This window comes from Rhamphochromis sp. 'chilingali', assembly GCF_963969265.1.
Source record: "Rhamphochromis sp. 'chilingali' genome assembly, chromosome: 8".
Lineage (NCBI taxonomy): Eukaryota > Metazoa > Chordata > Actinopteri > Cichliformes > Cichlidae > Rhamphochromis > Rhamphochromis sp. 'chilingali'.
Window position 1 is genome coordinate 12309221 of NC_137935.1, and position 288358 is coordinate 12597578.

The 288358-nt window shown below is 39.5% G+C and overlaps 2 protein-coding genes across 2 annotated transcripts; one reads left to right on the top strand and one right to left on the bottom strand.

Moving 5' to 3' along the window:
* Nucleotides 1-37791: 37791 nt before the first annotated feature.
* rtn4rl1b (reticulon 4 receptor-like 1b) lies at nucleotides 37792-188971 on the bottom strand. The gene is made up of 3 exons (XM_080888291.1): nucleotides 188263-188971; nucleotides 40826-41277; nucleotides 37792-40534 (listed from the first exon to the last, which is right to left on the bottom strand). Exons 1-3 carry the CDS (start codon nucleotides 188273-188275, stop codon nucleotides 39641-39643), a joined length of 1359 nt encoding a protein of 452 aa, XP_080744417.1. The 5' UTR covers nucleotides 188276-188971; the 3' UTR covers nucleotides 37792-39640.
* A 1256-nt stretch (nucleotides 188972-190227) lies between these two features.
* On the top strand, nucleotides 190228-261913 carry dph1 (diphthamide biosynthesis 1). Its single transcript, XM_080889555.1, has 12 exons — nucleotides 190228-190330; nucleotides 193522-193671; nucleotides 205257-205320; nucleotides 239783-239904; nucleotides 243334-243488; nucleotides 245029-245150; nucleotides 247855-247923; nucleotides 248633-248789; nucleotides 251448-251548; nucleotides 258712-258790; nucleotides 261134-261268; nucleotides 261632-261913. The coding sequence occupies exons 1-12, from the start codon at nucleotides 190279-190281 to the stop codon at nucleotides 261710-261712; spliced, it is 1287 nt and encodes a 428-aa protein (XP_080745681.1). The 5' UTR covers nucleotides 190228-190278; the 3' UTR covers nucleotides 261713-261913.
* Nucleotides 261914-288358: the final 26445 nt, after the last annotated feature.

Genomic DNA, 288358 nt, shown 5'->3' on the forward strand with positions numbered 1-288358 from the left:
CCTTAAAGAATGACACGAATTTAATTCTGATTACAACTGCCAATAAGATGGAGCACCTAAGGCACCTTGTAATGCTTGATGACTCCTGGGCTGTTGCTGGTTGCCTTTCTACCTCTGCAAATATTTTGATCTTTATTTTATGTCATAAATTTTAAAGATTAAATGCTACAGAGTCCTTTTTTTTTTTTTTTTTTTTTTTTTTGCATAAGAGCAATTTTTTTAGGAACAATGTTGTTTTTGTCCCGGTTGTGGAACATTGGACTCTTTTCATCCTCTTGAGGATATTCAAGGGTGTGTGGGAGTTTGCCCAACCAGTCTGTGTTTGGTGAAAAAGTAGAATGAATGGATGGAGTGTGGTTTCAAAGCTGTACGATGTCTAAAGAAAACCCAGTAAAGACTTCTGAAAACAGATTATTAGTGCTATTTCCCTCTCTATGCTGCAGATCTTTATCCAGGTCTGCATCTAAAGAAGCTCCATCTTCATCCAGAACCCATCTCACCATTCCCAATTGTTATTCCCCCTCCCAACATCAGGGAGCATCTGAATCAAGACAGAGATTTTTCAACAGCTTCACACCTTAGGATGAACCCTTTTACCCCTTACCCATCCTCCTGAACCATCCTATATCCCTACAACTATGTAGACTTTGTGACACACACACACACACACACACCAACTTTCACCTACACGATCACCCGACTTCTCCACCTATACAACTTTGCACACTGCATTGTAAACTTTGTGCATAATTAGACTACCCATCTCCATTTCAAATACACAACCCTGTTCACTATGTGAATATTCATCTTGCATTGTGTACATTGTGTATTATCAAGTGGATATACTGCTGTTTTTCAGTCTTTGGGAAACAGCATTTCATTGTTGACTATGGATGCAGGAGTAATGGCAATAGGGTTCAGTTCAATAATACTCCATGATTTGCTCATCTGGTAAATTTGTAATACATTGTTATAGATAACTGTGTTATATGTCGATTTGTTTACATAACGGCTTGAGGAAAAAAAAAATCTGAGTTGTTGCCTCAGTGTCTGCTTTAACATAAATACAAACAAAAGCCATTTTGCGAGTGGGATCGATTAATCCTATGGAAAAATGTATTCCTGCAATGCACTGATTTCAGTACAGGCATTTAATGTGTTTCTGGTAGTCTGTATTTCAGCTTCCTGATTGTGGAATCGGTCCAGACATTATGGAGTGCATGGTCACTTAGAATACACATAGACTACAGGGTCTTTTTTTAAAATGAGAATATGTTGTATATCAATAAGTTATTGTTTTTATCAACAGCCTCAGCCTTGGCCTTTCCCAGTCTGCTGTTTATTCGCTTTTATCGCCACTACTGCTTGTTTGGACCAGCAGGTTGAGACTGTGGAATGCAGGAGAGCCTGTGGCACTGACATTAAGAAGATGTATGGGCGGTAGGAGGACCCCTTGGGTACTGCTGTAATGAATGGGAGTTAGCAGTGTGTGTGTTTCTTATGATTCATGAGTCTTGTTGCCTTCCTGGTGCACGGGTGTCCTTTCCTGGGACCGGTGGAAGGCTGTGTTTGTATTTGAGCGTGCAGCAGTCCAGACTAGTCTTGGGACCTGTTGACCAAACACAAGTAGCACTGTCTCAGCATGGCTATTTTTAAAAAAAAATTTTCCTGACTGGCCACTTGGAGAACTGTGATTGTACGAGAGAGGGAATACTTCTGCCAGGATTTGTGTTCAGTCTTCAAATAGGGTGCAGAAAATTACACTGACAGTCAAAATGTCTGGCAGGTGGAAAGCCGATCGTTACAATAATTGTTGCAATCAAATAAAGTAATAATCCACTGTTGTTCTGAAAAGCAGAGCAGATTGAATCTGTAGATACAATTGTGTCTTGGGCCCCAATCCTGTTTCCACTTTAATTGGATTTGGGTATAGATAAAGTTCTGCTTGTCTTCACAAGCACTAGATTATAAGGCCGAGCAGTGAGTTTGTATTGTTTTCTGCAGTGACTCCTCATCATTGTCAGGATCCTGGAAAATGCACTTTACTTTGATTCAATTTCAGTGAATCCTTTTCATTTCTGTGGTCCGTTTTTCTCACACAAATAACAGAATTGCAGACTGCGGACACATCTGTTTTGTAAATTCTCCAGAGCACGGTAGCATCATCTAGTTTGGGTTTTATAGTTTTGGTCTCTATAATTTTGTCTGGCAAAATCTTTCAGGAGACTGCTTGCAACATGTAAGTGATAATGATTGGATACTTCAGAGCTGAGTATTGGGCGATTTGGTATGTGTGAAGGATGCTGTCTGCGTCATTAAAAATTAATGTTATATAGATGAATTGTAAGGTGCTTACTTTCCTCTGACTTTGTGTCCCCAGTTCCACACAGATTTCTCTCAATTTATTCACTTGTTTTGAACAACTTTGAACAACACTTTTCACACCTACGGGTTGTGAATGCATTAGCTGCAAACAGCTCTGCTCTCCAACACAGTCAAGAATGGGTCACTCAACAGAGACAAAGCTTGCCAGGCTGTATAGTATATCATTGTGCTTTCATCAGTCCCTGCAATTTAAAACCACTTTGCAATGTTAATAAATTATTACATGACGACATTTGTTTAATTCTCTTTTTTTTTTTTCAAGAAGCCATCAAAGTACATTGGGCAGTTGTAATTTACTAGGTTACATCTGAATAATACTGTAAGCCTAATCTCTTTATATTTTCTAGGAAAATGGGAAATGGATACAGTGATTTATCGAAACATGCGAACATACATGGAATTACACTATGTAAGGCAAAACCAGAGTTTTTACAATACAAGCTTGAAAATCAATATTTGGTATTAAACATTATCTTCAACACAGCCTGAACCATTTTGTCATTTCTTTAATCTTATAGACTGATTAAAGACAGCTCTTTATTGGATGTTGGCTGCCTTTTGTCCTTTCCTCTACCAAAATGATCCCACAATCCCTCCCAATGTTGAGGTCTGAGCTTTGGGGAGGCCAATCCATGACTGATAGTGTTCCACTGTATGTTTTTCTATTCAGGTATGCTTTTTACTGTACTGGCAGTGTGTTTTGGATCATTGTAATGCTGAAAAATGAAGTTTCTGACTGTATCTGACTGTACTTTGCTGGATTCATAGTTCCATCAATTTTTGACAAGATCCCCAACAGAACTGGCTGAAATGCCACCCCAAACCATGATAGAGCCTCCACTCTGCTTATGCCAGTATAGTCCACCTCAGCTGTTTCGGTTTCTTTTCATTACGAATGGCTGATACAATTCCTGATGACCCTTCAGTTGATCCGTCTACTGGTTACTAAAGGGTCAGGTGCATCTCTCAGGTCTTGTGACTGATCTTTGCTGGATTCCCCCCCCCCCCCCCCCCCCCCCCCATTTTATAAGGACGTGACTTCCAAATACAGTTCATATGTTGTAAATAGCTCTTCTTTTGTCCTCCACTTGTCCACATTCTTGAGGGACACACAGCACACCCTGCTGAGGTTTGCCAAGTTTCCAGGAAACGGCTCTTAGGGAATCACCTTGGTAGGAAAATATTATTTTGTGACTGTAAATATGTAATCTTTCAGAAATTTAACTTCTTAAAAAGATGTGTTTTGTGACAGGTTGTTAGTAACAAAGGTTCCTTGCTATGTGTAGGAGCAACATTGGTTCATCTCTTGAGTTGGCTACATTTTTTTCTGAATAATTTAAAGACCTTCAGAGAATCTAAGACCACAATAAAAATCAGAAGAAAGTCTGGCTCCTTTAAAGAAAATATATAAAGAAATGAGGTATGGTTAGCCTGAATAGTGACAAAAAGAAAGATGGGAAACATATTTTCAGAAATAATTAGAAAAGGCACTCACTTTCTGTCAAGACCTCAGCTACATTGATTTGTTTGTCAGTAAATCTTATCATTGAGTGGCTGACTTCCTTGGCTGTTTTTTTTTTTAATGATCCTTTAAGGTTTGTTATGCAATCTCTCAACATAATTACTGAGGGTACAAAATATATCTTCTGTTTCTTCAAATAGGAACCCACTTGAGAATATCTGATGTGTTTAAAGCAGCAACATTTTGATATAATTACTGTTTTTGGCTTTCTTTCCATATGTGTTAGGAGAGACAGTGGTGATGTGGGGTGGGATTGTCCTGTCAGTCATTTTATATTTATTTATTCTTGTCTTTTCTTGAAGGGAAGGTATCAGCACCACAGGGGCATTTTGAATCATGCCAGTATATTTTCCATCTACTCATTACATTGAAGCAGGAAAAAAGGAAAAAAATAAATAAAAGAAAAATACATCAAAGACTCTGAGCGTCACTGGAATTACTATTCTAGTATGGTTTCCAGTTTCAAAATAACTTTGAAGTTTCATGTTGCTCTTTTGTAAAACTCACAAAGGAACTGACATGCCATGCACTGGTCTTCATTCTGTATGTACAGGTGCTGGTGACCTTGTCTCGGCTCTCTTTAATTGGATGACCCACTACTTTGAATAAGGGCTTCTCATCAGTGAATATCGAGGAGTGGTATCATCTCAGAGTTCATTGAAGTGTCAAGATAACAAGTGATTAGACAGGCCAAGGAGAAGTGTTGGAGCCTGTCAGAGGCTGTCTAACCGCAGTGAGAACGTACTGCGTGTGGGTCTGTTGTCTTCCCTCTGGAAACACTTGTCTCCTTGAATAAACTCCGATGGCATTGTAAACAGTAATTTACTGTGATGCCAGTACTGTAAAGTCCAGTTCTTGGATACTTATACGTCATCACTACATCCACCTTCTCCATTCAGCCCCTTTTCTCCATCTCTCGCTGCTTCCATTTTCCATCCTTTCCAGCTTCTATACAGGGACATGTCCCTGTGGAGTAGGAATTGGACAGGCCTTTTAGTTACGTAACTGGTTCCTCCTTATGCTGCTTTTGTGCCTCACTTTCCCTTCCTTTCTTTTCTTCTCTCTAATTTTCACTCTTTCATGCACTGGGACTTTAATTGTTAAGAAATGCTGCTGCCTTCAGGCTTGAGTGTGTGACCTCTACTCTGTCCCTTTGTGTGCGTCTGCATGTGCTTTGAGGACACGCAAGCTGGAGAAAGGGGATTCTACATGACTTCAAACTCACTCAGTCCCATCCTCTATGCTTCTTTCCTCATCTCTGTACTTTCTATATTTATAGAATTCCTCAGTGTGGAGATTCACTTTTAGCATTTCCTGTGTTTATTTTTTTATTTTTCTATTTTATTTTATTTTTTTATTTTCTCTTACATTGTTATCTTTTCTCAATATCTGTCCTTGGTCACATTATCACCTCAGTGCAGTGGGAGTCCAAGTGGAACTCATGCATTCAAAGATGTTTGTTTGATGCTTGTTGAGAAAACAAAATTTGTTTGCTCCTCTGTGTCTCTCCGGGATGCAGATTATATCTCCATGTCAAGTAGGCTAGGCCAAACGGACCCACTGAGTGGAGGCCGTAGCCTCGGGCCCTGCTACAATATGTCTCGGTAGTCTGTCCCTCTGGATGCTTAGGATGATGCACCGTGGTGACAGAGTAATTTTTCTCCTGTATCTGCACTGTGCTCCATATTCGCAAATCTCTTTGTTGTTGGCAGATGCTAAACCGGATCAGCCAGAGGGACACAGTTGGAGGGACAACTAGAAAGCAAGGCAAAATTGGCTTATTTACTTACTTACTTGTCAGTGGAGCCTTCTCCTGTTTCTGGGATAAGATGAAAAAAGTAGGAGTCAGGGAGAGCGACTTTGCTGTCTCGGGAGCTGACAGAATGCCTGCACAGGCAGCTTTGCACACTTCCTGCAGGAGATGATATTTTGACATCTTTTTACAACCCCCTTGAAGACAAGGCTGAAACTGAAGAAACCCTTTACTATCTGAAAGCGATGGAAAAGGAGTGTTGGCAATGAATGAAGGCTTGAGTTAAATGAATAAAGAAAATCCTCTTGAAAATCTCAGTTTTTTCTCCTTTTCTTTAAAATGTGTTGTTCTGTTTATGACTGTCTCATTTAAAGCATTCCTACAAAAATGTGCTGTCTTGGGCTTATTACCGAGAGGATGCATGTCTTCGCAGTTAGTGAAGTGAAATGCCACACCATATCATGCAAACTTAACAAATAGACCTCTACAAAGAGACATTGAGAAACTAGTTTGGTGAAATAATCTTTTTACTGTGAGATCCTTGTAATATTCATTTGTGAAGGACACACAAAAAAAAACATTTCTGTGTCACATACCGTGGCGTCAGCTCTTTTGTCAAAGAGAGATCAATGCAGAAGAAGCAGAGCTGATAATTTAGAGGTCTTGACAAGATCAGTGACTCTTGTTTGTGTTTCTGGCAGGGGACTTTGGAAGTGTAGTCTGCTCTTTCTGTGGCTGAGCCTCACATTATTATGTGTGGGGAAAAAAGAGAAGATACTGAACTGCACACACACTACCCAGCTGTCAAGGTGTTTCACTTTCTGCCCTGCCAACTCGGTGGCTTTAATTCAGCAAATACCCTGCAGCTATCATTTCACATCATTACTTACAAGCCATTGTGCCTTGTGTTTGACTAATAAAACCAACAAACTGAAAATATGGGTTACAAGAGAAGCCATGGGATGCTTTATGACAACCATTAATGAGGAAACATTAAGGTAATGTGCAGCATTACTGTGAAGAGCTATAATTAAACAAGAACTTCCAATGCCAACTGTGTGTCTTGTCTGCGAAGCTCCAGGCCATGCATGCATGTCTGTAGTGTGGTAGATAACACTGCTGTGTGGGTGGGAACATCTCCTCAGGCCAGTAGTAGCCTCAGCTAGCAGTCATTGTTTTTTGCCTAATTGAGGTGTTGATTTGGCCAAGCAGCAACATATATGTTTCCTTACTGGTGCTCGACTTTCATGGTGAGGTATCCGTTGGGGGACATTTAATGGTCTGTGTGTCTGGGCAGTATCTGGACTGTTTATCTCATCAGCCACTGCACCACTGAGCCACACAGGGAATGTAACAAAAGTAGATGAGCAGAGGGAAATGTTACATTGGAACCTGCGGGTACATCTTTGACTGGGAGCGGTGCTGGAAGCTTTACAGAAGAAAGCAATGTGGCGGGATTGTGTGATACTGGGCCTTACTCACAGGCTTCAAAGTCAGGTGGAGAGATGTTTGGGTCAACATCTAAATCCCTTCTTTCATGCCTGTCAGTTCTGGAATCAACAACAACCCCTTAAGACGGGGGTTTACACTGTGTATAAAGACAGAGGGCCTGCCACTGGCCCCTGCCATGTTGTATAACCGGAGTTATCCTGATAAAGAATAAGCCCACCAGGAGAAATGCTTCAGTCACTGATGATTCTGTTTGACTGCCTTTCTGTTTACAGTGCAGTAAAAAAAAAAAAAAGCTTCATGTCAGAGGGAAGGATGGACAGTTTCCAAAAGCAAGTCAAAATGAAGCAAAAAAAAAAAAAAAATTAAGTGTGAGGGAAATACATTTTGTATTTTGTAAAACATTTTATGTACTGCATAATACAATATATGTGAATTTTAATTAAGATGGTATTGGTAAAAAGGTTGGTTAGTTATTATATTGTCAAATTCTGTCTTCATATTTTCCATCCATCCATTCTCTTCCACTTATACAGTTCAGCGTCACAGAGGGTCTGGAGACTATTTTAGCTGTCATAGGTCAAGAGGCGGGGTACACCCTGGACAGGCTGCCAATCTGCTCCAGGGTTAAGACATATAGAGACAGACAACCATTCACAATCGCATTAACACCCACGATCAATTTAGAATTGGCAATTAACCTAACCCCCACGCATGTCTTTGGATTGTGGGAGGAAGCCAGAATACCCAGAATCCACACACACATGAGGAAATGCAAACTCCTCTCAGACGAGCCCCAGACTGGATTTGAACTTGCTGTAACCGCTGTACCACTGTGCCACCCTTCATTTTCTAAACATTTTCTTTTATAGCAGGACTTTGTAGGTCATTTGTTCTTGCACTTGACAACACATGCTGTAGTTGCTGAATTCAACTAACTTCAAAAATGAATCTTTTTAAGTGCATCATATATAATTAGTCTTCTCAGCATTGTATTATTTTTGCTTTTGTGTAGCAAAATCTGAAATTGGAACTTGAACTTTTAAGTCTGATAATGATGCAGGTGGATACCTCTCTTTTGTTCTCGATTGTGCATCTTCAACATTGCTGATCACCTTGTCAGACACACAACACGGTGGCACCACAAAGGACCATCCTCTCCTCTTTCCTTTTCACCCTCTGCACCACAGACTTCAGCCACTGCACAGAGACCTGCCATCTTCAGAAGTTTTCTGATGACTCTGCGGTGGTTGGATGCATCAGGGTGATTAGGTGGAGTACCAGGCTGTGGGTGACTCCTATGACACGTTGTGTGAGCAGAATCATCAGCAGCTCAACGTGACAAAGACCAAAGAACTGACCGTGGACTTCAGGAAACCTGTGACCCGTTTCAATCCAGGGGGTCGATGTGGACATTATTGAAAACTATATATGCCTCGAAATACACATTATTAATAAACTGAGCTCTGGAAGAGCCAGAGTCATCTCTATTATCTGAGGCTGCTGAGGTCTTTTAACAATACTCAGGATTTTCTATGATTCTGTTGTGGCCAGTGCCATCCTCTATGCTGTTACATGCTGGGGTAGCAGGTTGAGGGTTGCAGATGCCAACAGACTTTATAAACTGATCTGCAATGGCAGTAATGTTGTGGAGATGGAGCTGGACTCCCTTAAGGTGTCAAGAGGTGGATGTTGTCTAAGAAAAGGATGATGTTGGATAACACCTCCCACCCATTTCATGACATGCTGGTCAGTCACAGGAGCACGTTCAGTGAGAGACTGAGGTTACCCAAATGCACCACTGAACGACACAGGAAATCATTCCTGTCTGTGGCCATCTCCCTGTACAACTCTTCCATATAATGCACAGTACACAGTGCAGTAGTTGCACCATTTTTGGACATCCTACGGAGCAACCGTAACCACATAATTTCCTTAGGGATTAATCAAGTATTCTGATTCTGATTTACAGATGATTCAGATAAAGACATCGCATTCGAAGAATCCTGAGATGAACTTTTTCTGTTACAGCAAAGATGGTGTCAGAAATATAAATTTATGCACTCTTTAGCACTGTTGGCTCATTGTCAGAAAGTTCTTGGTTAAAATCCCAACAGGGGCCTCCTGTTGCGAAGTTTGTATGCGTCTCCGTGTGCCCGTGTGGATTTATTCTAGGTACTTTGATTTCCACCCACAGTCCAAACACATGCATGTTAGGTTAATTGTGGATTATAAATTACCCGTGGATATAAGGTAAATCAATTTGATGAAGTGTACAGAATCAAAGCACAGCATGAATGTGTGTTTAAAATGTCATGTGTAGCCGAAAGCACTTTGAGTGCTCAGTAAAGTAAAGTGTATTTTATTAGATGGACTGGTTTGTTCATGCATTTTCTTTTTTTTTCTTTTTTGTCCTAGTGACCGTTGAAATGAATTACTTAGCTTCAAAATAGCTGCCCAGTGGTAAGTCTTGCTTCGTCAAGGACTTTTATTCAGCTAGGGACGTTTGTTCATTTATTCCAAAACGCACCCACTGTGAGTCATGTAACATTTTCTGTGGTAAAATGGGGTTGAAGCTGGAGTACCTCCACCCACTTTGCAACTCCAATTGTTCTCTCTGAGATGTGAAAAACTTGCTTTTGTTATTCTTATTGTTACTGTTCTTACATTGTGAGGCAAATATATATTTAAGACTAGATGATTCCAGGAGACTCCAACTTTGGCATTATCTGCATGCTTTGTCAAATAACAGCCAGATTCAACTAACGACATGCTAACTACATAGTATTATTATTGGTTTATGGTGAAAAAATACAAATGATTCATTCAATTGCATGTCAAGTATGGAAGTGCCAGTGCAAGTTTCCAAACATTTTAAAAGGATGACTTGCCAGATGGTTCTGAAAAACAAACCATCTGGTGCGTCAGGTTAAATCTCCAGTGGTTTACTTCTCACCTTGCAGGAGTGTTGTACAGGTACACGGTGACATCACTACTTGGTGTGTTTACAACACAGTAAATCACCTTTCTGATCACACCCAGCTGTAATGCTGATATGAAGTTAGTAAGCCATTAAAGTTTCAGCCAGAGATACTTTTTCAAAAAATTATGAGCAGACACACCTCACTATTGTTCTTAAAAATAGCATGTATCTATTTTAGCAACTTACTAATAATCAGTAATTAGTTTTGCATATTTAGGTGTATATGTAAGAAAACTATTATGATGTAATGCTGTACAAGTATGTCAAACTGAGCTTCAGCAATTCATTTCGAAGCTGGTGGAGAAAAGCACCTTTTAAACTCTAGAATAATCTTACTTCAAAGCTAATTTGAATGTGCACAGTGTGCAGGCCTATTATTGTGACACTCTATCGACAGACTTTGCAGTGAACAGACAATGTTATTCAAAAGAAAATGGTTTAAAATAAAGCAGTTCACAGCGAGGTCTCTAGATTAAACAGTGTAACCCAGACAGTGTTTTTGCACACTGATGCTCAGTTTGAATTTTACCATCATTTTTTTTGAGCACCACAAACATAATTCCATTCAACTCCATTAGTCTAGGGTGAAGCATAAATCTGAGCAGTAAACATCTTAAAACCTGGGTGTAATAAAAGAAAGAGTGTCTGCATGGTTAGGCACTGCAAAGAGTAACCTGAAAAAATGTTTCTTCTTTTCTTTTTTTGATTTGGTGAACTGACCCCGATGAAAAGAAGTAATCAGAAAAGCAGCAAAAAAGTCTTTTGAGGAGGTCTTTCAATGTTTTATCCACCTTTTTATATGCACGTTGACAAAATGCATGAACACGTTTGAGCGTGGCATATTGAAGTGCCATCCAGCACGACACTGCTGCAGAATACAGCCTCAAAAATGACAAAGAGTTAATTCTGCTACTACAGAGCCAAGAAAAATGATTTATATGAGGACCCAAGAGCAATTACATTCTACGGGTCGCATGGAAATCCACAAGCCATCAAGGACTGCTTTCAGGGAACATGTTACTTGTAATCAAACTGCTCTAAATCCAGTCTGATGAATTAGTAGTTGCATCTTTCAGTGATAAATACCTGTCACTCAAGATTTGTCTTATGGGGCTGATGTAGCATCATTCAGGATAAATGGGAACACCTCTTGCAATTGAATGGCCTTACAAATATTGACATATCTGTCAGGCTGTCTAATCCTTAATGATGACTTTGGGAGCCTATAGGGACATCATCTCTTCACCAAATCATATGACAGATTTTTCTGGAAAATGCTGCTAAAGAGACTTAGAGGGCTGTGGGTACAACATTTTGTAGCATATTTCATTAGCTGTGCTAATGATAACAGTAAGCCAAAACTTCTAGTATATCCAACATAATACCTATATTTACACTGAACAGGTCTGCTGTATCATTTCACAGACAAACTACAGGTTTAGCAGTTTTGTTTGTATTTTGTGTACCATATTAGCAATGAGCTAATATGCCCCCTACTGTAACTATTGCAACCCATTATTGCAATTAGGAAAGAAGCTCTTATGTGAGAGTTTCTTTTGAAGCACCTATTAGAGTAGCTCTTTTTAAAAAATGTTTAAATTCTACAGGCTTTAACACATCTGCAGCCTTTATTAACTCACATTGCCCGAACCATTATCTTTCATCGAGACACTGCATTAGTAAATACAACACTCAAAGCTGTTTGACTCGGTTCCAATTAAAGCTCAGCTGTTTTACAGGATGACACATGAAATGGGAGGCTAAAGCTCCAGCTGTAACGCTACATCGCTCATTGAGAGCGAAATGCAAATGCATTTTGTATTTGCCATGGTAATGCAGTTGTAATGACAAATGTCAACATTTGTAGATATGATTAAATAATTGGAAATTACTTTTTTATTGGGTTTCAAGGAATGTTGATTCTGCAAAAGGGTACCTTGTGCTTACTGGAGCAGCGAACTCAGCTCCACTGAGCTGTATCATTCGAGGTGGTGTGTAATTAAAATCAGGGTTTTTGCCTTGAAAGACCGATATGGCAGAGCACTGTGCTAACTGTGCATCTTATACTTCTGCATGTTTGTACTTGTTGACTGGATACCATCAAGCAGCAGATGATGGCGACAAGTAATGCAAACTGTCATAATGACAGCTCAGTGAGAATATAGTCCCCATTTCATTTCTTCAAGTTATTGATTTGGCAAAAATTGATTATGTCTTGAAATGTCTTTCTCATGGATAAATGGATAAGTAGAAATGGAATGATTGGCTTGAGATGTATAATGGGTTATTATGTTTGAATAAAGGGATGTCAATGCCAAGATGCAAGTGAAGAGGGTCCAAAGGAACAGTTAAATGATGAGGGTGAGATGAAACCCGACAGAGACCACTATTAACAAAAACAGCCCTAAGAGGGTCAATTATTAGTGTCTTTTTAAACAGTGAATGAATGCAAAAAAAAAGCCTTTCAGCATTTCATCACACATATTTGTTGATGTTGTCCCATGGGGAGAGCTAAGGAATAAAATGATTTGTAAATGCCCTTGTTGTTCCATTGGCTCCCTTTCTCTGCTTTCTCTTTGATTACAAAAAAGCTAATATAAAAGGCCACGTCTAGTAATGAGGCGTACTCGCACAGTGACCCGACCAGTTCTGCTGATCAATGGGGAGCTGAGCCCAGGCTGGGTTTATTGGCAGCCACTTGGCAGCTTGATTGGGTTGGGTGCACCTGTATTGTTACTGTAAATCCTCCCTCACTAACCAAAGCATTTAACTGTAGGATTCGGAAAATGCTGCCAAAAGCCGTCCCTTAATTATTGCAGCCATTGATTGTTTTGTGTCATTTTTCAGTGGATTTAATGTTTTCATGCACATGTGTATGTGTTTTGTGGCCACATTAACAAAGAGGTAACTAAGATATAATTAATATTGATATACTTAGCATTTTATAATACATACACTCTATACTGTAAGTATTTTTCATTAGGTCCTATGCTTTAGCACATTCAATTTCAATTACAGTTTCGTAAACATTATTGTTCCTAGTTTCTTTTTTATTTAAATGAATTCAAATTGTAGTTAATTGAACAGAACATGATGTGCCTCTGTTCTAATGTACAAACAGTTTAGTACATTTCTGCTTGTTTGTACCAGTGCACAAAGGCTGTCCTAAAATAGGAACCACTGCAGTGTGTGATCATTTGCAGATAGCAGTGTGCAGAACTTTCCCCCCTCCAACAAGAAATTATCCACACATTTGCTGTGACTGTTTTTAATGAAATGTCACCCCGAGGCCTGAAGATCACAGTCATTCAATATTAGTTTTGCCTTGTCCTTGTCCCCTGTATACACAGATTTATCAAGATCAGGATTTTTAATATTACCTTCTATAGACGATGAAACTTTCCAAATTCTTTGCAGTTTGATTTTTGAGAAGAGATTTATTTAAGTTGTTGAACTGCTTGTGTTTTAGTCTTTGACTTCTCAAGACTAACCCTTTTATGTATGCTTTTTTTTAAATGTTGGCAATTAATTTAACACACTAGGTGTGATTCTAACATCACACAACCTTTGCACCCTTTATGGCTTATGTACTAACCTTGTTGGATACCTGTTGCTTGCATGAAAATGATCCTGAAGATAAAATAACTAGAAGACCGTATACATGCACTCCTAAGGTAGACCTCAAAACCTCCAGATCAGGATGCAGCTCTCAAAATCATGCAAAAAGAAGGAGCTGGGTTGTGGAACAAAATTCAACCTCTCTGAACGGTTGAGGGAGGAAATAATTTAACAAAATTCACAATATCATCGCAAACGTGGTCATGTTCTTTCATGATGTGGAGAAATATGACTTTCAATACATTTTTGTGGACCAGCATAAAAGTTATTTTACTGATGCTGGAAGTGACAGCAAGCATGCAGAGATACATGCACTGATAGGTTTGTAGTGAAATTTAGATGGCCTGTGTTGTAATCATTTGATAGAACAAATGAAAACATATGAGCAAAGCAGCAGTAGAGAAGAACAATAGAGAGTGTCAGTACTGCTTCACTTGACTGTGCAATGATGGCACAGGGGAAGATACAATACAATACACCTGCTGATATCTCTGTGGTTCAAAAAATAAATTAGAATTAATTTGTTTGACTCAACTTGTGTCTATCCAATTAATTAGCTAATTTCCAGCAAAGTACATCATTTAGAATTAAACTTGTAAAAGTAGAGAGGTTGTAAGTTCAAAGTCAAAAATTTTGGTTGATGGAATTTCACAAAAAGACAAAAAACAAGTAAAAACAAAACAAAGAAAAAACAAAAGGTTTGACAGTGTACTGAAAACTGCATCTTAGTGACTTTCATGACACACAACCACAAAATAAAGGCTCCTGAATTTTAAAACATGGAAAAATAAATCAGCAGAACTGGTGAAGTTTAAAAAAAGTTCCTATGAAAAACATAGAGGCTTTGTTTTTTCCCCCCAGTTCCCCCACTGCTGAAAGAGAATTTTTTAATCCTTGCTTTCTGCTGTCAAGAGTCCATGAAATAAGTACAGGAAGGGTAGGTGCCTCTAAAGTCAGCATAAATGGACATCACACTCATACTGTGTTTTGTGAAAGGTCCACATGAAACTAAATAATGTCTTTCACTCTTTGATTATATGTTGTTGTTCCAAGAAAAGAAAATGCTACATTTGCATTTGGGAATATAGTAAAATTGTTAGTGTACAGCCCTCTATTTCAGTTTTCAGTCCTGTCCATAGTTTCAGGTGGTGGATATGTAAAATAAATACCCATGTGAAAAATACGTGAATTTGAAAACCCTTTTTTCTGTTCCTTTTCCATATGGATATTATGCCCTTCTGACCCCGTACATTTTGAATAGGGAACATTTGGATTAATAAGTGGCAGAGAGAAAACCTCTCACCTCTGGGTTGGTGGCCTCTGTCATGTTGAATGTATGTGCTGGTGACACATGATAAGAAAAAAGCTTAATGCTTTATGAGAATAGACATTTGACCTGAGTGTGGCACTAAAGTAAAGTACCTCTTGATGTCTCTCAGGTATAAACTGTGGTAGACAATAAAGTCAAACCTAAACTATTACAGTTTTTAACATCACACAGCTGTGAATGAGACTCCTGTTTTGTCCTGTAATGCATTTTTTGTTTTCATCACTGCCTGTTGTCGTATTTTATGGAAACTGCCCATCACTATTTATTTGATATGAAAAACAATATCACTGAAGGCACCCCATTCCATTAATAACGTTGTGTTTTTGTTGTTTACCAGTTGCTTGCTATGACATTTAATTTGTTTATTTAATAAATGCCCCTGTTTATAAGTCGAAAAATGAGCCGACTCACAACAGATATTTTTATTTATTTGGGAAGAAACACTTTAAGCAATCGTGGTTTTATTGAACTTCTCGATGTCTACTGATTTCATCTTCTAGCCTTGTCAAGACAACAGATGAGTCATTATGTGCAACAATTAACTTTGATCTCAAAACAGTTTCACAATAAATGTTCATCAGCTGTGAGATATTTATGATTTTTGCTCCATCCACTGACCAGAATCAGTGACATGTGAGTGGCAAGTGTGTTTGTCGTTCAGATTGAAAGATGATCATATTTTGCAAATCTGGGCTGAGTGTGTTGCCGAGGACTCACTGATATACGAGCAAGAAGGAGCTCAGAGTTGGAGATGAATTCACTAATTCTGGTGAAGATGAGACATTTCTGAAAAGAGGAAGAATTGTACAGCAACGTGTGTGCCCACAGCGGCTGCTTTGTCTGGGCTTTAAAGCAGATGAAAGTCTTACAGGAGTATGTTGCTAATTGAGTGGAGTGGACAGTGTGCATACTAAAGGCAATGCCTCTCTATCTTGTGTTCTTGTCGTGTGTTGTTACGTGTGTGTGTGTGTGTGTGTGTGTGTGTGTGTGTGTGTGTGTGTGTGTGTGTGTGTGTGTGTGTGTGTGTGTGTGAAGGAAAGGAGGGGCAAGCACGTTTGATCTGACAAGTTCAAATTGAATCAAATGTGATGGGTCTGGAGAGGACATGAAGAACGTTTTTGATGAGTTTCTTTTTATAATACTGAGAAAGAAGAGTTGTTTGGATCAAAACTTTATTGATCCTACTGATCCCTGATGAGAACATCGACGCCATCTTTCTTTTGGTGTTTAAGTATGAACACAAAGTCCAAACAAAATGCAATCCTGCAGATAATTAAAGAACCTTTGTAAAGCAAGTAACAACATAACTCTACCTGTAGTTACTAAATTTAATACAGTAATGTATTACCGTACTGAAAAATGCAATGTGATTACAATAACTTTGGAACATGTTCCAACACTGGTTGTAACATGAATGCAGTGAAGAATCAACTCAGTCCTATCAGAAGGGATTAAAGTGAGATTTGGTAGCTTCATTTTAGTAGAGAGAAAATCAACCAATAATCCAGAAAAATGCATCACATAAAAATTTATTTGCATGCCACTGAGTAAAATAAGTATTTGATCGACAAGCAGAATATGGCTTCGTACTTGGCGGAAAAACCCTTGTTAGCAAGCACAGAGAAGACGTTTCTTGTAGTTGGTCACCAGTTTGTACACATATCAAGAGGGAGTTTAACTCTCTGCTCCTTACACAAACTCACTAAATCTGTTTTTTGGCTGTTGCTTGGCAACTCAAAGCTTCAGCTCCCTCCACAGATTTGAGATTGAGGCCTGAAGACTGGCTAGGCCACTCATTGACCTTAATGTACTTCTTCTTTAGCCACTCCCTTTGTTGCCTTGGTGGTATGTTTTAGGTTATGGTCATGCTGGAAGACCCATCCACAACCCATCTTCATTTCTGGGTGAGGGAAAAAGTTCTCATTGAAGATTTTATGGTCTGGGCTGCTTGTGACACAGAAAAAAAAACTCCAAAGCATATTTCCATCTCCATGCTTGACTGTGGGGATGTAATTCCTTGGATCATTTCTCTTCCTTCAAACACACGGGCCAAGTTGATGCAAAAGAGCAAAGTTTTGGTTTGCACTTTCTCCCCAAACCTCTCTGAATCATTTAAATGTTCTCTAACAACTTTTAGACAGGTGTGTACATGTGGCTTCTTGAACAGGGGGATTTTGTGATCCTACAAGATATCAGCTGATGATGTGTGTTACCAATGGTGTTCTTTGTGGCTCTGGTCCCAGCTGCCTTTGGATCATCAACAAGATCTGCTTATCCAACTCCTTTCTCATGACCACCCTAACTGCATGTGACAAGGTCTTGCAAGGAGCTCCAGACCAAAGGCAATTAATAGTCATTGTATATTTAAATTGCTATAAGTAACTTGTTGGGCTATAATATGTGAAACATATGTCAAATGCATCCCTCATGGATGACATAAAGTCATCTCTCCATCTCCATCTCTCTCTCCTGCTCTTTTATTTCTCTCTCTTGCTCCATCTCTCTCTGCTGCTCATCTGTCTCCTCTGTCACAGACTTCTCTGCTTTTGATGATAAATCAGCCTGGTGCAACGTGTAAGGATTGGCACAATTTGTTAAGATTTTGAGGAGTTTGAGAAACTAACCTTAAGCATAAAATAAAATTTACTATCAGTAACTTCATAGCACCCGCCCAGCAGTATATAAACTCCGTCATGCTAGCTAGTACGCAGTACCAGTTATTCTAAGCGACTGTAAAAAGTCAGCACAACGAAAACAAACTACAACTAAACTTGGTTTATATCTGACACAGATAGACAGCAGGTCATAACTTCTTACCTGAAGTTCAGTTCCTCTGCCACTATGACCGGCGGCCGCCTCGGGTCTCTCCTCCTCTTGACTCCCCTTTCCCTTATCCACCTGCTGGCCTCCACCACTTGCTGATGTTGCTAAATCTGTGGAAGCTATGCCATAGCTACCGCCAAACAATTCAGTTATTTTTACACATTTGGCAGCGTCTGCCTGAAGGGCTTGTTTCTTTTTGGCCCTAATTTTTTCTGCACCTCCTTTCCTTTTTTTGTTCTCCATTTTCTTTAGTTCGTCTATAAGATTGCTAAACAAGGGGGAGGGTGCATCCGACCTCCTCGGCTGTAATTGGTCCAGCCCAGAGTCGATCATGACCAATTGGCCAATCCAACACCTTTCATTATTTATACCCTTCCATAAAAACAAAAAATCGCCAGCGGCCCACCGGGCAAATGCCCGGTATGCCCAATGGCCAGTCCAGCTATGTAGATAAAGATAACACAAATCAATTCAAAGTGCTTTTTAAAAATTAATTTACTTAGGAAATAAAATGTGTTTGATGATCTGAATCATATAACTGTGACAAATATGCAATAAAGTAATAATCAGCAAGAGGACAAAATACTTTTTCACTGCACTGTAATTAGTCATTAACTCAAAGTACCGGAACACCATTCTAGATGGTTCTGGCCCATTTTAATCCCCCCCAGTAAGTGATGATGGAGGACGGTTGGCTAATAAGTATCATGCTTGGGATTGGCACATTTGTTAAGTGTTGTGCAGTAGAGCTAAAAAGCAGGAACAATAACAGTGGGGACCAAAGGTGCAGCACTATTACGTATCCTTATTTTTCGTGGTATTGTATTTTATCTTTACTGTAATTCTTTAATCTCTTAAAACTCAAGCTTGAAACGACTTTATACTCAAGCAGATACCTTTCCCTATAATTCCAAAATTAAATCCCCATGGGAAATCTACCAGACTGGATGCAGTGGCAGACTGAAGACGGAAACAGAGTTTAATCAGTTGACAATTCTGTCTGATGTAGGTATAGAGTGGGGTAGCACATTTCACTTTGAACGGTAGCAACAGTCAGCCATACAGTGTGGGTTGCAAATGTTTGAAATCAAGTTTGACTGCAACCAAAGACCCCCTAGGTGGACCTGAAAATGTTTTGTTAGTCACCAAAGAGAGCAGAAACACCTCCCTCCCCCACCTGTATTCATTGGAGTCTGTGTTCCTTCTGGTTTGGGTTTACAAATTCATGGCATCACAGTCATCCTGCAATGTTTTGAATTCTTTGATCAGAAACCCACCTTCATGAAAAGACCTTGAAAAGTTATTTCTTCTGCTCATCACCTTCTATTCTGACTGATGTGGCACTCTACGGAGGTAATCATTTCAATGTGTAACAGAGCTTTTTTCGAATCTGACAGTTCCCTCCCCAGTGTTTGTGGGGTAGAGAAGTGTTGCTCCAAAGCTGATGGGAAAGACTGAATCTTTTATAGTCTCTGCGTTGAAGCAACTTAGAAAAAACTAAGTGAGATGGGAGGCAGTTTTTTTAAAGGGTTTAACATCTTATTTTTAGCAGTGAGGAGAAAAAGGCATGCTGACATGAGTAGCAGTACCACTAGTCCCCCGTGATGGAGAGGCACACACAGCGCTGCCTCACCGTTCGTTGTCAGTGCTTTGGGGATGTGACATTGGAGCTTGATCTTCCAGCTCAAACCCTCAGGGAGATAGCAAAGGACTCTGCTACGTACATTTATACAACACACTCCGCAAACATTATTTCACCATTCCTTCCAATTATATTGAATGTTGGAGAAAATGCTCACCATTGTTCATAGTCATTATGCTGTCTCTACCTTCCCATCACTCGTTCCATTTACCTGTCACTACATCTTACCTCATTGTTTTTCTTTACATGTTTTCATTTTAGGCAGTTAGCTACCTGCCCCCAGTAAATCAATCACTTCCCAGTAAATCAATTTACCCTGCTGCAGTGAGAACTTTAAATTGATCTGCCCCATAGTGAAACAGTTGTGTGACTAAAAGAAAAACAAAGACGAGAAACCTCCAGTGATAAAAAACAAAATTTTTACAATTACAGTAAATATGAAAAAGAGGCAAAAATAACTCAGTTTTAAACATATAACAACACATTAGAGAATCAAACTATATCTTTAAAAAATTATAAAAATTATAAAAATATTCAAGGGTCACATTTTGAAAAAAAAATCTTATCTGTCTTTTATATTAGACATAGGTAAGCATCGCTGAGGATTGCTAGAAATCTACTGGGCTAATGGAATTCCTCTGAAGAAACTAGTGCATTAATGGACATCAGGGATCATGGAGAACTCCCTTACATGTTAGTTGTGCACCTGCTTTTGCCAGCTGTGCTCTTCCAAAGCTAAGAGGCACATTATTGGCACGGTCAGTAGGGGTTGCACTGTGCCATGAGGTGCTACAGGGAGCACAGATTTAAAAGGTGACTGTTAACCCTGAGTGGGTTCCTTTGTCCCACCACAGAGGAGGGAAACTTAAGCTTAACATCCAAAATAGTGAGCATTACAAAAACACATCAAAATTTACCAAACCGCTACACATCAAACAGCTGGTGCTGTTTAACAGTACAAATTATAAATAATAAAGTGTGACAACCACTGTAAATACCTCATTCACACAGTAGTTATGATTGTGGGAGCTGTCCAAGATATTCAGGTATTTAACTCCTCTTCACAACCCATTATAGCAAAATGCAGGATTCATTATCAAAGCCCAGTTTCAGCAGGAGCTGAAGTTTTGTTTGTTGCTTCCAGCAGCTTAACAGTCTTCCATCTGAGTTTATTAAATCCTGGCAGCAGCACACAACAGCAGAATCAATGTTCATCTCTAAAGCCTGTTGTGCACATTTAAATCTCATGGAGTAACAGAGGTCACTTCATTAATCACTCGTAATTATCAATTATATCTGACATGGAGAGATTTATCAGGACGCTAAATGACATTTACTTTCCTTGCCAGCAGTGCAGACAGCTGATTTGGTGTGATTATACTGGGGAAGCATATACGTCTTAATATATAGCAGGCTTAATCTTAATCTTTATATATAGTATAGTAAAGGTATCAAGAAGGATCAAGCAACTCCCAGTTCACTCTCAAGGTAACACTACTGAGGTCTCTCCTGACTCATGTAAAAGTCTTTATTTTTACACAAACCTTTCAACCTTTTTAAAACCATATGTAACTCTGCCTATATAAATAGTTCATTAATTTTGATGGTTGAATGGAAATGTTCTCAGTGTTTAAGAATGTACACAAACGTCTGTAAGGTATCTGATGTGTGCCAATCAGATGCATACCCTTCTTATTCGCATTTTGAGGTGTATGTCATTATTTTCTGCAAAGTTATTGGTATGTACTACAGCTCTGGCCAACCCTCAAGCGAGCTCAGGTAGAGGGTAGGGAGTGTGCACTCTGCGGGAAGAGAGAGAGGAGAGATGAGCAACAGTGTGAGTGGAGGCAAAGTTCATAGGCAAGCAACAAACCTTTATTTTCAGGATGACGAACTGGAGTGTGAAAGCTGTTGTACCCTACCGCGAGGTAAATATGAATCTGTGAATTGTGTTTGAAACTTGTGTCTTAAGTTACCGTGTAAGATGGGCTAGCTGCGATTAGCCTCTAGCTTAGCCGCTAGCTTAGCCTAGCATGTTTGCTTAGCTCATGTCCTGCTCTGCACTCATGTATTTAGCAAATGCTAATATCGTGGAGAATCAACTAACCCAGCTAAATGCCAACTGTCATGCTTTTAGTTGGTTTGTAAAATGGTCAGGGAAGCTACTGCAATTTTGCCTGACAACATTTTTATGACAGCTATATTCACCTGTACATTTATTATATATCATAATACATTGACACGCAATTCTCTGTCTGGAGAACACTGGTTCGCAAGTAGCCTATCACTAGCAAACAAACAGCTATCCATTTCAAGGAAAATATATGTATAATGCTTACTGTTTATTAAAGAAAAGTATCTTGAGTGGAATTCAAATTGCTGGATCGGCGGACAAAAGGCGGTTTCTCGAAGAACATTTGTTTTTGAAGGCGGGTATTTTTCGAAGTCGCAAAAGTATAACGTCACAAGAAGGTGATTGGTCACTTGTAATGTGGACCCTGGAAAAACATTAATTATGATGATGTGGGAACAACGCCAACACGAGGATATCAGATTGTCCTGGGTGTTGGACCGCGCCCTGCTGGCGGCCTTGACCCAGTTGCCCCAACTATCCCCTTGAACAGCCTGAAGGCCTGAGTACTGTTTTTTTGTGCTTTTATTTTGCTGCTTGGCAACAAGCTCCCAGCGCACCCGAGCCACGACTCAAGCCTGCAACGAGGTGTTTTGTTAACACAGAAATACTGTTGCAGTTAAGGTGTGTGTGTCGGTGCGAGTGTGTGTGGGCCCACCATACTATTTAATTATTTGGTTTCAGTTGATATTAGATACCTTACCATTGTTCGACAACCTTTGTTAATGTTACTTATTTTCTTTTTTGTTATTGGAACTAATTATCACTAAAGTGGAGTTGATTTTATAATTGACACACTTGTGTGTGGTTCATTTCCATATAGTCTATTTTATTGCACATTGATGTCACAAGCATCAAAAAGGGAGTATCAGTAGTAAGCAACAACAGGAACGCAGGGCCCCTCTCAATAAAACGTGGGACGGGTGTTGCATTGGAGATTTTGACCATTGGCAATGCTATTAATGCTATTGTTTTCAGGTGAAGATCTACATGTCTCACATTCAAAATCCTTGAATGTACACAAATACAGACAAATTCCTGAAAATAGTTACATGCTATTGCAGTGATGGACAGTTATTGGCCAAAATCAGCAACTTGCCAGAAAAGGCAATAAAGAAGAGATGTGGAAGCTACATTGCAAATGCAGGGAGGAAGAAACAAAACAAAAACAGGGCTTATGAATGCAAACTTATGGTAGGAAAAAATAAAAGAGGATGGGTAATACAAGTGCAAAAAAAAAGAAAAAAGAAAGAGGTCACACTTTTAAACAGAGCTAATGATACATAAAATTGAAGTAATCAATTCTAGCACCTGCAGCAGCCTACTTCCACCAGGCTGATTTTCTGACATCACTCATCAGCTATTGACCAGAATTCATGCCTCCAGGGATGATATTGGGATTCTAATGTAGTCACACCTGAGACACACTAGTGATAAAACAACGTCTGTCCTCTTTGGCAGACCTAAAGTGATTATTCTACGCAAAGGTAGAGATTTCAGTGCCTGTAAAACCTATCATGCTGGTCCATTCTCAGCAGTTCACCCTGAGAAGCAATAGCCTTGCGCAATTAGCTTGAAGAACTGCAAATGCACACATCCAATTAAAGCAGAACCTGATTCACTTGCCAGAAAATCAATACAGATCTTTTCCCTAATGTGAGAGGCAGCAGTGCCTAAGATAGTGCGAACAAAGTGCTGTCTTTCTTTCCTTTATCATTATTTACCTTCTGTCTGCATTCTGAATGGGACACAACAGCATACTAAACACAAAAGTATTGAAGTACTGTCGGGGATAAGCAAATTAATTCACACAAGAAAAAAAACAAAACATACAGGCTAGGGCTGTGCGATATGACCAAAATCTCATATCCCGATATAAGAATTCTATCGTCCAGATAACGATATAAATCACAAAAATGTAACATTTTCTGTAAATTCTGTGACTCTCGGGCAGCTCGACTTGCGGGAAGTGTTTCCAGCTGCGCGTCATGTACCTGGAGTCGAGTGTTTTAACCGATGCATGAAACTATACATTTTTAGACATAAGTTGTAACAGCTGCCGTTTTCTTTGTGAATATTTATTACACGACGTGCTGCGGGGAAAAGCCTGTTCTAACGTTTGAGTCTAAGGTTTATTTTTTAGCACCTGATGGCTCTTTTTTGCTTCTCATCCGTAAATAATCTGCTCTTTCACGTGATTCAGTTTATTTTGAAAAGTCTCAACAGGATCTTGAGCTTTATTGTGAAAGGTTTATGTGGAACATAAACAAGCGGACACGCAATGCTGTTACCGTCGTTGTTGCTAACGACAACGCATAAAAACAGGCGCTTGTCCATCCGTAGTGTGGTTATATTAAATATAAGAGAACTTTAAGAAATTAATATAGCCACTACAGTGACCATCAAAACCATGAAAAAATATTGCCGTAAACAGTTTTCCTGGCACTGGTACATTGCACAAAGTGGCTGGAATAATGAAGGAGGATGACTACCAAAATCTTCAACGTCACCTCAAATCAACAGGTTGAAACTTGGACATAGTTGAGTGTCCCAGCACAAACACACACTAAAACTGGTTTTGAAATGGATAAAGCAGGCTAACATGACATTTCTGGAACAGCTTTCCTGGAATCTAATGAACCCAAATTTTCATGAAAATGTTTGGGCAATGTTTAAAAGGCAGGTCCATGTCAGGACACCAGTCAATTTCAATTAACTTGATCATTTCATGAGTGATGTGATCCCCAGCCAGAAGCTTGTTGATGGCTATCCGATGTCATTAGCTGTTCCCGGGTCCAAACTCCGCTTCATGTCCCAAAGTCAAACGAACAACTGCGGCATCACTGAGAGTTACAAACTGTCTAAATTCTTTCATCTTTAATAAAATGATCAGTGTGCTCCACCAGGTGTAACAATTGTGTTTAACATCCAGTCATCCACGAAAACAGAATTTATGAAGTTTAACAGAGTTTGAAGTTAGCTTGCTAGTTTCCATCTAATGATGATTCACAATGTTCTGACTGAGGGATTTCTTAAACCCTTTGAAGTCGGTTGGAGCGGGCACGCTCTTTTTTGGGTAACTATTTTTAAATCCCAATAGCACTGCAACCGCATAAGCTAGCGCAATAATTTTTTTTGCATATGAAACTGGAGGAGTTGTACTTACATCTTATGCCATCAGCTTGTCCTAATTCACGGTTTCCTTCCACATATAGCTTTGCAAAAATTGCATGAAAAGTACTTGCAGGAACAAAAACACAATATTCCAGAAACACGCTTTGCCGATCTGATCAGCTGTTCGTAACACTTCCCACATTGAAACAGACGTCAGCACGAACGATCGCATGTCCACCATTTCCTGCCCGAAACCGGAAGTGACGTCATTTTCGCGGAAAATGTAGTTTTTTACTTGTAGGCCTTAAGAGCCTATACTGGTGTTTTTATAAGTCATGTTTGACTTTATGCTTTTCTGAATAGTTTCTGGGATGCTTAGAACTCGAATTGCACTGCTTAAAATAGTTTATTTTGATGCATATGCTGTTTTCTTTGCAAATTTGCATCATAGGATTGTTTTTCGTTTTTCCTGCAGTATATAAAAATTGGTGTATCTCAAAAATAAAACTATGAAGACACTCAAAATAAATTTCCTGTTGTTGTAAACTTTTTTTGCAACTTTTTTGTATTTGAAGTTTTGAGGGATAAGCCTCTTAAATTTCTCCAAGCAGAAGTATATGTAAAAGAAACAAAAACGATTTTCAATTTCTTTGTAATTTATTGCACTTTTTTGCAATTAATGTAGTTACTATGGACTTAATGCATACATATTATTAAAATATGGGCTATAACAGTTGTATTGATGTATAGCAACTTGAAATGCTCCCAAAAATGGCACTACAGCATGTAAAAATATAAAGTAAGCTCTGGCGGACTTGGTTCTATGGTAGGTCTTAAAGGGTTAAAAATAAAATTGCAATTGCATGGCAGGATGTAAACGGACCAAACTCAGGAAAACAACTAAGATAATCCATCAATAATACGAGGTTAGTCCTTAATATACTGCTGCATGGGCTGGGCTGTAGTTACATTGTAAGGTTTTAAAAACTGAGCTTTAAAGCGTGCTGCCGATGAATAGTGGTAATAAAAACCGAGAGAGGTCGACAGTGATCACTGCCTTTTTTTCGGGGCTTGCTCAGATTAAATAGAACAAGATACAAAGAATTAAAACATGTTAAAACACAACACCCTAATAAGCACAGAGTAGTTTGGACCCGGAAGCAGGGTTCATACGTCATCACTTAACAACCAGATTAAAAACTTCTAGTTTGGGTGCAACTTACTAGTGGAAGTGTATGTATATAGTTGGGCCTGTATGTATACTTTTGATCCTGTATGGATTAGAGAAAATAAAATGCATTCAGTCTTTTGCACTGTTTTTTAAAGTAAATAAAGATATATGCTGTACAATCATTCAGCGCTGGAAAAAGAAACCAGTTCAAGGAAAACATTAAAAGGCCCTAAACGCCATGACTTTCATGCCCATGATGGGTGTATGTAGACTTCTGACCACAAATGTACTTATACTGACCTTATCTACAGGCCACAAATATCCAAGGGTTTTTTTTAAAAGTACTTTGGCATTGGTTTCATTTTTCACACCCAAAGGCTATCGTTTAAATTTATTCTCTGGCTAGAATGCAAAAGATTAATTTTACAGCTGTAGTGAATACTGAAGTCTCTACTATATTACTATATGAGCATGCACTGCCCTCAATTGCTTATGACATTTAGTTTCTTCAAATAAAAATGGCAACGTAGCAGTGATTGATATAGTAAGTATATCTATCTTTCACATGCAGTTTTTAATATTAACCAAACCAACTGCTTTCAAAAATTGTACATATTGTGTATACATTTTGATATAGTATTCGTACACAACAAAGTCTGGCATTTGGCCACAGACTGAGTTCATCAGCAGGGTTTGTTTTCTGTAAACACAGCTGGGGTCTGGTACTTGTGTGGGTGGTACAAACCTACTTGGAAGCCAAACAGGCATACTGATACCACCCATGTATGCTGGCATATGTGTCTCAGGGAGAGAAGGGCGATGAGCATCACATGTAATAATATGTGCTGTTAAGTGTATGTTTGTGTTATTGTAATGTGCAGTGTTATGTGTTAGTGTGGGTGTGTGCTTATCAGCGTGATGCTTGTGCCGCTGGGCAGGAGCACAGAACGAAGGAGTGAGACAAGCTTGAAGTCAACCTCAGATGCCCCCCTGCAGCCTCCCACTGAGTGGGAGCATGCGAATTTGAGGGGACAAGCATTTCATGTCTTTCTTTTTTTTTTTTTGCTGGAGTGGCAAAACTTAGTGACATGTAATCTTGGAACGGTAGCAGAAAAGCCTCTGCAGATTAACAGAGTTAATGTGCTCCTGCACTTCCTATTTTATATTAGTATTTTGAAAATGAGGCTTAATTGATACACAGGAGGTGGTTTGGTTTTGTTTCTGTATGTTTTATTTGTTATTGTTGATGCTGCAGTCTATTGTCATTTTTGAATCTGCGCAAACTGCAATGTTGTCTTTAAAGACAGAGTGAAAGAAGCAAAACACCCTTTGATTATTAACCTCTATTATATTGTTGTACATAATTAGCACACAGCTTCACTTTAGCCAGTGTTGTATTGAATGTGTGCAGAATATGCAGCGATAATTAGACTTTGCAGTTGGCCCAGTGATCTGGTCCATCAGCTGCAACTGCCACCCTTCGTTGCATATGAAACACTGCTTTGTTAAAGCACAGGGGAGCACCCTGGCTTCTCTGGTAAGACCGTGGTATTTCTCAGTACTTAGAGAGGCAGAGAGGATTAAGTGAGTTTGGGAGGGTCTGTCACTGGCTAGCCTCAAGGTGAGTGACAAAATCACTACAACATCAGCATATTTCATTCTCTTTGTACCCAGCGGTTAAAGAGCCAGAGAGCCACTTTGTCAGTAGATCAGAACAGAGTTTTATTCAAATTAAAAACTGGGAGATATCAGGGCACAGGATGTATATGGAGGAAAAAGCAGCAATTTGTCTTTTTTTTTTTTTTTTTGCTCAGATGTCAAGAAAGCAGCTATATGTTGTTGCCCTGTAGTTCACCAGGAGCTGAAATTATAACATATTGCAACACAATAATGCACAATGATATACAAACAATGCGGTCTTGCTAAAATTAAAACCAAGATAATGTGATATTCTTTATGTTTATTTGAATAATATGAACGATTTATTTCTAAAGGCGGGACGACTGATTGTTATTAAACACTAACACAAAAAACTATCACAAATCATACAGTTGCAGTCACTTTGGGTCGTGTGGGCCCAGCGTTGACATTAGGGCTGGGTATCGTCACTGATTTCTAGAATCGATTCGATTCCGATTCACAAGGTCCTGAATCGATTCGATCCACGATTCGATCCACGATTCGATTCGATTCAATTCGATTTGAGTCTGGGAAATTTTGCCTCAGACAGTCAGAAATATTATAATTCAGATCAGTACATTTACATATTTTTGTATCTATAAAAAGGAAGCTGACACTTTCCAGACTTTATCAAAGGTGTGAGCATCACAGCAGATGCCTTTGTGTCAAAGTAGCTGAAGATAAAACAGAAAAACACGAAGGTGATTTTCCTGGCCTGGGATTTTATAAAGATATTCTGCAGTACATCAAAAAGAAAAAAACATTAATCAACTTATGAACATTACCTCTGAAGTTACAGCGGTTTTATTAGCGACACAGCGTAGTCTTGTGCGTAACAAGCAAGTGAATAATGCAGAAAACAGATTTCGGGGATAGACGGGAAACTGTTCTTGAAGTACACTGAGAAAGAGAGAGAGAGCTGTGCATGAAGTGTGATTTTATTGTGGTGGAAGCAAAACAGCAAAAGTAAGAGGGAGTCCATGACAATGTTTATGTGAAGCTTAGTTTGGATCTTCTTTTGCTGCTGGTTCAGTCAATATTGTTTGGAGAGAGATAAAACTAACAGCTTTAGAATCAGCGCAAAAAGGGTGTAAACACAAAGCGCGGACCCGCCGAAACATCAGAATCAGCGAGCTGTCGGCTTTCAGCCCCGACCGTGTCCGTGTCTTCGGGTGAGAAAGGCGACATCTCACTGATTCTGATCCGCGGGTCCGCGCTTTGTGTTTACGTCTTTGTGCAGAAGCCGTGTTCCTGCTCTCATTTACTGTTTTAAATGTTTGGTGGTTGTCAAAATTTTGTGACGTTTCACCTGAGATTCTGGAATTTTGGGCAAAATACATTTATATAAAAAAACAGATTCAGGATTTTAATGAATCGATATCACGTTATCCAAGCTAGAATAGATTTAATCGATTATTAAAACCCACCCCTAGTTGACATTACCTCTCTAGGAATTTTTCTGACAATAATGATACCTGGCATATTTTATAGGGAAAGTGCAAAGTTCTTTGAACCAGATGCATTTATCTTGTGCAGATGTTCACAAGCATCAAATAACCAACCAACAAATAACCCACACAATTTAGCTTTCACTTATTTTGTGTTAAATAAATAAACATGGCAGAGGCAGACTAATGTGCTTGTCCTTTTTTTTTTTTTTTTTTTACAAAGCAAACCTACTTTTCAAATTTTTAACTGTTCACTAAGTGCAAGGAAGGAGGCCTAGGACTAATGAGTGTCAGAACCACTATCCAGCATGAAACAAAGATCCACAGTACATCAGGAAGATGGCCACAACTGATCACATGCTTAGTAAAGTAGATGGCTGGACAAAGCTGGACTGAAAGACAGCAGAGAAGCACTAATCACGGCAGCACAGGAACAAGCTTTGCCCACAAAATCGATAGAGGCTGGGGTCTACCACACCAGGCAATACCTCAGATGCAGAGGTGCAAAGATGCCACTGAGACAATCTAGCAGATTGCAGGGAGAAAGATGCTAGCAGACAGGGCATATGGAACACCATAAATAAATGGCTGGCACAGCATACAGAAACATCTGTGTTCGGTAGGGTCTAAAAGTCCCAAAGTCAAAATGGGATATGCCATTTGGGATGGTCGAGAATGACCGAGCTAAGATCCTATTGGACTTCCAGATACAGACAGACAAACCGGTGATGACTAACCAACCGGACATAGTAGTGGTAGACAAGCAGAGGAAGACGGCTGCTATAACAAGTGATAGCAACATCGGGAAGAAGGAAGTTTGGAGAAGGAAGAAAGGAAGTTCGAAAAATAATAAGAACTGAGAGAGCATCTTGAGAAGACGTGGAGGGTGAAGGCAACAGTGGTCCCAATGGTAATCGGAGTACTCGGGATGGTGAATCCCAAACTGGGTAAGTGGCTCCAGAAGATGCCAGGAATGATATTAAAGATCTCTTTACAGTAAGTGCCGACAAATATCAGAAAATAATATGTGTAATTGGTTTTTAAATGAGTAGTTTTTTGTTTGTTTATGGACTCCGGAGCTAATATTTCAGATAACTGAGGTATGATGTAATTGAAATTCTTGCTTAAGGAAAGATTTTGTTTTTTCCACTGTTTTATCTCTGGGAAATGAGAAATATCATTCTATACTTTGTGAAAATCTGTCATGCCTTATCCTGCTTCTGTTTTGTGTATCTTTTCTCCCCTCTTGTGATTACAGGTTTATCACTGTCATAAAACTATCTTTTCACAGGATTTTAGAAACAGAAAAATGCACAGATTGAGCTCATTAATGGCTTTTCCAGTAAGTACAAATCTGTATAAATGAAAATGGCAATAGGTGTACATGTATGTCGAATGAGTTGTTTGCTCCAATAACAAACCTTCAATTGGTCAGTGGTTGATGGTTCTTTCCAACATTTTAGATGAAATAATAATTATAATTAGGAAACACAATTATACATTTTCTTCAAACCATGTAGCAGCATGTTTAAGTTCCTTTGTACTTCATTAAGATGTAGAAACTGTGCTTATTCTAATATCTTAATTGGCATTTTCTAATGCTACAATTATCTCCATGTATTCAGTGTACAATACACAAAAGGACATCTCATCAGCAGACCAGAAGAGATTAAAATGAGGCTGTAAAGAGGAGCTTTCCTTCTGTCAGAGCTGCTAAAGAAGTGATTAATTGTGTGTGTGTGTCATTAGCCTTTTGACTGTGGACCCCTCTAGGAGTGATAGCAGTGATAGGCTCCACGGCTGCTTCATGCTCAAAGTGTCATGTCTCTGGTTCTCAGCCCTCCTCAACCGATGGTGTGTGGTTAATTGTAAATGAGATGGAAAGCAGGAAGAACAAACCAGAGGTTGAGCACATATACTCATCTGACAATTCATTAGTTACACCTAGCTAGTACCACTTTGCACACAGTTTAGGCTTTTGAACTTCCTTAATTTTTCATGGTACAAATTGAATAAGGTGCTGTAAACATTACTTATAGATTTTGGTCCATATTGAAATAATAACATCACAAAGTTGCACATTTGACAGCTTCACATCCCTAATATGAATCTTCCAATCCCAAAGGTGCTCTACTGGATTGAAGTCTGGTGACTCTGGAGTCAATTTGAGCACAGTGAACGTGCTGTAGTGTTCGAGAAACCAGTTTGAGTTGATTTGAGTCTTGTGACATGGCACATTATTTTGCTGGCAGCAGCCATCAGAAGATGGGAACACTGTGGCCATAAAGGGATGAACATGGTCAGCAACAATACTCAGGTATTTTATGGCATTTATATGATGCTCAGTTGATAGTAAGGGTCCCAAAGTGTGCAAAGATGTTCTCCACACTGTTATACCACCACCAGCCTGAGCTGTTGATACAAGGCAGGATGCAGACATGCTTGCATGTCATTTACACCAAGTTCTGACTATACCATCAGAACCTAATAATGTCACAGGAGAAATTGAGATTCATTGACATTATTGTCCAGTTTTGGTGGTGTCGTGGGAATTTAGCCTCACTTTCCTGTTCTTAGCTGACAGGAGTGGTACCAGGTGTGGTCTTCTGCTGCTGTAGCTCATCTGCTTCAAAGTTTGACGTGTTGTACATTAAGAGAGTTCTTCTTCTTAGTCATGTTTGCTGAGCAGTGTTGCCAACTTAGCGACTTTGTCGCTATATTTAGCGAGTTTTCAGACCCCCTTAGCGACTTTTTTTCTAAAAAGCGACTAGCGACAAATCTGGCGACTTTTCCTGGTGTTACTGGAGACTTATTTATGACGACTTTTTGACGTGAAAGCGTGTATCGCCCCTACTCTCAACAAGCAGCGGTGCTGCCGTGGGCACCTCAACCGTGCCAAAGCGCTCACGGGCGGAGGATAGTCCTCCCCCCGCTGCTATCAGGGCAGGAGATGTTCACATCTGTGCGTCCAAACTGCAAATGAATTGCGCATGAGCGAAGCCGCTGCTCCCGCACTGACTGTAACGCAGTCAGTTCTTCCTTTACTGTTATGCTGTTTTGTGGATCACAAGGTTTAAAACTACTTATAAACACACACACACAAATGAACCACCAGAGTGCCAATCTCGGGTCACTTTTGCCAGTCCAGGCCCGAATAAAGGAGCAGGGTTGAAATTGTGACATTAAAAAATAATAATTGCTAAAAGAAATTTAATTTGTAGTTCTAAATAAATTCTGAATTCATTTAAGACGTTTTCACTCACTCTGTCTCTTCCACAATGTTATTTCTCTCTCCAACAATGTAGGTTACAATTACGTTAGCATGACCAATTATGCAAATTAGGCGATGATGTCATTTAGCAACTTCTAGCGACTTTTGGTACAGCCAATAGCAATTTTCCTTACTGAGGAGTTGGCAACACTGTTGCTGAGTTGCTAACATTTGATTTGATGATTTGCACCAGGTGATCTAGTGCAGCAGTCTCCAACCCCTGGGCCCCGTGAGTTGTTTGATACCGGCCCGCGAGAGTTGAGGCTTGCGTGTTGAAATTGATGGTTTTCAGCATTTGTATTGGTTTTTATTGTTATTATTTTGTCGTTATTTTTGTAAAATTGTTGTTATCGTTAACACGGTTTTTCCTGGGTTTTTTATCGTGTGTTATGAATAAATCTTCCTTTTGTTGGATACCAGTACTGGTTTTATTTTGTTGTATTTATCCACGACACCTTAAAGGCCGGTCCCTGAAAATATTGTCGGACATAAAGCGGTCCATGGCGCAAAAACGGTTGGGTGGGGACCGCTGATCTAGTGTACCTAATGAAGTGGCCTTTGAATGTGCGTTGTATTCAATATGTAAAAAATATAGACTGCATTCACAGAAAGACTGAGTTTAGTCAGTCAGATAAAGTGGAAGCACATCAAATTTAAACCACATGAGAAATGTGGCTGCCAAAGAACTGGCTTCTTCGTGATGCGGCACTTCTGAGAGTGGACATTTAAACTGTGATGATGCACGGTTCAGCTGGAAAGCAACTACATTCAGGGTAACTTTAGGGCACAACTGTACACAACAGAGAATTCACCCCAGTAAAATCAACACCAGGGAAATATGATTCATGAAAAGAAACACTCCCCCAACCAGCCCCTCCCCTACCTGGCAACAGAAAATAATTTAACCTAGATGTATTGTTATGGAGAAACATGTCATGCTGACTTTCAGTAATTTTTCTGCATATTCCATCTGACTTGAGGTCAAATAAGAGAGGATTAGCAAGCCTCAAATCCATGCAGGTGGTGCTGTGGCCTTGGGCTGCTCAAGTCCTCTTAGTTTAGTATGCAGGCTGGCTGGTTTGGAGAATTGGAGCACGCCACTGCTCTGGGGGGATTTTAAGCTAAATAAATAGACCAAATAAAAGAGCCAGAATAAAAACCTTTTTTTTCTCTCTCTTTTTTTTATGGAGAAAGAGGTGACATTAGCTTTGTGATTGAGCGGGGAGAGTGGGACTCGGAGGAGACGGGGGAATGAAGAGTCTCATAAGGTGCAAGTGTTGTGGCGTTTTGTGGTGTTTTCCGGCTCTTAATTATCACATCCCCTAGTGTGCCGTCTCTCTTTCCAGCTCACCCAGTTTCTTCATCTCCTTTTCAATTTTCTAATTGCATGGTTTTAATTAAAGCCACACAGCAGTGACAGCGAGTCAATTAAAAACCAAGAAATGGGCACAGATAGTCAAAGGATGTTGTTATTTTTTTAAAGGGGGGTGCAGGTTTTTCTGACCTGTTTTCTGTGTTGTGTACACAATACTGTCGACACGGATAAATCAACAAGCAACATCTTTCCTGCATGAATAAGTGATGAGAACATTTCTTATACTGGCGCTATATTAGGGCCAGCAGTGTGTTGTGGTGATGTGTGATAAGGGATTGGTGTTTCTTATGTTTGTATCTGTGTGTGTGTTTACTGGAAAAAAAGACTTTTGGGCTTCTTTGAAATAACACACACCTCTTTTATTTGTTTTTTCCACTGTTTCTCTGTTTTTCCCACTTGCTTTCTTCTCTGTTTCATTGCTGTGATATCATGTCTGGTTGTGTTCCCTTCATGTGTCACTTCCTCCCCCATGAATCTGAGCCAATTCCCCTCCCTCTAACCGCTCAATTACTGATGTACTGTAGCCTCCTGCTCTTTCCCAAAGCTTCTCTCATTTTGTTAATGATTCCACATTTTAGAACTTATTTGTTTTAATTATGCAGCAGCATTTTGGCCCCAGCTTCTAATGCTACAGTTGGTGCCCTACCTTTTTTTTTTAATACAGAGGCTCTTCCAGTTGAATTAGGTATGATTGCTTTGAGATTTCCTCTGCAATGAGACAATTACAATTATTCACGCGTCTTTGATGCACCTTCCAAATAAGTGGGTCAACTCAGATGAGAGTGAGCCAGATACAAAATTATCTCAAAGTTGCAGAAAATCAAACAATTTGATGTAAAACTCACACAGTACTTATCTGGTTTTGGTGTCATTAATTCTTTGACTTTTGTCTGCACTTAGGGCTGCTAAATAAATAGAGCAAGAAATTAATACAACTAGCATGTTCAGTGAGAATCAAAATATTACACTTACCTTATTTCACTCATATCAGAGTAAAATATCTGTGTCATAAGTCTAAATAAATACAGTTAGATTTGACAAATAATGGCATCCTAAGTCCAAGTTGTGATGAGAGTTTTCTTGTTTTTGATATCACTGGTTTAAAACCTTTGTAGAGCCATTCTTTTTAGGGCTTTAAGTTACCAGCTGCAACAGCATTGCTGCTATTGTTTTCACCTTGTAGCTCTGTGTATGTGTGTGCGTGTTTTTAATCATGGCATCCTATGATCCATTGGACACCCGGCAGGAAGTAGCACAAAAGCAGCTTTGACTGCTGTGGCAGGTTTTTACAGTCTGCCCCTGTGTCTGCATGTCTGTGGACAGATATTGTTGATGTAATATCTTATGCATGCATGTGCATGCACGCACAGGTTTGTAGGTGAAATTAGAAAATTAGGTGCCAAGATTGAAAACTGTTGTGGTTTAACCCACGAGTTCTGCATATTCATGTAATAAATGCGTAATTAAGACATTATCACATGAGAACATCTGAGCTAGAGGCTGGAAATGATTTAAGTTTTGCGATAAGACATGCTACAACAGGTGATCTGTGGGAGATGACGTAATCTCTGTCAGCCTGATTCTGTATGAAAATGCTGCTGTTCAATAATTGCATGCACCATTTCCCAGCTCTTACAACTTTCTCAGCTAATGTTTTGAGCTGTTTTTGCTGACAGCTGTCAGTAGTTTGGACCATCTAGAGAGAGTTTTCAAATCAGAAGGCGTGAGCGCTTACACTAGGTCTCAAACACCTAAACTACATATCTTGATAATTTGGAAATACTCCAATTTACATTCTTGCTAAGAGCTAGAATAAAAGATGTAGAATAAAAGTGCATATGGTGAATTTATAGCCGATAGTCAATAACCTTAGCTTAGCATAAAGAATGGAAAATCTGTTAATTCATCTTTTAGTTCCCAAAATTTTGAAAAATTTCATGATGCTCATCCTTTTCATTGATTAGAACTATATATTTATCTGTGGTTCTAAACAAAATCATATTACTCTGCTATCTAATATCCAATAGGTCAATAGGTGGCATTTTAACAAAAGTTGAGGCAAACAGCTAAGATGTCTCAATTTCACTAGTTTACTTTGGACAGCTCAACAAACCTGCTAACACAGGGGTGTCGAACTCAGATACATAGTGGGCCAAAATTCAAAACTGGAACAAAGTCGTGGGCTAACATTAATATTTATTGAAAAAAAAATCTTCCTCCAGATATAAGAATGAATCTTTTCTTATGGACTCAAACAAGTTTTGCTGAAAAACTGAATATGGAACAAGCAAAGCTTAATACTAAACGATGTATATATATATATATATATATATATATATATATATATATATATATATATATATGTGTGTATATATATATGTGTGTGTATATATATATGTGTGTATATATATATATATATATATATATATATATATATATATATATATATATATAGATATGTGTGTATATATATGTGTATATATATATGTATATATATATAAGAATGAAATCCCACTTTTAAAAATACTAATTTACCAGATACCCTGAAAAATAGTTAGCAATTTGCTTTATAGAATGAATCTATTTTCAGATATTCTAACAGCAAATTCAGCTTCCATATAAAGCTCATTTTCATTCAAACTCTAGTCAGTTACAAGCTACAACACAATGTTTATAAAATGGAAATATTCCAGTTAACAAAGCTAGAAGCACAGCAGATAATAAAACAAATGCACATCTTTGCTTAATTCTCTTTAGTACGATCACCAAATTAAACATTAGTGGCTGTTTGTGTGCATGAGAAGAAGCTTATTAGACAGTCCACAGCCCATTGGCTTCAGCAAGAGTTCCAAATGAAAAGAGGGAGCCCTCGTATTTTTCCTGCTTATCTTTCACCATGTTTAGTTCATTCAAACATGAATATGGAAAAGAGAAAAATTAATTTGGCTGACTTTCTACTAGATTGTTATCATTTGATTTGGAGTCCAGAAAATGCACAGTGTCCATCTGGATGCTTTTGGTTTCATTTAAAGAGAACATTTAGATGATTAATAATACCTTTGCTTCTTATGTCATGACCAAAACTCGAAATTGTGCATGTTTTTTTGTGTGATTAAAATCTGGTGTAACTCTATTATTCAAATTTCTTTATCTCATTTTCAGTGTTTTGGCAAAATCTTTATAAAACCAAAATGTAGATGGAGTTATTTAAATGAATTAAACTCACTGTAAAATGCAGAGTAGGAGTGCCTGTTAAGTATGTGTGGGTGCTCAAATGAGCTGAAGGTTACAACTGGTGGAAGTGGAAGGTAAAAGTGCATCAAAACCAGACACCAGACCTGCTATTAATTTAAATATAATTGTACAACGCTCTCATTCATGCATACAACCACTCATTCTGCACTCATTTATCATTTAACAGGAATTTAATTCAACTGGAATTTTAAAAAAAGTTAAATTTACTCATGTGTGGATCAATTTCTATCACAGTGAGAGGAAATAGAAGCTCTATTCTATAGGCCCACTAATAATAATGATAACCTGGAATAGCTACAGATTCTACGAGACACTTTCATTAATATCCCTAATGCTCTGATATGATTTATTGAACTGTAGTCTATTACATTACAGCCTGAATGTCATATCTGATTTTTTCTTTTTTTCCTTTTGTCAGGAAGTTAGCCACACTTTCCCTCCACCTGTCAATCCTATTACAGGTTAATATTTATTCTGTACATTCATATACTGTATACCAATCATTAGTGTTTACAGACAGAAGAGAGCTAGTAGTTAGAGGCAGCTAGAGTTTAGCCAGTAGTGCCTGATCAAGGAAGACACATTGCAAAGCGCAGCATAGACAGAGTGGTAAGTGGGGTGAGGAAAACGCTAAATTTGCTGACACAATCAATTTCTGCTTTAAACAAATTAAAAGGAAAAAGCCAAGAAAGGGGGATTAAGCATAAAATTAACTTCATCCAAACAAGCCAAGTCTTAACTGCAAATAAATAAACAGGCGCAGACTGCAGAGGTAGACATAAGAAGATATAGATTTTAATATCTTTATAAACATTTTTGTACTGTTGTTCTTTGATGATAACTTACTGAACAATTTAATTATGGCAAAGAAAGAAAAAAGAATGATTAATAGACATACGGCAGAACAAGAAAGAGGTGAGGAATTGTGCATTAACAAATAAGAGGTTCTAAAAATATACCATGAAAAATAAACAAGTCACCAGAAAATAAAAAATGTAAATACTCCTCCTGACAGGAGGAGTGAGAAACCCTGTTATCATCATTGATGTCACTGATATTGTTTTTTTTTTTTTTTTGTCATAGTAATACAGTAAATGATTAATATCAGCACTGTGAGAAGTCCTCCCATCTCCATTGTTACTGGTACAGTTCACATTACTGATATGGACACTGTCTTATCAGTACTTTTTTTTTTTTAGGCAGGCACAACAGCTCCAGCGGTACAGCATGTCCTGTAATAGTCCATCTCCAATCTGCGTTTTACTCCATCCTCTTGTTACTTCAGACGCGATTGTCTTGCTCTCTACATCCATGAACAATCGCATCAGTCACCGCATGATCCTAGTTTCGCCATGCTCCATTCAAATTGTTCTTTTTAAACACTTGTTGATCGCAAGAGTCGTTTAATGTAAGCATACATTTTTTCTCCAGAGTTGTGTTGTGTCCCTTTGAAGGTAAGCGATTCCAAAAAAATGTGTTCCTCATATTCTCAATGAGGCAAGGATGTCCTCACTCAAGAGGGATCATTTAACACATCCTCACTGGGAAACAGAGAAGCCCCCATTTGACCCTTGACCTCAAAGGCTCCTGTGGGCCCTGCAGCGGGTATCCATTTCTAGGTCCTTTTCGTGTCTTAGGAAAAAATAAAATAAAATGAACAACATCTGACACAAGATATAGACAAACTCTTCATTATTCACAGCTTGATCTCCCAGAGACGTGCAGTGCTTTCCAAGCGAATGAAAACAGCGGATGGCAGTCCTTATCATCTTGAAACAATTAGCAGCTTAGTCTTCAGTTGCACAAAAATAGAGAAGTGGTGTAAACTAAGGTGTCAGAAAGAGTTGTGTAGAAATGTTAGGCAGAAGGTATAGTACCTGAAAAAAAACCCAGCATTATGTAGAGAGAAGTTTTTAGAATTAGTTACGGCTTCGTATTGTGTATGAGCTTACTGGTTGCACTTTTTATGGCCATAAAAACATCTGTGGCTATAGATTTTCACTTGGTAGTGAGAATGGCAAATCCCTGTGTTTCATATCGACTCACAATTTATTGCCATGCTTACACTTTACCTCTTTGTTTATGATAAACACATCGAATTGTTTGGACCTGTTGTTGGCGAAGGATGCAACAGAAAAACACATTTGTCAGATAGGATGAGAGTGAGATAAAACTTACACTGGAGGCTTTACAGGTTCATTGCCTTCGCATTTATACTCAAACATAAAGCTCAATGGGGCACTTGAAGACCTGTCTTATCCATTTCAGAGCCAACTAGCTAACAAGTTTTACCCTGCAAGCTCCACCGTATTCTTTGTTCTCTTTTCACCAAATTGTGGTTGTTAGAACTCCAGCTTACTTAAAAGGAAACTTAAAATGTATAAGACACAAATACGTACAGTGATTAAATCATATTGGTGTTGGCAGTGCAAGCTTGGTCTGCATTTCCCTGTCATGTCACCTATCATTCTCAGTCTCTCCCATTTTTGTGCTGTGAGTTTTGCTCTTGTTGATGTTTGATGCTTTGATACCTGTTTCAGTTTGAACAGGTAAGCTCCCTACACTACGTTTACACATATAATCAATTCACACACATACATAAAAAGACACTCAGGCCTTTGTAGTGCAGGAGCAAGAGAGGATCTGAGGACTTATTTTTTGTGATTAGCATTGCCTAAACCCTCTGAAGGTCAGCGGAGAATGTAGTCAGTATTTGTCACTATCAAGGCCACAAAGAGGGCGTTGGCATGTAGTAAAGACTGGGATAAGGTTGCCCTATTGTTGGCTTGTTGAACCCCACTAGGGGGGCGAACAGTGGTCCGGGGAGTACACTTGTGCTTTCTTCTTGTGACTGTGCCATCTGGGGATGTGTGGTCATGTTTTCCCCCCTCTGTGAAATCTGGGGAGGAATCTTCTTTGTCTGCCATGACCTCCTTTGAATGGTGAACCTCGTTGTCACCTTTCCCTTTGCTCACCCTGTTACGAGGCTTTGTGCAGTTTCGAGAACGACCAGGTCTTGAGGGATGCACTATGTTGGTCTGCCCTCCGGAACCCAGTGCTACTCCACGATTCATAGATGGATTCACTGTCCCAGATAAATTGTTAGTCTGGGCCCTGGATTCTGAGCTTGGAACAGTTGGTGAACAGTTGGGGAAGTCCTCCTTTCGGAGCTCCTTGAGGTCTTTCCCAACCATATCAACTGGTGACTGGCACCCAACGGAAGATGTTGAACCTCTGAATCGTTTTAACCACTCCCATAATGACAGGGCCTTGCAGTCACATGACCAAGGATTGTCATTAAGACGTAGGTATTCCAGGGCAGGCAGCGTGTCTAGGCACTGTCCAGACAGCTCTATCAGGGAGTTGTTAAACAGGTAGAGGGTGGTGAGACGTTTTAGGTCATGGAAGGCCAAACGGTCAACCCACTCTATCTGGTTTTGGTGCAGAAGCAAACGGTCCAAGGCTCGCAGACCTCTGAAGGTGTTCTGGTTAAGGCTCCACAAACGGTTTCCATGCAGGAATAAGTGGCTCAGGTTGTGGAGATCCATAAATGTGTCATCCTGCAGGTACTTCAGGTGGTTATCCTGGAAAGACACATGGAAATAAAAATCTTTATGAAGAAGTTTCATCAATCTGTTTTCATCTTTTCAATTTCAAGTGTCTCAGAGAGTAAGCCCCCTGTTACTCAATTAGAGCATTCCTAACCCTACCAATGCAAGATTAGCTTGTCATTTAGTTGACTCATCAAAGTCTTGACATCGCATGATTACTCTGTGTGGGTTGTGTTTGAGTGCATTTATATAAAATGAACAGCATTAGTAGTCTTAGTGATAAAGAAATGAACACGTAAAAGACAAATTGTGTACAAAGTATACCTGCAAGTAGAGATACTGAAGATTTCTGAGACCTTGGAAAATGTTATTTGGAAGTGAACCGAGTCCACAACGGTACAAGTGAAGTGCGTTGAGCCGACTCAGCCCATGAAAAGTGTCTTCAGCCAAGGACCGCAAGTGGCGGTTATCTCCTAGATCCAGCTCCTCCAGCAATGTGAAGCCATGAAAGGTCGATGGCTCAATGTATGTGATATTGTTGGAGTAGATCCAGAGAGTGACGGTGTTGGCGCTGAAGTGTCCTCGTAGTAAGCGATGGATCTTGTTGTTCTGTAGGAAGATGCGCTCGCTGTCGGGAGGAATTCCATCAGGTACCGACAGGAAGTTGTGGGCTTGACAGGAGACGGTGCTGGGTGCAGTGTAGCAGATACAGTGACGGGGGCAGGACCAAGAAAACTCAAGCCCACAGAGAACCAGCAGGAACTCCAGTCCACAGCCTGCAGTTTGAACACACACACGTACAAAGAAACACAACAAAGAAAAATTAAATAACTGCAACTTGTGACTTAGAACCTCTGTATTTAGTTCAGTACTTAAAAAACTTAAATACTGCATATAAAACCATCAGCTTTGGGTGTAAACCATTACAAAGTAATGCAATACTGTAATCACATTATATTTTTCAGCAAGACAGTTAAGGTCCCATTTCGACCTTTAATATATCTGTAGAATAAATGGCTGGCAATCTACAACATATTGCTTGTCATATTTCATCGTGGACCAAAAGGCTGGTCGTTCAAACAGACAAAAATTGCTATCTCTATATCCACACCAGTTCTCTGGGTAAAAATTAGCATCATATTGAAGTTATACAACACAGGCAACGAAAAAATAACACAGAATCTGTGATTTTTCCACTGTTTCATCATCTGTTTCTGTGCCAGTCAAAGACATGCGTAGCTCATCCTAAGTCCATTATGTGCTTTGTTTTAACACAGCGCTTACATCAGCTCTCTGATTTTTTCACTCGTGGCACTGAGTGTGTACGCATATGGACCTTCTCGCTCACAGTTTGCAGCCCAAATCAGATAAGTTTGTTTAGGCCCGCAATGAGGAGTCTATTAAAGACGGCAAACAATAACACCTGCTCCATTGAGTCACAAGATGCCTCAGTGAAACTGACTGAATCTCTGGTGCAACACTTCTCTGATTCGACACATATGCAGCTATTTCAGAAATGATGCTTTCCAATTCTCTCCCACCTTTGGGAGATATGCTATCAAGAGTCCACTCCCTTTGCTGAGTCCACTGGCACTTCTTTGTCAGGCTGTGATCAGTCACTTTGTGTTGTTAAATGGGGTGTGGAATGCTTATTTAAACTTGTAGTAAGCTACTCTGAGGCGCTTTCTGATCAGTGACATGATTCCTGCAATCCTTGAGATGGGAGATGTGACTTATCTGAGGTCTCATCTAAAATGAACACAACTCACAGCCTGTCATGAAGGTTCCATCTGAAAACCCCTGGCTGTCTTCTACCCAGTTTATTATTCACAGCATAGTGGAGCTGTGATTCACTGCCTCTAATCGATATGCCTCTGTTGCCTTTTAACTCACCCTATAATCCTGGGTCTTTTATGCTGGAAATTCAGGGGCAGAATTACTCTCTACCAAGAGAAGGGGCTATTTATCTGAATGTATTTTCTTGCCAAACTGTGGCTAAGCTGTGACATTCAGCGTCTGACTCCACTGACCTTTAACAGTAATTCTCTGTGTCTAGTTGCAGAGCCGAAGCATGGAGCGGTGTGTCACCTGAACACAAGTGTGCTCTCTCGGGCACGGATCTAATCCTATTTGTTAAGCCCTGCCACTGGGCAACAATGGAAATGCATGCATCCTCCTGAACCAGAAATGTGCTCACTAAATGAGGTGATTCTTCACAGTTGAACACAGTCAAAAAGGTTGAGTGTAAGAGCGTGTTTCTGTGTGCTGGTATACAGGTGAATGTAATTTTAGAGACCGAGACATGCCGTGAGATAACTTCAACAAACCTAATCTTTTTTTAGACTTGTGATGTTACTGTCATGACCTGCATCAGGGCTACCGGATTTTTAACACAATCAATAACAAACAAGAGAACTGTTCCACTTATTTGTCACTCTGCAGGCTTTTTTTATACCTCAATTTTTTCTCTCTACTTTCCATTTCTGTGGCCATGTATCAAGCGTGGCACCCGCTGACTGAGTAAATAGGTGGAAATGTTTTGCATTACCATTGGGAACATAAAGGTTTGCTTTATTTATCAGACAAATAAGACAAGACACAGTAAATTCTCCAGCCACGCTTTCAGGAAAATTTGCATTATGCAGGAACAAGCGCAAACTTGAGATGCGGCCTTCTAATCATTTCATTTGGTATGGATGTCACATTTTATTAGTAAATTGACCTTTACAGAAGACACATTTTGAGGAAGAACGCACACAATAAAACAAATGTCATCCTTCTAATGCTTTTATATTCGTTCTCAGATTAGATGCTTATTTCACTAGGCTCGCTGCAGGAATTCATCCAAGGGATTCTATTTTTCATAAAACCGATCTTATCACTCAAATAACTATTTTCTGAGGCCTTAAACTATTTCCATTAACACCTTACTTCATGCATGTCTTCAGCTAAATTGTCTGAGCAGTCCAAAGACAGTGATAAGTCTGATACACAGGGAAAGCAAGGGGATGAGAATGTAGATGCTGCCTTGATAGGGAGACAATTTGAATCAGTAATCTGCTAATCATGTTGGACACATAAGGATGTGCCTCCTCGCCTCTCACTCTCCTCAGCTTGTCAGGACAAAGTAATAGATTCTTTACCCTGCCCTAAAACGAATGTTTCTTTATTTCTTTACCACTTTGCAGAAAAAGGTGCAATGTTTATTCCTCCCCTATGAATAAAATGTTTTAATGTCAGCCCAGATGAGGCTTTAAATTACATGAACATACTGTATAATGTGGATGCCCTTTTGATGGTGAAACAATCTGACATAATCTGTTCTCCATGCATATTTAGGTTCTGGGGAGCTCCAAACACCTTTTTCAGTGTTTCCAGTTACGCTCAGGGCATTTGTGCTTTGTTTTGCAGCCGCCGTAACATGCATCTCCACTATTTCCACTGGAGACTTTAATACCTGCCAGCTCAGTGATCTCTACATGCACTGTACTTGCGCCACTAAACGCTACGTGAAATACAGATGGAAATATAATTGCACACAGGGACTGATTCACACAATGCCACATCACATAACACGTGTAGCCGGTTCAGCGACATGGCAGATCATGTCAGCATGACAAGCATAAAAGGCTGAATTACTCTTGCTTATAGAGATTTTCAATAGGGAGACTGGTTTTCAGCACAGAGGAACAAATAAGCATTATGTGGGAATGCTGACGTTAAATGTAAAGAAATTAGTGTTTATCATAACTGCATTGTGTGCTCACACAATACGCCTTTCAGCTCATATTGTATTATATAAATAGCTTTTGGGCATGACAGTGCATATATATGCCAATAGTGCCTATTGGAATTTGGCAGAAAAAAGGTGAAGCTCTGAAAGAGAGATAATGTGTTTTTGGAAAAGGAAAAAGCACAGCTATTTCTGGTAGGAGTCTGGCCTGTCTATTAACACTTCACTTTGCATCACAGGTCTTTCACCTTCCAATTTTCCCATAAAGTTTCCCACTGATGAGAAAGGGTATCCATAGCTCTTTACAGAGACAATCACTTTTGACCCCTTGACCATCGTCATCACCAAGTTCCTTTTTTTTTTTTTGAGGGTTAGAAATAGAAAAAGATAAATGAATGAATAAAACAGAATGGCACGGGTCGCTTGCCAGACAATGAGAAGTGACTGTGTAGAATATCAATGAAACGTAGTTCACACTAGCTTTGCCCTCATGAATAACACATCTTTGCTAATAGGAGAGAAATAGTACGTCTGTAAAGCCGTGAGACTCTGCCCATCATTAGACTGGACAAACTCAATTTCCTGTGTCTCTCCAAAGACCCTGATAAGCTCTCTGGTGTTTTTGCCTCTACTATTGGCTGGTTCTAAATAATGTCTCAGCTCACTTAGCACTCAAAACATGTTCGCAATCATGGTCATGCATACAGTGGTCAATAATTATAAGTCAGTGCACTGGACTGTTGAATAAATGATCACATCTTCTTATATATGTGTGTGTGTTTTTCCTAGATGGTTTGACTTGCAAACATTAAACAATTTTAACAAGAGTCTTAAGACACAAGGCCGCAGTGAAACTTAACCTCTTTAAATTGTGTTTTTGCATTCAATCGTTTCTGTTCGTATTAACTTACATAAGCCTTTCATAGCAAGCAGAACGTCAGCTCCTGACATTTTCAGTGTGGGTCAGTGATTGATTGATTTATTTTAATTAGCAAAGCTGGAACAAAAGCACACATGCAAGTATTTACTGTTCAAGGAAAAAGAAACAGCCGTAATGGCACAAAAATTATACTTTCACTCAAGCTCTTTCTCATTAGCATTTTTAAAGTATTTCTCTGTTGACTTGTTAAAAGCACTGATTACTGCCATTATTCTCTGACTGAACAGCAAACTCACACATGAACGCCCCTGCCAACAGCTGTGACCGACAACACTTGCCGGGGAATATTTGGTTTTTTTCTCTATTTTACAGTTGACTGCAAAATGTTATAGATTTTGTCTCATTTGCCATTTCCCGACCCCACTACAGGCAATATTGCCTCATAAGGTTGCATGACTATTCTTCTGGTGAATGAAATAAAAATGGGTGAGAACAGTGACAATGCTGCAGACCTTTTAGAAATGTAGCAGAATATAATTGGTTTTTTTTTTTTTGCAGAAATACAGAGTATCGCCATGATATTCTTCTGGTGGAGAGGTATCAACAAACTGAGGTATCTTTTCCCGTGTGTGTGTGTGAGGAGAATATTAACTGCATAAGATTTTATGCAGGAAATCAATTAGTTTTTACCTTAATTCACCTCATCACTTCATATAATGAGACTTTAGGAGTGTCGAGATCTTCAGAAAATATTCAGAGGACTAAGTTAAATTCCACAAGTTGTTTTTCAGAGCAGCAGGGCTCTTGCTGTTGATTTACATTTGGTTGTTCTTTTCCATGTTTTATTCCTGTGATTTGTTCCATGCATATCAGCACAGTGTGTGCTGTGAAGCTGTAAGCTGTCAACAGTCTTCCACAGTGTGACCACTTCCTGCACATTAATTATAATTTGATCACTCTTCTGTCTGCTTGGCTTCTTTTCAAGGGACAGAATGGCTTCATGTTTCTGATTACATCCCTGCCAAGAGAGAAGAACAGTAAAAGTATAGAGAGCAGGTGAGAACTGAAGCCCAGTCACATAGCAGGCTGGCACAAGCTGCCAAGTTATGTCAGGGTTATACAGACCATTGTATTTCCCTCTTGACTGATATTTCTAACTTGCCAAGTGCTATATTATGGCTGTCTGGTATTGTTAACAGTACTGGCAGGTCAGTTGTGTGGCCCTTGATAGATCTATAAAACAATGACAGAGGCCTCTCTTACTTTTACTCCCTGCTGCAGACAGTTGCAACTGAGAATGTTGGTTAGATGCTACACAGCACACCAGCACATAAAAAAGGAGCAGACAAACCAGAGGGAAGTTAAACATAAAGTAGGCAGACATTGTACGAGTGGCAACAGGGTTTCTCAGTTCAGAGGTCCTAAAAATAACTCCTCTAAAGAAGCGACATCTTACAGCGCATGTATAGACTAACGGAAAAGATTTGTGGAGAGTGTTTGAGTATATAAAGTTTGTGTATTTCAAAGACGGAATTTGGAGATGCTGAAGAAGCCAGGCAAAGAGGAGCAAGGCTGATGGCTGAGCTATCCACAGATGTTTAATACCAACATGTTAATTAACTGACTTAAGAGTTAATTCCGCTTGGACTCTAAACAGCATCTGTACCTCCTGCTCTTTTACACTTCACACCTTCAGATTATTCCCTTAAATCCACTGATGCCATACATCATGCATGTATGCACAGCTGCAAATGCATACATACACTTATGCATGCATACAGCATGTACACACCATCCATGCATATTCTTACACAGGTACACTAGCCAAAAATCACGACTGTTGACAGCAACACTATCAGCCACCAACTACTTTCATTTATCATGACAGCACAAAGCAAAATGATTCAAATATATTGCACTCCCTGTGGCGATATTGCACTGCACTGCCCAAACTAAATTAATGGTTCTGCCAAACTTATATAAATCATCCAAAGCATATCCATATGTAGTTCACAAACTGTAGTTCTATTAAAGTGATAGCATTTATAACACAATTCCCGTTGGTGGAGTGGCTAATAATTATACTTTATATTGGCTCTCAGAGGTGTTTACAGCCTCTAACGCTACAAATGCAGAGAAATCTTTACAGTGTGATTCGCAGTATAAATGGATATGAATGGATATCTATACCTCTTCAGTCTTATTTCACAAGATACTGAAATTTTATTTCTGAATGAAAGTACAGCTGTACATATGAGATCCCAGAGAAGAAGACCTTTTTAATTAATTTGAAGCTTTCTTTACCATGTCTTCATAAACAATGATGTTAGCCAGTATAACCAAAAAACCCAAACCAAAAAATATTGCACCATTGCTTTTACTGTTAATAAGACAACAAAACTTTTCTTAATAACACACAGAGGTAATATGTGTAAATAAGCCAATTGCAATTTGTTTTTAGTAATAACAGAATGAATAATATAACAGCGCCTTGAGACAACTGTTGTTGTGATTTGGTGCTATATAAGTAAAATTTGCTGTGAACTGAATCAAATATTTTTGTTTACTTAAAGTAGTACTTCTTACCTTATGTTATTTTATCAGCTAAAACAGTCTTACAAAGCTCTGAGAAGTTTGGTATAATATAATGGATGATTAAAAGAACATCAGAAAGTAATACTAGATGAATGCCAGTGGGGAAGAGATTCATAACAATCAACAGCATTACTGGATTTGCATTTTCCAATCTCACATTGTTTTGTTTGTGTGTTCCTCAATTTAAAAATGACATTCTCATAAACTTCCGGACTGGATGCTATTTTTTGATTTTGCCTCAGTGGGACCAATCTGGAAAAGCAGTTGCACTGGATGTTGTCTGGACATGCCCAAGAAGAGGGTCTTGAATGTGAGAACAGCCAAACTGAAATAATTGAAGGTTTTTTTTATTCTAGTTGATCTCCTCTCAAAACGTTTTGATCACACCTAACATTTTTCCTAAAGGCAAGCAAACAAACATAACCAAAGCATTAGCGGTGATACAGTGACGTTATGTACTTATGTTCCACAGGGAACTACACAAGCCCAGGAACGTCCGAGATCGAGAACCACATGTCAGTCTCCGATACAGATTTTGTACCTAAAAACGGAGCTACTCAAAAGAAAACAATACTTTGCAACATATGCAAGAAAACTATTCCTGCTAAAGGTGAAAACAACAAACTTGTTTCACTATTTGAGGATAATACACAGCACTGAGAACAACCAGACTATGAAGGTATTTGAGGAGATACTAACAGCTGATGATGTGCAATCCAAAAGTAAATAAATTACTAACTTTGCTGGAGAAATAAGGAGGTTGATGCAAATTACTGAAGTAGTTACATGATAATAAAGGGGCACTTAGAGCACTGGGCACTAGTTAAAAACTTTGACCCAAAACACAACATGTATCATTTCTTAGTTTTATTATGTGACAAGATCGTGCAACTATTTTAAGTCACTTTTGTCCTCATTAAAGTAAAGTGTTAAGCAGTTATGTGTTTACTTAAAATTTCCACTGAAAACACAACCTTGGCTACTTTTGTTATTTGGCTTATGCTGTGTCACTGTATAAATGCTGTATCACTACAATTGCACTATAATGCTGCCGCTGGCAAATCGTGGCAGTAGATTCTCACTTTGAAAAGGGTAGTCCATCATCAATGACAGCAGCTGATTGGAAAAGAAGGGTGGAAAGCGCCCCTCATTTTGTTTGCACTAATCAATGCTGCAGGCTGCAAGCTGCAATCACTGATAAAACATTGTCATAAATATCATTATTGCAAATTTTCTTTCATTATCGCAAGTATATTTTGAGTTGGAAGAGTGGATCTAAATTAATTTAAATTATGATTTCTCTTTGATTAAACAAATAGATAAAATAGTTGGCTTTTTAAAAATAAATGCACCAAGCAATTGAAGCTTAGCATACACAGGCTCTATAACACTCCTTCCAGTTTCCTGTGCCGCGCACTTAATAATTCTTTGCAGAGTTTTTTGCTGACTTTATAGCTTCTAACAGCTGACTGGATGGATGTCAGTCAGCCTGGGTGGTCCAGTTGCTGTGTCTTGTTCAATCATGCGCATGTATGTCAGTGACAGAGTGCAGCATAGCCAATCATTGCATGTCTTTGTCAGAGTGACAACTCAGCTGTAGTGATACTGTGTGACAGTGAGCCGGCAGACGGAGAAGGAGCAAATGACAAAAGAGTCTCGAACAATAAGTTAATCTGCCGACTCCATCTAATTTAAGAAAGATGTAATTGGAGAAGTGGGAGGTTGTTTTTAAAGAGTGCCAGTGCACATGGGAAAACATGTCTACAGGACTTGCAGTTACTCTATGTACCGGAGGACTTGCTTACAAGCCTTGTGTCAGCAAGCATCTCCCCAATGAAGAAACTGAACAAGGCATTGAATCATTACCAGCTCCAGGGCTGATGCTCTTTAACTGACCCTGTGCTTTGATGTTTCTCTAGAAGGGGAATGCAAAGTATTGAAATTTCCCCGTGGAGTTAATAAATTAACACAGTGCTTAGAAAACCAGAGTGGAATGACCAGTGTGGGCCAAAAGTAAAAGTGATTTCTTTCTCATTTTCAAATTCAAACAGCAACACAAAATATAAAAATCTATTATTTATAATCAGTCTAATAGCACGGTGATGTACCCTACAATTTGCCTCAATCTGATTGGAGTTTTACATCAAACTCCCCTTCATTTCACATACCTGTCAGCTGAAAGACTATAATCTTAGCACAGGTAACGTGAGTTTACTGGATGACTTAACAATGTCACACTAACAGGAATAATTTCGTGTTTACCGGACAAATATTCAGATTGTTTTTACCTATCAAATTGTCATTGTGTTGCTATTTATAAACAAATATCGAGACATTTTTCCCCAATTGTCAAGAACCTTTGTTCTACAATCAAGTCCTGAAAATTTCCTTCAGATTTTTTACATCAATTGTTGTGATTGATTGCACCATGCTGACACATGTAGAAATGACAATACCTCTCCTTTTATATTTTTGTATAGCCCATTCCAGCTACAGTACATGCCACTAAAAGCTTTTTTTTCTGATTAATGATTTAGAGTCGCATAGCTCTGCTTTGGAGTCATCAGGCCAGTATAGATCCATGTCTACAGACAACCGTGCCATTTTCTAGTTCACTAATCTCGACATCCTGGTAGCCCTTACATGTTTCTTTTAAAACAAACTGTAAGGTACCTTCCTGCTGCAGCAGCTGCCTTCTTGCATACAAACCTCATGCGCCCTAGATTCAACAGATCAATTATTCATAGCAGGTGAGAGTTTGGTGCTCCATGTACATAGAGGCACACGCACACACACACACACACACACACACACACACACACACACACACACACACACACACACACACACACACACACACACACACACACACACACACCGAGTTTCATGAGTCTTAACTAACTAGCTAACAGCTTTAGATAGAAATAAAGTTAAAAAAAAAAAAAAAGCCTGCACAGGGAACAACAATTCAATGTGGTTCATATGTTCAAAAGATGACCAACAGATGCGAGGATGAAACACGGTGGAAGTCAGAGCTGAAAGACGATCTAGAGGCAGACGTGGTACGCAATACAAGCATGAGTGTACCGCACACTATATTAAGTGCTGTGTACACACAGTGTACAAATGAATGTGCAGGTGCTCACTCTCATGAAGTACATAAATTGATACAGGTCAACTGTGTTAGGTTTACAAATTAACACAAATGAACAAATGAGCAAGTAAGCAAATGAAAACTCCATTCAAATTCTGCATTTAGAGTGCCAAACGCTCTATGCGAGCGAGTTTAGAAAAGCAGCCTGTTTCAGAAGTTAGCGAATACAATTGTAAACACCCAAAATTCAGTAGAGAAAGCCAGTGCCTTGTAGCAGCAGAATGAAAGTCCTAAAAAGCTGCTTAAACCCTTGGTTTTCCTCAACATTTCACATATTTGTGGGTGTGACCATTAAAATACCAAAATCAGGACGCTGTCAAAGTCACCATCTAATTAAAAAAGCAAATGTAGAAAAGGACAAAAAAAAGAAAGAAACTGTTAAAAGGTAAGCCATAGCTTGTTCCTTCCACCCATAAGATAAATACACTCACTCACCACTTCATTAAGTACTCCTACTCAACTGTTTATTAATGCGCATCAGCCCATCCCATTGCTGCAGCTTAATGCGTTTAAGCATGTAGAGATGGTCAAGGTGCCCTGTTTAAATTCAAGTACCAGAATGGGATAGCAAGAGGATTTTAGTTAATTTGACATGGTTGTTGGTGCCAAAGAGGCATGTCTGAGTTTTTCAGACCCTGCTGATGTATTTAGATTGTAACATACAGGCATCTCTAGGGTTTACAAAAAAAAAATGTCCAGTGAGCAGCAGTTCTTTGGGTGAAAATGTCTTCATGATGACCAGAAAGCTGATAAGAAGCTGATGCCCCAAACACTGAACGTTAAAGCAGATGTGCTACAGCACACTGGGTGCAGCTCCTGTCTGCTAAGAACAGGAAAGTGAGGCTACAACTGATATGGGCTCAACAAAATTAGACAATGGAGCATTAGAAAAACATTGCCTGGACTGATAAATCTCACCTTCTGCTGCAGCATGTGGATCGTAGAAATTTGGAAATAAACAACATGAAAGCTTGGTCCATCCTGCTTTGTATCGATAATTCAGCCTGCTGTTGGTGTAATGGCGTGGGCAATATTTTTGTGGCACACTCTGGTCCCCGTAGTACCAACTGAGCGTCATTTAAACGCCACAGTCTATCTGAGTATTGTTACTGACCATGTCTATCTCTTTAGTGTGCTGCCAGCAGGATATGGTACCATGTCAGAAAGCTCAAAACAGCGTAACTAGTTTCTTGAACATGATTGTGAATTCTCTGTACACAAATGGCTTTTAGAGTCACCAGATTCCAATTAAAAAGAGCAGCTTTAGGATGTGGTAAAATGGGCAATTCACATCAATCTCAGGTTAATGTTTCTAGCATCTTGTTGGGTCTACGCCATGAAGGATTAAGTCAGTTCTGAAGGCAAAAGGGGTTCAACCGACTACTAAAACAATGGCTATGAATGTATATACCAAAACATTCACAAAAACTTGCAAAGAACGTCTGCACTGTAATAATTCACCTTGCTATTAATATACACTAAAATCCCCCGAATGTTTAATGTGCTTCGTAGGTGATACAATAGCAAAGAATAAGTCCTGAAACTACTGTATGTGTGTTGGGAACCTATGTTATAAATCACCAAAGATTCTTCAGAACCATTTTTGAAGCTAATTTCCATATATTTTAGCATGATTTGTTTTCCTTAGCTCTGAGCTGCTATTAGAATCGATCATCGCTGTGATTAAGGTGACTGCACACACTGTCACTGAAAAACAAAAAAGTACAAACTTTCAGCACATTTCATATCCTAGTGAGCAAAAACCAGGTAAAATATAAAATCTGTTTTACTTCCAATATAGACTCAATTGAACTATAATTAACAAAGTGTGCTCATACAGCAATGCAGTGCAAAAAAGATGAGATGCAGTAATGGTACATTTCTAGCAAAAGTCTTCATTAAAACCAGTTGATTGGGGAAACCCTGTCATAATGCAAATGAGAGCCTGTGTTTGTGTTTATTGTTCTGAAAGGGCGGGGGAGCTTGGAACAGAATACAAAAGAGCCAAAGAAGAGGAGCGAGGGGAAGACGTGAAGTGGAGGACCTTGATCTTAAGAGAGTAATCCCTTTTCATTAAGTGTAGTTTTTCAAATCCTGAGAGCTTCACCATTGATCCTTGGGTAATGTCAATTCATTAATGTACTGGGCCTCTACAGGCCTTATCACCTTGAAGGCCCCCAACACTTTTCCCCAACAAACACACTCAGCATTTACTGTAACTTTTGATTCATGAGAGGGGAAAAAGACTTTGTTGAGTTCAGTTTTCATCGAATCACATTTAGACCCGTTTTTCTCCTGATTGGATTCTATCTTGGTCTTTCCACTTTTTTATTCAAACTGTTCTGTCTTCATTCAGTTCATCTTTGGTTTCATATAGTCTAGCTCCAGCTGAGCATGATAACTTATCATTTCATTCGCTCCATTCTCTGCAGCGTATTAGAGTTGCCCTTGAGTCACTTGTGTGTCTCCATTTAACAAATGCACACATACAGTACCTGTGCCTGTTTATGGATGCTTCACTCCTGAGAGACAGTTATAAAGTCCCTCCAGTCCTGAGTAAACAGTGACAGCTCATGAATGTTATCTCTTGCATTTTTATAAATGGATAGTTAATTACTGTTCCTCTTCACGACCTTTCTCTGCAATTATTTACTCCCCTCCTTGCTCATGCCATGTCCCCCTTGCTGTTTAATTGATTCTGTTGTTCTTTCCCAAAACTACAAAGCAGGAGGCCTTGCTGGATAAAACACAGCCACTGTCTAGTTATGATTAAAGAAAGCACGGTCTGGCTGTTAGAGATACTATAGCAGCTTATGGGATTTAGTGAGCCAGTTAAAAAAGGAAAAAAAAAAAAACACAACACCAAACCAAAGATTCACTTCAAAGTGTCCCATTGCCAAAACCCTAAAAAATATATAACACAATAATTCATTCTTGACTCCATATGCTTTGCCAGTTGCCTATGAAGTGAAATCTGAGGATCATGAAAAATCGCCTCGTCTTTTCAGAAAACATGCTGGTGTTTCATCATGTCAAGAGAGCTGCTGCTTTTGCCACAACTCTGCCATTTCAAGTTTCTGTTTTGCTTTCCTGCTCTCCATTGTAAACCTGAACCCTCTGGAGGCAAACCACACTCGGCTTTGTGAGTGCTTCCCCCTCCTTCTCAGCTGCTTGTCTGCATGCAACTACCACTCACTAGTGAGTGCTCCCAATCCTCTCTCTCCTTATAAAGCCAAGTGCTTTGCTGCAGACGTTCCACAGATAAGTGGTTTATTCCCCCCACCACCACCCCCACAGTGATGGCCAGAGACTAATTTTTGTTGCATGTAATGACTTGGTCCCTTGAACTCTTTTGACATGTGACCAAACAGAGAGCCTTCCACTGAATATTGCAGCAAGTTATAAACAACAATGATATTCAGACGAACAGCTGCAAAAGAAGATGTCAGGCCCTGTCTCAGTTCATATGGGTGGATGATGAAACATGATTCCCTCCAGCCACTTTCCCTCCATCTCTCCTTGAAGATGGATAAGGAAAACTAAAGTCAAGGACGAAGAGCGAGAGAGAGAGAGAGAGAGAGAGAGAGAGAGAGAGAGAGAGAGAGAAAACCAGTGAGGGGTTTGTTTACACAAGAAATTGTGAGGGTGGAGTTTCAAAGAAAGGAAAAAAGGCAGAAAAAAATGAAAGACAATGAGACAGTGTAAAGACAGAGAAAGAAGAGAGGGGAAACCTATGGATGCTAAGTTGAATTAAGCCACCTTTAAGTGAGCTGTAAAGGAGGAATACAATTATAAAGCACCTTATCCTGTGTGTGGTATTCAGTTTTTCCAAAATCTGATAACAGTATTTGCCTGGCGCTTTTTAGAAGAAATGGCTATAGTGCCATCAACCAATTTAACCTTAGTATTATGAGGTTACTACCACAAGTCTGCATATAGAAATTCTAATGCACAGCTGTTTTAATGCTAGCAAGTTATAATATTGTTAGCATTACTGCACTATTATTCATTTGTTTTGCCTCATAGGAATATGTTTGATTCCACATTATTACCCACAATTTCTGACCCCCTTACCCATATTATATACTATATGATAATTTTTTAATAGCATAATAATAAGTTACTTGGTAATTAAGTGGTAATAACTTGCTATTTCTCTACTACTATCTTGTGTTTCCACCTTATTACCACATAATTGTTGAGTTGTTATAGAAAATGCTTATAAATATTCCTCTCTTCATATCTATTGTATGCCCACCTCTTTTATCAGAAAGCTAACTGGGATGTTGGTGAAAAACAGCACAAAGATCAGTTTTCATAAAATTGTTGCAGCTAAAACTGATCCTCAGTCACATGTCTAAGAAAATAAAGGCAACATCAGCAGTACTGCCTCCATATACAGGAAGTCACTGTTACTGTGACTGATCAGCAACTGCAAAGTTATATTGCAAACGTCGTCTGTTAAAGGCAAAATATAATTACAGTAACAGGTTTCTTTGTAATGCATTCTTTTGTGAGTGTTGGTATGCATGTGTGGGTTTTCTCCGAGTAATTACAGATTACTTGCATACTGTGTATTTAGAAGCATCTGCATACAATCTAAAACAGAAAAGCATAAGAAGGACAGAAGAGGATGTTAAGCTAAATTGAAAAAAGTGTTGTTTGTTTAACAGAAATGCACTTGTAATTGATATAGTCTGCAAGAATAATTGCATTTAATTATAGCCATGGACGTAAAGAAAATTGAATTTGAGATGGAAAAAGATAAGAGACAGTAGGAAAGGAAAGAAATGAAAGTAAGACAGTGATCCAAAGACTCCTCTGTGGAATAAGTTAGAGATTACTCTTTTGGTTTTTGTGTGCAATGCAGGACTCCTTCACAGCAGACTGACCGAGCCTCATAAAGCACCCCTGCCTTGCATATCTCCCCATTGGGGCTATTATCTTCACACCTCTCTGCCCTCACCACCACAGATGTTAGCTCCTCACCATGTCATTGCCTCTCACCTACCTATTTTGCTCTACCCTGAAGCAGAATCGTTGGTAGGGCTGTTTCAAAGGTTAAACTGGGCCCCAGTCAGCCATGCAAAGCTGTAATGGCAAAAGCCCAAACTCAAATAGACGGAGTTTGCCAAAGTGATTCTTTCTGTTTAACTCACAATGCTGAAAAAATAGCAAATGTGAGGCATGTAAGGTGCTTTTAAAGGAGTTAAAATGCATTTTGCAAAAGAGGGAACAACAGCTAAAATCATTACGTGCCAAAAGTATTTCACCACTTGGATTAAATATAGCATTTTAACAGTCTTAATATGAATACAATTTAATAAAACAAAACCTTGTCATGTCCTTTCTGAGGGTAAGTCAACTAAAAGTGTAAGTCTTGCAATATTCCACAGTCCTTACTGTAAATGAATTCCCTGAAAAAGCAGAAAACAACAATGAATGGACATTGTTTGTGTAGCTTGTTCCTCTGTAGCATGACCTCTATTGTTGCCCAAGCACTATAAAAATCACACAATTTAGCTTCACTCTAGCGCTGTGTTCCTTCATTACCATAAATATTGACACTGCAGTTTATACTGAATGAATCCAAAATACCTATCTGCTCCAGTAAAGACTCAGCAGAGTAACTATGGTGTCTTTGTCCATATCTGAAAGTACTCCCCAAATTACATTTTTACTTCTGTTTGAGTAATGTGTGGCAAAAATCGAGCACCTTGCTCTTTGAGGACCCTTACCTCTTTCTTTCAAAACAAGCTGTCCAATATTTGTTACCTGTTTTAAATACCTTCAATAACGAATGAGCTTGAGGCTGAGTGCCACCATCCAAATCAAAACGCATCAACTTGAGACAAATATAACACGTTGTCTGTTTGGTTTATTCATGGGCTTTTTGTCCCAATGTCATTATTACAAGGAAACAATCTGCTGCTTCAAAAAAAGGAAAGAATTCAGTGTCAGAATCAGACAAAAGATCTGCACAATAGAATAGCTTCACAGTGCAATAAATATCAAGAGAATGTGCAAGTCTTTTATTTGAGATCTGTGCTTAATTTTTCACCAACAATAAAAGTTTATTTTGGATGTGAATGCTCTACACTCACTCTGCCATGTGCGCTGATGAACTGACTATCAACCTCTTTGTTTTTTAGAGGCATCCATGAAGTGATGACGCTCATTAAACTAAGAAAATCGTGGAATATTTGACTATTTTGTGTAAATTTCATGCGAGGATTGTGAGGTACATTTTTTATAGCAGGAAGAGTGAACAAAAAAGGACATAAAAATGACAGAGTTCTGCCATTAAAATCTCTCAAGGTTGCAAACATGACAAGATGCAAGCCAGTGTTGAATTTTTTTTTTTTTGCAACCCTTATGGAATTGCCCACAATTCTTTATAGCGATGATTCCTGAGTAAAAGAAAGCAACATTTGGCTGCATTAAAAAGGGGATGCGTGGGTGGGTAACTAGGTGGGTTGAAGGTAGAAAGGTGGGGAGTTTATGTAGCCTCAAGTGATCGTGGTGCTGATTAATATACACCTTGTGGTTATCTTGTCGAGAAAATCAAGAAAACATGTAAGCGATAATTTTAGGTTCCCATAAGAGAAAAACAAAATGAAATAAAACACATTTATTCCTACTCATTGGAAATACCCTGCTCACACTAGCATAAATGATCATTTTTCAGGGTTAACTGAAAATGTGTACATCCGGTTCCTCCTGTATATTGATGATATTGTACTGTGGATCTAACTCTGTAAGATGAGACTTAATAACTTCAATCGCACACTGCTGTGTAATAACATGACTGTATTTTCAAAGGGAAAAATACAGCATCATGATCAAACAACCAAGTTTTACTAGTGTACTATAGTATGCTGCTGGCAGGATCTGTGTGCAGCAAATATCGCAGGTTTAATCAAAGACTGTAACATGTCAGTTATTCTTAGGCAAATATGGTATATACTGTGTACTGGATTAATCACTGAGCCACTGGATGTCTGTGCAACACTAAACCTCTGCTTCTAAGGGAGTCTCATTCGCCTTTTGGCTTTCTGATTTAGCTTGCACGTCTCTTATGATTGCATGAATATTACATTGTGTTTTCTGTTGTGTGGTTTAATTTTTTGCATTTTGTTTTCTTTTTCACAATGCACAAACTACAAAGACTGTAGTTTCATTTTTATTAAATAAAATACTTAAAATTACATTTACATACTTTATGCTGCACTATTTCACTGACTCATTTCAGTCACTCAAGAGTTAAAACGACACATCTCACACTTGCAGTAATAAGCGCTTTACCAAATGTGCATCTGCTTTCAGCAAACTCTTTTTCCATGTGTTCCACTGTTAGTAGCAGTTGGCATTATGATGAAACTTAATGTAGATTATATTAATAGCTATCAGTTTCAGCATGCAATAATTCATATACAGCACATTAATTCCATTTCCCCATTAGTTGAAATCTGTCGTACTTCAGTCTTACTCTGACCATTGCAATGGATTTAATGAATCCTTCCTACACAACGACATATTATCTTCCTTTTCTTTTTTCAGAAGTATGAAACCAAGTTATTAGATCGCTCTATTAAGTACTGCAGGTGGATGTCTTCTGCTAGGAAGTCTGTGACAAATTCCACTAAATTCAGTGTGCTGAGATGCTTTGTACAGTTGGGTTATTTGTTTGGAGTGTCAGTCTCGAAATCTCTACAGTAAAGCACAGCTTACAGTATTTTCTTTAACAGAAGCCGATGTGTCTGAAATTGACAGTTTTTCAGGCCCTTATTTTTACATGGTTAACCTAACCCATATACTGCATGTAAACTAATCTAATCAACCCAGTGCCATTAAATATTATCTTCTAATTAGATAACCACACAATAGTAAAATGTTTCTTATTTTTTAAATTAAAAAAATTATCTCCTCAAGACTATGCAGTTGCAGTTTGATAAGATATTAATAGCAACAGGACAGCTTATGCAAACAACCTCATAACTGTACACAGTCAGGTAATAATGTTGTTAAATCCTCATTGGTGAAATGACGTGCATGACCTCATTTTTCACACCAAAAGCAGCAACTCATTCCAGAAACAAGGTGCACAGTGCTTGAAATCAGTCTTCTTCAGATATTTACATGAAGATGGAGGCAGCTCTGATGACTGATCTGACAGGCTGCTCTTCAGTAGACTGAAGTCCCGCGGTGTACGAGTGACTATGGAATACCATGAAAGCGCAAGAATTCAAGTGAAAGTATACATTTTATTTATTCCTTGTGCATTTAAAAACATGTATCGACTCTAAGGCTTCATCGGGGCCTGACAAACAAATTACAAGTCTGAATTAAATACGAGCCACCTGTGGCATAGAGCATTACCCATAGAGTGTGCTAAAATAAAGGATAAACCCCAAACAAGTCAAAGAATCCCAAAAAATTTAGATAAAATAAATAAATAAAATAAAATCTTTGTTTATCTGAACTGAATTAAAGCTACTAGCTATAAATATATAACTACTCCTAATGTGAACATTGGTACAAGTGCTCATGACTTGCATATCAAAGTAGAATTCAAAAAAATCTGAGAAATAAAAACTTTCACACAAAGTTTTGTTTTTCCTCATTGTTAGCGAACTGCCAACTGTTAGCTAACAGTGAACTGGCAGACATGCAGTAAGTGTGCCAGACCAAATCACAGCTTGTGATCTGGTGCCACACCACAACAAAAACTCTGTCACAATCTGCCCAGCTTGACTTGTTAATGGAATCACCTGAACACCTCACTTTCCTGAAATAGAAAGCCACTTGAAGCTGAAGAAATGAATATGAACGGGTTGAAATGAGGTAAAATACTTTCTCCGTTCACCTCCTCACATTCACTTTGCAACTGCTTTCAAGTGATATTCATTAGACACATTTTCACTTTTATTTATTATTTAAGTTCTTGAGTTCAAAATTCTCATACTATTCCATCCGACATCTCAAGATGTTTGTGTTCTGTTGAGAGCTGCCCTAAGTGCCAGACTGTGTGTCTTTGAATGTGATGTGTTTATTCAGGTGAAGATGTTTTTAAGAAGTTGGCTTCTTAATGCAGTCGTACACCAGGCTGAATGACAAGCAGGTGGAGTTTTTAAAGATTTATTTTCTCACTCGACTCATGAATGCCCCTTTAGAACTGTTTACGGACCATGTCAGGAATTTTGCCCATTTAATTCAGACTACACCTTGAATTTTTTTCTTTGACTTTCTGCCTTTCAGTAACCCACAGGTATTAAATTGTCATGTGTTTACGTAGTGTCAAAATGGTTTGAAAGCTCTCAGTATGCCTCTGTGCTACTAGGAGACCAGGCTGCACAACTCAAGAGTGAACTTTCTAAATTTACATGATGCTTCCAGCAGCAGCCATGTTTGCTCATTGTTTGTCCTCCAGGTTTGGTTTCACAAGGAAAAAAAAGAAAAAAAAAACTTTGCGAGCAATGCTTTTCAGCTACAGAATCTCAAATATCAGATGCCAGTGCTTCCCTGAGCACCATGACAAGTTTCAGAGCTCTCTCTGTTTACAGCTGCATGACAATGAGATGTTAATGTAGCTTCGAAAGAAACAAGAGTATGGTGTAGAAAGTACCCATGGAACGTGGTTAAATGGCTAAAACCGAAAAAAATGAATGCGATAATGAAAGAAATAATGATCCCCCATGCCCTCCATCACTATACAACAAAAAAGTGGTTTCTCACATCTCTTTCTGTGTTTAAATATAACAAAACCCCAAAAAGTTTGCAATACTGTTGTGCTGATACTTGCATATCATATTGCAAATGCAATGCCAGTTTGAAACTGGGCATGGTCAAAGAAGCAATATTAAAGTGGTGTACTAATTTTGGGATTTTTAGCTCACACACACGCACACAGTTACTGGACAAAATAGTGAGTGAGCAGCAAATGGCATTACTTTCATTGCCTTCACCACCCAAACTTTATTATCCCCAGGCTGCTCCTCCACCAACGACAGCCAACATGTTTGAAAGTGTAAATCTGCAGAGAGATAATGCACTGCGCCCTATACTTGGAGGGAAAGAGAAAATGAGCCTCCCCTCCCTTCTTCGCACAGAGACTAATGACACCAGGGAAGTTTGAGAAATAGTGATGGTGAAAAACTTGTGGAGCAAATGCTTCTCAGTCAAGAAGACTTATTCCCTGTTAAGTTGTGGAGATTTTTTTCTTAATTTTCTATTTTTGTTGTATACGTCCCCTCTTTCTCCCTGCTTCTCTTTATGACGTGTTCTTTGGTGCTTTGGGAATGCATTCAGTGAATTGCTCTAGTTAGAAATGACAAAACAGAAATTGGAAGAATATTTCTCTGACAGAAATAATGGTGCTGGGACTGTGGAGTAAGAAGAATTCTGCTGATGTGTTGTGGGACATAGAGTGGAGCCCTGAATGGCATTTCAGAGCACTTTACATTTTTACAGTCCAACAGCTCCACAGTCATCGGTGATGATGTGTGTGAGAGTCATGAACACATTCATGTTCACTGCTGAAAAAGCAGAGGGACCTCTGTTCAGCTCCCTGTAGGGCCAATATGTTATGGATCATTTTGTAGCTGTGGAATTACTATATGTTTTAAAAAGCATACCATCTGTGCCTCTGGGTACACTAAACTCCACATACACTCACCGGCCACTTGATTAGGTACTTTGCATATGCTCAGTTGCTTGTTAAACCAAATATGCAATGAGACAATAAAATAGATGAACTCTCCTTCCCTAAACTGCATTTGATGAAGAAAGGTGATATAAGTGACTTTGTTTGAGCCATGGTTGTTGATGCCAGACAGACTAGCCTGAGTATTTCAGAAACTGCTGACCCACTGAGATTTTCCTGCTGAACCGTCTCTAGGGTTTAGAGAGAATGGTCGGAAAAAGATAAAATATCCAGTAAAAATGCCTTGTTGACTAGTGGCTGCTCCAGGACGATAGGAAAGCAACAGCAACTTAAATAACAATCAAGGTATGCAGAAAAGCATTTCTCAATTCCCACATCAAACCTGGAAGAACATGTTTACCGCAGCAACTAAGACAGGAAACGGAGGCTACAATTCACATGGAACGAATAAATCTGGGATAAAGGAAGACTGTTTGTAGAGTCAATTTCTGCTCCAGTATTTGAATGGTAGGGTCAGAATTTGGTGTAAACTACATGAAGCATGGATCCACCGTGCCTTGTGCCAACAGTTAAGACTGGTGGTGCTAATGTAATAGTACAGAAGATATTTTTGTGGCACATTGTGTCCCTTAGTACAAACTGTGCATCAGTACAATGCCACAGCCTACGTGAGTATTGTTATTGACCATGTCCATCCCTTTAGAACATTTTGTTTGATGGCTGCTGCTAGCAGGATAATGTGCCAGGTCACAAAGCTCAATTCATCTCAAATTGGTTTCTTGAACATGACAGTGAGTTCACTGTACTCAAATGGCCTCCACAGTCACCAGATCTAAATCCAATAGAACACTTTTGGGATGTGGTGGAATGAGAGATTCGCATCATGGCCAACAAATCAAATCAACAACTGTGTGATGCTATTAAGTCGATGGACCAAAATCTCAGAGGAATGTTTTCAGCACCTTGTTGAATCGAGTTCATGAAGACATGACCGCAGTTCTGAATATACGTAGAAGTGTGTCAAAATCTGTACTAGCAAAGGGTACGAACAAAGTGAACTGTAAAAACTTAACTTAATTACTTAATGTTCAGTACAACTACAAGAACTGGCTCTTCATAGATCTCACTTTGACTGTGATTTAAGATTTATTATAGCTTTTTGGTAGGTAAAAACTATTTACGTGAGCTTTATCAACTTGCTTCTGTGATATTTAAACTGTAACATGCAATCCCATTTTTTATGTTCATCTACTAGTTTTATATACTAATATTCTTGCTTATAGACTCTGTTGTGAGTGAGCGAGTAATATAATATGACTTGTAATGTAAAAGTAATTTGATAGCTATTGCTTTGCCTGAAGCATCTTAGTAACCATCTCATAAATCATGTTCCTAACCACACAAATGTGTGTCATCAGGTGTCATGTAACAACTACCCTTTGCCCAAGTGACACCCGACTGTGTTAAAGACTAAAACTGTGCATGTCAGGCTGGATAAACAGTCTGTCCCATCTAGCCTTATAAATACTCTGTTATGCAGCTGCCCACTGCTGTTATATACTTTCGTGACTTGCCAGAGTGTTAGTGATGGGTCGTTCGCGAACGAAATGGCTCTTGGAGCCGACTGTTTGACGTGAACGACGCGAGCCGGCTCCTTATCGCGAGCCGTCACGTGTTTTTTTTTTTTTTTTTCCTTTCTCTCAGCCTCTCTCTCGCACTTTTTTTCCGCTTCACTCTTCACGCGAACCTTGTGCTTTAGGCTGGGCAGAGGGGGGAGGGGCGGTAGTTACACTCAGTAGCACAGGAACAGAGCCCGAGACAGAGAAAGAGAGGCAGGGACAACAACATTAGAAAGGTATAGTAATCATCCACAACTATTTTCGGTTGCAGATGATAAAGGATTGAGAAAGTTTATTCATGCAGGTCCATATGACAGAGAATATGCATGTTCTTTTAGTTTTCATATTATAATTTATATTTAATTGTGTTGTGGTTTGCAGGTGTTCTTTTCACTTTAAATTTGTGAAAGGAAAAAGCTGAAAATTTAAATAGTTAAAACTTGAAATGTGAATAGTTGATTTTTGTATTATATGATTTATTTATTACATTTTATGTGGAGTGAATAAATAAAAGTATATTTACGGTGGCCCCTAGAGACAAAGCACATACAAACTTCAAATCACGTACGAACTCTGAAGCATGTACAAACTCCAAAACACGTAAAAACACGTACAAACTCCAAAACACATAAAAACTCCAAAACACGTAAAAACACGTACAAACTCCGAAGCACGTAAAAACTCAGAAGCATATAAAAACTCAGAAGCACATAAAAACTCAAAACACGTACAAAAGACAACAGAAGTGCTCCAGGATGCTGGGCGCAGTGTTGAGCCTTTGTTATCTTGTGGCTACACAAGCCAGCAAGTACCAACGACCGGATTTGGTGTGTGGTAATAACAGGTAAATGAACTTTTTTTTAAATTATTTGAATATATATATGAGTGCCTGTGTATAAATACACAAAGAATACACACATGCTTTCAATTGTGTAATTTAAGTGATCTAGTAGCTCTGCTTTGGAAGTTCAGTTCATGCTAGAAATGTGTTTTGGAGTTTGTACGTGTTTTGTCTCTAGGGGCCACTGCATATATTTATATATAAACATATATAAATAAAACCACTTGTTTTTACGTTAGTAATTCCTTTTGTGCATAATTTTATATTATTGTTAATAATAAATTAATTAAAGCAACAAAACAACCTGAAGAGCCGGTTCGGAGCCGAAAGAGCCGGCTCTTTTTAGTGAGCCGAACCGAAAGAGCCGGATCTCTAAAAAGAGCCGGAAATCCCATCACTACAGAGTGTCGTCTTTTCCTGCCTGAGTGCCCGAGCTATGACTACGTTGCCATCTGTCGCATCTCTCTCTCTTCGGTGACTGCTATTTGCTCTGCTATATCACTCATGTCTTGTCTGCATCTCCTTAGACTCGCAGTCAGTCTTCTGTTTGTCCACAGCATTTGTGCAAAGTAGATCATTCATGTAGCTAGTGGGAGTTCAATTAATCCTTCTTAAATACCACACTGACATCTGATCCTCTGTGTTTTTCGTTTAACAACTCATTTGGATTGTCCTTTTATAAACTTTTGCTGACATTTGCCTATTGCTTACATTTTTCATTAATTGATGAATATGTAAAGACGCTGATTTATGTGACAGTTTAAACTCTGAAAGGCAATTTTGTTAACTTTAACGAATGCTTGTTATTGTTAAAGTTAACCCTTCCCTTAGTTCTTCTTGTCTTTCTGGTATAATCTTAAGTTATTTCCAGAAATATACCTTCTGCTTTTCACAGCATGTAGACGAAGTGATTTTTGAATGAAAATCCTATGTCAGCAACTCTTTACTGATGTATTACTTCACTGATGATAACCCTCTACCTCAAAAGCACATACTTTATCTTACCTTTTTGGTTGCAACATAGTTAACTGCCCGTGGCGTCTACATTCAAACTGCATAACCGGTTTTTTTTTTTTTTTTTTTGCACTGTAGCAACACCTGTGATGTACAAATGGCAAACACAAGCAATCGCTGACCTTGACATTTTAGTGAGTGTTGATAGCATTGCTCCATATTTGGACTCCATATTTTTTTTTCTGCAACCACAGATGAGCAAGAAAGTTACCTGTAGGTATAAAAATGACCCCCTGTGAACTGCTGCAGAAATAGTTCCAGTAAAATTAGGTATGCTGGGAAAACATGGAAATATGAGTGTGTGAGCCACCTCATTACGTTGTGACTTATCTGCCTTGAACTGCCAAATATAATTTTAAGCATTAACTAGCCTCCACCTGAAGAACCTCTCCTTTTTAGTGGCTTTATAACTGCCAAATATTTCCCCTTCTTTTCCCCAATGACTACATCTGCCTCAGCTTTGCTTTCAGATGACTGGCTTCTTTGCTTAGTTCAAATGGTCAGTTTTTTCATGCTGCGCTTTGATGACAGGCCACATCTCCTCATCACATGAAAAACCTGGCTGATGGGCCAGCAAGGTTGCTCCTCACCTCCCACTGCTAACTGAGATTTGTTTCTTATTAGTAAAAAATGCCAACGATTTTGTTTTAACACAAAGCTAAAAATGCACTTAATGAAGTAAAGTGTACAAAATAGCCCTCCAAAACATAAACAATATAGTCTTTAATGCAGCAAAATTGTCCTTGGCATTGTTGTAATGTCTTATATAATGAGCTACTGAATAATTCATAGTGATTCATTAATACATAAGCAGCATTTAATAATGTAGCTGATCATGGTGGAGACTTTGCTTTGGTGTAGTTTAGCTGCTGAATGCTCTGATCTATAAGAAAAACCCTGTACTGATATGTAAAGGAGCAAAAGTAGAATTTTTTTTTTTTTTAGATAAAACCTTTTTGTGAAAGTGTTAAACAATTAAATCCTTAACAGGTAACACATACATATTCTAAAATATATGGGCTCACTTTAAATCTAAATATGAATGATGAAAAGGAAAAGTTAGAATATGGCAGTCCGAATAAAACACTCTCAGAACTGAAAAATCCAAACTGCTGAGTGACATTTGATCAGTGGGTTCAGAGCTTGACATCAGAATATCTACATTGTTTGATAAACATTTCAGTTTCAGTCTCAAACTGTCAAATAGCGAATTATTCTTTCATGAATAACCATTTGCACCGATGTTCAAGGCTCATGCAGAGAGAAATATGTTGAGGTGGAGATGCGAAACTCTTCATAGCAGCAGCCTGAAAAAAGCAAACTGAAATGCAGCCACAAAACATGTCACCTTTAGAGTTACAGATGTGACTCTCGTATTTCCTCAACTGGAAAAAAATTCTGCCATAGATGCTGCTGCACTTGACTGAGCTGAGCACTACTCTCTCTTTTTGGGAAAACTGGTGAAAGACAGTCTGGAAATCAGCAAGTGAAGCGTGAGCTCCCTTGGCAGGTTAACCCCCCCCCCAAAAATAAGTAAATAAATAAATAAATTAATTAAAAAAAACCAACAACAAACAAAAAAAAACCGACCCAGATTTTTATTTTCAAAAAATTCTAGGCATGCTGGATTATCGAAAACACTTGAGATCAGCCAATTACACCTGATAAACCAGTAAACGTGGCTCTTATTATACTATACACTCGCAGCCAGTTCTCACTTTGAGGAGAGAACACTATGACATTGAGGTAATGAACTCATAACATGTATATAAATGTACCATCTGTCGTAATGCCATGCATGAGTTGGTACAGGTACTTGTGATGGAATTTTGAGTTTCTCTTTATCATGGAGTGGCTGATTTTCCAGGCCTATTATAGTGAGTCACTTTGTGATGCTGTGCCATATTGCTGTGCTAACCACCAATCAGAGACTACTGATGGAGGGAATATCTGGTCATGTTTGAGTGAGAATCTGTTATTGAGTGACTTTTTGCTCTGGAAGCCATTTCAGAATAAAATCTGCATAATTGCTGCCCTAAAATGTGACAGGCTATCATTATCTCCGGACAGCAGCTTTTTTGAGCTAGGCTTATTCCTTTTTAGAACATAATTTGGTCAAAATTCAGTGGACACAAAGCCTGTTTTCTTTCCAACTCTGGCTCCTCTTACATCCCCATAACACTTAAAAGCTAAACTGCTGCAGTAATTACAGTCACATAGCTCTGATCATTTGCCAGAGGTTGGACATTTAATCTTATCAGAGGCAATCATCATAAGGAACAGTTCTAATATCCCCCATGAAAGTCTGTAAATGCATTGCTCCTTGATATTTTTACATTTGTAGCCTTCAAACCATTATATTTATATTTCCTTTTATAAATTAGGCGCTATGAGCTGAGAAAGTGACAGTAGTGCTGCTATGCTCCATTACAGCTAAGCATTCTGTGCAATGACATCCCCTGCTCATCTCCAAAATTGCTTATCACACAAACGTGCTCGCACGAACCCTTTAATGCTTAAATGTTTGCAGCAGAGCAAAAACACCAGTAACATCAAATCTGTCAGCGTGTTTTCATGTTTACTTTGTACAATACCATTATCTAGTGTCCTAATTACACAGACGAAAGTAGCAGCACGAAAAATTGGCGATGCACAGAACTGCAGATACAGGACTTAACAAGTTCATTTGCCCTTTTCTTGCAATCTCTGATGGCCACAGACCTCCCGCCGGTATGGACCCTGCTGACACTGCACACAAGTAGCTTGCATTCAAAGACAAGTTGACAGCATCCATTCGTGACTTTATAACCGAAATGATTAAGAGCCAAATCTTTACAGTCCAGTACAGGCCCAGGTCTAAAACAAGCCTTTGCCTACAACAAAAACACCTTTGACTGACTATTCTGTTTAACAGAGTTTTTATCAAGACTTCATCTTTATAGTCAGTAGCATTTGTCTTCTAGTATTCTCCTATTAGATCAAATTGTATGTCAATAGTTACAAATATTACTGCCTAATGCTTTTCATTGATTCAAATAAAAAGTTTAAGCTTAAATTCCAAGAGTCAGGCATCTAGAGGATACAGCCCCTACTGCTCAGGGGGGAACATAGGAAACACAGGAGAAGGCAGCATAATCACCGCATGATATGCAGTTTCCTCTCCCAGACATTAAAGAGAATTTCGGTCCTCCATGCCAATTTAAAAGCATCTTCATGGGACTGAAATTTTGTGTGGTTTTATCAAATCAAAAAAGATTGCTGTTTTCATGTTCTTTATGGACAGATTTGTCATCTTCCTGATTAATATTTAATAATAACCCAGAGATTCTTATATCAAAAACTCCAAGGCATATACAACACTTACTTGCTGGCATTGCTACAGCGATGAAAAAAAAATTGTATTTGATCTAAGCTCTCGCAATCTGCAGCTTCCTCTTCAGCACTGGAGGTTGACTGAATTTGCTGTGGTAGAAACGGGCACTATAATTACCAATAATTACATGTTTTTCCTTCCATGGCAGTGTTTACATGTGTTGTGTTTAATTTTAGATTTCACCATTAAATGATTCCCAACTCTCACTTAATTGTGAGAGCAGTAATAATTATGATGATTGTCAGTGTAAAAGCAGGGAATCAGAAGAGGCTTTCAGGATTTTGTGTACGAGAGGCTGTATTCTCTTTTATTGATATTTCTGTTAGACGATGAGAGCTTGGAGGCTGAATGGGGCAGCACAATGACAGTTTCAGTTGAGAACTGTTATGGTTGTTCAAACTGAAATTCAAATTCAGATAGCTTATTGGCATGAATGTTTAGCTAAACAATGTTGCCAAGGTCTCAGACTTCTCGGTATAGTGTGCAACAATTCATCCACCTATCCATCCATCCACTCATCCATGCATTCATCCAACATCTCTGGTAGCTGGCAGGTGAAAATAGGAAAGCAAGTGACTCTTTCCAAATGTGGACAAACACCTGTCTCCCCAGCCCGAAGACTTTTGTTTTTAACAAACTCCAATTATTTCCCCTTAATGAGCTCCCGTAGTGGTCGATGTGCTCTCCCATCATCATTACTGCGGGGACAGCAGTTGCAGTGCTGGGCCTGACTGGCAGCTTACACAGACCTGTTCTCCCTGACTGACTGCAGGCTGCACTTCCTGACAGCTGGAAGCCAGCCTCCTGGAGCACAGCATACAATCACACACAAAAGGAAATACACAAGCACACAAATGCATGAACTTGTGTGGGCACTCAAAGTTTTTACTTGAAGTTCTGTTTTCTGTTTTTTTTGTTTGTTTTTTTAAATTCAATATCACAATTACCTTGATATCAAGAAAAAAGAACCACTTGCCAAAGAGCACTGTATTTCCTTTTTAACCATGCCATTTCCCACTTTTCTTTCCTTGAGCTGCAAAAAAATCTGTTTGACCTTTAAACAATAGCTAAAAGTAGCAAACGTTTTAAAATGTTTTAAAAGTGTGGAAACATTATGACGATTTTAAGTGTCAGCTTAAACACATTATTGCAAAATACCCAGCAGTCTGCACACTTAAAAAAAAATTCTAATAGTGAGAAACAACTGACAATGGCTCATCTTCTCATTTTCGCTGATTCCTGTAAATATATATCTATATATAAGCCCTGTGATGATTTTTAGCGTCCAGAAGCTTTGGTTCGTACATTTGATGAAAGTATTTACAATTTATCAAATAAAATCATTCAATCATTTTATTTTTCCCTGGTTCAACTTCCCAAGGGAAAGCAAGGATTGCATTGATTTGTGATTTCATTTCCCCAGACACGAGTGCTGGGGTCAGCAGCAATATAAGAAGCAGCAGCAATAACTGATGCACACAAGACAGCTGTTAACCCAGGATTATGGTTCTGATGTCTGTTTGATTTAAGCACTGATAGAAATACGAATACGGAGGTAAAAATTCCGGACTTTCCGAAAGGAATATGGTTAACGCTCTTCAAAGAGTAATTGCTTCTTTTCATAATATATCATTATAATGATTAATATAACTTGCATGGCTTCACAATAGCTTTCACATCACATTTCACAGTACTGGCTCTGCCTGCTGCTGCTCCATGCAGAGAGGCCTGAAAGAGCCTTTAAAGACCTCGAAAAAACGATGAAATAGAAAGCTGTTGCACTGCAGCATACGGCATCTACACCTTCACTTAAGGAAGTGTGTGAATGCAGCATGTAACATGTCTGTGAGTTAACGAGTTGAAATGATGCAAGATTATGTGCTAGCTAAAACATGTCTGATGCAAAGTGTCAGATTGTAGAGAAGTGTTTTCTGACACGCTCAAATCAAAGTCAGTCTATCTCAGCAGTTTGCAAACACTATGTGTGAGTTTGTAGGTAATAACTGCAGAGTTGTTAAATAATAATGTAGTTGGCAGCATTTGAAAGATTACTGGTTCTCCCATCACAATTACAATAATGTGCCCAAACGAATTGCTTCATCAAGATAATGTAACTTATTACATCTGATTACGTTTTGGTTATTTTTCCAACAAACACTTGAAACTCAGCTGAAAAAAGAAGATAAAAACACAAAGCAGGCAGTGCAAACCTCCAAATGATCTAATAATGATTTCAGACAGTTTTTTTTTTAATTTGCCAAGATTCGACACTGAGAATTTGTTAACAGCATTTTTACAGGCTGTATAAAAATACAACAAAAAAAAGCCTTACACTCTGGACTGAGCCTCTTTCTTACAGTCATGTTGAAAACTAATTCCTTTGATTAGTTCATCACCAGCAAGTGTGAACTATGAGTAGTTTGTGCAGAAGTTTTGGCAGTTTAGTGGTCTGGAACATTCAGGTGTGTTAACACAAATCTTTTTAGTGGATGTCACCCCAAATTCAACCCAAGGTCAAATCAATGACATGCTCAAAGGAACTGCAAAAACCCAAGAGCTACATGTCAGTCCTAAAGGCCTCAGCATGTTAAATGTTATTGTTCGTGACAGTAGGATTAGAAAATAACTATTGCTTGTTTTGAATTATTGCCAGTAACTGCAAGACTTCTGGAACAATGTCATTTGGACATACAAGACCAGAGTGAAGATGCTCAGCCGAAATACATAGCACATCAGCACAAACTACTCATAGAAACTGTCAGCATGGTGGTGAAGGGGTGATGAATTGGGCTTCTGTTGCAGCCACAGGACCGACCCTGGCAACTTTCAGTCATTGAGTTGACAATGAACTCTGTTGTGTACTAAATTATTCCACAGCCAAATGGGAGACCCGACTGCTAAGGCTAGGCTGAAGTTGGGTCATGCAACAGGACAATGACCCCCAAAACAGCAGAAAATCTATAACAGAATGACTGAAAAAAGAAATTGAGCCCAGTCAAAGTCCACACCACAGTCCAATGAAAATGCTGTGGTGTGACCTTAAGAGAACTGTGCATAAATGAATGCCCACAAACCTCAATGAACTGAAGCAACACTGGAATGACGAGTGGGCCAAAACTCCTCAATAAAGACGTGAAACTGATCAAGTCATACAGAAAATGAAGGCTTCAAGTTATTGCTGCTGAATTATGAGGTGTACTTAATTTTCCACAGGTGGGTGTGGCTTTGAAAACTTCCTTTTCATATGACTATATCAGAATTTAAATTTTGGTTATTTTGAGCAATGTGATATGATTTGTATCAGAGGTGGCTCAAATTATAAAGAAATGGATCCAATTACAGTAATTAATCCTCAAAAATTGAGTACAGCTTTGCTGTTGGGAAAAATGCCAAAAGTGGCATTACTCGAAGGCAAAAATAATCAGAGCAGCAGAATGAATGTTAATTCTAACTTGTAAGCCCCCACTTCTCCCATCTAAGAATATATTTGCCAAATATATTACAAACCTTTCAACATATTATTATTAACAATAATGAAAGTTTTATCAGTTACTGTGATGATTACAATTATTGGCAATAACATGTGATTTGTAATTTATTCATCATGCAGATAAATTACATGTTACTAGTTAATCGCCAGCACAATCGAAAGCATGTCTGGAGCTGTTACAGTAAGGTACAGTGTTGAGCCCAAATTCACTCTTATAAATCAGTTCAATTCAATTCATTTTTATTTATATAGTGCCAAATCACAACACCCGGGCCTTAAGGCACTGAGTATTGTAAGGTCAAGACACAACAATAATACAGAGAAACCTCATTAATCAGACAACCCCTTATGAGCAAGCACTTTGGCGCCAGTGGGAAGGAAAAACTCCCTTTTAACAGGAAGAAACCTCCTGCAGAACGAGGCTCAGGGAGGTGCAGCCATCTGCCATAACTGGCTGAGGGCGAGGGGAGTGAGACAGGACAACAGACATGCTGTGGAAGAGAGCCAGAAATTAATACTAGCTCATAATTAAATGCACGGTGGTGTGTAAACACATAGTTAGGAAAAGGGGCGAGAGAAGAAAAAACGCTCAGTACATCATTGGAAGGGTGTATTCAGGTATCTGATCCAACCCTGACTATAAGCTTTGTCAAAAAGGAAAGTTTTAAGCCTAATCTTAAAAGTAGAGAGGGTGTCTGTCTCCTGAATCCAAGCTGGGAGCAGGTCAGACAGAAGATGGCCCTGAAAGCTGAAGGCTCTGCCTCCCATTCTACTTTTAAATATCCTAATCACAAGTCGTAGAGCGAAATGCTCTACTGGGGTGACATGCTACTGAGCTCTAAGATAAGATGGGACCTGATTATTCAAGACCTTGTATGTGAGGAGAAGAGATAATTCTGGATTTAACAGGGGGCCAGTGAAGAGAAGCAAATATAGGAGAACTATGCTCTCTCTTTCTAGTCCCTGTCAGTACTCTTGTTGCAGCATTGATCAGCTGAAGGCTTTTCATGGAGTTTTTAGGACGACCTGATAATAATGAATTACAGAAATGCAGTCTAGAGGTAACAAATGCATAAACAACTTTTTCAGCATTACTCTGAGACAGGGTGTTTCCAATTTAAGAGATATTGCTAAATTAAAAAATAAAAACATACACACTTGCTAAAAAGAACAATATTTGAAAATGGGCTTTCTGTTGTCAACAAGTTTGTATTTATTTGATTAAACAAATGCATTTGAGAAAGTAAAGGCTGATGTGATCACATCATGAACTAAGTGAAAAGAGAACGTAACATAATAATTCAAGAGCAACTTTTCTTTAATTAGGTAACATTGGGGCAAGCTGTCAAATGCTTTCTCAGCTGGCAGCTGCCACTTGCAGCAAGCCAGGCCTGTAATCCCATTTTGTTTATGCATATCATGTGCTAATGTAAAATATGATCATCTTTATTTGACTTTACAGAAGTGTAGGAGAATGTGATGGATGTTGTATGTGTATATATTAAATAGCGATAGACATAACTATATTACTATAATTCTTATGCTAACAAAAGCTTGAGAAATATGGAGATCTATTTTTTATCAAGTCATCAGCCAATTCTAATGAAGTTGTTTTACGATATTATATTAATTTATTGTCTAAAAGCTGCATTATGCTGTCTTTATTCCATTCGGTTTACCCTCTAATCCCCACCGACTTTGCTAAATCTGAAATAAAATCTGCACTAATTCACACGCTGTGGAATGTTAATTTATAGCTTGGCTCACACAACAGATAATATGGGGCAATTATCTGCCTTTTCATATGTAAAGTATATTTTGGTTCATGTGGTGTCTCAGAGCTGAACAACACATTTAAACACATTGAAAGGCCAGAAGAGACCTCTCCAAGGATCTCAGATTACATTAGCTGTTAGCTAAAACTACGGTTAGCTGTATAGTTTATAATTAACTTAAAATTACTAAAATAAGGGATTTAAACTACTGAGATGAATTTAGAGGCGGCATTTCTTAATCAGCCAAAAGTTTCACATGATTTGTTGTACTGTTGGCATGAGAATAGCACACCACAGAAATCACAAGGTAGATAATTGAATTAATTATTCAATGTTCTAACACGCTAGCCTAGATAATAAACATATTAAACATTTTTCCTAGTTGAAAAAAGAAAAACCTGAAATAATATGCTGGTTAATATTGTTAGATCACAGCAGCCCAGTAATATAGGTAATGTAGACTATGTAAAAATACTTTTTGTTGAAATGTAAAAGTATTTAGTGGCCAATATGCACATGTCTTGGGTGTTTAACTAACTGAAGTTATAGAAAAGATTTTTTCAATATAAATGGTATCTGTGGCTGAAATTTTGTAATGTAAAAAACTTTCTTTGTACTTTAAATGTATCATGCAGCGGTGTATAGAATAAAAATGGTAGGAGTACAAGAACATAACCCAGTTCAGTGTGTTGACCAAGCCAGTTGCTAAGAGAAGAACATTAAAAACCTAAAAAATTGCAGTTCCTATGCTATGGCATGCCCTAAAAACAACTAAAATTGAATACACACCGTATAAGATATAGTGTGGAAGAAAATAAAATGTCAGTACTTCAAAACAACCTGACTATTTGTAGATCTGCTTTGTTACATTGTACCACTGGTTCAACATATAACAGTTTAATGCCACCAAAGATGAATGGGTGCCTTAAACATTACCATAAATTTCAGCCAGCTTCTCTGCGACATTGGCTTCAAAACAGGGCATCATTATTTTTTATCATATTACATCAGATTAAACAGTCCTTCTGTCTTCTGGTGTTATGAAAATAGGTACAAGAAATACAGTAATGCCTACATTTACATTTCCAATATACAAGTCGGCCAGTTATCATTGTAACAAGAAGATTTACACCGAGAGGTTTCCATCCAGTAGCAGTGCCACCGTACTCTATCACTGATAAATGGGCTAGCTCCGATCTGTGGACTTGTGCTCTGTCAGCAACATTGCATTGAATGAGCTGAACACAGTGACCTTGATACCCAGACTCAGAGTTGGTAAAGAATGAAGACTGACAGAAATGTAATGAAGTGTTTGGGAATATTAAGTGCCATTCTCACTGACATTGAATTGCAGTTTAGTATTTTATTATACCAAAATTGCCCACTGCAACTGTAGAACCTATATCCAGGACTCAAAGTCACCTCATAAATGCCATAAAAACGAAGAAACAAATGGTTTGCAGCAACCTGTGGTGAAAAGCAGCCCTATTATACATTTATTTAATATAGTATAGTAGAAATTGTTACTAGCAATCAAATCATTACTGGCACCAGTGAACCATGTGTAAAGGAGTAATTGACAATGAGGTAAAACACATTTGAATCCATGCATGTATAACAGCAGACTTACCAGACAAGTATTTGTTATCCAGCCTTTTTTGTGTGGCCTAGATTCATCTAACTGAGATTGGTTCTTGATAGCACTGTTGTTGCTCCTCAATCCTCCCTTCTCACAGCTTCAAGCACTGACCACATTCAGAATGGGGCACACATGCACGCATAAAATAAATACAAAAATAAAATATAACCTTTTACTAATGTGAACAGACCTGACAAAAATGAAGGCTTTTTGAGACACAATCCACATTTGCCAAATTTATCTTTATAGTGATGGCAGATGCAATGAATGTGAGGAATTTCTGTCCAGATACAAATTTGAGTGCTGTTCCTTACAGCTAGCATTGAAATGAATTTTTCGTTAGACTCCAATCATGTTGATCGCATAGCTCTACACTTAATGAATGATATCAAGCTCAAATGATCTACATTTTGCACAACAAAGTCCTCAAATCTAAAGACCCTTATTACAAAGAATTTCATCTTTTTTAAAGCACTTATTTGAGTGTTAGCAGGCCTAGAAATGTACAGGAATACAGAATATGCCTATAATAATCCCTATGCTGTATGTGTCTGTATTAACATATTCAAAATTTACTTTGCATCCTAAACGTTCTGTCGCAATACATTCTGCTGGTGTACCAACTCTGTCTCTCTAGTCTTACCGCCCTTCAGCAAACAGTGGTGATGATAAACTATATTGATGAAACTATTGTGTGATGAATGATTCAGGAATAGTGGGTGAATCATTTTTCATGCTCCTTTGGGAAATTTGTACCATCACCGCACACTGAAAGCTTAGGAGGACTTGGGAAAAAAAACTCTACAAAGGAAAGGGATGTCACATCAAAAAGACATTGCAAGAAAAATGTTTATTTGATAAATATGAGAACACTAAATCAAGTCAGAGAAGCTCCACAAACCACTTTTTTTCATCTCTAACCTGTAGTGGTTTGTCGCATTTTTTCATATTAAGTGCTGTTCTTCTTTCTCTTAATTAAATGTGGTTTTTATTGTTTTGTGACTGCTTCAAAACAAAGCAAAGCTTTCTTGTGACCACACGTCACGTCATTGCTGCAGCTCTCCTAATGCCAAAAACTGAGATGTGATTAGCTGAGAAGTTCAGAAACACAGATTATTGTAGGGGAATCATTTATTCAGTAGTTTACGCAAATGAAGGCTGTGGGAAATTCTAAAAGAATAAACCGACACATTCTCACTCCTTGCATAGTGAAGCTGGGTCAGAGACCCATTCCTATCATATTTCACAGACCTTGGGATACCAATTTAGCATCTAATTTGAAGAAACACATAAATGACACAACCTTCAACCTTAGATTTCTGTCTAGGGACACTTTAATTGCAGCTTTTTGACTCAACCTTTTTGGTTGCTGTTTGATTCGTTTTTAATGAGACATCAAACTACTTGGACAGGTTTAGGGACTAAACTCATTTGGTCAGATTTAGGTGGGGGAAAAATGGGTTGGGTTGAAACACAACTTTTTACAATGTATCATTGCCATTATTACATGTCCTTAGTAAACATAGTTATGGGTGATGTCACTAGTGATCGTACTGTGGGCATGTTTGCTGTGTAGGCATGTTTATTTCAGATGTTAAAGTACTCCTATTTAACCCTAGTACACTTTGTACTCTACACCCATGCAGGTTGACAAGTGATAATAGAATTACAATTGAGTCCTGACAAAGTATCTACACAAGTTAGGAAGATAATAGATTCAATAAACATGAAACTATTTTATTTAAGTTTATTGTATTGTATTTTACATATATACCAAACCTCTGGTATAAAAAAAGTTAAGGCAACATAAGTTTCTTTTTTTTCTTTTTTTCTTTTTTTTGTATTTCAGGGTTTTTTGTTTCCTCACCATCATCAGTATTTGAATACATTTGGGTCCTTTTTGTTTGTTTAGTCCTCGGGGCTTGGCATTACAGCCATCACGGCAATAGTTATTAGCAGGGCTCAGTATCAACAAAATATAATGTTAAAATTCCATCACTGTGTCAGGGATTTAAAATGACTTTTTAATAAAGGAGTTTACATTTAAGTACACGGGATGATCGCTTTGTTTTGGTATCAGATTGAATTATGTAATTCTACTGGCACTGATGCAGACTACTCTAAAATTGTGTTGTGCATAACTGCGACAGGAGCTCAGTTTTATAAAAAATAGCTTCATAGCTCTGCTAGTCATCAAAACTGACATGAAGTAACTTTAACATATTGAACATATGCATTCAACTCTTATCTCACCTTCTTATTATTTGTTGTTTGTATAATAAATATCATATTTGTCAGGGGCAGACCATGGGTGGATTGTTACTGGGATTTATACTGGGTTTTTCATGCTTATCCCATTGTCTCAAATACTTGTTCATTGGCAAGGTGCAGTTCTCCAAAGTGAGTTGTCAGGATTTAAATCAGAGCTACTACTCAGCCTTTCTATGAGTGTGGGACCTGAATACAGAAAGACTCAAGCTCCTAGGGAAACTGGCTGCTGAAAAGCAGGGCATTTTTGTCCCATAATGAGATTGTGACTGATTTAACTACAAGATAATTATAGATTAAATATGTAATCCTAATGCTCCAAAGGCCATGAAAGATATTTTGCCAGATTATTTTTTGTTAGAATGAGGATTTGGGACTTTGCAGGTGATAAGTTTGTGAGACAGAGACCTGCCCTACTCTGATATGCCTTAAAGACAGGACTGGATTCAGATGAACCCCCAAGAGAGGCTGTATCCCAATAAGGATTACCAAACTTGAAGCTATCCTGCACAGTGGCATTTGATAACAGTCACCTTTTCATCAGTGTCTAGCGCTAGACCCACTTAAACAAAAGAACAATGCAGGTTCAGTTTATTTTATCCAAGCTGCATAAACCTACAGATCCACATGCGCCAGAATTCCTAATTTCTAATTACTCTACCTCATAGAAATTCTCAGTGCTCATCCTTTCCATTCAATCTGTCACACTATAGAGATTTACCTGGCAAGAGTTCAGGGAATGACAGTAATAAACCCACCTTCATCTCCACGTTTCTATTCCTAATACACTTCATATTATTGCTAATACTTGTAAATAGGCAACTGAAATCCAGCTCAATATTGTTTGCTGAAATGGCTCACTGTTTATGGATACATGAAGCATAATACAAGGTTGAGATAGCTTGAAGCAATAATGGGAAAGTGTGTGTGAGAGGTGCAAGGAGTGTAAAACTGAAGTTATAGCCAGCATAAGAGTAGACTGGATGGGCAGGGCTGGCTGGTCCAATTATACTTGAGCCTTCAGGAAGAGTGAGAGGTAAAAATGCAGGAATTCATGTCACCTTGAGAAGCTAGTGTTACTAACAGACTTCTGCCCCAGACACTGTGTGTTTTGCAAATATCTATTTTTAGTTTTGGTAGCAGAAAGGGAAACGATTATGTGCTTCTCATGCAAAAGATATGAATGCTAATGGAAGTTGTAATAGATTGACATATATAGTTGAGAAAATTAAAACACTTTATGTAGCAACAACATGACTTGCAGAATGTCTTTGAGAAGATCTATATACATACTCGGGTTCTTAATGGATTCATTCTATCTTTATCCACCCAAATAACATCTTTTTGGGAAACAATTTAATTCTAAAATTTAAAGTGGTTCAGCTTCACTGATGAAATTCTAGTATTAGAACCCTGGTGATATATATTTTAAAGTTAAACACTGTGTCTGAGTCCCTCTCCGGTCCCTTATACATGAACAGCTTGGTGAAGTTTCATCGATGCATCCTATCCGCACAGAGAAATACAACCACACACTCGTCCATTTGCACATAAGAGCAATTTAGAGTAATCAAATAACCTAACAAAGATGATACACCTGGAGAAAAGCAGTGTAGAAGATCAGCGGAGCCATTAGCTGGTGCAGCGTGGCATGAAGATCAGCTTTCATCAGCGGATATACCAGATTTGTGGGCTGAGCATGCTACCCACATTTATCACTAGACTGATTAGACTGCATTCACTGTATGTAATTGTTTATAATGTAAAGTCTTCACTAGAAGAAGCACAGATTCAGCTCTTATTTTTTCTAAATCTTTCAATAATTTGCATTAGAACATCAATAATTCACTTTCTTTTTCTTGCTTCTTTGCATTACTTATGCCACCTAATGTAGAAGATAATCCTGTATAGGTATTTCTCAAAAGCTCATCTGTCTTGTGTTCTGGTTTGTTTATGTGACCGAGTGAGAGTGCATGTTTGTGTGTTTGTGCATGTGTAAAAGTCTGCTCTAGTAATCAAGCTCTTTTATTAGAAAGCTGTGCAGTGCATAGGTTTTTTTGTATTACTGCCGGAGCAGGTGGTTTGTCATTGTGGCTGATCGATATTTGATCTTTTTGTTTGTTGCATGGTGGCACAATAAAAGCAGAAGGAGGCAAAATAACAGGGTGCTCCTATAGGGAACCAGATAGCTCCCAAAGCAGACAGAAAGGCTCTTCAAATCCCTCCTCAGGAGGGACAATGTCCATACAATCTTTGGTAGCAGATGAAGGAGCTGCAGAATTGATAAGAAAACAAAATGGAATAGAAAAGGAGTAGAATAAGATTTGTTGAAAGGGATGCTGATTTTTGACAGAAGGTCACTCCGTTGAGTTACTGTGGGGTTGTCGTAGCTCTACTCATAAATGTGATTTTCTCTGTTCACTATGCCTCTTGATGAATGATGTTAGTGTTTAGTGAATCCCTTGAGGATTTAGCCATTTAGAAAATTGACTGCATGACTTTCCCACAACAATCATGGAATCGCACTAATGTGAAGACCTGACTAGTTGGACACCAGCTAATTTAAAGCCATCTCAACTGTTAATTGGTTACTTTATATAATTATCAAAATCAACTTATCTGATAATTTTAATGGCTCTTTACTCACATTGTTGTCATCATAACTTCAGAACTGTCAAAAATATACATATATATACACATCCAAATAGATGACACTGGCCAGCAGATGCCTAACATTTTTCCTGTCTGCACAATTGGAAAGGTAATTTAGGAATAAATAATGCCTGCCTTCTGCTTCTGGGGCATTAAGTAGTGTTTATGCAGAAAGATTGTCTCTCATCGAAAATATTTATTTGTAGTCATGCTTCCCTTGATTGATTTTCTGTCAACTCCTTTCTCAGCAAAAACAGCAGAGGGCTTATACAGAATTGTTAAACACAATCCTCCTGAATAGCTTCTAACTACAGCGACAACCCCATACAAATCCATGATGACACAGGAGTCTATCTATTTAATTTTTTACACGCTGCCTGCATTGTCCTCAAAATATAGCGAAGCCAGCATGAAATTGCAGATGCATTACTCTGGCTAAATTACAGCTCGCGGGCCCGACCGGCACTTCCTGAAATAGATGAGAAGCAAGGGGTCAGTTGCACTTTTGTCATCCACTGAAAGGAGTTGCTCATTCTATGTCTGTTCCACCTACTTATGTCACCAAAGACGATTCTCGTATGTGTGATGGGCACGAGGGCTGTCACTTTGATTAATGGCACAATAACATTTACAGCCACCATGCAGTTTATTCTATATCAAATATGTCCCTCTGAACTCCTGGGTTTTATCTGCAGATACTTTGCTTTTATATCTTTTGCAGTTGCTGAAAAAGGGTCATATGAAAAGAGAAAAAATAGAACAGAAAATCACTTCCAAGGCTCTCCATCTCTCTCACTTATGACTTGCCCTCTATATTGAGTAAATATGACAAATTTATGAACTGTGAGTTTGAGGGTTCGAAAGTCATAAGTAGGGTTGCCAAGTGTCCCGTTTTAGCTGGAACATCTCGTAAAATTAGCAAAATTGGTTTGCCGCTTATTCTACTAATGTCACATACAGTGAATATTTACACTATGCCCAGCTGGTTGTGCATTGTTCAATGCCAGAGTGTCCCTTATTTGATAGTTAAAAAGCTGGCAACCATAGTCATAAGTAACCCAAAGAGAGGGACTGGCACTAGTTGTTGCTTTTATTATAAGTTGTTTGATGGTGATTAAAGCTGTATCTAGCCAAGAGAAAATGTACATGTTCACAAATTGGTAAGCGTGGCACGAATGACGGACCCAACCACATCGTTTGTTCTTTTAACCTTTTTATTCCAGTTGCTGTTCCTCTCACACACAGCCGTGATGTGCTGATGGACCTCCAGTGTGTCAGCCTTCCCTCCAGCTGTGCCACAAACAACATCCCACCACAGTAAAGCAAGCACTGGATTTATGTCACTCTGTTTAAAGTCAACACCAGGTTAACTTATCTTATCTTAGCATAAAACCATGTATTCTTATGATGCAATGCTGCATCTTCGAAGGGACTTTTTGCCATATCTCCGCACCAGCACCAATTCTAGTGTGGTTTCCTCACTCATGCTGCACTTCTTTATCCTCAACATGTATTTACTGCACACACACTCATCATACATGCCATAGAAATACTTCCTCACTTTAATGATTTTGGAGAAATATCCAAAGTTTTCCGGTGCTCAGTGTGTGTGATGGGGGAAGGAATGGTTATGCAGGTGTATATGTGTGCTTCTGGCTTTCATGTGAGTGAATATATGTGTGTACTGGGACTGACAGGCTGAAAGCAGGGCAGTGACAGGTCCTGACTGTGAGATTGACGTGGGTACTGGGATTGAACAAGAGATGGATTTAGCTCAACTAATTGAACTGAGAGACCACTGAGGCTGTAGAGGAAGCTTGACTCAGCGTGCTGAAGTGCCTCTGTGTGTGTGTGCAAATGTATGCATGTGTGAGATTGTAGCTTACATGTGTTTTTTTCCCTTTTTCCATTTATATTTTTATTAATGACTCTGCATTCTGTCAAGATTGATGACACAGCATGGAAGTGGCTTGTGTTTGCCATAACCAAAGACTGCCTTGATTGAGATTTTTCTTTGTTGCTGTGAATTGTTTTTGACAGGCTGTGCCAAGGCCTCATGCCTCACCATTGACAGCTCTAGCTTTAGTCAATGTTATGTTACATTTGCTATTTATCAGCACCCTCAAAGCTGACTTTATTATGCCTATATGTCAGTCTGAGATCTCAGACAGGAACTTGATTTTACAGCACAAATACTGTGATATTCAGATTATTGTTTCTGCAATAATATACATGTAAGTCTTCACTTACATGTATAGGAATACATACTGTAGTCAGCTTCTATGACAGAGTGATTCATCTTTTATGTTTTTATCCATTTTAACTCCACGGCAAGTGCTGGTGAGCAGCGTACATGAACCCTCTCAGACAGGGCTGAGACAGGCTAGTACAGGGCAGGTTTTCTTTCTCTCCTGTCTTGCTGTCCACCATCTATCATGATATTTTCATCTGCCCCTGTCTGTTTACTTGCCTTGTCTCTATTCATCTCCATCCTGCCTCCCATTCTCTGTTCCACCTGCCTCCTTGCTCCTTCCTGCACCGCTGCAACACTTTTATCTCAGTCACCCCCACCTTCTATCTTCAATGAGTCCCTATGCTTTTTCTTTCTCTTGGGAACTATCTATCGAGATGAGCTGTCTCTGTGTATGTCTGTCCATCTTTTTGTCTTACTGTGTCTGAGCCAAGAGACCTAGTCCCCCTCGTTGACAGCCTCTTTCACTATGACTGTACTTTGGCCATGGACCTCTGACAGAAACTTTAGAAGGCCTGTCTGGAAAAAGACATTGAGGGGAAACTGAGAGGGCATTGAAGAGGTTATGAATCCCTGTACGAAGCCCTGTGCTGACAGGCAGCTCTTCCCTCTTGGCTTGTAGTCAGAGGCTGAGATGGATGTGAGGGATAGTCGGGATGGATGGGTCCCAGCTGGAGCAACAGCTATGAGCAGCGACACTGGCTAAAAAACACCAGCAAGGGATAAACCCAGTGATGAAAGAGTTGGAACGATAGCATGAACATGAGCATGCATATGTTTGTGTATGGCTGCACATTTGTGTTTCTTTGTATCAGTACAGGCGTGGCGTGTGTGTGTGTGTGTGTGGGGTGGTGGTGAAACCAGAAAAGATGTGACTTGTGAAGCACTGCAGAAAGCAGGGCAGATTATTCCTGGAAATCCCTGCATACATGTGTCAGCATTATGGGTGTGAGGTCTGCAAAGGGAGAGAGTAAAAGCTAGACAGGCCATATCGGGCCACGCTGTTTCTGTAAGCTGTGACTCAGTATGGTCTCAGCTTCTGTTATGCCTTCTTCCCAACCTGCCTACTGTAATCCACCCTGCTTGGCATGGGGTTCTGGTTACGGCAATGCCCAACCCACCTAGGTGCCAAGAGGAACACAGTATTCCCTCAACAGACAGGGTCTATTGATTGCCATATCAGAGGCCATATCATACTATCCGTTTATTGGACTGACTGAAGTTTTATTCAGCTTGCCCTGGCTGTGTATACAGCCAACAGATGACATTTAAACTATGGCTGGTGTACGCCTGCTGGACTGGAGCTGACAGCCTTACAAATGGCTACTTTACAGATGGCATTTTACTCTTGGCTTATTAATACTATTAAACACAGCTTGTTTATATGAGATGAAGGCCAGTCACATTGTTTTGGCCAGATACAGTCTAAAGCAAAGGGGTGTCGATATTGCTCATGGGAGCTTATTAAATCCCTTAATAATAAACAGCCGTTAATTTTCTTTCTGACTTTTAGGCAGCGCTGTGGCAAGACATGGCAAGACTAACATTAGTTTGTTCTCCTTTCTGTCGATATAGTAGTCACACTTAGACTCAGTAATTCAAGAAGCACCACAGAGGACACAGACGTTTTATAACCACTGCCCAGACAGCAGGAGCTACTGCACCTATTAGCATTAACCAGGCCTTTTCTCCTTAGCAAATTACCCAAATGCACCAGTTCATTTGTAGCACATTTAAAAAGGAATCAGCCAATATTGTCATGCTATTAACCAGTTTGATTTACACCATGACCTCAAAGATATGTCAGAATTGGTTAAATAAACTATGTATAGCTCCTAGGGTAATTGGATTTCTGCTCACGTCCCCAGGCAGATGATACAGTTACATGTGGGAAGAAGGGATTACCTTTGATTATAATGGAAACCTGATTATTAAATGTAAATGGAGCGGAAATTACCATGGAAAATGGACATCTTCACAGGAAACAGCCATTGCACAAAGAACCTATACAAGGAAAATAAAAAAAGGAGTGTCTTATAAATAGCTGTGCAGTCTGGCTTTAAAAAAAGTGTCCCTTGTGAGATTTATGCAATCCCAAACTTACTAAATTTTTCACTAAAACCATGTTGGTGAATCACAGTAGAATTAAATAAATACATAATGAGTCATTTGAATACTACAGACTGTCTAAAAATGAAACTCTTTTAACTATTAATTTCATTTTTTATATTATATCAAGCCAAAACAGAATGTTTTGGCTTGATATAATACGATAATTAATGTAGTAATAAAATTACTTTACAACTAACATTTACTTCAACATTTTTGCTAAACCATTAAAACGTCTTTATTCTGCATTTAAATCAGTCATTTTTTCCATCATTTCCATTAAGGGACACTATATATATATATATATATATATATATATATATATATATATATATATATATATATATATATATATATATATATAGTATACAGTTTGTCAGAGACTTAATTTTATCAGTTGATGCGCTTCAGGCACAAAAAAGTTTTGGTATTTGTGAATTATACTGCTGATAAACTAAAAGGCTCCCAGCACTATGTGTTGGTTGTTGAGAGGACCCGCATACAGCACATGTAGGCAGGTTTAATCCTTACATATTGTCTGGGTCAAATTTGACCAGATTTGACATTTGAGAGCAGTAAAAATACTAAAAATACTACTAATTTTTATAAAGTGAGCCAAATACAAAAAATTAGAATATTTTAAAACTTTAAACTGTTTTTCAGATGCTTCAGATGTTTGTACATTGATGCCACTCCTGGTTCGAGTTGACCTGTATCTGATAAGATGGATTTAATATCCAAGAGTTTGGGTTAAATCAAGGAAAATTATGGTTTTAGGGAATATATGAGTATATGTGCAACACTTGTGTGTATTTTTACCCCTCAGCAGTAAAAGACTGATGGGTTATTGTTGTCACCCTACCAGGTGACAAGAAGAAAAACAACACACTGTAGGATTTTAAAATTCAGATCATAGGTGCATTACTGGGTGGTTGAGAGGTTCTACTGGCTGCTGCTAGTATCCTTTTATACAAGGGGGACCCTGACACTATCAGAAGAATTGCTTGTGTACTCCCCATATTTGTCCAGGTTCCTGCAGCTCCTGCTGGTCTTTGAAGGATCGCTGAGCAATTGTGAAACTGTGAAATATTGAGATACAAGACAGACAAAAGATCTTTGCCTCTAATGTAACTAAATAATCTATAAATTTAAAAAATTAAATATTTTATTCTGCTCGAACTGAGATAAGCTAACGGTGTTTAAAACAGAACTCAAACAGGGGTTTGGGAAGTTGGCATGCCCCCATCTAGGGATTGCTTATATATATATAACGTGAAGTGCGACTCCCCACTTCTTCCACTCCCAAGAAAAGGCAAGCAGCACAGAACAATTCAGGACGCCAAACAGTTGTTTATTTGTCAGCAAAGCCAAAACAGAAAAGTTTAATATGATCCCTATTCATAGGCAGAGATGTAATCTGATTACTTTTTCAAGTAACGAGTAAAGTAAGGGATTACTATTGCAAAAACTGTAATTAGATTACCGTTACTTTCCCGTAGGAACGCTGCGTTACTGTGTTACTAAAACCGTGATCTTTTGCGAGAATGTCTCATGACAGTGACGTAAGCGAGTGCGCCGTTAGTGACAACAGCTGTGTGCAGATCAACAATGGATCATATATCGAGTGCGGGAGAGAGTATGAGCGTGCAGCGTTTAAAGCTTGGAAGTACTGACCTTACTTTGAGTTTGATTCCATAAAAAGTGACAAAAACATTAGTGTCCGCTGTGCGTGGGAAGAAAACTTCTTTTTACTCCGAAAAAAACCCCTAAACAAGCTCTGAGTGCGCAACCACGTAATGGGAAATTCACAGAGAAACTCGCGGATTCTTCCACTGACCGCTGCGCCACACCTGCACCAGAGCACACCTCCGCCTACCCCACTCCTGCTTTACAGGTGAAAATAGAGCAACAGGACTGCTAGTCTTTGATTTTATTTACTTTCTGCTGTGTTTTACTTGCACCTATTTGAAAGACTGAGTGTAAACACAAAAAATATTTTATTTTATGTTCTGGAATGTGCAGAAAATAGGTTTAAATGTTAAACTAATTTCTTCAAGTCAGAGAATGTTGCATATAATTAAATTTTTGCTTGATGCATAAAGTTAAAAGATTAAAACAGATAAAACTGTCATGGTCTGGGTCTGATGACCCAGAGCTCATGTATTTCTTGTATATGTTTTTCCATATGTTATGTTTTGGTGGTTTTCTCTCCCTTTTTGTCCTTTCTCCCTGTGTGCTCCCCGATGTTTTGGGGTCGCTGAGGGGACTGCGACCCGGAAGTGTTCCCGCACTGGGGACTGCCGCACCTGCCGCCCATTAGCCCTCACCAGCTGCAGCTGATGGCTTCATGAGGGGCGCCTTATTTATGAAGGTGGCGGAGCCCCAGTCGGCGCGGGATTATACTAAGTCGAACCTGTTAAGTACCTCCGTAGAATAGTGTGTTGAGATCGGCTTCGCTACTAAAGGCTGCCTGCTGAGCTGTGTGTGTTTTTGTGTCACCAGGAGTCGGGAGTCAGGAACGTCGTCACGAGGGGAAATCATGGAGTGGAATCGGGTTTTTGGAGTTGTCACCTTTTCACTGCTATGGACACGTGCACTGTGTGGGATTCTTAGAGGAATCGCCACAGGAGTCACAGTGCTTGGATTGTATATACCGTAATTGTCGGGCTATAAGCCGCTACTTTTTGCACCAGCTTTGAACCCTGCGGCTTTTAGTCAGGTGCGGCTTTTCTATGGATTGTCCATGATTTTTGTCATATCGTAAGACGATTTGTTTTGTTTGTTCCGGTGTTGTACGGCACTACGTTGCCTGGCGGAAGGGCATGTGATCAGACACACAGTATCGGGTTCAAGAGTGGTATGTTGGTCACATGTCCATCCGCCAGGCAACATAGTGCCGTAAAAGTAGCGCGAAAAATAAACTTCAAAGTAGTGCTATGCGTTCAGCGGGAGTCGTGGATGATGTGCGGCGATAAACGTGCGAAAAGCAAGTTATGCCCAACTCCACCGGTGGAATCTGACAGCGTGGAAAAGTGTAAAAACATCCATGATCACCAACGGATTTCGAAGGGCTGGACTGCTGCATGATGGAGAGGAGGACACCGCGACGGCCCTTCAGAGGGTGTTCGACTCTGACACTGACAACAAAGGAAAGAAGCTGAGAGTGGATGACGTAGCCATCCTGAGCCTGTTCGTATCCGACACTGGAGAAGAGGACTTTGGTGGTTTTAGTGCGCAGGAAGATGGTGGTGAATGACTGACTTTTCTTCTTGTTAAAGCCATGTCACTGCACCTGAGCCTAAAAGGTAGTCCAATCTATTTTTCTGGTGTGCCCTAGGTTATTGTTATGTACTACATTTGTTACTCATTTATGAAGCACAGTACATGTTTCCTACTTGTAATTACCGCTACTTGTACGTATACCTAAAAAGTTATGCAAATATGTACTCATAACTTGTTTTTCAAAATATTAATAAAAGGGATGTGTCTCCAAACAGCCATCTCTTTCCTGACAATTCGCTTTGTGCATATTCTCTTACATATGATAAGTCAACATTGAAACACCTGCGGCTTTTGGTCAGGTGCGGCTAATGTATGTACAAAACAGGATTTTCCCCTGATTTTAGCTTGTGCGGCTAATATTCAGGTGCGCTTTGTAGTCCGGGAAATACGGTAGTTGTCGTTTCTGTCCATAAATAAATCCACTGTCATTCACTAGAGTCTTGCATTTGGGCCCTTCTTTCCCTACAACTCCACGGTCTGCCGTCGCAGCCCGTGACAAAAACAAGTTTAAAAAAAAGAGACTTTTCCATTTGATTACATTTTGTATGATGGATTATGCAGAAAAAGTAGGATTGGGTTGACAGATCTATTGCTTTATTACCTATTCAGGTTGTAAATCGTGTTTTTAAAAGTAACTAAGTAATTAATTACTTTTGAAAATAAGTAATCAGTAAAGTAATGGGATTACTTTTTTGGGGAAGTAATCAGTAATTAGTTTCTGATTACTTTTTTCAAGTAACTTGACCAACACTGTTCATAGGATTATAAAGCCACTTGAACTGTTATTCCAGTGAGTGTCCCACACACAAAAGGCTTGCTACCACTGCGTTGAATGCACAAATGAATTTGCAATAAGCCATTAACAAGCCATAAACACTGGGAACATTTAACCAGAACCACAACTCAAAAACTTCACCAGATCACAAACCCCAAATCATAAAAACTGACACTTGGCACTTAGTGATGGGTCGTTCGCGAACGAAATGGCTCTTAGAGCCGGCTCTTTGACGTGAACGACGCGAGCCGGCTCCTTATCGCGAGCCGTCACGTGTGTTTTTTTTTTTTTTTTTCTTTCTCTCACCCTCTCTCTCGCACTTTTTTTTCTGCTTCACTCAGCATGCGAGCCTTGTGCTTTACGCTGGGCAGAGGGGGGAGGGGCAGTAGTTAAACTCAGTAGCACAGGAACAGAGCCAGAGGGGGAGAGAGAGAAAGAGAGCCAGGGACAACAACGTCACATTAGAAAGGTATAGTAATCATCCACAACTATTTTCGGTTGCAGATGATAAAGGATTCAGAAAGTTTATTCATGCAGGTCCATTTGACAGAGAATGTGCATGTTTCTTTTTGTTTTCATATTTTAATTTATATTTAATTGTGTTGTGGTTTGCAGTGTTTTGTGTTGTTTCACTTTAAATTTGTAAAAGGAAAAAGCTGAAAATTTAAATAGTTAAAAGTTGAAATGTGAATAGTTGATTTTTGTATTATATGATTTATTTATTACATTTTATGTGGAGTGAATAAATAAAAGTATTTTTACGGTGGCCCCTAAAGCACATACAAACTTCAAATCACGTACAAACTCGGAAGCATGTACAAACTCCAAAACACGTAAAAACTCCAAAACACGTAAAAACACGTACAAACTCCAAAACACGTAAAAACTCCAAAACACGTAAAAACACATACAAACTCCAAAACACGTAAAAACTCAGAAGCACATAAAAACTCAAAACACGTACAAAAGACAACAGAAGTGCTCCAGGATGCTGGGGGCAGTGTTGAACTTTTGTTACCGAGTGGCTACACAAGCCAGCAAGTACCAATGACTGGATTTGTTGTGTGGTAGTAACAGGTAAATGAACATTTTTTTTTTTAATTATTTGAATATATATGAGTGCCTGTGTATAAATACACAAACAATACACACATGCTTTCAATTGTGTAATTTAAGTGATCTAGTAGCTCTGCTTTGGAAGTTCAGTTCATGCTAGAAATGTGTCTTGGAGTTTGTACGTGTTTTCTCTCTAGGGACCACCGCATATATTTATATATAAACATATATAAATAAAACCACTTGTTTTTACGTTAGTAATTCCTTTTGTGCATAATTTTATAATACTGTTAATAATAAATAAATTAAAGCAACAAAACAACCTGAAGAGCCGGTTCGGAGCCGAAAGAGCCGGCTCTTTTTAGTGAGCCGAACCGAAAGAGCCGGATCTCTAAAAAGAGCCGGAAATCCCATCACTATTGGCACTAGCAGAATGAAAATAAAATCAAGAACCATTCAGCAACAGTACTGAAACTTAACATGACCAGAATCATTGTGAAAACCAGGAATCTAAAACTGAAAAATGACTCAGATCAATGGGACTGATACACCCAGTGTTTAATGCAGCACCATCAGTTTTTGTTGCTTTGGTTGTGCATAAATTGAGCCTAAGTACAGAGTCGATTGTGAGTTGCTAGAGAGAAAGGGATATTTATATCTGTGTGTAATTAAACTTTGGATTCTTTGGGAAAAACCTGCTTGTGATATTTGTCACCTTTAGGAGACTGTTCTCATTTCACACCTATAATAATATCTTTCTGAAGGTGCAGTATTTTCAATAGCAACACCCATGCTGCGTGTCATTTTCATTCACATAATTAGGATGCTATAAGAAGATAAAACTTGGAAACAAGTAGTTTTATGTCAGTGTTAATAAGGTGATGAATAGACATGGCTGTTGTTCTTGTCATACCAGGAAAGAAGAGATGCCTGTGGGGATGTTGAGGTTGCGGTGAAAGCCAAAAAAGCTCACCTGCTCCACTTGGGGAAGAGAAAATCATCGGGAGTGACTGAGGACAGAGGTGTGGAAAATAGCGGAAGGACACATCAAATGGTAGAGAGCGAAGTGAGACGCTGTCATTACCCCTGAGAGGACAGGTGTGGACCACAATTAAGACTTGAGTTTCACTGGCAGCCATCTGTGAACAGTCCCCACATCACCCGCAAGGGACAGGACATTTCCAAGCATCCACTGCAGTGTGCACATGTGAGGTCAAGCACTCCAATGCATGCATTCACACACATATGGCAACATCTTCATGAATGAAACAGCGATGTACAGCGATGCTGCAGTTGAATTTGAGGTCAGAGAGATGCTTGAAATAATATTTCTCTCCATTTTAGACCTTTCTATTCCAGCTCAGTCTCAAACATAGACACAGCCCCCTGCTACAGGTCTCAGTCAGTCTGTCCTTACTACAGTGCTGGCTCAACCAAAAATAATTTCCCTTCCTCTCTGAGCTGCAGGGTAATAAGGGAACAGGAAAAGGGAGGGAGAGAAAGAGGCCAAGTCTAAATGAAAAACCAGCCTCTGTTTAGCATCTTCTCTTTCTGGGGCACGGCTAAGCTTTATTGGATTTTTTTTTTAATTCCTACTTTCGTTAAATCAGACAGAATTTTCTCATAACCTTTGGCACATGTGCAATGTCGAGTTTAATCACTTCTCTTGTTGAAATATACTGTACATGATATTAAAATGCAAAGATGGACAAATAGTAATTCAGCATTTGACAAGTATGTCATACTTTACGTTCTCTTGTTATCTGACAAAGTGATGCTGAAACCTCTGCACTTTAACATCACTTTAATGAGAAGATGCATGAGATTCATGAATCTCATAAACCCACTTAATATCTAGCCTCACTGTATAACAACTAAGGAGATAATCCTCAAATTCCCCTTTCAAATTGAGGTCCCCAGTATGAAGACCAGTGCAGGAATGCAGTTTGCCGATCAAGAGTTGAGGTAGAGTAAAGACCTTAAAATATAACTGCGTAATGCAGGTCAGCACAGAGATGCTCTTAGCAGCATGTGTTGCAGACACAAGCAGAACATTTTCTTATAGATTTTCGATATATATTTTTTAAAGGCCTAAATGAAAGAGAAACACGAGAACTCACTCTACAGACATGCAACCACAACATGCCACACAATCCCCCACCCTCCCTATTTGTCTATCCATTCAACCACCCATCAAAGATACAATAATATAATTTGGTGATGAGAAGACAGGCTGGACATAATTGCCTCTAATGACCCATTGTTTACTGCACAGCCTCAGCTGAAGTGTTAGCGTCTTTATATTGCAGTTTCTGAGTCAGTGAATGATTTTTGCAGATTTTTGAATGAATTTCAAAGATATCTGCAAAGAAGCATCTGTTTTGGGGGCTTTCTTTGCTCTTTTGGGGTGTGTTTGTGTGTATGTGTATGTTTGTATACACTTTTTTTACTCCATTCTTCTAAAAACTGAATTGGAAGATCTCTTTTAAAATTAGTTCTTGCTAAGGCATGGAACTATATCAGTATCCAGAAGAGATTGCATTGCATTACAATTTAGTGCATCCCGAGTGGTGGAAAAAGAGAGAGAGATCCTCAGTGATGTATGACATGCTCTTATAGTGAGTATATCTTACTACCATCAGGACAGAGAAACAGGCTGTCATCTTTGTGAGCTTCTCGTAACCAGTCATCTTTTATACCTTGTAGTCAACTATGATGAGCTAATCCAAGTGAAATAGCATCGGTATCGCTTACGCATAATTGTGCTTTGAATTAACTTTATAATCCTTAGTGACATATCTCGGTAACATCCACCGCGAGTTTTGTGTTTCAACCTCTAAAAATCTGTGGGGAATTTTTTTTAGCTTGCTAAAAATAGTTTCTGTCATTCTCGTAGCATTTTGTTACAGTTTACAGTTCAAGCATTGATTTTTAAATGCAACATCTAATAAATTATTGATAAATAGAGTGATGTTAATAAAAAGCATTGAGCAGCCTAACCAGTGCATTAACTATAAAGCTGCATTTGAATGATGTTATTATTAGGTCATTTCCTGCTTGCTGATCTCAAATGGTTAGTTCATTGTCATCAGTTCAGAATCCTCTCTGGCCAAAAGTATGTTTGTGCAGGTCATTCAGATGGAAAAACAATTCATGCAAAGTATTACAGTGGATATCTATAAAGTGTATTTTGCATAGGGTATAGATCCTTGGTCATGGTGGTGATGTGAGTGTGAACCAGCTAAAGGGTGAGTTACATACAACTATATATAAAAGAGTATAGTATAGAGACTGTGTATACATGTGTATACAACTTTCAAGTGTAATTAACTGCTTAATGTAAACAAGATAAGTACTGAATAAAGTCCTCACCAGTTTTTTATGATGTCTCAGAGGACAAAACACACTTAGTCTTTTTAGATATGTGTCCTCCCATTAACGAGAATAGAAACCACAGCATCATGAACTAAAATACTCTCAATCATGCATGAACTCAGCAGTGCTGAAGAGATGGAGCCCTCAAACCCACACTTACTAAGGTTGCTCCCGTGGAGAGAGCTCATTTGCATGCAGTTGATAGAGCATGATTTTTGCCTGTGCACTGTCTGTAAAGTAGGTTTTGCACAGCTCATGATAAATATAAATCTCAGCATGCTTACCTGCTTGTATAGGTTGGTTTGCTGGCATTAAAACGACAGATGTTAGTTGTACATTTTAAACATTTTTTTTTTTTACATAATTTTTGAAATTGTGCCATACTGCATTCAAAATAACACTTCTATTGCCAAATCTCCTACTGCTGCACCTGAGCACACAATACATTTGCGCTCTCTGCAATTACACAACCTTTTCACCGGCAAATACACCCAGGAATATCAAATATGAGGAAAGATTCACCTATTACATCTTGTGTTGTTTCACAGAAAGGAAGTATGAGATAATCATGCTAAAAATAGCCAAAAGCTTCCTGCTGCCTGTGCTTCCCCTGCAGACACACCAGTGATACTGGGACCATTACTTAGAGCAATGGAGAGCTGAAAAAAGTCAAATAGCATACGATGCAAATGTGTACAAGATCTTAATGATTGAGCAATTGCCTGATTAAAGAATGTATTTGACTTTAAAACCCTGCTCTAATAGGAATGTCATCTTATCATTGTAGTATAGAAAAATGAAAATTGAATAATATGCTAGCCCTAAAGCCAGTGATATTTACAATATAAGAACACTGACTGTGTAACGATTATGTCAGAGTAAAACGTATAGATATTTTGGGGATATACCAGAAAGAAAATGTATCAAAGCTTTAAAGAGTGAAGAAAGAGATCTCAGAGCCTTGACTGAGAAACTCAGTGACCCTCATCCACTTCTTCCATCTCTTTTTATCAACTATATCCGCGCTTGACCATCTGGCAAAATTCTATCCTCTGACAATCATCACTGATAAGATAACAGAGACATCTGTTTAGTTATCTCCAGTAAAGACAGATGTGATCACCATGACTTCACTCACTGGGTTTTAAAGCCTCATTTTAAAGTCTCAGTGTCTTAGAATCTTGTCTGTTGTCATGTTGTTGTTGTTGTTTTTCTTGGAAAACATAAATTACACTAAATCAAAAATCAAAAAATCCAGGCCCTAACAAGACTTAATAAATGGTTGATTTTAAGTGTTGCAAATTGATTTAATTAATTATAGAGTCTGAAACAGCTTTTTCACACAGTGCTGAAAACATGTTTTTTAATGTCTATGCAAACCACACTATTCGGCACTTTTATGGTTTAAAGCCAAGCAAAAGAGGCAAAGCTAAGATGCTTTTGATATGTGCAAAGAAGCCCACAGAGGGGGTTCATGGATGTAGTGAAGAAGGACATGGAGAGGGTTGGTGTGACAGAAGAGGATGTTAGGGATAGTGTGAGATCAAGGCAGTTGGTCAACCTCTAAAGGCAGCAACCAAAAGAAGAAGAAGAAGACGAAGACATGCACAATGCCCATTTCAAGACCCTTTAGTGATATCACAAATAGCATTTGTTTGTTTTAGGTTAAGGCTACTTCTTTAAAATTCTCTCCCTGCTGAGATGGCTTCTAACTATTCTTACCAGCTCTTAAAATCTTTTTGAACTGCTAATTTGTACTAAGACATTCAGTGGAGTATTACAGATGAAATTTTCCTTACGATTCATGGACTTGAAAATGTGTATACAGTGTCAAACAGAGTAAAAGTGAACTCTTTCATCTATATTTTCTGTACACTTTTAGATAATACTAATTTACTACTCCTCGCTGTACAGTATGTCTTTAGCTTATAATTTCTTGTCTAGGACAGAAACTCTTCACCAATGTTTAGCCTTGCCCAGCAAGCTCCCTGCACCAGGCGGCCAGATAATGGGCTGGTGTGGTGCACGGCAGGAGCAGGCGTTCCTAATGACCCGTAACTGAGCAGCACTGGGCTGTACAGTAAGAGCACTCAGGAGCCTCATGAAATCTAACCCCGATCTCATTTTGTAACAGCATGCACTTGCTCTGAAACATGGCGTCACTGGTGGGCGTTAATAATAAAGAAGCAAGACAGGCTCTGAGCCTTCAGAAAGTGGTTCTCTCTCCAGTTTTACTAAATTTGTTGAGTAGCGTTGTTGACCAGTTAATAAAATCTGCTTTGGCTCTAAGGCTTTCATTCCAGCCCACACTGACTTAAGTCTATTTCATTCATAGCAACTTTTCTAAAGTTATTCCTTGATGCATGCAGATGGGATGGACTGGTCTATTGTTGTGGAAGGAATAGAGGGGGAGAAAGAAGTGTGCTGATGCTTCACAGCTCCTAATCCTATTGGAAGTTAGTCCTGCTGTTTGTTCTCCTGTTTTGGCCCTATCAGTCACACTTAGATGAAGCCTGAGGGGAAGTAATATGGGTAGATTGGGCCTGAGTGGCATGGGGAAGTTGCCAGGGCACATGGGGGACTGCGAAGTAATACTGTGTGAAGTACCACAGCCAGGGGTTCAGCTCACAGTGGATGGATGTGTAATGGTAATGAAGAGAGATGAGATGAATCTGATACTCAAGGGAGGGAAATGTCTCTCTTTCAGTCTCTCTCTCTCTCTCACACACACACACACATACACACACAGACACAGTACTGTAAAGAATGGCCATATAGATTGTGTGCTGAAATGCTCGCTTGTGATAAACATCATTTGGTACGGTGCTATTTCTGCAGTGTCTCCACTTTTAAATGTTTCAGGAGCGATACAGTGAAACTTACAGGGATGGAATTCATTGATATACAGTATGAAAGGAATGTGCTGACACAATACATCACCAGTTCTTGAATTGTGAACTTGAAATAATTTTCTGTGATAGGCTACACATCCACAGTGGGTATCACTGCGTAATGGACTTCCTGTGGTACGGTCTGAATAAGGACTCTGTAAGATGGAAACAAAGATAGGCTGGCATTTTAAAATGTCTACATCCAGCCCCGGCTCTATCTAGCTTGGAGGGATAAGAGTGTCAATTGGATGATTCAGAGTGTGTCTATTTTAAAGCACCTACTGGACACTTTTAATGCATGGCTAACTTTTTTTCTTTTCTTTCTTTCTTTCTTTCTTTTTTTTTTTTACAGAATTTGCTGTGACTTTTAAAATATGCAGTGATGGATGTCACTTTCAGTCAGAGAGTGCTTTTTTTCATACTCCAAATTAAAAAAAAAGAATATAAGTGGAATCTGTTTTTACAGCATTTTATCCTGAGTACTTAAATAATAGTACTATTTATGCAATAAAATCCATAACAGGACCTTTGACGATGCTTGTTATCTTATTAGGACCTAAGCAAATATGTCCAGCGCATTCTCAAAAAAGCTTTCTAACAGCCCATTGTGCTATATAATGAGAAATCAGAGAAAAGTGAGATATTATCTGGAGTCTGTTTACCTACCTTACCCTGGTTGCTAACGAGCTCTGAATGTCTATGTCTCATAGAGAAATGAATAGGGGTTGGGGATGCACTTCCCCCACCCAAGTTAGAGTAAAAGCCATCAATAATACTCTTTAGTCAGTTGCAAGGTGCAGATTAGTTTTTGCCCCATGACTTCAGCCCTATTCTTCTACATGGCAAAACTGCTCTGAAGAACTAGAAAAATAAATCCTTTCTTTATTCTAACCACTAATGAAGATTTATAGCTGGACGTTTGAAATTATAGATAACTTACACACTGCAGCGAACTAAAACTAGAGAGAGAGGGCAATGAAGGAAACGGTATTAAGATCTTTGAGGTCTTCCAGCAGGCACGCCAGTGACATGCACATATATCCTTTCCATTTCATTACAAATCAGAACCCAGTACACACACACAGATGGGTGAGGCAAGTACATTTTAACATGAATAAATCCTAAATTAAAAAACACATGAAAACATTTGACATTTGGCAAAAATTGCTCAACCACGCTGATTGTATTTGATCACAGAGCACTAATGTAACTAATGTAAACATGAAGTGCTGCTTTATTTCCAACCAAAAACTCTCTGACAGTGTAAATGCTTAAAGTGGGTACATCTCTGATCCAGTTTTATTTCTGTCTCTATTAAGGTTGATTATAAGTACTTGGTTAGAATAAAGCACAATATTTTACGGCTGAACCTTTATCCACTCTCTCTTATCTCTCTTGTGGTGTTATGATATTTGATCTAACAATGAATCCTGATTGCGACTACATAGCTCATAGTGGCCCTTAAGAATTTTTCCAATGTAGAACAATATCTCTATAGTTGAAGTTTTGAAATAAAAAAAAATGTAATTGAAACAAACATTAATGACAAACATTAAAAAAGATAGTGAAAAGAGTCTTTCTCTGCTAGTCAAAACAAGGCGAAGCAAAATGAGATTTTGCTTCACCTTTAAAAGGGCCACAGAAGAAGGTGGACATACAAAGCCTGAAGCCTGGAAAATCAATCAGGAAAATAAGTGTGAGTTCCACATAGCCTCTTTGTATTGCCTTCTTGCTATGCTCAGGTTAGCTTTAATCATCACTGATCCCTTGCTACTATTCAGGAACTCACAGCTTCTTCTCCTGCCCTTAAAGCCTTTGATATGGATAGGTGTTAAACTGGCTCTCGTTGCTGATCCCTACCACCACCAGGCTCACCATCCAGGTAATTCAGTTTGCAGTCTCCGGTTTGTGAATTGATTACTTTGCTATCCCTCTTTAAATTGGTGTTTGGAGAGTGGCTCTCTTTCGCTTCAAAAAAAAAAAGAAGAAGAAGAAGAAGAAAAAAGAAAACTCTCATCAAATCAAATGGAAATCTAATATAGGAGGCTAATGGGAATGGCTAGTGGATAGCCTATGGTTCAGAATGATGCATGGACGTGATGATCTGATGTGTGCATTAGACAAGTCCATAGCTGACCATATTCCATTGGCTATCTTATGGGCTTATGGATAGTATTTCAACCAAGTCTACTTCTCCAGGCCCAGGTTTCTTAAAGTGGAGCCCAAGGCCAGTGGGGAACCTTTGTACCATTTTATGTGTCAAGCAAAGAGTGCACTACTGTACATTTAGTTCCTTAAAATTTCATGTCATACTGTAATACGACAGCATAGAAAAATGGACAAATACAGATAGTTTAGAGAAATTTAAAAGGCACCTGATAGCAAAAAATAAATAAATAAATAAAGCAAACACATTATAAACAGTAATTTCTTCTCTGTGTGCACATTCTTCTTATGAGAACTCACAGAGTCACAGATAGGTCCATAAAAAGTGACCTAAATACCACATAAATACCAATTTTTGTGCTTTTGCTTATGTATGTTACCACAATCAGTACTCAAGAGTGTTAATCCAAGGCATAAGCAAAAGAAATGTTTTAAATGTTTAGGAGGCTCTGGACAGACCAAGGACACAAGGAAGAAAATATATCTCTTGGAGGGCTTGGGAACACCTTGGTATCCGAAAGAGCTGGAAGAGGTGGCAGGGAAAAGGGTGGTCTGATAATCTCCTCTTAAGGGTAAATTATGGTCCCACATATGTGTCTGTTTGCATATGGTTTCTGTTCAGAGTAAAAGGAGAAGGCGTTTAACACACCATAAATGTGATCCCATTTACCGTTGTCTTCCATGATCCCAACTGGACATTTTTGGATGAGGGTGACCTATACATAGGTAAAATGCTTATTGGTTGACAAGTGGGCCAAAACAGGGAAAGGAGCAACAGTGAAAATCATCAGGAATTTTTGATATCCTCCACATTTGGCTGATGGACCAACAATAGCACAAGCAAGAGAAGCCCACAGTCCAGTCCTACTACATGTTTTTGACACTGCCTGCATCTGACAACAAACACTGCCTTTGCACTGCCCTTGCTCAAGGAAGCTTTAGACTGCTACCTGTACACAGATAAGTGGTAGAAAATGGATAGATGGATGGATAGGATTAACTGAAAAGCAGTTTCATGGCCAGGTTGGGACAGTTCCCCTATTTTATTACAAATTAGCAGATAATACTTTTGGAAACGATTCCAAAAATGAACTTCATTTGGGCTCTGTCTGAAACTCTCGCTATGAGGTCCAAACAAATGTCGATGCAAGTGAAGGAGGCCGTCATTATGATGAAAACCCAAAATAAACCTATCAGAGAAATCTACAATGTGGCACATTGTAAAAAAGAAAAATTAACTGACAGCAACATCAAAAGTCTTGGAAAACTACAGAAGATAACTATTGGGGATGATGGCAGAATTCTTTCTTCAGTTAAGCAAAACCCCTTCACAACATTTAGCCAAGTCAAGAACACTATTACAGAGATGCCATATGATGTCAAAGTCTACATTCAAGAGCCACCTTCTTGAATATAAAGACACAGTTTACAATAAGGTGTAAACATTACACTGATTACACTCATAAACAAAAAGAGCTGATTAGACATTGATAGAAAGTGTTTAAAAGAGCCTGCACAGTTCTGGATATAAATTCTATGGAAGCAGAATGATTAGAAAAGTATGGGGAAGAAGAGGAACAGCTTGTGATCCAAATCATGGGAATCCTATTATTAAAATTATTTCCACATACCCAATTATTTCTGAGCTTTTAAAAATGGGGGACTATGTATAAAAATGTCTGTAATTCCTAAAGATTTAAAGCAATACTTCAGTTAAACCCCTTGAATTACAGCTGAAAGTCAGCACTTCAATCACATCTTGTTTGATTTAAAATCCAATGTGGTTATGTGCGTAGGCGACATTTACAAAAATCATTTAATTGTCCTAAATTGGTGATTACAACTTTAAGAACTACTGCTTTAAGCCAACATTATGAGCAATAAATTAATCAATTAAGTAAATTAATACATTAAAAAATTAAATCCTGCTCTACTCTCCTCTTTCTTCCCCTACAGATCAGACCTTTTTAGTAGACCTGAGTGCACTCTAATGTGTTTAACTTGACATTATATGTTTCATGGCCTTGTAGCCATTAGGATTTTTTTTTTTTTTTGCAGAGCAGCATGAGCTTATGTAAGAAAGAGCTTCATGGTAGGAGGTGAGAAATTCAGGTGACACTGCATAATTATGTGTCAGTCTTCGAGTCTCTGTTTAAGTAATGCATGTTGAGTTTGCAGTACATTTGGAGTGTCTAAATGCATCTCTTTACCTGCAGCATCACATGTTTGCTGCGTTTCCCCCCCTTCTGATTCAGTCTCTCTATATCTCTGTATTCCTCACCTCTTTGTCATGTCTAGACACTCACTGTTGAGCTAGGCTCTGCTATATCACCGATCGATGAATCACCTGGGGTAACGCATGCAGCACAGCTGGGCATTGTCGTTTTCCTTGGAGCCACAAATACACAAACAAACAGACGTACATACAAAGATTTAGCCTTTACATAGCCCCTGAGTCTACATATACTGTAACAGATGAATGTCACCCCTCCAGGCACTCTGCTCAACAATCAATACACCACATGCAAAATGTCCTGCTGGAATTATGCTATTATGTGTGAGGAATGCCTTTAGGATAGAAATTCAAGTAAAAGTGCATCTGAAGGGCAACTTTAGCCCAGTATGTTAAAACCCAGTGAATGAATTAGTAATAGTGTTGTTAGGACTGAAACTCCCACACTTAATATTCTCATGTTTAACCCATCTATCTCCAGGGTCTGTTGGGCATTGTAAAAACATCACTGACCCAAGACAGACTTGCTTCTTGATCCCACAAACCAGTTTGAGTCATAGTGGAGGACATGTTGACATGCAATTAAGTAAGACCAAAAATCTTGTTTTAAATATTTAATCTGCTGAGTTAAAAGAACTGCAGCACTAGAACACAGTATCAGTTTGAGTGCATGGGCATATTTTCTGTGATACAATACATGCTATTGTTTCTATGTAAAAAAAATGTGAATGAGAATCTCTATCCATATAAACATTGTTGCAGATATTTAGCTATGCTTTTTCTTAGATATGTGCTTTTTCTTGAGTAGCAGCACAGCTAAGCTGTTGCTGTTGCTGTACTGTGCTCATGTGCTCATGTGAATTCTGCACCCATTTTTACTCTGAAAAGCCTTCATCACAGGCTAGCCTACCAGGCTTGTTGAAAAAAGACCCAATGAAGTCCTCGGACAAGGTGCCAATTGAGTACACTGAGATTGCCACACTAGGCACCAAGTGGGGCCTAGTGTGAGATGGATGTGGTCCTCCTGCTAATGGCTGATGCTGAGGATAATGAGGAGCTAATGAACGTTTTCTACAAAGAAGCGTGGGAACACCTCACGTTGGACAAAGAGAACAACGCCTTCTTAGCCTCCTATAGAAGACATTTCTGCAGCGCAGCAGGTCAATAAAATATAATCGTGACACACAGCCTAGTGGCAGCCTAGTGGAGCTGTTCAATGCTACAAAACATGCAGCTGGAAAGGTAACAATCCAATGGCACACACTGAGATCTCCACCTCACAAAATGAGTGTAAGATGCTCCAAAAAGAAAAATGCACTAAGAAGCAGGTGCTGCAGTTTTTCAGTGAGTGCATGGATGAAGTCATGTACTGCTAGCGTTGCCATTTTCATCACGCAAGCTTGTGAAGGGAACAACAGCATTTGATTGTGTTGAGATGATAGAGAAAGGCATTTACCAAATTTACACAGTGAAAAACATTGTGGCTTCTCATCTCAAATGTTTTCATAGAAAATCTCTATGTCCTCTTGTCAATTGCAGCCCTCCAAGGCCGAATGCTGACAATCCTCCCTGGCGGGCAAGTCATATAAATTGATCACCACCAGTGCCTCGTTCAGTGCCTTATTGCTGCAGCTGGCCTACTCAGCAGAGCTCCAGGACCAAGCAAATGCCAACTCTGATACCAGTGAGCTGTGGGAAGAACTGGGCATCATTACAGGCCAGTGCCACTATCTTACTACTGTCATCGTCCTGCAAAACAGGCAAGATGACTCAATTTGTCACAGAGAAGCGTGACATCCTAGATGAGGCCGGTGACTTGACTGGACTTGCTGGGACAAATCATAAGAGAGTATGTCTGTGAGTATGCTAGTGATGAAATTTTTTCTCAAATGGTGAGCGTGAGGGTCCATATGATATCTACGTGCCTGTCTGTTTTTTGTGACCGCGTGGGCTTGTCTGAGAAGGATTCACATCATAATGCACCAACTACGCATGCGCCCCAGGCAATGGACTTCAAAGAAGTATAACAGGAATGATTTTATGGCCACTGGGTCTTCAGCTGTCCGTGACCACAGTGGCATGTAATCAAGGCTTAAGACCCAATCAGACAGCAAATACATGTCTGTGACATTATTACTAATAATTCATCTATTCAAGACTAAAACACAGTACTGATGTTTTCAAACATACACAGATTTGGTAGTTTCAAACAATCTCAATTTTAGACATTTTGAAGTTCAGAAGCAGAGTGAAAATCTGGCTAAACTAAGGAAAAATTGTGCATTTTTAAACTAAAACTTGTTTGTGTTAACAGTGCCTAAGTGACAGGGAAAAGATAGTAAATAAGACAAGCATGTCCACATGTTTTGGCTTCCTGACAAAAGACAACCTAAGGGTTGAAGGATGTCTTAACTTATGCAGAGTGTATGAAATTATTAAAAAAGGGAACATGGATGGATGTACTGAGCAGTGCATATACTCAGTGAACATGTGGCAAGCATAATCTTGCTCCTACTGAAAAATTCAAGACGGATGTGCAGTGGAGCAATTTCACCAGGAAAAAGAAAACACATCCAAGACCAAGGACTTGCTCAAGGTCATTCCTTTTTTTCCCCTCCTTTTTCCTCCTTTTACAGCTATTTCACACTTTATAATGGATTGGATTTCTATAGCGCTTTTCTAGGCACCCAAAGCGCTTTACAATGCCACTATTCATTCACTCTCACATTCATACACTGGTGGAGGCAAGCTACAGTTGTAGCCACAGCTGCCCTGGGGCAGACTGACAGAAGCGAGGCTGCCATATCGCGCCATCGGCCCCTCTGGCCAACACCAGTAGGCAAGTAGGGTAAAGTGTCTTGCCCAGGGACACAATGACCATGACAGAGAGCCCAGGGATCGAACCGGCGACCTTCCGGTTACAGATGCGATTCCCAACCCCCTGAGCCATATATCAAATAGCCATGAATCACAGCAATATGCCTTACATATTTGTATTAGTCACAAAAGCAGGTGGTATTAACTGAGACATCGATTTATCAAATTATGCTGAGACAATATAAAACAACTGCACAGCACTTTATATTAGAATTGTGAAAAAATTGATTCCCAGATACTAATAGCTATTATTGGATTAGATGCCCCTTTGCAACAGTATCAATACCAACATAGCCACTACGCAGTAATGCTGCATACAAGCAGGCTTACAGCTCCTTCCCTCAATAGCAGCTGAAACAGTTGACATTCAGAACACTAAGCAACACTTTAGGAGGAATTTTGAGAAGTCAGTAAGGCAATATTGAATTCGAACATTGCTTGATGTGCAAGTTAATGCAAGTTTGCCATCTGCTATTTTAATATTAAGGTAGCAAGTAGAGGCTCTGGCTAATAATAAAACAGCAATATTAACATTGGGCAGCAAACATAATTCCTTCCTGTCTGTAAATTTATAATAAATGGTGTTAATTTTAACAGGATAACACAATTATTTGTGTCAAAAACAGTTGATTCTGAGAAATCTCTGGTATCAACTAGTGAGAAAAAGTTTCAGCTTACTGTAACAACTCTTATCTGCTCAGCAACACAAATTTAGAGCCAAGTCACAGGAAGCACAGCACTACCTGAGCCAACCAAAAAATATTGTTTCGGGCGGTTTTTTGTTTGTTTATATATTTTATATATATATATATATATATATATATATATATATATATATATATATATATATATATATATATATATATATATATATATATATATATTCTCCTCTGGTTGCTCTATAGGAAAAACTTTATATTTCGAGTTATTCAAAAGTTATTGCAGTTGATTATGCCTTAAAACTGAAAATAAAACTGCTTAGTCAAGATGGTTTCCTTCAGTCTTCTCTGCTATCACACATTTTATCAACATTTTTTCTTAGTTCTCCTTCTAAAAGAGGAGGAATAATTAATAATTGCCTCAACTCTCTGCTTTGAGAAATCTCTTGAGATTGGTAAGGCAACTGTGGCGCAAGCAGAGCCTTGCATCTCTTGTTCTGTCTGTAGTCTGGATTTGCTCCTCCTGAGATTGGTGTCTCCCTGGTGACTGTCTGGTTCAATTCAACCCAGAGCTGATTGCCTGTAAAATCCCAGTTCCTGGAGTGCTAGCTTCTAAAACATTCATCATTCCCCGACTTCTTCTAGGTGCAAACTCAGCCTATATCAGAGGATTTGACAGGGGCTATTTCTTTCGCCCTGCTGGAAGATTTTACAGAGTCCCCGCCACCACCCAGTGATCAAAGAGCAGGGTCAGATAGTCGTGAGGTTCCTGATCGTACTTCTGTTCTTCTTACCAGTCAGACTTGCTGCTTTAAGGGCCATGTTCTTTCTATGTACAAAACCATCCTGTGGAGACTTACTAGGCCTGTTTCTCCATCTGTTTTAAATTTTAATTTCAGGACAGTTCACTTCAATAACATTTAAACTTTGCTAGCTGCAATTACAGGTTCTAACATTTTGCTTGTGGTAATTGAATAAATGCATCTTCCTATCAGTGTGCATGACTGTCAGCAGATGAAGAAATGGAGGGTAATTTTAAAAGTCCATCTATTAAGAAATGCTAATTTTCTCACACTACAAAGGGTATATTGCATGACGTAGAATTATATTATATACCTGCCCCTGTTTTAGAAACAAAACTTGTTTGACGTTCCCATGGTAAAAGGCAGAGTTCATGCAGATATTTATTAGCATTCCACTGCTTTATCTAGACTGAAACTAGTTGTGGTAATCAATGTACCGTTTTCCACAGTTCTCACTGTACCTCTTCACAGCCACAGGGCTATTTGCTAAATCAAGATCAATACAGAACAAGACATCTATGCAGATAGCCTGCTAGAATTCAGCCCTCTGTTGTTCTGCACATTTATTTTTAAACAGATGTGGCCTTTGTACACAACCAATTCTCATGTTATAGTTCCCTGCTGTGTTATAGTTCCTCTCCTTACTTACAGAGATGGCAGAAAAAGAAATTATAGTAAAGTAAAATTAACAGAAGGCAAATGGAACACTGTGAACGTAATAATTCAATTATTACTTCAAACGAGGAACTGTAAGAAGTGCTCTTCAATAAGTTTCTTAGTTCACTGAGCTATACAGTAATCGCTCATTGTGCTGTCGTCACTTTGATCAGAGGAAAAAGTGTTGTATCCTTCAGCACTATCAAGCTGCACCTCAGTCACTGTCTTCAGGCTTATTTTATCTTCTATAAAATCAAACAACTTTCTCATCATATATTTCTTAACAAAAAAAAAAAAAAAAGCTTGCGATTGTTTGATTCTGCAAGATAACAGACAGTTTCGACGCCTCACTAAATATCAAGTGTTTGTGTGGTTAACCAAGGCTGGGCCCTAATCAAATGTATCTCTTTCCTGTTTCTGCTGACGCCTCTGTTGACACATCCGTAAGTGGCTTTATCGCGACTCCTCTGGGAATGTCCTCCTAATAGAATTAATTGCATCCCATGTTCTGTTTGCATTTTTAATTGCTCCATTTGTGTTCTTACGCGCCCAGTTAATTCCTGCGCTTGTCTTTATCAAGGTAAATCCTAATATTTAAATGACCTGCCTGCCAATATAACACACAGCACAACAAATTCTACTCTCTCTAGTCATCCTCCTGCTTTTTATTTCTCTGTGTGATTGTGACCTCTGCTGCAGTCATCCATGAACACAAACATCCTACTGATAAAAGGGGGATGCAAAACCAAAGGCTGTGCATCTAAAAATCTGTTTGCTGTTTTTCTTTTTTGTCAGACTTTATTCAGTATAGTCAGCCAGCAAAAGTTGGCAGATTGGCGCTTTGGGTGGGAAGACGGTCTGGAACAGTGGCTGGTTTGGCACTGATAATGCCCAACATTACTGAAGCAAGGACACCTTTAAACCATGTACAGTATGTGTGCTGATGTCCTCCAAGGTCTGGAGACTGTCAGAGTTGAAATAAATTACACAAACATTCACACACACACAGCTTCATAGGCAGTATAGCCACCATTTTCCTCTGAATACAAAGCAATTTACAGTTTTGTCCTTGGTGCAAATTCAGGGGACGTTCTCTTATCGTTTTCTTTTGGGGGTTTTTCATTCAAACTGGTTAGTGTGACATCAAGCTTAGAGCTAGGCTAACATCCTTCCGTATGTGCAAGAGGCTGTGTGTGAGTGTCTTTGTACATAAGAGTTTCCAAGATATGAAAAAATAAAGTGTAGCTCTTTAACATCCTCTCCCAATGGCTCTTTTGCAGTCGCCTTCACCAGTGAGGCTGACACAGCTGCTGAAATGGCCCGATGTCATTGCTCATCCAAACAGAATTAAACCTGAAAGGTCTAAGCTATTCGAAGGATCCCCTAGGAGGCATGGGGAGAAAGACTGGACATTGCGCGGGGACAGTAAAACCTGATTTAGTACCTCTCAGTGGAGCTGAGAAAGTGCACACATAGACAAAGCAATACTTAGCCTGAAGTAAATAGTTTTGGTACTCGCGATTACGTAAGCATATTTAAATACTACACCGAGACAGCTGGACTTGCTTGAATTTGAAAACTGAAAGCTTTCTCTCTACTAATTGGTAAGTACTCCCAGGGGTTATTAGCTTTTTGAAAACTGTTGAGGTCAGATGTGAGGTTACATGCCTTAAACTCCTCAGAAGTCCATAGAGATCATAGAGAGCATCCTGGCGGGAAACATCTTAACCTGGTTCGGGAACAGCACCATGCAGGACAGATGAGCTCTAGAGAGGGTTGTGCGGTCAGCTGAGCGCACCATCCGCTCCGAGCTCCCTGACCTGCACTCAATCTACAGCAGGCGGTGCTGGACCAAGGCCAGGAAGATTGTGAAGGACCTCAGCCATCCCAACAACAGACTGTTCTCTCTGTTGAGGTCAGGAAAGCGATTCCGCTCCCTGAAGACCAACACAGAGAGACTGAGGAGGAGCTTCTTCCCGCAGGCGATACGGTCTCTCAATCACACCACCACACAGTACTGACCCACACATATGGTTCTTACACACACACTGGACTTTCTGGACTTTGGTTTTGCACAACACTGGTCACTATATTCTTCATTTCCGGTTAATACTTGTACAGCTGCTGTTATTGTGTATATATTTATTTATATTTAGATTTCTTCATACATTCTTATATAGTTCTATATTGTGTATTGTGTATTTTGTTGTACAGTTATTTTATTTTCAACTTTAATTTATATATTTATCTTATTCTTCCCAGTTAAATTTACCCTTCATTCTAATTTGTGTTGTACAGTTATTTCATTTTTAACCTTAATTTATATTTTATTCCTTCCTAGTTAAATTTACCCTTTTTAATTTTTCATATTTATTTCCTATCTTATTCATAGCCTTTTCCTTTTTTGTTCTCTTTAGGTCACGAGCAGTTGTCCAAGCATTTCACTACATATCGTACTGTGTATGACTGTGTACGTGACAAATAAAATTTGAATTTGAATTTGAATTTGAAGTCAGTACTGAAGAAGCCTTTCGGATGGGAGCTAATCTGGTTGCCTTAGCATGATTATATTGTGAATATAAAAATTACTGATTTACTGAAATCCATCCATCCATCGTCCAGCCAGGGTGCTAGAGCCAGTCCCAGCTGATACTTGGTGTGTGCTGGGGTACACGATACAAACAATGTAGATTAATTAGAACCTTAATCTTAAATAATCACTATGTCTCATCTTTTTGGTCATCATAGTGGCATTGTACTTTGAACGTGGCTGTTAGATTGGTCTACTGTGTACGTTAAAGTCTGTTAAAGGACTTTCTTATAAAGCTAATGGGGCAGTCAAATTCATTAGTTTTGATGATTTAGGAGTTTGTGAATCAAACCAGAACAGGGGAGAAACAGACAAAGAAATGATAAGACCTGAGTAGCGGAAACAGGCTCCAAAGGGGTAGCTCTTTGCCCTGTCTGCCAGGGTTGCACTCATAAGCAAATGTGCCATGCACACAAACTTTTGATTGCCAATTTCCCATCATTCCCATCAGACATTTTACGTCAGTCAACCAGGTTATTTTCAGCTCTATCTGTAATTATGTTGTGTGTCAGTTGATTGCTGCATGCTATAGTTGTGGAATATGTTTCAAATGATTCACAGACATAGCTAAGTCTGAGCTGACAGAATTGGGTTGCATCAATTTGAAAGAATGCAGTTAGTTTTCACTTTTATCTGGACTAGATTGTTGTGATAAGCTTGTTAGTACTTTGAAGATTCAGAAAAAAAACACACAAAAAAGACCCACTTTGAATCCCAGAGAGTTTGTTGGCTGAGATGTTTGTGGTGTGTAGTTGCCAGCTACAGTTAATAGAGTGGCAAATGTTGCCTCAGGTTTGGAAGTCATTTCAACGCTCACTTGCAAAGTTTCATCATAGGGAGGATATGATGCATTTAAGCACTGCTAAAATCTACCAGGTAACACATGTAGCTAAATGACTCTAAACGGTTTCATAAAAATTTGTTAAATGTGAGATTTCATGTAATACTGCATAGAAAATTAACACGAGACAGAAGAGAGATAATCAGCTCATTCTGTAATGATTCGTAAATGATTTACAACAAAATGCTAGCACTGATTTAGCTTGAAAATGATCTGATAATAAGTTAACACCTTAGGAGCTTTACTGCTTTTTCCTCCTTGATCGTTTCTCAAAGATGATAAATGAAATTATTTTACTGATAGATATAAATGAGCTCTTCTAGGAATGAAGGCTCATGGCAACTTAGCAATAAAATTACTTTTCAACATGTAGGCTTCCACTCACAAGCAGTGGGAAATAGGGCTTCCAAGCCAGCCCATCAAGACCAATTAAATAAACAAGACTGGAAGCCATGGAAATAGTGACAGTTTATTTTCTGACAGGGACCATAAATCAGTTAAGCTCAAAACAACACAGAAAAGGCAACCATAAAATGCAAGAGAGAGCAACATGAGCTAACCTTAGACTTATGCAGTCCCAGGTAGAGTGAGAAATGCATCAGGTTCTGGGAAATGCAATGTCACATGTACAGAGGTGGGAAGTAACAAAGCCCAATACATCATTACTGCACTTCAGAATTTTGAGGTATTGTTGCTTTACTTGAGTATTTATTTCTCTGACGTTTTACTCTTTTACTTCCCACACTTTTACACATATATCTCTGCTTTCTACTCCTTAAATTTTCAATGCCCGATAAACTGAATTCAACTGATTTCAATCGATTTGAACCTAAATGCAGGGATCAATAACTTAAACAGTCCTGTTGGTGCATCCATCACCAGCACTTATTGCACTTGTCAAGATAAAATAGGCAAAACATATAAAATGTATGTATCATTTGTACCTCTGTACTCAGAGATTAAATTGGGGTGGAACAATCCAGAGCTTGTGGTCGTAGTACTATAGCATCTAGCTAGTGCTAAAGAGGAGGAGTGAAAGTAAAGGGAGTAAGTAACTTTACATGCAATGTTGCTGTCAGCTTACCAAATCTTAGCAGACACACAAATTGTTTCTGTGCAGTTTTATCTGCTAACTGAAGGTGCAGCTGCTGTATTTCCCAGCAAGACAAAAGAGTCCAAATTAATATAATTAATTCAGAGATGGAGAAAGATGTAATAAAGGCAGGGCAGGGGTGGAAGAAAACAGATTACCTTTCATAGTAAGGGCTGCTCAGTGGTATTTGATAAACTGGATATTTAAAGCTGACTAGTTTCTGCTAACTGTAGTGAAGTTTTACAGTAGTGCACTATGTTGGACTAGTGCAGAGTAGCTGTATGTGTTCATAGTCAACATCAAGGTTAGCAGACATTTATATAAGTAACTATATATTGACTTTATACTGTCTATGGGCTGGAAATCTGTCGCGATAGCTTGTGTAATATCTTGTTGCATCTTACTGAGTTCAGTTACATAAATCCACAAAAAAGCACCAGAAGCACAGGTCAGCTGATTCCAGTCTATACACAAACTGTACTGCAAGTCACAATAGGAATAATTGTAAATTATTCTTAAGTCTTCTCTTCTGTGCCACTACAAAATACTTTCAAAATCCCACTTTAATCTCTAAATATATTCATTTTACTGTTTACAGGCAAAGTCACTCATCTACAGTGTAGGCAAGAGCAAATAGAGCTTCTTATTTAAAAAATCCTTTATTCTCCTCTGCTTGTGCTCAACATAACAGATGTTCAAGGTGTGTAAATTCATTAGAATTAGAATTTAGGTTGAAATAGAGCTTGTATTCACTTGTATTAATACTTATGTTTGTAATTAGATTAATATGGCAGGTGGAGGTTCAGTTAGCTTTGCACAAAAAATAGCTGCTAGAAATGTTCTCCAAAGAGCTGCTGGTAACTTTTATTCCTTAAGTAACTTTCACTTTCACTTGACTAGAGAAGTTGAATCAGTGGTGGATCTTTTACCAGAGTATTTTAAAATCAAGTATCTGTACTTCTATTTCAGTGCAGTATGTCTGTTCTTTTGCCACCTCTGCACACGTGCAATTTGGCTTTCTAATCTCCTCTGTTTTAGTTTATTGAGCATGAAGGCAGCCTTGGATGGCACTGCTAAAGTGTTTCCTCATGCAGTGGTGCAGAATGGGTGTGTATGACACAGACAGAAAATTAAAAATATAAAATACTTCCAAGATATGCTACCATAGTAAGTCAAGTAGAACCGCAGTGCTGCGCGACCTCAACACTGACATTCAATCAGCATTGGGGGCTGTTTGGGTGAGAATGAGCCACCTGACTGTCGGTGCTAAAAGGGTTCAGGAAGTCCAAGGCTACTGATCAATAAATGTGAGCAAGCATACCAAAATGCATGCTGGCTACTTACACATAGTCACAAACACACTGACACTTTTCACACCTGTTCATTAGACCCCCTCGCTTTAAGAAAAAGCATTACACAGCAGGAAGAGCCCTCTGCACGCAATGTACACATCTACACATGCTCCTTATTGTTTATTTGCTACATTGGACTTATGATTGGGGTTACATTATCTCCCTGGGGCTGCTATGAAGCATTATAGCCATCCTCCTCTTCACGTTATTAAATGTTCCTGTCATTATTTCTGATGACTTCTCAGAGGCATTCGTCTGAAAATAGAACTGCCTTGTTCAGTGGCTGTCAGGCAAGAAACTTCTGGTGCTGGAAATGCTAGAAAAGAGATGGGTGAGAACATGTGTAGTGAAGAGAGGGAAAATCTGATCAACTGAACCAGTCCCTATGTTTGGCACTAATGATGAGCCTGGAGGAGAAGCCTCTTTCCATTCCCCAGATGTGTATAAGATGGTAGCAAGAGTGTTAAAGAGATGAAGAGAACATTGGCCCATTATGGTAACTGTCTCTGCTAAAATGTTAAAGCAATGCTTAGAAAAATTCACATTATTGTGATCAATTTCAGAGTTTCTCAGTCTTGATTATTTATATCTTTCAGACAGCAACTGTGTTTTTAGATTCCTGTTAAAATCAGAATTAACAGATGGGACCACGGCAGTGGAAAAAAACATGTTTAGTAACTCTTTATGTGACAAAAGTGCAGGGGCTATTTTTAACAGCTGCGCCACTGGTGAATTTAAGAAAACTCACATTACGGTAAGTTATGAGTGTTGTTTTTTTAGGCAGTCTCTTTTCGAGCACAGAGAAAAAGGATTCCTCTTAGTAAGAAACAATTGAAATATCAGATGTCAGTCGGTAAGGCTTTAAATTTCTGGGTGCAACAGCAAAGACAGTTTCTAAATGTTGTTTCAGAGAGTTTTGCAAGACAGTGTTGATTCACTGTACATTTAAATGATGATGATGTTTATGTTATATTACTGTGATGCTGTATTCCATAAAAAAATCTTAGTTAAATCTTCATTGATTAAAAGAAAAGACAGAATTGTTTTTCAATATGACAGCATACAAAGTTGTTGTATTTAGCTGTATTTGGAAGTTGCATGTTGTGACATGAAGACTATAAATTGTATAGTAACTTCCCTGGGAAATGGGAAATCAGGCTAAAACTTAGGCAGAAAATAATAAGCACTTTATATTTTCATTTGTTTGAATTAGGCCAAAACTCTGATGTAGTCTTTAAAAAGCATCACTTTCAGTTGGGGACCAACTAAAATCTTCGTTTTTTTCCCCAAATTTAACAAGGTCTGGCTGCAAATAACTAACTTTCTTTGGGCCCAATTACTGTCTATTTATTGAACAAGGCATTGCTGATTGATGTGTGTTCACAGTGGGCGATCCATGATTCATAGCCATTTTTTCTTTGAATACCATCAGGCATAGTCCACATGTATGTTAATGAGTCATGGCTGTAATTAGCTCAATGAATAATTCATTTAGTTAACATTTAAAAATGTATGCCTGCATATGATACATGCATCAAGCCCACAGAAGAGGAGTGTGTCCTTATGCACCATTTGCCTTACAATAGAATGATTGCTGATTGTCAGAGCTTCAGCTTGATTTCCTTTTAAACGGAGCCAGGCAGAGCTGGCCGGCAATTTCCAAAAGAAATGGTAGAATTAACCTCTCAGTGTTTAATTTAATATAAATTCAACATTCCTCCTCTTATACAAAGTACTTAGCTATGAGTACTTAGCTATCATACTATTAGTTTCGTGTTTTAGTTTGTAAATATAAGCCTTAAAATATTTCTTTCCATTAATATCTATCTACAATATGGCTTCAATAGTTACCACTCTTTTATGTAATCTGTATGATTATTTTAGACCTTGATCGAATTCCTGTCACTTCATAGTTTCACTTTGCGTGCTGTGTCTGTTATGTGTAAGGGCATATTATTCACATAGTAGGAACATAGTGTAGCACTCTTTAGCCTTGAGCTGACTGGCAGGGGAGTCAGAGCACTGAATGCATCCTCGTCGCAGCATTACCCCCAGCTGTTTATATTACTGATGGCTATCATTCTACTTTTCACTCATCCTGCTTCTCCCATCTTCCCAGGAGATGTTCACGAGTGACAATTCCTGAAGGGGGTTTGTGGAGTGATTCGATAGAATAGATCCTTTCTAACAATAATCTACACCGTGTCTCTGGAGACTTGCTCATAAACAAGAGTAGACATATGTGCACGCAGGAGAACACACAGCCACACAACCACAATTGCTCAGCTTCTACCGTGTGCAAGTGGAGGAACTGGCACCATTTCTGCCTCATCTCTCCCCTACTCTGCCCTTTGCTCCTCTCATTTTCCACCTGTCTCTGATCCTCTGTCTCTTTTACATTTCAATCCAGCACCTGTTCGTCTTCGTGCTGACAGTGGAGTGAGCAGAGAGAGAGAGAGAGCAGGAAAGAGGGAGTTGTCCCCTTTGGGTAGCTAAGCGATTACCGTTAGAAAGATCCAGTCCCTTGCATCATACCTCTCACAACCTCCTCTGCTCTCACATTACTTTGTGGGAACTCTATTCTGCCTTCCTTACACGTCTCGCGCCTCCACTCTTCTTTCTTCCTCTTTCCTTATCGGTTTGTTCTTACTCCATTTATGACTCCACTTGTCTCTAATCCCTCCCACAAGTAAGCCAGTTAATTCATGTTTATGAGCTTCAACGTATGTGTTGTAATTATTTCTCATGCATCTGAGGAGTACCCAAATATATATATTTGAAACAAGAGTTTTTAAAAACAAGCTTCCTCATTCAATTTGAAACAACTGGATACATACTGGGTGCATACGTATATGCATACTTGCATTTTCTGCCTATGCACATATGTTTATAAGAGTATATCCCAGTATGTATTAGCATATGCAGTAAGATGCTTCAGGAGCCATTTCTGCTTGCCTTATCTGTCTGAGTGGAGAGCTGGCTGCTCCAGCAGCAGAGCCAGAAACCACTGCCCACTGCTTAAGTGGAAAAGGACTAATCCCTCCTCTCAAAGCCCACTCTAGTAAACACCACTTCTCCAAAGCCACCCATGCACACCCAGCCTGTCCAGCCATGGTCCCCAGTAGTCTGTGTAGGTTATGTGGGGTGGATTTATGTAGGTGGGTGCGGGGATTTATTTCTGGTACCTGATCTCATATCAAATAATTACCAGTACAACGTTTAGGAGGTTTTTGTTGTTGTTGTTTTGTTCTTATCAACACTCAAGACTTATTTGTCTTTCAGATGCTTTTTTAAGAACTGGTGTGCGTAAGAACACTTTGGTGAGTCAATATACCAAATTTCCTCATTCATTACACTCCATTTCCCTCATACAAAAATACATATTGTTATAGAAAGTGTATAAGTGGAAGAACTTTAAGAAACTGGACCCATTTAACCGCAGGAAAGGAGAACAAAACTGTTAGTGAAATCTTCCTAAATGGGTTTTCATTTGAACCCAGGAGGGGTCATTCTCAGATTTCAGTTGGTAAATGACCTCCTCCTAGTTTGATGTCTTCAGGGTATAATTTATTCTAATGAAAAAAGATTATATCTTGAATTAAAAAGTGCTCAGCTCTGACCAATATACCAGGATGAAGTCTGCTTGGAGACAATCAAAAGATCAACATTTCCTGCTGTAGCTTTTAATATAGTCCAATCTACAATATCTATTTTAATATGCATGGCAATCCCTGTATCATAGTGGTGAATAGTTCACAAGTACCATCAACAGCTTGGCACAGCACTGATCAAGGACGTATAATGATTTAATGTAAAGAATTTCTTTTTTCCCCCTCTTTTTTGACTTTATGCATATACATTGTTGTGTATCGCCAGAAGCGTTTGATGGCAGTTTCTGCAGTGTAAGTGAAGGCCTTTATCTGCTTACCTTGATGCAGTGAAACAAGGTATTTAACAGTAGAAGGTCAGATGCAAAATAGAGATTTGCCATATGGTGTGACGAGGCTTTGATGAGGAAATTCATCACTCACTGCTGTATCTGGCAGCCTTGTGATTTTTCACTGTAACACTTCCTTTGGCCATTTTGGATCCATTTTAAAGGTGGGTGGGAGGTTGAAGAGCCAGGGTTGCAGATTGAAATTCATTTAACTGAGCTTTGCATAGTACCCGTGTTCCACATGGGTGGTTGGTTTTTTACTCAATCAAGTCTGGTAAAAGTTGACCTACATCATCCATTACTCTGCAAGGTGGGAACAGTGTGTAATGTGGCATGCTTTTTCCATTATTTCAGGGAGCACTTGCTATCAGTTACAGTTATATTATCATAAAAAAACCTTAAAATGTGGCAGTCTTTTGATATCATACTATAGCCTTTAATGGGAAGAAGCTTCCTACAAAAAGGACACCTTGAATTATTTTTCTCCCTTTAGTCACCTTTTGCATGAAGTTGTAATTGCTTAACATTGAAAAGGATTGTTAGACGCTTACAAGTATTTTTTGCTAGTTGAACAATTTTAAGATATATAACTGAAAAACATGCACCTATAACCAAGATTCACTATCAAAACTCAGTTCCATGTAAGGTTAAGTGTTACATTCAACCATATTTTTTTCTGTATCAACAATTAGAACATTACAACAACTTAGAGATCTGACTGACATCTCACACACCCTGCGCAGTGACCTTCTGTGGTTGAATTAGGGTTAATCACAGTTCAAATCTGTTTAAATCCCTAAAGGAGTTGAGGAGACTGGCAAGAGAGCAGCCTGTATAGAGCAGAGTAGATCTGAATCAGCTGATTTAGGACAAAACAGGTCTAGTCTCTGTATGTCTGGGAGCTCATTAGCTTTGTCCCTGCACCTGCGTGATGGCTGCACGCTCATGCTGCTCATCAATCTTTTAGAACATTTGCCTATGATGGCAAGGTGGCTCTGGTGCTGGGTCACTACCAGATGAAGCAGATTCTGAGGGGGACCAAACAAGCACAGAAATGCTGCAGCGGCCGGCTGGGCTTGGTTGGTTTGCTCTGGTCTGGTGGATGGACACCAGAGGAGTTCAGCCTGTTTGTCTTTCTGCACAGCAACCAAATAGCCCAGCACAGCACAGCCAGTATTTGGCCACAGTCATTGCATGCATGTGTGTTGGTTGCTTCAGTAACAACAGGGAATGTAGAGATTGGAGAAGCACGCTGGTAAAGTGTGTTTCTCTCTGCCAGTGAAACCACACAGCTCTTTGATCCTGTTTTACTCATCTAACCCAACACACACAAACCGTGAGACTATCTCAGGCTGTCTGTCAGCTGTCAGAGAATTCACTACGACTGCACGTTGCCTTTTCTTTTTCAAAGCCGGTCACCCCTCGAAAACAGGAATGTTATTTTCCATCAGAAATATGTTACAGGTGTAACCCTCCAATGTTACTGTCAGGAAAAACTAATGAGCATCAATTCTCATTCATCACTTTTTACTCCACAAAGACACACACCAGAGGTGTGGACTCGAGTCACATGACTTGGACTCGAGTCAGACTCGAGTCATTAATTTTATGACTTTAGACTTGACTTGAAAAAATGTTCTAAGACTTGTGACTTGACTTGGACTTTTACACCAATGACTTGGGACTTGAATTGGACTTGAACCGGTTTACTTGAAAAGACTTGATATTTTACCCCAAATATAAAATTTAACATGCATATTATATAGAGATTGAAAATGTGACGTCATTCACGGGTAGAACCGCAAAGGATTCTGGGAACTCGTGGCAAGCGGTACTAGCGCACGCAGGCTTTCAATTAAAATCAGTTATACAGCGATAAAAAGAAACACAAAAATGTCAAGAAGCTGTTGTATTATTAACTGCAATAGCCGGTCGCATGACAGCCACGGGAAGCCGACGGGTAAAGAGATCGGTTGTTATCGGATTACGTCGTTGAAGAGAAATTGTTCGAGCCATGTTTCCGAAGTAACAAAGACGCGACGGATGGCCTGGATTGCAGCCATTCAAAGATCAAATATAACGTCCCAGAACACTCCAGCTCACAGGTTAGTCTGCTCCAAGCATTTACACGAAGGTCAGTGTTTTTTAGTAGTTAATACGTCATTTTTCTTAACATAATTGGTGATATAGGTTACAAGTAAGTCTGGCGCTGAACAGAAATTGTCGCGCTATGCTCCTTTATTTATTGTGCATAAATAGTGAATTGTCCTGACACAATATTGTGTTTCGCTTCTGTTATTATGGTACATTGACAAAAACATATACTTTTATTCACAGGATAAAACAGGTTTTTTGTATCACTAATTGCCCAGTACGATTACAGCATACAATATTATTGTCACTGCTACATTTCTGTGATGCTACCAGAAATTATTTCCACTACTAATTAATTACCGTTGAGCTCAAAGGTCCTATTAATAAACGGTTAAGGAATGTGTATTTATGAAGACGATTTGTGAGACTGGTAAACTTATGATACGTACGATGGTCTTTCGTTCTACACGGTGCATTTCAAGGTCCTGTACCCATCCGTCAGTAAACTGTACCTGGGCTTGTTGCAGTGACCTGAAGTTACTAAACTTCATGAGTGTATGCACTCACTCCAAGAAGCGTATAATTATAAATATGCATATAAATATGCTAAGATGAGATAGTTGACTTCATCTAACTAGCAAATGTTGTCCAGGCTACGTTGGTGATGCAGTTTTTTTTTAATGTGTATGATATTTTTGTCATGCGATTTTAAAGCCAGTCCTACAAGCGCATCCAAGAATAACATGCAGCTTATCTCAGAACTGTCGGTGAAAATTATTCTTGGAGCTAGGTTTAATTGAGCTGCATTTTAAAGAGGTGCAATTTCACAATTTGTGTATATTTTCTAAGTTCACTATTTTGTCATGTGTTGAGAAAAACACAGATTTTAAAATTACATGGTCTAATATTTACATTTAGCATAACTGCAACATTATTTTTTCGTTTTTTTTTTTTTAAAGACTCGAAAGGACTTGAAATTCAAAGTTTCAGACTTGTGACTTGACTTGTGACTGACATTACTTGAGACTTGACTTGAGACTTGAGGATAAAGACTTGAGACTTACTTGAGACTTGCAAAACAATGACTTGGTCCCACCTCTGACACACACTCACACAAACACCCACATCATCAAATCTTCAGCTCCACCAGCCGAGGACATACTCTACTACACAGCAGGAGCAGACAGTCTGTTGCTGATTCTGTTTGTTTCTCCTGTTTGATGGAGTTGAGCGTCCCTAGGGCACACTCAGAGTATTGTGGGCAGCCACAGAACATAAACGATCTGAGACTTTCTTTTTAGGACGTGTTCATCATCATCATCCTCAAAAAGATGTTTGGTTTCACAGAAGCAGTGTGTTGGCCTTACAAAGCACAACTCCACTTGTGTGAATGTATAGATTTTAGAAACAACACTACAACATTTAACTGAAAAGGCTTCTTCCATTATAATGTAAAATGCATCTCGATAATAAGGTTTTCTGCATCAATCTGGTGGTTTTTGCAAAGGTAAATGGAAATAGCAATCCAACGTGCTATTAAGCTTTTTGCATTTCAGAGTGGCTTCAATTAACCTTTTTAATGATTGCACTGGAAGACACACTGGAATCCATTGTTAATCCAATAATTATTGTCTGGCGGATGTACTTGACTTCGCCCTGCCAGCCAGCTAATTCACTTCAAGTGTTTATTTGCAGGAGTCAATAATTCTTCTGATTAGAATTGGATTTGCAGCTTAAAAAGGGAGAAATTTGTCAGGTTGTTTCCCCCACTCGTATTAAAATGCCCTTGGTTCAGGTCTATGTAATTTGTCTGTGTAAGTGCCTTTAAAGAATAAACATCAATGTAAATGTAGGGCTCAGTGAAATAAATTATTTTATGATAATTACTATGTTAAATGTGACTAAGCATGGCAAATTTTAGGTGCCAGACCCAAATAACTTTCTGCTTATAATCATAAGGATAATAATTGTCATTTACTTTAAGCTTTAAAAACAATTATGTAGCCAAGTATTAAATTGCTAACTCTAATGAAGTGCAACATCAGGAAAAAAGACAGAAGGAATTTATGGTTTTTGATGGCTAATAGTGGTTATTTCTCAGCAAATGTACATTTTTATATACAGCATTACATGTCCCTGAAGTCAGAAGGGTTTTTTAATAGGAGGTCAAGCTTCTGGTTAGAGCTCTCTGTGTATACATTGTTCTAAAACTCCACTAAAACACCAACATATTGACAACTCAATTCTATGCCAAAAACAACATTAGGGTTGGAAATAATATGTGTAATAACTGCCTTGAAAGGCAAAGCTAAAATTTGCTAAAAACTCAGAAAAACGACAACAACAACTTCACGGTTCTTGAATGAACTTTATTACTGAACCGATCACACAGCCAAGTGATGCACTCCAAACTACTATTATCTTTCTGCTGCACAGAAATGCTTTGCACCATCATGACAACACTTGCCATTATAAGAGGACCATTTTCTGGCAACTGCAGTGCAGCCAGGGAGACCACAACCTCAGTTATATTTGTGCTCTCAGTGCCTTTTAACAACAAGATTGGATCATTCTCTTTTGGTCATAAGAAATGATGTTTTGCTGTGTAGATATTAATGTAAAACTAGCATAAACTTGGTAAGAAAATCATTCCCTTTTTCTACATGTGCTTAGTAGCAACAGGCAGTCACTCATCTCTGCTCGCTTTGTCACGGCGGGGTGCGCCGATGTGTGCGGAAACAGGACCCAAAAGCAGATGATGACGAGGAATAGTAATGATTAACAGAAAAGTGAACCTTTATTGCGATGACGGCAGGAAATGAACCAAGAGACCAAAGCAAACAGGCAAAACACTAAGAAACAAAACACTGAACTGACAAAACACTAAGAAACAAAACACTAAAGGTACTAAGACCAAAAACTATAACTATGATCGAGGTGGAAAAATAAACAGGCTATGACTATGACTCTGGTGAGAATAAACAGACGAACTGACAATGGCATGAAGAAAACAAAAGGCTTAAATACAGACATGAGGTGATCAGGGGAAGTGGCGACACATGGGGGAAAACAGCTGACAGACATAAACCTAATGACAGGACCAGGAGAGGAAAGCTAAATACAATGAACAAAGAACACATGACATTGTCAGAATAAAACAGGAAATGACAACACAACTTAACAGACCTAATACGTGATGAAATAAATAGAAAACCCCAAAACATAGAAAACCCAGGAACAATAACTGCCTAAACTAAAGGCAAATAGGAAATAACACAAAACTAACATCTCAAAAAATGAGAACAATACAAAGAAAGCTCAAAGTGCTGGGTCGGAGACCCAGCCTGTGACACGCTTTCTCTCCAAGAGACCCATCTGCTGTTTCAAATCTGTTTATTGATAACTATTTGCTTCTCCTGTTTTGCTTTCATGCCCTAATTTTATCCCTGAACCATTTCGGCATTTCAATGACTCAAGCGCTGCTAAGTGTTTGGCATAATATAAAACATCCTGGTGTTGCCACAGTGAGTCTTGAAATGTGGGGAGCTAGTTAAAATATTAACTAGAAACTGCAGAGTGGAATTTAAAAGGAGAAACCTTCTTAAAGTGCTTCATTTATATCTCGTGTGAGCTGGGCCATGCTCCAACATAGAGAGAAGACGCTCAAGAAAATCCCCAATCAAGCAAAAAGAGAGCATTCAAAATGTTTTGTACAGTCATTTGCTGAGATATAAATTCGTCTTTCTTCCTGCACACTTTGTCCTGCAGAAATGACTAAGGAAGGCTCATGAACTAGTGGTAATTGCCATGGCAGAATGTGTCTTAGCCATAAAAAGTACAGCGCCTGCTCCATGTTATCACCAAAAACAAGCCCACGATGACTGATTTTTTTACCGCTCAGCTACAATCCAGCAAAAGGTTGCAGTCAGAATACGTTTTGAAAAAAGATACAAGGATGCAAATCACAATACAGAAGCAGAACAGGTTATTATGGATGACATTAAAGGTTGAAATTAACTATGATAAAACACAGTTAGAAAAACACTTTTTTTTTTAGCAAAGAGTGTAAAATGGCTTTAATGAGGTGAGACAATAAAAATTAATGCGAATGGGGGGAAGGTAGCGCAGGGGATAGGAAATTCCCCTAGTGAAGGGGAAAAGGTTTATATCAGGAATACAATCTAAAAAGTGTCTGCTTCAAAAACATGGTTTCCACTCCATTGCATGGCTAAGGAGGTCAATTTAAGGATGGAAACAAACCGCTGTGTTTAATGATTTGTCTTCCTAATCTGATGCAGATCATTAGGCAGAAGCCTCTGTACAACAAAAACAAGGCAAGGATAAGAACATCGCTAAATCTGTTCTCTTTAACAAAACAACACAATTCTATCTACGGCGCCTGCTACGTGGGTTTGACAGCTTGCTTGCATCCATGTAATTGAGGGAATAGATCCAAGATATTTTTAAATTCAAGATGGTGATACCTGACTGTACAGACCTGAAAATGTGGAATTTATTGCCAGAATCTCCTTCTCTCTTTACTCTTTAGTTGCTGTTGTTTTTCACAGACTTTGGGAAATTGGTAAGAAAGTGTGGTAAGAAATGTGTGATGAACTGCTGATTGAATTTTCTTATTAACAGTGACTGATCAGGATGTGTATGTGGCAGCAGGTGGCAGCCTGTGAGGGAGAACCAGCCCAGCTGAAACGAAGCCTAACTGCTGGGAAGTCACCAGCAGGACAGACACATATGGAGAAATGCATGCTTTTCTGTAGAGTGGAATTTGTGTGTGTGTCTATGGACCTTGCTGGAGCCTGCCACATAGGTTCTGTTATAAATGAGCATGGCACGCTGGGGCAGCTGGAACACGCATGGGGCAGCTGGGTAATTTGGAGAGTTGTGTGGTGCAATTTGTTGGCCCAGCTGTGTTAGCTGAGGTGGGAAAAATGTTCCTGTCGCATGGAAGTGTGTGCTCATACATATATGACCACTGTGGCGCATGTATGCACATGCTTCTATAGGGATGAACTCACAAGAGGCAGCTTATCTCAAATCCCTGAACGAGACAGGGGAAATAAACAGGCCTGGAACCGAAATGACACTTCACTGAAATATTGATCATTCTCCACAGCAGAGGAAGCATGCGCATGCAGACACAAAGATAGATAGATGAAACAAAGTAATGCAGATATGAGGGAATAGGTTTCTCAGCGAAATCTCTTGGCTGTACACATCATGTTTTCTTTCCTATACTTTGAGCCCTACACTGATCATTTTTGAGAATGTCAATAGGTGGTGTATAATTTATTCTCAGAGCTGGCAGCTCATATGTGGACGGGCCCAATATGCAGTATGACTTTAAATAAATAAACAGATTGGCGAACCACAGACCTGTAAAGGGAAATGTAGCAGCTAGACTGGCTACTCCAAACAAATGAATTATTCACATTACTATCTCACAATGTCTGCCACCATGCACAGCTGCACCCTACACCTGTAGGTATCGACTGAAATGGAGGAGCGCCATTAATACGCAAGTCCTGTAACTTTTTCAAAAACTTTTTGAAAAAACGTCTTGTTTCATTTTGTCACTGGGAAGTCCTGCAGATGCAATTAGAAACCGAGTGGCTTTTAACAAATCAATTAGCACTATCTTCGAGTCATCCAGCTAACTGAAGAATGGGAGGGAGGGGCAGAGAAAACTAGAGGCGCTGGAAGGAGGTAGAGGATGTGTGGAAGGAGGCAAAAAGAAGAGCTTCTGTTTTTCTTTCTCGCTGCCTCACTCTAATTAGACAGGCCAGTGTGAGCAGAATCTCAATAGCAGGATGCACAGAGTAACAGATAAAGTGAGGAAGAAGAGAAAGCACAGGGGATAGTATACTACTGTACTAAGCTGAGCCTATACATAAAGAAAACTGGAAGGGTGCATAGGCCCATGGGCTGCAAGATGGAAAAAAGATAAGATATAGTGCTGCCACATGATTCATGGTTGATGCAGTAAAGCAATAAAGAGGTGAAACATATTGACAAACCTTTTGCATTTCTTTATTTTATTTATTTATTAAATAAAATCCATTAAAAATAATCATCTCACATTACATCAGTTTAGCATTTAAGTGAAAAGTGGATCTCAGATCAATGGATGAATAATCAAAAGTAAATTAAAAAAACATCCAAAGACATAAGTATTCCCACCAACATATTTCCACAAAGGTTTCAAACACTATCTTTATCCATCCTTCACAGCAGAAGCCGTCCACTATTAAATGCTGGTGTAACTTTGATCACACAAGGTCTCGTTTCTCTTCCTGTAAAGCACCAAGTGACAGAGCTTCTGTTGAACACAGTCGTGTTTTTATTTATGTATTTATTTATTTTTTTGGCCAATTTTGGATCTTTGATGAAGTTGCATGTCTGTCTCTCAGTGAACATCTTTTGATGGTGTGGTTACTTTTGGTCTGGCTGATCATGCTTTGGAAAAAAACGGTGCAGTTATGGTCAAATGAGTCCAACGCACTGTCCTGCTTCAGTCTTGCTGTGATTTGACGCCAAGAAAGTCCCTCAAGCAGTTTAAAATAACAATCTGTCAGTATCAGTGCTACTCAATAAGTAGCCATTGTGCACCTTTTACAGGAGAACAATGGCTACAGCCTGATTTACTTGAAGGGTTCTCTGATAAAAAAAGACTGAATCGATCTGAGTCATTTGAACTCAGCTTCAGCTGGGAGATTACAACTCAAGGAAATCTGACCTTTTGTTCAAATGAGTGCACATGGTTTTGCATGCTCTCCCAGTGCCTGTGTGGGTTTTCTCTCGGTACTCTGGTTTCCTCCCACAGCTCAAACATGCATGTTCAATAACTGATTATTCTGAGTTACCCTTAGGATGCAAGTGTGAATGGCTGTCTTCCCATCTGTGTCAGTTGCCTTGCAGACTGGTGACCTTTCCAGTGTGTACCCCATCTCTCACCCACTGTCATCTTGGGCATGCTCCAACCCCTCTAGTCAAATGAGTGGTTAAGAAAATGAATGGAAAGATGACATATGACAGATGAATATGGTGACTATGACAAATTTGCTCAAATGTATTTGCTTAACAAGAAATCATGGCAAATGGTAAATATTTTTTCTTAAGTTTCTACTCAAACGGCTGAGAGTCAATGTGCCTGCTTTAGAAGCACGTTTGATTTGGATTTACTACAATGCTAATTAACCAAAAAACTGTGAAAACTGTGAACATAATATTAAATATTTAAATTAAGGGAAAAAACTACTTATAGATAGTATCACACTCATTTATGTCATGTTATTGCAACTATTTCCACTTTACTGCATCTCAGCATTTATTATTGACGAATGAGAAAAAAACATTTTCAAGGTATCGTTTCCCTCTCTACATGCTACTGAAAATAACTATATAGATATTAATATGAAAAGACATCTTCAAAGTTAAAGACTATCTATGAGATGTTAAAATCTTAAATCCTTAGACACCTGAACCCTTTGTAAATGTTTTTGTGATAATCCTGTCACTTTTTTCAGCAACTTGGCTGTAAATGATGCTATCAACTGTGTCGACTTTCAGCATAACTTTGGAGTAAGTATGAAAAAGCATTTCTAGAGAATATTTGGGGAACAAATGGATTATGTGCCTCGAGCTAAACTTCATCGTCACAGGCCAGATTTGTCATTCTGCAGGATTTTAAAAGCCTTCCTCCAAGCTCTTAAAATGGATTTCCTTGATTTGTGTCACTATTTGGATACTGAAGACTGCCAATGAGTCAACAGAAGACGATTTTTCTTAGACGAGCTTTTCCAAAATGATAAATTTAAGTGAACTTGACTTATCAAAGCAATTTTAAAATCTGGGGTTATAATGTGAAATTCTCTATAAAATGTGAATTACTCGCAATGGGTGTGAAGTATAAAACTAAAGTGGTTCAACTTTTGTTTGTCACAACAAAGACAATTTCCCACTGATATACAGCTTAGTAAGATAAGTACTGAGATCTAAGGTGGCTTTATTAAATAATGAGCAGCTTTTCAAATGGAGCAGTCATACTGTGATGGAGAAAAGAATGAAAGTGAGATAATCTATCAACACATATAAGTGGTGATGACCCATTTCTTCTTGGCACCTGTTTTCAACACTTCAGCTAAAGCATGCATCATTATTAATAACATTTATCTTTCACTTCCTGAGTCTTTAGGTGCACACCTGCACAATAAAGAATTTGTAACAAGGATATTACATCTAGGAGGTAGAGCGGGCCATCTATTGATTGGAAGGTTGGTGGTTCGATCCCTGGCTGCTCTCGTCTGCACGCCAAATATCTTTGTGGAAGATATTAACCCCAAGTCGAAATTCACTGAAGTGCAACTATTGGAGTCTGAATGTGTGTGAACTTGCGTAGAAAAAGGTAAGCGAGGCAAGTTGTATAAAGCGCTTTGGGTACTCAGGTAAAGTGGAAAAGTGCTATATAAGAACCAGTCCACTTACATTCTCAATACTGGACAGTAATATTTTCTTTTGACTCTCATTTTTAACCTCCTAGGACCTGGCGTCCACATATATTGACATCACATTTTGGGTTATTTAGACGAAAATAGTCAATTTTGCTCTACAAGGGCCTGATATCCACTTACGAGGACATTATACTGCTACTGTTCTATCGAAATTTTAAACGAATATCCTCATATGTGGCTCTCAATTTTCTTAGAAACAAAAATCAGGTAAAAAAAAATAAATCTGGTAATTCTTTGTTTTTACATTCATTAGGTCCCAAATATCAAAGAGAAATTAAAAGTGCATGCTGTGGAAGAGTTCAGGTCTTAGGAGTTTAATGCAGACGAGTGACATCACAAGAACAGTGATGAAAACGTTTTGCTTTTAGATTAAGAGAAGACTGTCCAGTTGTTTACGTATCAAACATTTACATTTGGACCTTTAAAATATTAAAATGATATACAACACCAGGTTACGTGTACTTTTAGTCTTATATTTCAGCCTTATTTTAATGATCAGATTTAAGCCTATATATTTATCTGATATATATGCTTGGTTGCCATGCTTACATGTGATAATGCAATGCAGTATAATGGCTGCTGAATCACTGTGAAGCCATATTTCAGCACAGCATTAAATAGACTTAGCTAATGGGTCTGGAATCACCCCCCACTCTGGAACAAAGATTCACCACTGTGGATAATCCATCTGATTCAAATTTTCTTCCTTCCTTTCCCCCCCTTTTTCAAGAGTTTTAATTAAATTTTCTAATGATCAAGGCTCTATAAGAAGGGGCAATTGGACAGTGAGAGGAATTGAAGTTCAGAAGAGCGAAACCTCTGCAATAAAGCGTATTCACTTAAAGCATATACTATGCCACCAGACCTGACAGAAGAAGAACGATATAATTTACTGTGTGTGGTAGCGGCAATAATCCAGTTTAATATGAAACCTGGTGCAGATCACAAAGACGCAACACATGTTTTTTTTAATGAGGGAGGCAATTATGCCGTGATTCGGAGGATCCGTGTGTATGAGATTGTTAATTTCAATTACGGGGCACATCAGTATCCACTTCAGCTCTCTTTCGTCTGTGGGGAAATCTCAGAACCCCCTCTATATTATGGATCATAACAGCGTTAAGTATAGTTAGGTGAGCTTGAAATCCTTATCATCAGCTCACTGTTTTACCTTTTAAAGGAAGATACACCAAAAATCTGCAAAAGACATTTGATTTTATCTTTAATTCCTATTTCTATATAAAGGAGCCAAAGAAGAGTTTAAATATAATGGTGTCTTGCTCCCCCAAAATAAGTGAAGGTCTCGTGGATAATTTACTAACTGTCATGGTTATGCAAAATCTCGACCCAAAATCCAGACTCCAGGACAGGATTTAATAAACAAACAAACAAGCAAAAAAACATCTGAAGGAAGCAGGGTTCAACAGTAATCCAAGCAGGTAATCCACGAGGCAAACACTTAGGCAGACAAACAGTATGATGCAAGAAAGAGCTAAGGAAAAGTGAGGGCTTACATACACACAAGGTAATCAGGGAAAGAGACAGCTGGGGGAAAAAAGGCACAGGTGAACAGAATCAATTAATGAGGGAGGCAGGGAGGGAAGCAAAACTGAACAAAATACACAAGACAAAAGACTATCAAAATAAGATAGGAAACGAACACTGAGACATGGCAAAGCAAACACAAAGAGAAAGCTAACTAAACATGGGAGATATCACAGAATCAGACTATGCAAGATCAGAATGAAAACATAATCTAGGCAAAGGTAATATCCAAACTGAAAACTCCAACAACGTCAAACAGAAAATATGAAACAGGAAACTGGGTCCATAACAGAAAATACTGTGTACAAAACCCAGTATCATGACCTGCAAGTTTTAAGTTAAAAACAACAACAACAACAACAGGAAAAGCCTAAAGGCAAAGTTCTAAGTCTACTGGTTTATCTACATTCTACCTCTTACATACTGCTTCGGAGCACATGTATGACCCTGGGTTTTTAGATGTTGAGAGGTGCAACTGTAACTGTAAAGGGTTAAGTGCAATCTAAACATGTTTTGGTGTTTTTTCATTCGTTTCTCTGTTTGTTTGTGTTTGCAGATGATTTTATGGTTTATGTTGACTTTGATCTTCAGTGGATAGTGTTGCATTTTATGTCTGTCACCAGGAGAAAAATGTTTTTTTGGCTACTTCGGCCATGTGAGAGGGAAAAACATGCCCTCAAAGTCTTACTCATGTGTGACAGTAAGAAGGATCATGGGATTAATGGGGGATGTGAGCTGCACTTATTGTAGGTGTTATGTCGGGATATAGCACTGAAAGAAAGTGAAGGCCACAGTTTAAAGCTTTGCTGTTGGATGGCACTGGTTGTGACTATGGTCATGCAATTTTAGCTGGATCAAAAAAGTGAAATAACAGTGCTGGGTTTTCCTCTGATTGCTTGGCCTTTTTTCTGAATGAAAAAATATATATGAGAGGACATAAAGAGAATAAAATACAGTATAGAAGTTGGTGGAGAAAGTAATGTTTAGTCTGCACAGCAGTGGCAGTGTAAGATTACTGGGCAGACTGGAGGGATTAATGGATGTCAGGATGGAAAAAAGCTAAATAAGCTGGAAACATTTGCAAAACCACTTCCACAATAGCTGCTGCAAGACTGAAAAACATCAGCAAAGGGGCTTTACAGTGGCAACAAATGGCTCAACTCCTTAATCTTTAGTGTAATGCCATTATTATTGGTGACATGGTGTCAGCTCAAAAGCCATGATATGGTGCATCACAGAGTCATTCTGCGTTAACATTACACAAATGGATGGGGAGAGAGTAGCGTGCTTGGAAAAAAAAGGAAAACAAAATTAATCTAACGAGCTTTTCCTTGTTAAGTACGTGCTCTGTCTCTAGCTGAATGACAATGACGAGGCATCCGCTTACCACGATACACATCCCATTGTGAATAAATGAATATGTGAGCACCCTGCAAAACAAAGCAAATGGAGGAATTAATTCAATGAAATGAAAAGCCTGCATTGCCAGATAAGCCATACGGCTTCACAGCTGAGGTATGAAATGTGACAGTGTATGATGAGTTGCATGGATATCATGGCTGGGCTACATACGAGAGTCTGTCCATTCAGTGGCCAGTGTAACAAACTTGCAGCACCAGTCAGAGATTTTTGCATCATTAATTCAGAGTCTTCTTGGCTCAGTGTTTTGGCTGCTCTCGCCGCATAGGGAAGGAAATGCCAGGAGAAATGGAGGTCAGAGAGCAACAGAATGAACTTTTACAAGAAAACTAAATTGCTTTTGCAATATTTACACACATCCACATGTTTTTTCTACAGACACTTCAAGGAAAAATCTAAATTCTGTTATACTGATCCGAGTGAACACATGTATTTCATGAATGCAAGTTGAGCACCATTTTTTAAAATTTGTCTAAGGCTGGGAATTTAAAAAAAAGGGTCTCTACTAAGAAACACTCCAACTACAGTGTGCAAGATCAGAGAGGGAATCCATACTAAGATCTAGATTTAGTCCAACCCGCAGTAGTGCATCAGGGCCAGCAGCTGCCCAGGGGGTGGGAGGCTGAACGTTCAGCTCCAGCAAGGCCACTCAGCTATCAGGATAGCTAAAACAGGCACAGCGCCTGGCATTGAGCTACAAAGAGCCGGGGCCTGCAGGGGAGTCCTGTTTGATGGGGAGACAATAAAGATGGATGGTCACCATGCCAACTACCTCTAAGTGAAAGTAAGGATGAATGGTGGAGGTGGGCAAAATAAAAAATAAAAATAAAAAAAAACAAGAGAAAGAACAAAGTGAAAAGCTTGGTAGTTACAAAGCTGCACTGAGGAGCTCTGGATGCTGCATTATTAGAATTGAAGAGTCCTTGATAAGAGCGAAAAGATTTTGCTCTTAGCAAATGAAACGTACCAACGCCACATATTTTATTTCCTTATATAACTACTCTGGACTGCTAATTAAGCCCTTAAAGTCATCCTGACTCTATGCTGGAGTCGGTTAAAACTGCGTCTGATAGGGAAGTGGGGCATCGCTCAGATTTGAAGTGATCTTTCCTCCACAGAGACAATGAGAAATGAAAACACAAACAATGCACTATGTGACTGGAAAAGCTCTGGCAATATCCCCACAACATGGTATTTCACCTGAATGAGCTTATATGATGACTACGATTGTGGGAGTCCTTATCACTCAGTGTAAACAAAGCCAGATGTAGATTTGTGGAGTTTGAAGCAGCACGCATAACTGTTAGGAGGTTTTTATCAACTCCCATTTATTCACATAGGTTTTATATGACCAAAGCTGAATTGACTGAATTTGTCTCTGGTGGCTATATATGGCTTCTTAAAAATTCATCCATCCATCCTCTTGAGAAATTAAAGGGAGAGTGAAGAAACCCATGTTCCAGCTGATCCTGCAGGAGGAATAGCACTGTCCCCTTTTCTTCAGTACTGTGGATTCCTCCGGTAGTTCAAAGACAAGCATGTCAGGTTAACTGGTGATCCTAAACTGTCTGTCTGTCGGTTGGGATACGCTGCAGCTACTGCATGACCATAAATTGGATAAAAGGTTAAGAAAATGGATGGCTAGATGAAAACATTTCTTTCCTGATAACAGTAGTCATGTCAAGAACACCAATTCCCCAACACAGGAAAACAACGTAAGCAAGGGGTCACTGAATGGTTTTACACTGTGGCTTTTACAGTCACCACATCCTAACCTAGTGAACAACCATGAACAAGTGTATTAGACAGTACTTTCTACCACCATCATCAAAAACCCAACTAAAGGAATATCTTTTGAAAAAGTGATGTTCCACGCCTTAGCTCCAACTCTAATTAAGAAACTTTAAATTGGTTTGGATTTAGTTTTTCATATTTCATCATTATGAACAGCACCAGCTAAGGTGGACAACCTGCAAACCACAATTTGCTCAGAAGGACTCAGAGTCTTCAAAGTGATTTTTTTAGCAGTTTAAAATTGATTGTGTTTGTGTGTGTGTGAGAGAGAGAACGACTTGCGATATTCACTGTACCATCATGACTTAATAATAGATTCCTCTTTTTTAAAAGAACTATAGAAAGGCAAATCCCAAATGGATATGAATGTGCAAGGAGCCACATTAAAATGCAGCTCGGAAAATATGTGTTATTTTTACACTTGTACAGTCAAAGAGAAAAAAAAGTCTGCATTATATGAGGGCAACACTTCAGATTAGCAGACTGAGAAAGAAAAAAGAAAAAATTGAATGTATTCCATCTATGGCTCTCTGTTCTTCCCTCTGAAGTGTTTCCAGAATGACGGGAAGGTACATGAAAAAGGTATTTAAGCATGACAGTAGAACTGGAATTAGTTAAAGCTACAAAATACTGCTGTCAGAATCCTTTCTGCTCAGTCAAACAGCTTTAGCTGGGCCTGCAAGTGACCTTGGATATATATATATACATAAATGTATGAACACATGGACATGATATATAAATATTTACATCCAGATATCCACGTGGTCCACTTGGGTTTGCATTATAGACCTCAGATCTCATTTTATTTTATTGTTCATGACGTAATTGTATACTGGAAAGTTGTGTTTACCTAAGCCAGAAAATAACTGGTTTATTTATCAAAGGTTTAAATATATCCTCAGATCACAGCTCCACAGAGGCTGATAATAAGTCTCGAGAGTGTCTCTCATTCTCAAATAGAGCTGTTTAACACTGAGATGCTGAAAAGGGATAGCAGATATTTTTGTACTTTATGCTTTTAAATAAATGAACCCAAACATTTTTTTCTTGTTTCACCAGGCTGCTTTTTTGATACTGTTACTTACTCAGAGCGCATAACACACTCGAATCTGTTTATGGTTGTTTATCAATGTGGATAATGTATTTCCCTGGATTTGACAAGCAAGAAGAAATGTTGAATAAAAGTGTTGACCATGAGTGTAAAACCGGTGTACAGTTCAATTATAACATTTAGACAAAATCCCCTAACCCAGTACACACACACACACACACACACACACACACACACACACACACACACACACACACACACACACACACACACACACACACACACACACAAACACCATCTGCTGCTTTGAAGAAAAGACTTCTTTTACTCAGGTTGTGAAAGCTTTTTATGCTGTTGTTGTTTTTGCCAGCAAAATTGAAAGTTGTAATGTAAGGAACATTATAATTCATTTGAAGCTGTGTTTCTGGCCACCAGATGAAACAAAGTATACTACTCACTCTGACTTTTATCTTTGGTTTGATCTCTGCTACTGCTGTTTTTGTAGTAGAAAGATGCAAACATCTAATGACCGCTTTGTTGTTATTTTGCAGAATTAGCTGGTTGCTGAGTTCGTTGAATTTACACCACGTTTAAATCTCAGGTTAACAGATAATCTCCCTCGAAGAAAAGCGTGCATATAATTTGGGGTGGCTGTGGCTCAGGAGACAGAGCAGGTCATCTGCAAATCAGAAGGTTGGGGGTTTGATGCCTGGATGTTCCATTCTGCATACCAAAGTATATTTGGGCAAGATACTGTACCCTGAGTTGCTCCCAGTGCTTTTATTGGAGTGTGAATGTTAGATACAAAGCACTTTCTGTGAATGGGTCATATTGTGTAAAGCTTTTTAAGTGCTCAAGTGGGGTAGAAAAGTGCAATTTAAGAATCAGTCCATTTAAAACTGCAAACTCTAATGCACCACAATTTGCCTACACTGACTCTCAACATACTTTTTTAAACTGCCATTTGCTCACCCAGAAAAAGTTCCCTCAGCATGCCCACCGTTCTCTGCACTGTCCTGCTAAATGTCATAAAGTTACACATAGGGACCCACCTGGGACCCACATGGCGCTATTAGTCACTGTGCCACTTTCAGGCAATAGTGGGTTCACTGCTTTCCTCAAAGGGTCATTAACAGTCTCTGCTATGGCAGAAAGCAATGTGTTTGATTCAATTCTTCCCCCTTTAGCTTGTCACGGTCATTAACCTTCTTTTTGTTAGTTCATCTCTCTAGCTGTGTGGCCACTTCATTTCTCATTTGGCAGCATGTGCAGCGATGTTGTATAATTTAATCATTTTGGATTTTAAAACACACAGTTTTGGTTGTTTCTAGGTCACATAAAACATTCATTACTTTTTTTTATCCTTCTGTTTCTCATTAAGACTCACATTGCTTTTATCATTCAGCCAAAACAACGGAAAGCATTAATGGCTGGAGATGTGACAAAGTTTCCTTCGTCTTCTTTTCCCACTCTTTTTTATGCTGACGTCAGTGGTTTCTGTCCCTTATACCCATTCCATAACTATGTATCATTTCATATCATGCATTCTCAATCAACTCTCAGAGCATCACCTGCTACAACCTTTGCCCATTGCCCAAGCAGAAATCCACCACAAAAATCTCAAGGTCTCAATGGGTGATAGGCCATTAAGTGGTCTACAAGGAGCCTTAGACTCAGCTGCACTTTCCTTTACCTCTGATGGCTGTCTGGTCCATTACAAAAGTAGAAGGGCATTGCAGATACCACAGGTTTTTCTTCTAGTTCCCAGAAGAGAGCTTTAAGCTTTCAAGATCTTCACAACCCACTGACTATAAAGTCTACCAGTGCTTGTGCAAAGTTGTGCAATGACGGACCCCTTGATGATATCCTGTACTGCAAGCTAGCGCATATAAGGCATAACCTTATCACTACATAGACTGCTGTCTGCACAGAGAATTTGTGATAGCCAAATGGTAAAATAAAACGTCTCTTTGATTTTGTCCTGTGTTTATTGTTGCTCATAAAAAACTAAGCTACTGTTAAACTGTATTTTCCATGGTCAGATGTTGTTATGTTATTCGCCTGCAGTCTTACCAGTCGGAGGCTTCCAATGTTGTCAAAAATGAAACAGAAAGAGCTCAGAGAAAAACACTGCAGCTTACAAGAAAGTAACATAAAATGTGCAGGATAGAAAACAGTGGCTTCAGATTGTGTAAAAACATTTGTGGATTTATATTCGTTAATATTAATCATGGCACATATTGTTTACTGTATATAGAGCGGTGCTTTTTATTACCAACTCTCAAGACTGCTAGACATTTTAAATCAAGAGTGCCAACTATAGCTGTCTTTCTTTCTGTGTTTTTCTTTTTGCAGGGGGAAGCATTGTCTTTCAAATTGTTAAGAATGGAAGAATGGATCATGTTGTGAGAGTGGTTGCTTGAGCAGTAAATTTAATTTGAGCTAGAGGTTTGAACCGTTGTTGTTCTTACCGACAAAGACATTACCCAAGTGATACCACACACCACACAGGCATGAGGCGGTTAAGCCAAGTAGCCATTCTGAAGTGTTTCTATGAGTTTTGACAGGAAATTCTTTGAGATGACAGTAGACTGACTAAATGCGAACAATTTCCGAATGTATTTCTACTTCTTTACACAAAAAGAAAGCCCGCTTCACTAGTCCACAGATTAGGCTGTTTGGCATGTTTTGAATGGTCTCTATGGAAGTGCTATATCACTTTTAAAACAACTGATACAGGAAATCTGATTTAAAGAGATAAAAAAAAAAATCTCTACCCACAATGATCCTGTAAAGGTAACCTCCAAAGTCAGAGAGGGGGTGAATAGCCTCCAGTATGAGAAGGAAAAACCAAGCTCGAGCCAGAAGCCCCCGAGGCACCAGGCATGAGCCTTAACAAATAAACAACACTACTTCCCCCTCTGGATCAGTCGTCTATGCTGCATTTATCATTTCACCAGTAATGCTTTTCTTTCCTCATGTTTTAGGGCATTAAAGGTTTATTCAAGTATATCTATTATTTAAGCTGACCCTGGTCAGTGGTTGGGGAGATAATTTATTAATATGTTTATTTGGGTTGCTAGAAACAAAGAAAGAGAAAGTTCTTTTATTATTCTAATGAGGCAATGATATATTTAGTCACTCCTCTTGCTCCTTTCATTGCCACACAATTTTACAGTAAAGTAAAAATCCATCATTGTCTGCTCTTTGCATGGTTATATATCAACAATTTGTGATGTTTCATTTATAATAGCACATTGTAATTGTCTTTTCTTTTTTGCAGTTTCAACTTGCATCATCTGTTCCCTTTTCAGTCTGTGATTTCCCAGAATGACTTAAACCAACTGCTACAGAAAAGCTTTTCACAAAAGAAACAGGTATTGTCGGATGATTCCCTTCTCTCCAGTTGGGCCTGCCTCATTAAACATAGAACTACCAGATACATGATCGCAATCAGCAGTGCCACCTTCAGATTATTATAAGATCTTAGCTCATTTGAAGATGTGTTAGAGCGGTTAGGCTCACTTCTCTGTTTGAAAGTTACAGTACAACAGGGAAATAAGAAAAGGAAGGAAAAAAAGATAGATGCCCGCTTACAATAGTCAGCTAATATTTGTTAAATATGTGTAACGTGTACACGTGTATCTGTATTACTTCACAAATTAAACAAAGTACAGTAGTAAAATAATACAATGCCAGGCCTAAACTTAAGACTAAGTACTTATATACTGATAAAAAAAAAGTGGTAGTATAACGAATTTTGGCATTTTGAGAAAAGAAATATAATGATGTGTATAGTAAAAGGTCAACATTTCACAAATGGTAAATGGCCTGTATTTATATAGCGCTTTACTAGTCCCTAAGGACCCCAAAGCGCTTTACATATTCAGTCATTCACACACACACATTCACGGCAAGCTACATTGTAGCCACAGCCACCCTGGGGCGCACTGACAGAGGCGAGGCTGCCGGACACTGGCGCCACCAGGCCCACTGACCACCACCAGCAGGCAACGGGTGAAGTGCCCAAGGACACAACGACCAAGACTGTCCAAGCTGGGCTCGAACCGGCAACCTTCCGATTACAAGGCGAACTCCCAACTCTTGAGCCACGATCGCCCCAACACCCAAATCACATAATGAGACCTCTTCCTGATGACTGAGCCTGCTGTTCAGGGTAAACAATAAATAAGTCCAAGTTACTTATCTTTCTCAGCTTAGGCTCTCGCATTTCTGTACTTTTCACAGAAAACCACCTTAAGACGGACTGACGGTCCTACATTTGCGCCTGTTTGCGTAGATCTCAGCCTACACAGAGAAGGATTATGGGTATTCAAGCAACATGTAGGACACAGAGACGGGCTTGCATCCTGTTCTCCATGCTGACTGGCTGAAAAAAATCAGCTTGAATAGGGAAAAGGGAATGACCACAGCAGGGTTTACTACCAAAGAAAGAAGAGCGAATACACATCAAACATAGAAAGTGGAGTGGAGAGTTTTAATTTAACTCTTGTTTTTACTCCAAATCAACAAAGTTTCTTGCTTCTGTCTTTTGAGTGAAGAGTAATGCTAAAGGACCAACAATGTGCTAAAACATAAAGAAAAATTGCCCACTTTGTTTGAAATGTTTTTGACACTGCCCCCAAGTGGCAGTAGATGGCTAAATATGTACATACAGATCTGCAAACTTCGACGTAGCATCATAGGCTACCATGCTGGGACCATTATGCACTGTCAGAAGATGCTGCATGCATGTTGTTGACATTAAACACCTTTATGAACGTGATGAAAGGAACAAAATGCCATAAAAGGAATGCAGCATATAAATCAAACGAGAGCCCTCCAAAAACGATGGTGCATTAAACAGGTGGCATGGCATCGTTTATCATTCTGCAGAGCCGTGGCCTTCTGATGACTTTAAGTTACCTTACATCACTTTCTCTCGGTGTTTCACCTCCAGCACAGTCAGCCATGTCATCTGTATCCACTTTATCTCCACCCCTGAGCCAGCCCATCAGGAGAGAATGTCACAATGCATAAACAGCAACAAAAATACCTGCATCTCCTTCAATGAATAATAAGAGTGGAGGGAAACTAGAGAAAGAATCATGTCTATATATAACTCTTTTTTTTTTTTTTTAGATTCAGTGTGAATGTACAGATCAAAAGTGATGTAGACTGCCATATGTTATATCTGGTCATCCATCACAAAGATGTTGACACACTGGGTGATTTATGTTGTCTCCACAACCACTGCTGTGAAGAGTAAGAGATGCTGTGCTCTTTTTTTCCATATCCTCCCCACTAGGAACACAAGAAAATAAATGGTTCTCTATATAAAATGTGAGCTTGAAGACTTGAGTTTCTTTTTTTCATCGTTTAAAACCAGATGGCCGTTTATTAAAGGAGGTGCCACATTGGTTTGGATAAAATAATTTTAATGTTTTGTGGCTGCTGCCAACAGGGGACTGCCAGAGAGCACAATGGCAAGCAATACAAAGCTGCAATGCCTGTTTCTCTGTCTTGTTCACACACACACACACGCACACTCACAAAAGAAGTTAAGATCAGAAGATATCAATTTAATGTGATCAGATCCTATCACAGCAGGGGCGACAGCTGACAAGAATTCAGACCTAAGCAGTAAAGGCCCTATTTTAGCTCGCTAGTTTAAGCTTTTATGTGAGGAGTCGTACAGCAAAGTTTTTAGCAAATTAACACACTGTTTTCATTTAACACTATGCGTTTATGTGACTAAATCAATTAATTCAGTGAGTGCGGAGTGGATTTGCCTTTGATGACGCTCTTGTGTGTGGGTCAGTGACAACAGTTCTCCTTATAAAGTGGATTAATTAAAGGCCCACACCCAACCAGCTTTTTCATGCTTGACATTTCACCGAAGCATCACTCCAGTTCTCTTCTTTCTCCTTCTGTTCACTTCTCTTTTTCCAATCTAATAATACAAAGTATCTAATAACACAGAGATTATCTTCATCAGCACTTCTCTTCAGCGTAACAATATCTCAGATTGCCTATTGTATTCCCATGTATTGTGTTATTGTTATCACAAAGGTTAGTAATTAACTTATAGTATAAATGGAAGGCAGTGTTTCTTGGCAGTAAATCTTCTTTCTTATTAAGAGTGTGCGCAATGTCAGAACTTTCCTTAAAAGGCTAATCCTGTTGAATAAACATTCAAAGTAACCACTCCAGAGGGGGGGGGAGAAGGGTTTTCCTTCACTTTCAACCTTTTCTTTAAAAAAAAGAAGATGTGGTTCTATGTGTGGTATTTAGATTAAATAATAAAGGAAAAAAATATTTCCATGTGATGTAGAAGATTTTACTTATGAGAATCAGAAATAATCTGACGTGTCCATTTGAGCACAAGCACGGAATTTAGCTAGAAATGAACTTGGCTATGCATCTGATCTTGTGTAAATCAAATTTTTTTCTATTTGCAGAACCACCTCTGTTTGATGTACAAAAAAGCCAGCCTCCTATTGGTAAGTACGTGTGTGTGTGTGTGCGTGTGTGTGTGCGTGTGTGTGTGTGAGAGAGAGAGAGAGGGAGAGAGAGAGAGAGAGAGAGAGAGAGAGAGAGAAGGGCTATATCTCCATGACCCCTTCCTCCAACACCACTTATTGATTGATTGCCAGCACCAGGGCTAAATCCCCTTCCAAGGACAAGTGGCTTCACATGCTCACAAGCCCCCCCCCCCCACACACACACACAGATAGAGAAACACAAGTCCCTTGAGCTTTTTCTTTGAACAGGCCTCTGAGTACACTGTGCTTTTTGTGTGTATGTGTGTGTGTGTGTTTGATGACAAATTCAGTACAGGAGCAGCTGCAAACAATCTCATTCTATACTGAGGAAGGTTTGATGGAGACAGAGCTAACTGCTGCTGCTGGGCACACGTGTTAATGTAACTGCAGCAAGCATCCAGACGAGCACATGAAGTATGCAGGTAACCCTTGAACAGTTAGTTGACAAGAAGTGCTTCCTGGATTCAGTTTGCTTTTCTTTGAGGTGCTCTTTGGTATATAAGCTTAAACATCAAAGAACTCTAAGTCACTCTCTTTTTAAATAATGTTTTTGTTTTTTGTTTTTGTTTTTTTCATGGCACGGTCACATTTCACCTAAAAAAAAAAATTCCAGTGCATTTTGGCATATAAGCCTTTATGGGGAGTTAAAAGATGCTGATAACCCTACTGGATTTCACTGAGGGGGCTAAGGTCTATTAATAGAAAATCCTAATGCTAAAGCATACAATTATAATTTAAGATACAATAATTGAGCCTTCACCTCAACTCACAACCAGCACATTATGATCAACTTAAAGCTACACCTCCCAGCCTCATTAGCACTCTTTGGCTGAATTAAAGTATGTAACATTAGTAAGATTCCAGAAACTTCTGAAAAGGCTGTAGGCTGCTTAGTAATTCCCGTGGTAATGGTAGATCTCAAAGAATTGGATTTTGGTGTCTACATACTTTGTTCAAGTTTTACTTTTACATACATTTTCATAAAGTAAACACTATAGAGATTTTTTATGCGTATTCCATTAAATACACATGTGAGAAAAATATCGGATTAAAGGGAAAACATAACAACAAGGCACTGGCCCCCTAAATAACGCTGAAAGATCTTTAATATGCCGTTGATATTGATATGATATTACAAAACTGATAAATACGGACATTTGGGAGTCCTGATGGAGTGATGGAACTCCATTCCATAAACGTTCAGTTTGATTGAGGTCAGACGACGATGATGGCTATAGTATATGATTTGCATAATTTCCATTGTCCTCAAACGTGGATGAGGGCATCATTGTCACTGAGATAGTTCCTATCAGGATAGAAATGCATCATCATAAGATAAAGGTAATCACTTAGAATAAATCCACTAGATCTCCAGCCAGCTGTACTTTGCAGTAAATTCAAGCAAATAACGTGCCTCAACTAACAAGTGCTCTTCAGCCACGGTCGCTGATGAACGTACCTTTCTGTTCACAGGAGACTCGGGTACATAAAAACTGCAAATCAATAATCCCCTAAGGTAACATTGTTGACACTAAAGAAGAATTTATTTGGCCAATGAGTTCCTAACCTCTGCAAAAACGCTGAGCTAAAGTAAAGCAGTAACAGTTTTTCTCCCACTTCAATCAGCACAATATTATTTTATTGTCAATTTGACATTTTACCTAAGATTTGTATAATCAGGAATATAAACTCTCTTTATACAATATGCACTATCTTTCCTTTTCCTTATCGCTTTCTTTTATTGTGAATTATAAAGGTTAGTGAGGTTTGCTGAACATGCACATCACTCTCAGTGATCAAGCATCTGCTTATTACAGACTAATCATAGTTATGTTGATAGTTATGTAGTTAACGCACATCAGTTCACATGCCTGAGGCATGTTGCAGTTTTTCAGACAAATATACAAAATGTCCCAGTTCTTCAGAGTATGAAAATGTGAGTGTTGAAAATAATAGGTGCTGGTATGAGAGGAAGAGTGGATGCTGTAGGGCAGCAACGGCAGGGGACGAGGGGGCAGTGGTTGGACAGTCTGCCACCAAGCAGCTGTTAAGCTCTGCTGGCCTGCCGTGTGTTATTTATTGCAGCACTGGTTAGCATCTCAGCATGGTGTCTGCAAAGTGGGTCAGCATATTATCTACCTCCTTCGCCTCTTCTCTCAGTCACTATCTCGCACTCCTCATCATGCAGCCCTTTCACTAACTCTCACTCTGATGTCTTTTTCAGTACGTATCTCACAGCTTCTTTGTTTTCCCCTTCCCTTCTCTTATTTCAGCCAATTTAGCCACCTGAGTTTTCCTCAAACATGTCCCTTTCTGTTTCTGACGCCAGCGTAATTTCTTTTATTACCACTCGAATACCTCTTCTTCTGACTTTCCTCCAGATCTCTGTACATTTTTGTAGCATGTAGTTTTACTGAGAAAGTAAGGAGAAAGTAGTGAGAAAAAGGGTGGGGGCAGCCACTAAAGAGCAGGAGTAGGTTACTAAAGCCCAGACACCCAATGAGCTTCATTAGCAGCCTTCCACTGTGATTCAGGAATCGCATTAAAAATAATAAATGCACAGTGCTCACAGGAGAGTACACTCTTGCATGCATAGCCTCACACTAAAGAATCTGAATACATTCATATACAAACAAAGCCTCATGCTCAAAGGCTTTTCAACAAACACAAGTTCATGGACTTTCAACAATTAAACCTGCCTGCTGTGTATGAATATGCTCAAACATGCTCCCTCGCCTGATTCTGTGAATTCTCCACAGAGTGCATGATCATCAGGCCACAAGGCAATAAGAATGTAGCCTGCTGAGTCATCAAGGTTTCTCCCGAATCGTTGCTGGGTTTGGTTTTGGACCCTCAAGGCTTCAGGGCTGCCAGGTTCCCACAACTCTTAAGAGCTGCACTGATGATTTGCAATCCCCTCTACGACTGGCCTAAAGCCTTAATCAGAATCTCAATCCCAGCAGCCCCTGGGGCATGGGCGGGGCACCCGCCTATTCCCAGAGCCAGGTTGCTAGGATACAAGACTGAGATCTAATAAAAGTGAGCACCTGTGTATGAATTGCACCTGCTACTCGAACGGAGGAATTATTAAAATCTATGCCAGCACCGCTCCTCTAATCTTTCTTTCCTATTCATCCTCATTTGATGTGGTTAACTGTTTGCAGTAATTCAAATAGTTTGCAAACACAATCAATCCTTCCTCCTTCACTATCACCAACAAAAATAGTCTTATCAAGCCCAGTGCTAAGAAACAAGCTGAATTTAAACAGTTTTTCCTCAACCTTTCATGTTTCTGGACTGACTTAAAAATAATTTAAATAAAAACAGCAAAAAAACATTGAATCTAGGCCATCCAAAGTTTTAATGTTTCATATTCAGCTTTTGGAAAACACACATGAACACGCATGCTCAGCAGTGAGAAAACGATAAAGACAAAACTGGGGGTTTTTTTGTTTGTTTTTTTCACATGCGCTTTACTCTCCTACCCAGGGTTTCTTCTTTCCTACTTCTTCCAACCCTTCACCCTCAGAACAATACAGAACATGGGCTGGTCGTGCAGAGAGCTTTGGAGGGATTGCAACCAATTAAGGGAAGCAGTGCTACACTTTGTGGAACTGCTGCACATAAGACAAAGTGGTATGTTTGTAATCTAGCCCAGTGTCTCCTCACCAGTTCATACTCATTAATCCTTGCTACAGCGGGTGGCAAAGGGGCAGCGTGGAGAAGAAGCGGCAGTTCGCACCAGGGTCACTTCATCATCACCCCGTACCAAAGTACCACTACATCTCTCACCCCTATTGCCTCATCCATAGGGTGCTATAAAATGTCAGGAGCGCCCACCCCATTCCCACTGCCCCTATACTGAGAATCAATCCACTGGGAGTTAATACATGTTTCTGTCCCCTGTCCACTCTTCCATTACCCTGGAGAGTGCAAGGCTACCTAATGGACATCCATTATGGAGGGCCACTCATTCTGCTGTGAGATTGTGATGTTGTTAATGGTGACCTGTAACACTTGTAATGAACTGGATGTAGAGCCTGTAGAGTTCAAACAATGTCAGCAATTTTCACCAGTAACGACACATGGTCTATTCTCTCTGCATTCTTGATAAACAGTGTAATTTGTCAGCAAAAATAAATAATTAAATAAATAAATACAGACATAAACAAGATTTGCCATGCTTGCCATTGGTGCCCATAACCACTACTGAAACTATAGTCCTGAAAGCCTGTAAAACATCAAACGAAGCACACCGCAAATGACTGTATCCAGTAAATATCTAGCCATGTGTTACATGTCCCATTGGACCACTGCTCATCTCCTGCACTCTGCTTCCCTCTGACATTTACTTACTGCTATTGTGTCCCATCCTAATATCTTTAAAAGAAATTTCTTGTCCATCTGTCATTTTTTTTAATCTATTCATTCTTCTCAAGGGCAAAGGATATTTTTATCCTTTTGTTTCTTGCTTGTGTCCCTTTTTCTTTCCTGTTCTGCTGAATGCTCGGCTCCCCTATAGAATGTACACTACCTTTATTTTTGGCCATCACTCATTGTCAAGTTCAGTATTAGCTTTAGTATTGTGTTCTGCTTGTAGGACAAAAAGAATACATTTTTTTAAATGTCTGGATTCAACACAGTTTGGGGGTCACTCTTGTACTGAAACAATGACATTAGTGTACAGATCCATAAGCTGAACCCCTGTAAAGAGTTTGCTTCCTTAAGCAAAAGTATTGATGCTGAGTGATTGACTTTGTGTCAGCATATTAAGTGTTGTAATGTGTTAAGCAAATTCTACTGTTAGGCTTAGATACTCTTTTTCTAACAAAGTTGGGTAAGACAGAAAGGAGAAAATCAGGACCCTTCAATTTTTTTTTACTATTAGCCCGACAGTTATCTTCAGCCTGGCAGAATATGAATACATTGTGTACCGATGGCTGCAGAAAGAGGGGGAAAAACAAACAAAAAAAGCTGTAGAGTCATGCAGGAGCTTCCCTGTCTTTGTTGGACAGCTTCACAGAGGATTTGGGGTCCTGTCCTTTCATAGTGCTGAATAAGAAGTGCAATGCTTTATTTCAGTGAGTCAGTGTTGAGAAAAATATGTGCACAACAGAAATATGTGTATCAAAGCCTAAACCAGCTATGGCCTAAATGTGTCAGGTTCAAACGTCACTTTGTGTATCGAATGAGGAAAAGAGCATAAGCAGGAAAAACACAGATTTATGGATGCACCATCAGCCTTAATGGAGTCTGAGAAGCAACTGTGTACACTGCATCATCTTGGATTGTTCTACTGCTACTCCGACTCCATCTTCCTTTTTTCCCCCTCATTCCTCAATCCTTCAGTTGCCTAAACACACATTTCAGGACTATTAAATGTCAGCTGGAGCAAGTACACAGAATAATGCTCTGGCACATAAATATTGACTTGACACAATTGTAGCATACTTTACAAGTGTTTTCCCCACTGTCACATTCATAGGAATTTTATTTATATATTAATACCAAAATCATGTTTCTTCCTTTGAGCAAACAAAGTTTAATTTCATATCGAATCACATCACTCCAACAGGCAACAAAATTCATTTCAGCAGCTCCGTGTGTCATCTGTTCAGATTCAGAAGTTTTATGTTACTGTTTTTACCACAAGCCACAACTGTGCAATATTGTACACTACTGCACTACTGCAACATCCTGAAATGGCTCTCTTACTCTTACTTTGCCTTTGCTGTTTCTCTAACTCTCCATAATTTTATCTTTCTCACAAACACACATCAACATGACCATAATCCTATCAGCCACAGCATTTAACACACAGGTCAACTCAATAACACTGAACAGTGTTTTACTAGGAAACCTTGCATTCACGTCAATCAGCCGCCTAAACCCCCTTGGATACCAAGCACACCCCTAATGCAGGACAGTGTGTCCCACCACATACACACACACGTGAAATTGTCAGGAAAGGCTTAGGGAACATAGCAATATAGCCGAGGCATTAACCCGGCTTTACAATTTCTCAAATCCAAGTAATTCAGCATTTGCGGGATGTGCCAAAAAAGGTCCAGTGTAGTGGTAGGCCACATTGTGCAACTATAGGACACCTACACAATATAAGGCACTTTTAATACTGTCGCTGGCAAGCCATTATAGCTACCACCACCACGACTCTATACACTTTCATACACAGTATTTCTGCTAATGATGTTAAAAAACCTGCACATTTCTAACAGGCCAAACTGCAGCCATCGTCTTTGTGTTGCATTTTTCTTCTCTCATTAGTATCTCCCTTCCTCTGCCCACGTGAGACAAAGAACAGAGGAATGCAGACTGCATTGTTTGGTGCCCTTGATAAGAGTTGCCAGCATAAATGAAAAATAAACATGTCTGCCTGGCTGTCTTAATGTAGTTCTCACATCAACTGCAAAGCCCAGTGGAAATAAGCAGAATAGGAAGAAAAAATTGCTCCTCCTGACATTATTATGACAGTTGAACCATAAATTTTTGCTTGTTTCCTGTTATGCAAAAATAAGTTTCCTGCAGATCACGTATGTTTCTGCAAAGCTCTATCCTGTGTACCCAAACACAGAAGGATCCATAACAAATGCAAGTAAGCTCAACACAAATACAGACGAGAGGGGCAGGTGGAAAACAAAGACTGCAGAAAAACACGCCACTATAGGTCTGGAAGGAATTACACAGTTCAAATTGTATGAAAAAAGTTAAGATAGTTTGGCATTGCTCAGTTCATATTGGATTAAATAAAGAAAGATGGGGTCCAATTTCAATGCTACAAAAGGGAAAAAAAATTCTTTATTGCTCAACAAGAAGACGACTCATCCAGACAGCATTCACTTTGAGTCACATATGTGAATATCCAACTGGACTACAAATACGTCATTCTTTGAAATAATGCTGGACATGCATTTCATTTAAGTTATGAACCATATTGCTCTCTTCTTAGAGTAAAAGGTCTAAGTTCAGAGAGATGGTAAGACAGGAGCAGACGGGGCCACACCAAAGAGCTTTTTAGTAATAGTGGATAAATGAATAATGTTGATTACTTGAACATACTGAGTATTCCTTTTTAGAGCCCAACATCGCAACAATTACAATAACACATGAGAAAAAAGTATAATATTCCTATTCTTATATTCCTCCTTATGACATTTTAACATTGTGCCCTATATAGACATTGTTCTTATAAGCTGAGATGGCATGTGCAACACAAATGGGATGTCTTCTAACAGTCCCAAACAGACTGTGAATCACTCCTCAAGATAACATCAAATAAAGTAATCATTTCTTCCTTGTACAAATAAAAAAAAATCATCCCTAAATGGAAAATGTGGTTACAACGTGCAGGTTAGTCACAAAGTTCTCCCCTGCAGCTGCAGGTGTCTTCGAAGCACAGACTCAGTTAATCACAGTGTGCTCTAAACAAATAGTTCCAACTTCTCACACAGTAGTTTCCTGTTTTTTTTAAATTCAGCATGCCATATCATCAACATGAAGGGACAGTGTCACAGTGTCAGTTAATGTGATCATAACGGTGGAATTCAAAGACACAATCGTGGTTATAAAAGCACTGAATGTGAATCCCAGTGTTTGGGTAAAGATGTACCCTTTTAGCAACACCTTTATGGAAATGCAGCACTATATTGCTTTATAGTGATAATGGCACTTGGTGTATACACATCAGAGTGTAGATTATAGAAAGAGACCAGGTAAGAAAGATCTGAAAAGAAGGATCTGAGACTCACTGTGATAAAGAAACTTGCGGTGTTAGAGATATGAAACATTTTGTTGACTGTCTATCCTTTAGCATGAAGAACTGGAGTCTGCACAATACTCTATATAATTATAATCAGTGCTATATGCTTGGGCGAGTGCTGACGAGAAGCTGGTGCACCCAGAGTCTGATAGAGAGGATTAAAAGTAATATATGTGTGTCAGTATTCATGAATGGGGTGCATCATGATCCCATGAGAAACATGTGGTGAGAACAGTGAAGGAGGAGCCAGGGCATGGCTGACAGATGTGCTGTGCAGCAGGAACACAGGTGCAGGTCTGTTTAATGAGCAAAAGGAGGCCATGTGGACTAAACTCCCTCATCTGTTGCCATCACACTTATGATGAGTCCATTTTGGGGTCAGTTCCGCTCTGTTTACCCTCCTCCAGGACAAACTAGATTTCAAACTCAGCCATATGGAGTTAAATGCCGGTTAGTGAAACACACATTCTCCTACCTGTCGGAAGAAGGCTACTTCAGAGCTCTTCTGTGATTTTTTTTTGTTTGTTTTATTTCTTTGTGGGAGGAGGGAGGATGGGGGAGGGGGGGGCTGCTAAACCTGCTATATGATTGCAAAAGCACTTGAGATTGATTGTTGTTTAAGAAACTGAATATTACATCTACCTTCAGATAATAAACATCCAGAGGGTTAGTATTGATTTGGACCTTTAATCAGAGAAAACGTTGGGCTATTGTCATGTGAGCTTGCAAAGACAGGCCTCTGTCTTGTTGAGTTATACTCTCTAGAAATTAACGTCTGGGCTGGTTGAAAAAAAGAGAGGTGAAGGCTGTGTTTGAATGATGACAAACTGAACATAAGATAATTGTGCCCAACCTGTCACGCTGTTTCCTGAGGCAAACATTTCAAACTCACAGACAGATGAATAGCTGTCAAAGAATTTCCTAAGATCTCACGATCGCATTTTGTAATAAGACTTTCTCCAGACCACTGTGTGCCTTACATGACTGGGTTTGGCCTCCTTGAGATTAACAATCATGTAGCACATAGATACTGTACTTCTCCATGGGATATGAACAATGCTGCATGCCAAGGAGGGCAGATAAGAGTGGAAGTACAGTTGAGTGGGGTTGCTGGGGCTGCTTTATGCATGCACAGTTGTGTGCCAGCCTCTCAGAAGGGACAACGGGTAATTACAGGACTCAAAGTGGTAATGGGAAATATGCTGTATGTCACACTCTCCACCATACAGACTGAGGTCTGAAATTTGTAGTCAATCTGAATATCCCATTAGATCCAGACAAGGCTTTTGTTTTCCTGGGGGCTGACGCAAAGCTAAAGCTACGTGGGCACAAGTGCCGACCTGGAGCTCTCATTACATCTATTGTTATAATGCGCTGTATGCTATTTGTTTTCCTTTATTCTGATTTACTGAACAAAGTCAGTTTTATGTCATTTAATCTTGGCGTTTCCTCATTCTTTCCTTTGGGGTCACAGGAAAGAATGTAGGACTGTAGCTGTGGGCTTTCAGAATCAGATAAAAACTGCATTTGAGTTTTTACCTTTTGAAGTCCCTCTTGTCTGACATGGCTTGTACGGATGGTTTGCACAGCAAATAGACTTAGCCGGGGCATGGCCCATCTGGGACAACACGAATGGGTATGGACAGATGAAAGGTTTTGGAACCCTGCTTGTGATAACAACAGTCACAGATCTCTGCTTTGATGGTGGCACCCTATCTTCAGCATCTGCCCCATCCTGCTAACCTCCTGGCATTCCTCTACGAGAGATAATCACTGTCTCTATCCCTCCCTGAAACATCACCAGCAGCTCAGTTATTTACCACTGCATCAGCTATGTATCAAATTCCTTGTACTCTATACAGTGAACCCTCTGAACTCAAGCATCACTGTTCATTACCATCAGCAATTACAGATATCTGAGATTATTACACTGGAATAGACCTGGAGAAAACTCTCTAAGCATTGATTAAAATGACAGTGAAATTGGAGAATTACTGTCTCCTGGTTATCAAAGTCATTTATCAACATCATGTTGTGTGTGTCCGTGTATCCGCATCATGGTGTGTGTACAAAAGAGTGTTTATTATAAATTGATAAGTGCATTTAAAGAGATCAAACCTACAACAGTTTATTTTTCATCCTCTCAGAGAGGAGGACGAGTACATTAGATTTTCTGAAATATTACGATATTTTTTCAGGCTGCTGCTAAGCCACGGGTCCGTATATGTAAGCTGAGACTCTCTCAGAGTCCATTTTGAGAGACAGAATTTAGTTAGTCTTCACAGACCCTGAGATGCCGATAACTTGCAGGATCACATAGACAAATAATCCTGCCATCAGTGGAATATGTGGACCTGTATGAGAGGAAATACTGCAGGTCACTTAGGCCAAAGAAATAAAAGCAGCTCTGTGGTCTCCATCCCTCTCTGCTTTTGACCTCTGGGCAGTAACACAGTATTCACTGCAGATGGCCTGCATGCGCCTCACTGCTCATTGCTCACCCAGGTCCCTTTGCTGCCACCTTGTTACCTCCAACTCACACACACCAGTCACAACGCCAACTGACAGGGCTAAGAGCTGGCGTGTGCCCATCAGCCCTGGGCACACTTCAGTGCAGCTGGGGAAGCTCTTACACAACTTACTTGAGTTTTTGTCAATACCATCATAACTGCTTCAAATGCTAATGTGGGCTTTATGTGGGTGTACAGCAAAGGTAGACCTCTCTAGCAAATATGGGAAAGCATATATATCACTTTTAAAAGCAAATCATGCTCTGGTAGACAGAATGCAGCTGCACAATCTGCAGTTCTGTCTTAATCAGGGTAATATTATGTGTTTTATATTGCTATTGTCTTTACATATGTAGCCTTGATTTGATACTGCACTTTTATTACATTTTGTAAGTCCTTGACTTACCATTGAATCTTATTAGACAAGCTCGTCTGGTTCTCTTTAACTAAAAACAAAAGGTAGTCACGGTTTAAATATTTTTTCTGTAAACCTCTACTGTAAAATCTGCCATATCTTCTTTGTTCTATGACCAACTATAAATACAACATCCCTTTGTTTATACATTGCTAAAGTCGGGTCAGTTTAAACCTTTGCTAGCTGTTTAAGCCACATGACAAAAAACAAACTGTTGATGGCCTTTTGTTCTCTTCTCTGTCAAGATGATCACACACTCCTTCAGTAATATTGAGGTCCAGGCTCTGGGGTGTTATAGTGTTCCATTGTGTCTTTTTTCTACCTGTGCATTTGGGATTGTCATGCTGAAAGATGAAGCCAATCAGATGCTTTCCAAATAGTATTGCAAAGTGCATCAAAATCTGACTACACGTTTCTGTGTTTATAATTCCATCAGCTTTGACAGAGCCTCCACTGTATTTTACAGATGGCCGTAAGCGCTCACTGTTTTACCTCTCTCCTGACCGTCTCCATGTATATTGACTTTGAACCAGAAATTTTAAATTTGGACGAGACCTGTTGCTATTGATTTTCAGTCCAGTTCTTGTGTAATTTGGCATACCTCAGGCTTTTCTCCCCGTTTTTCTTTGTTAAGAATGGCTTCTTGACAGCCACCCTTCCACGCGGATCATTTCTAATGAGACTTCAGTGAATAGTAGATGGATCAACTGAAGATTCTATGTCAGAGCTTTACTGTATTTTTTTCCTTTTTTCTTAAGGACACACCTTTCAGACACTGCTCATCTGCTGTTGATAGTTTTTTAAGCCTGACATTTCTTTTGCCCTTTACTTGTCCAGTTTTCCCAGATGTTTTAAGCACAGACTGTACAGCATGCTGAAATATGCCAAGTTTTAGCTCTTTAGTTGTCACCTTGTTGAAGCAAACATATTGTAACGTTCACAAGAACCAGACGGTTGGGGTCTCAGTTTGTCCGTTTATTCGGCACATAAGCCAGCGGGTTGTTAACTCAGGGGGAAGCGCTCTCGAACTACACCTCTCTTCAGCCTGGCACACACACAGAACAACCAGGTCCCCCCACCCCTTCCTGTACACCACTCTCACTACTTCCTGCAGCCCAACCAAACATGAATCTTAAAGGAACAACAACAGTGTGCAGAGAAAACCAACATGTCACTGTCCAGTAACACTTGACCATCGTTACAATATAATTTTATGCATGTTAAACTGGGGGGGGGGGGGTGTTTGGGGGGGGGGGGGGGGGGGGATTTGGCAGTTTTTGTAGATAGAGTAAAGAATTGGGAACATAGAATGCATTTTTGTGACAGGCTGCTAGTAACGAAGTGGCTAAAGACACCATTTAAATTGGATCTTTTCTAATGGCTCATTCCTTGAATTAAGTGCCTTTTTATGCTTGAAGGATTCATAGGTCACTGTTAAGTGGCTTAACAAACAAAACATTCCTTTGGAAATGGCCAGATACAAGGACTGGAAGGAATGAATGAAAAAGCAGCCAAATGTTGAGGAAAAACTTTGAAAGACCTTCAGGAAGCCTGGAGAACTACTGTTTTGAAAACTTCAAAAATTGCTAGGAAATCTGGCTCATTGGAAGCAAAGTATAGAAAAATGACCGGTCGCTCAAGATTTTTGCATAGTACTGCGTAAGTATGCCTAAAAGGAAAAATCAGTCCAGTGCCGCAGTTATCTACCTGCAGTCCAGCTGTCTGCAGACAGATAGAAGAACCCTCCCACCCCAACTGAAAAAAATACAGGCTAATTCTTCTTTACATCACCAAACGCTGTGTTTGCTCTTTTTTAAGATACACACAATCTTAAAAAAGCAGAGTGTTTTTTCTTCTATCCACGTATCTCCTCGCATCCAATACAACACCACAAAATACTCTCTGTCTGTCAAATGAACTACACGCACCCTCTAAAGACGTGTATGTGCAGTAAAACACATGGAGACATAAATACATGTGTATCCTGCACCCTTCAACTTTTTCATCAGCAGTAGAAACAGACAGGAAGAGACAGACTGGGAGACAACCAGAGAGACATATATAGCTAGAGGACATTTTGCTCGTAATAACAAGCTCTGAGTACTTCTAACTGCACAGAAAATAAAATTCTAGATACACAAAGAAAAAAAAAGTGGGTGAGGGGCGTAAACAATTGCACTTGAGTGTTGAGATACATATGCATTATTTCATGCAGATGTAGTACAGCATTTGAGTAAATAGAGTTGCTGCACTTCTATGTAGCACGCATAGATTGGTTTGCATTCACTACATTGAGAGTTCATTTGCCTGCACCTGGTCTGTGTGCTCACATGACATGATTCCATAATATAATTTCTAGAATATAAAGCCTATAGCTGAATCTGGTTTTGTAAATTGATTGTGCGATCGTGGCTCAAGAGTTGGCAGTTCGTCTTGTCAATTGGAAGGTTGCCGGTTCAAGCCCCGGCTCGGACAGTCTCAGTCGTTGTGTCCTTGGGCAAGACACTTCACCTACCGCCTACTGGTGATGGCCAGAGGGGCCGATGGCGCGATATGGCAGCCTCGCTTCTGTCAGTCTGTCCCAGGGCAGCTGTGGCTACAACTGTAGCTTGCCTCCACTAGTGTGTGAATGTGAGGGTGAATGAATAGTGGAATTGTAAAGCGCTTTGAGGTTCTCATAAAGCGCTATATAAATGCAATCCATTATTAAATTGTAAAGTAACCTGTTACCGATTAAGGTCTTAGCCCAAGCCTTTAATCTAGGTTAGACTCACCACCTCTATTGCCTGCATCTGTTTCTGGAATTTCAATTTTTAAATTACTTTGATATTTAACTGTGTTTCTAATTCAGCCAACTCTTGAGGTATTGCTAGCTTTACAATATGTTGTTTGTGTTTTAACCCATTGTCTTGATTTTACAGTTTCCAAAGTGACAATTGTGGTTAACTCTCCTCAAACTAGGTTCCAGCTGATCATCGTGAGGTGTTGAGGGATTAGGAGTGTCAAACTCTTTTTACATCATGGGCCACATGCAGCCCACTTTGATCTTAAGTGCCTGTCACTCTGAAGACGTTACAGCTCAGTTTTTCTACATGACAAAGAAATGAAAGAAATCTGTCGGCACGACTCTTTAGGCTTAACTTTTAAGAAATAAACATCCTGACAACCCGCTGTTAAAAAATGTTTATTTAGTACTTAAATACTTTGGTGTTGTAGGAATTGCTTGATTGTAAAAAAAAAAACATGTCTAATGGGTCGAACTGGAGACCTTTCCCACAGTATTCTGGCCCCTGGGTCTTATATTTGACACCCCTGGTTTAGACAAATATTCTTCCCAGAAATTTGTGGAAATTAAAGACAATTAATGATATTTTGTGTTTCTGGCATCTTTACAAAGTTATAGTTGTGTGATTGCTGCTTTGATTTATTACTGATTCATTGTTCCATATAGCTGCGTCCAGTTTGTGGTGCAATACTGCATCAACTATGTACAATTGTCTATTAACACAAAGTCAAGCAGCTAACATGGTGTCATTTTAGTGAAAATGAAAACAATGAAAACAACAATATTAAACTGATATAATTCTTCTTATGTCTGTCACATCATCCTTGAGCCGGCTTTTGTGTTGCCTCCCGCCCACATTCTGAGTTTATTTCAAAACATTTCCTCTTTTGATGTACTCGCCCATCAATGAAGTTAGCGCTCGAGTGACAGAGAGTGAAAGAGAGACTCTGACACGTACGTTAACAATCTTCGCCATTTGTAAGTCAACTGCTTGCACTCATGTGCGGCCATACAGATCTTTGTGAGCACTTGCGGGAGAGCAACAGTGCGACGACTCTTTGGGTTAATTACAGCGTCACCTGCGATACTCACGCACGCAGAGGGCATGTGGTAACGTAGTTTGCAGACGAGGAGAGATACATCTGTATCTGCACTGTGTGTGTGCTTTCAGATGTTTGACATAGTGTGTGCTCGCGTGTGCATGTGTTAATGTCAACAGAGAGTGCAGTGGGAGAGGCTCATTGTCTTTGAAGACGCCAGAAAGAGATGAAAGGGCTCTCTCTCACTGATGCTTCTCTTCCCTGTTATCCCTCTCAACATTTCTCTCCCTCCCTAATCCAATGACGTGCCTAGCTCTCTCCCCTTCCCCTCCCTTATCCACGCATATTGTTGTATTTACATGCATAGGCCACATCAACCTCTTCTTAAAGGAAAATAGATTTTGTGGAAGTGAGTCCTGAAGCACTTTTGCCACGTTGATTGCCCCAAGGGGTTGGCGAATGGATGGATCTTTCCTTTACACACATAAATACACACAGAGAGATACAAGTTAATATTTTTGTTCTCCATCAACATCCCTATATCCACAAGCATCCCAACAACTGCTGAACAACCCTTAAAAAATAGATTTTTTTTTACTGCTTTGCTTCCCCCACATGAAAAGGTACAACACATTCTCTCCCTGTACTTGTCACATACTGATGCATGGTCAGGACTCTTTCCTCTCACATTTTAACACACCGAGTACCTATTTAGTGTGATTATTCAACATGCAGTATACTGGTCCAGAATACCTTTTTTTGTGGCTGATAATGAATAACAACTGACAAAAAGTACACATAGGAAAGTAGGTGGTGTGACGGATGCAATAAATCACAGAACTTCTAACGCGAACACAGCAGTCCCACCCGGGACTTGTGCTTTTAGACTCTTCTTTTTTTGCTGCTGTTTTGTTTGGGCACCAAAAAGACTAGGCACTAAAAACTACTTGGTTAGGTTTAAAAAATGTAAGCTGTTCTGAACTCACATGTGGTGCTTTTTAGCTTTTTTCAGTTCAACAAAGCCCTTTACACACACAGTTGCACATTATTGACTGCCATGCAAAGTGCTCGCTTGCTCTCAGGAGCAATGCGAAATTCAGTATTTTGCCCATTTGGGTAACAAGTTTCTTCACCATTTCCTCCAGTGATGCATTCAGAGACACTGGCAGAGTTTACTTGCTGTGTGTTCTTAGCTTCTGTTTTTAGATGTTTAGGGATCTATCGAAATCAATTAAACTATCCTGCATGAAGACAAAATGATGCTACCAAAGGGATATTCGGTGCTTTAAAATGCAACACTTAAGGTTCCTGAGCAAGTGTCAGTATGGGACAAAGTGGAAGTGAAATCGGGCTGGTAAGGTTCGATGTGAAGAAAATAAGATTTAAAAAAACAAAATAGAAAGAAAAATAGAGATGCAGAGAGACATTTCAAGCAAACACCACTGTACTTTGGTACAGGATACAGGGTTGAACTACAAAAGTACAACATGGTGCAATGGGAATAGAAATGTCTTTTCTGGGGAGAGGTTTATAGTGGGGAAAATGTTGTAAAATTCAGGTGAATTGGTCAAAGTGGGTATTTTTTGGTCTTTGTTTTGTATTTAGGTGTGTCCAGCATGAATGTGCAGTGAATTTCAAAGGTGAGACGGATTATATAAATCTGTGAATTCAGCCTAGTAGGTCAAACCTAGTAGGTCGAATTAAGATGGATCCTGATATGTCACAATGTCAACAAATAATGTACAAAAACATGATAGAAAGAAATGAAAAAGATCAGATGGTGTCACTCAATGCACACTCAATGTGTGGGATGGTTAGCAGGTAGAGCTATTGTCTTTACAGTGAGCACATTACCTTTTTTTAGGGTGAATTAACACAAAATGCCCAGCCTGAATTGCCTCCATTTGTCCATTTGCTCTGTGTCTGAACAATCAAACTCAGTTCACAGTAACTGGATCACTTAATTTACTGTTAGGTTGCATTTAGCTCAATGCACTGGGGTCTGCCGACACCTCCCCACCACCTGGTTTCTCCTAGTACAAATGAGACAGCGTTAGCTGTTCAATTACTGCGTTAGTATAGAAGCAATGGCACAAGGGTGGAGCAGTAAAGGGCTGAGGATGGACCCCCTCTTGTCAGTCTATGTCCGACTGACAAGCTCAGTGTCTTATATTCATCAGGAGCAGCCTGAATGTCAGAGAGGAGAAGAGATTAGTACAGTGTCCGCCTTGACGAAGGTTAATGCAGGAGCAGGCAAACCATTTGCAATCCAAAAGTACATTAATTACTGTCAGAATCTGTGTGTGCCGGTTTCAACAGTGACTATTTCACCAGCTTCACTTTTTTTCTGTGTTTGTCTTTGATTCGTGGTTTTAAATCTCGTTTTAATAGGGATCATCTTTTGCTCTCCTTATTCTATTTTTCTCTTTGAATACTCATTCACTGTGCCATTAGAAAGGGCAGGGCATTTTATTTTAGTTTTTCATTCGTTTTTTGAGTAGACACACTGGAAGCCTTGGCCAAAACACACCCACTGCTGCACGTTCACTCTGCAAGGCCAAAATATTCTTTAATGTAAGTTCTGAATGTGAGAAACGTTTCCAGTCAGAGTCGGTTTTACTTTTATTCAGATACAGACAAACTGGCCTTTCAAAACGTACAATTCGGTTGATTGTAATTTTTGAAAGTTTAAAAAGTATCTTCTCCAAACCGACAAAGTATTTTTAACTGGTGATTAGTGGAAGACAGTGCCACAACTGCTCAACCAGTGTGCATGGCTAAAAGGATTCAGTAATTTGCATATGAATATCTTGGATTTCTTCCATTCACCATATTTTCCCTAGGTAGCTAGTTCATCTCTTAATGAGCAGGCATACTCACTCTTTCCTAGGGTGTTAAAGCATTTCACAAACCATCTTAACTCAATACAAAAGGGAACTAGAGGTAAGAGCAAAGTGCTGTGCAACATGAGGCCTTTACTAATTTAGCAAAATAATGCTGTGCGCTAATACAGGGCAAACTTTCAATACTAACTCAATATAGCATTCTGAAATGGATGTTTTGCATGAATAAAAATTAGAATAACTAATATCCATGAAGAATAGGATTTACAAAGTTAATTTTAGTCACAATTTAGGGAAAATAAGCACAAAAATGTTATGGTTAAAGAAGCACATGGCTAAAATTGATGAAAAAAGACCCTGGATGCTTTTTTATTTCTATTTTTACAGCGATGAATAAGAAGATTTCTATCTTTTTTTTTAAATGTCACGATTCAAGAATGTTGATTTCATTTGAAGGAAAACCAAGCTAACGACACAAAGCCCGAGAAAAAAGAGGTGTTGGGAGGCCAGAAGAGTCTGCTGCTAAAGCTGAAATACCTTATTTTACTTGTCACAGTTGCACACTTCCACAGTCGTGCCAGGAACACATCACTATGGTAAATTATGTGAAACGCACAGGTAGCATAGTGCTGTAGGTTTTCTAACAGTACCTCACATTTACAATGATGGTCTTAGGCACTAAAGAATGTTTTATATTAATATTTTGCATTGCATATAAAATAAACTCGCTGTAGATGAGGTTCTACGTCGATCCAAGAGGTCCGAACCTCTTCAAGGTCATTTAAAAGAGGAAGGATGACAATAGAAGACTTACACTCTGTAGAAGAAGAATATATTTATTTCATCTGCTGCTACTATTCAAAAGCAAACAATAAATCTCAGCTACATAAGTCCCTGTTGTGAGCCAGTCTGATGAGAAAAACAGCACTGCTAACTGACCACAGATGTGCCCACACCCAGCTGGAGTTTCTAACAGAGAAAATTGCACAGTAACCTCTTCTATCTTCCCTTTGTGTTACTTACCTACAAACTCTAGCTGTGGGACTCCAGGTTATCATGATATGATCCACCGTACATGCAGCAGGTAATTGGTTAAGCTACTGTGGCATCTATAATAAGCATCTCAGGTCTACAATCAGCAGTTTAATTCATATATCCATTGTGATTTTCTGGTATTACCATCAGTCAGCCTAAGCCAGGCGCATGTTCACAGAAAGTCTATTCTCATTTCAATTAGGGGTGTCAAGGTGGTTTAATCTGGAATCAGATATGGCAATGTTTGAGAGCTGCACGCAGTTGTAATTAAGGCCCAGTGGGAGCTGTGGCCCCAGAGAGAAGCAAAGGCTCTGAGGTCAGACTACAATCACTGCCTTCACATGTGGCCTGCCTGCCTTCCTCAGTACCACAAAGAAATCTGAACCTCAAGCCAGGTGACTTTATTATCAGCAGCCTAATTGGGAAAACATGCTTTTCATTGGCAGGGTAATGACTGTGAATAGTTTTATAGCTTGTCAAACAACAGGCTATTTTCAATTACCTGCAGACCCAAGTGTTCGAATGCCGTGAAATTGAGCAGTGGAGGAGCTTTTTTTTTTTTTGTTAAGGCTGCTGATGTGCTTAAATCTCTCCATTTGGAAAATGGACCCCAAACACTGATGGCTCTAAAATCACTACTGAAATTGTGAAACCTGACAACACTCAGATAATAATAACAAGATCAGATATGTTTCCATCACCTTGGTTTTGTGCACATTTTCAATTTGAGGAAACGAGGAAAAAGCTGAAACAGTGTCTGATAAATAATAATAAACAGAAGATGAAATACTGTAAAAAGGGTTTCTATTTAGGTGACAGAAAAGCAAAAACACTGAATGCAGAGAAGGCTGATAGAAACACATGTCACACTTACTTCCACTCCAACAGAAAGCCATGAAAATAAGGCATAAAAGGAAAAAGGGTAGTCTCTGTAAATTTTCCAATCTAACCACATGTTTTTGAACGTGTCACTCTAAAGATGAATAAATGAATATGCTTTTTATTTAGCAAGATATTCCAATGTCTCCTTTAGCTTGTTTTGGAGACTGTCATTGTGAAAATACAAACATCAGGGGCCCAAAACAAAATGCTTAAAGTTACAGAATGACACTGGAGACTGGGGCTGGTCTGTCCTCACAAACAGGTCCCACCTGAATTCATTGTTTTTTCCTTTTTGCCTGCCAGCACACAACTGAAAATGGATTTAGAGTTCTCAAGTGTCCCCTCTCCCTCACTCTCGTTCTCTTGTTTTGTCCGTCCCCCCCGTATGACACGCTTTAACTCCACTTTATCTATGTCTCCTTTGTTTCTTCTGTGTAACATTGTGTAGCTTTTCTCCCTTTTTAAGCAAAGCTCAGCTATTCCTCTTCATTCCAGCTCTATGGTCCTTTTCACTGTCCTCACTTCATCAACTCTCAACTCTCTCATTTTTCACTTTGCTCTGGTCTCTTCAACCACTTCACTTTCACCCTTACACACCCACTGTTCCTTCTATTCCCATGCTACCCTGTTTACATCCTCCAGAGGCTGAATTCTCTATTAATAGCATAGCGGTATATAAGGAGAGAAAAGGAGACGGAGAAATAAAGAGAATTAAAGGAAATAATAGAAAGAGGGGAAGAAAAAGAAAGCTTGCACCACATGACTCCATTTCAGAGGGAAAAACAATGATGCCTGTTGCAGGGAAGGCAGCCATCCACAGTCTACACACCACAGATCCCACTATTACAAAGAGCTGAGCTTCCCACACCCTCAACCCCTAAAGGCAGTCTGTACCATAGCACTCCTATTTTAATGAAAGTGTGGGTTTAACAATGTGCACAATGGGGTTTAAAATCAAGGCATTTCCTCTGGACACTGTGATTCACTAACAGCAAAAGCTTGCATTGCTCTTACTTAAAATTCAAGCTTGGATTTGTCTGTTTTTCTGTTATATAATACTCACAAAAAGCATTAAGAGAATGAATATGAAGCATTTACACATCAACACTCTTCAAGAGGAAAACAGGCTTAATATTATAAACTAAGAACTCATTGGCACCAGCACGATGTATTATTATTACTAATTGGGTTTTTTTTTTACCTTTTGTGTGTTTACTTCTTTTCCCCTTCCTTTTACTTAACTAGGCTTCTCTCAGAAAGACTGACAAAGTATTACTTCCTAGGTTTAGAGATGAAGAGGCCATTTAAAGAGTAAAGAGCAGGTGAGAGAGTGGAGTAAAGAAGACACAAATATAAGAGTGTCTCGAGGTCAGCTCAGCTGGGTTCCAGACTCATTCAATCACTTGAGCACAGATAAAGAATCTGAGAACCTGTATTGCTTTCCTTAAAATTAATTCCTTTCCTTTTCTCAAACAACAACAGAGAAAATGCAAATGAGCGGCTGCCATGGAGCTTGAATGTAAGGGGCAAAAAAAGGGCAGAGGGTTCATTATTCTTCCACTTAGTGTCATAAGGGATGGGTGGCTGGAAGAGAACAATGATAAATCTGGGAAAAAAGGATATATCAGAGAGGAAAGAAAAAACAAAAACAAAAAAAACTGGACCAGCTGAGATTGCAAGCATTGAGTTGCAGAGCTACAGGCATTACTGAGTGGCATATTTATCATAAGATGGTGAGAAAATGATCTTGTGAACAGTCAAAGTCTGTGAGTGTAATACATAGCAGGCTCGCGTCGGTGCGTGTTCGTGTATCTGCATCAATGCCTTAAATCAGATGTGTGCTGCTGGCAACTTGTGTTTTTTAGTGAAACCATTGGCCACAAAACAATTTCAACTCTGCTGCCATTAATCATGTGCCATGGATAATTGTGAAAGTGTTATTAATGAATTTCATGATGACTGCAGTGTTTTCCTCCATCTGGTGCCTTCTGCTGATTGCCTGTCTGCTGCTGTCATAAGTGCTCATTGCTTGTTAATTGTTGTTTTAATCCTAATCTACAGAACCAGATCACAAAAGCTGATTCCTAATGGATCTGTTTTGTTTCCTGAAATGAAACTGCATGATGTTGCATGATGTAGTCTTTTGGTTTGTTTTGTGCAAGTTAACTACAAACATGTACAGTACTGTGCAAAAGTCTTGTGCTCAGACTCATTTTTTATATTTTATTTCCAATGAGCCAGACTGTGTTGTAATCTGTTAAAGTGCTCTAGAGCAATAGCTCTTTTTGATGTTTTTCTTTTGACCTTTGGCTGTTTTTTTCCACTCATTTCCACTCTAGCTTTCGTACCTAACCATTATTAGATGGTTTTCAGAGGAAAGGTTTTTGTTTTTGTTTTTTTTGAATGCCTAACACTGACATATGAATCATTCAAGATTTAAAAAGATTAAAGTTAAAGGATGCACCAGTGTTGTATCTGCACATAACTTAACAAATTGTATCAACTTTAAGCTCTTCGTTACTAGCTGCCGCAAAAAGATATAATTTACTCCAATTTCTTTAGTTGGCATGGCTCAACTTGGCATACCTCAGCATCGTGCGCAGTGTGCCAAAAAATCTGAAGAAACAAGCAAGTGGAGGATAAACAAGGGAGTGACAAGCCTAAAAAATTATCAACAGTAGACGAATAGCATGTGAAAGTCATGTCGTTAAGGATTAGGGAGAAAAAAATCACTCAAAGACCCAACACTGAACTGAGAGATGTATTTGGATTTTTGGCTGTTTGTTGAAGCTTCATCGCAAACAGTCTTAGTGAAAGGGGCGCTGGCAAGAAGCCATTGTTAACGAAGAGAAGCGAGAAGAAAAGGCTGACATATGCTATATTTACAAGATCAGACTAAAACCAGTGACATCATCAACATGCACAGACAAAATGAGGTGAGAAATAGTGTGTGTTGAGTGTCTACAACCATCAGTAAAACATAGCGGAGTCTCTGCCATCTTTTGGATCTGCAGTTCAGCCAGTGGAGTTGGCAGGTACTGTATACTGCATTTTCCAAAGATCACGTGTCCCATAGGACTTTATACAGATTTGCTTCCTCCCTTTGTGTTAGTTTCATTCTACTGACAGTTACTTAACAAGCCAGTGCATGTACAGTAATGAGAAGGCCCCTGACTCCCAAAGTGAATAGTGGACAGAGTAGTTTTTGGCAACCGACCAGCAAGTGTGACAAAAAAGATGAACGGAAACTAATCAGCTACTCACAAAAACAATGCAAAACACAAAGCTCCCAAGAGAGGCTACTATGCATCCATACAACCAGTGTGTCATGACTTATCAGAAAGAACACCTCCATTTGTCACCCTGGTACAACAGGTTGGTCGGTCACAAGCTTTGTTAAATGAAAGCAAGAGAATTGAAAACGAAGTACCATCAACAACACCACAAGTTTTCAGTAAAAAATCTAGGGGCTCCATGCAAGGAAAACCACTGAACACTTTACAAAAGACTGCAATATTCTAAGGTAATAATGGAAATGACAGACACTTTTTGAATGAGGCTTCAAAACTGAAGTATTCCTGACTGCATCTTGTTGAAGGGCTGCGTTCAAAGGCTCTGGTGGGTCTGCGCGGTGCAGACAATTTTTCAGAATATAACGTTTCTAAAGAAAATGGGAGGGGGGGAGAGAGAATATGTAAAGACAGCACGTTGGATGCTGGGTCAAGTATAGCAGTGACAGTGAGCTTTTCTGTGCACCCAACCTGGCTGATTTCCTGTGATTGCAGGAAAATTACTGTGCAAAGGTTTTTCCATCACAAAACCTCTCGATAGTCCGAGCCCGTGTGTCATATTGTCTGATTCTGAAATGGATTGTGAATTATATGTTAGAATATTGAATATGTGGTTGGTGAGACACTTAGAACAGACAGTGTGAAAAGGTTGGAAATTGGGTGAGATAAAGCAAGAGGAATGAAAAAGAGCACGCTATAAGGAACGCTTTTGGTAATGGATGCAAATTACATCCCACCAGTCAGATAAAAATGCATTAAAATTAATTTACACATATAAAAAAGAGAGTGTCAATTTGTTTAAAACATGGGTTTTAACTGCCAGTGCGTCCTTGCATTTGTTACACCAGCAAACCCGCCATCATTTGCCCCAGGTATCATGTGTTCGCTCACTGGCGTGCTCTGACAAACACGTTTTTTTGCATGTTTATTTTTCCCTTATTCCTGCTGATATCATACACTTACATGGTTGCTGCAATTCTAGGTTTATTTTGTTGTTGTAGCGCCGCTGCCATTTCTTATTAATGTTAGTCATGATTGCTTTTCTTTCCTCTTGACAATCTTTGCCCTGATGTCCCACCACTCATAACAGCTCCCAACCTTACTCTGTTTATATTTCAAAACCTATTAGTTGGCCCCGAGTCACAAGAGGCCACGTTTTTCCCACAACAGACTGAATTTGCTATCATGAATTTGCTATCACAGGTTTATTTCACTTCTGTGCAGTCTCCTTCCTCTATAGCTCACAAGGGCACATCATCTAGATGCATGGGTTTGGATGTTACTATACATAAACAGAGATTCACATACAGCAGAACTCCATGAGGGGAAAGTATATGGAGCTGTAATGTATCACCCACACTGGTATGGCCTTTTCACACAAGCTGTTGTGGGTCTCTTATTGCCCACACTTCTTACGAGAGCCGTGGCAACATTTCTAAACTGAATGGCTTGGATGCTAACTATATATCAGCAGAAATTTTGTAGTCTCTGTAGGAGTGCCCTGGAGGACTGAGGGGTAAACAGGTTTAGGGTTTGCTCGGTAAAATCGCTTGTTGTTTCTTTGCTGTCATGTTGAAAAGGAAGGAGTGAATCAAGATGGGAGGAGAGGATGTAGAGAATAAAAGGCAGTGTTTGATGTTCATTCACACACAAGCAAGGAGTGATTAGACAACAGAAAAAGCACCACTCTTTAATTTCGTCTTTTAGCACATCTTCATTACGTACTCACCCAGTATCAGTAACGAACTGAAGTGCCACGCAGTCTGCAAATAACAAATTATAATATATTATTATATATTTAACGACACCAAAAATAAAATTGCTCTTAAAGAGCACTGCAGAGCGTGTTTACACCGCAATTCAGGTGGTCAGGCTTAAATCTGTTCCAATATATTTTAACGTAAATAGGTGACAGATATGCTTATGAGCTGCTGACTCGGTTCAGTTCAGTCTGATTAAACTTTGACAAGCAACATTGTGTCTCTGCAGCGTCTCTCCTACTTTAGATAGTCGATAGGCTGCCCTCTAATTCATGAAATACTGATTTTCTATATCCTTGCACACACTGTACAACTTCACAGCAAAATAATAGGCTACAAGCAGTGGGTGGGTGGGGTGGGGTTGGGGGGAGGTTGTTGTTGCTTGGTTCCATTAAATGCAAAGACCGTGACAGAAGATAATTACAGGAAAATGCTTTATGAAGACACTTTATAGAGAGATGTCACTGCCTTGCTAACTTTAACTCTGCCTGCTCTGCTTCCTGCTGTTTTAAATTTATTTTGCCTTGTAAGACTCTTTAAAAATACCTGCTTAAAGGTAATCAACTAATGCTCCTTAGAGAAAATAAGATCTACAGTTAGGCTCTTTTATCAGTTATTTTTAGTAAAAGTCAACATACTAGTAGCAACTGTTTTGGTAATTGTATTAAATTATAGCATATTAAAGCACTCCACTCCACTGCAGGTACTGTACAGTGGCTATATCCACCTCTTAGCTGCTGCATCCATCTTAACTTCTACACAGAAAATCTATAACTATGTCCCTTAAGGATATTCTTTAGTTGTACTATACATAGATATGACCGCTTACAATCTTTATGTCTGTTTTTATCTTGTTAAAATGACCCTGAGATTGTACTTAAAAGTAAAAAGAAAACTGACAAAGACAAAGAGACATTTTTTGTCTTGCTTGTCTCAGCTGCCTACCACTCTTCCTTTTAACAAATCCCTGTCTGTCTATTTAACACAGCTAGAAAGTTTCATATCCACAATGCCTGAATATGGACACTACCCTTTTTCTCCTTCCTGGTATCCTCCAAACATTACCTCCTGTGGCGTTACAGCCAGACAAAGACTAGGCCACCACATATGCCATCTGGTCCGTCACATCCAACAGAGCGAATCGCTCATCAGGGTCAACCATTAAACCATTTCAGCTGGCAGGAAAACATTTCAATTTTTCGTTGCAAACTTTTCAATATTTTTTTTTTCATTGTTGGCTACAGAAATTGTAAAATTAAAGCAGGATCAACAGACAAGTTCAGACCGTGAACAATGCAATTCAAATTAAACAGAGAGGAAGCAGACAACCACATCTCGAGTGGGGTTGCTGCTACAGTATGGTAAGATGTCTGTGAAGGTTCTCAGTCATCCAGGTCATCGTAGTCTAAGGAGCTTGGAAAGAAAAGCGTTTGGACTTCGTTGCTTGAAGACGTTTCACCTCTCATCCAAGAAGCTTCTTCAGTTCTAAGGTCAAATGGTGGAGAGTCCCAGATTTAAGCTCTGTGGGAGTAACCCACCGCAGGGCTCGCAAAATCGCTAGCCCGACGTCCTGGGGCTAGCGATTTTTCCAGTCGGGCTACCAAAATCTATCTCTCCCCTGCCCGTCGGGCTATCATAGGAAGGAAAAATATATGTCAATGCTTTTGCATTCTTTCGGAAATGTAGCTGGGTAATTATGTCATTGGCATCGGTGAGCCACTGCCAATATGTGACATATTGAAGTCGCGTTTGAATTTGCGCTTGTTTTTTGCTTTCACTTTGCAATTGCGCGAACTGTGTATAGAGAGCGACAGCACTGATTGGTGAGTGATGATAATTTGCGCACCAATTCCTCTGACATCGTCTTATCAATCGTTAGCTTACTATGCAAACATGACAAGTGAAATCTCCCGCAGCTTAAACATGTGAGAGGTTGATCGCGCAGAGAATCGCTGAGCTTATGTGTGTGTGTGTAAAAGCAGCAGGATATATATTTTAGTTCTGCTGAGCCAAATAAGACAGGTCAGGGTGAAGAAGTGACAGCCAAAGAAAAGCTTACCACAAAACGGAAAAGTTATGACAAATCAGACTATAAGGCAAAAAGAAAGTGCAGCTTTATGGTTTCATGGACAAAAGAATTTCTGTGGCTGCAATATGACGAGCTAAATAACCAGGGCTGCACATAAGTGGTCCGCAGGTGCGCATTCGCTGTCAAAATAAAAAACACGCACAAGATAAGAAGTTGCAACGCGTTTGCGTACATAAGATTTTCTGGAGGAGGACAGACATTTGTTTAGAACTCTTAAAGATGTCGAAGAAGCTCCTTTAAGCAATTACTTTGGTGTTCCTCCACCTCCAAAGAAATGTCAGAAGGAGTCCGAACCACAAAAGAAGCACGTATTCTCGGAAAAGTGGTTGCAGGAGGTGAACTGGCATCAAACAAATGATGAACGCACAGAGATGTGGTGCGGAATGTGCCGTGAAAATCCCACTCTCGCGGACAAAAACAGTGCTTTTTATATGGACACAAACGCGCGTTGCAACTTCTTATCTGGTGCACGTTTTTTATTTTGACAGCGAATGCGCACATGCAGACCACTTATGTGCACCCGTGTAAATAGCATAATGTTCTGCCGGGTGTGTTGTTGGTTTTCCCTCGATTTCTGAGTCGACAAGCGCCTTTGTTACTGGGACCAGTAATTTTAAGAAAGGCCCCCATTAGAACCCATGAGAAATGCAAGAAATGCATTATTGCTCAGTCTGCAATATCTTTTCCAGAACAAACACCAATTGCAAATAACATACTAAAAATAAACCTGAAAAATCTGTTTAGAACAGCGTACTATGTTGCAAAGAGTGAACTACCACTGGCACAATTTAGCAGTCTTTGCAAACTTCAAAAAGCAAATGGCCTAGATCTTGGTTCCACTTGTCTCTTACCCGTGACTTCAGTGGAAATGTCAGATTCAGGATCTGACACAGACTGATTCATGTTCTACACAGTTCTTACGAGTTCATAGAAATTTCTGTTCAATTAGAACCAAGTATTTGAGTTGATGATTGTAATTTTTATACAATGTTGTAATTTGTGTTTCAACAATTTTTTGATTAATGTTTTGTTTCCTTTACAATATTATACTTTAATATTGTAAAGGAAACAAAACATCAATCAAAAAATTGCTCTCTTTTTTTATTCGGGCTACTTAAATTTATTTTGGGCTACCAAAAACTGAAGAGTCCCTGCCCGAATTGGTTTTAGATTAGGTAGAGGATCATCAGGGGGTCCATTGTCCCTCTTGGTGGGACACTCCCACAGAGCTTAAATCTGGGACTCTCCACCATTTGACCTTAAAACTGAAGAAGCTTCTCGGATGAGAGGTGAAACGTCTTCAAGCAACTTAAAGAAGTCCAGATGCTTTTCTTTCCAAGCTCCTTAGAGTATTGTAAGATCTCTTCAGCAGCTTTGGTAGAACAGACAGAAGGTCAAGTTCTTCCTCCACTGAAGAGGAAAACAACTCAACAACTCTGTTGGGTTTGTGTAGTGTGAACATTTTTCCTGAGTTACGAAATGTGTCTAAAACCTGATGTAGGGTGGGAAACAGAACCAGTAGGCTAACTTTATTATTCTGTAACTTAAGGTAAAAGAGTGTGCAACTTGCATTGTTGTGTAATGCGAATAATTCATTAATATGTGTTCAAGCTTTAGCTAAACACAAAACATAGCTCACAGAAGCTCTTTAGACACAGAGCAATAAAATAATCCACTTATATCATGAAATCAAATGTTTTTAGCAAGCTCCAGTTGTGTTCGAGTCCTCATTTGTTTATTTTGGGGTTGTCTGAGGTTGCCGTAGGAGACTTTGGGGAAATTATAATGCTCTAGCAACCTGATCGCATAACTTGCTGCCTTGTGTGAGTCAGATACACAATTTGAAGAGACAAAATTGTTAAGTTACTGTAGTTTACCTTGCACATATGCAACTGACAGCGCACTTGATGGTTGTTGTCATGGTAACACACCAGCATAAGAGTTTTGTCCTTTCTTCGTCAGACTTCCTTCTTGTTCCTGTGTAGTCCTCCAGTGTCATATTATCAGCTGTGAGGGGGCACTTGATCTCACATATATCACAGTAGAGACAACTGACCAGGCCATTTGAGGAGGCTGCAGCATCAGGCCACATTATTCTAGTGTCTCTCACACTCCATCCACAGTTTTGGGTGACACATCCCTGCTTCCTTCTCCATTTTGCGCCGCACAGCCCCCGAGTGTTACGTTGTGATTAGTTGGGTCAAACTCTAAATTCAGGGAGAACGTTAAGAACTATAATTAACCACTTTTGTCAAAGTAAAGCACAAAAATGCTGATTCAACTTTGACCGTTAGTGAGTCAGGGAAAAATATCTAATAGATTTATTCTTGTGCCAGTCAACTGTGCATTCCAGTCACAAAAGAGTCCCAACTCATCTCACAGAGCTAAAAGTTTTTAATATCCCTACCCAGTGCTAGACTGAAAATGACGGTTATGCTTGATTTCCCTCTCTGGAGAAATGTTACCTATCATCTGCTTTTGCAGCATCTCTCTTTTTATCTGTTTTGTGAAGAGGCACACTTTAAACACAGGAGGTTCTGCCAGATTCAAAAATAGATTCAAAGTGTTTTTGCACAGTGATAATATGATGGCACCTCTATGAATTCTTCCAACTACCTGCGAGTAACATAGACAGAGGATTTCTACAGGGAACGGGCAATGTAAAGTTCTCCGATGATACTGATAAAATGTGTTTGGCTTTGCTTATATTGCATTGTGGGAGCCACTTATACTCCAAAGGGACTCGCTTTTATACTGTGTCTAAATGTGGGTGAAAATAGTGCTTTGCTAAATTGTATTTGAAAACCCATTCAATCCCCTTTTAGAAATGCAGTGTTAAACAGTGTTATTCCAGGGCAAGAATAGGCCATAGTTATAGATATAGAATATATATATATATATATATATATATATATATATATATATATATATATATATATATATATATATATATATATATAAACACCCAGCACGCCCCTGCGGGCGGTTTATCCTTCAAGCTCGGGTCCTCTACCAGAGGCCTGGGAGCTTGAGGGTCCTGCGCAGTATCTTAGCTGTTCCCAGGACTGCGCTCTTCTGGACAGAGATCTCCGATGTTATTCCCGGGATCTGCTGGAGCCACTCGCCTAGCTTGGGAGTCACCGCACCTAGTGCTCCGATTACCACGGGGACCACCATTACCTTCACCCTCCACATCCTCTCGAGCTCTTCTCTGAGCCCTTGGTATTTCTCCAGCTTCTCGTGTTCCTTCTTCCTGATATTGCTGTCATTCGGAACCGCTACATCGATCACTACGGCCGTCTTCTTCTGTTTGTCTACCACCACTATGTCCTGTTGGTTAGCCACCACCATTTTGTCCGTCTGTATCTGGAAGTCCCACAGGATCTTAGCTCGGTCATTCTCCACCACCCTTGGGGGCATGTCCCATTTTGACCTCGGGACTTCCAGGTTATACTCGGCACAGATGTTCCTGTACACTATGCCGGCCACTTGGTTATGGCGTTCCATGTATGCCTTGCCTGCTAGCATCTTGCACCCTGCTGTTATGTGCTGGATTGTCTCTGGGGCATCTTTACCCTATTGTGCTTACATTAAACTTGATTGTGTGACACGCACACAATAGAGTTGCTTTTGATTGATTTATTTTGTAGGGAAGGTTACACTTACTCGTGAATAAACAGCAAAAATGGGTGCAGCAACACTGCAGGCAGAAATCATAGAGTCCCCATTCATCTTTCTAAAAAAGAACCCATTTGTAATTGAGCTTCAAACATGCAAAGATACAAATTATTGTTCATGTATTCACGATGAGACAAGGGACAAGCACACAAAACGGTAGCCAAAATACACACACTAAGCCGACCTATACACACAAAAACCTAGCATAGGAGGAAGAATGAAACTAAGTGCAATAAATTCAAATGTTACACAGAACCTTTTCGAACAGACATATGACATTTAGTCAGCTATCATAGCTGTCAAAACAAGAGTTTTCTCCACTCTGAAAAGTGCAGTGGATGATAGTGTGGGAGACAAAATAAAAAAAGAGGGGCAGTTGAGATGGTGGTAGGCAGAGAAGAGGGAGCTAACTTAAGACAGTGTAGATCAATGGAGAGAAGCTTGAATAATACCCATAAAAAAGAAAGATATCGTTTTTAAATGCTTTTACAGTGCAGAGTGATACAGAAATTTTTAAGCGCAAAAACCTGAGGGTTTCATATGTTGCCTTTCTATTCTGCACCACTTTTATACTATGTCCATCTGAAATTGCCTCCACTCCAACCACCACATAGTCTTCTCTGCACTGAAGCTGATCACAGACTGTCTCGGTGTGGACACATCCAGGCCTGGAGGCACGCTCTGGGGAGGAGAGACCACTGGATTTCATTGCAGAGCTCTGATTTCGCTGGTCCTCTGATGATTTATCTCGGTAGCCTCTGCTCCTCCCGGGGTGTGATTATGTGCGCAGAGGCTGAATGTATTCACAATAATATGCCTTTGGCAGCTAGCGAGAATAGATGCTATCTAATATCGCTATTAAAGACTACAGTAAATGCATGGCTGTGTCTGAGAAGCCTGTTGATTATCACTCAAAATAGTTAAGCCACAGGCAATTCCCACTACAAGAATGAAACGTTTCATGACATATCACAGCTAAAAACACCATCCTTTGTCTTACTTTATCACCCAGTCCCATGGTACTTCATTATAAGTAATACCACAGGTGCATACTACAAGGAGACTCAGTCTTTCAGTGGTCTTTTACAATCATTATCATTATGTTGCCTATTCCTTACTGTAGCAGCCCTAACAACCTGGAACCCTGTACTCATTTTCCAATCCTTCTGCTGGACAAACTCTGTTTCTCACTCATTACCATACATTGATTGGAAAAAAGGACTCCACTCTGAGGCACTCTGGGCTACATAGTCCCACAATATCTACCTACTGCCTCATTAAACCACTATTAATAATCCCCGCGGCCTTTAATGTTAACTTTATTCCCTCTTCGTTTTTGTAAAATATCTTTAATATTGAGCACTTGAGCAAGCATATGTGATTTATATTTTAAATTGGCACTACTTCTTTTAAGGCCGAAACCATGCTTAAGACCTTTAGAGCGCTGAAAGCATGCATGCATACTGTGTACTGAAACATACTGAATCCATCCATACTCTTTTCTTAGAGAGCCTATCTTATCTCGGATGGATGGATGGAATTTAATCACATGGGTCAAGGTAATAGATTTGTTTACTAATTATTATCAATGCTATAAAGAATTAAAGTTACATTTGGCAATATAATTTTTAATTGGTAATTTTTAATTAACATTTCTTTTCAGTGAACTTTTAATTTTCACTTTTTTTTTTATTCCTGAGTGCCATCTTTACTCCTTCATAAACCTCAGTCTGGGACAGTGGTCTACAAAAAAACAACAGAAAAACAAAAACAAAACGTGCTGGAGGAATAGTTGTTTTTGTTGTTTTTGTGCTTTCTTCAAAAAATGATATTTCTGATGTCAAAGAAATCTTACTTCCAAGGACCGAGGCAGGATTTGTATGAAGAAAACCGCATGAGATTGAAGATCAAGTGTCTGTTTGAAGAGGGTGCTAGTTCATGTCAGACTTACAGAATAGCACAATATAATCATTTTGGTGCGTTACAGAACTTTGCAATCTAATACTCATGGGCTTTCTGAGTATTTTAATTAAGCAATTAGTTTACTTTAGATGGTTGTCTCACACAGTATTACAAAGCTGTCTGTGTTTTATGTTGCTATTCTATGTTCTTCCCAGATACATCTTGAGCTCATTAAATGGTGAACATTCGTTACAGTGCAACATTTTCTGAGGAGTTGCATGCATGTACTCTGGGAGCAACACAGATGGTAAATGGACTGGTTCTTATATAGTGCTTTACTACTCTGAGCACTCAAAGCGCTTTATACAACTTGCCTCATTCACACAAGCACTTTATTTTCGGTGCTCTTTCTACATAAGTGCTTTCTATCTAACATTGAACCACCAACCTTCCGATTAGCAGGTAGCTCTACTACCTGAGCTACAGCCAGGAACTGAATGCAAGAAAGAAGAAAAAAAAAGCTCCAAATTCAGTAACTCAACTAGCTAGGAATGTTTTCAGCAATAGAAAAAGCTCCTTTAGCCATCCATATCTAACTCTCTCCATATCTTCCTCTAACTTGCTCTCTAAGGATCCCTCTCATGTTTTCCACTGTCCTATTAGAGTGTACATCCAGGCTGTGCCACATTAAAATCCCTACAACCCAGTGCTTGTGGACTCTGATAAAGATCCCTCCTTTTTTACTGAATAGTTTGATCCATCTCAGACAGCACACACTACATTAATATTCTCCCACAGATCAGAGACAAAAGAGCCACAGACCCAAGTGCTGTACTGACTGGTGTGTCATCTGTGCATCATCCAGAAAGAGAGAAGGAGAATGAGACAGAGGAAGAGGATGAGGCAGGGATACTCAAATATATGGTAACACTGCATGAATCTTTCATTTGCCAGCAGCTGTTTTCATAACCTTTTCACAGGGCAACTACTGTGGTTTTCCTCAGTGCCAGAGTCACTGGCACATCAAATCTGGCAGCAACTGGAATCTGAAGGAGCATAAAAAAACAGAAAGAAAAAGAGGCGGGGTCACTGGCTATGGTGACAGGTCAGCTGTGGGAGGAAGAATGTGTTGGTCTCTTGGGTCTTTGGTTAGGTTTGAGGAGACAACGGACATGTGTGCTGCTGTGAATGGACATCCCTGGCAGATTTCCCTCAGAGGGAATCAGGCAAGAGACAGCATGCTTATCCCTGGAGAAACTGTCCAACCCCCTGTGCCAATTTGGGTCCTACTGCTGGTGCATGATGGGGAAGAAAAATATCCCTCCCTCCTTTTCCGCTACCCTGTGAAAAGCACCCTGACCTGAATACAGATCCAGATGAAAAACACTTGCCCCGTAGATGAGGGCTGACATGACGTTCGGAGTGTTCATCATCTAAAATTCCCCCCCTTCCCCCTTTGCGCTTGAAGGTGAGATTTGGGGTATAGAGACTGCATCATCACGCTCTGGCTCGTGAACCAAGCGAGAAAGCACGAGGAAAGACGGGGAAAGCACTGTGAGGAGAGAGAAAAACAAGCAAATGTGACTGCGCAGTTGAGAGCTGCAGCCCCAGATTCACAATCATACTGGGAATCACAACACCTTTTAATAATTCAGGATGAATAGAGGAGAAAAAATTCTGCAGCAAGCAAGGAAGCCAAAGAAATGACAGGGAGAAACAGAATCCAACACTGTATAAAAACTAGCAGTCTGGGCAGTATGTCTAAATTACTGCTTTATGGTTACGCTATAGTACTATGTCAGAGTATAGAAATATCTTTTAGCTGTATATATGGTCTTGGCTCATTAATGTTTATATTTTTGCATTTTACAAATAAAAATAGATCAGTGTATAAATATGCATTTATTTTCTTTGTGGGTGATGGACTATGTTATGTTTGTGCCTAAGGACACATTTTGCCACCAAACTATAATTGAGAACTTTTACAATTAATGTGGTTTAATCTTTCAATTTGAACAAGAAATTTATCAGACAAGAATTTCCTTTAAGTACAAAGTCAAATTCCAAATGAAGTTTGTGTCGAATTAATTGGGGCATTGGATTTTTTTTTCTCTACTTCACTCGAACTTGGCCCAGACAACATCTCATTGCGTTCCGGTATTCTTAATTTCTTACCACTGGCAAGAAGGTAGAGAGTGGAAAAAACATTTGCCAATTAGTTAGAGCCCTTGTGATTTTGCCACTCTTGCTAACAATTCCAATTTACATTAATTATTCATTTTGAGGCGGCACACACAATCCCTGCCAGAAGGAAAGAGGAAATGCTGTGGTGAGATCCGATCATTTGTGTTGATGCTGTCCTGTTTCAAATACCACCACTTGGTATGTCTGCTGTCCTGTCTTTTGATGGCTGGCTGTCTGGATAAGATTGTAATGGCGCGTTAAAGGCTATCTCTTTGTGTATCGGACAACAACAACTAGAATCAAAAGAAAGAAAGCAAATTTTTGGATGCTTTTTGTAATAATGTTTGTGTGGTTTGTGCGGTGGTGACAAAATACATTTCCGTGACCTCTGTTACGTGTTTAGTCTGTTCCTTTGTATCTGCATTCAGAATGAAAAAGTGCCAGCAATTCTTGCAGTCAGCAAGAGGTGATGGATGAGACAAAAAACACTTTTCCTCAAGGATCAGACAAGAAAAAAAAAAGAAAAAGAAGAACACCTTGCCTGCCTCATTGTTAATACTTCTATCTTCTTTCAACAATACCTTGTTTATTGTTGTGACTGGAGATAAGCTGGATCTGTGAGTGTTTAAAGGGCTGCAGGGGCTGAGCGTGCTGAAATGTGGGGGTCACAGAACTGGTGCTGAGAGGTCATGGCCTTTATGTTCCGACAGACTCTTCAGGGAACAACACTTTCTTTGCCCAGCATAAGTCTAAAAACACAAATGCTAACACACAAGCACACTTCTTAGACGTGTCCTATTAATCATAAGCCAAAGAAGAGGGAGCGAATACACACAGCAGGACTGAGCTGGCTGCAGAACGAGGGAGCCGACCGAGCAATGAATCATCAGCAACCCAGACAGATGTTGCATACTTGTTGCTTCTCAAGACAGGAGACTAATTTGCACAAACAAGGATAGAACAAGTCCATTACTTACTTCTGTCTTAAGTTACAACAACTGCTGTACTCATAAAAAAGTCTAACATTCATTATGGAATGAAGTTTTCTGAAGTGTAAATTATGAAATCAGTTTGACAAAAATGTGCTATGATTTATGTCAGACACAGGGTTAAAAAAAACATTTAAACGACGCTAGAACAGGGTTTGTTATTTTCAGTTGGATAACTTGGGTTCTGTCTGTATTTCATCACAAGGTCTTAAAATACCCCCCCCCCCCCCCCCCCCCCCCCCAAAACAAACAAATAAGTAAAAAATCAAAGGAACCCTTTTAATCAGAGTATAGCATCCAGTCAAATAAACCTCTGGGACATTGATCTGGTCAGTTAAGTAGCAGAGAGTGTTGTTAATGCTTTGGTGTTAATAAAATAGTGTTGACAACAGCTGCACTACAGGGGCAAGGATGAGACTCTAAACAGGAATGGTTTTCCCTCCTGATCTTTTCTTACTACTTTCAAATTAATTTTGTATTTGGCTACGGTTAATGTCACTACTAGTAACATAAAGTGATACCTGGACCCTACCGAGGTTGCTCAGGAAATCCAACTCCTCCAGGATGACACAAGATCAAGAGCATGGAGGAGATTCCAGGAAACAGGCAGTTACTCTAGAAGAGCTGGAAAGGGCTGTAAAAGGTCCTTAACCCATCAACAGGGCAGGCATCTGCTCCTTTGTGCAAGGAGCAACAGGATGAGCACTGCCAGAGTTACAAAATGACCTCCAGCAGGCCACAGGTTTGAATGTTTCTGACAAAACAATAAGAAATAGACTTCATGCAGGTGGCCTGAGGGTCCAGTGTCTTGTAATGGGCCCTATGCTCACTGGCCTTCGCTGTGGTGCCCAATTGGCATTTGCCATAGAATACCAAAATTGGCAGGTCCATCACTGGCCCACTGTTCTTCTCACAGCTCAGAGCAGGGTCACCCTGAGCGCATCTGATGGACATGAAGAGTTCTGGAGAAACTGTGGAGAACGTTATGCTGCCTGTAACATCGTTCAGAATGACTGGTTTTTGGTGGTGGATCAATGATTGTCTGGGAAGGCATTACCACTGAGGGATGCACTGACCTCTTCTGGCTAGGGAACGGCACCCTGACTGCCATTAGGTATCTGGATTATTTGGTTTTCAATGCCTTTGACTTCTAGAATGTCTCTCATTTTTCTACCAAGTGAATTTCAGCTTATAATAATCAAGAATTCCATTATTAAGAGGTTTTCTGTATCTTTAATACCACAAACTAGAGTCACAAGGCAGAACGCTAAGGACAACTTGCCACAACAAAATGATCTCAGGTAACATATTTGCTTTTAAAGGATTATGTTCTAGTTGTATTGTCTACTAATTCTTTACTAAAACAGTCCACCCATCCCTATTCCAGCTGGCAAGAGACAGCTGTTTGCACCTATGGGCAATTTCTAATCAGCATTTAACCACTAAGTGCAAGTCTTTGGACGGTGGGAGGAAGCCAGAGTACCTGGAGGGAACTCCAAACACCACAAGAGAAAACCTCAGCCAGATAGTGGATTTAAACACAGGACCGTCTTGCTGTGAGGGAACAGGACTAACCACCATACCACCAACTGTACTTAAAGCACGCTTTTTTTTCTTCTTCTTCTTCTTCTTTTTTTACAGCTCTTGGGTCTTCAGCAAAACAAAAACATGAACAAAAACAAAAAAGTTGTGCTGTTATACTTTCAATTGTGAATACTCACACACACACAAACTTGATAGTACAAACTGTTTGGTTTCCCACATGCGTGATAATATCACATCCTTCAGGATGGCTACGTGGTTCACGATAAGTAGATGAATAGTCCGTAGAGAGAAAAAAACTGGAGCTGTTTAGTTCTATAGAAGTGCTTGCACCTGCTAGGTGGGAGGCAGAGAGCTGAAGAGGGCTCATACATATACGGATGTAATAACAGCAGTGTGAAACTCCAACAGAGAGCGCAAGACAGAGAGCGTACATATGCATGTGCGTGCATGTGCGTGTACACCTGCAGCCAGATCGCCCAACTTCTCCCACACAGTGCCAAAAGCTGTTCCGATCAACAGGATAATAGCGCCATCATCTCATGGTTTCATAAGCTGAGGCACCATGCACAGATGAGAAACCAACTAAATGTATGCATTCTTAGAGACAGATGCAAAGCAGTGCTGTGTGTGTGCATGTGTGTGGCAGGGCCTGTTGTGAGGGGCGCTGACAGATTGGGATGTGGGTGCGCTTTCTTCTCACTGCCACATCATGTTGCTAGTCCTGCGTGGAGACTTTGGGAAAAGGATGATATTAACATCATAAACAAGGTGTGAAATTTGGAAATAAACATAGGTCTGATGGAGTGCTCTCCTTCTAGAAAAGGGAGGGGTTACTGAAAGGTAATCTTTCTCCCTTTTCAGAGGCTTTTTTGTCACTATTTACTTCCCTACAAATTAAATGACTATTGTAAAGAGCACGTTGTTTCTGTGCTGTTTAATTAAGCAGAAAAAAGAAAAACAATAAAAAATAAGGAAAATCATTTTTCTTTTAATGGATGCCACTTTTACTAATAATTCTCTGCAAAGTTCTCTGCAGGGAATGAATCTGAATACCAAAGAAGCCAAACTGCAGAAAGAGCTGCACACACTAGATGTGCCAGCTTATGTTGACTGCCATAAAAATTGGGTATGCCAACAAAAGCAATAATGAAAGAGCCCGCAAGAAGAGAGGCAACGACAGAACTGGGCTGAAGGTATGTAAAGCATTTTTAATCTTGTTAAGAGTAGTTGTTTTGGCTACGAACATTGTGTGTATAAATCCTTATGATAAGTCTCAAAATGAATCATAAAAAACAAAGAGCATTGTCATTGTTTTCTGGTCACATCCAGAGGATGGCAAAGGTGAGCATCTGGTTAATCAAAGAAACAAATTAGTAGAGTTCAGGTGCCATAACGTCCTTATTATTCTTATACAACGAAGCAAATAATCAACACTCACTTGGTTGAAATGAATCAATCCATCCAGTGCAGTTAAAAAAGTTTCAGTGGCTTTCTATATATTATTTATTTGCTCAAGTTATCACTTTAATATGAACTTATTTTCTTGTAAACGTGAAAGCAGCAAACTTACTTGTAGAAAAATAAAAATTGGAAAATGATTATTAAGATGATTATGAAATTTTTTTTGTTCTTTGATCCCTAAGAAATCAAAATCTAATTTTCCAGTCGAATAACTAAGAGTTATTTTGCCTTTGTTTATGGGTATCACTCTTACAATGCTACCTGAGGTTTATGCATGATGGCAATGCATTTTGTAAGTCTCTTAATGCATCAAGCAAATCAAATTGTGGAGTATTAAAAATTTACTTTTTTACTCAAAATAACCAAAGCGAAATTAAATGAAACACCTTGCCTGACAGTAATATCCACAGCTTCTAAGCATCCGTAGTAGGTGATGCTCCAACGGCTCTTTTTTTGCTTTAAATTGATTTGTATACTAATTCTTGACATGTGCTTAGTTTTCATAAAAGTGTAGAAAACTATATGCAAAACAGAAGATTTGATTAAAAAAACATTTAAAATAAACAAAAAGGTTCACGCTAAAGAATAAAGCCAATAGTTGCCTTTGATCCCCTTTTATAGGGCTTGATCCGGTCTGACTTTGTGCTGGCAATAATTAATAATAGTTATAAATAATGAAGTTACTGCTGCTGTTGTAAATGCGCTGAACTCTCTCAACTTTGAACATACTCGTGCCTATTCTGCTGCTTTAGTGATACCATAAGAGCAGCATGTATTTGATAAACTCAGAGGAAAGACTACTACAAACACCTGAGCATCTGGCTGGGACACCTCCTTTCCACCTCCTGTGCAGGTAAGGTGTTTCTGGTTTCTGTGCTACCAGGTGGAGGCCCACAACATCCAAGAGAAATTATTCCCCAAACTGATTTTGGAACATCTAAAGGCTAGCTGAAAGATGGCGGCTGGGGAGAAGGTGGTCTGGGTATCCTTGCTTAGACTGCTGCCCCATGACTTGGACCTGGATAAGTGGCACAAAATGCATGGATGGATAGATGAATGGCAATAGAGCTTAGATAAATAAGTTTGAAGTGAAAATTTTTGACTGGAATTAAAAAAGGTATTCACACACCTCATCAAAATGCTCCATTATAACATATTCTACATATGACTTTAACACATGTATCTCAATGTCTTTGAGCGGTGTGCATTTTTTAGTGCATGGGGTTGAATGTGTATTACCTGGTTGCATATGAGCATATGTTTGTAATAAACGTCTCCAGTAGAACAGTCTCACATGCCCTGGTCCATGGAAATGCGCATCAGTTTTAGGGGTCAGCTGTTTTTTCATTTCAATGATACCATCTTAGGCTCACAAAATCCCTTAGACATTTTAGCATCTATATCACCCCCCCCCCCCCCCCCCCCTTTACTCCCTCCATCTACCCAATCTCCATCCCATCAGTTCTTTCTGCTGTTTTTGTTCTTTTTTTGACAATGTCATTGAATCTATGAACTTCTGTTTCTCCCACTGCAACACAACCTGTGAATGCATTTGGTTAGAGATCTGCTTTATTACCAGTGCATATAAGCACCTACCTTCGACTGCTTTGGTAAATTTTGAGGTCTCTTAAAGACAATGCATGACATTTCTCAGAAATGTTGAAACAATGCATGTTTTGCTGCATAACAGATGCCATGGGGGGCAAAGTGTCCTGGCTACAGTTTATTATCACAATGGGTTAAAACCTAAAGTGTCAGTTTGGCTGGCTTTAAGAGGGATTTGTCTGTCATGTAGCTCCTGAGGATGTTGTGCACCGGGCTACCTAACTCATAGTGACTGTTAACCTCTCCATCCGTCATTGGAGAGTGCAGCTGTGACACAAAAAACCTGCTTCTTCCATTAGAGCCCTGACGGACCTTAATGCCTGTCTTTGCACTTTCTCTCCTTCTCTCTTTGGCCCTGGATCGCTCACTTACTATAATGAAGTTGTCTGCCTCTTTCTGCTCCTGTGAAGTGAGCAACTAAACAAGTCTTTAATAATAGTTTTTTTTTCTTACCTTCTCCTCACTACCTTTTTGTTTTCCCTTGATGCCCTCGTCTTTAAGGGACGAAGGGACCCACATTGGAAATGGTGTGAATTAGTAGATAGACACATAGGGATGAAAGACCAAATTATTATGGCCTAAACGCATGAGCAGACTTCTGGGAATAGAGATGTGTAAATGAGCTCCAAACACCAAGTGCTGTCTTTTTTGTGCTGTTGTTTTGCTCTTTTAAATAATTGACAAGGCTCTGCTTGTGAAGACAGGGACAAATCTGCTAAGTTAATGTCCCAGCCCGAGGAGTTTTAGTACCAAACGCTATCAATCCCCCCTACATAGAATTGTTACCGCAGTGGCGGTTCATAAATCATATGTAACCCCAGCTCAGCAACAGAAAAAGTCCGTTTTCCACCAGCGTGTTCTGTTTATTGTTTCATCGGAGAGCCGGCAGCAGATGACATCTGCTATATTTACTCTTTAGATTACGCTCTATTTCTAAACAATACGTTAATGTCAGGCGTGTCTGTGTATTCGGACTGGGGACATATTAGCATGATTGCTGAGGGCAAACTATAGGCTGTTCTTGGCCTTCAAGGGAATAAAGTGATTTGTAGTTTTAGCAAGAGCTGGAGCTGTCAGAAGTGCACACACAGCTTAGACAGCGATGTTATACTGGGGTGTTGGGGCACAGCAGTTGCAGTATTCACTGTCAGACTGTGGCATCTCTGTGTTCCCGGGTCTCCCATGCGAATTGAGCAGTGTGTGATTGAGGCCTTGACTGGAAGCAGCATCTACAAGACACAGCATACATGGTAGTGGCTTTCTATTAGCCTGACAGTTTTTTTTATTGCTTCTTCTCTTTTTTTTGACTGCGGGCAAAGCAGGATGCAGCCTTCTCTTCAAGGTCCCTTGCCAACCACAGCAGATGGGTGGAAACCTCATAAAAACAGCTCTGAGCTTTCCCCTTTTGCTTACCATTATAATCCCAACAGAAAATATGCTTCTGCGCTGCCCAGGCAAAAAAAAAAAAAAAGAAAGAAAGAAAGAAAGAAAGAAAAATCCATATCTGAAAGTGTTTTTATACAAATGGCCTTTGCTTTTAGAACGCAATGTTGTGATATTTGTCCCTTTGATGTGTCAAAATGATGGTCAGCAAAGAGATGTTTCAAGAGCAGCTTGTTTCAAATCAGTTTCATCTTAAACAGAAAGGCACCTGGATTTTATCCGGTGCCACGTGCAAAGGAAACTGCTTCATTAAAATGCACAACTGAATTCCAGCAGGATCAAGGTGATTGGAATGTAAAACAACCTGCTCCCAATTTCACAAGTCCTCCGTACTCTTTCAACTCCCCCATCCTGAAGTACAGTCTTCCCAGCCACACCTCTCCCAAAAAAAAAGGCGCAGCAACAACAGTTAAGCAGGCTGGAGTTGCAATGCAGCACAATACTAACATGTTATAAGCATTCGCCGCATGCATTATGTGTCACAAACCACCTCAGCGTGTCGTTTAAATCTAGCTAGTCCTCTATACTCTTTACCAAATACTTGAATAATTAAAACGCTTATCTCTGCCACACAAAACGGCACCTTGCTCCTCTATTGTGAGTGTGCTGCCCAGTGTTTATGATGCAAGCACTTTTTGGCTTCAGTGATTTCTATGAGTGAGGGCCAATTCAGAAGAACAGTGTTTGTTAGGGAAGGAAAGCCGACAAATGTCAAGGACTCCAGTACATAAGGAGGGAGCATAAGAGAGGTCCTTTCTGCACCAGAAATAGATTTCAATTTGAGTAAGGTTGCTGCAAAAGCAGTAGGACATTTTTGACTCAGATTTAGCCAGATATGAAAAAAATGGAGGGTAAATTGAATCTGGTAATTCCAATCCTTTCTTATCCCCTTTCTATGAGTCTTAATAAGGTCAAAACATGGTTATGCTGCTGTAAATGACTGAATTTAAGACCATTCTAAGACAATTGTCAGGGATTTGCATATAAAAAGATGTGCGATTGTAGAAAAGACCTTGGCCTATATTCTGTAATTACTACAACTCCATCTGTCTCTCAGTCCTGCCTTTTAAATAATGCTCGCACATTTCCCTATTCAACTATTTTTTGGATTCTATAGTAAATCCTCTTGTCCCCCTCAAGCGATTATATGAGACAACATCTTGTACCAGGCTGTATCACATCAATTCACTCTTGAAATATTTAATAAAAGAAAATGGTGCTTTCAAATAAGAGTCAAATATATACCAATTTTTGAAAGTAGATGAATCAAAATAAAGGTTCAAGCTAAGTTTCTTTCAAGATTAGCCATAATTAGCCAAATTATCCTGTGACTGGATAGCGTGAGACTGTTCTTTAAGTGGTGCTGCAGTTGTAGGCCACAGTGTGAATTCACATTTCAGGCCTGAATTAATTCGTTGCAGCAATTACCTGAACCCTGACTGTTCTTAAAAGTCATGACAGGCCTACGAGCATAGATAACATTAGCCAGAACACAGACATGGCAGATATTACAAGCACTAAGCTCAGATGTGTCTGTGACAGTAACCTGCCTCATTAATGCCAGCGATGAGCAGGCCACATCTACAGGAGATGGCTACTGGGCCAGAGACGGGAGGCAGGAGGAGAAAAATGAAAAGATGACGGTTGTTACTGTCCTCATCTCATTCCCTTTCGAGTGTTTTAATTTTCCCTAGTTGCCAGAAGTTTTATGTGGAAGCATCTTCAAACCTGCATACTCGGGAAACTGAATTAGCCATTGTATTTACGTCAAGCACCTTGAAACAAATGAGTTCTGACGGTGATATGGATGGAGTGTGAGAATAATCTGAGGCATAATAAGCGTGATAAATCAATGCCAGGAATTTGATTATTTTATGTAACACAAGAAGCTCTGCAACTGACTGGCGATCAGAAAGGACCTGCTCAAGGTAGCTTTATTGGCCTTTATTTGTATAGCGCTTTTACTAGTCCCTAAGGACCCCAAAGCGCTTTACACAACTAGTCATCCACCCATTCACACACACACACTCACACACTGGTGATGGCAAACTACATTGTAGCCACAATGTAGCTACAGCCACCCTGGGACGCAGTGACAGAGGCGAGGCTGCCGGACACTGGCGCCACCCGGCCCTCTGACCACCACCAGTAGACAACAGGTGAAGTGTCTTGCCCAAGCACACAACGACCGAGAGCCGGGGCTTGAACTGATTACAAGGCAAACTCCCAACTCTTGAGCCACGATCACCCCACAGGCTTATTATACTGAGCTCACCTACAAGCCAATGTTACAAACACTTAATGGACCATTTACAACGTATAGTTTCTAATCTATACACAAATATGTTCCCCTTCCGATAAGAAGAACGAACATGTGCGATAGACATCCCCCTCTCCCCTCTTGTTAACCTCTGCTGTGTCTTGATGATATGCCACTCCATTTTGAGAACTTGCTAACTCTCAATGGCAAAAGGGCAGATGCCCAGGTGCTGGTGTAACTGAATTGCTGTCCTCAGCACACAAAGGCAATGTCGCCTGGGGAGGATAGCTCAGGAAGGGGGAGAGCTGTCACAGTAACAGGAGAGCACCTGGGATTACTGTCAACAGTCTCTTGGACTGTCTCCCTCTGTCTCTCCCCCACCTCCCTCCTGTCTTCGAAGATCCATGGCATTCTCGACGACATTGACCTTTAAACTCCAATTAGCCACTTAATCACAAATTAATTATTAATATTAGAAAAACCAACAGGGCTTAGGTTGTTTGTCTCTTTCACCTCATTATCATCCGCTAATGACCAACCTTGCATCTCATTTCCACCACAAAGAGTGAGGAAATGGCGTTCACACAAGAATCAGGTGACTTTTTAAAGGGCAAACAGAGATGGACAGACTTTTTTTGCACACTCTGTAATTTTGACTCATATTCAAAATGTTGCGCAGAGTTAATCGTTCAGATGTCGCTTCAGACCGCATTAATAAGAGAGTTCTCAGCTGCGTAAGAGCACAGCATCCACTTCTGAACTCAGAGCCCTCATGACCTAATTCAATGTGAAATGGTTGACAGGGAAGTGTGAAATGGCTCCCAGAAAAAAAAAAACAACAACAACAATTCATAGCAAAGAAGTGTCATGCACACCAGCGAGTGCTGTATTCTTTAACAGGCACAGCACCTACACACACACACATAAACACTTGTTAATTATTTGCCATCTTCTGTTAGATGTCACGTGCCAGACTCTTTTTTTGGAAGCACTCCTGAGTATTGGGCACTAAATAAATGGCTTTTGGGTTTGAGCAGTCTCCTTTGGCTAAATCAGATATTTGGAATGCAGAGGTGCACTGTGGCAGGATAATAAATGTGACTCAGTTATCCAATAATTGGTAATGTTCCTCTGTCAATTACCCTAGACTCTGTGTTTTCTAGAATAGGTCTTAAGACTACCAATGGGCCATTTTATTGATTTTTTTTCTTCGTTGCCTTCATAGCGTGCACCAAAGCTTATGCAAAACGGCACAAAAATAAGTTGCTCTCGGTTTATTTCATTTTCACGCATCTACTTCATGTTTTGATTACCCTGCGAGTTTAAACAGATGTGTAGAAGGTCTTAAAATTTACACCCTTAAACAACTGTCAGAGAGAACCAGAAATGTCGTCCTCCGCTCAAATTTGCTTTCTATTTTTCAGGCAGCTTAGAAAAGACTTAGAGGATCAGTTTGAGGTTTATATTTTTGCTCCTCTCTACATTATCCTCTTCACTTCTCTCAAACCTGCTCTCCTCCAAACCCTCAGACATCAGTCCGCACTGCCTCACACCCGCACAGAAACACAAGTCACGCTGAAAAGTACAACAATGCAGAGCTGACAAGGAGTGATAGCAAAAGGCTGACACTGTGAGCGGATTAGGAAGGTGATAATGTGAGCAAGGAATCTATTCTCAACTATCTTTGAGTCTTGAGGATGGTTGCATTTTTGCAGCAATGACGGATGGGCATTTCTGAGCAAACATTTCAAATCACTTGTGATGGATAAGGGCACAACCCATGTTTCTTATTCAGGAAAAGCCAAGAAGACATCTTTTTCCTTTAATGTTTTGCTTTATGATCAACAGCATAGCACTTGATGTCTATGAGTCATACCAGGCTCTGGTTAAAAAAATTCCTGCCAAAAGAAAAAAAAGAGTAGCCCCTTATTATTTGATATTGTGGAGGGCATTATTGGAGCTGTGGCTAAAGAGCATTTCTGATTCCACTGACACAGGTCCACAAGATACAACCTGCATAAGTGAGCAGAGCTGGAAAGCTAAAGAGCGGAGGCCACAGGTGTTCCCCTTACACTATATTCATTGTGCTGCAATCATTAATAGCAAATCCTCCAGCCCAGCTAGGTAGAGCTGAAAATAACATGGGCCATGTGCTACTTTAAAGTCGGTGCTTGTAGTTGCAGCTGATTTTCCAAATATGATTACTAAATGCTACAGCATATCAAAAAAGCAATTATCCCTCTATATATTGTCAATCACTGTAGTTGGGAGATTAAAGAGGACACTGTGCTGTTGTTGTTTTCAATTATGAGTTTACCATGTTCAAATGTTCATTTAATTACTATTCATATAATTGCTGATGTGAATGCATGTCCTCACCAGCGTAAAGCCTCCATGCACTGTGGTGTTCTTCCAGTTCCCTTTGTTCTTTTTGAGCTAAATTCTATTTTTAAAAAAAAGAAGCTCATCATGTTAAATGAAGTCAGTGCAAATGCATTTCCTAAGTAGTCTTATCTTGAAAGCCTGACACAAAAAAGGAAACCTTACCATACTTTCAGTGTTTGCAAGTGTGTTTGTGCACACATGTAGAGTTGTTTTCGGGAGACAGTGAAAATCCTGTTTTAGATTTAGAACATGAATATATGGTCATGAATTATTAGCGTAAAGATAAGGTATCAGTGAGGTAAAACTTGTGCTGCTTATGCTATAGAATTTCCAAGGAAACACATAATCCATTCCTCATGCAGTTTGCTATTATGTGTGCTGGGCTAAACTATGCGAGAGACAGATGCAACAAAATGTAGTAGGTGAACAGCAGGAAAAGATCAGATGTGTTAAACCTGTCCAAACGACAAGCTGAACCAAGTACATGCTGACCCGAGTGTTTTGCTCTGAAAAACAACTCCTTGTGCAAATTACGAAGCTTTCGGGGAAGCAAACGTTGCTCTGGGAATATTTTAATGGGAAAAGGATGTCACTTTGTGGAAACTTGTGCAATACTAAATGGGAATAATGGTGGAAGCAATCTAATGGGAGGTGTCTGGAGGGGATTGGTGTTCTGTGTAAACACATAAGTAGGAGATTTTGAAGACATTTTTTCTGTGTTTTCTGTGTTTCTCTAATACGTTTTTGGTAAATGACTGCTGCCTCAGACTTATTACAGTGATCATATTTATCAGTGATTTTGCATGTTTTTCTTCTTCATTACAGCCAAAGCATAGCAGTTTTCAAAGCACGACAAAGTTTGTAGGTGGCTCTTTTCAGTACAGGATGAAGAGCTACTCCTAGAAACTATAAACAAGCTCTGTTTTAAGTTATATACGCTTATAATAATGAGGGATTGGATTTATATAGCACTTTTCAAGGCACCCAAAGCGCTTTACAATGCCACTATTCATTCACACACTGGTGGAGGCAAGCTACGGTTGTAGCCACAGCTGCCTTGGGGCAGACTGACAGAAGCGAGGCTACCATATCGCGCCATCGGCCCCTCTGGCCAACACCAGTAGGCGGTAGGGTAAAGTGTCTTGCCCAAGGACACAACGACCAGGACAGAGAACCCGGGAATCGAACCGGCGACCTTCCGGTTACAGATACGCTTCCCAACCCCCTGAGCCACGGTCGCCCCACTTATGTTTTGCATTCTTTTGCATTTAAAAGACTGCTTTCATTTTTTTCCATAATAAAATGGGAAGTATGTCAATATCTTATTTATCCATACATATTGCCTGCACTGATCTCTCCCTGTTCATATGCAGGCAGAGTTTTGCAGAATTCATGCTCTAAAGCATCAAACCTGTCATGTGATAATGCATTCTTGTTGCTATTTGAATTTTGTCTTTCAAGCACTGGGGATTAACAGAGCCTTTTTGTTTATGTTTCCTGGCCATAGATAACCAGTTTAAAAAAGAAAAAGAAAAAAACACATCCATCTAGTTCCCTGTGTGAAATAGCATGGCAGTGCAAAATTAACGTGCGTGATTAATTAATAAAGGTGATTTCATGTTGCCTGTGATATTCTCAACAATGTTCAAGCCATTGAAAATTGATTTTTATACTACTTCAAAATGAGCAGAAACTTATGGCTGCTTACTGAAGTGAAATAATCTATGAAATGCAGGTCTGCATCATGAATGGGCTAAAGCAGCATAAACAAATCTATCTGTGTAATTATGAAAGGACAAGGGTATGTGCATCTTTATCTTTTACAGCGAGTAGATTTTTAAAAAAAAAAAATTCCGCAAGTGAGTCAGCAAGTACATAAGTTGCATGCCTTTCTATGCCTGTCTGCATGGATCATTTGTTATATGCCCAAGTTCAAAAAGCCTAAGCTGAGCCTCTTCCAATAATCCTGAATAACATGTAGCAGCAATTACAGCATGCCGCGGCATGGTATATTCAGTGGACATCTTGTCCTTTCCATCTCAGAGCTGTTCTGACAGATCATCCCTTGTGTCCACTCTATGGCTGACTGGTTTTAAGAAAAAGAAAGACGGTGCAAGTGAGAAAGACAGAAGAGTCAAGACAGAGATGGAGTGACATGTATTGCATGGCTACGTAAAAGCAGACACGTACTGAACCCAGATACAGACTCAACCTCATAGCTGCTCTAAGTTGTTCGAAGTCACAGAAAAGACACAAAGCAGAATCATAAACATCAGTCAAACAAAGATATGTGGACCGTGTTGTCTCAGTTGAATATACACTATAACACCTGCACATTTTCAGACATGTTTGTTGTTTGTATGGGCACAGCCAAACAAATATTACCTCACTGCAACAATAAACAACCTGTACAAAATCATTGCCTGAAGCTTATGAGATCAACATTGTAAATTCTAAGTGCCCATTCCATTAAGATGGTAATTAGCCACAGCAAACTACAATATGGAGTCATCCTGAGGTGTGCTCTCAACATGGGTCAGCTAAGATGTTTTCCTTCTATGTGTATGTGAATGGTGGGTGTCTAACAGTAAATGCTGTGCCCGGTGCATCAGACAGGCTCCCTGGAATGTGTTATTTTAGGTTAAAAAAATTCAAATTCACCACAGAACTTCTGCAGTGTTCCTGCCAAAGCTGACGCATCTCTGCTTCACTATTGTAGACCCAGACATGTTGGCAAGTCATTTGTTTTGAATTAAGTGATTTTCTGCCCGCCACTGTGCAGTGGCTGGACAGCTGATTCACAAGTGACAATGTAGGATGAGTACCAAATCCTCAGAGGCCAATCACCTCTGTACAGTTCAGTTCTTAATTTAACCCTTGCTATATACACTGAAAGAGAAAAAAAATGAATGTGTGCTCTGGGGAATCTTCTCGTTGAGAATCTGCTCGTTATAATTACATGTTATCACTTCGGCACTTACCAGTGTGCTTGTTAGTTAGAACAGAGAGAGACATATTTGTGCATGTGTTAAACTCTCTTCTGGAAAAGAGCTTCTTGTAGAACCTACATCATGACTCACGCCAGTTCTCCCAGATATCCAGCTGTAACACTTCTCATAAAAGCTGTGAATGAACTGTCTATTTCGTGTGTAGCCACATCAGTTATGAGAAACTGTCAGGATACAAGCTTAGACATTAAACCTCTTCTCAGAGCTATAAGCAGCTATAAACACAGCGTGTTTCATCTCAACTGCTGGAACAGCAATAATCGATCTGATGACAGCTAAAAAAACATGTTGTTTTTCTCTGCCCTGGAGGAACATGACAGAAACAAACCCTCTAAACAGACAGTTTATCACAAGACAGAACAAATAGCTAAAAATACAACACAAGCCATTTGCTGTATGCCATGGCAAAGTCAGAGAAAAGTAAATCCTAATGCAGTGGCTGGAAAAGTGGAGACTAGAGGTCTCCAGGGGTCCCTAAAGGGTCTCCAGGGGCCACAGCAAAATGAGAAACAGTTTAATTTCACTATTCCACTCCCTCAATAAAAGCACAGTGGGAGCATAGTGCTCTAATCCATTCTCATTAGAGGTTTTAGTCTCCCTACTGTTACACATCTAGTGCAGACAGCTATACAGCTGATTGGTCAGTTGAAGCATTGAATGAAAGAAACCATTCCTTGGAGCAAAGATAGGGACAAAGCAAGAGAGCACGATAGCTATCTACCGGGGGGATCTCGATATTAAAAGTTTCAGGAGCTCTTCCTTTTTATATTAAGTGCCAAAGGTCTTGAGTGCTCATATAGTGTGTAGCCAGCGGAGAATAACCTTGTGAACTACGATTTGATCCATCACATCTAAATGTACTGACACAGAGCAAACTAATAATCCTTCAACCGAGGGAAGTGCTCGGAGAGATAGCCCTGTGACCCGGGTACAACTCATAAACTGCAGTGCGGCATCAGCTGTATTAATATCACACACTCGTCCCCGTGTATCCTTACACAGATGAATATTTCATTGCCAGAAACCTTCAGTGCGTGTTTTGCAAATTAAAGATGTGCTTAGAATGGCGCATCGGCTGTAATAATACATCTGCGGGGCAGTGTGGTGCATTATGATTGTGTCATATTTAAACATCTGTTTCATAACGCTAAAAAGTGCACGCTGTAGATCCACGTACCGTGGGGCATTACGACAAAGCAGACTTCGTCGTGGTTAAAATACGACTTAATTTTGGGGGGCAAAAGTTGAGACTTACTCACCCCTTTTGAACATTTTTGCAGGCCTAGGTGTTTTTCGTCTTATGTCCTCTGAGAATCATCTATTCTTATATTCCAGACTTGGAACTTGTGCCTTTTAGTTTTGAAGTTGATCCACAGCTTTCGTGGCTCGTCGTGCGAGTGTTAGCTGTCACTCCTCTGGATTTTCTTGCGATCCACTGTATTGAGTTGTAGTTGCAGGATGGCTGCCGCGGGATTGATAAATATTAACAAACAACAGTTTTCTTTTTCATAAAGTCTGGCAGATCTGGAAATGAGGCAGAAATCACCGGGAAAGCAGACCAACTAAAAGCGTCCCCCCTCTGTCCGAAATAATGTTAACTCCAATGTGAGTAATGACCGCAAACGCTCAGTACAGTCCGACACAGCCCCTTACAGCCAACTCCTTTCAAACCCGAATCACCGTGCAAGCTTCAAATCAGTTCTGGGGGGCAAGTCGACGGTGATCACAGGAAGACTCCGATTAAAAAACCCCCCACAGATATTTCAATTCAAGTGGCCAATCTCAAATTCTTCTCTCGGTGCTTCGGTGCCGTTCAAATCTCACCATATTTAAAATCTCTAATTAACATAAGTTATTTGGATTCACATTTCGCCTCTGATGTCGGATTAGCCTATAAACGTAGACTCTTCAAATCCTCCTTAATAGTGTAGACTTTGATGGCGTCGCTTTTCTTAAAATCCCCCACTTTTCCGCTCTCCCCTCGTAATTATTACATTTCTGTGATCTTGTCTGTGAATATCTCTCCCTCCCTCTCTCTCTCTGCTTTCTACCTATGGTTCAGGGCTTGCTGATGCGCTCAAGGAGGGAGAAGTATGTTACCGCCTCAGCCTCCCTCCACCGGGCAGCACACTGCTCCATCGCTCTCAGTGCCTCTGCCCCTGTCAGACACACTGCTCCTTGACACCAGCGGGCTTCGTAAAACATATGAAATGACATAAGGAGAGAAAAAAAACCCAAAACAACAACAAAAACTTCAATCTCCGACAATAATCTTAATCAGCATACAAAATGTCAGGAAAACCAGGTGATGTGCTATAAAAGAAACTCATTTGCTAAAGAAATTCATCCACCCAACTGTATATATTATAGATAACAGCCCGATCCCCCCCCCCCCCCCCTCACTCTCACGCACACACATATACACACACGTGCACGAAGTACTCACAGATTATAGAATAGAATAGAATAGAATACTTTTATTTGTCAATTTCTTCAAATGTACTTGCCATACAAAGGAATTGAAATTACGTTTCACACTATCCCATGCGTAGACATTGACAACAATAAGGTGCAGATGCACAACAAAAACAGCCCTAACAATAAGGTAATAAATAGTAATATAATAATATAAATAGTGCTAAAAGAAATACTAAAAATATATACATAGCAGCAGGTGTGTGCAATTGCAATGCAAGTCAGGAATGTTTTCAGTTCTTGGTTCAGATTATAATCATATGCGTGGTTTTATTTAATTTTAAATGTCAGTTTAAAGCAGTTTGGAGCTGAGATATTGAAATAATTGTTTAAACGATTTTCTTTGAGTATTTTTTTTGCGCCTTGTATTTATTTTCTATTTATTTATATTATATCTATATGATCTATTTATATTTTCTATTGTATATTTTCTTCTATTGTGTTATTATTATTATTATTATTATTATTATTATTATTATTATTATTATTATTATTATTATTATTATTATTATTATTATTATGAAATAGGTTATAGACCATAACATTAGTTCTATTTCATTAGATTTTATTCCCACTCCGAGTATTGGCTCTTGCTCTTTGCTATTGCTGTTTAACCTGCAGTATAGAAACGTTTTATACACAAGTTTTCAGGTCAATTAAGTCTGGTCACCCTGTCTTCTTGTCCCGATCAGCTAAATCGGTTGCATCGGTGCTCCGCTTCTCCTCATTGTTCTCTGTAATCGATTGGTTTCGCCTTTCTGTTCCTCACACGTGTGTGTGTGTTTTGGAGGAAAAGAAAGATGGCTGCGCCCTCGAGTGAAGTGCAACTTGTTCCTGCCAAAAAGCCCCCAGGTAACATTAATTTCGTCTGTAAATTAATTCATATAGAAGAAATTCTGTTTCGTGTGAGTGTTTTGTAGACATGCGGTTTCCGCAACGAAAACAGATATGGCTATAGTACAAACAAGAAAGTGAGTAGCGCGTCCAGCTTGTATGACGTTAAGTAGATAAAAGAGGTGTTCATTATACATTTACGTGGTAAAGCATTTGTATATTAACACTAAGCATCCCATCCACGTTTACACTTGTCGATGTGACTTCCTGAGATCGCTGCTGAGTGTCTGCAGAGAAACATTTCAGATATAGAAATTTCTCTGATGCCTTGTAATGCGTTGGGTTTATAGGTGCTGCACACGGTATCAGTCTGTGAAGGTTCTCAGTCATCCAGGTCATCGTAGTCTAAGGAGTTTCCCAAGCTCCTTAGACCACATGGTATCAGATTTTACCCTTAGAAATAAATGTAGATAGTTAAATGTTCGGGTCAGCTGTCCGGATTTGTACTGGTCGCACACCGGCTCACTCCTTGGCGGCCGCTTATCGGGGCCTGGAGCCTGGGGCTCGCTCGGGCCACTTCGGAGGTGGGGTCTCGGTCACTCAGGCACGGCTGGCTGCCGGCGGAGCTCACGGGCGCGTCACTGCAACTCCCCCTGGCTTCTGCTCCTCGGCTGCTGAGTGAGCCCTCATCTGGGACTCTCCTCAGCTCTTACTGGGACAGTGGCGCGGCTGCCCCTCTGTTGGTCTTCCTTGGTCTCTTGTGTTCTGGGGGCCTCTGGATGTCTGGAGTTTTGATCTCCTCCATACCTGCTTCATACCCTGGAGGACGGGGCTGTGGCTCCCCACACTCCCTAGCAGATCGTTACATGGAGAAACCTTTGGCATGCTGATCCACACAGGTATGCACACAGGTGTACACACGGGTATTCACAGACGCGGACTACAGCTTTCTTGGCTGCTGCCTCAAAGCACATTGTGCGCTGTCTATCTTGCGTGCTGCACAATATCGTTTATTATTTAGTATCTACTGATATCTACTGCTAGCTAGTTTGTGATGGTGCCGTTTTTTTTATTATGTTGCTCTTTGTTGTTTGCTTTCTCTTCTGTTTTTTTTCTCCATACAGGTGATCCAGGTGTTTTTTTTTGTTTTTTTGTTTTTTCTTTCTTTCTTCCCCCCCTTCTCACCGTCTCTTCTCCCCTTTGGTTTTCTTTCTATCCCTCTCTTTTTTTCATTCTTTCTCCCTGTCCTATCCCCCAGTCATGTCTGTCCCGTTTGTAGCAACTGAAAATAAAATAAATTCATAATTATAATAAAGGTCAATCAAATGGACCAATATGGCAAGGCCATGATGATCCACTTGGTAAAATAAATCCGCTTGGCATCTTTCTTGGCCTTAAGACAACAATTCTGATGGCTAAAGATCCAAATGGGACACAAAAACAAAACAAAACAAAAAAAAAACACAACCCAGCGGTTTCCACCTTGTGTTTGTAGGCCTTGACAATGGTACGCCTACTTCTTTCAGAGTGTTCTTGATTTGGTTAGATGTTATCAAGTTGTGTTTCCTTAAAAGTTTTGTCACTCATCTTGCCAAGAAGAAATTGCCTCTTCTTGAAACGACAGATTTAAATGAAAAGTTGATGCATGACTGCACAAATTTTAGAGCTGTTTCATCCCAGCACTAAGGTGATCACTCAGAGTAGCTTTGTATTGATTTGCTGTGACCTTTATCTTCAAGAAGATAAGTTGGCCTATTGCATGTCAGGAAAATGTTCCTACAGAATGGGAAAAAAAGCTAATTCATCACTTTAAGGCAAAAGGTTTTTGCATTTTTTTTTAAAATATGCCACATTTCTAACTCAATGTCAAATCTATTGTTAAAAAATTTAGGAAAATAAAGTGTTCTTTAGTATAAGGACAAGTAATAGTCAGTGTCAAAGTTGAATAATTATATGGTAATGTTGTATGTCTTGAGCCAGTGATCATTTCTTTATGTTTTTGCTGTAAGGGAGCCATATTTTTTTGTAATTTTTTAAAGTGGACTTGAGCAATAGTTCTCCAGGTTTTTTTGAAGGTCTTTCAAAGTTTTTGTTTAGGACATTGTTCGCTTATTCATTGTCTCTGTCGATTTTCAGAGGAATGTTTTTTCTCTCTTTTGTTTAGCCACTTAACACAGACCTCTGAATCATTCAAGCATGAAAAGGTCACCAAACTCAAGAGATGAGCCAGTGTTGTGTCTATACATAACAGATATTTAAAATTCTGTTATTAGGGCCTTTGCTATTAGCTATTTATTAAAAAATGTTTGCACATTTTAAACAAATTGCTGCACCAATGTCACACTTTCCTAGAAACTATAAGAAGGCGAAGGGCAGCTCAAAACTTTCGAATGATACTGGACATTGTGACTGTAATTCTGGCTCTAAACTTCCCCAGTTTTCAGTGTTTCTGCAAGTTCAATGAGTAATAGAAAACTAAACTGAAAAAATTCCAAACATAAGAGAGCACATAATGCAACTTCTTTAACCTCCTAAGACCCAAACTCTCCCAAAGCATGCATTTTTAATTTCTCTTTGATATTTGGGCATATTGGCACCCGATGAATGTAAAAACAAAGAATTACCAGATTTTTTTTTAACCTTATTTTTGTTTCTGAGAAAAATGAGAGCCCTATATAAGGATATTTGTTTAAAATTTCGATAGAACAGTGGCAGTAAAATGTCCTCGTAAGTGGAGTAAGGCCCTTGTAGTGTAAAATTGAGTATTTTGATCTAAATAACCCAAAATGTGATGTCCACATATGTGGACGCCAGGTCCTAGGAGGTTAAAGCACTGTTTAAAATTAAAATAAATTCTAAATGCAGTTATTTGAAAATAATTAAAATACTCCATGTAATAGAAAACAGGACAAAGATATGATATCAGATTTAAGATATGCACATTTTAATTACTGTCAGCAACGCTTTTAATAAAGTTTTTGAGAAGGGCATGTTTCCTGCTGTGTTGAATTGCTTTTATTAAAAATACTCTGTAGAGACGGACTCCTGTAGTTTCTTTTTAAGGCAAAAACTGGCGTATTGCTTCACTTAAAGTCTAGTTTTGTGATAACTTTAGTGAACTTTCTATACAGACCTAGGTACATTATATATGCTTCAGACTGTGTTCACCGCATTGCTAACAGGTCGATAATTTAACTTTCTCTTTTTAGCTCGAGGACCACGGCGGGTAGCCAATCAAATTCCAGATGAAATCCTCCAAGACCCTGAGTTACAGGAGGCAATCAAAGCCCTGCCTGCGAATTACAACTTTGAGATCCACAAGACAGTTTGGCGAGTGAGACAAGCAAAATCTAAGAGAGGTGAGTTTCTGTTACATCCTATTTGTTTTTTTTAATGTTTTTTTGCATAAACTTTTAATGGAAACAGAATCTGTAGTTGAATTCCACAATGTTACAATTCTCACATTCAGTCTGAGTACAGCTGTGCCCTCACCCAGATTCACAAATGCCTAAATTGCTTGTGCTATAAGCTTTTAAAATGCATGGCAGGCTTCTGATTTAACTGCTGAATTGGGTCAGAGTTTGGATGAAGTTATTTGGACGTAAAGGATCTGTAGCTATCTTTTACACAGCCTGGGATTTCATAAGAGAAACGGTTCTAATATGTAGCCCAAATTATTGGCCAGCGTGAGCAGAAATGATGCTTTTCTTGAACAATATCTGTTCCATATCCTGACACGAGCAACTGTGCATTGCGCCCTCCTTTATTTTAACTGAAAAATATTTGTTTTATGTCTGTTTCATTTCATTGTCAGCTTAACATACGACTAATATTACCTAAAGGTTTATGAAACAATTCCACAAAGAAGAATTTTCTTTTGCTTTACTGCTGTTTTGAAAGCTTTTAGAACGTGTGGGAAGCAGAGCATTGAACATTTATATACAGAAATACCATGCATGCATGCTTTCATTCAAAATGTTGTCCCTGGGTGCATCTGTGCTTTGACCTAGTTTGAAGACTTTATTGTTCAGTTGTTAACGTGTAAGATTTATACAGGTTTATCCAGTTTGGGACAAGCGAAAAAGGTTCCCTTCATCATCCACAGTTACTGTCATTAAAATCAGCATCAGTGTAGGGAACTGAAGAAAATACATCAACACAAGGTCCGCATGCCTTCAGATGTAATATACATGCTGCTGCATTTAGCTTCTCATGTGTGGGCAGCAGATTCAGGCTGTATTGGTATAAATTATAAAAATTAAGTTGGAACAGCATCCAGCCTATGATCCTAAGTTGGAGTGTCTCATTGAGTCTTTTATGGGTGGATGCAATAGCCTCAAAATGACATCAGATATTTGAAGGAAATTCGCAGCAGGGATATTTCTGATGATATAGGAAAAAAATACTGAACAGTGTTATTTTTTTATCGGTCAGCTAGAGCTGGGCGATAGAACGAGAACGATAACGATATGTATCGCGATATAACTTTTACTCGATAGAGAAATTAAGCTATCGCGATAGACCTCGCCGCTCTTGTCCTCTTAAAAAAAAAAAAAAAAAAGGTCAGCCGATCCAAATTCAGTAGCGCAGAGCCGAACCAATCACAGCCGCAGCGTCACGTCGCGTGACTTGTTAGGTACAGCACAAGTGCCAAGCCGCACGTGTGTTTGTTTGGGAAGCAGCCAGCGGGTAATGGAGCCAGCGCGTAATGGAGGAAATGAGTGTGCCGACTAGAAAAATCAACCGAGCGTGACCGAAGAGAAAACAGATGATGGTTCCAATGCCGGAGAGATTGTCAAACGGAAGAGCCATAGAAGTTCCGTAGTGTGAAGGTATTTCGGCTATTTCAAGTCTGACAAAAAACAGAGTAGCGTGCACTGTAAATTGTGCCGAAAGAAAGTCTGGAAATACAATAAACTGGTGCATGCGTCACACTGTGCGCCACGTTATTGTTTCGGTGAAATGAATTTCTACAATACTGTTACTGTTAATTGTACTCTCTGCAGTGTTTAAATGCTTACATATACACAGTTACTGTCCGTCCACACATACGACTCGGTTCTGCTTCTATGCCCCAGCTTTGTTTACTTTTTCCCACCGAGGCTTCTAGACTTCTGATTGGCCAACATTTCTGCACGGTTAGGAATCTAGCGCCACCTGCTGCTTTGGCATGTTCATAGCAGCGTTTTCCTTCATTTCTGCCTTTATGTGTGGACGGGATTATTTTTTAAAACGAAAACGGAAAATCTCCGTTTTCAAAAATACCCGTGTACGTGTGGACGTAGCCTCAGTCTCTGACTGGAAGCGCTAATTCGTCATTCGGCTTTTGTCAGACTAAAGTAACTGTTAAAACTGTTTGAAAAGCTAAGCTATACAACAAGGAGAGATTGAGAATTTCCTTTTAGTTCTCAGTTTATTTGATATTGACAAAAGTTAGTCAGTTTTGTCTGTTCTTCTGTAAAACAAACTAAGATTTATTTTTAGAATTAATATTTTATTTCTAAGTGGAATTGACAATTTAGTCTGTTTCATTTGTTCTATTTTGAAACTTAAACGCTTTAGCGGCTGCCTTTTGTGTAGTTTGCAATATTTGCCTTTATTTATCTGGAAAAAGTCTCATGTTCCTTAAGTACATCTACCCTGTTGAACTTATTATGGGAAATAAATATTTAAAAACAAGCTGCTGATAATTTCACATTTTACTTGTGAGCAACGGCACATTTAAATCTTACAAATATAGTTATTTGGCTTATATCGTGATAGATATCGTTATCGCCTGAAATGAAAAAAACATATCGTGATATGAAAAAATCTCATATCGCCCAGCTCTACGGTCAGCGCAACCTCATTTCACAGTCACTTGTATTTATACCTGCTAATAAGGCGCAGGAAGCTGCTACGGTATTCTCTTGAACGCTAGGTGTCACCACTCGGATAATATCGCAACATAAGTGCTGATAGAAGTAATCAAAACTAGAAACCAAGACTTTGAGTGTTTTTTGCAAAGTTTTCAAACTGTTCCATTATCTCCCTTTGGCTGTCTGTATGTTTCTGATATCAATAAAATGGTAGTAAAAACATGATCGTACACTCGTGTCTTCCACCTTGCTGTGGCAGCCATAGTGCAAGGTTACAAAAATCGAAAGCTGCATAATGGCCCCATTACATGACAGTGGTGATGCAGCATAGTCAAATATGAGAACAAAAGTAGCCTAGGTCATGTTTTCCCTGGAAATTTTAAGTAAATGTATAACTGCTTAACACTTCCACAATGACTAAAGTAATTAACTTGTTAGGAGAATGCACAATATTGTCACATCATAAAACTGAGAAATATTTTCTGCCTATGATTTTGTAGCTTTGGTTGAACTTTTTAACCAGTTGCTTAAAGCCCTGCTTTTCCATCATGTAACCAAATCTGTAATCTCCATCCACATTTGCTCTTCCTGTCATATGGAGTAATTTGCAAAGCGCTGTGCTCTGTTGGAGGCTGATGAAGTAGTTCCCTTTTTACTAAGTTTTTATTGGAGGCTGAAACACAGCTCTCGCTCTTAGATGTGTCTTGGTTAGTGTTATTGTCGTGTACTATGGAACATGACACATGGCATTGCTATATCATTGATATCACCTTTATATCATGTAAATATGTATATTACACCTCTGATTTTACTTCTTACTGACCATCTTTACCCTTGATTCTGTTATAAAAGTGTAATGTTGTAAGTCCATGCTAATAAAAGATCTATGCTGTGTGAAAAGTGTTGCTGGGATCAAATATAGGGATTTAAGTTTCTATTAAGAATATGGTTTAAACAACTTGCAAAAAATTACATTGTAGTTTGTTTGCATTTCACCGGGTGTCTGAACTTCTCATAAACAGCAGTTGCAGATACATTCAGTTCTATCAGTGCTTAGTAGGTTAGCAACAAATCTAATGGTAAGGTTTTTAATTTTTGTTTTCCTGAAAATGCAAATTGTGCTTTGTGTGCATTGTACTCTATTCAAATTTAAATGAGTTGTTGCACACAGACAATTTAGAGATTAAGATTGCCAGTCAAAAATGTCAATACTTTTTTCTCTTACATGCTTTCACATACAGACTTGTGGTTTTACCATCATGCATTGCTGCATGTATCGTCTGACTTTTCCCGATGCCAGTTTTTCTAGTGCAGCGGTATAGGAATAATGTGTCAGTATTTGCTTCCAGCCTAAAAAAAAAGATCCTTCACTAATATACATGTCAAAATGTGTATTTTTTCTACTCCTTCATGCTTTGGGTAGTAGTATGCAGATGGCATGCCAAGAGGATATAATTTTTTTTTGTCCCCGTGGGGAGTGTTTGTTTTATTGCAGCCTGCTTTCTTTGCTTTTTCTGTTAAGTGACTTCTTTTTATCAGAGCTTCTGTCTCTGAACTGTGAAAAGGGCATAACTCACCTCATCACCCCCGTCTCTCTTTGTTCCTCTTTGTGTCCATCTGTTTCTTTGTCCTCCTTTGAACTCTGCAGTGGTCTCATAGTGTTCTTTTAAAACTGAGAACTGAGCATCATACCATAAAATTTTATTTTGGTTCCCCAGCCTCTTTTTTTTTTTTTTTTATAAATCTAATCTGTTATGCAATTTTCAGAACATTTTTGTTCTTCAGCAACTTTGGCTGTTGGCTGTCTTCTATCATAATTACATCATACATTAAATGAAAACAAAGGCAAGTGAACAATTTAGTTTTTCAGCAACTTTAACTTCTGCTGTTGCGATTGCATCATCCGTTCACTTAAAATAAAGACCCAAAAAGTAATAACAGGTCATATTAACTTGGTGACTTGAGGCAACTATGTCTTTGGTGTTGAGTTTCAAGTATTATATTTATAAAATTAAATAGATAAGAATAGTTCATTTTCTAACTTTGGTTAGGAAATGGATTGAAGCAGATGATTTATTGCTCAGTATAAATTAACTCCTGTATGTGGATCCTGGTAATTATTTTTGCATTGTGTTAAATGTGATTTTTTTTTTTTTTTTTGATGGGGGTAAAATACTAGTTTCCATGTAAATAAACATGTAAAAAAGCCAGAGATAATTAAATGAGTACATTTGACATTTTCTTTTTGATGTTTGCGTGAGCTACAAGAATTAAGTGAAGCATTTAACACCATCTTTTAGTTTCTACAGTAATCTTCCATGTTGCAGTTAGAGGCACGCTCAAGCAAAATAGGATAATATCTTAAAACTAACAATCCTGGTTTCATTGCAGTCATTAATTTTCTAAACTTTAAAATTAGGTTATGAATTAATTTTGAATTATAATCACAAACAATGTTAGCTTCACATTCGGGCTTATGTGGAATTCATGGTACTGTGTTTATGTCTATTTGTATTTACCTACACAGATACAAGGATTATATGCATGTAAACTAGTCCTTCAGAAAGACAACAGCACTTAACCCAACAGGAATTATGCGATGGGCAGCGTAGCAGGTTGAAAACTGGGCCTGGGCAGCAAAAGGAGCATAGGTCACCACCTAAAGAGAGAAATGTAAAAAACCTGATATCCAAGAACGGCGTGAGAAGCTTAGAGACTCCAGCAGACATTTTGCATTGTTTTAACTTGAGCTCTTTGTATGTTTTGCCTGTTGTCTTTTCCGTGGCTGGCTGAAGGACCAACAATTGCAAAAGCGAGATGAGGCCTAAATTCAAAAAGCCTTTAAAATTCTTTTTGTACATCTCTGTCCACCTTTTTCTACATTCTCCATGAAAGTTGTTGGGTAGTAGTGATTGAAGTCAATAGTGAGCATTTGTATTTCTTTATCTATGAAGATGGGCAACTATAAAACACATTATTAGGTGTCAATGATCAGAAACTCCTTAAAGCACCAGTATACAGTCCGCATTGGTCGCTTTGTGCACTGTTGCAACATCATAACGCAGTCACTTATATTAATGTCTGCTGTTCAGGCACAGGAAGCTGCAGTATTGAACTAAGGAGTTTTTTGAGGTCTTTAGACACATCTCTCACTAGTTTTCCTACCAGGCTTCTTCTATACTAAGTGGCTCTCTTTGAAGATTATACTTCTCACTCCAGTTCTTGACACTCGGATATGCTGTGATAACTTTGTATGTCCATTGCTTGCTTTGTGAACAATTCTTTTTCTCAAGTCTAAACTAATTTCTTCTTTTTTGGCATAATGCTTTCTCAAGTGAAAGCTCAAACCCTTTATCTTCCAATTTACACAAAGTATAATCTTCAGTTTTAACTTGATTTTCCAAGCTTGTGTATTGCGAAATTAAATCACATCATTATACAGCAGTGATCTGTGCTACGGCTCAATAAAAAGGTTATGTTTTTTTTATTGTTTGCAAATAAAAACACTTAATACTTTATGGAAAAAAAACCCCACTTTTGAACAAAAGTTTGCAAACAAACTACATTAACTGAGCTGCAATAGTGATGTGAGAATGTATTGAGAGTGAAACAGCGGAAAATTGAGGCTTGGAGGTCTCTTTGCAGCCTTGAGGGTATAAACATAAAGGTACAGGACAATTCAGGGCCATCTTAACCACGCTTAGGCAAAAGATTAATCAAAAAGAGGATTTTTAACTTGATGATTTGGTATTTGCTTTCCAAACCTAAACTGGACCTGGTTCAACAGGAGTGGGGCCTGATAGCTGAAGCAGTCACCTCTTATTGTACTACTGAAAACTCCAATGCAATAATATGGATCAATGAAGACTTTCTGGCCTGGTTTTTTTTTAAAGAAGAAGCAAAGAAACTAGAAACAAATAGCAGAAATATGATTCATCTTTCTATGTAGTTTCTTTTAGTACTCCAGCTGCAGCATTTTTGGATTAATTAGAGGCCACTCAAATAGCTTTTGGTCATCATTAGAACAAGGAATTACAGTAGTTCAGACTAGAAAAGAAGAATAATTTCACAAGATGCTCCCAGAATTCACAATGTTGCAGGAATAAAAAGTCTAAAGAGTAACCCTTTGGGTCACAGCAACTTATTTTGTCATTTTTGGCTGTAAAATTGCACAAAAATTCTCATCTTTTAGGAGTATAAATTTTCTCTCGAGCCAAGAGTCTGTCATCTGACAAGGGATTTAAAAAGAGTTATTTGAAATAAATCATTTCATTGTAAGGAAGTCATCTAAAAGTGGTGTACATTTCAAATAACTGACAATTTGTCCAGGGCGTTTTGATGAGAGGAAAAGTCTCAGAAACATCCAAAATTTAATCAGTGGATCTGCAGGTATGCTTGGAACCGTTGTTGTCACAGTGGATGAGCCCATAATCATAAAGAGATTTTGCCTGTTAAATTCAAGGCATACCGGGAAATTGAAAAGCTGCTGGACATTTATATAAAACACCAGCATGAATCCATTTGTGCTGGAAGTGACTTTGGAGGATAAAGATATTCTTTTTTACTTGATCTGTTGATATCATTGTTGAATTAATGACTAAATCAGATATTTATATTTGTTACTGTTTGGTCCAGATATTTTGAAGTAGACAACAATATCAAGGTGATATACTTATTTTTTGTGACTGTAGGCAAGTTCATTTCTAGAGAATTATTTTGCAATTAAATTTTTGTTTAAAAGTTTTTTTTAATTCCTTCCCCAATTAAAAATGTTTTTTTTAAATACTAAATACAAAATAAATGCCAACTTAAAAAGTACAAGATGTCCATTCCTCTTGTCTGAACAGTTTTTGCCTTTATTGAAGGGATGACACAGAGTTCTCACACAGAGGAATTGTGCTCATTGTGTTCAAATTCAATGTTTCTTTCTGTCTTCCATTTACTCTTCACACACTTAGACAATTCACACACCTATTACACTGTAGGTATAAATGAATCTGGGGAATTCCCAGCAAAATAAACCATTCTGCTACTACAACTCCAGTGGTGTCTCACTACAATAAAGCAGCAGTAAAATATAAGCAGTCTTAAGAGTTGCACTTTAAATACAGTTTACATAAATTTAATGACTTTACAGCTCTCAATAGTACAAGAAATTACAGCTTTAATAAATCTGAAACCATATCATTTGCTGAGGACCATGCCATTGTGCCCAAGGTTCTGGTTAACAGTACTCCGTCTTACAATGTAGCTGCTTGGGTTGTCATGGTAAACTGGTAATATCTGCTAAATTAACACTGCTTAGCTAGTCAAAGTGAAAACCAAGATGCTCTCTGTGGGCTGGGGTTGTAGCACAAACTTAAATTAATTGTTTATTGTGAAGAATAGCTGCTCAAATTATGACAAACCTTATACCCACATACACCCACATAGTTAGTCATTCCCTCATCATCAATCATCAATGGAAGACACTCTTAGTACTGCTGACCACTGCGTTAATGGCAGTGCCAATAGAGGGCAGATCACACAAATCAGTCACCAGATTAATCACTTGCTATGTATATACTATTAGTCAACAATATTTTTTTTATGCTTAATCTAAGCTTTACATACCTCAGCTTAATCTAAGATATGTAAAACTGTACCAGTAAAAGTGCTATTTCAATATGAAGTGGGCAAGTCAGATGTGTTATAAAAACTCATGAAAAAACTTTATTTTGTTTCCTATTTTTAATACTACTCATCTTGGAATTTAACATTATACTGTACAGATAGAAACACAGGGACATCTCATATAATCACATGTATACAACATGTTTTTTTTTTTTTTATGGGATAAACCCAGTCTATGGTGTGTTTTTATCCTTCTGGTCAGGTCTGTTGTTGTGAAAACTTCATGTAATCTTTGGCTTTGTTCATTCTCTCTGCCATCCACTGATAAATTGGTCTTTCCAGCACTTTCGCAGTTTGCCTCCTACTTTTGATTGTTAACATAATCCCACGTGTAGCTTTTTAGTTACCTGTGCAGCCATTAGTGTTGCAACAATAGGTATACAAAATTAGATGATTGTTGATTGACATTTCACTCATAAAGGGGATGTTTACTTTCTTTCCTATTGAGAAAGTTAAGAAAGGGGCATGTATATATGAACTGCATTTTTATTTAGCCTTGTAATATACTTATTTGATCGCTTATATTGGCCACATGGTTGGGTTGTTACTCTTATTTGGTCAAGAATGTCCAAACGAGAGCAAGAGGGAAGTGGCAGGATCTTTATGTAACACAACAACATGCATTCACACAGCCTAACACACCTCTTCTATCTGACTCACCTTTCATTTGATGGAGTAGATGGAGAAAGCTCTTCGTTTCTGTCAGCTGTGGCAGAGGTGTGGTCTGAAACCTTTCTCTGTTAATAAACTTGGCCTTTCCTGGGTAATGACCTGCCTCTCACAGCCTGCATGACACTTGGTGATCCCTTAACCTTTCATCAGCAAGAACTTCTCTGACTCTTTCTCCTTAGAACTGCTCTATCTATCACTCCATCTCATGACTATTCACTTTCAGCCTGCTCAGTCTTTTATTTGTCCCAGCTTTTATTGTTTAATGCCGTCACTGGCGCCGAAGTCTTGAAATGGTTTCAGGGCTAGTCATCTGAAAACATTTCTACACTGAATTCAAGGTCTTCGAGTTGTAATTCTCCACTGAGACATTGATGGATTTATTGAACTAAGGTGTGACAGAGTTTGACGGGAAGAAAATGTCACGGTTGATTGAAATAACGCCTTTGTTCCCAGATACTCGCTCAGTGTGTCAGACTTGGTGGCAGAGACTTCACACTGAACTGTTGAAGTCTTGTGCCTGCATGTCTGCAATATTAACTTCCACAAAAGGTATAAATAAAAAAGAAAACAACTGACAGGAGATATTGCTAGTATACAAACAGTGTAGACTAATATAATCCCAAACAGCAAACTACTGTAGCCAACACCTGTGTTTCAGAATTTTCAGACAGACATATACACACACAAAAAAAATCCTTTGTTACCATCACAGGTACACATTTTTCCTGATTTTTAGAATATCTATACGTCTTTCAGCATCACAGTCAGCCTTTGCTGTAATATAAATAGAAAATTGGTTTCCAAGCATCTTAATAACAGATTAAATGTTTGCATCCTTTATCCAGACAAACTGTCGGCTTCTCAACTCATTTTTTTTTTTTTTTTTAAATCACTGAAAATCGTTTCTCTTTGAGTTTGCTTCTGCTGATGTCAGCATGTTAGCTTTTTTTGCTTTGTGAGGAAATGATAGGATTAATGTAACTGGAACATCATTGGATTCTTAGTGAATTATGTAGGAAACGTACTGCAAAAACACCACAGCCTGTTTGTCAAGAAATCCCAGTTTCAATTTGTAGTTACTTTGTTTTCCAAGTAAATCCAAGTATATTTGCCCTGTAACCAGTAATCACAGTCCACAACTGTTTCTAATATAGCTGGCAAGTGGCTGGGATATATTTTGAATATAAATGTTGTGTTGTTGAAAACAAAATGATAAGAATTTGTATATTGGTGTCATTGTTTTTAACATTAAAAAAATGTCACAAAAACAGATACAATTGACATTTTATTGATTTTTATGCTTTTGCTTCTTAGGTTTGGTATATTTCTAGTTTAAAAGCTTACAAAATGTTCATTTAAGCTAATTTATTTCAGTCCCCTTTGGACTTGTGTCTAGTATGATGTCCAGTCATCATTATTGAGAAAACAAAAAAAACACTTCAAATTTCCTTGTCTATGACAGAGTACATTTAATAAAAGTGTCTGCTTTCTAGTGGCTAAGAATCTCTCATATAACACTGATTTGTCTTATTTATTTTTTAAAAAATGAATATGCATGAACGTGTTTCATTTCACTGATTGCAGCCAGAGAGCAGTTTAAGAAGAGGGGAGAAAAAAAAAGCCCAGAGATTGAAATGAGACACTAGGCACTTTGGTAAATGTTGCCCTATCATCTCAGGTGGTGTAGCATATCAGTAGAGGTATCGGTGCAAATTAACTGATTCATTTTATCTTCAGTGCTCGCAAGTGCAAGTGTTTTGCTCGCATTTGTTACAGAAAGACTGGAAACTAACTGAATTGTTGTCTTTAAATGTTTTTAAAACTAAACTCAAAGGCCTACAGGCTGCCTCAATAATGTGTAATTGTTTTGTGTAATTTTAACTTTGTTTGTTCGTATGTATTTGTCTTGAAATGTGCTGCCTCTTGGCCAGGACTCCCTTGAAAAAGAGGTCTTTGATCTCAACGGGACATTCCTGGTTAAATAAAGGTTAAATAAAAATAAATAAAAATTTGGGAATAAATTTAATGTGTGCAAACAAATACTCGACTTAAAAGTATTAAAAAAAAATTAAACTCCACCAGTCTTTCTCTCTCTCTTTTTAAAAAAAAGAAATGGTTAAAAACACAAAAACAATTTGCCGATCATTTGTGTCATAAGTTTCCCCTTTATATATGTCAGCCTTCAAACTCATACACATATTTGCAGACAGCAAATACACAGGATTGTGGCATAGACAGTGAATCCAAGTAAGGAATGCAGGTGAACATAAAGATATTGTTTTGCTGGGGTAAAAAAACAACCTCAGGCTGTGTAAAAATGAGAGCCTTTGTAAGTAAAAAAAGCCTTAAAAAGAGTTATTTATCACAACACCTGTTCAAGCATCAACCTGTAGAAAAGTGATTTTTCTTTTCTTCAACCAGTCATATCCACCCACCTTGTGGGGGAAAAAAAAAGAAAAGATCTAGTAGCAGGCCTTGAGCTGCAGAGACAGACCTGGGGTTATTGGTTTGGACTATATTTCCAACAACCTGTCACCCACAAAAATAAACCAAGAGCACTACTGTGGAGAGAGGACAAATCCTATGAAATGTCACTGTTTGCTGTCAGTGGAGCACTCTGAACCAGAAGCAGCAGCTATGTATAGCTGTACAGTTGAGAAAGTATCAAATAACATCTTGTCATCCCTCTAATGCAAGCATGTAACTTTTCTATTTGTTTTCTTTCTCCGGTCTCTCTCCAGTTGCTTTGCAGCTTCCAGAGGGCCTGCAAATGTTTGCCTGCATCATCAGTGACATCATTGAACGGTAAGCCACATTTAAAAAAAAAAAAAAAAAAAAAAAAAATGATTTCATACTTGCTTGAAAGATAATTTCAATCTCAGACTTCCCACCCATGTGTTGTGTTGTGGTTTTAAAAGCCATTCTAACTTTGCACTGTTATAATTTGCACTTGTTTGCCCCATGCAACTAATTTCTGTGTTCACCTTTCTGTCAGATTTGAGAACAAATTTAGATGGATTTGTTTGGAAAGCTGCAGTTAGCTTATTTAAAGCCTAAAGTTAGCTCAATAGGTTTTGGGGAATAAATACCTAAATTGTGCTTCGATAAACCATCACAGTGGACTTGAAATGAATAATCAAGATGGTGGAATTTCAGTTAGCCATTGCTTTTTTTTTTGTCTATAATTTGTCCTATTTCGTAGATGGTAGACCATATAAACATGACTATAATTGTAGTTTATGTGGTGGAGAAAGGTCAAAGTCTCCACTTCAGTCATATCGTGTTTGATCCAGAGGCAAAACAACAAGTGTCGTTGTCAAAGTACTTATGCACCAGTGTGTAGATGTTCACACTCTGTTTTGTGTGATTTCTCTACATCAAAGTTTTAGAATGCAAAGTTAGCACAGCATCGAGGTCCACTGTAACCACTTCATAAGAAAATATCCATACATTCTCTTCCACTTACAGCTGGTGTAGAAACCAGCATCATGTCCACTTGGTATTGGAGAGCAACAGCCTTATCATAATTCCCCACCTTTGACTCAATCAGAGATTCTAAGGCATTACTCAGGTTTAGGACAGAGCAGATAACAGCCTCCCTTGCTCATAGCCCACAGCGGAGGAGGGAAGCGATATTATTCTTGTTAATTACAGTGCGTTTCAGCCTGCATATTCCCTATTACACACCAGCACTCAATCACACAGACACCACAACTTTTTTTCCCCCCTCCATCCCACAGTGAGCAGTGCTTAAGCAATAATGTCCACTAGACCTAATAGTTTGTCTTTGAAGCTACCCTGTGGTTTACCCTGCTCTCTGCTAAATAAAATTGGTTATTCAATGTTTAGGAAAACACAAATCATAAAGCACACTCAAGTGAGAGCACTGCTTTGGAATTTGTTAGTATAAGTGTCTTCTTTAAGAAAATGACTTATGATTAAACACTCGGAGTGGATTCCTTTCATATGTGTTTAGCCAGTGGCAGCTTCATTATGTTATGGGCAAGATAAAGAAGAGTTGTAGGATTTACCATAAATTTTTCAGGCAGGGTGCACCATTATTATGGTTTTCACAATTAGACATACTTTATATTATTATTGCAAAAAACTCTTTGCTAAAATGTGTTTCTGCTTTACGTCGTTTCCATTTTCTGTTCTGACACCATCATTTTTGTTCATCATTTCTCCTGCTGTATCATTCTCCCTCTATCCAGACTCCGGCTTTATCTTTCTGTCATTCTCTTTACAGACATTTCTTACTTTTTTATCACAAGAAAGATGATAGTGAAGTTTTGATGATAGGATCTGATCTTATCAGTCGTATTGCTATCAGACTGAGAGCTGCTACTGTGTGCTTCATGAAATTTAAACCACACAGCTATATAGTCCAGTTATATGTTCAAGTTATGACTGTTCATCATAAATCTACCAAATCGGCCACATCTCTTCTAATGAGAGCAATTAGAAGACACTAATTGCTTTTCTCGCTGTCTTCTACCTCGTTCTCTATCTCTTGTGTCTGTGTATTTTTCACCCCCTCCTCACCATCCACATTTGTCTTCCAGGCTGCAGAGTACAACATGGTTCTCACGGTTTTCCTTCATTAGGTTCTGCGCTATAGTTTCCCTGCCTCCAGAGACTTTTTCTTCTATCTCTGCTGTCTTAGTAGGAATTTCAGCTCCATACTTTCCAGATTTAACAGATGGGTTCTTTGATTACTGGATGAACATCAGAGCCTGTTCAAAGTACTGAGTATATGCCATCTTTCCAACAGATTGACAAGTTGACAAGTATCATTTGAGTGCATCGACTTATTTTGACATAGTCTTCTCTGCAAAATCTTAAAAAAAAAAACGCTCTCAACGATGCTCATCCATGTTGGTCACAAGGAGCCCAAAAATGCGATTTGTCTTAGGTTTCAACGTTATTGCAGTTTGACTTCTATTTTTTTTGGCCATTATTTGTAGTGGTCAGGTACTACAAGTCTACAAATTCCTCTGGTGCACATGCCGGACATGCCGTTAATGTCACATTGCAATGAGTTTACATTTACATTTCACATTTCTTCTTCTGTTAGGTAGAGTAAATATGATGGATATCTTCATATTTACAAAACTCGGGTTAAATGTTCGCTTATGTTGAGAATGATGACCAGAATTCATAAAAAGTTGTGAAGAATAGGTACTGTTTTGTTTTGTTTTGTTTTTTTAACTCTGACTTTTTTAATATCTCATCTCACCCTGAGAGGCAGGGCTTAGCTGTGGCTGACTCATAAGTACAGAGTCACCATGAATCTGTCAGTTTTTCTATGTCTAAATAGGAAACTGGTGATTCCCAGAAGTCATTTAATAGCACACAAGAAGTCCACTTCCCTATATAGCGATATCCTGATCTGGCTGACTGAGAATCTTCTTAGACATACTTTGTTTTAATTATGTGATAGCCACAAGGCTTTTTGGATCAAACAATTAATCTAGGAACCGTCATCTGGGGGCTCCTTAGGGTATAATCTTTGATCCTGGTGTGTCGATACTCTGTATAGTAATTGGAGCATTTGTAAGGTGGCCATGGTTTAACTCTTTTTTACTGCTGCAACAACCTTGTGCCCAGCAATTACGTACAGTCACGATAAAGGTCTTAAAATTGCAATATAACCTGAAATCCCTCTATAGCAATTACAATTCGGGACAAATGTTTTATTGATCGGAATTCTGCAAATCACCATAAGCATCCTAAGATGAATCTAGGACAAAATTAGATGAATGACAAGAACCTTTAGAAGTTTGCACAGCTTGCAGCTGACCTCATGTCACACAGCTTATGCTAAAGGCTACCAGAGGTCTCACAGGGCAGCTTTGCCATCACCATCACTATCACCCCTGTACTCGTGAGACGGGGCTGAGGTCCATATGAAAATGGGGATGAAAGGCCTAAGCTGCCCTCAGAGTAAGAAGCTTCAGCTGGATGGACTGCTAAGTCTTAATGAGGACAAGCTGCTCTGAATTATGGCCATTCCCATGGCACAGTTAATAGACTTCGGCCAAAACTGTATTAATGCATACTTTTAGCTTGCCCCACTGTGACTGTAAAAGAGTAGCATGACAATTCATAGATGGATGGATGGATGGATAGATAGACACAGCACCACAGACTACAGTGTCTAAAACACCTTAAAAATATTGCTATATTACATGTTTCTGAATGGTTCAAAAGAATTAAAGCCCAACAGTCAACAAATCAGAGACAATAGTGAATGAATAGAACTTAGATGAGATCTGTACCTAGAAATGTTAATGAATGAATGACTCACTGCTCTCTGATAGAGTTAACAGATCAGCCAGTCTCATATGTACCATGAACAGTGGTGTAATTTCCACTGGGGATTGGTGGGCATATCCGTCTTAATGTTCAGAATGGTATTTTTGTCCCTCCTCCAACGTTTAGAGTTTCCGTTTGGCTCTAGTATTAAAATCTATTTAAACATTATCCTCTTACTGTCCTCTTAAGGCATTATACAAGGTGAGATAGACTATATATTGGCACATTGTCTTTGGCGTAGGATCTTGGAGTTGTAATCAACCTAAGAGGAAACCAGCTTGTACTATTCAGGGCTGAAAACTGTTGTTCCCTCATGTGCATTTTGTAATGTAATTTATTCAGAACATCTTAAAAGGTGGTGTTAGAAAATTAAAAGGTCTTTGTACATATACAGATATTATTTATATTAGTTATTTGCTAATATATTGATATTGACATGTATGATGACCAATAAATGAAAATATTAAAAATAAAGAAGAGATCTTAGAAACACCCTTCAGCTATGTTACAAGTACTGATATTGCATAGTTTGTTCACTATAGGGCAGTCTGCATACCTGTTGGCAGCGTGTATTTGGAACGTCACCAACACAACAACCAGTGGAGCAGAGCATAAACGAGTAATTAACAACTCATTGTGACCTTAAAACACATAACTTTTAAACCACATTGGAATATTATCTCAGTAAGGACTCATAAATGACTTCACATGACAAATATTAGGGAAGTCTGTTTTAAAGTTTTGTGTGTCTGAAAGAAAAGAAAATATGGGCTTATATATTAGATTTTTAAATCATTATATACAGGGAGTGCAGAATTATTAGGCAAATGAGTATTTTGTCCACATCATCCTCTTCATGCATGTTGTCTTACTCCAAGCTGTATAGCCTACTAAAGCCTACTACCAATTAAGCATATTAGGTGATGTGCATCTCTGTAATGAGAAGGGGTGTGGTCTAATGACATCAACACCCTATATCAGGTGTGCATAATTATTAGGCAACGTCCTTTCCTTTGGCAAAATGGGTCAAAAGAAGGACTTGACAGGCTCAGAAAAGTCTAAAATAGTGAGATATCTTGCAGAGGGATGCAGCAGTCTCAAAATTGCAAAGCTTCTGAAGCGTGATCATCGAACAATCAAGCGTTTCATTCAAAATAGTCAACAGGGTCGCAAGAAGCGTGTGGAAAAACCAAGGCGCCAAATAACTGCCCATGAACTGAGAAAAGTCAAGCGTGCAGCTGCCAAGATGCCACTTGCCACCAGTTTGGCCATATTTCAGAGCTGCAACATCACTGGAGTGCCCAAAAGCACAAGGTGTGCAATACTCAGAGACATGGCCAAGGTAAGAAAGGCTGAAAGACGACCACCACTGAACAAGACACACAAGCTGAAACGTCAAGACTGGGCCAAGAAATATCTCAAGACTGGTTTTTCTAAGGTTTTATGGACTGATGAAATGAGAGTGAGTCTTGATGGGCCAGATGGATGGGCCCGTGGCTGGATTGGTAAAGGGCAGAGAGCTCCAGTCCGACTCAGACGCCAGCAAGGTGGAGGTGGAGTACTGGTTTGGGCTGGTATCATCAAAGATGAGCTTGTGGGGCCTTTTCGGGTTGAGGATGGAGTCAAGCTCAACTCCCAGTCCTACTGCCAGTTTCTGGAAGACACCTTCTTCAAGCAGTGGTACAGGAAGAAGTCTGCATCCTTCAAGAAAAACATGATTTTCATGTAGGACAATGCTCCATCACATGCGTCCAAGTACTCCACAGCGTGGCTGGCAAGAAAGGGTATAAAAGAAGAAAAACTAATGACATGGCCACCTTGTTCACCTGATCTGAACCCCATTGAGAACCTGTGGTCCATCATCAAATGTGAGATTTACAAGGCGGGAAAACAGTACACCTCTCTGAACAGTGTGTGGGAGGCTGTGGTTGCTGCTGCACGCAATGTTGATGGTGAACAGATCAAAACACTGACAGGATCCATGGATGGCAGGCTTTTGAGTGTCCTTGCAAAGAAAGGTGGCTATATTGGTCGCTGATTTGTTTTTGTTTTGTTTTTTAATGTCAGAAATGTATATTTGTGAATGTGGAGATGTTATATTGGTTTCACTGGTAAAAATAAATAATTGAAATGGGTATATATTTGTTTTTTGTTAAGTTGCCTAATAATTATGCACAGTAATAGTCACCTGCACACACAGATATCCCCCTAAAATAGCTCAAACTTAAAACAAACTAAAAACTACTTCCAAAAACATTCAGCTTTGATATTAATGAGTTTTTTGGGTTCATTGAGAACATGGTTGTTGTTCAATAATAAAATTATTCCTCAAAAATACAACTTGCCTAATAATTCTGCACTCCCTGTATTGTCATTAATTTAAAAAAAAAAAACCTCTCTGTATAAATTCTGTATCAGTTAGGTTTTATTATCAGAATGCAACATTTTTTGGCCACGCTAATCCCAATCATATGTTGACTTTGTTGTATCTGTAGAAAATAGAGCTCTTTAATAGTGGCCCGTTGTAGTTTCCTACAACACTCTGCAAATGTTGACATAGCTATGTGAATTCACAGATGCGAAGTGAGCAAAGAAAAGCTTTCAAAGCAAAAGAGAGACTTGTTTAGAGGCAGCAGTGAAGTATGTCCTGTCACAGTTCAATGCGTTTTTTTTGCCTTTGACGGTATGCCAGCTGTCTCGTTCTAGGTTTTAAACATACTTTCATGAACTTAAAACACTATTTACTTCAGCTGCTTTTCTGACAGTGTATGACTATAAAGAGACAAGGAAAAAGCATGTGTATCTCCTATACATGGAATTTACACACAGCTTCTGTTGTTAACAGCTGAAATGAAAAATGAAACATTCAGTTTTTTGTGTCTGAACACAAGGTTCTTATACTATATATTAATCGCAAAATATAAAATAGAACAATTCAAACACATCCATTATATAATTTTGTTTGTGCCTAATTTGTAAAAAGGTCTTCCGATAAAGCAGTATTTAAGTGTGTGCTTCAATCTGATGAAATAATGAACAATTCTATTATTTTTTGTATCCAACAAACATTTGATTTTTATTAATATTCATTCAATTCATTGATATTAATTGAATTAAACTAGGGGTGGGTTTTGATAATCGATTTATCGATTAAAATCGATTCTGGCTTGAATAACGTGATATCGATTCATTAAAATCCTGAATCGATTTTTTAATATTAATTTATTTTGCCCGAAACACCAGAATCTCAGGTTAAACCTCACAAAATTTCAAGAACCACCAAACAGCTAAAACAGTAAATGAGAGCAGGTACACAGATTCTGCACAAAGATGTAAACACAAAGCGCGACCCGCCGATGGATCAGAATCAGTGAGATGTCGCCTTTCTCACCTGACGGCATGGACACGGTCGGGGCTGAAAGCAGACAGCTCGCTGATTCTGATGTTTCGGTGGGTCCGAGCTTTGTGTTTACGCCTTTTTTGCGCTGGTTCTAAAGCTGTTAGTTTTATCTCTCTCCAAACATTATTGACCGAACCAGCTGCGAAAGAAGATCCAAACTACGCTTCACAAAAACATCGTCATGAATTCACTCTGACTTTTGCTGTTTTGTTTCCACCACACTTCATGCACAGGTCTCTCTCTCTCTCTTTTGCCACTCTACAATAGTAGGAGTGGCAAAATCTACAGTTTGGTACATCATGAGAAAGAAAGAGAGTGGTGGTGAACTCAGCAATCCAAAAAGACCTGGATGCCTAAGAAGACAACAGTGGTGGGTTATTGCAGAATCGTTTTCATGGTGAAGAGAAACCCATTGACAACAGCCAAGCAAGTGAAAAACACTCTGCAGGAGGGAGGTGTATTGAAATCCAAGTCTACCACAAAGAGAAGATCGCACGAAAATAAAAAGGGTTCACTGCAAGGTGCAAGCCTCTCATGAGCCTCAAGAATAGAAAGACTAAGTGAAAGGTTTGTAGCTTGAACCTATTCCCTGGAACGTTAAAGGCAATATAATTACACAGCAAGCAAGACACGAAGTAGGCAAAGTTCTTCTTGTTACTCATGCATGAAGGAGACCTGCCTGGAGCCAAGTGTCGTTCCACCACTTGACCTCCGTCAGACTCTCAGCCAGGTTCCCCATAGCACTCCTTTTATTGTGGTTACATGAATATGCATAGGGTCATTAACATATGACGTCTACATACAAACAAAGAGTACCGTGTGTGTGTGTGTGTGTGTGTGTGTGTGTGTGTGTGTGTGTGTGTGTGTGTGTGTGTGTGTGTGTGTGTGTGTGTGTGTGTGTGTGGTCCTGCTGATCAAAGGGTCATATAACATGAAAGCACAAAAGGGTACATCCTTGGTCAGGAAGAGGGTAGTCTCCCCCTCACCCTAGATGGTTCACCCTAGATAACACGGTGAGGAAGTCCAGCAGTTCATCTAAACAAAAAGCACTTAGACTAGAACAGACGTAGCTACGTTAATCCTACCATAAAACAATAAATGGCCTGTAATGGTAAATGGCCTGTATTTATATCTCTAAGCATTCTTTCTTGAGCTCTCAGCGAAGGCGGTCGCACTTTCTCCTCTCCTCCTCACCCTTATCTTCCCTGCTTCGCCTCTATGTCCTTGTCTTGTCTTGTGTGAATTTACTTTCCCTGGAACAGTCTCTCACTGTCGTTCTCTAAACCTAAAAGAGAATTATGGATTTGATCAACTGGTCTCTGAGTGCTATTGACACCCTTAACGAGAAGTCGGGGCTCGGGAGAGCCTGAGTGCCCTGGAGGGACTTTCCCTGCCGGTTACACGATGGACGGGTGGAGAACTGGAGGACCGTGTGCCTGGCGGGACTGTCGATCGAGGACGCTGAAGATATCTACCTATTCGGAACCATGATAACAGGGTTCATGCTGATCGGCGTTGGCTTAGCCCTGGTTTATCAGAGAAATAAGAAAGCGGAACCGGCTGTTCAAACCCCCACAAGGCTGCCCGCTGGATTCGAAGCGACGGGACGAGGTGCGACCTCTCACAACGAACGTAATATGGTCAACACCTTGGAGACGCTTACAGCTGCTGTGAAGGCTCAAAACAACACCATTGAGCGTATGAGGGGAAACATCAGAGAGAGGCCTGCTCAAAATGAGACCCTTGAGCGACAGTTGGAAAACATCGCGGAACGGATCACTGCAGTTGTGAGGTCTCAGAATCAAAAGACTGACAACACCACGGAACAGAAGTTTGATACCATCATGGGGAGGCTCGCAGCTCTTCAACGGGAGATCGAGAGACCAGCCTCGGAGTGCTAGAATTCGAGCTGCTCACAAAGGAGAAATCAACAATATTCAACATTTGGACACCACGGCCCCAGCTGCAGGCCCAAGGCTGGAGCCCACCAAAACAACTCCCTGATAACGACTGTGTGATGACTATTCTTCCCGCCCCATGAAGGACACCTGGATTGGCTGGAGGACTGTTTACTTAGCCTGATAGGCCGAAGGACACTGTCTCAGCTAAACTATGGACACGCACACACACACACTTACACTGATAAGCACTCACTCATCCCCCTCCCTTTCCAACGCCTTCGATGCTTGTGCCCTACCGGGGATGATAGCAGTCAACTGGACCAGCACAGATGCTGCAGGACCGGATGCGCTGTCTACGCCGGCTCTCTCTTACCCTTTACCCGCCCCTGTTGCTTGTCTCGTGTTTCTATGGTGTATTGATAGTCATGTGCTTTTGTGCTGAGGTGTTTTTTCTTTTATCAAACTGTTCTCCCACTAGGAGCTCAGTCTGAGTGGAGTTTTTTTTTCTCCTCCTCTTACCTCATGTAGTGTATTTTCGTTGTTTTTTTCCTATCAGCCTACCTTCTGACATGTCTGCCCAATGTGATGTTTGTGTAAAGTTGGTCAGAAGGTTCCTTTGTGAGTGCGCATGCGCCATTAGCGTGCTGCCTGCTGTAACCCCTAATTTCCCTCGGGATGAATAAAGTATTCTGATTCTGATTCTGATTCTGATTTATATAGCGCTTTTACTAGTCCCTAAGGACCCCAAAGCGCTTTACATATCCAGTCATCCACCCATTCACACACACATTCACACACTGGTGATGGCAAGCTACATTGTAGCCACAGCCACCCTGGGGCGCACTGACAGAGGCAAGGTACGACCTCTCTCATGCTCCTAGAGTGCTCTCTAATGCACACAAAGTTTGCAGACTATTAAGGATCAAACCTCTATCAATCTAAAACTACTTATAAAACTCTAAGCATACATAAGTAAATATTTCTAAGCATAAATGACAATCAACAATACAAAACCTAACACTAAGACTTTGTCAAAAAACATTTTAAAAAAGCCAGCACCGTTCTGGAAAAACATCCTTTTGACAGATACAACCAAGATTAACCTCTACCAGAATGATGGCAAGAAAAAAGTATGGAGAAGGTGAGGAACGGCTCATGATCCAAAGCATTCCACATGTAAAACACGGTGGAGGCAGTGTGATGGCTTGGGCATGCATGGCTGCCAGCAGGACTGGGACACTAGTGTTTATTGATGATGTGACACAGGACAGAAGAATCCAAATGAATACTTTGGTGTTAAGAGACACTGTCTGCTCAAATCCAGCTAATTGCAGTCAAATTGTTTGGGCAGCGTTCCATAATACAGATAGACAATGATCCAGAACATACAGCCAAAGCAACCCAGGACTTTATTCAAGCAAAGAAGTGGGATATTTTTGAATGGCCAAGCCAGTCACTTGATCCTAACTCAATTGAGCAAGACTAAACTTCAGACAGAAAGGCCTACAAACAAACAACAACAACTGAAAGTTGCTGCAGAGCATTAAAAAGGAGGAAACCCATCATCTGGTGATGTCCATGAGTTCAAGACTTCAGTCTGTCATTGCCAGTAGAAGGTTTTCAACCAAGTATTAGAAATTAACATTTTAGTTTCAGTTATTTCATTTGTCCAACTTTGAGTCCCTGAAATGAAGGGATTGTGCACTTCAACTGTATCTGAGTTCTTTCATTTAAAATTCAATACAATACAATACATTTTGGTTCAATATAGAACCCAAATGAGAAAAAAGTTGTCTCTGTCCAAATATTTAGGAGTCTAACTGTATTTATTCTAGTGCTGCATTTGAAAATCTGGTTTTGGCATAGGAAGTTCTAATCCAAATTATGCATACTAGTCTTTAACCAGTGTGATTCTGCAGTGCTTCATGTAAAAAAGCCTAGAATTGCGTTATTTACATTTGAAGTAGAGCAGGGCGATATGACCAAAAATATTTATCATGATATACATTTGAAAATTTGCGACAACGATATAACTGACGATATAATTGACACTAGACAAAACACTTTACAACTCCACAACTTTATTAGTTCAAAAAAACAAAAAAACCCCAATGTATTTTCACTTAAACAAGCAGCTGTTTTTTTATGTGCATTAAAGTTATATAAAAATGTAACAGTGCAAATGCAAATTCCTCGCTGACAGTTTAACCAAAAGGCATTTCCAGTGGAAATTGGCCAACATATCCTCAGCATAACCATGTATAATATCCACAAAACTTAAAAAGAGGTTATACACACACAATACGGTAATATTATGTTGAAGCACAGTACGTATCACTCCGCGAGGCTCCTGCCTACGATAGCCGTAATGCTCCGACAATCCATCAAGCGGTGCGGGTTTGTAGTTTAGCAAATTCGTACTAAAACATTTGACAGATTTTCGAGCGCCATGTACCACATAACCAGAATTCATACATAAGGCACACGGGATTATAAGGAGCACTGTCGATTTTCAGAAAAATCAAAGGATTAATTTTAAGCGTGCCTTATTTTCCAAAAAACACGGTAATAACAACGGCCCGCTAGCATGCGTTACCAAAAATAGTGCTTTGTTGTGTATCTGACGGACGAAAGCTAAACCAGTTCCACACCACTGAAGTTGCAGCATTTTTACAAACCAATTCTGGTTCATCCGTTTCATTCAACGATCCGCTTTCGCCCTTCTCATTCTCCGTTGCCACCATGCTTTTTTCTGCCATGTGTGTATGAAAACAAAGGCACTGCGCATGCGCGTTTTACCCATATTCTATTGTGATATTTCATTTTCTTATCGTTGGCCAACATTATACCGGTATTACTGTGAACGGTATGATATGGCCCAGCCCTAATTTGAAGTTAAATGTAGTGGACAATATCAGGATTTGCACTCTACTGATCACATGACATCATCTCCCCCTTCCCCCCATGCTGTAAAGAATGACATATAGCACAACATCTGTTAAAAACAATTGAGTGCATAATGCTTAAGAAGAAGAAAAACAGACAGGCAAAAATTAGGTCAAGGAATCAGTAAAGATAAGTGTCGTCTTACAGAAAATCTTGGCAGTAACCAAAATGTTCATTTCCAGTGGACCTGGCAGTTGCCTTAAAATGATTACCTCAGGTTCAGGTTTTTATGCAGATTGACAGAAAAAATGTTCCAGGTTTTTATAGTGCCTTTTAATGAGGTCCATATTTATAGAAACATGAGTATGAAGGAAGCGTTCCCAAAAGTGGCAAAAGAAATAAAGATAGAACGGTGACTGAGCCTACGCATTGACAAAAATGGCCAACCACGGCATTTAGTTTACAGTGATGAGTCAGGGATTTGCAGTTTGTAACAACAGTGCACCGTAATAAATGGTGTCTAACTCATAAAAAAAGAAGAAGAAGAAGAAAGTGATGTCACAGAAAATGACTAATGCAGTGTGAATGCTAGCATGCCAATGTAAGTATTTAGCTCACAGTGACACACACACACACACACACATCCTTCAGTTTCCTTATGTGTTTGAACATGTCAAATTTCTAAAAAGACATTGACTTAATTTATTTATTTTTTATAAACGGTATATAGATGGAATATATTTTCACATCTTACATGGATAGATTTTTCCAGATGCGTGTGTTTAAAACTTTTTTTTCAGAAAAGGTAAAGAAGTCAAAAGACAAATGTCAGGAAAAAGTGTGCACTAACAGTACTGTCTGAGCAAGAATAGGATTCAGTCAGGTCTGACCAGTTAGGGGAGCTGATGTGGTGACAGTTGGTTCTGGGATGCTCATTGTAGAGCTGTCTGCAGAAGTTGCATAAACCCATGAGATGGAAGGCACTTATCTCGTGATTCGAATGTTTTCTGTCTTTCTCCATCATGTACTAACGTAGATAACTGACAACATAGGTGTTAGATGGCTCAGGTAAGAGTTGTGACAGATGTGGTCTGTTGGTAAATCAAGGTACAGTAGGCACACAGAGCCCTGAGACATCTCTAGCTCCTTCACCATAGCTATCTTCATCCATCAGAATAGATTGCTCTACATGCTGCACAACAAGTTGAATCATTTCTGTGGGAGCAGCAGCCACAGCCCACAGCCTCCCAGGGTAAATGTCAAATCCACCATTAGGAAGGAGCCTGGTAGGAGCCTCCAACGCCTTTTTGCCCTCACATCGTCACAGTCTTCACAGCTCCCACAGCACAGCTGAGCTGTAGCATCAGATCTGGGCATAGATGAGTGAGTGAATGTGTATATGTGCCAGAACTTTTTATTTTTTTATCTGCATATTTGTCTGGTTTTGTGCATACACACACCCTGGTTGTGTTTCTGTGTGATTCAAGCTTCTGCCTGTTATTCAGCTTTATAAGATATTCAAACAGGAGATTCTCATAAATTAGCTGGCAGCTCCCCCCATAAAGACATGTGCTGTCTAATTAGCTCTCTTGCTATCTATACCTTTACTACCCGAAACATATGCTTTAACAATATCTCAGTATCCACTACCTTTCTGTACTTGTGACATCTCTGCAAAGAAAGACTTGGAATTTATAATCCTGGCGGCAAAATCTAAACCTCCCGCCCTGTACCCCTTCTTACTTTTGTATGTGAAAACAGGCATTTGGTTTGAATATTTTATGTTGTATTTGAAGAAAGCAAGCTGCAACATTACTTATCTCAAGTTTAACCCCTGGTGTATGGGGTAAGGTAAACTAGAAGACCCACACTGATGTCCATGTGATCCTTAGAGGCAAAGACACACACACACACACGCACACGAAAGCCTAAAAAAACTACTGGTTCTGTCTTTTCTAACCATAATCACATCTCATCTGGTTTTGGTGCGGTGTAGGTGGCATCATGTCCTAGAGTGGAAATCCTGATAGGTGCTCACACTTACACTGTGTAATATGAGATCTTCGAAGATAGCACCTTGGAAATTGCCTTAGCTGTCATGAAAGTACAATTGATTCAATCTGCAGATAGAGCAAGAAAAGAAGTAGCCATTTTGGACTTAGACAAGACTTGATAAGCCAGATGGATGTTGGAGTGTGTATTTTTAAAATCTAACCTTTGACTGTTGAATGAAATGTGAAGATAGTAATGGGTGAGGACAGTGATGAGACCACTGGGATTATCTTAGCATGGATACTTTATACTTATAAAGTAATTATATTAGCACATTTCCCCAGTGTGTCAAAGAGATAAGCAATGCCTAGTGCTGAAGGTTACAGTCCCGCTGTTCTTTCCCCAACATAACCACTCAGACTGGCCATAATCATTCTCATTTCATATGGCGCAGTCCCAGGCAGTGCCATGTAATTGTACTCACAAAGAGCCGTGTAATATTATGCACACCCTAGAAAGAATGTATCAGAAGAATATTACACATGCTTTTAAAATGTCCTTTTACAGTAATGAAACTGACATTGCTGTGGCAGTTGAAGGGCACACAGTGGGGTTGCATAATCTGCAAACTGGGAGGAATAAAAAAATGTATAAAGATATATTTTAAAGTTTTGTGGGATCAACTTAGTATTTCAAATCCCCATTAAATGAACATAGACTGGTCAGGTGGACACAATGTCTGGCATATTTTTCTATTTGCTATAGAAAAGTAGTAGCTCAATTTTGTTTCCTATTTTCAAATTAAAAAATTGACATGCATTCCATCCATCGCCCACTTATCTAAAGTGAGGTTGTGATTAGGGGTGGGTTTTTATAATCGATTTATCGATTAAAATAGATTCTGGCTTGGATAACGTAAAATCGATTCATTAAAATCCTGAATCGATTTTTTAATATTAATTTATTTTGCCCGAAATGCCAGAATCTCAGGTGAAAGATCACAAAATTTCAACAACCACCAAACAGCTAAGACAGTAAATGAGAGCAGGTACATGGCTTCTGCACAAAGACGTAAACACACAGCGCGGACCCGTGGATCAGAATCAGTGAGATGTCGCCTTTCTCAGCTGACGGTCGGGGCTGAAAGCCGACAGCTCGCTGATTCTGATCCGCGGGTCCGCGCTGTGTGTTTACGCCCTTTTTGCGCTGATCATATGGCTGTTAGTTTTATCTCTCTCCAAACAATATTGACTGAACCAGCAGCAAAAGAAGATCCAAACTACGCTTCACATAAACATCGTCATGAATTCCCTCTGACTTTTGCTGACTTTTCAGGATAAAAATCACACTTCATGCACAGCTCTCTCTCTCTCTCTCTCTCTTTTCTGCATTATTCGCTTGCTTGTTACGCACAAGTCTACCGTTGTTTACAGCGCTGTCGGCCGACGTTTTTTTTTCCCTTTTACTTACTTCCGAAAAGTAAACCTAATTTCTGCCGTTCAATTTTGAACAAATTTAAACTTTTTAAAATTAAGCAAAATGCAAAACGCTTAGCCGTGTCTCTAATAAAACCGCTGTAACTTCAGAGGTAATGTTCATGTGTTGATTAATGGGTTTCTTTCGTTTTTGATGTACTGCAGATTATTTTTATAAAATCCCAGGCCAGGAAAATCACCTTCATGTTTTTCTGTGTTTTATCTTCAGCTACTTTGACACAAAGGCCTCTGGTGTGATGCTCACACCTTTGATAAAGTCTTGCATGTGTCAGCTTCCTTTTAATAGATACAAAAATATGTAAATGTACTGATCTGAATTATAATATTTCCGACTGTCAAAATTTCCCAGATTCAAATCGAATCGAATCGAATTAAATCGAATCATGGATCGAATCGATTCGGGACCTTGTGAATCGGAATTGAATCGATTCTAGAAATCAGTGACGATACCCAGCCCTAGTTGTGATGGCACTAGGCTAACCTGGATATTTTAGACATCCCCTTTCCCAGTCAGGCTTTCCAGTTCCTCCTGGGGAATCCTGAGGCCTTCTCAGGCCAGTTGAGATATCTGAACATAATCTCTCCAGTAGGTTCTGGGTTATACCCTGGGCTCTTTCCCAAGTTTAGCATGGCTGGAAAACCTCTAAAACGGGCCGGCAACCTTTCTGATAACGAGTGCCATCTAAAATTTCCTCAGAAGTCAGTGTGCCATATGATTACATTAACAATAAATTTAATAACGCTCTATATGAACAGTTACACACTATATAGAACAACTTTATAGAATTATATTTGTTTGCAGATGTTGGCAGCTATCAGCGAATAGTTATCAGATATTTTGGAACAAAAAAAAGACACTTTTTATCCATAACAGCAAATGAACTGTACAACAGAAAATGCAAATGCTATTTATAGTCTCCTCACAACAATGATAAGAAAAATAATCTGGGCCAATATGGCATGTTTGTTAATACAGAGATACACATGTTAATGTGATCTCTGGTCTCCCACTCCGAGTTTCCAGCATTCAGACATGTGAAAGAAAATCTGCTCACACAGATATGTAGAGCCAAATACTGTCAATAAGGCCTGTGCAATATTCTGAAGGCAGTTAAACTTGTGAGGTAGTGATGTCCAGCAGGTGAAAAGGCAAGCTCCATGAACACGCACAGCTAGTATCAAGATGGCGCCGGTGAGGTCGGCTGCCATCACAACTGCTCCGACCACTTTTTCTTTGTTTTTTAAGTTAGTTTTCAGCGTTTCTAAATCGGCAAAATCATCACCATTGGGTACATTAGGTATGACAGTGACACTCTTGTTTCTATTGGTGTACAATGTACTCACAATTCGAAGTTTTTAACTCCGGATCCGAGCTGGCCGAGTGAGAACTTGAGGGAGAACAAAGGGAAGCAGCGGTGGCCTAGAGGGAAGCGAGCCGGCGTCAGGAACAGGCTGAGAGCTCGTGCACACCGCACACCTCTGCCTAGCATCCTGCTTGCCAACGTCCAGTCACTGGAGAACAAGCTTGATGACCTCAGGGCCAGGATAAAGTTCCAGAGAGACATTCGGGACTGCAATCTCCTCTGCTTCACCGAGACATGGCTGAACCCAGCGGTCCACGCCATCCAGCCGGCCGAGTTCTTCTCGGTTCACCGCATGGACAGGACACGAGACTCGGGGAAGTCAAGGGGAGGCGGCGTGTGTTTAATGGTGAACAACAACTGGTGCAACAGTGCGAACGTTGTTCCTCTCACACGCTCCTGCACACCAAATCTGGAACTACTGTCCATCATGTGTCGTCCTTTTTATCTACCTTGGGAATTTACATCGGTCATTATAAGTGCCGTTTATATTCCACCACAAGCGGACACGGTCACCGCCTTATGCGAGCTGCATGAGGCACTCACACAGCACCAGACACAACACCGGGATGCTGTGCTTATTGTGACGGGGGACTTTAATAGTGCCAACCTCAAACGCGCAGCGCTGAACTTTTATCAACACATACCTGCCCCACCAGAGGTGAAAGGACGCTGGACCACTGCTACACTACGGTCAAGGACAGCTACAAGGCACAATCTCGTCCTCCGTTTGGCAAATCTGATCACGCCGCCATCTTCCTCATGCCAAAATACAAACAAAGGCTGAAACAGGAAGTTCCGGTTCAGAGAAAGGTCGCGCGCTGGACGGATCAATCGGTGGCCGCGTTACAGGACGCACTCGATGACGCAGACTGGGACATGTTCAGAAACAGCTCCGACGATGATGTCAACGTGTTTACGGAAGCGGTTGTGGGATTCATCGGGAAACTAGCGGATGATACCGTGGAGACAAAGACTATCACAACGTTTCCCAACCAGAAGCCGTGGGTGGATAAAACCATCCGTGACACTCTGAGATCCCGCACCGCTGCCTACAACACGGGACTCACGACGGGGGACATGGACCCGTACAAAGCCGCGTCATATAACGTGCGGAGGGCGGTGAAAGAGGCGAAGCAGCGCTACGGGAGGAAACTAGAGTCACAACTCCAACAGAGTGACTCTAGGAGCCTGTGGCGGGGACTAAGGACAATAACGGACTATAAAGCACCAACAACCGGTATGACGAACGCGGCCGTGACTCTGGCAGACGAGCTGAACACTTTCTATGCTCGCTTCGAGGCTGCAGCTAAGGACTCCAACGATGCTAGTGCTAGCGGCGCTAACGGCTGCAGACAGGAAGATACTGCCAGCACCGGAAACGTTCTCGTCATCTCCGAGCATGAAGTAAGGAGAGCCTTCAAGAGAGTGAACACCAGGAAAGCAGCAGGACCAGACGGCATCCCAGTTCGTATCCTCAGAGACTGCGCATACCAGCTAGCTCCTGTGTTCACTGAGATATTCAACATCTCTTTATCTCAGTTGGTGATCCCCACATGCTTCAAAGAGTCCATCATTGTTCCTGTCCCGAAGAAACCCGACCCTGCTTCTCTCAATGACTACCGCCCTGTAGCCCTCACCTCAGTAGTGATGAAGTGTTTTGAACGCCTGGTCAGAGACTTCATCATTTCTTCACTACCAGACACACTGGACCCACTACAGTTCGCTTACCGTCCAAATCGTTCCACAGACGATGCCATCTCTCATCTCCTCCACACATCACTCACTCACTTGGACACTAGAAGGGGGAATTATGTTAAAATGCTCTTCATAGACTTCAGCTCTGCATTTAATACCATAATTCCCTCCACACTCACCACCAAGCTGGAGCATCTGGGACTCAGCTCATCTATGTGTCAGTGGATCTCCAACTTCCTAACTGGCAGACCACAGGCAGTAAGGATGGGCGGACATGTCTCAGCCTCCACCACTCTCAGCACTGGAGCCCCCTAGGGGTGTGTTCTGAGCCCCCTGCTGTACTCTTTGTACACATATGACTGTGTGGCCACTACCAGCTCCACCACCATCATCAAGTTTGCTGACGACATTGTCGTGGTGGGCCTGATCTCTGATAACAACGAGACGGCCTACCTGAAGGAGATTAGGAATCTGGAGAACTGGTGCCAGAGGAACAACCTCCTTCTAAACGTCAGTAAGACAAAGGAGCTGATAGTGGACTTCAGCACTAAGCAGGAGAGGAACTACCAGACCCCCGTCATCAACGAGTGCCCAGTGGAGAGAGTGGACAGCTTCAAATACCTTGGAGTTCACATCACGCAGGACCTGTCATGGTCCTCTCACATCAACACCGTGGTGAAAAAGGCCCGTCAGCGTCTCTACCACCTCAGACACTTGAGAGACTTCCAACTGCCCTCCAAGGTGCTCAGGAACTTTTACTCGTGCACCATAGAGAGCATCCTGACGGGAAACATCTTAACCTGGTTCGGGAACAGCACCATGCAGGACAGACGAGCTCTACAGAGGGTTGTGCGATCAGCTGAGCGCACCATCCGCTCCGAGCTCCCTGACCTGCACTCAATCTACAGCAGGCGGTGCTGGACCAAGGCCAGGAAGATCGTGAAGGACCTCAGCCATCCCAACAACAGACTGTTCTCTCTGTTGAGGTCAGGAAAGCGATTCCGCTCCCTGAAGACCAACACAGAGAGACTGAGGAGGAGCTTCTTCCCGCAGGCGATACGGTCTCTCAATCACACCACCACACAGTACTGACCCACACATATAGTTCTTACACACACACTGGACATTCTGGACATTGTTTTCACTTCATCACTTAAATCACTTTAAGCATATTTGCACTGCACAAGACATAATGTGGATTGCACAACACTGGTCACTATATTCTTAATTTCCAGTTAATACTTGTACAGCTGTTGTTATTGTGTATATATTTATTTATTTATTTATTTATATTTTTTCATACGTTCTTATATAGTTCTATACTGTGTATTGTGTATTTTGTTGTACAGTTATTTTATTTTCAACTTTAATTTATATATTTTATCTTATTCTTTCCCAGTTAAATTTACCCTTTTTAATTTTTCATATTTATTTCCTATCTTATTCATAGCCTTTTCCCCTTTTTTTTCTTTTTTTCTTCTTCTTTAGGTCACGAGGAGTTGTCTAAGCATTTCACTGCATATCGTACTGTGTATGACTGTGTACGTGACAAATAAAATTTGAATTTGAATTAGAATTTAGCTATGGATTCCAGCTGCATTCGTAGTTCTGCAAACTTTGAGTCAAGCTTTTCAGTTCAATCAGCTGTATTTCGATGTCCTCTGTGTCTAGCCAGTTAATGTGAGGTAAATCCAGCTGCTTATTAAAGCTTTCTGGTTTGATCAGGAAAGAAAATATTGGTCCACACCTGAAAGTCCCGAAAACACATTGTGAATTCTGTCTCGAGTCTACGGATGTATCCGTGTGTTTCCGCGGTGCTAATGCGGCACTGAGCCGACAGCTCCTGAAGCTTTTGAAGTGTTGTAATGTGGAAATTTCAACATCACTTGAAAAAACTGCCAGCTAGCAACATCCCTCTCACCTGTAGGCTAAGTTGTTTTTAGCCAATTACAAGTTGAATCTGGTAGTTGGGGTTGTTAGTTAAGGTACTGTCATTAAGAAGCGGCACAACTATGCGAGCTAATTTGTGATGTGCACCGCTGGCCCGGCCATTTATTTTTTTTAATGCACCCTCTCAGATTAATTCACTGCGTGTCATGCCCAGGGCTGGACTGGGACAAAAAAATCGTCCGGGCATTTTGACTAGAGACCGGTCAACCAGGTATTATAGGAAAAGCCATAAAGCCTTGATGTACACTGTCTTGTTCGCATATGTAGGATTTCTATACATTTTACATCAGATGAAAACTTTGGTTGTAAGATTCAGATAATTATTTATTAAAAGCTAGATATTTTAAATGAGAACAAAAAAGTATTTCTTTGTGCCCCCCTTTCCTTGATAATGCCCTACCTGGCCCCCCTGGCAAAACTTTGCTAGACCCGCCCCTGCACAGTTACCAGCTGTCAGCTACATAGAAAAGGATCCTGGTGTTATTTGTCTCTCAGAAACAGTTCATAACTTCCCTTCAACTCATTCATGTCACCTAAAAGGTAAACCTGTTTCTCCGTCACCTGTTCAGCTCTGATGATTCAGTAAGGACATCTCCTGGTTTCATCTTCATGTTTCCCTCTCACCAGATAACCAGCTGACATCATGGCCAGCAGCTTTTACAGTTGTGGCTTAAATAAATTCTAACAACAGCTTATCAAGCTTAAAGGTGCTGCTGTTGTTTAATGCGACCTCCGCTGGTTTCTTCTTTCTGGCACAACGTGGGCGATAAATAAGCTACACCTAAACTTGGTTTATATCTGACCCAGATAGACTGCAGCTCATAATTTCTTACCTGTTATGAAGTTCAGTTCACCTGACAATCGGAACGGTGGCCGGCTTGGGTCTCTCCTCCTGCCTCCCCTTTCCCTCATCCACCTGCTGGCCTCTGTGGAAGCTCCGCCATAACCACCACCAAACAACTGAGTTATTTTTACACATCGGCCACCATCTGGCCAATCCACCACCTTTCATTGTTTATATTGTTAGCCCCCCTCAAAAAAACACCAAACAAACAAAAAAAAAAACCCTGTCGGATCATAAGAACGAAAAATCACCATCAGCCCACGGACAAATGCCCGGTATGCCCGATGGCCAGTCCAGCTATGGTTGTGACATAAGTTAACCCTTTGCATGCCAGCTGTGCCAGCTCTATTAAGGGAAATTTTGTATTCATTAAATGTTTTAGTGGCAGGGATAGCTCAGTAGGTAGAGTGGTCGCCCCATGATTGGAAGGTCAGGGGTTCGAATCCACTGAACGGCTACCCTGAGGTACTCCTGAGCAAGGTACCGTCCCTAAACACTGCTCCCCGGGTGCCTGCCCCGGGCCCACTGCTTCACTGAGTGAATGGGTCAAATGCAGAGAAAGTAATTTCCCCACGGGGATCTATAAAGTATACATTATTATTATTATTGTTATGTTTTATATTATTATATCAACATATTAACAAAATTAAACATAAACTTCTCCACAAGAGAGGGCTAACTCTTGCTCTGTTGTCCATTTCTTACTCAGCTGAGCTTCCCGTTCACCATGCAATGAATGAAACAGAATTTACACTTGTCTGCACAGGCAGAGAAGATGTTCTCTGACTGTTCGATCACTTTTTGCTGTTATATCACAACCAGTTTTGACTGGAACAAATTCAACAGTTTCAGACACATTTGCTGGTGAGTTTGTGTTGTCTTCTAAATGTTGGAATCTTGAAGTTTTGTTCTTGCACTAGAAAACCTTGTGGAAATTACCTCGAATGTTACTCATGTGGTTCAGCCTTGGTTTCACGATGTTTATAGTTTATTTGCTTGTGATGTGATTTATTAAATATTGAATTAGATTAGCAAAGGTGTTGAGTGAACATCCCTGTGTTGTCATACACAGTGTTCACCCTACTGGACTTGCTCAGTGGACTGTAACCAAAATCAACTATGAACAGCACAGCGAGAGTGCTCTGTAATCAACAATTTCTGGGTAAAAAAAACCAAAGATATTTAAGAATCCAGTTTTGATAAATTGAGGATTTCTTCCATTTTTTTCTTAGAATTGTAACCTTCTAACATGTTTTTGCATGTTTTTCAGAAATGGTTCATTTAAAAACAATTTTTTTATTTAGTCCCCACATTTTTTTTTACATGTGGGCTTCCCATGAATGCCTTTGGTGGGATTAATTACATTAGGTCGAAGAAGAGATGAATGCATAGTTCCAGGCAGTAATCGGTGTCTTCAAGGAAGCTTTGGTGTTCCTGTGATAGTGCAGTGGAATTTAATACCCTATTATCTGTCCTCCTTAGTACTTACACTGATTCCTGTCTTTATGCCCTGCAGATCTGATAAACATTGTATCAAACTCAATTTAGTTGTCTGTATTATTTCTTTTGAGATCCCTAGAGATTAGATGCATTCCTGGTTATAGGCCTGGCCCTGAGATTTTTTTCCTTTCCTCCTTAAGCAATACCAGCCCAACAGCACTCACTTACAATAGCTGTTGCCATTTTTTTTCTTTTTATGAAATTGGATTGCAGCTCTTTAATTGTGCAATGCTATGCTATATAGATTGGGGGCTCTATCTTGATAAAGCTGTAGGCTTTTCCATAATGACCCATGGCTCAGGCTTTTGAATAAATGCCATGACAAATAGATGAGATACACTCACAGAAATAGTGGTAATGATGCTGTTTTTTGCAGGGAGTTAAAAGATTATCTAATAGCATTACTGAAAACATCTGTCTAAGCATCATCCCATATTTGCTGTGTTGCCCTTCTCTCTATTTACTCATTCCTGGCAGATGTTCAATGACTCTGGTTAGACTGTCATATTTTACTGGGGGTTTTTCTCTCCTATTTTTTTTTCTGTGGAAGACAGGCAGCCCAGGATTCCTGTGTCAATATGACATTGAAATGAAGTGAAATATGTAAGGGGAGAGGCATCAACTGCAAGCAAAAGGAGTGGAAATCATTTAATCCTCTTGCTCAGAGCCCCATGCCAAATTTATTTTGGAAGGGAATAGTTTGTTAGGATATCTATGTTATATGTGCAGAAAGCAGATTATAGATATCAGATTTGCTAATATTACGAGCCCAGCAGAAAACAGCTCATCTGTCTTACATAGGCTGTCATCTCCTCTTTGTCAGTATCATCATTTTCATCTTTTGTGACCTGCGCTCTCTTGGTGCTCTGTGGCAAGAACTCCTGCTCTCTCGTTCTGCCTTTCAACACACGTGTTTGTCATCATTTGCCTAAAATGAACTAAGAAATAATGGAGGTTCATCTCTAGTTAGCCCCCCTGCTGCCTTTGGGGAAAAGCTTCTTTTCCTGGGCCAGTCTGTTTTTCCCCTTGCCAAAGCTTACTCACACAGTAACAATGGGCTAATGGGGGCAGATATCTGAAATGTAATGTAATTAAAAGATGCACTTTTTCCAGACATAGGAAATAATGCACGTGTTTTCTGTGTATAGGAAAGTCAAGTTTGTGTCCTAATACACATATTAGCTTGTGTGTGTTTTGTCTTGGGATGCAAACGCACCACATATTCTCATTTGTGCTGTCTGCCCTCAGTGGCAACTGTGTAAGAGCAGTGTTACTGCACCTGTACCCACCTTGCCAACCTGCTTGTCACTTTGTTTCCTATGAGGCCATTGTGCTGCCTTTGCTATTATTAGATTTCAGATGTTAAAATGTCGATGGTAACACAGTCATAAGGACAGCCCTATGGACACTTACTGTGTTGTATTCTGCAGCTGCACTGTAGTGTTTCCAAGGGTAGACTATAACAATACAGACTATCCTGTCTGGAGCAAGTTCTGTGTTTATGCTTTAGCCAAACCCTATTTAATTAATGCATGTTATGTTACACCGACCTCTTTGATGCATTTACTTGGAATGCACAGGTTTGTCAAGAACCGATAAAATACCACTTTGCCCTTTTCAACCCTCAGCTCTTTTATTTTCTTCATGCTACATAATGATTAATTCTGCTGTATCGCTCAGATGTGTTAACACAAACACGTGTAAGGGTAGCTATGCCTTTGTGCTATGGATTATACTATAATACTTTAAAGCTTATGTTAAAACTTTGTGATTAATACTTTAAAATGCTTTAAAAAATGTTTTATTATCTGTACTTAAATATTCCAACTCTTGCTTGATTCAGGTTTTGAGCTCTTTTGGGGGAATTATGAAGATCAGTGATGTGCATTTTCAAATTCTTGATAGTCAAACAATTGATCTTCCTCTTGTCTTTCTAGATTTCACCAGAATCTCTGAGTGTTTTATTTTTATTATTTACCAAAACTTATGAAGTCCACAATCTGAGAAATTCAGAAAAACAGAAATAACAAAATCCATTCTGGAAAGTAATTGAAACTAAACTGAATTACAAAATAGAATCTAAGTAGAAAATACAAAGCTATAATAACTCTGGCAGGTAAGCCTTGAACCATTTAAGAAGGATTTATTAGTATGTGTAAAAGTGTCTTGCGTGTCTTGCATAAAATTTAGTAAAATGCAGCCACTCATTGCTTTCATTTTTAACCAGCAATATAGTTCAAACACAATTTATTGAGGCATTTCTTTTATTATGAGTTGAGCCAGCTAATTCAGAGTAGCCTTCTGACCCTACTGTTTATATGGAAAATAGCAGATGAAGGTATAAGCTAAGTGCCTCTGCACACCTTGCATAGATCATGGGCCAGATTTACTAATGAGGCCACATTAGCTTTAGGATACAGTTTTTAGAATTGGGTTGATGGGAGAGGAAAGATCTGTGGGTGGTTCACTGACAAAGACACAGGCAGTTTATTTCAGCCATGACTGACACATTCAAATAAAAGCAGTTCAAATTAGCAGGACAACAACAAGGAGATATAATGAGGGAGAATGTTAATCTACTATCAGAAATAATAGAGTGTAAGTGCTGATTTTAAGCATATGTTTCCCTTCGGTAACAGCATGACAGTTCAGATCCAGGAGAGGCAAGTAAATCAGAATCACTTTGTTTGACTGAAACATAGAAACACTACAAGATCATCTCTCACTGTAAAATGTAACTTAATGTAATGTAATGGGCATGTCAGACATCTAAGTTAAAACATGTATGAATTTTGTATTGGAATTACCCACTTCCCTCTGTTGTTAACTTCAGTTAAGTTCTGCTTCATCAAAATACTAGTATTGTAGAAAACCATATAGGGGTTTTGGCTATACTCAGGGTCAGGACTTCAAAGCTTTGAGCCATCCACCCATTCATTTATCTGCTTATTCTCAAAACTTCTTCCTCTGGCTTTCAAAGAAATTACACCTGTAGTGGAAGCTGTTACAGCCTTTTTTTTTCTTAGCATTATGCATAATTTGTGGAAAGTTGTCTGGTGCAGACATTAGTAAATTATGTTTTTATAATTTATTTTAATCATATTTTCACCATATTGTGTGCTTTGAAAGGGAAATGTTTACAGATATGTATGCCAAGGCCTGCTGGAAAAATCCCATTTCCACACATCAGTTGCAAAATTGACACTCAGCCGCTTTAGTAAATACAGACAGGCAGGGTTTTATGCTGGTCTTCATACCATAAGGTGAACCTGACAAAAAAACTGTTGTAAAATTCAATTCAATTCACCTTTCCTAATTCAGTGCCGGTAGTCTCAGAGTGCTTCATATTGCAAGAGTAAGTACCCAAGAATTTGGGAGGAAAAATCCGACAATTAGAGAGTTCATTGTGAACAAGCACTTGGCGATAGTGAAAAGAAAGAACTCTGTTTTAACTAGGAGACACTTCCAGAATAACCAAGATCAGAGAGGGGCAGCGATCTGGAGCAATCGGTTGAGGTGTGATGGAAAGGGAAAGACAAGTACAATAAATAAATAATAAATAAATACAAGGCAAGGCAAGTTTATTTGTATAGCACAATTCAACAACAAGGTGATTCAAAGTGCTTTACAGAGATATTAGAAACAAAAACAAATAAAAAACATGGACAAGGACAAAATGCAAACTGTAGGGAAAACTTGACATGCAGTAGCGACATGTAAATGCATTAGGAATGGAAAGGAATGGCTAAGTGCATCTTGGGAAGTAACCCCATGTAACCTGAGCATATGCCAGCATAATTAATAAATGGCTCAGGGTCACCGATCTAGCTGTAAGTACATACGTCATCAAAAGGAAAGTTTTTCAGTCCTGATCTTTATAAACTAGAGAGTGTGTCCGTCTCCTTAATCCAAACTGGGACCTGGTTCCATAGGATGAGCAGCCTGATAGCTGATAGGCCTTCCTATGTTCTACTCTAGGAACCACATGTGCTCTATTGGGATAATAACCAATGTAAGGACAAGACTTCGGTTGGATGCACATTATAATTCATTGTGATAAGCTAAAAAAATGTTCTCACCTTCAGTTTTTGCTGCAACAGCTTTTTCATTACCATGGGCATTACAATATGTTTAGTGACACTGTATAAGAAAACACAACAGAGAAGCAGTTGGGTGTTTTGATCAATTAGACACTTATTGATATTGGTTGATAAGTTATTATACTATTAATATTGAAATATGCATGCATAGTTATACTGCTGAGAAATAGCCACCGCTATCCCTTAGAGATAATGGATATCAATTCTCGAAAATGAACACGTTTCAGTTTATAAGGTTATAAATTAGGATTACCATTTTGATGCAAAATGAAAAGCACTGCCATTAAGCCTTACCTGCCCTTTATATTTCTTTAAGATCAATCAGTAATCTTGTTTAATATCCATCTGTATCAGTAACCGCCTAACTGTTTATTTTCAATAACAATTAAGTATTTGTTGTACTGTTAATGCTCAGTACGTGCATGCCAAAGAAAACAAAGTTGCCAGACGCTGCTGATGAGTTTCAGTGTGGCAAAGATATTACTCTCCAAGATATTCCTCTATAGTGCTTTTCTGAAAATGGTACAGCTTGCAGTGTATTGTAATGCATCCTAATATAGAAAACCACAAGACTCGTATATTGGTCACCTTGACAAAAGAACATATAGTAATACTTGGTTTTCTGAAAACCACAGTCTAGAGGATCCCATTGAGTCCACCGCAGCATACACCGAGTGAAAGGCAGTGAGACAGTCTGGACAGATATCCAATACATCAGGGTCAACATATTCACAGTTCTGCTTGGCAATTTAGAGTCAAAATCTATTTGCATTTCTCTGGAGTAAAAGAAATTCAGCGACCCTGGAGGAAACCCACACACCCACCAGGAGAGAATGCACACCTATTATAGCAAGGGCTTTGGCTGAAGATTAAAAATAGAACTCTATTTTGCAAAAGGACCTTGCTAACTATTAAACTCTCCTGCCAAAGTAACAGGTTTTGGGTTGCTGATGTTCACTGTCATAATACCATTTAAATTAAATCAATAAGCTGTATTTAAAAAATAAAATAAAATAATGAAAGAAACCTTTCTGTAGCATAAAAACTGTTGTTTACTGATGTTTTACTACAAAATATGTAACATTTAAAACCTTGCAATTTTGGACAAACTTTCATTATGTTCTTACTCATTTTGCTCTTCTTGTAAAGCTACTGCTGAACAAATTCATTTACATCAGCAGGGAAATAAGGAGGCATGCAAATTTGTAAATTGGATTAGCCCACCTGATGATCATGGATGACTGTGAAAAATTCAGCGGTTAACCACCCTCAGCCCACTCCACTCTACTGCACCCCACCCACATACACACAATACGGACATTATCACCCTTAAAAACAAAAAGATCTGACAGTCTAGTTGACAGTTCCCACACTTGCTGAGTAATTCATGGAATACATGTTATTCTAGTGAAACAGGCTTGGTAAGTTGGAAAATGTGGGTTTGGCAGATAAGCATTTTAATTACCCCTGGGTCAAATTTCAAATTTTTTTTTGTATATTTTACCTTTAAATTTACTGGTTTCTCAAAACAGAAAAGTAATGATGTTAGTTAGCGATACAGTTAGGGCACATAGATAATATATAGGATAACAATACAATACAATCACAATACAATACATTAAAAAAAAAAGAATATAATAGAAAACGCTATAATTTTGTAGTTAGACTCCCCAGCTGCTTTATTAGGTACATGTTGATGTTAGCGTGTTAGACCCTGTTTTGACTTCTGAATTGCTTTAGTTTTTATTGGCATAAATTCAACAAGGTAGAAATTTTCCTCAAAGACTTGAGTCCATATTGAACAGGATGGCACAGTTACTCTACATCCATGAGGAAACTCTCCCATTTCTCCCATTTTGTGGTATGATGTGTTACTCTGTTGAAAACAGACATCAGAAAATGGGTTATAAATATGGTTATATATTGTTAAGGTTCACAATTGAGGAGGGAGAGTACAAACCACCCATGGTCCAGAGGATCTTGGTCCAACAATGATTTTAATGAACACACGTGTGGGAAGACACTCTGTACGCAGACAGCCAGTAGTCCTCGACTTAATCAAAGCATGAACAGATATTTTATAGCATCAGGGTTTGATTTACTGACGCCCCTTCATGCGTCACAGATACATTTTATACATAGATTTATACAAGATGATCTTCTGGCTTTTACCCCAGAAGATCATCTTCTATTTTCATGGCTGGCCCTTCCTGTCTACCTTTCAGTTCTTGTCTTGTTCCTCTTTCTTGCCGAGACAACAAGGAACGGTTCCTCTTTTACCGAGACACTTTTGCAGTTACAGCCAGACATGAGTAACCTCTTCTCTAAATAAATCTAACTAATGTGTGTGTGTGTGTGTTGACCTCACATGTTCTCTGTGTCACCTGTTGCACTTCTGACCTTTCACCAGAACGGAGGCTCACTGAGACTATGTGTATGTCTTCTACTAAATAAATGTTTTAATCAAGAACCTCTACTAAACATAATAACTGTGTGCATAAGCATCTTAAGGCCTTCTTAAAGCTATCTGTTACTTTGTTAAAGCAATGATCATTTTAAATAACCTAGTGATTCAAATGGCCTCGTCTGGCCTGCTCCTCAGAATAACTTAGACTTTGCTTTCACTTCTGCAAAACTCTCTGCAAGCCTGTTTCCTGTCCTGTTACTTTTAGCCTTTCTGAAAGACACACTGTTTAACCCCTGAATGCAATATAAACTCCAGATTATATTATTAATGCAATGGTAATGATGACAATTATTTAACAATAGCAGTAAAATAATTTCCCTGCTCCACAATATGGACATAGTTGTCACCAATATTCAGGTAGGTTATTGCTTTTAGATTATTCTAAATTGATACTAAGGGGCCCAAGGTGTCCCTAGAAAAGATTAACTAGCACGAATTGGGACTCCTCTGTCTGAAATCTTGCGGGAAGCACTTCCAGATTTATGGTCCTGACAGTGATCACTGTCTTAAATTCTTCCATAACTATTGCCATCATTATGTTTTTCAACAGTGAGGTCTTGAGAGAGATCATTGGTTTTACCCACAATAAGATGTTTCTTGTCTGATACCTTGGTAACGAGGCACTTCTTTAAAGGCATCAGTTGGGACTGACCCAGCTGATATTAATTTGCACTATGCGGCAGGATTGCTTTTTATTTGTGTTCCTGTTTCTCTTTAAACTTTATCCGGTCGTTAAGTCTGATGTCACTAGCCGTGTCTGGGCCTAAACTCCGCTGCAGGTCCATATATCAAACGATCACTATGGCATTACTGAGAGTTGAAAAACGGTCTAAAGTCTTTCATCTTTAATAAAATGATCAGCGTTCTGTTCTACCAGGTGTAACAATTGAGTTTAACATCCAGGCATCCATGAAAACGGAATTTATGACATTTAACGGAGTTAGAAGTTAGCAGGAAGTTAGCTCGCTAGCTTCTATCTAAATACAATATAGCATGTCCTGACTGCGGGGTTTTGGAAACAAATTAAAACGTACAGCTCTGTTATCACTTCCAACATAAATGAAGACAGAAAACTAAACAGCAGTGACGTTTGTAGGGTTACTGAAGTTGGGCTAGCTGATATATAATGATGTGCTACGTGACCGCTAGCGACACAGCTATGTTAGCATAATATAAACAAGATAACTTTCTTTCCACTCGATAAAAGTTAACGTGAGTGTTCTCGGTGGTCAGGAACAAATGTAATCGCATGGCAGGATGCTGTAAAAGGACCAAACTTCAGCCAGGAGAACAACTGAGATAATCCATCCATAATACGAGGTTAGTCATTCATATACTGTTGCATGGGCTGGGCTGTAGTTACATCCTAAGGTTTTAAAAACTGAGCTTAAACAAATGATTAGCAGTAATAAAAGCCGAGGGAGGTCAACAGTGATGACTGACTGTTTTAGGAGCTTTTTGAGATTAAATAGAAGAAAATACATAACGTTAACAACACAAAAGCCATATTAAACGCAGACTACTTTAGGCCCGGAAGTAGGATTCATCACGTCATCACTTAACGACCGGATTCTTCTACCTTATTCTAGTTTCTTTGCCGCTTAACTACTCCCTCAGTTTTCATCCGATTTTCACCATTCAAATTTTAAGCTGTTCTGCTCATTCTGCTAATGTCAGCTATATGTTGTGGTGCTGATAACTTTTATACTTTTTGAAAATTAAGCTTTTTATGCCATTTTTGGGCCCATTTTAATGACTGGAACCACATTATCAGTGTGATTACCAGTTTAGCTTGCCAGGCTGAGCCGTGTTTTAGCTCAGTGAGATGAGCAGCCGTTTTCAGAGCAGGAGGCCGGAGTTCGAATCCTACTTATGGCAACATTTTTTTCAGTAAACACTTTAACTTTTTTTTAACACTTTTCAGAATAAATTTCAGCTTCTACACCCCTTTTCAGCAGAAATTTCAGCTCTTTCACCTCTTTTCAGCATGATTCAGCTTCTAACGGACCCTTCACATTTTTCTCTCACCATATCTGTCTTTGGGACAAGAACTAGTTTGGCTCAGTGAGATGAGCAGCTGCCGTGAGACCTGGTGGTGCAGGTTTGAATCCTACCTGTGGCGGTTGTCACACTTCTTCTCTGCTTGCACTCAGTGTGCTTTATTGACATTGTTCAGTGTACCCTTTCATATACAACAGTTTTCAGCAAAGACTTCAGTTTCTACAAAGTGTTTTCAGCAGATAGTTCTCCTGCTGTTTTCAGATTCCACTACACGGCATTCACACTGCATTTTTGCAGAAAATTCAACTTTGTCTAGTTACTGATAGATTTCAGCTGGTGCTGTGACTTCCCATGCCTTTTTAAACCTCCCTTTATTCAGGTATTCAAAAGTTTTTTTCCCTTTTGTCATTTCTCATCATTACACATAACTGAATGTATGGACATCAATGGTTTGATTTCTTTACATATGTGGATTGAATGGTTTGTTGCCAACATCTGGTGAAAATTTCATATTGATAGCACCTTTTAGAATTATATTTACACTGAAAATTGGTGATGGGTTCAACACTTTATCTGCTGCACAGACACAAATAGAAATTAACACGCGCTACCAGAGCAAGCAGTGTTAATACTATAAAATGTATAATGTAATCATAGTTTTCAGCTTGCTCAGTTTAAATATGTCATTGACATATTAGCTGTGGTACAATGGAGTTTTATAATGGAAAGTTGTTTATATATCATTTTTTAAACAGTCGTTTGTTTTTTCTCTCAGGCTAATGGGCCCAATAGTAAAACTGTCAATGAAATATATCTGCAACTTAACACATCGCAAAATACTCAGAACCTTAAATCAAATGTTATCTAGACAGATGGTGGAAGCCTGTTAGTTTAATTTAGTCTGGTAATTTTCATGAACAGATAAGTGTCATCTGTGACAGAATGGCTTTGTGTGGCGCAATCGAATTGTTCAGAGACGAGAGAAGTTTTGCATTCTCTTTGTCTGCTGCAACATCTTTGAGGTGTAATGCACTGGTACCAACAAGTTCTCTGCTTTATTGTGACATCAGAAGAAATTCCTGTCAAAGTCAGGAAAAGGAAATTGGCATCAGAGCACAGACCAGAAAGATGCATTTACTTTTATGCTTACTCAACTGCATTAGGACAATGATGCAGTGAAGAAAAATGCCATTTATGTAAAAACACATCAGTTGTTTAAACTATTGATAAGTGGTGATACAATCAGCTGGCAATACTTTTACACCGTGTGCGCGTGTGTGCACATGTGTACTTGGATGCATGTATTCCATTCTTGCTGCAGACTCAAGCTTGTTTTTGTAGCACACACCAGCACAGTGGTTTTTGTAACGGAGATTCAAATCAGTTGGCAATTTCTCACACATATTGAGCTGTATGCTAAAGAGCTAATTAACAAGGGCTGTTATAGAGTTCACAAGCTCCTCTGACATCTTAATTAGATCTTAATGACATTTCAGTTGGAATGGCTGAACTGAGTACCACAAGATGAGGCAAAACCACTGCTGATATGCAGAGAGAAATCGGAACTGTGCAAGACACGGGACACCAGTATGTGAAGCAATAGAGGAGAGGAGTGATAGTTGAGGATGTGAAAGTGGAAAAAATCTAAATAGGGATGGATCGAAGGACATTTTGGCTTTATGTCTGTACAGTAGTGTCCTGTGTTGAGATAATGTGATTGTGATTTACACTGATACACATTTCAAGTTGTTGTCCTCTCTCTGTTTTTTCTCATCATGCGTCTTCGTTCTGTTTCGCTCTCCCATTGGGATATGGGACTATATGTTTCCCAGTAATTACTCTGTCCATGTCCCAGTAGCATTACACATCTCATATCAGCCTCTTAAACAGATTCTTAGCATTTATTACCATAAAATTTCAATGTACTTACCCTGGAAATAACTAGATACAGCTTGCACTGCCAGTGTAGTAATGATATTTCTGGCAGATAGATGGCTGATTAGATACAATAATCTTCTGTAGTGCTGTGTTTTGCATTGTAGATGGTTTTGCGTGGTCTGCAGTGAATTGCAGGGGAAATCTTTTTTTTTCTTTTTCTGGTGGACAGTATTTTTAGCTGAAAGGTTGTTGCACGTTTATGAAAAATAATCTTTCCAGTGAGTGAGAAACCTTAAATGATCCCTGTTATTGTATCATTTTTAGTGATCCTTAATTACCTTCCTGCTATTGGCTAGACATCCAATGGTGCACAAACAGATGGATGCAGACAAAATCAAAACCCAGAGAAAGAGAGAGAGCCACTGATTCAAACCTTTGAATGCAAATATTTATTTATCAGATGAGTTGCTCTGTCTGTGTTTTCCTGGGCTCAGCTGGCCTGTACTCCTTTCACTTGAGAGCTGCTATTATAGGAGAAGGGACAGGGACATTTGGAGAGGAACTACGTAGAAATCCAGGGGACAATGATGAGGGGCCTAGAGAGAGCACAAACTAGAGATTACATGAGAGAAATTGAGAGAGAGGAAAGGCTAAATAGAAACTTTGTGTGAAGCCCCTGGCGAGGTGCAGAGCGAGGAATAAACAGAGTAGATGTTGGTTGAAAGATTGGGCAGCAGGAGACGTATTACTAAGAATCTGTGGGTTTCGACAGATGTTGTATTGTGTGCAGCCATTTCTGTTTATCACTTTCCTCTCCTTTCCCCAAGTCCTCCTTCTCGTCTCAGTTCTACCTCTTCTGTCTAGCCTAAATCTGTCAGAATACAGCCACGAATACCTGGCAACAACTTCATTTTACAAACACCCCCTTGTCTACCCGTCTTCCCTCCCTTACAATGCCTGAAGCTTCTGTTCATTAGCTCTTTTTTGCTGTTACTACCCGCTTTTATTCATTTGTGTATTTCACAGCCTTCACAGCAAATCTGGGAAATAGATTGTTAAAGACCTCTGCAAACTCTAATCTATTTGTATCAGTCATACATTTCCTTTTGTGCTTCTCCTCTTCGTCTAGCGTTCTGTCTGTGGCCAGGCTAACTGATGACCCATTAACCCTCGTCTGGCAGGGCTTTAACTATCAGACAGCTTGTACTGTACTTTGGCCGCTGGCTCCCAGTTATAAGGAGCAAAAGAATAGCAGTGTGTCACCCTGATGTACTGTGAGTCAGTCATTGACTGGTAGCTTTGTCAGATGCTATATAGTCTACTCAATCTGCAGCAAGTGGATAGGAGTTGATCTTACTCAGCTCGCTTATAATCACACCATGCCTTGGATGCTATGTGTGTTATTCGCTATGGTAACAAGCAACAGCATATATGGTCTGTAACAACAGTGATTAGAGCCTCTGCCCAAATTCCAGGTTCACAGATGCAGATACATTTGTGATGGGGGATGTGACGTACGGCGCCTGCTGTGTGGATGACTTCACTGCTCGAGCCCTGGGAGCAGATTTCATGGTGCACTATGGCCACAGTTGCCTAAGTGAGTCTCTGTTTTTTTTTCTCTCTTCATGACTCTTCGTGTAGAGAATGTCAAGTGATCTAGCATCGAAGACACCCACTTACTAAGAGTGGGTTGCATTAAAAAAAAAAGAAGCTTCAGAACATAGACATACCAACAACGACAGACTCACAGACAAAACCATCGATCAATGGAAAATGTTACTAGTTGGTGCATTCTTCCCAACTCTAGTTTGGAAAGCATATCAGATGTTTGGAGCCTGGGCATCACATTTACTCAGCAGATCAATGGAGGACATGCATTAGAGCCGTTCTTTGAAAACCTCAAGCAGTTCTCGAGGACCTTCACCCTCGCCCCCACTGTCTGCCTTTCGCAGAACATGGGAGGAAATGTTAAATCAATAGTTTTGATATATCTCTGCCAGAACGACCTCACCTATCCCAAATACCAGAAATGACCAACAGAATTTTAATACTACTGAAAAACTCTCTCTTTCGCTCTTTGGCTTTATTGTGTTCATTGTGTTAGTCTTTGTGTATGTGCTGTTGGCATATTTATAATTTGATTATCATAGAGCAATTATGTATGCAGGCATGTATGTTTACAAAAGATAAGATATGTACCTGTTTCTGCTGAGAGTAGCCCAGCAAATGCAAGGATAAAGGCGTTAAAGTCTTTGCGGGTTGGGATGGAGATCAGATATTAATTGATGGAAGAGATTAAAAAAACAAACAAACCCAAATGGACTGCAGATCCTGAGAGAATGCAAATGTAATGGTGGTGTCGTGCATCCGTTCCTGACCTTCATCTCTCAGTCGTGAGGACATCACTGCACTGTTTCCCCAAGATGTCAGCCACCTGTGGGAGATGAAAGACACGGTGTTTTGTCTGACTCACAGAGGAACTCTCTCTCCCGCATTCATTCATTTCCCTTTCATTTCCTCTGCAGTATCTGCTTTTGAGAGTAGTGGTGTCCTCTCATATTTCCTCATCATAAAGCACCTCCAGTTTGAGCCGGACAATATGGGCAACATCATAAAACCGTGTTTTAAAGTTCTAACATTGTTTGCAGATATGAGTTTGGGGACTTTTTTGTTGATGTTTAACCTGAATACCATAGTAGTTGGAACAGAACAGCCTGAGATAAACTGGGGAACATACTGGAATCAAAATATAGAATCCAAAATTGAACTCCAGGAAGGAAAACTGTCAGGAGATAGAAGCTCTCCTCCGATAATGGCAGGAAAGTTTTACTGGTCTTCCTTAAACATCATGAGTAGATCCTCACTATTAAAGTCATTTCAGAGCATGGCCATGGCACTGATTTTAGAGTAGCTAGTCGTATTTGTGTGGTACTGGATAACAGTTTTGTAATTTTTATAACAGCCCAGGTAACAGTTCCCATCTGTAGACACTTGCTGTGGGATTGTTATTGTATACGACTGTATTGATTGTTTTGAGCAGTTGAAATGTTGTCAGCAGTATCAGATTATGACATTAACTTTAAGTGAGAACCCTCTCATGTCCTGCTGTTAATGTTTGAATTCATTGTGAATCAATAGACTGTTTGGATTGCTCCATCAGGTAATAGAGAAGTCTTCAGATGATTGTGGCTATGGTGAATAGCTTTAGATAATAAATTTAATAAACATATAACCTTGACTGCCCTCTACAACGCCACAGTACCATATTGTATTACATTTCTATTTTTATATATTGCCCTCTTCACTCACATCCGTTTTCTTGTTAAATTGAGCTCGTTTGTGTATTTTGTGCCATTCTCAGTTATTTATTTTATCAAGCTAGGTTGCTTTAACAATGTAATTCACCAACTTTTGGGTCAAATAAATGTCATATCTTATTAAACCATAATAGCATAGCAAGCGTCTCTTATTTCATTATATAAATGCTAAATCCATTCTCCAATCCAAGTTAAATGCTATCACATTTCCCCACATAGATAATCCAGATTATTTCAGGACCACATTTTCAATATGCCAAACGATTGGCTTATTGTTCATGAATTATACAGAGGTACAATATCAGAATAGATTTTGTTTTTACATATTGATTTTTAACAGACCATTTGTAACCAAGCCAGTATAGCACTATGTCCACCCTTTTGTTCAATTTGAGTGTGCATTTGTGTTTGTTTTCATGGGCATTAATAAGCAGCTGTGCTAAGTGAGCTTATTGCCATGAAAAGGATAAAAACCAGTGATGGTGCAAGTGAGTCGTGTCTGTCTCATTGACTGTGTCTCTGATTGCAGCACCTAAGTGCTCTCAGGCTACCATGCTAATGTGAACACAGATCGATGTCACTTTCCTCTGCCCTTTTATGTTTTGGGAGTGTCTATAAACAAGCAACAGACGGTTGTTGGTCTCAGTCTAGATTTTTACCTATCTCCCCCTCATGATGTATTTAACTCCTTGGTTTCTCACTCAGCGTGTGGCCTGCAGCAAACCCCACTGTTTTAAATATCTATCCATCTGTTCTCCTTTACTCGGTGCTGAAATGTGAGCCCATTCATCACCTCTGTTCCCAGTTAATTGACAACCTACCCTTCACACTCAAACTAAATACCCATAACACACACGCTCGGTATCCTGTTACTTTTTCCACTCCTGCCTCCCATTCCAAAGCATTTGCTCTTTATACAGTTTATTATAAAATCATCTGCCCACACCCCCAAATTAAATTTCTCTATTTTCCAGCCTACTTTCATGGGAATGTTTCATTCTTCTCCCATTTCCATCACAGCTGCCTTCAGTCCTTTAAGACGGCTCTTATGTTTTCCCACTATCCCCTCTTTATTCACTCCCTATTATCTGCACATTGTTGAGCCTTGCTCCCATATCGCTCTCTCTCTCAGTGTTGCTTTAATCTAGGCCATCAAGTGAGCTGCACTTGTTCATAAAGCATTTCAACCATAATGGGCCATTTGCTTAATTGTAACAAAAAAGTCCCCTCGCTTCTGATCTGCAAATTAACTGTAGCACGAGAGGAAGACCGATTATAATGATCAACACAAACAATAATTCTTCGTTCTTATCTAGACCCTTTCCCCCCTTGTTTCTTGGACTCTCCCCTGCTTTATTCAGCATCTAACTCAGCATGTCTGTCGCTACGTCTCACAGGCCCGGGCGCGTAGTAAATGGTCTGTGAAATTAATGGCATTAATAGTAATCGCGTGTGTCCTTCTCCTTCCCTAAATAATTGAGGTCTTTGCATCAGTTCCTGCACGTGCTAGACTCTCACTCATGTTTCAGTTATGTCACATAGGTGCGTACCGTAGGATCTTTATATTTGCAGTATGCTCACATACGGTTTATTTGTGTAGCTGTATTGCTGTGTATATATGTTTATGTTTTGATGTTGCATATACAGCAGTCTAAAGAAGCAGGACTGAAGTATTCATCTGTCTTTCTTTTGTCTTTGTCTTGCTGCAGTCCCCATAGACTCGACTGCAGGTATCAAGATGCTGTATGTGTTTGTGGATATCCAGATGGACAATGCACACTTCCTGGACACAATCAAGTTCAACTTCTCTCCTGGACAGTCTCTTGCACTCGTCAGCACTATTCAGTTTGTGGCGGCGCTGCAGGTGATTAAGCGCCGGTTCTGTCAGACTTTGTGTGCATTTGTGTGTGATTCTCGCATCGGAGAGAGCTGACGCACACAGTTATTGTCACTTGTATTTTCCATATTACATAAAGAGTATATTTTTCTGTACAGTACAGGAATACACACACACACACACACACACACACACACACACACACACACACACACACACACACACACACACACCTCTGCATTTGTACAGTATACTTTTTTTTGCAGTTCCTGGCTTTTATGAACAAGCTCACACGCCGCTCTTAAAGCTCAGTTCAAGTGTGGGTTTGACAAATCCGGCAGCAGTTATTTTGGATTTGAAAGGTGCAATGAACTCGGAAGGCCGCTCGGTTCAGCATCGTGCTCAGTAGTGCTCTTTATATAAGCAGTGGCAGCAGCTATAGTATTAAGCTCGAGCAGCCTTCTTTCAGGCTGGCTGCCTCCCTTTTCTATAATGCATTTTGCTGCTTTCATATGCTGTGTTGAACCAGCACCACTTTGGACCTTTACTAATGCAACCACTGCTATTTTTAAATCAAGCTCTACCGTAACAGGTCACATTATATGATGGGATGTTTGAGTCCGCCTATGTGTATATGTCTGCATAAGTCTCTATGTTTTGTATGCATGCTTGCTCTCACTCGTGTCTTATGTGTGTAGGCTTGTTGGGGTCACACAGTACGGGCGGGAGAAGTTCACCCGTATTCCTTGTGGACTGCCTTAAATTAGCCTTAAATCGTTTGTTTATCCTCAGAACACACACACTTTTTCCCTTTTTTTTTTCTTCTTATAATAATTGTTCACTCGTTTTCTCTTTTCATCTAAATGAGTACACATGAACTAGTTCATTTTTCTAAAAATTAAAGCACTCTTTTTTTGGTGCTTTGCAGAAGCATGAGGATTTAAACACCAGTTGTGTGTTAAGAGTTACACTTCTGGCAGAAAATCATTCATGACCCTTTCAGTATCACTTGAAGTTGACATTTTCAGTCTTTTAAAAATATTATATTATTATAATATTCTATATATTTGCACCAGTGGTAATAGTGGGTAATCCCCTATCTTCTGACTTTTAATTCTGTTTTTCCCTTTTGCATACATTGAATCGAGACCACAGACAGTTGCACGTTTTTATTCCTCTGGTTCATATCTTTAGCATGCTCAATTTAAAATAAAACAATGGACACTACATTAAAGTGCAGGTCTCTGCATTAATATCACTTGATTTACATCAAATGTAAAATTGCAATGCAAACCTCGAAACCCATTAAAAGGCAGACTTGGCTTTAATGTAATATCTATTGTTTTGTTTTACTTAAATGTCCTACAGCACAGAGTCTGATGGAAGATGAAGAAAAATGTTTGGTCTGTATGTTTTCTGTAGGTTCAGACTCAGCCACATTCATATTCAATGCATCTCTTGTTATCTTTCCATTATTAAAAATGTAAAAATGAACCATCAAAAGTGAAGAACCTGATTAAATACGTGCACAGAGAATATAATCTCTTCTCCTTCCTCCATATTCTAGGCTGTGAGTGCAGCCCTCAAGACAGAGTATGATGTGCATGTCCCACAGTGTCGCCCTCTGTCACCGGGAGAAATTTTAGGCTGCACCTCCCCTCGCTTGGAGCGCCATGTCAATGCCATTGTGTAAGAAATCTTATTCCTCCTGTCTCCCACCTTACAGTGTCTGCCCAGTTCCTTTTTTTTAGTTAGCACAGATTAGATAGCTGCAGAGATCCAGCATTGGCTCATCCAGCCATTGTCTTCTCTCTCCTTTCCTTCCATAGTAAAGTCTGCTATTGCCATGCCCACCCATGTGGCATGAGTAATAATCTGTATGCCATAATGCCTGTCACACCAGACAGAGCTGGCTGTGATAACCAGCCATATCTGTGAGCTATAAGGAGCCAGAAACGGCCACCTTGAATAGCTTGAATTGTATGTATTCAGACACCTTTGGCTTGTTTCAAGCCAGAGTCAACATATTCACATGTTTTATAGTTTAGATTTAAGGAAACGCTTTAGCAAAATATAACACCTACTATACGTTGCCATAGTAAGGATTGACAGGTTTCCTTGATATATTAGTTTCAGCTTGTCTGATTGCCCGTTTTAATTTCTTATTTTCCCCATTTATTTAATCTTAATCAGAAAAAAAAAGATGATGCATCCAGTCAGGAGCTGCATGTACCCTAAAAGACTACTTCCTGTGTATTTTCACAAAAACACCGTTCATGTGCGATGTGTCAAAGTGATGCTTATTTTGCCTGTGCTGCAGGGAGGAAAACGCTTGGCAAAGTAACAGGTCCAACTAACAAACAACACCTCCGCAGCTACTGTGTGTCTATACATCTGGTGCTGGTCTGCAGTAGATAAATCTTATGCTTTGTAGTGCACAGTGAGATGATGTTCCCTTGATATAATTATGCCGAGGTGCACAGCCCCATATGTCTGATCTGCACACATCTAATGTTTGTCCATGCGATTAAAATCTCCCAGTGCGTAACAGCTGCACAAGGACGGGCTTTGCTATATGCATAAGTGGATACAAAAGTGATGTGTACTGTGTGTCTGTTTCAGTGTGTCTCTTTGTATGCGTGAAAGCTGTGGAAGGGTCAGAGTGTGTTTCACCTTCTAATCCAATGTGCGTTGTCTTTGATGTGTCAGCTGGCTTGTGCAGAGGTGTGCTGGGAGAGAAAATCGATTAGCCTACCTGAGGGATGTATGTTGCTCTCTTTCTCATTTAATCCACACGTGTTACATTGAACACATGAGCAATGATGAGGACTTTAACCTCACTGGTAGCACCATCCCCTAGTGTTAAATTTCAGTCTAAAAATATATAGCTGAAACATTTTATTTTGATGTGAAAGCTATATCAGAAGTGCAGCTACAGCGAAATGGTTTCCCTCTGCTGATCAGTCTCTTTTTACTTTAACGAATTATTCGGGTAATAGCGCTTTGATTGTTCACTGTCACTAACGAAAGCAGAGCAGATCTGCTCTTAATATGATTTCTTTTTTACAGTGCATGGTTTTGTTCAGCACCTGTATTATAGCAATAAATGAATATTTAATATCAAGTCATCCTATATGAATTCGAAATGAGCAAGTTCCCGCAAAAAGTGGTGTGTGCTCAAGCTGTAATTGCATTTTATCAAAGTTTTGACCCACTTGAGCAATATGAAGAATGAATAGTGATGCATTAGTCTTTAAGGGTGATTTTGAAGCTCTAAAAGGTCTTAGTCTCTGTCATTTCCATAATGAAAAGTATTTTTAAAGTGTATTGAAATGGCCATTCGCCCATTTCGATCTGCCACCTCTAGCTCTCACTCATAATAGAACAATATGAAGATGTGAATGTGAAAATAGGCAGTTGCGTAACGCACAGGCACACAGCATTCTGCCATTCTAGTGAGAGCACTTTTGAAAAATAAAGAATATAGATAGGAGGACTGTGGTCATAGGGAGCGTTAAAGCACACCAACCTTTTTTAGCCGCAGAGTGCTGAGGACAACCGTGACTGAAATGCAGCAGGCTTATTGTTGGGAACATAATTATACGAGGGCCTTGGATGTTTCTAAGCAAAGAGAGGCAGTGCAACAGAGGCTCTCCTTGAGTTCATTTTGTGTTCAGTGTTATTACACAGATGCAAACAGAGACAAACGTGCTTACACACAACCATGCACTTGCTAACAAATAGAGCCTCAGCTAGTCGTGTCTCTTGGTAGCCTGTATGGCAAACCACCCACAGCCTGCTTTGAGCCACTCTAAACACTGACCAATTAGTGGGTTTAATTGCACGTCCTGGCACAGTAGGCCTTTTGAGACACCTGCTAAGTAATAAGTAGGGGTACTGACCTGAGTCCCCCTCAAACTAACAACAGGATTGTTCTCAGCCTGACCCCAAGGGGCATTTATGTAAGAGACCTTGCATTTTTAGACACCTCCATGGTTTGTGAACTCCACGTCTGCTTGCGCTCTGGCGAATCCCCAGCACCAGACCCCGGGTTAATTGGGAAAGCTTGTATTCTCTGTAAACAGCGTGCTCCGCTCGTTGAGGTCACATTCCCAAACAGCAGAAGTGGGCAGACCCTCCACCCAAGCCGTAAGGCTTCTGCCTGAAAACACTTTGGTCTTCTGTTAAGAGGCTGCAGACATAAATTAAAAGACAATGTTAAAAAAAAAAAAACAGAGAGAAAACGCTGATGGAGAGAATAAGAGAATAGGTCAGCATTTCTTATGGCTGCACAATGAATTTTAATCATCTTCAGGGAATTTTCTTTGCACACTTTATTTTTCCTCTCGTTTCATTCACCTCAAACATTGAATTGATTGGTATCTTTCTACAGTTATCTTGGAGATGGAAGATTTCACCTGGAATCAATCATGATTGCAAACCCAGACATTCCTGCCTACAGGTATTGTCACATATTTCATGTATATCTCTCTTTATATGATACAAAATAGTGTTTATTATAGAACTAGTGTTAGTTTGATCATTTGGGGGCAAATGATGTCAAATAAACTTTTTGTAATAATTGCAATGAAAAAAGTAAAACATTTTTTTAAGTACGGAAGCGATCAACATTCATAATCACCTTTTTGGATCCTCAATTTATGTTCTAGGCTCAGAATCTTATGATGCTTTTTAGTGCTGTTTAAATTTAAAAACTGCTTGCAGTCCTGATTATTCACCTTATCGCAGTGGCATGATAACATTATGTGAAGCTCAAGTTCTGTTTTGATAAGGCTTGCTTGCATGCAAAGTGAAATTGTGTTGTTATAGACATATGCACTGCTGCACAGATCACAGGTCTCTCTCATAAACAAGATTCTAATCTCAAGTGTACCCCTTGTACCAGAGAAAAGGAGATTAGATGCTCAAAAATACATCTATTTTTCCCTCAGATACACTAACTCCTGTTGTATTTGATGACTTTTTGTGATTGGATTTTTCACCTTTTTTCTTTTCTTTTTTTTTTTTTTTTTGGTGCATTTATGTCCTTGAGATTGATGCCAGAACAATGGATTGTAATATGTGTAATCAGGTTCATTCTTTCAAAAGTATCGACACGTCCTGTTCACATCTGTGATTTTCAGCCTTTTTCTGCCTGGCTATGCTTGTAGATACGACCCCTACAGTAAGGTGTTCTCCAGGGAATACTACGACCACGAGGCCATGCGCGCTATAAGGCTCCAGGCTATTGACAAGGCTCGACTGGCCCAGAGATGGGGACTGATCTTGGGCACGCTTGGCCGACAGGGCAGCCCTAAAGTCCTGGAGGTGAGTTTGCATCCTCATTTCAACACTCTACATGTCCCGAGGCCACTTGTGCAACGGCTTGTAATATTTCTTAGCGCGAGTTTTTTTGACAAGTGATTTGGTGACATGAAGTAGTAATAAGACAAGAAGTCGTCACACTGGGAGCTTGTTATTTCAAATTTAGGATGATGCAGCCAAACAGCCATGGAAATCTTATCCTTGATCTCGCTGCTGGCTTCAAGCATGACTGCGTTGGAGTGTTACTAGTGATGTATGATTTTGAGCGTTTTCTGTTATTGCTTCCACAATACAAACATTAAATAAACAACTACAAATAAACATCTCAAAGCATAAAGAACAGTCTATACTTTTCCTCGGTGAAAGCTTTTGCAGCACAGTCCCATCACATTATTTGCATAAATTAACTCTGGAAAATTCAGCCACTTAGAAATGCAGCTCACGTTCTTGTTCAGCAAGCATTTCTAAGCAGTATTCAACTGGTTAATTGTAATAATTCAGTGAAATGTGGGGTATTTTTATACATAAATGATTTTAAATTATCTATCGGTACCTGTTTAATGCTCTCATCACACTTTGTAGGTAAGAACTATTGGCATGAGAATTCATAAATAGTATAGTAAATGCACACAGTCAAAGGCTGGTATATTTGGTGCAGACTCATAAGTGAGAAGCTCAGTCTCTGCAAGTACAAAATATTATGTATTAGCATGCGTGAAGGTCTCTAGTCACTCTTAACTTGCAGCTGGTCCTCCTGCTTTGCCCTCTCTTCAATTGCCAGTTTGTTTTTCTCCTGTTTGTTCCTTTTTCTTTGTTTTGTTTCCCCTTCTTTTCCCTACTGTTTTGAATTTTACTTATTACTAATTAAATCATAATTTAATCAGTAATAATTCAGTGCTGTATGGATTGCTGTATGAAAAACTGGAGCCTCCATCTAAATGCTAGATGTAAATGGTTTAATACTTCCTCAGCGAGTGTACATGCATAGACTTGACTTGTTCGCAAATATCCAGACTCAAGAGATTATGTTAGCACTGATGTATAAATGTCAACTAGAGTGAAAAGTTTAATCTTTGTGTTGCATTCGGGGGTGGATTTAAAAAAGGGATTTGAATACAAACTCACCAGAGATCTTTTAAGATTAGGAAGTGTAGTGTCAGATAACCTCTCAAGTAAGGGGGCAGAACTATCTGATAAGAGCACAGTGATCTAAATGTTGCAAGATACTCCCAAGGACAGCGGATAACAGTCACATTTTACCTATATCTCATCAAAGAAGGATTTATGGGATATCTTCTGGTTTGTCTGCCTTTTGGATTCCCAAGTAACGCCTCAGTCCGCTACCCACAACTAAAAAGACAGAGTGAGAAAAAGAACCAAGTTCCTTGATTTAGCTAAACAGTTTAATTTAATGACATGTTTTATAAGGTCTGGTGACTGGGCTTGTGCCCATCAGGCCTTATTCACCGACCCTGAGGAATGATAGCCACATGTGACACCACTACTCGCCAGTCACACTGTCTTTGTCTCGCTTGTCTGTCAGTTTTCTGTTGTGAAAAATGTCTTTATAATGGTATAATGTTTTATAACTTCTGGCTAGACTGCCCTTTTCCAGAACTGCCAAAGTGAATTTTACCAGATGGGTGTGGGGGACACTGATGATTCAGTAGCTAACTGTGTTGGAAACTTTCCATGCAGAAAAAGCTCAAAACTATTGTGTACAATACCTCACCAAGTAAAGTGTGTTCTGAGTTGTAGCTGGGCTGATTTATTTATTTGTTTTAAACCTTTGTTCTGTCAAATCTATGGACAGAATCTTCAGGTGGACTTAAAGAGTGGAGAGAAACCAGGCACATTAGAACTGCAGCTTTGCTGGTGATGTAATTGTGTAGGTTTCATCAGACTGTTCAGCACCCGATCTAACAGTTTACTGCCAAGCCTGAAGTGATTGCGAGATTCAACACTTCCATGTCTGACGATGTAAGACTCTGCCTGAAAACACTGGTTTTGGGGATGGTAATTAATTTTATTACTAATCAAAGGAGTTAGTTAATCCACCACAGGAATGCATACACTGTAAAAAACATTTAAATGAGCCAATCTGAGGCACAAATGCTCAATCTAAATTCCTGCCCTCTCCTACAGCTTTAAGCTCTAGGTGGAGACTGCGAGAATGGGATTTCAGTTGTAAGTGCCCAATAAAGAATTATCTTTACAGTGTGCCTGGACACATGGCAAAAGGATGAAGAGATTGATTGTCTGTATAGAGGCTGGAATAGTACACTAGGCACTTAGCGCTGAACATAGTTTGGGGGTCTAATCTGTAAGCTTCCCTGTTGAGGTGTTGAGGCCAGAGCTAATTGGAAAGAGATTGAAGGGAAGAATCACATTATACTGGAGGGAGTGTAAGATGTTGTTTCCAATGTGTAAATGTGCATTAGCAGAAAAAATAAATAGGCGGAGATGCAATAGTTCAAAGCTTGATGTTCAGATGAAAAAGTCTAGTCAAGCTGAAACTGTGAAAGCACAAAACCTCTGGAGTGATTATCAGCACATGTTAATGCCATGAATCATGTGACCTATACCTTATTATATGTGGCTGAGTTTCACAGCCTATTTTATGTCTAGAAGGCAAAATGTTTTCATCTCTTTTTCTTCCAGCACCTGGAGTCAAAGCTCCAGTCCTTGGGCAAGTCCTTCACTCGAGTGCTTCTCTCGGAGATCTTTCCCAGCAAACTGGCTCTGATACCAGATGTAGATGCGTGAGTATTATAATGCATACACACAGTTTTTTTTTTTTCAAAATGTTATTCATTTGATGGTTTGTTTGACACTGTCACATTTTAAAAGAAATATATATATATATTTTTTTTTTGCCCAGACATATTAAAGACATATATATGGTCAAGGGAATGCATACCACTCTAGAAACACAGTATGAGTATGTATGAAACAGCCATTAATTTCTCACTGTGGTGTTGTGGGTAAACTTCTCAAATTAAATCTGAAACTCTGCCCTTTAAACCCAAATTCCTGAATATGCGTTGCAACAAATATAAATATGGACTTATTTACACATGCGCTAACGCGTGCCCTAATTAAAGCGTTCTTTTATTTAGTTAGAAATGCTGAGCCAAAGCAGATGAAGCAAAATGATTTCTCATATTCTCTTGCACTGTTTTTCCATTCTGTTTTGTGCTCTGTTTTTCCTTGTTCGTGTGCTATGCCATACAGCAACATTAAATCCAAAAATTAATTAACCTACACACATCCCTAAAACTCCTCCTTTGGCTCTTTGTGTTCTTCATTTGCCAATTCTTTATCACTGCTGTGTCTCTCTGATATAAAGGCTGGGTAATTTATCTTTCACATCAAGGACCCTGCCAGAAATCTAGTGTTCAGCAGCTAGTAGTCACCTAAAATTTGCAATCAACAGCATTTGAAATGTATTCTGTAAGCATCACTGCACACTTAATTGGGTAGTCAGCATAATTTGCAAGTGGGTGCTATAACAGGGAGCTGACAAACAGAGTTTATAGCTTTATACACAAAATTGGCATTCAAGTCCTGGGAAGAGTCCATGATTTTGCATATGGCATAAAAGCAAACAGTCCAATGTAATGAACTTGAACGAGTCATAAAATTTACACTACACTAAGATCTTGACTTTTACATCTTGATATTTGTAGTGGTAGGTCCTGAAATATTTTCTGCTGTGTAGCACTGTAACCCAGTTCAGCAACTTACAGGTGTCTTTTAGACATGGACTCCTCACGTTTTATTCAATGAAATATCAAGTACTCTGGCTCCAAGGTTCAGTTTGTCTGATTTATCTGACTTCCAACCAGAAGAGCAGAGTTGAAGATGGATAAGGGGTTAGTGAAACACTGATGTGCAGCAGCGCCAATCACATTCGCACAGGCACAGCACTCACACTCCCTCAGATTGGCCTCTCACTGTGGAGTAATGAGAGGTGTGATGTGTGAGGGAGGAGTGGGTGAGAAAGGGACAGAAGGTCTGAGAGAGAGTTGGGGAGAGAGAGAGATGCAGAGGTAGTTGAGGGGGCTGTGTTTGGAAAGCGAGCGATCACGGTAAAAATATTATTTTTTTATTTGTTTTTTTGGCTCTTGTCTTCAGACTGACGTATGAGTACAACTCAAACATTATGTAATTCAGGCACGATTCACTGAACCAAAACAAACCCTCATTACAGACAAAAAGGTTTCCAGCAAGATCTGTTTCACTAACATTAAAACTAAAGTCCAATCTGCACATGTATCTCAGGTAGGAATTTATTGTATGGTTTTACACCAATTTTTTATCCCATCAGTAAACCCTAGATTTTATTTTCCTTTAATTATATAAAAAAAAAACTGCTTTAAATAGATGACAAATTCATGTTATTACCCAAAGTGACCATGAAGTTGAATTAGCGCCATACTACAGCAGGTCTGGAACTAGAGACAAAACCAGAATATTATTAACCTACAGGGTGATGATTTATTGCTATGCTGTTTTATTGGTTTGTAATAGTTTTATCTAGGTGCACCTAATAAGCTGTCCATGGAGTGTATATACATCAGAAAATAGTGCTGGAGTAGTCTGCCTTTGTACTATTGAAGACTAGGGCTGTTTATCATTTCCGAGTGCTGGAGCCAACACAAAACCTGAGTTTCTGTGCTGGTCATAAAAGGTATCCGAGAATCTTGTCTAGAAAAAAAGTTCATGTTTGGTTAAATAGTTCCAGTTACTATTGGGCCGGTGGTTATGGGCTATTCCTTCCCTGTACACCCTGTCACATCAGCATGGTTTGCTGACATTTATTCACCAATAATAAGTCAGACTCATTTCTGATAGAAGCTGGAGTTCACCCGGTTGGTAGTCGTGGAGGATTTTAGGCTTGATGGTTTCCCTGGGCCGGGGATTGGAACGCTGTACTAGGAGGCTTTTTATGGACACTTGTTGCTGCAGATGCATTTCAGCAAGTGCAAAAGAACAAAAACAGGACTGATGCATGATTGTAGGCTATTTAGAGCCATTTCCTTCATTTTTAATAATGTGGCTTTGTCTGTAATCATAAAATTGTTCCTTAACAAGCCTAAAAAATGTGACATTTGAAGATGACTTGCTACCAACATTGTCCATATTACTGGTGATAAATATTTATTGGGGGTGACGACTTTAAGTAGAATTCTTCTGATGATAAATTTGACATTTATTTACTTATCAAACCATTAGTTTGTTCACCTCTAGTATTTTTTCACTTTGTTCCTCCAAATAGTTTGTGAGACAATTATAGACAATACAATTCACCAAGTGTTTGAAGCTGTGTCAAATCTGCTTGTGTTAAAAGAGGAATTAAAGAGAGAGACAAAGCGAGGGAGATTGAAAGATAGATGGTGAGGCGGTAAAAGACTCACTCCTGCTCAGCACTAACCAACATAGCACACTGTACAGATCCCACCCTCAGGCTTTCTTTGTCATTAGACACACACATACTCACTCATATAAAGTGAGAGGCACCATTAACATATGCTCTTAAGAGTGTAATTAGGCTGTCCCCAAGCAGGTTCTAAACTGTTGTGCAGACATCTGCACAGCACACACACTTATCTCAGCCAGACAGCAAATGCCATCCGCTACATTTCAGCCTTTTATCTCTGTTCGAATATTTTTGGGGTCTGGGAGGGGGGCTCCACAAAAAAAAGAAATTGTTTATTTTAATTCAATTAGCTAGTTTGCAATCAAAGGTGAAGAAATTGTTCTCTCCTTGGAGTTCTGAAAGGTTAATTGTTCTTGCTCTTGGCAGGTCAAGTTTGTGAGTGTAATTGAAGCAGAGCCACACAGGTGGAGGGAGGCTGCGGTGTAATGGGCCACAGTGGGTAATGCAATGAACTCAGGCTGGAGCTCACATAGCATATCCAGATTTAAATGTCAGGCAGTTTTACCTTTATACATCACTTGTATGCTGCTCCTCTAAACTTTATATGTTGTGTTGTAATGAAAGCATCATGTTTTTTAGAGCACACAGATCATTTTGAGAGAGGCTGACTAAACAACTGTCCACAAAAGTCTGTGTGGTATGAAAGACTCAAAGCACTTTCCTCCTGGAAAGTAATTTCCTGGTGACTTTTAGGCACCAACAACTGGGTGTGTTCCTCTTCGGTGAGGGTGTCACGACTAACTCGATAAAGCCTATGCTTAATCAATACAAAATGCGGGTAGGTCAGCGCTGCTTCAGGGTGCCCCATGTAATCATCAGTTTTTATCACATGGTCAAAGACATTACACTCTGCTAAAGGCCTTAAACGCATCCTCACACGCTATGCCAAAAGGTTATTAAACCCCGGGTCAACCTGTCCCCAGAATTAATTAATTTGAAGTGGCTCTATGGGATATTTGTGCATGTCCCCATGCAAACACCTAACCTCCACCCACTTTGCCTCCAGCAAAGCCCCGGGCCAAACTAGGGTTTGGTTGACCAGGTTCTGTATGTAGCCTGAGTCCACCATAGCCTGGCCGAGGGAGTGTGTTGGAGGGCTGGCGACACGGAACACTTCCAGCAGTCCTGCCCTGATCCTCATGCAGCTCCCGGTGAGTGAGGTGTGCCGTCTTTAGCCGGTGGGACCTGCAAAGAGACAGACAGGTGTGAAGGGTAGATGATGCTGGTGGCGGGCCTCGATGGTGATGCATTCCACAGCTGCCTCCATGGAGCCGGGACCAGCCAACTACTCACTGCTGGTTTCAGCTGCCCCACCAATCCTCTCAGCTGCCCAGACAGGTGGTCCTCCACATGCGTCACCGCACCAGGCCGACTGGTCGGTGGTAGCGGACCCACTCTGCTGTGTCCACTGGGGGCCTCTTCGTGAAATGCTAGAGCATGATCATATCCAGCAGTGATGCCTCTCCTTTGGTTGGGCCAGGCTGCAGCCACCTGGCGAGGGCAGATCTGCTAGCCTCATCAGGTCTCCCTGGAAATGGCAGCAATGGTCTTCCGGTGCGAGCTCCAGCCAATCCAGTATCGCCTGGTGAACACACTGGAAGCTGACCTTCACCGTTGTGGGGAGGCTCAGCGCTGCCACAAGTACCTTGCTGGCCACTGTGGTACCAGATCCTCCAACACTCTGGTCCAGTGCTCGGCCAGGTGCTGCAACTGGTCAAACTGTTTCCAGTGCACCGTCGCCTGCTCCATATGCATGGCAGCTAGCTTCACCACCATATGGGCCAGCCCCTCCAATGGCTGTGCCAGACGCCGGTCCATCATCCTTCACCGGACTGGGTTTTGGCCCCATTGTGGTATGAAGTACCCAAGGCACACAACATGGGTGCTTTTATTTGCCATACTTCCTTTTCTTGCGCAACTTTCGCACTGCCTTGTCCCCTTACAGCACACAGCTCTCTTGTCAGGTCCCTGCATCCTACTAAAATAGGGAAGGCATGACCAGGTGATGGAAAACAGCGTTGTAGGTCAGCCTCCCCTGACACCACACCCTAAACCCACTGCTCCACCCCTCCCGTGCAGCTGAGCTACAAACCACACCCCGCCCACAGTCTGTTCCACTGTTTGTTTGGGGGATTTTTCTTGGTTTGCGAGAAAATTGTGAAACAAGGGTCAAATGAGACAAAAGCCCACCTCTTTCAGTGTCTGTGTAACTCTCCTGTTTTTTAAAGTCTTTGTGTTTTACTGTACGTCATAGGTGTCAAACTCTGGCCCGTGGGCCAAATTTGGCCCGCAGCCTAATTACATTTGGCCCGCGAAGCCATACCAAATTATTATTACAGCTGGCCTACCGGTATTATACAGCTAATATATATATTGTTTAGTATTAAGCTTTGCTTGTTCCATGTTCAGTTTTTCAGCAAAACTTGTTTGAGTCCATAAGAAGAGATTCATTCTTAAATCTGGAGGAAGATCTTTTTTTCAATAAATATTAATGTTAGCCCGCGACCTTGTTCCAGTTTTAAATTTTGGCCCACTGTGTATTTGAGTTTGACACCCCTGCTGTACGTCATGATGATACCAGTTCTCTTCCACACTTGCTAAAATGATTTCAAAGATAGCGGCTACAAATACTGTTTCCACTGCTTTTAAGGAACAATACAGTGGTACTATGCACCTTATCACACTGCAACATTCAGAAAGTCTCATTGCTAACACTTTTAAGTCCCGCCTCAGTTCATGTGCCAATCAGCTATCTTCTCCCTATGAAGGACGAATCCTTTCTTCCTTCCCTTTTCATGCTTTTTGTCTTGCTTCCCTCTCTACACTGAGTTAGCCCTGAGGATTTACTCTTTGCTTATTAATCACCCTCCCTCTTTTTTTTATCACTTCCAGTGTTCTTTTTTAATCTTGCACTGCAAATTTGCATATTCAAAAACATGTTGCATATAAAAACACACATATACAAACTGTTGGTTTTTCTCCTATATTTAGCCCTTTCCCCCACTGTTTTCCTGCACTAAGGCCGCTTTGATGCACGTGCAGTGTTTGTCTGTTTAAAGGCTCAGGTTATGAATAGCGGCTGATAGACCTAAAGGTCACATTTCAGATTCCAATCTCCATCTAAACTTGGCCAACTTAGGACTGAGGAGATTGGTGCTTGGTTGAAATGTCTCTGACTCAGCTGGCTCTCAAATTAGGAGGATGAATCAGAATTCACTCTTTGGGGGGAGCCTTTTTTTCCTTCTTTTTTTTTTTAAGTGTTAGTTGAAAATGAGAAAATGCCATGCATTTGCCCAGAGGGGGTGGAATATTTCTGTGACAGAAAGCAGAGTGGAGTGAGCGTCAGCGGTGCAATCAATTCTGCAGCCGAGAAACTGTGTGAAAGTTGGAAAATGAGGGAAAGACAGAAAGGAAATTTGACGCAGTACCATATATTTGAAAGTAGTCAAGCACTCACAAACTAAATCTCAAACTGGTGTGTCCTTATTGACGTTTACCTATCATTAGTCTTTATATACACTGCAGTTCATTTTGTATTTATCAATCATCCTGATGGATCTTCATCATAAGGATTAGGGACAGGGAATGTTATGCTTCCTCAGTAGAGACGGAGCTGTGAATAGCATTGATCTGTGAAAGCTAACCCCCCGTAGCCCCAGCCACTTTCCGTCTCCATTTTCCCATTGTTCAGTTTTCCCTGCAGCTGTTTACTTCCACACACCCTCCTCATCCTACTCCCATGCATTTTCCAGAGTAAACACGTTCCTCCCTGCCTGTCTTCTTCCTCTCTTCTGCCTCACTTCTGTCTTCTCTTCTTGCCTGCGCCTCTTCAACCCCCCCTCCGGTTTTTCATCTTCATTGCTCATTCTCCCTATCTCTCTGTATCTGTGTCCTTCTCTCTCTTTTTTTTCCCACCCCCCTCCCCATCTCTTTAATACACAGCCGCTTCACCACTAAACCTACGCCCACCCCACCCCATCCCTCCGCCACCCTGTCTGCGAGCAATGTAGGCTACCTCCGTGGAGACCGGCTGGTGCGGCTTTTTTATTCACACTCACCTAACCTCTTCCTCTTTTCTTTCACAGCATTTCTTTGTACCCCTGTTTGCATCTTTTGCAGTATTTTATTTTCCTCTCTGTTTCTGCCTCTTGCAACCAGTCGTCACCACTAGACCACTTGAAACCTTCATCCCTGTCTTTTCAGCCTCCCTCTGACTATGCATTCAGATGGTGTAGCATGGCTGTCTTTAGAACTGTTGCAAATCAGGACAGATCTCTCCAACAGATGCTGGAGGTCAGGTGGAGGGAGTCTCCTCGCACTAACCCACTGCATCACGTACCCACATGCAGTGTGGAGTTGTAGATGTGCTCTAATGTCTAATAGGATCTTAGTCTCTCAACGTTATTGCTTAACTGTTACACTCGCATTTGCACTGATTCTGAGGTGTACGTTTGAGCTAAAATTTGCACCTATTCCTTACAGGTGGGTTCAGATCGCTTGTCCACGCCTTTCTATCGACTGGGGCACTGCCTTCTCCAAACCCCTTCTCTCTCCATATGAGGTAAGCATCAACCTTACAGCCTCTCAACAAGCCGCTAATCGCTTTTCATACAAGTGTCACACATTTCACACACACAGACCTTCCTGTCTGCACATAACCTGACTGATGTCGTGTTGAAGCCTTCATCAAAGTGCAGAAGGAGAAAGTTACATTGTTAAGTGATTTTTCACGTTGTATAAGACTCATCAAGGCCTTGCTTGTGCTGTAGATGAAGAATTATGTCTAGTTCTTCCTCCCTCTTCCTCTCCCTGCCATAAAGCACACCAGCACACGCATATAAAACACCATCAGTAGCAGACTAGCCCCCCCTGCTGGCTGCAGAACCATATAGACACTCCCCACCCCTTTCAGCTTGTTTTTCTAAAGGGAGAGAAATGGATCGGACAGCATCCCATAAAGATCCATTTCAAAACATGTGTTTGTTTGTCTGCAGCTGTTGTTGCAAAAAAAAAAAAAAGCAGGCTTGTTTTGTGATGAGCTTGGCAGTTATGTCACATTATGCTTTTATGTGACCTCACTGGTTAGCACTTGAAGTCAACTATTAATTCGTTCAACGGGGTTTTTTTTTTTCCTCAGACGTATGCCACTGATTTGAATACTGAAATGGCTGCAAGGGGAATTGCTGTCTTGAATATTGGATTGTGATTTGAAATGGTTGCTGTTATATTCAGACTACACATCTTTGTGCGCCGCACACAACGTGAAAGCACTTACATTTCAGAAAGGGGCCATTAAGAATAATGATAGCATTCACCTTAGAAGAAGAAGTAATGGTTATTTTGCATTGTTTTTGACTGAGGTCTATAACGGCGCGTGCTGTAATGAGGAAAGCAGCAATCTGTTTTCTTAAGCCCTTTGTGCTACAGTTTGCTTTGCTCTCCCCGCCAGCTATTTGGGAACGATGTTTGTGCATTTAAATAATTTGGTGCTGCTCTTGTGTCTGTATATGTGCGCTTGTGATAAGTCTTAATTCACCCGCATCTCATACCTATGAGTGTTACACGTCTCGGTGCGCTATGCTTTTCACTGTGGCATTTAGGAGGAAGATGAAGAGGAACGAGATGGGAGGGTGAAGTGAGCAAGGAGATTTATTTTCAGTGCGTCTCATGTTATATTTATAGTCAATAAGACACACTTGGCTCTCCTGTCAGAGCAGGGATTAGCAAGAGAAGCTAGCTTCCACAGAGAGAGGCAGTTGGTGTGAGAGGGGAACGAGAGCAGTGGGGAAAAGAGAGAGAAGTGATTGAATAAGGGGTAGACGAGAGGAGGAGACTCTGGTAGAAGGCTGCCTGGAGAAAGGAAGGGATGGTTACTCTGTAGTGTTTTTATTTTCTGATAGATTGTGTTTTAAAATCTGGATATGAAGAAAGTTATTTTGCCTGAAAAACATATATTTAGGAGATTTATTTTTTTTTACAACAGGTTAACATAACTGGGATGCAATTATATCTTAAAAGAGAAAGAGGCTTTATTAAGTTTCCAGTACTTTCTTTTAAAGAAAAACAGTGTTTTTACTTCTGGTTTTATTCAGGAAACTTCAGCCTTTGCGTAAGAGAACAGAACACTGTCTTGTCGGTTTGGGTGCGTGCTATACTAACGAACGACAGTCACAAGCTGCGCAAGTGATGAATTATGTCGCACTAGAAGAAAGATTTCATCACTTTGAAGCTGAATTTTTCATGTCTCCTTTGAACTAAATTCTCTAACGGGTGTATTTGGAGTTTTATAAAATTTCTATGACTTGTTTTCTCATCATAATTCCATACATCATCGGAATTATTCCAAATAGTTCAAAGCTGAAGTTAGGTCTTGGCATCTAAACAGCTTGAAAGATGAACGAGTACTCGGATAAATGAATAAATGAACAGTCAAATGATTTGTTCTTTCATTCAGAACGCTTGTTATGTATGCTTTTTCTTTCGTTCGGAATCAGTATTCACAGGCATTTCTCTTCCATATGGAGCAGTCTTCACTTAAGTCACAGCTCTGTCATGCCACTGTTGTTGTTCCTCTCTAACAGCTGTTGTAGCGTTCAGTGCAGCTGCATAGGGATAACATGACAACTCTGCCTGTTATCCAAGCTTATTATTATGACACCTGTCTTGTCGGTATAGTCAGTCTGTTGTGTCTTCTCATCACTCTTTGGTTTCCTGCTGCTTGTTTGTCCAAAACGCTGAAAACTGCAGATACAGTACTAGGTGACAGTGAACATCAGCGGAATCATGTACCATAACACCTTGAAGGGTGCCATTATTGCACCTTTTGCTCATCGTTTCTTGTCCTTTTTTGATTTGGTTCTGATTTGTCACTGTCTCGCCATCTGTATTTCTTGGTATCTTTCAGGCAGCTGTTGCTTTACAAGAGGTGGGCTGGAAGGAAGTCTACCCCATGGACTTCTACTCCAATCAGAGCCTGGGTCCGTGGGCACCTAACCACCCTGACAACCAACCTGTGAGGCCTGCTCGTAGACAGACCCAGGTGAATAGAGCTGGGAGATAAAAAAAGAATGAGTGACGGGTGGGGAACGCTGATAAAAAGTGATTACACTCTGTTCAACTCATGCTTGATGGTCTTTATCAGAATGTCACCACACTGACACCCAGTGGCACAGTGACAACAGGACATGTATCTCAACATCTCTTTGTAAGGCGTGGCTATGACCTTGACCTTGATGTTCCTTTTAATTATTAAAAAGGAAGAAAGGTGCATAGATATTGATTGAGTTACTGCTCTGCGGATACATCATACAGTAGCTGTATTTCCAAGTATTATCATTTGTATGCCTGAGGTAGGTACTGTCACTGCTCCAAGTGTTAATGCTATCCCTCTGCCTGCCTGCAGAAAAAAGGCTCGGAGCCAGCCATTCCTGCCAAGCACTGTGAGCAGAACCAGTGCGCCCCCTGTGGCTGCCAAGGGGAATGACACGCTAACAAGCAGAGAGAAGTCAGACCAGAAGAGGAACAATTGGAATTTGAGTCAGTCTAACTTCAGAGGAGTTTTCAGCCTCTTTTTCAAATAGATTTTCTGCCGATATGATGAGCAGTTGAGATGCGACCTGACCCTGTTTTGCTTTCTTCTTTTTGTGGTGAAATTGTGAAGACAGTAAATCAGAAATGAAACCTTTCTTGTTGTGAGCAGGTTTTTTTCTCCCTAAATGCAGTGCTGTTCTGAAGCTATGAGCCTGTTTTTAAAGCTGAGTGGTATGAGTTCCTAGATGCGTGCAGAGCTAGTCACGACTGCTCTCCGTTCTCATTATTTATTGATGGTGGAGTCTGTCAATAAATAAATAAATAATCCTCCTATTGCTGTTTGGCCGTTACATTAAAAACTGATTGACAGGAGCCTACCGTGGCCTCAGCTGATCCCAAGAACCCTCCCCAGGTGGCAGCACAGTGTGACAGGTGATTTTTGGAGAGTTTTAATTCTAAACAACTACCCAGCTTCTCCAATCACATCCTCCCTCTGCTTTCCACCTTTGTATCACTTCAGCAGCAAATGGCAGTGAGAGAGAGCGATACTGCCAGACATATCCGGGATGCATCACGTGTCCCGCTAGCAGCTACATTTTTTTAAGAGCTCAGTATTTGCCACAGTACTGTGTGTGATGCATAGCAGTCGGGAATAAATTATTGGCCAGCAGAGCTCTCTTTCAGCTGATGTTCGATTTATATTCTAGTTTGTTCTTTCACAGGCAAAAAGGAAGAATGTTAATAATCTGCCCTTTCCTCTTCTCATAACTCTTCAGGTTTGTTATCCCAGTCTAAAGATTTGTCATGATTTAAATCAGAAATGATTTACTGATTACAACATAAATAAAAGGGCTTTTTTGGATTGTTTAAAATACAGATCATATACATTGAACTTTATGGTTTTAAATTTAACCATAATAGAAACAAGAGCTAGAAAAACTGTATATTTTAATATTTAATATCCAGCCATTTACTTTCTGCTGCTTATCTGATTTAGGATCACAAAGGTGATGTGGCCACTCACAGCTAAGGCGAGAGGCGGTGTACCGCCTTGACAGGTTGTCAGTCTGTCTACTGCATGATAACACAGACAACAGCTCAGCATTCACACACACGGCAGGTTTCGAATTGCTGATTAGCCTAACATGCATGTATCTGGACTGTGAAGGGGTATCAAGCCCGGTATGGGGACAACATGCAAACTGCACATTGAAAGGACCCAGGTGCTTCTTGTTGTGGGGCAAGAGTGCTAACCATTCCACCACCACCACGCCTCCCTTATATTTAAATACAAAATTGTTAAATTACATCATGATTACTTTCTTAATCAAGTAAACTTAAAAAATTATGAGGACATCAAATACTGACTGCTGAAATCTCCACACAGTGAGTCCTTCAGGTTCCAAGTGTGACATGACAATAATCAGACTTGTGATCTAAACTTCATGATGATGGCAGTTAGTGAAACAGGACAAAAATCTCCAGGTTCACAGGTTTTGTAATGTTTTGTAATGCCGCCTCACCTCCCTGCTTATAGACCCCTTAAAAAAAGGTATGTGAAGAATCTGTTGGAATTTAGAGTAAGAAATGAAATATTTTTATATTTGCAATCCACTGTATTTATTAGCCATTTACAAGTTTTATAAAACACCAGTTTCCACACAGGGAATAGTTATCTAGATAAAGTTCATATATAGCTAACAAAATCATTTTTAATCAGCGAGTGAAGGTTATTGTTTGATTATTTAACTGTAACAAACAAACTAAATCATCAATAATAACTTTTTTTCTGATGCATTTAAATCTTCACTGAGTAACAAATTACATTTACAGCTTCTACATGAAATACGCTGTATCAATACTATGGTAATGATAATAATATCACCTTTATGCCCATCACTGTATATTTACATAAGAACTTAACATACTAAATATATCATTTGAAATTTGACACTTTCTAGTTTGATTTTTAAGCACCTTATACTTCATTTTGCTTTTGCTTCCTTTTCCCTCATGAAGACTTACGATTTATTTTTTTTTAATGTTCAAAGCTGATGCTCAGTTTTATATGTAAAAGGTCCAAATAACTAGGAGAAATTAAATTCTCTCTATAAACTAACCAGTCTGAAAAGAGAAGCTGAAATGATGAAAAACACAAACCTGTTACGACCCCAATATGTGAAAATGTGTAAAATGTAAATAAAAACAGAATGTAATGATTAGCACATCTCATAAATCCATATTTTATTCACAATAGAACATGGCAAAAAAAGTTAACTGACACAAATTCAAAGAATCCGGAGAAATCTCTGTGCGCAAAGGTCAAGCCAGAAAATCAGCACTTGAATGGCTGTGATTTGGAGGGCAATGAAGTTGAAGTTAAAACCCTGTATTGTGTTTTGGAAATCACTGCATGGGCTGTGAATGGTACAGCAGATAGTAGTGATGATACTGTAATGTTACGGTGTGGATGGTATAGCACACTCTGTGAACAGAATTTGGCACACAATCCACAAATATGAAGATGATCCAGAAATACTGCCATCTTCTGTGGACCAAGGCTAATTTTAAATGGACTGAAACAAAGTGGAAAACGGTTCTATGGTCAGACACATTATTTTGAAATCAGACCGATCAAATTTCAAATTGAAATGTGAACCTCTTGTTATCAGCTCTCAGTCTCAGCAGCTGGAATCCTATATTACAAGAATAGAACAGCATTCCCTGTCCAAAAGCCTGCAGCTGGTTTCTTCAGTTTACAGGCTTTTACAGACTGTTGTTAAAAGATGAGGCAAAGCTACACTGTGGTAAAAACACAGGCCTGTGCCAGCTGTTTTGAAAAGTGTCAAAAACGATTTAATACTTTTCTTAAAGTTCTACATTTTCTCAGTATAAATATTTTACATGTTTTATGTGTTTTTTGTGGATAAAATGTGGGTTTATGAGATTCCCAATCATTGCATTCTGGTTTTATTTATGTTTTAAACATCATGCCAACATTTTCAGAGTTGGGATTGTATTATTCTAGTTGGCTGTAACTGTTTCAAAACATATTGTGATAGCTTAATTTGTGCACATAGCTGCAAGGCTGTGGGGGAGGTAGACCTGAAAGTCAATGAGCTTCTCATCCACAGCTCTGCCAGCCTCTCCCAGTCTGACCTGTTACCTCAAGTACTTTCTCTTCCATGCCAAAAGCTGAGTGACCACACAGAGGCGCTGTTTGCACAGCTTATTTGCATTCTTTTAAGCCATTCAAGTCACTTTTCACTTTTCATTCTAGAAACTTTACACTGCATGATCACACGTGATTACGTGTACTTGGCTGAGTGCAAGTACCCAGTGTGCCTTTGGTTGCTGGTGTGTGCAATTATTTTCCAGACGTGGTGGGAATTTGACTCCACGCTCCTTCATCCTGCTTGGCATCCCTTCTGCCCTGAGTGTGCTTGCCATCGCACTTTGTTTTGTGTCAACATCGAGTGTCTGGTCCCACGGAGAATTTATGACGTATTTATTATGGGTCTTATGACTACACAGGCCACACGATTTAGTTATCCTGGACAACAGGTGCTCAGGTCACGTACCATGCGCAGTGATACTGATGTAACCTGACTGGATGGTTAGCTGGTTGCCATTGGTGCCCAGCATTTGTTTGTGTAGCCCGCAGTGATGTGACTCAAAAGTCATCGGCTAATGCATTCTCGACAACCACTCATCATTCAGAAGCCGAAGACTGATTGAAAACACATTTTTAGTAACTCTGAACTGTCTACCTGGGTTAATGTTTTGGGGATTTTTTTTCTCTCTATGTGAAAGCAGAGAAAAACATGTCAGCACCTGTGATGTATTTAGTCATTGTTTCTCTTATCTAGGGAAAGGCTGAGTCACAGATGGCTCATCCGACCTTTATTTTCACCAGCCCCAACACCTTAATGCGTTTTAGGTAACTCACAGAGTAAACTCATCTTTCGTGTTTTTCATATCGCTTATTTGTTTCTTCTTATTTCTGTCCAAAAAGGAAATCAGGTGTAAGTGGGGGAGGGGGGTAGAGGCTTATGGTGTATGGTACCACAACAAAAATAAAAATGAAGAGGAGTAGATTTGCTTTGCAAGTTTGATTTTGTGTGTTCTTTTTTATATATATATATCTATACCAGTTTGTCTTTGATGTACAGTTTAACACATACTGCATGTTATTAGAGGGTGGGCAGGGGGAGGTGGGGCAGTAGAGGGCATGTATATAAAATCCAGATGGATGTTTGTGTTCCAGTGTTTGCTCCTGTGTCTCTGTTGGTTTTTTCCTGTTTCTCTCTCACACTTTTCTCCCTCTACCATTTATTGGATTACATTAGAACAGAAAATAAATGATTTTGTTTACATTGCCTGTATTTACTTCTGTCAGGACACCGTAGGTGGGCAAAAAACTGTTTATAAAGGCATGAAGGTGAAAAAACTGTTTGGAAGATTGAGACTGCTGGTTTCTCGTTGTTTGCTGTGTAATAATATGCGTGTGGTGAGATGATGCACGTGCGATTTCGATTTCAGAAGAATGGCCCTCGGAAGAAGAGCTGCATGCTGTCACTGTGCAAGATGTTTCTGCATAATCTGGACATTTCCGGGATCATTTTCCTTACAGCGTGTGTAAACCAAAACGCAGCAAGGCTTGTCGTTTCCCATTTCTGGATTTTGCTAAGAAGCATCAAATCTGTAATACAATGAGGAAAGCAAATCCTTCAGAACAAAGGTTACTGCTCTATTGAGGACAGAATTATAAAAGCGAACAGCTAAATTTGTCAAAACAGCTTATTATGTAAAGTTTCAAATGCTGTAATTCTGAGTATTTCTTTGAATTAGTTTGATTAAAATGGTTTCAAAAAAAGATTGAGCTCTTCTTCAATCTATTTAATCACATCTTGATTAAATCACCCTTCAGCATCCCTGGGGAAATTTGAACAATAAAGCTGACTCGTTGTGTGTGGGGGAGACAAGAAGGCTGTGCAGCAATGTGAATAAAGGTTGCTAGAAGGTTGAATAAGAGTCTTTTGTGGGAGAAAAAAAAAAGTGGTGTAAAGTGATGACTAATTCTGCGTGGGAGGTCAGCCTGTCCATGATCATCTGGCCAAGCACCACCCATGCACAGGGCTGTCACAAAGTCACCTTCTTCCTCAACACGTCCACGTCCTGCACTCTATTCTGAGTGTTTTCTTGTCCTCATTTCGTTCAGTCCTTTCTTATTCATTTTAGTGGGGGAAACCTGTTGAACGAATGAGGTACCAATTGTTACAGTTTTCTTCTTTCTTTTGTTGATTTTTTTTTCCAGGTCTTTTATAGCCATGCTGTGAGGACAAACGAGTCCTATTAAAAACCTTCAAACACTTTTTGGCTTTTCGTGAAAACATTATTTCATAATAGTTTATCAAGATTTTGATCATCCAGGAGCAGCAACACCCAATTTATCTACAGTTCAGTCTAAATACATGTTAATCCAGTAGCTCGCCCCAAACATACGTCATGTAATTTTATCAGTATCTGTTAGTTAATAATATAACATATGGATGTGAATATTAATAAAACGCCCTGAACATTATTGAGTCTTTTTTATACACTTCAGCCATCTGCCTTGTGCCATTCATGAGCTAATGATGCTTTCTTAGCGAAAGCTGTGATTGTTATAATTATTGGTGGGATGGCATTTGCATCTGATTATAAGTTAATCAACGGAAAATCCATTAAGGCAGTGGTAAGCATGCAGATTCAGAACCAAAAGCAGACTGAGTGCAGCTGGTTCATCTCGGAAAATCACTACCACAGTGTCTAGGAGTCGACTCTTAAGAACTTTTTTTGGTTTTGATAGCATGCCGTAGTTATTAAGTTTTTCTCACATGTTTCTTTCTTTGTAGCTGTGGTAGCTACTGAAAATAAGAATATTTCATATTTGAATGAACACTTGAAATCTAAACATACAAAGAAGCATTTGTAACTCTTGTCATGACAAAAGTTCTTATCTTGGCATTTTCAGTAGAGCCAGTGAATGTATAAATAAATAATTTAACATCACTGTTATTTTTCTGCTAATCTATTATGAATTTACATAAATGATTTGTTAGTAGTTTTGACAAATTTAAGATAACACTGCATATAAGTATATAAGTGCTTTATTAAGATTTTCTTTTATAAAAATGTCTAAGTCACTTATTAGTTTCTCATTAACAGTGATTTGGAGAACAGCTAATGGATGCAATAGAATTCTATTTAAAATATTTTTTTAATGACTTTTACCTTTAAAATACGAGCATATCAGTAAGATTGATGTCTGGACTGACTGCATCATTGCAACACCTTGATTCTTTTTGTTTTCAGTCATTATATTTCTGATTTCCTGCTGTGCTCGGAGTCATTGTCCTCTTGCATGACTCATTTCCAACTCAGCTGTATTGGACAGATGCCCTCACATTTGTTTCTTTGGTATACAGAGGACTTTGCGGTCGGCTCAATGGCTGCAAGGTGCCCAGGTCCTGTGGCTGCAAAACAAATCCAAATCATCACCTAACAGCAGATGCTGCCTCCTATGTAGCGACCCTTTTAAATAAGTCATAATTGTTCTGTTCTTATTGTATTGTCAAGATCTTTAGCTGTTTAACATGCTAACTGACACCTGTAGATTCTTAAATTCAACTCAGTCGTTTTCCTTGGACACACACTTTTGGCAAGATTAAGAATGTTAACACACACCCACACAGTTTCAACCTGTCTTTGTTTGCGCTGTACCTCTTAGTCATCGATGCAGATGTGAAATCGAAAAGTCTCTGAATAGTTACTAAGACTGGCAAAGCCATGAATGACTAATAACTGACAAATGAAAAATGGAGCATAGTCTGCAAGCTAGTTCAGGAAGGCGTCTCGAGCAGCAATGCGACATAACTCACTCACTTCATGTCACGCCATAAGTTACCAAACACATCCTCCCAGTCTGGTAGTATATTTAAACTGTAAAATGTCCTTTCTTTAACCCTGACATGTCACTGCTGCCTGGTGTTTTAACCACTCCAGCATCCACCTGCAGACTCCATATGGATCTTTACTCATCACTGGCAGTTTCTCTGTATTATATTTGCACAGCATTCTGATTTGAAGCCCACACGGCAAAATCAAACTGCATTCTGATACTTTAAGTGATCCTTTTGAATGTGATTTCTCTGGGTGGAATAAATTAATAGTTACTGTTTATCTAATTTTGCACTTTTTTGTGCCCTTATATAAAGTTAGTAAAGGTCCGAAATATATCACTATAAGCTACAAATAACAAGGCCAGTGGAAATTCACTTCATTTCAAAGACTATAACATTTTATTTTCCAAGACTGTAAGAGAGTTGTGTTTGTTTAAAAAAAAGAAAGAGAGAGACAGAAGCTAGCTGAGCCATATTTATGATATTTTCTGAATGTGGAGATATCTTTTCAACTGTATACCTTTTTTATCCTTTCTAGCTGTCAGATTCAGAAAATATCATGCATATTGTTCAGCCAGTTTCCTGAACACGTTCTGTTACTTGGAATCCTAGCTCTAAAAGAAACATGTTTTACCTTGAGACTACCTTGTGGAACAGAAGATTACCATGAAATTATGAGGCCACTTGAGCGCAATTCACCGAATGACGCTTATTTATGGAGTCCTACATCACATCATTCACTTTATTCATTTCCTCTCATTTGTTTTGGCACCAAGGACACAGCATGATTTAGAGTCTTCTTTTGAACCCTTTACAATCACCCTCTTCTAATTTTAAATTGCCAAAAATGCTGCAAAGCATGAAAGAAATATTCAGATCTTTACCAAGACTCGGATCAGGAAATTAGCCCAGTAAAGGTAATCAATCAGATTTTAATATCTCCACATTATTACATCTGCAGATATTAAAATCTGATTGATTACTATTACTGTGCTAATTTCCTGATCTGAGTCTTGGTCTCTGAACAGTAAATTTTTGTGATGATGAAAAAAAAACCCCAGCATTTGTTGATCTACAGCGCAGAGACAAAAGACAAAAATCACCTTTTAAATAAAAAAACAGTTGATGGTGATTGCATTCTCTTATCTGATTGATTTGACTAAATTTTTAAACTGATTTATCCAGCCTGTGTCCTTCCCCAAAGGACCAAATTTATGTTAAACCAAAAGTCACCCCTGTGTGGTTAAATTTGAGCTCTGACTTGATTATTTAAAAGCAGCTCCAATCATTAAAAACACAAAGTGGCGTGTGCTCATGTTTAAATAATTTATTAATAAGAAGCCATACAGTGGTAAGATTCAAACATGCAGCTCAAGAGTATCTATCTATCTATCTATCTATCTATCTATCTATCTATCTATCTATCTATCTATCTATCTATCTATCTATCTATCTATCTATCTATCTATCTATCTATCTATCTATCTATCTATCTTCTTATTACTGTGATTAATAAGTTCCTTGTTGTTTCTTAGATGTATGATGTGTCTAATGTGTCTTTCATAAACTTCCTCATGTGAACCACTCTGGTTCAGATGTATGTTTTGCCCCCTAGCGACCATGGCTGTAGACTGTTACCACTGGTGCTGTTACTACAGTAACAATCTAATGCCACGGTCACCATGGAGACAGCAGGAGAAATATGATTGGCTGTGGTAACCACTGACGTCCTCTGTGGTTTTATGATGTTGGTGATGCAGCCTTCAGTAGTGCTGGGCTCCGACAGGAAACTTCATACAGTACAGCAGCATCTTCCCACTCAGCTTAATTCTTACAGTCACAAAGGTGAAATTTGTCACTCAGTGCAGAGGCTTGCCAGACGTCAGTAGCCATGACTGTAGACTGTTACTGTACTTTGGAGGAGTTTTAGCAGTAAGCAGTCTAGAGCCAAGGTATTGATGCACTGACTGATAAAACAGAGCACTAGCATATTATTCAATCTGGCTGCAGTGAGTAAAGTACTCGCATACCAGCCCATAACAGCATGCAGAAGGAGAGGTGGGGATGCAGAGTAAGGGATATAGCATGCTGTTGCCCTTTGCTGAACAATGTAATGTCAGCCATAATTGCATTACATAAACAAGTCAAGGTGCGATGTGCAAAGGAAAATGAGCTCGTTGCAGTTTCTAGAATATTGCTTTGGCACGTAGTATGAAATTAGCCAAATTAGATCATGCACTGTGACACATTACTCTAGGACACAAACAACATGGCCTTTCCTGCCAGAGGCCCTAGGCAATGCAAGGCCAGACTGGCGGTTTCATAGCTCTCTTGTGTTTGTGGTATTGATTTCCATGCCGATTATCTATGAGTCAGCCACAAGATAGAGATGGACGGAAGAATGGGGTGAATTGGCGGCTTATGCAAGCCCAGCTGAGTAACTCTCAGACTTACGTCAGCAGTCAGGAAATTTATGTACACTCAAGCGCTCATCGGATATTTGTGTATTGGCTCTTTGGCCTCTTTCAGACAGGGTAAAGTGGTTGGTGATGGTGATTTGTGTATTTTCACATAAACAGTTTCTCTTCTGGAGGAATCTAGAAATGTGTGGAGAAAAAAAAGGGAAAAGCACTGTGAGTGAGGATAGTGCAAAAGTTGGTGTTGAAGCCCAATCAGAGGTTACCACTGACTTCAGCTTGTTCCTGCATCATATTTATTTTTCTGTTTATCTCCAATGGTGTCACTGTCAGTACCTTACATTAGTTCTCACATTAATAACATTTATCAAAGTGTTAACTTTTACTCATATAGAGCAACAAATGTAACAAATGTAAGAATATTTTGTGGGTTTCATTCATTCAAATGAGACCAATTAGTTTTAACAGAGTAGCTGGATTCTGTCACTGTCCATGGTCCTGAAGATCATCCAGTGACAGAGAAACACTGCTGGCCGAGTTTCTGCAGCTACGTCAGCCGTAAATATCCCCAGAGATGCGCGACTCTATTTTTAAGAGCCGCACACACGGTAGGCAGAGGTCAGAGAGTTTAAAAAGTAATTGGTGTTAAACTATGACGCAAAGCAGAACGAACACGGAGGACTGGGTAAAGGTTTTCCCAGGTCACGCTGAGAAAAATCTAAAACATCTGTTAATTGACTTTATTATTATTATTATTATTTTTACATTAATAATTTTCTGGAGGATGAGAGACTCTACGGACACAAACCATCGGCGCTTTGCTCTTAGTACTGTACTGTCATATTCATCAGTGTCATTTACATGCCGTCAAATGCGGGTCAATTTTCAAACCATCTACAGGACAATGGACAGCGACACTAAACTAGTGCACTTGTTAAATCCTTTATAGCCCATATGGATACCTGGCGCAATTGAACATTAAAGCCAAAAACCTGTGGGAGATGTTATTGGACCATGCACATTTTAATTCTTGTCATGCCCCCTTCCAGGAGTTACCTTGGGGAGTTTTCATCAGACCCCCCAGGCCTTCCCACCCCCTCACCTTTCTCCTAGTATGGAGACACATCGCAATGCAGGTGGCAGACGTATATAGGCGGCTCGCTCTGTGTCTTTAAAACCCTCCGTTGTGTGATTGGAAGTCGTCTGCATGTGCGCAGGAATGACGCAAAATTGACTTCATCTCAAGAATACGTCACGATGTCATTTTACCATGAGGGGGGAAAAAGGGAAAACTGGCGAACTATAGAGAGGATCTCCGCCTGAATAATAGGTCACTGTATTTAAAGTACGTCAGGTATGCATACAACGTTAAGCTCACCGACTGGCACCTTAAGATATACGCTATGATGCTCGTTATAAATAAGATCATCTTGAATCTAATAGTCATGCCTTCACGTTGCTCTGTGTCGCCCTGATTACACAGACTGGTCTTTGGTGTTAATAACTACGAAAAAAAAAAAAAAAACAGGCGGTTCTGATACGTCCCACAAAGAATGATTCCCTACAGGGGAAAAGGAGAAAAAGGGGAACAAAGAAAAAAAAGGATTCAGTCTCTTGTCGTGATTCGCTTACTATCTGCGGGGATCCAACCTGGTTAACATGCAATCAACGTAGCCTACACCCTACAAGACATTCTCCTCTTTTTTTCCACAGTTGTCACTGCCCATGTGCGCCAAAGTGACTCACACTGCAGTAACTTTCAGCCTCTGTAGTCTACCGTATATTCACAAAAAGACACGCAGAGGAAAATTATGTGAAATGCTACATAGAGTGATGTTACACTAATTTAACGAGCTCGTCACTATTTCGAATTTCTTGCTACATGTGGTTCGAGACAACTAAAACTGACATAATGACAAGAGAGAGGAAAAAACTTACCTTTAGACTTCACTGGCGCAGCTGGTGTTTCTTTAGTTCAAGACTTGATCAAACTGTAAAGAAAACACAAGTTTTGCCATTCCCACCTCGTAAAATTATAACGTGATGGCGGCAAACGTGTTCATACATAAGTCATATCCTAACCTCATCCTCGGCACTACTGCGTAATTTTCGGAAAACTAAATTAAATGTATTTTTTTCAATGTCTCTCAGCATCTCGCTCTTCCACCTCAGTATCGCATGAAATTCAGCGGGCTGTCCCGGCGATCTGCTCTTATAGACATCCCGTAGTACTAGTAATGGAGATGGGAGGGGATACTCATTCATTCAGAAGCATCACCTACATGGCCGTCGTACGTGGACTCTTACGTCATCGAGAAAATTTAGTCAACAGGAGGACGCTCAGGGTTCCGCGAGGGGAGGAAGGAAGGAAGGGCGGTGGGGGGGAGGAAAGCATGATTAGGGGTAAAACACTTTAGCTTTTCTGGTGGGTACAGTAATACCACCCTCTGATGCAGCTTGTACTTTTCGGGTATGTTTTAGACCAGCGTTGTAATTGTCCTCCAGGAAATTGTTCTGGAAGTGCACAAGCCTGTTTGCGACAGAGAGGTGTGAGCAAGACATCTCGCAGGAGAGGTGGAAAAGTTGCTTCCTATAAAACTATCTTAATCTGTTTGACTCTTATGTACCATCTTTGTGTGTGCCAAGTAGATGGTCCTTAACATAATTCATCCTTTGAACCAGTTTTATAAAAAGCACCCTCCTCTCCTCATTAGAGAATAATTATAAAGATCCAAGTGATCTTTGCCATTTGTGAATCATCTCAAGGAGGCACAATGGAGCTACTGTACTTTAGATCAAGGCAGAGCTTGAGTGGAGATTGTGGTATGAACCTGTTTGATGTGTCATTTTTTAATGTCATATAATTACAATTACAAGGTGGCTCCATTCTAGGTTGGAGTAACAGAGAGGTATTTAGTGGATTATTGTCAGCACACCTATAGTTAATATCTCTAAATAACCTACAGATGTGTCTGTAGTTTTGAGACACACATGATTAAGTCAGAATGCACAAATTTAGCAGTTCTGTAGTGTTTCAAGTATATGAACAACATTAGATACTTAGAACATCTGGTTTAGTTTATAATACGGTTCCCTTAACAGAAAGATTGTAATCTTAATATTAAGCTATTTTACTTATTATCACCTCCATCTCTTCTAAAATGCTTCCTCTTCTTTTGGCACTCCTCTCAGCTGATTCCAGATGTGTTTTTTTTTCTGATATCGAACTTTATCAACATGTCACGGACCCAGTTCCAGGGATTCGGGGTCCGTGAGCAGTGTGGACTACTATTGTAGTTATTATTATTATTATTATTATTATTATTATTATTATTATTATTATTATTATTATCATTATTGTGGTTGTTGTTATTATGGTTGTGTCTGCTGTCCTGTTTTTCCGTGTTGGTGTACTGTCAGGTGTTTAGGGGTGTGTGCTTGTGTATGTGAGGGTGCGGTCGTGGCAGGCACTTTTAGGCCTGGTGGGTGTGGCCCTGCCAGCTGACCGGTTCCACCCAGGAATCCACACACACCTGGCGCCGATCAAGCCTCGTCAGAGGAGCTTCAAAACAGTGTGGCTGAGAGCTCCTCGACGCTGGATCGTTGAGTGACTTCCCGTCAGTCTTAAGTGTATTGTGCAAGGTTAGTGCAAGTCTACTGTTAGGTTTTGTACTCACGGCTGCCTTTGGTATGCGTGTTTCCTCAGGAGGAATTGTGGCGACCAGGAGGCAGCACACGGAGAGTACACAGGGAACGGAGACAGAGCACGGAGCACGGGATAAAGGAGAAGACACGGAACGGGAGTTGGGATCGCACGGGGGGATTTATTGTTGTTCGGATTGTCACCACTGTAAATAAACACTGTTGCACTGTAGAGTCCTGCATTTTGGGTCCTCCTTTCCCCACATCCCCACGGTCTGCCAGCGAGACCGTGACACAACAAGAGCAAAGAGGCAGAAAAAAACTGATTTTACTGTGTGTTTTAAAAGACATGAGCACAAAGTTGTGTTGCGTAAATATTTCCAAATCTATTGAGCAAAGTTGTGGCAGTAGTTGGACTTTTACATTAACATTATCTTATAATGACTTAAAGGACAGACATGCTGCAGATGTGTGTAGGAGGTATACAGGAGCTACTGACGGCTAGACAGCAAGCCTTCGCCATGCTAAAAACGACATTCTAATGAGGCAAAAAGGTGTCGTGATCCTTGTAAATATGTTTCTATCTTTGCAATGGCGTCCCTTTTTTCTTTCCTTCTTCTCTCACATTCATCTCTCCCTCTCATAGGTGGTATTCTTTCACTGGCTGCTGATGGCTGATTTTCAATGTGTGAGTGTACAAGCAAGAAGACTGCAGTTAACAGAAGAGGGAGGGAGTGACAGTGATGATTCACTAGTTTAGTGTGTGAAAGAAAGAGCTGGGGGGGGCACAAATATAGGGATTAAAGGATGAGAGTTAGTGCTGGTGAACAAAGGTGTTATGGAGACATGTGATATCACAGGTTAGGACAGTATATGAGTGACAGCAGACCTGTGAGTTCATCACACAGAGCGCACCAACTTGCAGATAATCAAGTAAACAATGAGTTAAATGTATTTTTTCGTTGTTGTTTGCTTGTGTGCATGTGTGTATGTGTGTGTGTTTGTAATAAATCAGCAGGAAATCTTTACAGATGAAAAACCCGAGTCAACAGTATAAAAAAACTATAATAAGCGACTCAATTCTTCACTGATACTGTGTAAGCATTATGAGAGATATTTTTCATATCAGTCTTATTTGTGCTGCCTCACTGCGGTTTTATTAATACCTAACATCGATCCCATATACTTTCTTTTTAAAAACTGCAGAGAAAAAAAACCTGGAAAATATGACACTTTATTTTTTGTCGTTTTGCCTCTTTACACTACCACAGTGGATTTTATATAAAGGTATTGAGATGTGATTGAAGTGGAGACTTTAAATCAAAGGGGATACCAAAGTACTGCATCTTTATACCACTATTTAGGAATGACCACCATTTTAATGCACAGTTCCTCATTTTACGCCCAAAAGTAATTGACTAACCAATTTCATTGCCAGATTAGGTCAATTTTTTCTTTTTTTATGACAATTTAAGGCATTAAAAGATCTGAATTGATTCAAAGTCTTGAACTTGGATCTTTTTTGCTGAAACTCTCAATATCAGGTCTAAAGAGGTGTCGTTGCAAGTGAAGGAGGCCAGAATTAGACTGAAAAATCTTAAAAGTTAAAACATAATAAGATGCAAAATAAGCAGTCTTGTACATTCTTGGAGGTCAGTTTCACGGTCATTTTAATTGTCAAAGTCCACTATCAACCCTTTGCATTTCCATTTAATGAAAATGGAAATACAGAGAGCTGAGTTAAATGCTGTAAAACCAAACAGATGGCACATTTCTCAAGAAATTGGATATTCTTAATGCCCAGTTGGTCACCTGATCTCAGCCCAATACAGCATGCTTTTCAGTTAATAAATATAAAACTGAATTCAGAAAGACCCACAAACAAGCAGCAACTGAAGGTAGCTGCAATAAAGCCTTAGCAGAGCTGCGCAATAGATGAAACACAGGGTGTAGTAATGTCCACAAGTTCTAATCTTCAGGCAATCATTGATTGCTAAGGATTTTCTCCCAAGAATTTCAGATTGTCCAATTTCAGCATCTGAAATTGTTTTTAAAATGTGTTTAAACGGCTTTAATTCTAAACAGTCAATGCAAAGCATTCTCTAAAACTCCTTGAATTAAAGCTGAAAGTCTGCATTTCAGTCGCATCTTGATTGTGTAAAGTAAATTCCAGTGTGACAGTGTACAGAGGCAAAATGACAAAAAACAGAGGAGTTGACTCTGATATCTGTGGACACTTTTATTTATTCTATGACTTTAACAAAGAAACTGTATTTAATCAGGTCAGTGTCTGAATCATTGCTGATATAGCTGCCAACTAAGTCAGGTGATATGAAGCAGTTAAAAAGCAGTTTGAAAATCCCATCTATCCATCCATCCATCCATCTTCTTCCGCTTTATCCGGGGCCAGGCCGCGGGGGCGAGCCTAAGCAAAGAAGCCCAGAGACCTGAAGATATGATGAGTTATACAAACTAATGAGCCAAACATGAATAAGTCATGCACAATCAAAGGTAACTTTGGTCAGTCCTCTTACTCACACAAATGCCAGAACCAGCCATCAATGTTCTCACTAGGGTTTCATGAATTAAGAATGAAAAAGTAATACGTCACAGGGAGCAAAAATCTCAGTGCACCTTATCTTCTTTCGCTTACTTCACCCCTCAACATACCCACCCCCCATTTTTTGCCCTCAGGCTATATTTCACAACTCTGCTTCAGATTTGCTGTTTTTCTCATGTTGTACTGGAGTATCATCCCAAGCTCCCCTGTCTCAACCCTCAACCCAGTTGCTTTTTACTTTTACCTCAGGAAAAAAAAACAGCCTTGCTCTCCAATGCAGCAGTTGCTTTTATCAGAGAAAGGAGAGAGCACATGGAGATAGCTGGATAAAAAGCAAGTTGGAGGTACTGTGAAGGTGCCACTTTGATGTCCAGGGAATCTTTGTGTTCCCCCTATTTGATTCCTTATGCCATTTTTCTTTCTGCAAGTGCAAATGATTCTCCCTGCTATTATGCTGCTCTTCACACTCCTTCTCCGTCTATCATGCAGTCCCTTTCCATCTGGTCACTATCTGGTCATTTCTCTACGTGGTGGTTACAGGGAGATCATAAGCAGATGGAAAGAGAGGGAGAAAGACCCCATGGGATTCAGTATTCACCTGCAGACTACTTCTCCTACCTCACTTCCCCCCTGACACCACCCCACCCTCTCACAAACCACTAATCAGTATTCTGCTTTACCACTCTTCCTCTTCCTACTCATTCACCTCTCTTTTTTCCTTCCTCTTTCCTTCCTACCCAGTCACGCTCTCTCCTCCTTCCCTTGTCTCTGTCCCTCATTCTACCACAGCTACATAGTTTTACATGCACTGAGGCACAACAATAATTCAGCCTGGTTTCTAGTCTGCAGCTTGTTAGATCTGTGGGCCTGGAGCTATGTAAAAAAAATATTAAAATCTGGAATTACCCTGTGCTGAGTACAACAATGAAAGAAAGCAATGTGGGGATTTCTCACCTTTTCTTTGCCTTTTATCATATTCAGTCCCCTAAATAATGTTACATATGTACTGTGGCATATTTGGTTGTCATGTATTCTTATTTGGGGCTCCCTTGGTAAAAGCATCTCTTTCACTTAGGCTGACATAAAAGCTCCGTCTTCATCCTAACATCTCCACGGCTCATGAATCTTTTATCATCACCCCCCCCCCCCCCCCCCCAGCTCTCTATCACTCCCTCCTTGTTGAAAAGCCAGTGTTAGTGGGAGCAAACTAATTAAACTGTATCACCTGAAGCTAGTTGGATACCACAAAACACAACTGTTCATTCACTGGTACAGGTGCAGGCTCTGTAAAAGAGAGACAAATTGTGTTTGTAGCTCATCCAAATGTGCTGCCCATCCAGGATGATCAGCCCGGTGTTCACTCATTTCTTTTATAGTACATGACTCCTGTAATGTAGATACCTTCATACCTTCTGCGCATGTGTACAGTACATTCGTCACAGGCTTGTTTTAAGGCAAGAAGCTGTGTAATCAATGTATAGAGTCTTTCACTGACTCATTCAGGATAAATCAGATAAATTTGGACAAATTCGTCAGCCTGACTCAGCTGATCACGATTCTCCCAACCAAAGAGATACTAAGACAGCACAACACTGATCGCTTACTTTTATACCTGTTACTTTGTCAGTACGTTAAATATCTCACGTTTTCTCTATATGCTGTGTGAAATGGTGGCAGCACATATATATTCTAGTGTAGCTACAGAGACACTGAGGAATCCTTGCTGTGACTCTGTTCTTTGCTGGGTGGGAGAAAAAAAGAGAAGGGAATGAGAAAATAAAGGATTTCTAGGAGGATTTCTGAATCAAATGTTAAAACTCTGCGAGATGAGTCTTAATAAAATGCAAACATAAAAATTATGAGTGCCTAAATTACAGCCACGAAGATTAACTTCTCCCCTCCCCAACTTTCATATAGTCTATGGACTCTTTCCTTCACAGTACAATATAGCTCTCTTTGAGATGTTGCCTTTTCTGCATATTTAGGGCCCCCCTGCTGGCCGTGAGCACTTACTGCAGGCATGAGCTCACTCATATGAATGTTATTAAACTGCATTCGTCATCCCGTCTCTCAGGAATACATGAAAAATGTATCAGGCAGAGCATACAGTAGCAGCAGCGGCTCTCACACGTACAGTTTGCTCACTTATTCTGATGGAACAGAGTCAGACAGTAAAACATATGTTCTTCAGCGTCGGTTCAGTTCAGTCAAACAGAGCACCGTGACACCTTAGCTATTCCGCCCTGGCCTCCACACCCCAGCCTTCCTCTCCATATCCATCCTTCCCCGAGCTGTCCACACACACTGCACATGACTCATCCAGATGACTCACACACACCCCTCCCCCTCCCCCACATGCTCACACATCTTTGTATTATCTCCGCCGCCTAACCTTGACAGAGGAACGCAGAAAGGTGCTGGTATTGTAAGACGTAGTTGGAAATCTGCAGCCTTACACCACCTCCATGTTTTTTTATATAAGTGCACCATGAACCAGGCCTTAAAAATATTAGCATTATTTATTTATTTTTCTTGAGTATCATTCTTTTAAAAATGGCGTAAGTTGAAAGTTTTTAGATTCGTTTGTGATTAACGGCTGATATAGTGTGATTCGTTTTATAAAATCAATCGTGGAAGAATGTGTTTTGTTGTTTTCCGTGATTTTGTTCTTTTTTTCACACTAAAGCATGACAAAATTATGTTCGCGCGTGTGTGGTGTAATTGATCAAGTACACTTTTGCCATCAAATGGGTTTTAAATGAATAAATGTGGTGTGTCTAGACACAAGATGTGACATAAAGAATTTGGTTTTGGAGATCAAAAAGCTGAAATCTTTTACATTTACAAAGCAATATAGATTCTGTTTGTTTTAAATAATCCTAGGGATGAATATAAAACGTGACTGGAGTCTGTCTATAGCAAATAGAAGGGACTGAACATTGTTTCCATAGATGGTATGCTGTATGTGTATAGGGTCTTAGAATTAATACTGCATGTCAGGACTAAAACCGAGCCAAGAACATTCTGTAAGGAGCCAATAAATCTCTAGGTGGAAGCAAGGCAAAGATCAGGGGAAGGGTAACTTTTGAGTGCCAAAAATATGAGATCAGTGGTGTGCCTCTTTTTTTCTTATGTTTCATTAAATTGTTAACAGAAAGTTACAATTACAAATTTAAATGTTTAGAAATTTTAGTACATACAAAAACCAGAAAAACGTGTGCTTTGGCAGGTTTTAAATGACTTCATACTGTAAAAATATTTTCTTGTGATGATGACATTAGCGTTTGCGTAAGAGATGTAAAAGATCAGACCACCAACAGATGTCAGTGTTGATCTGATAAAGTTTTACTGATAACTCCTGTACATGTATACTTTGGTACAGTTCTGTAAAAACAAGTCAAACCCCCAAGAAAGACATATATCTCATATATTGAATTATTCATTTTCTCACACTCAAATCCGTCTGATACCATAGCTATAAAAGCCTTCCTCAGTTTTTCTCCTCACCCTCCTTGGAGATAAAGATTCAAAACACAGAGGCCATCTTTTCTAAACAATGCTTCTGGTGACTCAAGCTTATGCATGCTCGTTACTTATTATCTTAGTTTAATACCACACATGCAGGTGCTTGTATGTCATTATTAGCACTGTAAGATGTGCTTCGAGCTCCTATTTGGAGGAGCTGAACACTGACTCTTTATTTGTGTAAACTGTATAATTTTTCTAACTTGTTGAAACTTTGTGTCATTGAGCATTCCTGTAGTGACTTGCGGGTTAAGATTGCAGCTCCTAACTGCCATGGGAAGAGCAAATATGGATGTGATATGAAAATGATTTAGTGTTACAATCGAAACCACTGCTGGCTTGCTGCGGCACAGGTCACCACACACTCTGGGCGTGTAATCTATCTCTGGTCAACCTCACACAGGATATGCCAACACACACTTGAAACCCACTGAATGCCTTCCTTTTCAAAATCTGTTTTTGACTTTGCGATCTGAGTCACGAGGGAGGACTGCGGTGATTTGTGCTTGCGCGATTGTGTCAAGAATTTATTACAATGTCTGAGTGTCAGGCTGAACAGGACATGGGAACCTTCCTTTTATTATTACAGCATGTGGCACTTGACTGTGTGACAGGTATGAAAAGGCCACTGGAATTCTCCATGTCCACACTTCATAGATTTGTAGGCTAGTTTATGCTCATGGAGAACATCATTTGGCCAGAGTCAACGTAGAGGATTTGCACATAATGAAAGGGGGCCAACATTTTCTTAATACTAGGTCTTTTTCTCAACCAAAGAATGGAGTTATGGAGATCAAAATTTAGGATTTATGAAGTGAAAAGTGGTTTAAAATCTCCCGGCAACAAAATAAGACAGGGATAAAGTTTAATTTCTTTAATTTTTTCTATATTTTTAAAGCTTTTTTTTTCTGTTATTTCAGTTTTGCCACATTTATATGATAGGACATTTTTAAGTTTAATGGTATTATTACTCTGACCATCTGCCAATCAGTCCATTAACAGGAAACCACCTGTGGGATGTAAATTATGTCAACTTTGTGCACGATTCTTTCATCAGAGCACGCTACAAGAAAAACTGGGAACCTGTCTGCGTGTATCAGGCACTTTGCTCCTTAATGAAGGCTATGGTCAAATTAATAGGGTCAAAGTAATTATTAGCCAGCTGGGGTAGCTAAACAAAGTCTAATTTTGAGATGAGCTGAGTTTTGAGATTAAAGGTCAGCCTCCGTTGCTAAAACTGGGTTTAGATAAACAGGATTAGTTTTATCAGTTTCGACACATATTCCATGCACAAACACATGCTCCAAATATCTATCTTTTTTGTAATTTGATAGTTACAATACTTTATCATTTGAATTGAAGAAACTTTGCCTTTTATGTAGTCAGAAAAATGCATGTAATCGCTTTTTTTCTATTTACTTTGGCCTTTTCGCCAACTATTTGACAGGATCAGCATCAGTAGTGAGTCAGTCCAGAATGTCAATAAAGTCTGAGAAACAAGCTGCATGCAGAAGCTGACTCACAGGTCATGCCACAAACATAAAAAGAAAAAAAAAATATTAGTGCTAAAAATAATGTGAGTCAGAAAATCCAAAAGGCAATTTCAAAAATATTAAAAGAGAACACTGGAAATCTGCTTTGCTACGTAGATTTTTATTCTAATGTACAGCAGATTTAGCAAAGCCCAAGCATGTGAGAAAGTTACCATTTGTTTAATGAGGTCAACAGATAAAAGTGAAAAAGCCAGAAAGTAAAAACTAAAAATTTTATTTTAGATTGCGACATAAGAATAAATAAAGTTGCTAAATCTAGCGCTTCAGAAACTAAATGACTTAATAATTCCTCATTAATTAAACAAATCTCTACAATTATTTGTGTTACTTAATGGAACTACAGTGAGTCAACATTTCTACCAGTCTATGTGCATGTATATGTACGCATACAGTATATTGTGTGAATGTGTATGTGTTATGATACTTAGTGCACGCCGCCTGTGGTCTGGCTGCAGCAGCTGCGTGGCCAGAGTCACGTCCTTCATTGCAATGCTTGTGGGAATGTGGTGAGTTCGGTTGAGACCAGCTCATAAAACATTGCACCCTGGCACTGTCCTGCTTCCCCTGCAGACAAGGAAGCAGCGACCAATGGGGAAGCCACACAGGCAGCCAGCGCTGTGAGCTTCTCTCAACTGCTGCTTTTTCTGTCCCACACATGCTGCTGCTCAGCTGACCCGAGGGTCAGGACCTTTAGCTCTCGGCTGCTGTGGTGTTCTGTCTCTGTGACCAGTTTCACTTCACCTGAAGACAGAAGAATGAAGTTATTATTGAAGCTGGTTTTGTTCTTGTGACTTTTAGCTACAACCAGATTATGTGCTGATGTGGTCTGATAGTAATGGTATTTATGACATTTTGAACTCACCACTTGTTGCAACGGCAAAGTGTTCAAGTGAAACGGTTAATACCAGATGCAGAATGTGTAGAAAAGCCATAAAAGTACCCAGTGACAACCCAACAGGCCTGAAACAGTACACTAAAACTCAAAGAAGAGCTTACTGAAGCACCGAGTGAATTATTCTGTGCTATAAATGCACATCATTTACAGAAGCTGCTGCTCTTCTTGAGTTTCCTTCCTGGTCAATGCAAATGCTACATATTGTAGAAGTTTCGCAAAGAACATATATGTTGCAAATTCATAAATGAATCAATTAAAGAAGAGAAATTAAAAATATTTTGCACAAGAGCTGCATTTAAAGGGAACTGGACATGACTGAAAGTTGGCTAAGAATGATATTTGACCTTTTGTTCCAGGAGAGGTAGCAGAAGTTACTTTGCGGTTTTCTTGTCAACTTGCACAGCACAAGTGAGGGTGGAAGTGCTTCTGCCCCATCAGTGCACTCTGTGGGTCCTGCTATCACACTTTCACACTTTCACACACACACACACACACACACACACACACACACACACACACACACACACACACACACACACACACACACACACACACGCATACACAGTATGGGCCAAGCAATAATTAAAAGCAAAAGTAAATCAGTGGTTGTTGGATGTTTTATGCATCATTACAGTCCATGGAACACTGCACCACAAGTGTAGATCATCGTTGACAGGTCTCATTTTCTGTAAAGTGAAGAAGCTAAATGGAGACCTCCATCCCTATATTTTACACATATTAAAATGAGCTTCAGCGAGTGCGAATGCCTGTGTTTGCATGTATGCTCATAATGCATATGAAATAAATAGGTCTGTTTCATGATGTGTTTGCTTTTTGTTTCTATGTAAGTACAACAAAGACCCTAAGACAGTCACCTCAGGTTGGTTGCACATCTGTGTGAATGGTAATGTAGCATTTGTGAAAGTGTCAGGGGAGAAACCTAAGCCGCCGCTGGCTCCACAGGGCTTTACCAATTCCCAGAGGTCCCAAACCCAGTGAGCTCCAGCGTTGTCCTGGCCTCATTTAAAATCTCCATCTCTGTGCGTCTGCCATGCCCTCAAACCCTTGGAAGGCCTTCTTCCTGCCATAAATGTCATAACCCTTTCTCAAAAGATAAATGATGCTGCAGCCATGAGCCAAATGAGATAATCTAAAATCAGCAGCAGCATCTTGTTGTACCTTCTATCGCTCTGTGGTATTTTTTCCCCCCCACAGGATGTAGTCAGAGCTGTTGAATCTGTGCAAGCGTGTCAAAAGAAATACTCACCTGTTTGTTTATGCATTTTGAAAATGGGCACCAAAGGCTTTTGCTTAATTGCTTAAAACAATTTCATATTTCATAAAATAATGATGGGGCTTTTTTCCCAAATTTTGGAGAATAATTGTGCTTCTTTCAGTTCCTGTTTGACACAGAAAACCACCGTGTGCATTTTCGAAGTCTCCAAAAACTAAATGCACTTTACGTAACGTAACAACAAATCTTGACATGCATCAAAGTCTTCTTCATGTAAATTTTAATGTGTGTGCGTGTGTGTCAGTGTTGATATTAGGAAGATGTTCAATACCTACAACAAGGCCTCCTCTTTCATGTTCATAATTTTAATTATTTTCAGATAAGGATGTTATGTTTTAAATATTCTAAAAATAAAACTACAGCTTATTTTCACACAGGCAAATGTCAAGTGGTTAATAATGATGATTTAATGATTACTTCCCACCACTGAGAAAAGTATAAAAGTCATGTCAGAATTTATCAACATGTGTCAAATATTTCATACAAATTCAAAGTGATAATTTTGTAGATTTGTAGCTTATATATACAGTGATTAATAATACAGTCACTGCTGCTCCAAAGTTCATTAAATAAATGCCTCTTATAATCAATAAAAATGAGACTTTGCATTCTTGATAACAGCATGAATACATCAAAATAAATTGTATCAGAGGTGGCATCATGTTTAATACCAAAATTACCTCAATTTATGCTCAAGAAATGTGTTAACTTCTCTTATAATTAAGTCACCCTGTAATGTAGAGTACATTGTGACATTTCAGAATGATAAAACAAGCAGAAGAGGTTTTCTTATCTACAGTTATCTTTGAGTTAAAGGAAGAAGTGCAACTTTTTGGCATATCTATCTGATTCTATGTTAACGTATTTTTGGTAGCAGTTCGTGACCTGTTTCTGCCTCGTGGTGGCTTAAATTTGATTCTGTACTGTGCTTACACTTTGTGGCAGCAGGCCACACACACATACGCAGACGCAAGCATATACTCGTGACCTAGACTTTCATTTATATCCCTGTACCCCTCCAATAAAAATATACTCGTCTCTAAGAAACCTTTCGATATCAATGAAACACATGTGCCTCAGCCAAGGTGCATACTTCTCATTCACTCTTCTCGCAGTTCCAGAAAAGTGATTGAATTGTGAATGGATGTGATTATGATCTGCTGTCAGAGTCTGGGGCCAGATCAGACAGATGAAGGTGTGCGGATGCCAAGCCAGCTGTTGTTGGCCATGAATGGGTCTTGGCTAAGTGACTAGCCTTTCAAACAGACCTTATCTCCTCTGCATATCGGATGCTGGAAGCCCCTGGATCATAGTGTTGGCTCTTTACAGTGTAGCAATTTTCCACCTGTACACATGGATCACAGACACACATGGCCAGCTGGAACACAGAGGAAAACTCCCCCAAAAGATCTGCGGAGAAATGATTAAAAAACTCTTCTTAAGATTGTGAGAATATGCAATCACACATTTTTTATACTTGTTCTATGTGTCAAAACTCACTATAGTGTCAGTTCACTGCATGTGCATGTCAGGCCCGGGTTTCGCTGTGATGTTTAAACCAGCACGGTTTTTCCACTGGTATCACAACATCTTCTGTAGTAAACGTCACACTTGATGTGGCCTATTTTCACAGCAGTTATGACCATAAGTTGGCCTGCGTGGGAGTGGAAACAAAGGTGTGCATTTCCCGACACCTACCACTTTTCACCTAATGAGAAATGGTAGATAGAAAGCCACACTAAAAGAAGTGATGCCTTAGAAAAAAAAATACATTCTTCTGTAAAGCTGTTATGAAAAAAAAAACAACATTTAAAGTTAAAGAACTTTTTTCTTTTTTTCAGTTGTGTGTGGGTTTTTTTGTGAAAACTCGTGAAAGAGTGTGGGAGAGTCGATAATTATTTCAAACTGTAGCACAAGCACAAGCTCACACTAGCACAAAACATATCCTTGGTGTGCTGCAGAGGAGAAGTGTGAGGGGTTGCACAGGAAGCTGATGATCACTATCATGACTCACTCCAGCAAAGAGAGAGAGAGATAGAGAGAGGCTGAGCAAGTGATAGGTATCAGTGGGCAGGGAAAACAGATAGCAGCACCTTGGCAGCTGTTGCCAGGGTTACCGCCTCTCGTCAGCACACGCAGGAGCGTTGCTCTTACAAAGGCAAGGCCAGAGCACTTCTTAAAATGTGCTGGGTGGACAGCAGAAAACCCTTAAACAATTGTTCGTAAACTCTTTGTGTTGTGTTGTGTTAATCGCTATATTGTTCGTGTACAAGCATGTGCGTATGGTAGGGAGTCTTCCTTGGCAATTCTGCCCCTTACAGGGCAGAACTGTGAGATCCTTATACTGATTTTAGCTGTTTTGAACTTTGCATCACCTTAAAAGAGGTCAGTGTATGTGTGTATGTCACAATCATATCAGAGTTTCTATTTCCCCAAAAGTAACGATGGAGAGGGTAATGGCTACAATATGCTTGTTTTAATGTGATAAGTGGTCTTTCTCTGCTTTCCCTGTATGAAAGCAAATTCTTATGATTTGTACCATGTTTTTTTTTCTTCTTTTTTCTTTTTTTTTCTTCTGGTTGTCACCATGTTAAAAACCACTTGTCTAGTGAAACTCCGCTTGAGCTTTACGCCTTTGTAGTGCGGACACTGTGGGAAAACAAGGTTTATTTTTTACATAAGTTTAGGTTTATCTCTGTGGTAAAGAAGGCTGAGGTCAGTTTTGAACTGACAGAAAAAAAAATCAACCTGTGTTCCTCCTGTGAAGTCTTGCTACATAAGATCCTTCAAAGAGAAGCGCTGAAAGGAAAAGCCTGGAAATATTTGTTCTTAGTGTCAACAGGTCAAATTCAATGAAAAGACTCGAATACATGAGTGACTGGATTAATGTATGCTACATGTGTGTAAGGCCACAGTAATGATTCGGGACTGGATTGACTTGGACCTGATTGGACAGACTGACTAAAAAATATATAATTTTGATATTTTCTGCAGCCCTACCCTGCAACCTACGTTAACCAGAATGGCCTTGAGAAGTGAAAAATGCCCCCACTCGCTCTATTTTAAACACGTGATTTTATGTATGTGTGCCCACTCGAGCTACGTGTGCATATCATATACTCCTAAGGACAGTGCTTAACCTAACAGAGGGATTACCAGCTGTCTGCAGGATAAACACCTTGGCCACTTGTGCTGACACTAAAGTGCCAGACCTGCACGAGTGCATCTGTATACACACCCACAAGTGAGTGTGTATAATCTATAGAAACACTCTTATAGCGTGTTGATACTGAGGGTGATTTATGGGCGGCTCAACAGAGACTACTGTATAAACTATTGTTTTAATCCTGCCTGCTCTGGGTCATTACCTTGTTAATGTCTGTCTATATAACTCTGCATATTAAGACAGCCATTAGCGTTTGACTAATGGCTGATTCTCGGTGCCCTGGGCTGCGTTAAAACAGATCCCTGTCTCTTGACGCAGCTTTGACTCAGACACATAAAGGTGCAGTGCTACCAGTGTCTTGCTGATCTTTTAATCAAATGAGAGATTACCCTGTTTAACAGGCTGTTCTTTTAAGGTTTGTTTTTCCTACTTCCACTGATGGGTTTTCTGTATTTCATTAACCACCATGTTTAGAAAGACAAGAATTATAGGTTAATTTTGTACTGTTTCCCAACTACAAAAATATTAAATATTTTGGATCTTAAATATCAGTTTATCTTAGGGAAAGTTTTTATCTATCAACAAAAAGTTTTTACTGTTATT

What these genes read in the sequence shown, in the direction of transcription:
- dph1 (XM_080889555.1), top strand. Translation starts at nt 190,279, where the DNA reads ATGGCTGCGCCCTCGAGTGAAGTGCAACTTGTTCCTGCCAAAAAGCCC. An exon ending in ACAAGCAAAATCTAAGAGAG is followed by an intron (nt 193,672 to 205,256) that starts GTGAGTTTCTGT and finishes GTCTCTCTCCAG; the next exon opens with TTGCTTTGCAGCTTCCAGAG. An exon ending in CTGCTCGTAGACAGACCCAG is followed by an intron (nt 261,269 to 261,631) that starts GTGAATAGAGCT and finishes GCCTGCCTGCAG; the next exon opens with AAAAAAGGCTCGGAGCCAGC.
- rtn4rl1b (XM_080888291.1), bottom strand. An exon ending in TTCAGTATCTCTACTTGCAG is followed by an intron (nt 40,535 to 40,825) that starts GTATACTTTGTA and finishes GTGTCTTTCCAG; the next exon opens with GATAACCACCTGAAGTACCT.